General features: G+C 44.6%; 5 protein-coding genes across 6 annotated transcripts in view; 1 reads left to right on the top strand and 4 right to left on the bottom strand.

Annotated features, from left to right (window-relative positions):
• Positions 1-86,534: 86,534 nt before the first annotated feature.
• On the bottom strand, positions 86,535-202,537 carry LOC119405066 (histone-lysine N-methyltransferase EHMT2). The gene is made up of 23 exons (XM_037671831.2): positions 202,438-202,537; positions 198,343-198,924; positions 193,232-193,293; positions 192,068-192,178; positions 191,237-191,380; positions 181,410-181,579; positions 171,859-171,977; positions 167,197-167,376; positions 165,868-165,956; positions 158,688-158,810; positions 150,708-150,806; positions 144,946-145,050; positions 139,831-139,946; positions 132,714-132,752; positions 132,558-132,621; positions 131,613-131,716; positions 123,206-123,350; positions 113,738-113,815; positions 108,151-108,266; positions 104,437-104,523; positions 101,346-101,424; positions 95,200-95,375; positions 86,535-93,191 (listed from the first exon to the last, which is right to left on the bottom strand). Exons 2-23 carry the CDS (start codon positions 198,911-198,913, stop codon positions 93,032-93,034), a joined length of 2,937 nt encoding a protein of 978 aa, XP_037527759.1. The 5' UTR covers positions 198,914-198,924; positions 202,438-202,537; the 3' UTR covers positions 86,535-93,031.
• A 10,874-nt stretch (positions 202,538-213,411) lies between these two features.
• LOC119405081 (60S ribosomal protein L14) lies at positions 213,412-223,993 on the bottom strand. Its single transcript, XM_037671856.2, has 5 exons — positions 223,927-223,993; positions 223,085-223,186; positions 220,402-220,596; positions 216,290-216,343; positions 213,412-213,557 (listed from the first exon to the last, which is right to left on the bottom strand). The coding sequence occupies exons 1-5, from the start codon at positions 223,927-223,929 to the stop codon at positions 213,444-213,446; spliced, it is 468 nt and encodes a 155-aa protein (XP_037527784.1). The 5' UTR covers positions 223,930-223,993; the 3' UTR covers positions 213,412-213,443.
• LOC119405071 (tigger transposable element-derived protein 6-like) lies at positions 217,111-219,031 on the bottom strand. Its single transcript, XM_037671845.2, has one exon. The coding sequence runs from the start codon at positions 218,915-218,917 to the stop codon at positions 217,343-217,345; it is 1,575 nt and encodes a 524-aa protein (XP_037527773.1). The 5' UTR covers positions 218,918-219,031; the 3' UTR covers positions 217,111-217,342.
• Positions 223,994-224,193: 200 nt separating the features above from the next.
• LOC119405087 (selenoprotein K) lies at positions 224,194-229,225 on the top strand. Of its 2 annotated transcripts, XM_037671878.2 has the most exons (6): positions 224,194-224,413; positions 224,503-224,590; positions 225,204-225,222; positions 225,301-225,362; positions 225,781-225,836; positions 228,899-229,225. In XM_037671878.2, the coding sequence occupies exons 1-6, from the start codon at positions 224,395-224,397 to the stop codon at positions 228,931-228,933; spliced, it is 279 nt and encodes a 92-aa protein (XP_037527806.1). In that variant the 5' UTR covers positions 224,194-224,394; the 3' UTR covers positions 228,934-229,225. The 2 variants fall into 2 exon arrangements, with proteins under 2 accessions (XP_037527806.1, XP_049274608.1); XM_049418651.1 differs by lacking the exon at positions 225,204-225,222 and having other exon boundaries at positions 225,282-225,362.
• Positions 229,226-243,348: 14,123 nt separating this feature from the next.
• LOC119381064 (integrator complex subunit 8-like) overlaps positions 243,349-260,959 on the bottom strand; it is a 39,661-nt gene continuing 22,050 nt past the window's right edge. The window contains exons 6-10 of the mRNA XM_049412323.1: positions 259,088-259,185; positions 255,931-255,992; positions 254,807-254,925; positions 249,584-249,738; positions 243,349-245,835 (exon numbers count right to left, since the gene is read on the bottom strand). Of these exons, the coding sequence (XP_049268280.1) occupies positions 245,536-245,835; positions 249,584-249,738; positions 254,807-254,925; positions 255,931-255,992; positions 259,088-259,185 (734 nt within the window). The 3' untranslated portion in view covers positions 243,349-245,535. The remainder of the gene's footprint in view (positions 245,836-249,583; positions 249,739-254,806; positions 254,926-255,930; positions 255,993-259,087; positions 259,186-260,959) is intronic.

Raw genomic sequence — 260,959 nt, forward strand, 5'->3', positions numbered from 1 at the left:
GTAGTTTAGATGTGAAAGAAATAAAGCATTGTATATAGCAAGTTTTGCTTTTAAAGGTAAAATAGATTTATGACGCCAAACTATACCAACCGCTTTGGATGCCTTTAATAAAATACTGTTTATATGGTCATTCCATTGCATATGCTGAGTAAAATAAACTCCTAGCGTTTTAATTGAATTAACCATTTCGACTGCCTGGGATTTATACTGCAAATTTACTAGAGTATCAGGTTTCTTATTTCTAGAATTAAAAAATATAGCTTTGGTTTTATTTACATTGACTGACAGTGCATTTTCGTTTGTCCAGAGTTCAAGCTTACCTAATACATTATTACCGCGCAAAGATAGCTCATTATGTGTACCTGCTGACAGAAGTATTGTAGTGTCATCCGCATAAATAATGAATTTGGACTGATAATCAATGTTTGTGATATCATTAATGTAAATGTTGAAGAGAAGAGTCCCAAGTATGCTGCCCTGGGGTACACCAGCTATGATGTCACGAGTTCTTGACTGAAAATTACTAATTTGAACATACTGTTTCCGATGGGATAAATATGACTTTATTAAAGCTAAAGCATGTCCTCTAATACCATACAAATCTAACTTTCTAAATAATATGCTGTGTACTATGCAGTCAAATGCTTTTGTAAAGTCTACAAAAATTCTTAAGACGGACTTATTCTTTTCTAATTTATCCAGAATGTATTCTTTTTGATGAAGCAGAGCAATTTCCGTAGAACGGTTTTTTCTGAATCCAAACTGAGAATCAGTGATTATATTATGGGCCTGTAAGAATTTGTCGATCCGTTTCAGTATGAGTTTTTCCAGACATTTAGAAAAAACCCTCTCCTATCCTCATTTCCCTCCTCCTCACCCTCACATCACCCTTCCTTACCCTCACGTCCCTTTCCCACTCATTGCTATGCTATACTATACATGGCTATGCTATGTTTGCACTTCGCTTTGCAAAGCTGCTCCGAGTTTTGAGCGGTCGCCGGCCACGGCTGAAACTCAAGCTTGATCATATTCGCTGTTAAGAGGCAAATTCATTATCGCGCAGCATAATAATAATTTCGCGGGTTTTACGTGCCAGCACCCCGGTATGATTGTGAGGAACGCCGTAGTGCAAGGCTCCGGCAATTTCGATCTCCTGGGGTTCTTTCACGCGCGCCGAAATCTAAGTAAACGGGCCTCTGGCATTTTCGCCTCCTTGGAAAACGCGACCGCCGCGGCCGAACCCGCGACTTTCGGGTCAGCAGCCGAGCACCGTGACCACTGTACCATTGGCGCCGCCCAATATCGTGCAGCAAAGCATAAGGGTAGCAAGGCGCACAATCATGTGTACGGGGATTATATCAGTTCAAGGTACACAACTTTGCCTAGCCAAACAAAGGGGAAGGTCAGTAGCAGAACTAGTGGAGTCAGAGAAATCCAGGAGCCCTTCCCCTATCGGGGAAATGGGGGGCAAGCGAAGCTTGGCGTGCCTGACCTACTGCTTTTATTTATTTATTTATTTATTTATTTATTTATTTATTTATTTATTTATTTATTTATTTATTTCTCATTGCGCAATGCTCCCTCCTAACGTAAGCGTTCAGCTTTATCATAGAATAAAAACACGAAGACGCCGACCACAAGAGAATAAAATGTAATGACGTTTCGGCACCCAGAACGGGAGCCTTGTTTTTCGTCTTTTTATTCAGTGATTGTTCCCGACCAGACGGGCGTCCGTCGAAGCCTTGACTTCAGCTTTATCACAGGTAGCGGCCGTCCCCGGAACGCTGTTTTCGGACTGAATCGGCACGGCGTCTTTTATGTTATTTCCAGCGTTCCTCAGCCTGTAGAACGGCCCAATGAAAGGACCATCACGCGATCGTAGAAAGGCGGGTTAGGAAATCAATTTCCTCGGAGTCGAAGTTTTCCTGAAACGTGCAACTCCTGATATCGACCTTACGCGTTGTCCAGCAGATCGCCTTTAGTCCGCCAACACGAAATATTGCAATGAATTGCCCATAGCAAGTGTACTGTTTCTCAATTGTTTTTTACATCGACGATAGAACGCATTCATATGCATCAGTTCAGTCTACATTGGGCAAGAATGGGGGCGTGGCCTAGTGGTCAAGGCACTCGCTTTCGAATGGGGGGACCCGGGTTCGAACACGTGCCCCTGAAATAAAACTTTATACTTTTATTTATTTATTATTTCTTTGGTGCGCGCTAGCCGTGGGTGCGGAGGGTTTTTTGGAACACCATGCTTCACAGGTCAGTCGCATCGCTTGAACAATAGAGTGAGCAACAGAATACCGGGTTTTTGAAGAGTCTGCTTCAAGTGAGGTCTAACCATGAACATTATATATATATATATATATATATATATATATATATATATATATATATATATATATATATAGGAAGTTGATTGACGTGACTTTTCGTATACAGAGAGAGAATTTGCTTTTTAAAATCGTTCTCTGCGATCAAGGAGCTGCACAAACAGACTGAGTGGACTGGGACGCCCTATCTACGCCAACGGCACAGCAGTGTTTAATAACATCATACAAAAAGTACACTCAATTTTACGCAGCATTCACAGAGACAACCATACATATCTGTGTTATGCATGTAGTAGTATTACAAGCAACCCTTTTTCTACATGAACCACATAACTTTATGCATGAATAAAATTATGCCGATGGCGGTCTCTTTATCATTCGGTGAAACTTCGTTAATGTCTAAAGGATCCTCACTAATAACTGCGTTTTCTTACTTTCGTACTTGCACATATTCAGGTTTGCATATATCATATTTTGCCTCGTTTCCTTCTAGTCGGAACAGTGTTTCTAGCGCGTTATTATTATTACTACTATGTTAATATTACTGTTAACTTGTGAACAGCAAGCTTTCTTTACAAGAAAGGGAGAATTTACGGTATGAGATGCTTGCTAACGTTAAGGTGTGGCCTAGTTCGTAGTCCATTGCACGAGATATTCACGGCGCAAAAAATGAACGAAGGACAAGTGTCTGTGTCCCCTCGCTTGTCGTTCGTTCATTTGTCGCGCTGCATTGTAAACCATAATACACCCACATAGGCGTTTTTTGGTTTACGGAAAGGGCGTAACAAGCAGAATTACACCCTTTTCATGGGCATATTTCACGAACTTACACCCTCTATGCATCAACTTTCAAGCGTGTAATATGAAAACTACCCCCATATGGCAAAAGTGGAATGGGTGTTTAAGCGAACGTACACCCTAACACTCTTTCAAACATATGTAATAATAATAATTGGTGGGGTTCAACGTCCCAAAACCAGGATATGATCATGAGATACGCCGTAGTTGAGGGCTCCGGAAATTTCGACCACCTGGGGTTCTTTAACGTGCACCTAAATCTAATTACACGGGCCTCAAACATTTCCGCCTCCATCGAAAATGCAGCCGCCGGGGCCGGGATTCGATCCCGTGACGTTCGGGTCAGCAGTCAAGTGCCATAACCACTAGACTACCGTGGAGGGGCGCCTATATAGGATGGAAACAAACACGGAATTATTTACGTGGGCGCCTCGGGCCCTCATCATGGGGTGTGGTACACGGCCGCACTCGTCCACCGAAACGTCGCGGTGAATCTCCTAGCATTCAGAGCTCAATATAACACATGCGGAGGAAGTCGCCATCGCGCTAGCTGCCGCAGACCAGGACTCACGCATCATCATCGCCGACTCGAGAGGCGCCTGCAGAAATATTGAACAGGGGTACATTCCTCACCTTGCGTATCGCATTCTTCAAAATAGCAATTACCTCGGGGCCCCGAGTCTCGAATGATCATATGGCCTCCAGCTCATATGGGCCTCGAAGGCAACGAGACGGCAGACGCCGCTGCCCGCGTGCTCACTCTCCGGGCAGCGCCTTCAGACCCTTCCGAAATGGATCCCGAACCCAATCCGGCATTCACTTTTCGAGCAATTTCTCATTTCTACCAATTCGGCCACACAATTTATCCTAAACCCTGTAAGGGCCTTACAAAGGCAGAGGAACGCGCACTCCTCCGCCTTTACACCAAAACACTGCTGTGCCTGGCACTTTGATCCTGCCTGTACAGGAAAATACCCACAATATACGGAGAAGTATTCGGACATCTTCCACATGGTGTGGACATGTCAGTCAACCCCGAACCTCGTCCCAAAACTAAACTCCACCCGGGTGTACTGGGAGGCAGCGCTGCTCGGCTGTGCCGACCTCCAGAGCCAAAAGGTCCTGGTAGACCGAGCCGAGTCGCGGCGGTCGCCAATGGGCTCCTGTAATGAGGAACCCACCTAGTGATTGTGAGGGGTGGTCCCCATCCGGGCCACCTCTAACTCCCTCCTGTAATATAACTATAATAAAGTTTTTCAAGTAAGTAACGAGTACGCGGGTGTTTCTGCATTCAACCCACTAGCGTAGCCAGGGGAGGGTGGGGTTCAATCCCCCCCCCCCCCCGAAATGTTTCAATTTTGTGTGTGTGTGTATACACGCACACATATATCGCCAGTTTAACCCCCCCCCCCCCCATCCGAAAAAAATTTCAGGCTAGGCCCCTGATTCAGCCCCCAATTACACGTGGCAGTTGTGACCGGCTATCGAATCTGCTTTGTCGAGTTTATCAGCGCATCATATTAGCCGCTAAGAAGCAGCCATTATCACACTTTCACACTTAAGGGCGTAATGATTCAAGTACCGTTGCTACAGGTAGCCGTTATTACACTGGGACGATCCGTCGAATGTATCATCGCCAATCTAGTTCATTCCGGAGATCAAACTTGCACCGTATCAGACGCTAGGGCCATTGACGTCTTTTTCAAGTATTTAGGACAAGCCAGAGCTCGAAGTCAGCATCATGAACGGTCTTGTTCGACAGCACTCGCGTAAGATTGCCTCCAATGTGACTGATAAAACAGGCGAAGAACACTTTATGGCGCTCGCTTATCGTTCGAGTGTCGAACGGCAGCACAAGGAGGGCAGGTGCTTCCGTCGCTCTCTCGGCAACTTTGGGCAGCATCTCTAAGAGGTTCGCTTTCTGGGACCATTCAGATAGCTGGTGACGCAAGAAACCGTGAAAAGTCGGAGTTACAGAGTACGACGCCGACTCGTTGCGTTCGTCGTGGTCCAATAATCTCCAGTGCCTTCGTCAATAATCATGGCGGCAATCATCATCGTTATCAATGAAGGGGAATGAACTGGAATGGCGAACGTTGCAAAACGCGGCTATTGGATGATTATATACTCGCCCCCGCTAAAGCACTGCAGGAGGACTTGGTGGGCTATATAGTTGGTGTTTGTTAAACGACATAATGCATAGCGAAGGCACAATTACAAAGACACAAAGACACACACCACCCTAAAAGACAAAGACACATAGATATGTATACACACGCTAAAGTGATTGACTTCAGAATGATGCAAAAAATAGTCAACAAAAAAATCACGGCACAAAAACATGCTCGTAACGCGATAAGGTTTTACTTTCGAGTTAGTTCGTTATCTTCTTCTCGGCTTCGCGACCTTAGTACTTCAGCGAATGCTAAGGTGCGGGCACAGAGGGCAACCACATATACACTCCCACGCAAGCACGGACACATTTTTATCGTCTTTCGATAAGCACAACGACGTGCCTGTGAGAGGAGGCAACAGACTGCGCTATCATCTGCAACTAGAGAAGATGACGAGGTTACTCAGAGCACAAACGCATATCTGGAAACGTTCTTTTCGGTAAAGCTAGAGACATAAGACAACCGCCGCGGTGGTCAAGTGGTTATGGTGCTCGACCGCTGACCCGAAGGTCGCGGCGTCCACATGTCGATGAAAGCGACATGCTGGAGGGCCGTGTACTTAGATTTAGGTGTGCGGTAAAGAACAGCAGATGGTCAAAAATTTCCGGAGACCACCTATACGGCGTCCCTCATAATCATATAGTGGTTTCGGGACTTAAAACCCCAGCAGTTATTATTAGAGACATAAGACAGCACGCGCACAACGTGTCATCATCCTTCTGTAGAGAAAGTGGCGGAAATGTCCTGGATTTTTCAGGAGTAAGAATTGTAATATTACTTCCGCAATCCATTTCAAGCAAGAAACTCAAGTCAAATAAATTTTTTTTCAACACTATGGAAAATCACCAGTGCTATTTCAACAGGTACTAAGTGTCTTTTTTTTTTCTATTTTCCGCCGCAGAATTCATATTACTGGAGACAGCAGACGTATAGTAAAACACAACTCTGACCATAGGTTTGTTGCTCTAACATTGCAATATGCCTCCGGTGTGACTGCATGACACTGGTTATATAACTCCCCAGTTTCGTACCAATAGTCATCCTGTGTTACACAAAATGAAGAGTCTAATGGTTATTAAAGGCTATTTTTGCGGAACTCCCTGTGCTTCAAGTGATCTAATACTGGACTGCTATGAAAGCGAATAATTTCATTTCTGCTTCAAGAAACCGATGCTCCATATTTCTTGCTAGGGTTGAGGTTTGGGCTAGTTGGCTTGTGGTTCCAAAAGAAGGGGTAAACAGCACAAAATTCGACTGAACACAAGACGAAGAAGGGACGACAACAGCGCTGACTTACAAATGGTTTTATTTTTCGACATGTGGGCACATATGTGGTGTTTTTTTTTTTTTTTGTCCGAAAAAAACCAAATCCAGAAACCGAAACTGGACTAAATTTCACGGGAACGTAAAGCACGCCTAAGTATCTTTCACTTTTAAAACATTTGTAATCAAAATGGGTTAATTCTTGGTTGTAACGTCAACTCCAAAAAGCAGTTTCGAATAAATCCTGCCCCTGTTTGAGTCAAACTGAGTCAGATTCATTAAACCAGCGCTGCATCAATTTATTATTTATATAATTTGCCTACATAGATACACAAGGACACAGAGAAAAGAGGGAGAGAGCAAGCTGGCAACTGCCACTTAGAGGGGCACCAACAATCGTGACCAAAGCAACCAACATGGCCGCCTCCAATCTGTTTCATTTCTGTCCCAGTTGCTTTGCTATTGTGTTTCCGTTCTACAATTACTTTTTCTTGGGCGAGTTGGTACTTACTGAAGGACATTATGTTGTAGGGCAAAACTCGAATATAAAGAGTAAGAGGCCGACTTTCCAACTTCTTTCTGCCTCTTAGTCATTCTTTTCGAGTTTTGCGTTACAGTATCATGTTCTTCTTTCGCTCCAACACGGTATATTTGAAATGGAAGACAACTGAAATGAAGATATCGGGCACCGATCTATTCCTTGAAGAAGAAGAAATGATCCGACGTGGCGCGGCATAAAACCAGCTAAGAAGAAAAAAAAACCTGAAGCGTTTTTCAAGGCCTCCAATAGATGCCAAGATCAAGAAAACGCTGCCTACAGTCCAGAATGGTGGGCCTGTAGCCTGGAAGGACCACTCGCTCTACAAGTCTAGTCATCGCCATTACGACCATGCATCAAAGGATGGCACCGACGAAGGTACAAGGACGGTGTTAATTTTGTCCCAAAATATTGCTATATCGTTCATTCGCTGCCATTTAGACGTCTTTTGCGTAGCCAATTCAAGACAAATGGAATGTCCCTATCTATAAAACACCAATCCAAATTTTACTCCTGAATACGGACAATAGTGGACTATATAGATTTTAGCCGCAACAAAGGTTTGAGGTATCTTAGTGACAGGAGCACAATGGCAAACAATTCTTGGAGCAGGTCCGACCGTATTGTCAGTAGCAAAAAAACTGCATTTTTCTGAGTTTCACTTAAAGTGGACTTGGCTTTTCTAGAAAAAAAAACGCCACATATATACAATGACAGCGAAAAAAATACGAAATAATACAACCTAACATGATTGGTACCCTCATCTCTTGTCAACAAATATCATCACCCCGTGTATTGGTTATAGGGAACCCAAGCTCAAGTTTGGGCGCGACGCTCGCGCGGCCGAGCTATGCGTCACTGGGGGCAGACGCTGCCCGCGGGGGCGGTTTGTCGCCGAATTTGGCAGCGGCGGCGGCAAGGACACGCGCGCATGCGCTTCTCATTCGGCCCAAAGCACTGCTAGTCAGCAAAAGTTACATTGTGAGGCACCACAAGTGCAATCCGGGAGCTCTGCGCATGCGCGGAAACGGAGGCGGCAGTGTTGTGGCCGTGGATGCTCCCAGTTGCAATAAGAGCAGTGGCGCCGCTCGACGTTGCTTTGGAAGCCTATACTGTAGAACTAAAAAGCGACACTTTCCTTTTCTTTGTTGTCACGTACTTAATTTTCATGATACGTCACGCGCCAACTTCTATTAGAACGTTGGTGGCAAAGCACCATAACATTAGAATAAATTTGAACCGGTTAACTTTTTTGTGCTTGTACGACGAAATGGTTTACGTGGTCAATTCGAACCAGATCATTCTCGGGCAATAAAGGAACCATCCTGACGGCGGAGGAGTAGGAGTACGCAAAGTCCTATACACGACGACGATGGTTTGAAGATGCGTCTAACGGCTCGATGAGGTACTTAACCGCAAAGTTTGTTTCAGTACTCGATAGGGACCGTGGTACTACGAAAATAGCTTCGTGGAGAGTCCCAGAGGAGCATGGGACCCGCAGCCTGACCAGAAAGTCAGGAACGAAGTACGAGGTTGTAGTGGATGCACCGTGGCGATGCCTCTGCAGGGCCAACAGTCTTGGGATGTGAACGAACGAGAAAGCTGACGACATTATTCGGCATATGCAGCGGCTCGTCAAGCACTTGTCACTTCTGAAGTATCCACTCGGCAGGGAATAATAGTGTCCATAGAGCATGAAGGCTCGTGTCCGTGTAGCAGAAAGAAAGGTGAGAAATAAGTACTCAGAAGTACTTGCTGTTGGGCTAGTCGGTTCATACTTGTGTCGACCAAAAAAAGCTATGGTCACTTAGCGCAAGACAACGAAAAAAGGGAGAGAAGGGGAACAATGTGAGCGCTCACATTGCTCCTCTTCCCTCCCCTTTTTGTCGTTTTGCGCTGATAAAGTCTCTTTGGCAAATAATTGAACAAAAGCGAACGAAAAAAAAGTACAAATAAAGCAAATCACACATTCTAAAAGTAATCTACCACGACGGCTAGCAGCTCGTTTAATGACAAGGAACGGCCACTACCGAATTAGAAATTCCAGAGCTGTATTGCACGTGGAAAAAAGCTGCATTGGAAAAAGCTGCACGTGGAAAAAAGCATGGTGAAGGCACGACGATGCCTTCGCCATGCTGCTCGCCAAGAACCCTGGCACAGTGGCCGAGGTCATAAAGCTGTGCCAGAGCTACGAGGAGCTCCGCCGGCAGCATTCGATGGCCCGTCGCTCTCCATCACGCGACGCAGAGCTTACTGGCTTGGTTGCCATATCTGACCAGGCCGCGTTGCTGGCGGTAGTGAAGTCATTCGTGCGCAAGGAAATAGCACGCCAGGTCTCTCTCCTGGCTTCGCTACAACATAATTATTTCTGCGCATATTTATAATGATATGACTCTAAATTAATAATTGTATGGTGTTCCCCAGCATACTAAACCATCTCCAAAAGGCGACCTGCATTTATAAAACACACCGCGGTGACCCCCGCTCGTATCGGTGCCCTCCTAAGTACGCGTATAGCTATAAATGCCGGTTTATGGCTGTTATACATATAGCTGAGTCGGACGTAAGATAATTTGGGCTCTAATCTACCAGCCCTGTGCAGTCATATGCCGCACGGTACGCGTTGTATATTATATAGTGGTGACTCAGGCCATAATTTCCCCCAAATGTACATACGTCATCCGCGACTCGCAGTCGTCTATCAGGAACTACGCGTGAGAAAGAATATCGCCCGAGGTCGTGAACATACTCATCGGGAAGACCAAGCTCATATTACCAGAGGAATTCGAAGAGAGATACACCATTCGCTTCCCATCCCACACCTCCTGTGAGTCCCCCGTTCTCAACCTCAACGAGAAAGCCCACCACGTACCGCGACGTCTCATTTAATGCGCTCGCGAAGAAGCTTCCCCTGAGGTAAAGGGAAGGGAGGCCTGGAAGGAGAGGTAGAGAATGGACAGATTCTGCCACGTCACCCGGTTCTACAAAAAGTCGAGGTGCAGATTTCCACCTCCTAATTCCAAATCATACAGATCTCAGGCCGTTGACTAGAGGCGACTAGAAAGCACAACGTTACCCAACCCGGTGCACCTATAGATCGCATCTACCCCGAACTATACCCAGATGACTCTTGTAAGCTATGTAGGACACCCGAACGCGTTCTATGGGAATGCGCACATGTACAGGATGAAAATGTAGTCTGCTCAGAACAGCTTGGGACGCGGTAGAAAGCGGCGCTGATCAGCTCAGATCTGCAAGAACAACTATGGGGCATCCAGCAGCGAGCCTGAGAGGCGACTGGGAGACAGGGTCTCTCCACCGCCCCTGGCGCAGCCCATTCCCAGGCCTGCTGGTTTCTCCAGTGAAGTTGCTCTACTCACTCGCTGTAATAATACATTCATGTTCGATCCTTGGTGTCGAAGCTGACTTGGTGAGAAATTGCTTGCAACGCGCTTCTCTCTTCAAAGCTTATATGCATACTATTTAGTCTGGGATACTGTCAGTCATACTTTCTTGGCACTATTGCAAGGACTTAAAAAAGAGGCAGTTTTTACAGCTGTGAGGGGCTAAAATTACACTTATACAGCTACTGTATTTTATTAAATCAAACAAGTACATGTTCCCAGCCATATAATTTGTTTCCTATAGCGTGTCATCGCGGAGACGTAAAAACTCACAGTGCCCCTTATATATTCGTTTAAGACAACTCGAAGGTGAAAGCCATCCGGTGTGACTATTTTAACGTGCCCTTTAAAGGACGTCCAACGTCCGCTAATGAAATATCACTAATGCCGCTTTCAATTAATAACTCAGTACTCACTTAATTAGATTTCCTTATTATCGTGTAATTAACTTACTACTCACTTAATTTGCTTTCATTATCCTCACATACATGTGCAGTCATGCTTTTACTCGCTTTTGTATGGCCTCCGCTCTCTTAGACCTCAGTATGACGAGTCACGTGAACGCCACTTTTTTTTAGATGCGAAGCAGCTTTTGCGCTGGGCTGTGTCCGTAGATCCATTGGCGACCGTCCGCTTTCGACCACCTGGCATAGCCATCTGAGCGCGCGCTCGCGCCAAGGAGAAGTCTTCTTCCTCTTGTTCTTCGACCGCCTTAATGATGATACGTGCAGAGCACTTAGGGGCCCGGGCTGCCGTATGCTGTCCTAGCTTGGCGTAACGCAGACAAAACCACGTGTGCTGGCACGCGCTAGCGCGTTCGGGCCTGTGTAAGGGGCTGGGTAAGACGCTGTGGCCTCTCCCCCTTACACTCTCTCAGCAATCACGTGATGGCGTCGGGGAACGAGATTCTGAAGACGCGCGATGAACCCGGGTGGCTTACTCCAACAAGAGTTCGGGACGAGTAACAGCAACAGCAACTACATTGAATTCATGGTGTGCTCCACTTGCAAAGACGAGTTAACATCGGGCAAGGTGCCCGTGATGAACGGAACTTTAAGTCGACCCATGCGCTGCTTCGCATCCCCACATGGTTCCCTTTAGTGGGAGATAGCGTAATTTTTTCCATGAATCAAACAGAAACGAACAAGCAGGATTTTTTACACCCTCCAAGCTACCGGTGCTGCTCCACGGAAGCTTTCAATGACGTCTACTGCGCTAGGGGATCATCCTCATCTTCTTTATCGAATCGGTTTCACGCTTTCGCACCCTACGTGGTAGCTTAGCACGGAGGGTGTCGCGTTGCTAAGTTCGAGAGCGCGGGTTCGATTCCCGGCCACGGAGGCCGCATTTCGACGGGGGCGAAATGCAAGGAACACTCGTGTACTTAGATTTAAGTGCACGTTAAAAGGGGTCATGAAGCACCCCTTGGGCTTGTTGAAAAAACACATCCTGCGGAAAGCTGACACGGCTATGAACTGCTCTGCAAAATATTACAGTCGTGCGCGCCGCGTAAAGGCCACAAGCGGAGCGCGAAGTTGCCGTTTCCTCAGGCGCCCTCTTTTCAAACAGAGGCCGGTTCTCACTCTCGTCGGTGGGCGGGGCGTCTGCATGTGTACGTCGCGGAGACATAGCATGCTTATTGGCCGATAGCCGGATGAGATGCGCTTCTTGCCATGGGGTGCCGCCACTTGCCCGCGCCGCACTGCTCAGTCTGCTAACTTTACACGGTAGCCGCACTCGCGCATGCGAATCACAGCGGGAGAGCGATCGCGTTTCATGACGCGCGTTGACGTAACTTCTTACCCCCGTTTCATCCCTCCCTGTCTAGCTTCCAGTGCGCTCGTCGGCACGAGAAAAGAGAGAAAGCGCTGAGAGCGTGCGCCAAACCCCCGTAACTCCGCTGATTCTTGATGGATTCGAGAAATTTTTGCGGCAATCGATTCGGGAGGCAGTAAACTCCAATACTAAGGTCATTAGATCATTACTTGGAAAAGTGGTTCATGACCCCTTTAAGAACCCTGGGTGGTCGAAACTGATCCGGAGTCCCCCTACTACGGCATGTTTTGGCACGTAAAACCCCAGGAATTATTATTATTCCTGCTTTCGCGAAGACGAAGTGAGAGTCACGCGAACGCCGCTGTTTTGTTTATTTTTTAGTCACACACGCCGCAAAAACGAATCGACCGAGCGAAGCTCGCGCGCCTGGAGCCACAAGGCGCGCAGTTGGTTTCTTGTGATTCATGTGCCTTTTTTTTTTTTTGCATTATACACGCCGAGTTTTCTCCATGTGACCATTCTCATGGGGCATATAAGGATTTCGCCTTAACGAAATAATCGCCCCTTTTAAACTGAACTGAAGCATAGTTAACTGCACGATACAGCCCATACCGTACAGCGCACATACACCCTTACGTACCCCTACTTGGAAAGTATCACGAACACGAATGAACTGCAAAAGAATCAATAACTGGGCTAGTTGGTAATGGTGCTTGATAATCTTGAACAAAACGCTCAAAAACACTGACACCAGAAGAATAAAGGACACATCACAACACTGATTTGCAACGGAATTTTTATTCGAAACTACATGCACAGTTAAATACTAGCAACCTGTGAACCATGTGGCCACACTTAAAAAAAAAAAAAAAAACGTCAGTAAGCAGGAATCTTGACAGAAGCAAAAGGAAAAGAAAAACACGTGTACAACCGATGAAAATAATTGTTATGGTATCGAGCGTTCTAACAATAAGAACCCGCTAACCCCCTCCCCCCTTCCCCTTCTCGTAGTCTTGCATGATAGCGATTTCCTATTTTTGAATGCTCGCTGCCATAACAACTTTTCGGTTGTACATACACGCGTTTCTTTGGAATCAAGATGGTTGCTTACTGACGTTTTTCAGGTGTGGTCACATAGGTATGGTATCGTATGATGAACTTTATTCAGGTCCTGAAGATCAACCCTTAGGTTGACGCAGGCGGCGCCCACGTAGGAACAGTAAGGCTTAACCTTACCGCCGTATCGTGGGCCTTCTGGACGGCCTGTACTTGATCTGAAAGAGATCCACTGAGAAGGACTTTTTTCCACCAGTCTGTTTCACTGTCACAGTATGTGAGAGCCACAGGACACTGCCAAAGCATATGATCCATAGTGATGATGCCATTACACTTGTCGAAATTTATTTGTACCTCTCTTCCTGGATATATCTTTCTAATAAAGATGCTAAAATTTAACTGTGCATACAGTTTCGAATAAAAATGATTTTTTTTTCTAAAAGAGACAAATCCAGAAACCGACGCTGGGCTAAATTTCACGGGAACGTAAAGCGCGCCTAAGTATCTTTCATTTTAAAAACATGTGTAATCAAGATGGGTCCATTCTTGATTGTAACGTGGACACACACGCACGCGCGCGCGCGCGCACACACACACACACACACACACACACACACACACACACACACACACACACGCACACACACACACACACACGCACACACGCACACGCACGCGCACACACGCGCACACACGCGCACACACGCGCACACACACACACACACACACACACACACACACACACACACACACACACACACACACACACACACACACACACACACACACACACACACACACACACACACACACACACACACAAGGCAGTTTCGAATAAAAAATTAGCCAAATGTTGCGCCTGTTTGAATCTAACTGAGCCAGATCCATTAAGCCATTGCTGCGTCAACACCTCGTGACCAGACGCCTTATGGCCGCATCCAGTCTCATGTGTGATCTATAGTCGCTTTGCCAACGTGCTTTCGCTCCAAAATAACTTTTTCTTGGGCGAGTTGGTACTTGCTGAAGGACATGATAGAAAGACTAAGAGGCAGACCTTCCTATTCCTGTCTGCCTTTCTTTCGAGTTCTTTTTTCTTTTCGAGTTTTGAGCTACAACAACATGTCTGTCTTTAGCTCCAAGACGGAATATTTGAAATGGAAGACGACGGAAATGAAGACATTGGGGACCGATCTAGCTATCCTAAACGTCGCCGCACAAGACCAGCTAAGAAGGAGAAAAAGAGCTGAAGTATTTTTATAATAGATGCCAAGAAGACGAAAACGCTGCAGAGTGCCCAGGAGAGTGCGCCTTCTGCCAAGAAGAACCACCCGCTTTACAAATCTAGCCACCGCCATTATGACTCTGCAACGGAGGACGGTATACCGACGAAAGTACATTGATGATGTTAATTGTGTTGCCAAGTATTGCGACATCACTCATGCGCTGTCATTTAAGCTTTTCTAGCGTAGCCAATTCAAGCCTAAATAAAATGTTCCATTCAAAATGGGCCAATTACTGTGTGGCATATCTAAAAGAGCCAAATCTAAATTTTACTCCTTAATACCGGCGATAGTGGGCTATTACATTTTAACTGCAATATAGCTTTGAGGTATTTCGGTGACATTAGTGCACTGACAAAACATTGTTGGAGCAGGCTCGACCATATTGTGTTCTTGTTCTTGTTCACCTTCAATAGTGGCTCACACCCACTTTGGGGGATTGGCCAAATTGTGAGTAGCAAACAACCTTGTTTTTCTCACTTCCGTTTAATGTGGACTCAGCCCTTATAGAATAAATTTTAAAAAAACGCCTCAGTTCACTTGCGAGTCAGCGCGATGGTGCGTCCTTTATTCTTCTGGTACCCGTGTCTAATTTTACGCTGTGTTCAAGATGTTCAAGAAGAAACTGCTGGTGCAGATGCAAATTCTGCCAAATGCGTTGTAAAGAAAACTATCAATCCGCAAAGGAACCAAACTGAGAGCCGTTCATCGTTCCAACTTCTTCTTCTTTAATTGCAGTGCTCGCCTGCACGCGCTTATTACTTCATCTTTATCTACATACTCCCCCCCCCTCCCCCCAGTAGAGCTGCACAACTCAAGCTTATAGAATTTGTGTGCAGGTCTTAAAAACTTGTTTTCATAGGCTTTCACTCGGCAAACTCAAATTAAGCCATCTTGACCAGGGTAAACATCTGTGATTAGCCCTAAGGACCACCTCTCGAAATGCCAAGCTCTTCGATCACCAAACCGTCTTGACCATACTGCTACTAGGATGTTCTAGGTGAAGGTGAAGCGCCCGTAATTCTAATCGGTACTCCTTCCTCCACAGGATCCACCGGTGATCTACCAGCTTCTGACAGTATCTCAGCTTCTTGCTGTCACGTCGAGTAGCCTGAGCACTTCGAGCTTAGTAGTCGTTGTAGGTACGTGGTCTTGAATGAAAAACAGCTTCTTCCGCCAACGGTACTGTCTCAGTTTGTTCACTTTCGAGTTTCCACTTTCCCAGTACCCTGCGTAATGATGACTTGAGTGATCGCAAGAGCCTCTTCCATCGACCATCCCAGCAAGGCGCACCGAATTGAGAGCTCTTCCAGACGTTCTGAATGTCCTGGAAATCTCTCGATGTTGTCGATGAGCCTCTCGATGATGTCGAAATCTCTCGATCCCGATCCATAGGAACATCCTGGCACCACTTCAGCATGACCTAACTCCAGATATTGCCGGATGACTGTGTCATATCGCTGCAACAATTTTTCTTTCCTTCGTCGATGAACTCCGTGTTAGTCTTTGTAGAAGTGAGAGCGCGGTTTCCCGGTTGCTTTCAAGTAGTGGTTTGTCATCTTCCTTCCAAGGCAACGCCACGGCGTATCTGTCGTTTTTCTTGCTAATAGGTTCTTGGAAGCATGCAGTGAACTTGTGCAAGGGCGATTCGCCAAAATCTGTGATGCCCGCTGCTTCAAGTTGCCGGAACGGCTGGGGAATCTGCGAGATTGTGTGATTGACGCTGATCGTTTCGACACGCAGAGCACAGACCACGAGGTTAGCTTTGCAGTCAAGAGAGGCACTTCGACGACTGGGTCCTTGCAGTGTCCATCCAAACACCGTGTTCATTGCGACCGATCCTGGAATTTCTGTGCTCCTCATTACTTCTCCAGTAGTAATTTTCCAAAGGTGGTCAGCTCCAATCAACAAGCTGATGCCAGTCTCTGTCTCCACTTCAAGAAAATTCTTTTCGTCAGCGATAACTTTGCTTTCGAGACGCAACTGCTGCATGATGTGGCTATCAACAGTCGGCGAAAGGATGTCGTGACATATAACTGGAACTACAATTGCCCGAATGATGTGGATGTCGGTACAGTACTGGCTGCGCAGGGGAACTTGAACAACTTTTCTTTTTTCCACAAGACTTGACGATGCGCTGCCGAACGTGTTGAATGCAAGACGTGCCTCTCCCAGTACCTGCAAATTTAGTTTCACGGCGAGATCTTCCGTGACGAAAGATCGTTGATTGCGTCCATCGAGAATCCCCCGGACTTGTCTTGATCTGTCGTTTTTGATGATAAAGGCGCGAAAAGTCTGGAGGTACACTTCGCTGTCCTTTCTCTCGCAATCATTCGAATAATCTTTGTCGCATAGTATTACTGAATGTGAAATCCCTGCGGTGCTACCTGAAGCCTCTGCCGGTAATGAAGTTTCCGCTGTAGCCTGTTTCCTTACGTAGTTAGGGTCAAACATACCGTGTCTTCTCTGACAACCAGAGCACGTAAGTTTCACATTGCAAGACCATGTCAGGTGACCTCGTGACGTACACCTATAGCAGCGATTTTCAGCTAGCTTCTTTTAGGAGCTGGCTCGCCAGGTTCTTAAGCTGGGGCAAAGTCCCGCGCCGTAAGCGTAACCTTAGTTCCAGAGGCGACCGCTACAGGCGCAACTCGCGCGAAAGAGAAGTCTTCTTCCTCTTGTTCTTCGAGCGCCTTGATGATGATAACCAGGGGCGTAGCCAGGAGGGGGGGGGGGTTGGGGGGGTTCAAATCCCCCCGAATTTTTTCAGTTTTGCTTGCGTATATATACATGCACACATACAAACGCACGCACGAAGATACATAAATTATGGTTGAAACCTCCCCCCCCCCCCCCGAAAAAAATTTCTGGCTACGCCCCTGATGATAACGCAGGCAAAACCACATATAGCACAGCCAACTGTAGCATGCGCACGGTCGCGCGAAAGAGAAGTCTTCTTCCTCTTGTTCTTCGAGCGCCTTGATGATGATAATAACGCAGGCAAAACCACATATAGCACAGGCAACTGTAGCATGCGCACGCTCGCGCGAAAGAGAAGTCTTCTTCCTCTTGTTCTTCGAGCGCCTTGATGATGTTAATAACGCAGGCAAAACCACATATAGCACAGCCAACTGTAGCATGCGCACGCTCGCGCGAAAGAGAAGTCTTCTCACTCTTGCTCTTCGAGCGCCTTGATGATGATAATAACGCAGGCAAAACCACATATAGCACAGCCAACTGTAGCATGCGCACGCTCGCGCGAAGGAGAAGTCTTCTTCCTCTTGTTCTTCGAGCGCCTTGATGATGATAATAACGCAGGCAAAACCACATATAGCACAGCCAACTGTAGCATGCGCACGCTCGCGCGAAGGAGAAGTCTTCTTCCTCTTGTTCTTCGAGCGCCTTGATGATGATAATAACGCAGGCAAAACCACATATAGCACAGCCAACTGTAGCATGCGCACGCTCGCCCGAAAGAGAAGTCTTCTTACTCTTGTTCTTCGAGCGCCTTTATGATGATAATAACGCAGGCAAAACCACATATAGCACAGCCAACTGTAGCATGCGCACGCTCGCACGAAGGAGAAGTCTTCGTCCTCTTGTTCTTCGAGCGCCTTGATGATGATAATAACGCAGGCAAAACCACATATAGCACAGCCAACTGTAGCATGCGCACGCTCGCGCGAAGGAGAAGTCTTCTCACTCTTGCTCTTCGAGCGCCTTGATGATGATAATAACGCAGGCAAAACCACATATAGCACAGCCAACTGTAGCATGCGCACGCTCGCGCGAAGGAGAAGTCTGCTTCCTCTTGTTCTTCGAGAGCCTTGATGATGATAATAACGCAGGCAAAACCACATATAGCACAGCCAACTGTAGCATGCGCACGCTCGCCCGAAAGAGAAGTCTTCTCACTCTTGTTCTTCGAGCGCCTTGATGATGATAATAACGCAGGCAAAACCACATATAGCACAGCCAACTGTAGCATGCGCACGCTCGCGCGAAGGAGAAGTCTGCTTCCTCTTGTTCTTCGAGCGCCTTGATGATGATAATAACGCAGGCAAAACCACATATAGCACAGCCAACTGTAGCATGCGCACGCTCGCACGAAGGAGAAGTCTTCGTCCTCTTGTTCTTCGAGCGCCTTGAAGATGATAATAACGCAGGCAAAACCACATATAGCACAGCCAACTGTAGCATGCGCACGCTCGCGCGAAGGAGAAGTCTGCTTCCTCTTGTTCTTCGAGCGCCTTTATGATGATAATAACGCAGGCAAAACCACATATAGCACAGCCAACTGTAGCATGCGCACGCTCGCGCGAAGGAGAAGTCTGCTTCCTCTTGTTCTTCGAGCGCCTTTATGATGATAATAACGCAGGCAAAACCACATATAGCACAGCCAACTGTAGCATGCGCACGCTCGCACGAAGGAGAAGTCTTCTCACTCTTGCTCTTCGAGCGCCTTGATGATGATAATAACGCAGGCAAAACCACATATAGCACAGCCAACTGTAGCATGCGCACGCTCGCGCGAAGGAGAAGTCTGCTTCCTCTTGTTCTTCGAGCGCCTTTATGATGATAATAACGCAGGCAAAACCACATATAGCACAGCCAACTGTAGCATGCGCACGCTCGCCCGAAAGAGAAGTCTTCTCACTCTTGTTCTTCGAGCGCCTTGATGATGATAATAACGCAGGCAAAACCACATATAGCACAGCCAACTGTAGCATGCGCACGCTCGCGCGAAGGAGAAGTCTGCTTCCTCTTGTTCTTCGAGAGCCTTGATGATGATAATAACGCAGGCAAAACCACATATAGCACAGCCAACTGTAGCATGCGCACGCTCGCGCGAAGGAGAAGTCTGCTTCCTCTTGTTCTTCGAGCGCCTTTATGATGATAATAACGCAGGCAAAACCACATATAGCACAGCCAACTGTAGCATGCGCACGCTCGCGCGAAGGAGAAGTCTTCTTCCTCTTGTTCTTCGAGCGCCTTGATGATGATAATAACGCAGGCAAAACCACATATAGCACAGCCAACTGTAGCATGCGCACGCTCGCCCGAAAGAGAAGTCTTCTCACTCTTGTTCTTCGAGCGCCTTGATGATGATAATAACGCAGGCAAAACCACATATAGCACAGCCAACTGTAGCATGCGCACGCTCGCGCGAAGGAGAAGTCTGCTTCCTCTTGTTCTTCGAGAGCCTTGATGATGATAATAACGCAGGCAAAACCACATATAGCATAGCCAACTGTAGCATGCGGCGCTCGCTCCAATCCGGCAGTGAGCTTCGATACTAATAACATGAACGAAGAAGACAAGGAGGCGGGAGCAGAGGACTCGCAAGGCCGCAGCAACGCGGGCTCGCCGCCAATACTCTGCGGTGAGAGCTTGCGAGGCCACAGAGAGACGTCAGCGTCGTGCGAACCCCAAGATACAAGCCCGCGAAGCCGAAGCAGTGCTGAAGCGGCGGCAAGAGAACCTCAAAGAGGTACGGGCGCGGAATGCAGCGGCCAAGTGCCGAAAGTGGTCGCTACCTGATGAAACGGAAACTTGGGCCTGTTGGTTGTAATTAATATTTACCGGCAGCGCAACGACACACACGGACAGAGAAAAGCGCTGTGTTACCGTTTCGCTTCTTTTCTCTGTCCGTGTGTGTGGTTGCGCTGCCGGTAAATATGTCGCTACCTAAGTTGGTGGCGCCGACGTGCGCTTCAAGCGCGATTTCCTCGACCACACGTTCGGCCACAGCTGCAAGGTCTGCGACCGCTTGTGGTTCGACAACAACCTAACCACAATCGCTACTATAACAACGTGTGACGTCTTTATATGACAGTAGAGGAATTGTACGGAGCATTCACGATTTACCGGGTTATCTCCGAGCCAGCTCCTCATCATCATTCACTTCGTGGATATGGCGTGATTTTTTTTTCTTATCGAGAAGAGCGAGGTTGGCGTCGCAGGCGCGTGTTTCGTGCTCCTTTGATCGACAGAAAAAAGACTCGCTCCAGCTGTACAATGCGCTGTGCAGTACAGAAGCGGTGCTGCTGCCCCGAGTTCTCTGAGTGCGGTCATCGAGAAGACGTTATGATAATTGCTCACACTGCTCCCGGCTTTCCAGTTCGATTCCATGAACATGAGCAACTCTTGTAACTCCGATTCCGACGCTGAAGCTGCCAGTGCCGGATCTAAGGCATTCGTGTCAGACCCATGTTGTCCTAAAGCTTGGCTTCGCTTTGCACGTGTATATACCAGAACGATCTCGTATGGCAAAACCTCTTGCAGGATATCGATCAGCATCGCAGAAAAAGTTACCGTTGGTACGTTAAGTGCAGTCAGACATCGGATGTTGGGCTGCACAGCATCATAAAGTTGCATGAGGCCTCGGACGTCGCTTCCTGACTTTACATGAGCCAGATTGCGAAGCGCTGACAGGTGGTGTTGCACTATTCTTTTCCGATCTCCGAACCGTTCTTTCAGTAGCTCCACGGCGTCTGCGTAACAGGCTTTGGAAGTTGGCAAACCAGAAATCGCCGCTGCCGCTTCACCCGCAAGTTAATGCCGTAGGTAGAAAAACTTGGTTGTCGTCGATAAAGCGTTGTTGAGATGGACAATCTGTTCGAACTGCTCCCAGAAAGCTGACCACTCGTGGACATCGCCTCTAAATGTTGGCATGTCCATCCAGATTTGGTAGCCTTGGGCCAGTTCTGGTCAGAGCGTCAGGAACTGTTGGGGTTGCGTTCTGAGGAGCAGTCACGGCTGTACTGTCTACGCGTCCCAAAGAGGCAATTTTGCTGCGAATCTCGGCCAGCACGCTGATGGCTTGGTCGTTATAGTCTGCGGCCGTTATATACTCCGCTTCGAGCTCATCGTCGGCGAGGTGGTCTTCGAGCGCATCGTTAAGCTTCGAGAGCTCGCTGTTGCTAATTGATAAACGGTCATAGATACCTGTGAGCTTGGGCTCGTCCGCAGCAGGATCTGTCTATAGAGACCGTGCTTCCTGTATAATCTTAGTGTTCTGTGCTCGTCGAGCTGAGCGCTTGGTCTTGAGGCGATCCATCCGATGAGCCGTCGAGGTCTTGGGTCCACGCCGATCACGAACGATACGTTGTCAGTCCTCGCCGCCCGCAGCGCGACGCGGTTGAGTAGAAGGTCCCCTCGAGTCGTGTGATGAGAGAGACGTGTCCGCATGGGGGTTTGCGGCACCAAAATGTAAAGAAAACTATCGATCCGCGCAGGAACCAGACTGATGATGATGATGATGTTGATGATGACCTCTTGATGATGGCGCTCACCCACAAAGGGGGATGGTGATGATGATGATGATGATTATGTCCTCGTCTTGATGGCGCTCACCCACAGAGGGGGATGGGCCAAGAACCGGGCGGCAGGATGCTTAAGGTAAACACCAATGATACTAAACAAATCTTTAAATTTAGGTTAAAAAATGTAATTGTTGAAGGAGCAAGCGGTCAGACTATTGTTTCGGTAGCTTCTAAGATAAATAATAACAGATTTCGAATCAAGATTATGGACAGAGATAAACAGACTAACACGGTGCCAGAATGACAGCCGTTCATCGTTCCAAATTCTTCTTTTCTAATTGCAGTGCTCGCCTGCACGCGCTTATTACTTCATCTTTTCCTACAGCTTTAAGCGTTTCAATAAACTAAGGAGAATATGTCTTATAGTAGTCTGCGCACGAATGCAAATGTGTTAGAAATGTTGCTCACATGTTGTGTGAGTGTTTGATGAAATGCTCTTACTTTTTTTATCATGTACATATGTGTCATAGAGTATCGAGTTCCAGCATTGTAAAACTCTGGATGGGTTCCACATCACCATAGGAAACGAAAACTTCTTCACGTCGCTTCTGTAAGCAGAAAATGCGAATAAATTATTATTTGCAAAGGAGCAGTTTCGTGTGGAGTAAAGACCTGGTTGATTCATTTTAATGCCTTTTTATTGCTGTTGATTTTGTTTCCATATCAAATATAGATTGACAAGAACAACGTCAGAATTTTCTTCCTCCAATCTCTGTCTTGACATGATGCTGATTTAACAATTACACGTCGCACAGCATAGGAAATCGTCTAAGATAGCTTTCACTCAAGCTTCCATGGATGAAAGCGTATTTCCGAAATGTACACGAGTGCTCACCTTTCTGATCAGCGCTCTCCAATGCACATCCGTAAAGTATGGATTGAGCATTGGTTGCATCACCTTGCAAACTGAGCTGTAATTTGCGCCACCAGCTGTTGTTTGCCTCTTAATGTCTGGCATGTGTTGTTAACGTTGTTATTATTAATGGTGAATGTTCTGACAAACATACGTTCACTCCGAAATTCCATTTCGGGAACAAGCTATATCTGCGGTTGGTCTCGTTTGTTTAGTAAATGTTCAGTTCAGGATAGAGATCCTATCTGCAGAAAAGGCAGATCGGTAAGCCTTATCAATCATGTAGGGAAACTTGGGCGAGTTAGGGGAAGTTCATATTTAAGAAAAATCGGCGTTAGCGCTAACGAGGACGAAGGAAGAAGAGTGGCAACACAAGCGCCGGCTTTCACCTCACTGTTTATTCGAAAAAAGATGCTAATAGATGCACAATCGCCTATTATACGATGACAAAAGGCTGTGTATCACTCAGTGTAAGTGTAACGGCCTTTCTATAGAATGTGATAATATTCTTGCACTGAGAGGATAGTCTCGCAGTTACACTCATGAAAATCAGGCGTTGTCAAGAATATAATGTTCTCTCGGCCCTCGATAAGGGTAAAATATAAATTATCTATTTTGAGCGGGTTAGGGGTGGGAATTAGAGACGCACGAAATTCTCACGGATATAATGTGGACAAAGTGTTGGTTTGAGATAGTCGGTAATTCATGGTAACAGATTAACAGCCATCGCTACGGTAATTCAGTGGCTGTGGCTTTCCGTTGCTGCGCACGGGTTCGCGGGCTAGATTCACGCAGCGACGGCCCCATTCCGATGAGGTTAGTATGCAAAAACGCTCGCATACAGTGTATTTAGTGCACGTTAAAGAGCCCAAAGTGGTGTAAAATAATCCGGAGTTCCTCATTATCTCTATCGTAATCAGATTGTGCCCAGAATTTACATATTAATGAAGCGAGTAAAATAAAAGGACAAAGAAAGTAAAGAACGAGTGACTTGCAACAATGTCATCTTATTCCCTCATGATGACTGTGTAAGTATATACAATAACAAAAGAAGAATGAATGAAAAGCCATATACAAGAAACACATTTGATCATACCAGCATAACCAGTAAACATGCACCCGCCATGTTGGTCTATAGTGGTTATGGTGCTCGACTGCTGACCTGAAGGTCGCGAAATCGAGTCCCGGCCGCGGCGGCCGCATTTCGATGGAGGCGAAATGCTAGAAACTCGTGTACTTGAAGAGGCCATGACACCCAATTTTCGATCATAATTTGTGCTATGTGGGTTAATCCTTGTGCATTCACAAATAATATGGCAAAATTTTAGCGCATTTGGTCGAGCACTTCGTTTATAATTGAATTTTTTTGTAAACACGCGAGCAGCCTGAGAGTCTGGCAACACTGGCGCACCCGCAAGTCGTGACGTAACAAGCAGCTAGCTGTGCGAGCGTCTACATTCCGGCGAACGATATTGTTCCGTGGTGAGCTGAGCGTGAAATTCAGATATTTTAGCTTTCTTCAGCTTGCGCTGAAATTGAACGATTTGCAGCGGCTGAAACTTTGGTAGAAGACAACGGGTCCGCTCCTTGGTGCACATGACGTCACACGCGCCATGGCAAAATGGTGGTTGCCGGCGGCAGGCGGGGTTCACAGCTGGTTACTTCTAGGGCTTGTTTTGCGCTGAAATATTCTTTTACAGCCCACTTTTCATATCTGTATAGGCAAATAGACCCTCTACTTCTAGTTTTCGCTGAAAACCACAAATTGTTGTGTGTCCGCGTCATGGCCCCTTTAAATTTAGGTGCACGTTAAAGAACCCCAGGTGGTCGAAATTTCCGGAGCCCTCCACTACGGCGTCCCCCATAATCATATCGTGGCTTGAGGGCGTAAAAGCTTAACAATTATAATAGCCAGCAAACATTCAAAATGAGATCATTGTCTATGCAACATGGCTCCACATGGGACATCACACGATGACTCATTGTGCTTTAGCGTTTCCATCGTTTCATTATCAACACAAGAGCTACAATTTTTAAACGCCACACTTGGAAGCCCTGTAACGTAGAAAAAGATCGCATTTTGTTCTTTCCATTTGTTTCTTTTGTACTTGTTCTTGCATGGGTCAAATTCACGTGACATAAACGCACTCATTTTGTTGTACGATTCGCAATCGAGATAAAGCGCAGCTTTTAACCGGCTGCACCACAAGATTGCGGCCTCGATTAGATTAGTGTAAACTTCTTACATAACGTATGTTTCGTTTCCAACTATATATACCGCCATCCTGGCGAAGAAAAGAAAAATATTTGCAAGTCAGCGTTCGACCTGTCGCTTCCTTTACCCCTGCATTTTACTTACACTGTTACTACTACGTTTATATGCGGAACCTAATTTACGGAGAACGGCAAACACAGGTGGTGGAATAATGATTCAGAGTAACATGGCCTTCTCAAAAAGGTATTTTGCATTTTCCGAGTGAACCTCCCACCCAGCATGTCTGGAGGAACTAACACAACTTTTCCAGCGCGAACATAGCAGACAGAGCGTATAAGTGAACGTCAGAATACGTTTAAACGTTTCGCACTTCTCCTTTCGCCACTCGATTCCTAATGAAAGAATCGTGCATTCCATCTAATACAATTATCTGCGTTCTTTATAATGTAATAATGTCGGAATTAGCTCTAAGAGCATTCCTGATTTGCATGAAGCCCTTGATCCTTTCGATTTCTTTTTTTTTTCCTTTCTGCTCCGGAAGCGTGCTATTCACGCAGTGGTATTTCAATGGTTCTGTTCTGAATAGCAAACGAAGGCTTCTGCCGGGTCCAAATAATAGTCGAGCTCGAGTCTCTTTCTGGACGAGCTGCACGCCCATGCAGGCTTTCTTTTTCTTTTCATGTACTCTTTTGGGCCACTTACGCCGACCTTCCTTACATATTTATCTTTCTATGTTTGAGAAAGCGCACATTGTAAGCGTGGGGCTTACGACAACCTCCATTTCAAGCGCTATTCTAAGGCGCTCTTTGTGTCGAGTAGCCTCCTCCCCTGCACCCTCCTGCATTCGGTGGAAAGCAATTCGCCCGGTGATTGAGATAGGGTGGACGTATTTGAGTACTATGGTTTCTTTGCAGTGTTCTCCCAATCCAATTATCGTCCGCGTCGCCTATCGCCCGCCGGGTTTCACTGGCATATTTACTCACGAGTTGCATGGAATCCTCAATGACATACGCAGGCGCTTCCCCAAAGCAATTCTAATCGTATTGGGTGATATCAATTTTCCAAGCAGAAACTGTTCAAACCTTTCCGTTGATTGCGATCAGACTGAGACTGAGTGGCATGTTTTCCTTCAATCATGCCATGATTTATCGCTTACTTAACTTGTTGATCTATCGACGCGTTGTTGTGGTAATTTGTACCAATATTCTAGATGTAGTGCCAACAACTTACTCAGATATTTGTTCTGCAATATTACAAATAGAAGGTCTCTCGGACCATTCTGTTATGGCAGGGCTTATTTTCACATCGATGAACAAAAGTTCAACCACTTAGCAGATAAATATTTCGATTTCATTAGCTCTAAACTGAATGCGTTTGCGTACCGCTTCTAAAATTTTGGTGTCTGGGGTCCTTCAATCTCATACGTTTCTAGTTTAGTTGAAGGTAACTGGAACCTCTTTAAAACACTTTCACAAATTTAGTTTATATATTGATGCCTACCCGCATATGTTTTAACCACGGTTCAGAAAAACGGATTGTTCGGCTAGTTGGCTTGCCGTGATCGCTAAAAAGAGTAGAGCGCAAAAACGACGAGCGTAGAGAAAAGGGAGAAGACGAAGACAACAGACTGGCGCCACAACAGCGCCAGTCTCAGGCCCTGTTCAAATCAAGTCGCCGTCATTTCCTCTGCCTCTATTCAAAACCCACCTACACGTTTCTGGTAAACAGTTTATCCAGGTGACCACCCTGACGTATCTATCACTGATGCGAATCGTAGCGATATTCCTGCGTCAGAATGCGCTCGTGTCCACAATAACGCCCCTTTTTCTGTGTTTACGTTAGCAGACATTGCGCCCATGCGTTTCATATCCGCTTCCCTCGATATAATCACGCCGGATTTGCTCATAAATGAAGCTGGTTCTTATTCGTTACCTCACAAACCTAACACAGCTCCCACCTCAGATCACCTCGCATATAACAATGAAATCCAGAGAAGCACATCTCAGGTTCCTTACCAAGTGTTCAGTGCCTTTTTACTTTTCTTCACTCGTTATCAGCCGAAACGATTCCAGAAGACTGGCGCACAATCAAAGTTGTACCTGTTTACAAATCCGCAGATCGCGTACCACCCCTCATCGATCGATCAATTTCCATAACAAGACTAATAATCTTTAAGCGCACATCAGGACGAGGACGGTGAAGAAGACAGGAGACATACAGCGCTCGTGTGTCTCCTGTCTTCTTCACCGTCCTCGGCTGGTAGAGCGCTTAAAAAAACACGCCCAAACAGCCACTTTATCTCCTTAACAAGCACCATTCGCAAACTTCTAGAGCACATCACCCACTAAGAAATTATTAAGTATCCTGAGCATAACAACGCTATTTCAAAATGCCAGCATGGTTTTCGCAAGGGCTATTAGTGTAAAGCTCAAGTAACTGGATTTATTGACGACCAAACTTTATTTATTAACGGCTTTCGACCTGACGCCGTTTTCCTCGACTATTCAAATGCATTTGATCGTATTCCATACTGTAGATTGCTAAAAAAAAAACTTTAAACTTTCAATATCGATCCAAACGCTCTTGCGAGGATTAGTCCTTGCAACATCGCGCAAAAATTCACATCTGTGAATAACTATGAAATGTCACAACTGGAGCTCATCAAGGCAACGTACTTCATCCTCAACTCCTAAATCTGTTACCTTGCATTAACGACTTACCCTACTGTATTTCTTCCTGAATCTGTTTTTTTTTTTTCAGATGAATGCGCAAACTATCGCGTCATCAATTCCATCAAAGACCGTTTAGCCCTCCAATCTGACCTGGACGGAGCAATCGCCTGGTGCTCGTCTTGGCTAATGACACCGAGTTCTAAAACGAAAGCGATGTCATTTGCACATCGTGCTCAAGGGATTCCCACGTCCTACGCTCTAGACAGTGCTATAGAACTTACTGATAGCTATAAATACATTGGTGTCCACTTGCAAACGGATTTAACTTGGAACTAACATATTAACCTCACCCCTGCTGCGAGTAACCGTTCACTTGCCTTCCTAGCACGAAAGCTCAAACGAGTACCAGCTAACATTCAAAAGCTCGTTATACAACGTTAATTCGACCAAAATTCAGTACGCATCAACCATCTGCGACCCAGAGCAAGCATACAATATTGACGACATGGAATCCTTGCGGAACCGTGCTGTTCATTTTATGTTTTCTGAATATTCCCGCCACACTAGTATCACTGCTTAAAAAAAAGTGCCACCATCAAAGATTTACATTACGGCGCAAAATTTCGCGCTTATCAACCTTTCTCAAGCTCTATCATGGTATAATAATTTCTGAGGTTTCGCGTGCAAAAACAACGATACAATTATGAGGCATGCCACAGTGGGGTCTCCGGATCAACTTTGACCACCTAGGCTTCCTTACCGTGCACCTAAATCTCAGCAAATGGGTTTTCTTGCATTTCGCCCCCATCGAAATGCTGCCGCCGTGGCAGGTAATCGAACCCTCGACCTCGAGCTTTTACAACGGGACAATAAGCTGTATTGTAATGCATCGCTTCATGATCATTTTTTTACCTCAAATTGCAGCTTACTTTCAGCGCGGAGACCACCCAAACGAAATTAAACTTCCCATATGTCGTACATCTCTTTACGGGGTTTTTTTTTTTACCACGCACAAGAAAACGTCGACGTGACCTTACATCAAAGCTAGCCTAGACAAACTTCAAAAACTTATGCGCATTCACGTGTGAGCTTCCTTTTGACATGGTTTCTGTTTATACTGCTTAATGTACTACATTCTGTTCTAATATCTACAACGTTTTACTGCGTTGCTGTCATTTTGTAAAGTCCCCAGGTGTTTATTAATCTTTGGTTGTTACTTTGACTTTGCATGCCAATGCTACTAACGTGTTGTATGAATACACATTGCTGGGGCTTTACGGGTCAAAGCCACGATATGGTTATGAGTAGCGCTCCGTGTTTTCGGATAAATCCGAAAAAAAAATCCGATATACACTCGCCGGCAAAATGTTTGACAATTCGGATTTATCCGATAAATTTCTCAGATCTTAACGGCCAATATGGCCCTGTTCCGTTCTTTATCGAAGCGCGATCACACTGGTTTGGCCGGCATAAACTTTGCCTCACGCACCAGTTTAGCTGTGCACTTTGTCATGCTGGGATTCCACTGCGCCAGGCTGATGGACCTTTTGGCATCCTCTTTCTAAGTAAGTGTCTCGCGGCACTCACGATGTCAAGTAGGGATCAACTAAATCGGAAATACCTATACATGAGATCAGCGCGATAGACATTGCGACGATAAGCTCTTCGATGAAAGACTGCCTCATTTCCATCACCATCGACGCTTCGCCGGAACTCCGCGGACGTTCGTCAATGGTGGTGCTTGCAACCTTCTGCACGACGAGCTTCTTGGACATAGGACCATCATGAACGACTTACAAGTAGTTAGTGCAGCTGGCATGTTGATACAAACCGCCCTCCAGATGATTGGAAAGGTCTTAGCCGACGTAGCTGTGCTCCGCTCCTATTCAAAGCTGACAATCATCAATCGAAAGGAGCCGCGGCTTCCATCAGTGACAGCTACTATGTAAAATATCTTAGCAGAACTTATTGCTGGGCTAGTTCGTACATAACTTCAAGAAAAACCAGGACGCCTAAGCACCACACTCTTTTCTTGTGCTTCTTTCTACTGGTGGTGGTTTTTCTCGAAGCTAGTAAAGTATGCTTGCGTCTATTACAACAAGCTTTAAAGGGACTGTCTAACGTCCTTCATCGCTTTTCAGTTTTGAACCGCAATAGTAAGTGTACCGTCTGAACTGTCCAACGTTGCAGCGGTTTATCTGGAAAGTGAGTAGAAATTTTTAAAACAGAATTTTTCGACCTGCGTTCGGTCTTCTTCCATTGGCGTGAAACATGCCCACAACACTGGTTGGTAGACACGATCACGATTGTAGTGCCGGTAAAAATTAAAACGAAAGCACATGTGATTTCTGAAGGATTACTTTATTTTCGCTGAACACTATTCTCATGAATGTAACAGTCGTTTTCAGCGTGCTAGCGGTTAAATGAAGCCTTATTATACGACAGAACACATGTTTTGCTGTAATCGCAGTCTATGCGTTTATTTTAGCACTGCTGCCGCAATCCAAGCCAAGTTGATTCATCAAAAAGAGACGATAAGTTCACGCCTTCACAGCGCAGCACATGTGAGACATCCAAACAATACAGCGGCACAGTACGAGCAGCGCGGAGGGCCGCATGGCATAGCGCACGAGTTGAAGCAGACGAAATCGAAGACGACGCCTCAAGCGCCACCGGGCGCTTTTTTGGATGCGTGAGAAAAAAAAAAGCAAAACATTTCTCTCTGACGCAACTGAAAGCTGCCTCAAGTGCGTAAAATACAATTTCAAGTCATACATGTTTGTTTTTAAGCGTAATGAGTCTACCTGCAAGGATTTCTTGTCCTACCAGTAGATTGACCGCATCGCTGTTGGGTGACGCTAGCGGTCATTCTTTCACGATTTTCAGCATCATATTAAAAATATAATTCCTTTTGTATGGGGCAAAAACACGCTCGTTGCCGCCGATGTGACGAACGATCTCATTTTCACCACAATGAGAAAAGTTCATCCGAACGGTAGACAGTCCCCTTGAGGTTGTAATACGCCCAAACGATGATAACGCAAACAGGCATAAGCTTTCTAAAGAAGGCGTATAGGACAAAGAAGAGGAAGATGCTAGCGCGCGGTAGTAAAAAGGCATAAATTCTACTCTACTGCCGCACGATTCATGGCCGATCCCCCGTAGCGGCCTGAGCCATTCTTCTAGGAACCAACCAACCAACCAACCGACCTGCTGCTGTTCTCTCAATCTGTGCGTTACGCCCTCTGTTCTGACATAGCGACAATATTCTTTATGAAGGAATCAGAAAAGATGTTTCCTCTTTGCAAAAAATAATGTAAATTGAAACCAAGATGATTAAACTATCACATTCATGAAAGACTGGCGACGTCTGATTGAAGAAAAAATATGTTTCGTAGTAGTGGCTCAAAGCACTAATTTTGTATGACATATTTTGCTTGAAGTGCCCTCGCGGCATCAGAAAACTTTTTCGCAGAAAATATCGCTTGAATAACTATAACCTTCTCAAATTCGGATATATTAGCATGATTTTTCTCGGCAGCTTTAGAGATGTACGGTACGCTTGAGATGTGATGGCCGCCTTGTACGCTAGAGATGTAATGACCGGCCGTGTGTAAAACGAACAAAGCGTGCCCTAACAACTTCGAAAGCGTTCATAAACCGACGGTGTGTGAAAGAGAGCCACGGCTACCGTATACAGCCTTCTCCGGCGATGAAATGTATTGACGCGCTGCAGGAGCCGTTCTGCCTAACGCCCCAGGGACACTGACCGCATATCAAGGGAGCGGCACACTAGTTGCGCAAGAGCAACTGCACCTCTACACGCAGCACTCGACCAGGATCCTGTGCGTTGCTATTGTGATCAGAGGATTGAGAACCCTCAAGCAAGGTTTCCGAACGCTCTCGGAAAGCCGCGATCCTGCTAAGTGACGCGTAGGTAGACCGTAAGGCCCTTTATAGATTGCCGGCCACTGCAGAGCAGTTGATGTTCAACGGCTTACGACTGAGTGCGATTGTGCGAAGTCACGTTTTGAACTTTCATATTGAGATTTTTTTTTTAACCTGTGCGATACATACCGCCCCATAAGAGAAACGTAGGGCGGTTAATAAGGTCTGACCTTGCTGTCGACTTTAACTGACAGAGAGAGGATAGCTGACAAAGAGAGAGAGACAACGGAGAGAAACGGTTTAGCACCCCCCCCTCCCCAAAGTAAAGCTCCGATGTTGTTGACGAGACGACGAAGGATGATGACCTAGCTGACACGCATATTATTCATGCAACTCTGCATTAGTCTGTTGCATTGCGTCAGAAATAGAATATTTCCGTGATTACTCGCAATATGCTCATATTTTCCACCTCATTCACTTCACGTACTCATGAAAGGAGAAAACAAAAGAGTAAGAAAATGAAAGCGTCGATATCTCATTTCAGATGCTTTATTTGTCTATATTTTCGAGCAGTTGACGAGGTTTAGCCATTTGCATTTACCTAGCAGGACTTTTTGCAAATCGGCATCAAAGAATGTCGCAGCCTCCGCCTAATAAACCAGCCCGCTCGGCCCACGTTCAATTGATCGCAGATATCACGGCACTTCGTGCGGCGGTAAAATGTAAAAGCGGTGTCGAAGCAAATATGAACTGCAACTCTGGAACATTAAACATTCTCCCTTTTAAACCCTGTATGAAGCGCGTAATTCATGCCTGAACGATGCCCAAAGAACGATGCACGGAGGCGAAGCCAGAGCAGAGAATGGCTTCGATGCGGCAACCTCGTCGATACAAGAGAGGCAGAGCACAGGTGATGAGGCGCAACCCGCTTCGCGTTCAGCGTTCGCTCGGTGACGTCGCGCGCGGAGTTCGTGAGCCGGGCGGGAACAGGACATTCTCGAAGCAGTACGGCGAAGTGTTCTACATCTATATTCGTTTCACCTTATCGGAACATGCGGTAAACCATTTCGTACGCAGATCTCTATCACGCACGGCAAACAGTCACTTAGTGAGTTTCGGCAGCGCTCGTTCGGTCACTTTAACAAAAAAATAATTCGCATACGAAAGCGCACGAGTGGCGGCATTTAGGAGCTTACCGCACTGTAACGACCGAAAATGGGCATAAATATGACCATACGCACCCGAGACGTGAAGCAACTCAATCACGTTGCCACGCAGTTTTCGCAACCGTAACATTTACCATTTTTCAGATTACGAGCCATGAGCAAAAGAAAAAAAAAAAGCACACCTACGACGGCTCATTTTAATATTACATGGTTTAAAATTAAAAATGAATAAATAAATAAAACTGAACTGGAAACCGTGAGGGTCATTTAAAGGTATCCAGACTAAATACAACGTCGCTTCAATTTCTACATTTTGTGAACATGTATCTTTCCCTTTCTCTTAACTGGGGGAGGTACGCGCACGCGTCTTGTGTCATTCGCTTTACGCAATTCTCGCAACGCTGATCATCTAACATCGAGATCTGTCCCCGATGCGCGACGCGTATCGGAACAGCACCGCACGCATAAGTATCAGCTTGCTCGGGGGCGAGTGGAATTTTCCGCCTACAGGGCTCGGAGGACGATATCACCGCTGCAGCCTCCAATGGCGCCCAGTGCAGGGTTTCGAGCAGCCAGCCTCCAGCGCAGATTTTCATTCTATAAGCTCGACGGCTCGTCACCGGCTGTAATAACGCGGTTCGATCGCCAAAATGCACTTTTTTTTTTACGCCGACACACCTTTTTGTCGGGCTTTTCATGCGATGCGAACGAAACCCAAGCTGAGAAATGAGATCGCCCTCTTCCAATATAGACGAAAATTTTGTTCCAGCGGATAGACCTTCGCCTGACAGGTTTTTTTTATTGGTATTCATATACCTTGTGCAGAGCGCCACGTCAGACCAGTCCTGAGGGGGGAGAGAAATCGGGGGGTGCCAAGATGCAAAGGAAGGAAGCAAGGCGGTGTAGGATGGGGATGGGACGTCAAACCTCCTTGGATGGGACGGTTCCGGAGGAGGAAAACGAATTCGGCGCTCTCCCCTTACGCAAAAAGCACCAAGTGCTGGTCTTGCGCAGTCGCAGGCAGCTCATTGTTAAGATGACCCGGTGAGAACTCCAGATACATTCGGTCGTGTAACGGCGCAAAGGGGCAAACGACGTATGCGCCTTGCGACAAGCCTCCCTCCCGCTTTCAAGAAAAAAAAAACTGAAAAAAAAAACGCCGTAGGACCGTTCAAAGCACGGTGGCGATGAAAGGGGGCTGCCCCGCTTCGTCAGTGGCAGCGATCCAAGGTACGCGGAGTGCGCCGTCTCCTCACTCAAAAGCGCGCACGTCTATCGTAGGAGACGTTATTTTCTGCGACCGCAGCGCAGCGGGGCGGTCGCCTCGCTCGCGGTGTGTGCGCATTGTCTCTTACGCAGCGGCATTGTTCGCAGCACGCGAGTGACAGACCGCTTCGTGATGGCCTCCCGCATCGGCCGCGCGCGCAGTGGCACGACCTCCGACGGCGGTGCCCCATCCGAGCGCACGGTGAAAAACACTATAGGGCGTATCCCCGACAGATACTGCCGAAGCAGAAATTGCCCACTCGTTGCCTTGTATCGCCCGATTTCTCCTGTTGATCTTTTCATGCAGACCTACAAAAGTTTGCCCGAAATTCCTACTCACCGTCTCATATAGGTGGGACAGGAGGTATGGCCTATTACAAATGTCCCACAGGCGGGTGCGTCGGCTTGTTCTGCGGTTGTCGGCCCAAGAAATTTGCTCAAGTCACTTTGACAGTCTTTTAAGCGCACAACAGTAATTAATTGCCCTTTGTTTAGAATAAAATTGTGAAAACTGCGGGGTCGGGTTTTGCCACAATTCTCGCATGTTACCCGCAATCGGTGCAAAGTTAGCCTATTGAATGAAAACAGTTAATCTGGTCTGCAAGAACACACAGCGGACAAACAAGTCGTTAGGAATATATGCAAAATATTATAATAAATAAGACGCAAAGTTAATCAAATAAACTACACGTGCCAAGGTTGTGCACCTCTAAAGCGTATACTTTACACAAGACGGTCAGTGCCTGGCCAGCAAATTCACGCGGCTGTAAAAGAGATTCTAAAAAGAGACAGGGCGTGCAAACACGGACAAACGAAAGAAGTCGGGACACCACAAACGCCGTTTGTGGTGTCCTGACCTCTTTCGTTTGTCCGTGTTTGCACGCCCCGTCTCTTTTTAGAATGAATACGTACCAACTAGCTCCGCTCTCTGTTATTTTAAAAGAGAGTGATTTAAACGAATTCCGCACATGGCGAGCAGACGTATTCGGAAATATGTCATATAATCCCACGCAAAAAAAAAGTGCCCCCCTCCCCCACCCCCAACTCTTTATACAAAAAAGGTGGTATAGCTCGCGAAAAATACTCAGAAAGAAACGGTGTATTTCACTCTAGAAATGGCTTTAGGAATAACGAGTCCGTTCGAACACAGTTTTATGCCATGTGACCTTTTATAAGATTTAACAGAATTTTCGCAAAGCGCCTATGGCATAATAGCATGAATCTGCTCCACGAGATTGTTTACTCGAAGAAGCGGACATCATTCTCCGCGAGAAATGAAATACTTAGATGGCTACGATCAACTATTTATCGCCAGTTTTGAGATGAGCGCTGTCTAACTTGCGGTAAAAACGCAACCCGCCGGGGTAGCTTATAGCGGCTAAGCTGTCGCGCTGCCAAGCTGGAAGAGGCGGTTTCGATCTGCGGCCACATGCCGATGGGGGAGAAAACGAGACCCATGTACTTAGACATAGAAGCACCTTAAAAAAAACCCAGGTGGTGAAAGTTATTTCGGAGCCCCCCATATATGGCGTGCCTCATAATAATATCGGGGTTTCGGCATGTAAAACAAAATATTCTGTTGTTTTTTTCTAACACCATGTTGTTACGCTTAGCTTTTCAATTAAACACCTTTTTACGCACTGAAAAAAAAACTAGAACATTAGTGTGTTTCACGCACACTTATTGAACGCACATCCCAATATTGATGTCATCCTTATAATTCGCCTTAAGCGGATATGCCTTGCGAACTCACCGGCGGCAACTCTTTAAGGGCAAATATACGCTGTATATCGATTAGTTGATAGCCGCCGCGGAGGCTGAGCGGTTACGGTGCTCGGCTACTGACCCGAAAGACGCGGGTTCGATCCCGGCCGCGGCGGTCGCATTTCGATGGAGGCCAAATCCTACAGGCCTGTGTACGGTGCGATTTCAGTGCACGTTAAGGAACCCCCAGGTGGTCGAAATTATCTGGAGCCCTCCACTACGGCATCTGCCATCGCCCGAGTCGCTTTGGGACGCTAAATCCTATAAACCAACCAATTATAGTTGATAAACTGATTAGCAAAATTTCGATAATTAGTTTATTATGCATCTTGATTTGCTCGCACAAATAATCCCGGCCTCTTAGAGCGCAAGACGGCTAAAGAAGCGGGAATGTGAACGCTACACAGACGATATTTAAAAATATTTGTTTAATCTAAAAAGAAACGCACTATACAGTATTTTCACCATCATTACGGGCATGTTTTATTTTCACCAGAAGCTACACAATGTGCAAAATGGAGGACCGGAAAAAAGAAGACGAACATTTTTCGGCTTGACGAAGCTTCGCACTTCCAGATAAACAGTGGAGAGGCTCGGGCACCATTACAAAAACGCAGACAATGCTCACATAAAGATATCTTAGCAGGGGCACGCGCACATACTTCCATGTTTGTATCTGGAAGCTGACTGCATATAATACAGTTATGTAAATAATGCTTAGCGTGAACTACAACGTCTTTTCTGACGTACGAATATCCTGCCCCAATTGCGATTGCACATAACAAGAGAATGCAAAAAAACATCTAAATGTCGCAGCCAGAAGAGATAAAATAACAGTAAGTTCAACAATGTGCATCCGTGTGGAAAAGTAAATCTCCACATAGGCACGCTACTTTCGCAACAGGATACCGCGGCCACGAAGCCCAAGGCGTCACGACAACCTTGGCGTCGAGGAGAGCGAAGACGCCCTTTGCAGCACCGTGTGCGCAACGCAAGCACTGCCGCACACGTGCCCAATTGCGGCCGCAGAAGCCTCGATTCTAGGGGACATGGCTGCAAATGTAAACGTATACAAACACAATCATAAATGCTGAGAAATTATGAGATATGCCGGCAATAAACAGCTGTTAGAGCAAATGCAACATTTGTTTAGTGGTAACGCATCAATATTTTGAAGGTTAAGTAGTTTTTTTCAGAATCAGAAATGCTTTTATTTTCCAACGAAATTGTTGGGGGTCCTTCAGGCGAAAAGCTGCACAATACAGCTTGAATGTGCCTGAAGGCCCTCACATGGCAACAGTAGCACTAAAACCAGCACATATATACATGTTTAGCATATATCCAAATATAATACACCATTTTAATCCAATTGAAAAAAAATGCAACATATTGAATAACACTTGTATTTTCCTACGAACACATGGTATTTAAACATAACATAGAAATCTAATACATTTAGTGAGAAGAAATGTGAAAATGCATTGTCATCAATCATAAACAGTGGAATTTACAACACTAAGAAAAGCACTGCTGTAAACATGACTATGATGCACAATATGATGATACTTTGTACATTGAAACACTGAGCGCGAAATGGATATTACAACAGAAAATGCGAAAATGTAGTAACGATTTTGTTAAGTGTTCATTCCGATTTAGAAAAGTACTCTCTAATTTGTTTGCGAGTCAAAGTATTTGGAATTAATCTTTCCCCTTCCAATTTATTTAACAACGATGGTAGGCTATGTCGTAGTGACTGCATGAGATAATTTGTGCGTCTGTATGGTACGGACCACCTGTCATGGCTACGTGTGCGCGAGTCACTTTTCTTGTGTTCAAGTCGTGACGTATGTTTTAAGAAGGATTTGATATTGTCGGAGCCGAAACAAAATGAATATAAAAGTCGGTATTCGTAAACTTGTTGCACGTATTATATTATGTTTTTGAAAAAGTTGCGCACTGGGATGAAAATAGGGTACATTGGCTATTTGTCGAAGCGCGCGTTTTTGCAGTTGAAGAAGTGCACGAATATTAGCTTTTGTGGTGGTGGCCCATACAAGCGCACAATAGGTAAGATGAGATTCAAACAAGGCGTAATATATTTGCAATTTTACCTTCTCAGGAAAAAAATGCCGACAGCGAGACAACACACCAGCGGCAGATGACAACGATTTTGAGATTAGTTCAACGTGATAACTTAACTTCAACGTTAAGTAGGAAATGCAGTGTATGAGAGTGTCGACAGCCATAAATATTACGCGAGGACAGCATCTGCCGTGCGGCCTGGCGATGATACGAGCATGTATTTTCTTGTAAAGCTGAGAGGGATACAAATTAATTGAGCTTAGTATACTTTAGGGATGCTATATTTAAGTTCAGAATAGTATTGTGTTTTGAACTTACGTGTATCACAAGGTCTGATTATTCTCTTTAGTTGGAAAATACCTCGCGTGTGTTCGGAAAAAAAGAGACGTTTGCAATGCTCGAATGGTTTGTTGTTGTTGTTGTTGTTGTTTTCAAGTGTTTTTAGCACTTTAATATTTTGTGCTGTATAGCGTTACTCCATATACGTGAGCAGTAAGGGAGCTGCGAAAGGGAAAGAGTCAAGCGTCTCATCACAAATGAGACGCTCGATTTTCAAATGTAATACACTTCCATATCGATTTAATGCATAAACTTTTCGTACCTTAGAGCAGATATGACTAACGTGTCCATTCCAGGACAACTGCGCCTATAGATGACATAGTGTTAATTTAGTACTGACCAAAAAACAATATTCCCTGGCCAATTAGTGGAACTTCTGGAATCACAAAAAATAATGCACTTTGTTTTAGTATCATTGAGGATGAGGCCCACAGTCTCAGATCATGCTCAAAGCTTGTAACAAACGTAGCTTGCTATTACTTCTTTTATTTATTCATCTGCAAAGAAAACAGACCAGCCATCGGCATACGCGACCAACTTTCATGTATCACAAATTTGAACGACGCCGTTCATGTAATACAGAAGTATCGAGCCAAGTATGCTATATAGCCTGTGGCACACCCGGCCGGTTCTCGTCAATTTCAACCGCTTTCAAGTTCAGCTTTCAAAGTAAGCTCGAATAAGTGTTAATCCTCGGAATCTGCATTTTCCCCAGTTTTGGAAGCAGTCATTTATTACTGACTCCATTAAATGTTTTGCTGGAATGCGTTTGTTAGCGTTTTATTGCGTGTCTTCTGAAACGGATTACACCGTTTCTAGTAGGGGTGTGCGAATATTCGAGTTTAGAATTCGAATCAAATAGTTCCTAATCGAATAATTCGATTCGACTTTCGAATAGCTAGTATTCGAAGTTTCGAATAATTCGACAGCACGAATATCTAAAACGCGACAAAGGCCAATGGTGCAACTTGGTTAGGGTAGGGTGGCTAAAACTAACGCTAACGTCGCCGTTCGTTAAACTTTCACTGACATCCTGGTTCGAAAGCGAGCGCATGTTGATCTTAAAGGAGATTATGTCATTTCCGCACCTAGAAAAGCACATGAGAAAACTGTCAAGTCCTTCACAACTTCGCTCCCGAAACGAAGGCACGGACTTCTTGCGTAGTTCGGTCGCATATGCCGCAAGAACCTTAAAATAACCTGACTTTGGCCTGCGAAACACTCGGTGATTGGCCTTGCATATAAAAATTTGTTCACACTGGGCACTCGCCACTGCTGCACCGCGCCACTTGTTCAGAAACTCCCATCGTTTTGGCGCGCATTTAAAACGCTGCTGTGAACGGGCGCCCGAAGGTTTTTGGGCCCAGAGAACCCATGGCGATGAAGCACAACATTGCTGTTCTCAGATAAATCGTATTGCGCGACCGTAGGGGCAAAAAAAAGCTACCTACCGTACCCCCCTCTGTTAGGAGGTTAGGAGTGGCGCTAATGGCTGAAATGGCGGCTCTTCAATCAACATGTCTACACGCCCATAAAAGCTGAAACAGAAACCACTCCCGGATAAATGCGTAATGAAGCTGTCAGCAAGCCGTAGCGTCCATGATTTCTCTTTTCTCTGGCCGTAACTGGCGGTACACATTTCGTGTAAATATACTATTCGATATTCGATTCGATATTCGATAATTTTGGCCACTATTCGGCACTTTTCGATTTGAATTCGATTAGAGATTAAATTTCACTATTCGCACACCCCTAATTTCTAGTGATGTTGAAAACGAACAATATATTTTTAGTTGGTCACCTCCTTTCCCATGAGAGCAGATATACAGAAATGAAAGCTTAGAATTTCCGGCGTATAGAAACAAGCAGATCGCTAGACTCAACCCTCGCACTGCAATGAATATCAATTATGTTCGCGACGATCTATTATTAGACCTTGAAGTGTGAACGTCAACATCTCCAACTCCATCCCTCTGCCTAAAAAAAAAGAGAAAATAAAATAGAAGTGCGAAATTTACAAGGTTGGTGGAGTGAGAAGAACATTAAGCCGAAAGTCTAGGTCAATAAATCCGGCCTCAATACGCGTAACTGACTACTCTGCAGAAGTATGGTGACATAAGTGCGGTTTGTGCAGTCAGGTTTACATATGCATATAAATTTTATTAATTAAATTCAGTGGTTTATACGTAGAAACACCACGATATGATTGGAAGGCACGCCATATCTGGGGACTCCGGATTAATTTAAACCACCTGGGGCTCCTTAACGTGCAACTGAGTACACGGAGGCTTTTTTGCTTTTTTTTTTGCTTTTTTTTTCGCTTTTCGCCTCCACCGAAATGTGGCCGCCGTGGCCAGCAATCAAACCCGCGTCCTCGTGCTTGGCAGCACAACGCCACATAGATGCCAAGGCACCACGGCGGGCTATTTATCATAGCGATTGAGTGCAACCTGTCAAGAAACAACCCTTGTCCTCATATTCGTAATAATCAATCAATCAATCAATCAATCAATCAATTATTTGACGTGCCCTGCATGAACAACTTACGGACTTTGTGCTGGCGCACGCAAAAAATAATTACTAATAATAAACAAAACAATATAGACAACCTACAGGATAAAATACGAACAGTAAAGCTGAAGCATGTAAAAACAAAAAAAAATCAGGGCAACATGGCGAAAATGCTATAACACAACACGAGAAATACAAAAGGACAGCGACAAATATAAATGAGATACAACAATGCACAAGGTATACGCTGAAAGAGAGAGGGGAAAAGTATTTGTACAAATGCAACACAGCGCACACTCGGAGGAAAACAATAATAGTAAGCTATGAAAAACATCTAGATCAATAAGCATTATAAAGACTGTATCCTGTGGACGGTTGAGTGTTGGCGCAGGCAGGCGGGTACATGAAACGGACTTCTCTGGTGATCTTACGCGGAAATCGAAAATTAGAATAACTGAGCAGTTCAGGGCAGGTTATGATACCGTAATCGAGCTTGAAAAGAAATATCAAATCAGCGCAACTTCGTCGGCAGTGAAGTGATGGCAACGACAATAATTCAACGGTGCCAGAACGAGATCGAGAGTCATTTCTAGCGAAGAGATGGTTGTATACACGCTTAGAACTTTTTTCTGGGCCTGTTCATTGGTGTTACTGTTTGATTCGCAAATGTCATTCCAGATCACAGACGCACATTCAAGTTGAGGAAGACAAATTGTTGTGTATAACTTGCAAGGGGATGGGAGAATTGAATATGCTCTAGATATTATATTCTGCAAACAGAGCCGAGAGAACGAAGACCCTGCATAGCAATGCGCTGAGTGTGAACAGAAAAGTGTAAGGTTGCGTCAAACAGAATACCGAGAACTCCTAAGCCTTACATGACGATACAGAAATAACAGATTGTGAAAATGACACGCTAGAAGTGTTGCGAGTGAAACTCGTGGCTTTGCTCTTAGCAGTGATCAGGGAGAGGTTATTGCTCTTCCGCCATTCAGAAAAAGAAAACAAATCTGACTGCGCCATGCAGCAGTCGTTAACAAAATAAACTTTCTTAAATATATTGATGTCATCGGCATATAGGAAGAAAGTAGAATTATGGATGGCGAAATAAACGTAATTAACAAAAAGTAATAATAGGAGTGCGCTTAATACTTACCCTTGATGGACCCCACAAGTAGCCTTGTACAAAAAAAAAAAAAAAAAAACATTTGGCCATTTACAGTAACATACCGTGGTCTATCAACGAGATAGTTGTGCAGAAGATTGACAACTGAAGAGTCAACGTCAAAGCGCACAAGTTTAACGATAAGCACCGAGTGGCTGACAAAGTTAAAAGCCTTGCTAAGGTCACAGTGAATGGTGTCAACCTGCCATCTTTTAAAGGGCCCCTCACCAGGTTTGGCAATTTTGAGCGGACGAGCGCAATGCATGCACTGAGCGTTCAGGATTACGTCTGCCAAAATTTGCAACGCTACGCGACACGTAAATGGGTCAAATTTCAAGCTGAACGTCGCTTGCCCTTCTTCTCGCGGCCGCGCGCCCAGAGAATGAGGGGATGACGTACATGAGAGAATGGCCCTACGTAGATGGTAGTGCTGTGACATCGCTCCTCTACGTAGACGACTGTGCTCTGACGTCGCTAACAGTAGCACGTGACACTGCAATAATTATTTCACACGACGTCTAGTTGGTGTAATTTGTTGCTTGATTGGATAAATAAAACTTGAGAGCAATAATAAAACACACAAACAGAATGTGTGCGTTTTCTGTTTTAATTTTTACTGCGAATCGCAGCGAGATTCGAGACTAATCTACCTCCGTTTCGCACGCGTTCGTGTTCTCGCGCTTTGCGCATCGTGCAGACGCCACCCTTTGCAACGAAACTAATTTTCTACCGCGTTCCAGCGCTCATTAGGCTCATTTATCCTCCCGCGTCTAACTAGATGTTCATGCGGCACACCGCTAGTCTCGCGTCCGTAAAAATGTTGCAGCTTTCGTGCTCAGTAATAGGTTGAAAAGCCAAGTGATCGGCGAGGGTGCATTCGGCATAGCTTGCAGAGATGAAGCTCAAAGAACGCCGCCACAACACCGCTCGCGTCTCGGGGGCTCGGGCAATGCCACCTAGAGGGCGCTGGCTCGGGCTGGTTCGGGCACGTCATGCGCTCGTGACATTTTGTGCGCATGACGTGTTCATGCGTATGCGTTATGTGATCCTCCTGCTCGCGTGCCGAAGAGGGCAGGGAAGAGATTTGGCTTGCGAAGGCTACACGGGGCGAGCGGCAAGGGTTTGCAGCTCGCCTCCTCGCATCATGGTTTCGCGCCGCTACAAATTATTGTTTTTCTCAGCTTCTAACCGACCGATTAGAAATATTCTTGTGGCATAATGGTCTTAATTGGGCTCGCAACAACTTGCAATGTCTAACTAAAATTCGTTAGGTCACCTGGTGAGGGGCCCTTTAAGTACAGGCGTGAAGGTCTGCGTCTTGAAACTAGGTAGATTTGTGAGAGCTGAGTGGCCAGTGAGAAATACATCTTTATTCGCAATCAGTGAGTTTTTCCCACCAAAAGACAATATGTTGTGCAGAGCCAGCTCAAAGAGCGCCGATGTGGCACATAGAATGAGACATAGGGCATTAATTCGAGACATCAGTTCTACAGCCACACTTAAATATAGAAAAAAAAACACGAGCAGCTTTCCACGCACATGCTAGGGAATGTGGAAGTATTCACAGAGTTATTAAATATCGCCGTTAGTACTGGGACAAAAAATCCGGCAGATTCCAGGCACTGTGGGAATCGATATCTTGAGAAGCTGTCAGCGAGTTTCTGCTTATGGCGCATTTTCGTGGCTTTATTGAGGCAAACTTTGCGAGGTGAATTGACGTATTTGCCTAAATTGAGTTGTGGTGTGCATATTGTGGGCGCACCGGGACGTCCACTACAATGGCCAGTGGCGTAGCCGGGGGGGGGCACACCGGGCCCGTGCCCGCCGCCCGAAATTTTTTTTGCTATGGCATACAGAGCCCGAAATGACACGTCACCACATCTGCCTGCCCGGCCCCCACTTCAAATCAATGATGTGCCCCCCCCCCCCCCCCGAAAAAAATTTCTGCTTACGCCCCTGACACTGGCGCCTAAAAGGTAGCTTAAAGTCCGACGTAACGTCGGACCTCAAGTTTGAGCACAGACTTCACTTTTATCGAAAGTGCACACTACGGTGCGACGATGTGCATATGATAAGCAACCTTTGTTGGCGTATTCTTCCGAGGCCGAGAAACGCTGAACACTGTCGCTTTCCTGTCGGCTTGCTGAGACATAGCAGTACATATGTAATGCTTATTACATTGTTATCAAAGCAGACACCCAACACTACAGCCACAATAGACGTTTTGACATTACGCCTGTATAGGGTCTTTTTCCGAATTAAGAGATGTACTTTCAGGCATTGGCACGGCTCTGTGGTAGAATATTTGTTTGTCACTCAGAATGCCTGGGCTCGATTCCGGCTCGATCGCACGTTTTAATCTTCACATCCATGGGGATTTTTCGCTCACCAACCCCGCCGCTGACGCTGACACTGAACTTTCCGCGGCACGGGCTCCTCAACGCAATCGCGTTAATGTTTCCAATGTATATTCTCACCGTTTCTGGATTGGCATAGACTATCAATCACCTGTGGCGCATACCCGCTTACCATGGGCGGTGGTATGCCGGTATGTGCCACACGCAATTGGGGAAATTGTTTCATGACGTACGCGAGAGGTATGTCATGATATCCATGCCATGACCTGCTAATCGTGTTCTGGTGTGTCTTTGATGCCAATTTTGGTACATAAGAAGTCGAAGAGACGACCACCAGAGCGCCCAGATGCAGGCGGATAGATAGATAGATAGATAGATAGATAGATAGATAGATAGATAGATAGATAGATAGATAGATAGATAGATAGATAGATAGATAGATAGATAGATAGATAGATAGATAGATAGATAGATAGATAGATAGATAGATAGATAGATAGATAGATAGATAGATAGATAGATAGATAGATAGATAGATAGATAGATAGATAGATAGATAGATAGATAGATAGATAGATAGATAGATAGATAGATAGATAGATAGATAGATAGATAGATAGATAGATAGATAGATAGATAGATAGATAGATAGATAGATAGATAGATAGATAGATAGATAGATAGATACTTCAAGCGCTTAACGCATTCGCAGATGAGCGTTTCATCTAACGACATATCACTAAATAATAATAATAATAATAATAATAATAATAATAATAATAATAATAATAATAATAATAATAATAATAATAATAATAATAATAATAAACAGGTTTACGCCCCAAGGCTACACAGTGAGCAACGGGCTCTGACCCCCACAGTGATATTCGACACGCGCCTGAATATGAGCTCTTGGGCACTTTAGCATTCCGTCTCACGATTTCTCATGTAATCAGTGATTATCACACGGCACTATTAAAGGCACAGCTCGGTATCAAACTCTTGTTTAAAAGGTGCATTGTTAGCATTCTTTTATTTTCACATTTATTTATTTTTTATCCACGACAAAATCACAAGAACATGCACCGCGAGCATAAAGTATGTATTTCATATCAGAAAAAAAAAAGATCCAGTAAGGAATGGCTCCAGAAATCAAAGACTACTATAAGGGAAAGCGCACATAGGGCCACTGTAAATGCTTATATACGAGAGGGTGAGACTAAGACGCTCTGCAGCTGAGCATGTTCTCGCGGTTCAACTTATTAAAGGCAAAATGCAAGAACTCTCGTATACTTCGGTTTGCGAGCGATCTTTTCAGGCGACCAACATTCATCCGGCGCCGTCCACTGCAGCGTCCCTGACTGTTCAGGCACGAGTCACATGCGACGTAAACGGACGGCGCAAGTGTTGCTCGCCATTTGGTCAGGAACAACGCAATCGACTTGGAACGTCGAAGTAATTTCATGAGTGTATCGTGACTCGTGAGAGCATAGGCTTTCGCTTGTGCTCTCCTTAGCGTCAGCTAAAGGGAGTGTGACTGTTGTCTAAGACACGTGCACTAACGATCCCGAAGAATCACAGGCGGGCTAATGGCATCGTAAGCACTATGCAGGCGCCGCAATTTACACATCGACCACTGCACGCGGTCCCAAAGCAGTTTAATTGGCGCATCAATGCCGTTAAAAGCTCCCGACAAAAATTGCAAGTCATTGCGCGAAGTTTGTTTGACTTGCCTATGTTTTGGTAACGCAACGAAAGCTAATTAATTTTCCCCTATTTGGCACTTGCTTTTACATACATATTGTGGGCGTTCATTAGACACATCTTCGTTCTGTATACATGTTTATCATCATGTGTGTTCGTCTTCATCATCGGTTGTGGGTACTCGGCTGGACTGTGATCTGTGCGTGCGGTCGCTTCACCGTGTCTTCGGGCCTAATAAAGGTCGCGTTAACTGCTGCGTCACAAGATGACCAATCAGAGCAGCAGTTATTACCCCTAGAGTTGGCTCGACAGCGCTGCGCAGTGCCAAGCATTCAGCTGCGTGCTTTTCGCTTGTCATTTATTTTCGTTCCTACGACCATAGGTCGGCAAAAAAAAATTTGAGCTCATTCAGACTCACTCAAGAAATATATTTTGCTCTGAGGTCTCACTCGGACTCAGACTCACCAAAATTTTCCTCGACCGGACTCACTCGGACTCGAATTCAGTATCACATTACTCAGCCGGACTCACTTAGACTCAGACTCACGGCTTGACCCGAGTCTGAGTGAGCCTGAGTGAGTCGACTCATGAGTACGTCAGGGTAAAATTTGCTGTTTCGATCATGGTGTCAATGCTTTTTAACGCCAATATCTCACATAATCGTTGCTGTACGGTAGGCCATTTGATCTTCTACTGTCTTATACGAGTTATCAGTGGTTTCAATCTAGTAAGCACATTTTTATGAAATACGCGCCTCACACGAGATATTTATATCATGAACTTCCCGTAGAATATTTTGCTGGGGAAGTCATGGCACCCCCCGCCCCCATCTCATGCCTCTGAACAATAAATATTGAGATGGCGCATGAACGCTAGTGAGCTGAGATATATGTGAGTAGACTTGAATATTACTACCAGCCTACATAAGGCTGGTAGTAATGCTGAACATGAGTAGATAGGACTATAGGTCGGCAATAACAGGTGGAGCTCACTCAGACTCACTCAAGAAATATATTTTGCGCAATTAGGGCTCACTCGGACTCAAACTCACCAATATTTTCCTGAGCCGGAGTTACTCGGACTCACTAAAATTTTCTTCAGCCCGACCCACTCGGGCTCAAACTCACCAAAAAAAAACTGAAGGGCACTTTGTCATTTCCAAAGTGTGTTCGGCGAAAGCTTGTGGCCACTCGACTCCGCCGACGGACGCCGCCGCGTTGCGCAACAATTGCTCAACGCTCGTTGGAAGGAGAAACGCGCAACTGTTGCGCGTTGACGGACGGACGCCGCCCACGGACGCAGCCGCTGGACGCCGCCGCCGCGTTGCGCAACGCGCGTTGGAAGGAGCAACGCGCAACTGTTGCTATGCGCCACTGTGCCACCACGTGATTGCTAAGAGAGTGTGAGGGCGAGAGGCCACAGCTGACACCGTGCCAGGGCATGGACGGACGGACGGACACCGCGAGTATGAGACGATATGCAGTTTTCGAATAGCGTACGCAAAGCTTTGCATTGGCCTTTCGCGCAACTGCGCATGCGTCATACGCTAACTGCTTGCGGGCTCCCGTTAAGTGACGGAAATAGCGGGCCGCAAACGCTAACTTAGCTTACGTTATTCGAAAGCTCCCTATTAAAAGCTTTCGTCTTAATATTACTCACCCGGATTCACTCAGACTCACAGCCCAGTCTGAGTCTGAGTGAGTCCGAGTGAGTCGACTCATGAGTGAGTTTGCCGACATATGCCTACGGCTCGTATAATTATTTTGGTGCCCACACGGCATTCTGTGAGAGATGTCTACACGGGGTCCCTTTGAACTGGCAACAGCCACAGCGAAGATCTCGCAGCATAATAATTACGAGAAGTATAGGCTTCCCGAGTCGCGCTGTGAAGCGACCATAATGAAGCGGTATTCTTGAATGCTTGATCACTACACCTTTACAATTGCAGAAATGCAACTGTGTAAAAAACTTACAGGCGGCGCTTATCACGCCAGCTTTGTGAAACTCTTGGTATAGCTGGCAGGGCGCCGTTCTTTCTGCACAGCATGAGTTGTTTTGCGTGCTGCGTCACGCCAACGTAAGAAGGGGAATGGATCAAGGGCTCGTTTTCTTTCGTCCACCCGTCCATATTTATTCGGTATCTCTGTACATGTAAACCTAGGAGTGTTAGCAAGCGCTGCTCGTAGCCATGAGGGCGAGTGTGGAACACCTTTTCTTTCTTACTTTTTTTTGCCAACTGGCGTCACGTAGCACGTGATCTTTTTTTACGAGCTGGCAGCTGACCAACGAATCCTCGCATACTACCAGAAGGCATCAAGTCTGGCGGAACAAGACCCTCGCTATGAATGAACGAATGGATCAATGGCTTGTCTTCCTTTACACAACTTAACGAAACCAACAAACAATGAAGCCAAGGAACAAAGCAAGAGCGGTTGTTGTTCATCGAACACCAACCCTACCACGCTCGTCTTTCCGTTATTTATAGCTGCGTCATGTAGGCTTCCCAGACGCAGCGCTGGCCAGGTCAAGTTCATTCTATAACGTGTCACAAACATCTCGTAGCTTGCGCGTAACCTGACTAAACCGTACCTGTCTAGAAAGAGCAAGAGTGTTCGAGGCACATACGCACCTGATATTGCCAGCGCGTGACAGATCGATCACAACTGTAAAGAAACACACGTGGCAATATCGTTAAAGTTGCTCCATCTGCCTCACGAGTGAGATGCCGAGTTCCCCATTCACATTCATGCAGTTTCCCGTGTGTTTTCTGCTGCTGTGCTCTGTGATCAATCGGCGTTAAAGGGGCCATGAGGCCCAATTTTCTATCATAATTTATGCTATGTGGGTTAATCCGTGTGCATTCACAAATAATATGGCGAAATTTTTGCGCATTGGGTCGAGCACTTCGTTTATAATTGAATATTTTTGTAAACATGCGAGCGGCCTGAGAGTCGGGCAACACTGGCGCACCCGCAAATCGTGACGTAACAAGCAGCTAGCTATGCGAGCGTCTACATTCCGGCGAACGATATTGTTCCGTGGTCAGCTTCGCGTGAAATTGAGATATTTTAGCTTTCTTCAGCTTGTACTGAAATTGAACGATTTGCAGCGGCTGAAACTTTGGTAGAAGACAACGGGTACGCTTCTTGCTGCACATGACGTCACACGCGCCATGGCAAAATGGTGGTTGCCGGCGGTGGGCGGTGTTTATTCACCTTTTCGGTCGGTTTCAAGACTGCGATAGCAGCAGCACGTGTTGCACCCAAGAAACTTCCGGTCACTTCAGTTACTGCTCTCTAACGCTGAAGCAGAAAGCGTGTTTTTTAAGTGGTGCCAGAGTAAAGAAAGACTCTTTTTCCGCTTTCAGATGAAAGGAAGGCGCTTAAAGGGGTATTCAGACGGGGGAGAAAAGCTCGGGGGGTAAAGGCGGAGCCTAGTGACGTCAACTCGCGAGGAGAAGTCTCCGCAAATGCCCCCCACTCACATGGACGAGGCAAACGGAGGGGGAGACCAGTGTTACTAGACTACTCTGGTGGCTTGCACCACCCGTTTGACGAGCTGCTGACGACGAGCTGCAGACGACCATCCAGACTGGACACCCACTGCCGCTCTCTGCAGGCCAAACAAGAGCGCGAAATTCCGCCATACCCCCCACCGCCGGGGGATTGTTTGTCCTTTCGGGGAAAACGTCCCCGTCTCCTCCGAGGAGGCGCGGGGGGGTCACGCCCACTCGCTAATCCGTGACGTCGCGGTCACGTGATCCGCAATCCCCCCGTCTCCCCCGAGCGTTTCTCCTCCGTCTGAATACAAAGTGAAAGACTAACTCTTATAGTGTTGTGTGTGCAGCTTGGAAGAATATTTATTTAAAATATTTGGCCGATACAGGGAGAAAAGTGTTGAAAATGTGCGGGCTACTCGCTAAGGCTTTCGTTCCCCGCCACTGCTACTAGGCTACGCGGGCGCTCAAAACCGGAAGGCGCCCAGCAGCACTGTTTGTAAACAGCGAAAGGGTCTATAAGGGCTTGTTTTGCGCTGAAATATTCTTTTACAGCCCACTTTTAATATCTGTATAGGCAAATAGACCCCCAACCCCCAACTTCTAGTTTTCGCTGAAAACCACAAATTGCTGGGTGACCGCGTCCCTTTTAATTATTAAATGCGAAGAATTTCTTAACGAACCAAAGGCACTTCGACCGTTTCTATCTATCTATCTATCTATCTATCTATCTATCTATCTATCTATCTATCTATCTATCTATCTATCTATCTATCTATCTATCTATCTATCTATCTATCTATCTATCTATCTATCTATCTATCTATGGTATGCGGATATGTGCCACAGGTGATTCACTGTCTATAACGACCCAGGAACGGCGCCGAGAACAGACAGTGGAAATATCAACGCGATAGCGTTAAGGATCCCGTGTCGCAGAAAATCCAGTGTCGGCGTCGGTGAGTGAAAAATCCCGATGAATGCAAAGGATAAAAATGAGGATTCGAGCCGGAATGTAAGCGATCAAAGAAAGTTCCACTTAACACCGATTCCCGTGGGATCCGCGCAATTTTTAATTTTTATATATGGAATTTAATAAAAGGAGCCTGGCATAAAGAAATACACCAGGAACATTTTCGTTACGCCGTTATTTTCAAATCTCTCCTCCTAAAGGAACACTAAAATGAAATATTAAATCAGTTTAGACAGGTAAGTTATTCTTTCAGAACTCTATTATTAATTTCGCCATCACAGGTTAATTACGCGACGACAGAACGAAGGCCAAAGTATCATTTTTTTTTAATTTCGTGTCGAAACGTCAGCGTGTGAACGTCACCGTGACGTCATGATTTTCAAAGCCTCTTTGCCTATTTTGGCCACATTGGTTCAATGAAATTTTCTGAAACTTAGTGTGTTAAGACGTTGGGTCCCTTAGAATACAGTGTAACAATTTTTACCGATAAGCGATTACGCAGGCAGTAGCAGACGCCGTCAAAATCAATGACGTCACAGCGGGTTGCTGGTGCCGGAACTTCAAGGCAGCGTCACCACCTGTATTTTATTTTTGCGCATTTTCTCGCTTACCAAGCGTCTTCTCGCGGTAAGAATGGTGCTTTCGGTATTGCGAAGTTGTAATTTGTCAATACCAGAAAAAATTGGTCGCGTATCTGCGTGCTACGCTGCAAATGTCGCCGAAAGACGACAGGCGAGCGTTGCGTGAGATATGGGCGCCATCTGGCATACGTCGGGAAACATGAGCTTGTGCAGAGGGTTTCCTTCCACCGTGGTACAGGGCGTTCGTCGCCGTGATAGCATGGTATTTTCAGCGCAGCCGCATTTTCAGCGCAGCTTAAGAAACTAAGGTCTTTAGAATTACGTATCTATGTATTTTCTGGTAAAGGAACACACCACCTAATACTTACGTAGTGATGTTGCGCCTCAGATATGCGTAATGTTTGCTTTTAAATACGAAGCATTTCTTAGCGAACTTTTGCGACTTTGAGCGTATCTATCTATCTAGCCGCCTACGACTTTGTGCTCTCCTGGTCGCTTGGTTCATCGAATGTGCACCAAAATTGGTATGGTGTAACATGACTGTATGACGAACATAAATGACAAGTCATAACATGAAAATCATGACACGCATGTCATGTACAGCATGATTTACATGCTACGCTCATGGTGCGCTGGCGGCCGTTTCGCTAGTTTGATATACACCAAAATTGGTATCTTGCGACGTGACTGTGTGACGAACATAAATAACACGAGTTAACATGAAAATCATGACACGCATGTCATGCACAGCATGACTTACGTGCCACGCTCATGGTGCGCTGGCGGCCGTTTCGCTAGCTTTATATACACCAAAATTGGTATCTTGCGACGTGAACGTGTAACGAACATAAATAACACGAGATAACATGAAAATCATGACACGCATGTCATGTACAGCATGACTTACGTGGCACGCTCATGGGGCGCTGGCGGCAGTTTCGCTAGCTTGATCTACACCGAAATTGGTATTGCGCGACGTGACTGTATGACGAACATAAAAACTCGAGTTAACATGAAAATCATGACACGCATGTCATGTACAGCATGACTTACGTGCCACGCTCATGGAGCGCTGGCGGCAGTTTCGCTAGCTTGATATACACCAAAATTGGTATCTTGTGACGTGACTGTGTAATGAACATAAATAACACGAGTTAACATGAAAATCATGACACGCATGTCATGTACAGCATGACTTACGTGCCATGCTCATGGAGCGCTGGCGGCAGTTTCGCTAGCTTGATCTACGCCGAAATTGGTATTTTTGATTGACAATGTACACAAGTTTGAACCTACACACCAGTTCAAGATGGCTGACCCTTGGGCAAGTGGTTCAACTTTGGCCGGGTGGCTGAATCGGGTGACAGACAAACAGAAAGACAGACAGACCAAAATTTCTGCGTTTAAGTTCCCCAAGAAAGACTATCGTCTTTAAAAGCGGTGCGGCTTCACGGTAACACAGATCGCATTGCCGTGAAAACATATACTTGAAAGCGAAGTTAGGCAACCACGCAATAATTTCCTCATTACGAACATGTACATGTATAATTTTTGTACTGTCCCAGCTATCAGTCACTAAGCTTTAAAAAATCCATACAGGCGCCGTCTGGAGGCGGATGAAACACATTGCACGTTATTAGTTGCAACCTGAAGAAGCACTTAGTACACTTCGCTCTCTTTCCCAATAAATTGGTGATGATTAACTAAAAATTTCATTACTGCATCCATTCAGGGCTGTCCAGAGGGCCCGCGACGCGGCGGTGAGGCTCGACCTACCCGTCCCGACGTGGGAGCGGCCCGCTGCTCTGCTGCCTTGAGCGGTAGCGTTCCTCGGGACCTAAATAAAGTTCTCTGTCTGTCTGTCTGTCTGTCTGTCTGTCTGTCTGTCTGTCTGTCTGTCTGTCTGTCTGTCTGTCTGTCTGTCTGTCTGTCTGTCTGTCTGTCTGTCTGTCTGTCTGTCTGTCTGTCTGTCGGCCGTGTCTGCCTGCATCCACGGCCGACACGTTCTCATTATAGCAGATTTCAAAAAACGCAATCCCAATTGTTCACGATTTTTACGACTCTTTGTTTTTTGTTTCTTTTTCTCCACGCGTTGAAGAAAGCCCGCGACATATAACACGCGCCCGCGCGCAATGACGACAGCGAGAAATTCGAAGCCTCAGTGCGAAACAAACATTTTGCCTTTAGCGCATCACCCTGCCCATGGCGTTGCATTTCTTCTGGTTCTCAAGAGTGCGACGCGCGGTGATGACACATGACAAAAAAAATCACTCGCACTCACGCGCGAACTGTCGAGCGATAACAAACGCACAGAAGGCAATTGAATAATCAGTGGTGCGATCTTGTACGCATTCCAAATAAACACGGAGGCGTGGCGTTACATCCAGCCGCACGCGAGTGGCCCATTTGAACCGCGACAGACGTCACGGCTCTGCATTGACCAATCGCGTGCGGTCACGTGCGGCTGGATGCAATGCCACGCCTCCGTGTTTATTTTGTAACGCGTACCAGATCGCACCACAGGTTTGCGTTGTCACACCGATAGCTCGGTAGTGCGATGAAACAGAGCTGCCCTCGGGGCTGCCTGCGCGCTTGTTGACTATCCATAAAACCAGGCCAAACACGATGCCCTCCACAGGGTGATGTTTTAAAAGCAACGTCGTTTACCTTCTCACTGAGCATATATAGTTTAAAATATCATGTTCGAAAAGGGCGTTAAAGATAAAAATTACTGAGGTTTTCCATCCCAAAACCACGATATGATTATGAAGGATGCCGTAGTGGAAAGCTCCGGAAATTTCGACCATCTGATGTTCTTTAACGCGCACCTAAATCTGAGTACACGGGCCTCTATAGTACTACGCGCCCACCGAAATGCGGCTGCCGCGGCCGAGATTTCACCCCGCGACCTTCGGGTCAACAGTCGAGCCCCCCAAGGTCGCGGTCCGGAGCACCCGCCACGGTGCCAGTAGACCACCGTGGCGGGTAGCACTAAAGATGGAGTGAGCCGCAAACAGCTGAAATTCACGTCTTCAAAATCGCTTTAACACCGAATGCTGACATATCTGCGGTAAATACAGTAGTTGCAAAGTTGATTAAGCGACAAAATTTAATACAATAGCCAGGGCTGGGCAAAGATACTTTGCAATTGTATCAAGATCAAAGCCGTTTATTATTTGAGATACAGATACACGATGCTGGCAGAATAAATGTATCCGATACGAAACTAGCCAATTGTATATTACAGGGGCCTTGCAACACTTTTTCAAGTAATCATCGAATGGCTTCATTAAAACCCTTTCAGCCCTGGCGTCCTCAATTGATGACACCACACAAAATTTCGCCTAGCACCTCGGAAACGAAACCAAAACTGCTAATTCTTGGGGAAGTATTTCTTCAATGATCCCCACTGCAATTAACATCATCACTGTGGTTTCCGCGGAGTTCGGAGCCACAAAGAAGAAGAAGAAGCTTGGCCGAAGTCATGGGTGACGTCGAGGCGTGTAAGACAAAGTCCCGAAGTTGTTTCAAGGACTTCCACATTCCCAAATACGACGTCGGTTCAGATTTCGTATACTCGAATGAGTAGCAGGAATAAAGAAGCCATTTTTCTCATTTCACGACCACTGAGCCCTGATGACCTAATTTGACGCCATGCACGCAAATCCATAAATACTTACACCAAAATCTCAATTTTTTTGTGTGTGGTCTTCTGAGCTCCTAATTATCAGAAAAACACGTAGAAAAAACTTCACCAATAAAAATGAAAATTCCAGGGCCTAAAGGGTTTCAAAAGAGCTTATTGCCTCACGAATCGACTGCCGCAAAAATTTTTAGAATACGTCAAGTACGAGCGCAGTTACAGGGATTTGTCGCACACTTCAGGCGCTTTCTCTCTCCTTTCGTACCAGCGAGCACGCTGAAAGCTACGCAAGGGGGCAGGGAAGGGGGATGACAAGGGGGCAATGACGAGGGGGCAATGCGTCCTTTCGTGGGCGCGTCATGACGTTGAGCACATTTTTTTTTTTTTCTTCGAGCGCGCGGCTTACTTTAAAGGGACACTAAAGGCAAATAACAATTTATGTCAGAGTGAAAGCTCAATGTGTGACAACGTCTAAAACGGCAGTATTATCAACACCAATGCACTACTTACCGAGAAATAAGTTAAATGTATCACACGACGTGCGCCACGAGTGGGACATTGGAAATGATCCCGATGACGTGAGAGCGTCCGACTACAATAGTAATCAAACTAGCTGCAATAAAAAGAAAGAACCTTCCGTGCATCAAGAGACGTAATAAAATGCTGCTTGTTCGTTTCTGTTTGATTCATGGAAAAAGGAAACTCTTTGGCGTTTCCACGAGGAACGGCGCACGTGGTTCAAAGGTTCCGTCTTCGCCGAACTGCGCTTCGCCCGGCTACGCTCACGCGGTCGCGTCTCATATTGGTAGTTTCGGTACTGAGTACTGCCGCGTGTGTTTTGCACGATCGTGAAAGACGCTCTGACAGAAAGTTGGACAAAATGCCGCATGCATGTGATGTTGCTGGATGCCCGAATTGTGCACGCCGCAAGTGCACGTCGCCGTGCAGTAAAGGCGGGCAACGTTGGGACGGCAACAGTGACGTGACACACGTCTAGATGTGGTAGAAGGCCCTATTAGCCGAAAATACCCTCTGGCGTGTTGTCCAAGGATGGATGGATGGATGCTATGAGCGTCCCCTTTATAACGGGGCGGTGACATGTCTGTCACCATGCCCGAAGAAAAAAGGAAAAACTTCCTTGTTTCATGCTGGCCTAATAACTTATTTACATTGATTAAATCTATCTTATTATACCAAAAAAATTATAAATTCACGGTCTATCTCTCTGCCTCTTAAGGCAGAATGACCTTATTTTTCCCCCATTATTTATTTTTGTACTTTATCTCTACTCTTATGCCACCAATACTCTAACCGTCTCTTACTTATTTCTATCGCGGACGTGTTCAGCTTTCCATTGTTGTCCCTAAAACCCAAGGCTTCCTGTAGACTCGTGCCCACAAGAATACCTGGGTGAATATCGCCACAGTCAATCAGTACATGTTCCATCGTTTCCCTAGTTCCCCCGCAGCATATACATTGTTCGTCTTCGTTACTGAATCTCGCTTTATAACTTCGCGTTCTAAGACCCGACCTCGCTTCAAACAGTAAAGCGCTTCCCCTTGAATTATCATAAAACCTTTCCCTCCTTATTTCGTTTTTTCCCTTTCGGTAGTTACTCAGAGCCGGCTTCTTTTCCATCGCTGTCATCCAATAAGTCCTCTCCGCCTCTCTGACCTTCCGCTTAATGCTCCTTGTTGCCATATCACCCGCAGTGCCAGCCGTATATTTACTGGTGAGCCTCCTAGTTCTTTTTCTCCACTGCGTGTCAACGCTTTTTCTATACAAATACCTGAAAACCTTCTCTGCCCATATACTCTTCTTCATTTTCCTCAGCCTCTCTTCGAATCTGATTTTGCTCTGAGCTTCCCTCACTTCAAAGCCTGTCCATCCCATATCACCCTTTACAGCCTCATTTGTCGTCTTCCCGTGAGCGCCCAACGCGAGGCGGCCCACCGTCCTTTGATTTACATCCATTCCTGATTGTACCTCTGACTTTATGCAAACCACTGAGTTCCCAAATGTAAGCCCCGGGACCATCACACCCTTCCACAGCCCTCGAAGCACCTCGTACCTATTGTATCCCCATAAAGCTCTGTGCTTCATAATTGCAGCATTCCTCTTTCCCTTTGCTACCGATGCTTTCTCTTGTACCTCCATATATCTATCCCCCTCATTTACCCATACTCCGAGGTACTTGTACTCGCTTACCTTCGGTATTTTTTTGGCCCTGTATGAAGACCGCATGGTCTTCGTGATCACTGAATACCATCAATCCACATTTTGTTGCACTAAATCCTAGTCCTAGAGCCTCACATTCCCTTCCGCATATATCAGTCGCTGTATATCATCTTGAGTGTCCGCAAATATGACAATATCATCAGCATAAAATAGACCTGGAAGCTTCTGCTCAACCATCGTGCCGACCTGTTTGTGTGACAAATTAAATCCAATGTTGCTACCTTCTAGCGCTTTTTCCATCCTCACCATGTACAGCATGAATAACAGCGGGGACAAAGGACATCACTGTCTCAGCCCTTTGCTAATTTCAACGCTGTCCTTGCTACTTATTCCTTCCCATTCTATACAAACTGTATTTTCTCGGTATATTTCCCTCAAAAGCTGTATACAGTCGTCCCCTATGCCCACTTCTTTCAATATATCTCACAAAATTTCCTGATTAACGTTGTCATACGCCCCGGTGATATCTAGATAAGCTACGTATAAGGGCCTGTTTTCTATTTTCGATATTTCTATACACTGGGTAAGAACAAACAGATTATTGTCTAACCACCTGTCGATTCGAAATCCATTCTGAAGTTCTCCCAAAGTATCATTTTGTTCTACCCACGCTTCTATTTTTAATTTTACTGCCTGCATCGCCAACCTGTATAGCACCGATGTAATGGTTAGCGGTCTATACGAGCGAATGTTATCCTTTTCTCCCCTGCCTTTATAGATTAAGTTCATTCTACTTTTTCGCCAACTGTCTGGTATTTCGCTCTCCTGTAAGCACTTTTCTACGGCTTTCAGCAGTGCTTCTTTAGTGTTATGTCCGAGTTCGTTAATGAGGCTGACGGGAACCCCATCTAAGCCCGGAGTAGTGCGCTTAGGAATTTTTCCTTCGGCCTCCTTCCAATTGAAATTCTCTAGTACTACATCTTCGTCAGTTGCACTCCTTTGCGTACTTTTACTCACCGGGGGAATCCCCTGGGTGACCTTTTTAAACGAATCGGCTGTTATCTTTCGGATGTAACCTAGCGCTTCATGCCCTTCCAATTGATTTCCTCCATCTACCAAACGTTGTTGCATTGTGACAGACTTCCTACCTAGCGCTTTTAGGTGGCTCCAAAATATCCTAGGCGCGACCTTCTTCTTTTCACGAATCTCTGTCATCCAGCGTTCACTTTCACCTTTAATTTTTGCCTCGACTAATTTCTGCACAATGGATTTTTGCTCTAAATATATTTCCCATATTTGGTTGACGTCGTGACGTCGTCCTGTGGCCGCTTCTCCTTTTTTGCCTGTCTGTGCTCCCGTGATGCCTCACGTCGCTTCTCGATCGCCTCCCGGATTTCTTTGTTCCACGAACTTTTTGGCTTTCTCTTTCCTTTCCAACAAATAGTTTTCTTCTCTTTTTCCATTTCTTTCGTGATTACATGTAGCAGCCCACTATACTTCCAGTCTTTGCCTGGTAGTTCTTCTACTTTTTCCTCGACTCTTGCGGCTACATTTGTTATTTGTTTGTCATTTAGATACAGCTGCCAAACTTTGATTCTATGTTCTTATTTTCAGTTTTATATCCCATTTGTAATATTATGCGTTTATGAGTCGGCTCTCCCCGGTGGTGGAACTTCTGGTGGAACGTTTGGTGCGACCATGGCCGACCTATGGACTTGTATCTTCAAGAAGACGACACCCCCCTTTCGGACTTTGCCCCGCTGGCCAGCCCCCTTGCGGCTACTGACCTTGCCACTTGGCCTCGGACAGCATCTTTCACAGGCTGGCCTCGGTCTTTAGGAGGGGGGAATGTGAAAATCGAGCGCGCCCTCCCCTTTGGCGCCTCGTTCCCCAGCTAGCGCGTGTGCGGGCCCCGCGCGGCTCCAGCGCCGGGAACCGCCGTTAATCGGCGATATGGCTACCGTGGCTACGCCGCCAGGCCTTTTTGCCTGGTGCGAGCCATGCGTCGGTCTTCCCCGCACGGCACCACGTGTCCGGACATGTCTGAACGCTGCTCGCGGCTTACTGCGCTAGTTACGTCACTGCGCGACGCCTGTCCTCATTGGTCGCCAGTGACAACCCCCTTCCCCATGAGCTCGCTTCTGTCTGGCGCTGGTTCGCCGCGGGAGATGCTCTCAGGCCTGCACGAGAGGTTGACGCGCTACTCTGGCAGGCGGCTTCTCGTTCGTGTACTCGACTGCTGCCCTTTGTGTGATAGTCGTAGCGCCGCTGGCAAGCGTACTCGACCGGTCTTGCGGAGTTCCCTTTACGGCCTGCAAGCCCGTGACTGTCCTACTGTGCTGCATATCTTGGGTTAATTCGCAATGCCCATGAACTATAGGTGGCGCGCCGTGCTTTTCAATATGGCGCCAGGAGGAGGGTCAACCCGTTTGTTAGCATAGGAACAGATGGGACGTGCGGACGTACGGACCGTGCCACTTTCACCGGATGAAGTCATGAGCTGCGCTGAAATGGATATGAGACTAAAATACTTTCCCAAACCATGGAAAGTGCTAACTACTCGCCACCTAATTATTTGCTGCGAAGTAAAAGGTTATATTTCAGCTCCGTTACCGTGCATAACGATGCTTTGCGAAATACTGTGCGTGCTACATAAACCTGTATGAACTAGAATTGACGTATGAGCTGAACGGCACTCCGAGGTAGTACGTACCGAGCCTGCCTGACGGATTTGCCGCAGTAGTAGGCCGCCAGCGAGTAGCGCCATCGCTGCTGCGCGTGATGATGGCTTGCAAACATAAAAGTGTTCTGTGATAATACCCCGTCGTCTTTACTTGCGCAGTCGAAAACGCGGAGTTACGTCTTCAACGGAACACAAGCATTTAACATGCCATTCAGTAGCGCTTGTGTCACAGCCATGCTGAGACTCTAGCCGTGTGTACTTCACTCGCATGTTGCAGGTTCGATCAGCACGATCGAAACTTGAATATCGAAAAGAATAAACACGTATGCTTTTCGCAACGTCGAAGAAGTTCGCCGAGAGGCGTGGATTGTGGCCGTGACTGCACGTTCCATCGCTCTAACCATTTCGCTTCGTTGGTCGAGCTCGAGCGTGTTGGCGGCATGCGGCGCTCCATAATATCCACAATAATGGTGATACGTGCAATGCACAAGAGGAACTATGCTTTTATTTTGATCTCGCTCAAGGATATTATACATTAAATACAATCAAAGTGACTTACGAGCGTGAAAGAACATTAACGCACGAGGGGACGTGAAGTGCAACTCGCTCCTCGTGAGTTAGCAGCTGGTGGTTCATCGTCGCTGTCACTCTCGGTGCTTTTCACGTCCAGTGAAAAATCCTCGTCGTCAAGATGGTCTCTTTCAACATCACTGCTGAAAGCAATCTGAAGAATTTCCTCCGCCGAACGACTTCGACCACTCCGCGTCACCACGTTTACAATTAGACAGACGTCTGGGCGCGGAGAACGTTTTGCTCTCAGACCGGTCAACAAGCAAATCGCTTGCAGTGTGCTACCACCTATCAACAAACGTACAAATACAAGCGGCGCAGCGGTGGCTATGATGAAACCAATGAAACCCAACACACTGGCGAAGGACGGCGTGGATGGAAAGCGTTCGCTCCACGAAAGGCGTCGAGCAGACGCGTCCTCGAATGATTGAAACGTCGCTCGCACGATTCGTAACAGCGCTTTGCTGACAAAGGATAGAGGCCCTATTTTAATGTATCGCCAACTTGAGATCGCTCAGTTATACACGAGCACATCGCGAGCCCGCGCGACCTCCCTCCCGCGTAGTACAGTGTACTAGAACACTGTACGCGTAGTGTTATGGGACTCATGCACTACAAGAAACACTGACCAATTATATATGCAAGTAAAACAGGGTGAGCTTCAACTGAATATGTCAGACGATAACATTTAACTTACCTACGTGGCTACAGAAAGCCTCGCGAAGCTGATAGTATGTGTACACTGTGGGCTAGCATCGAAAACGCGAGTTGCCACGTATTTTCACGAAAACTTCGCGTCTCGCAAGAACGAATCAGATTTCTCGTGTCACGGAGGGCCCGGTTTGTTCACTGATGCAGGGAACATGCAAAGTCGTAGTGTTCCTTTCTTGCCAACGCGTTAACACTGAGGCTAGCACAGCCGAACAAGGGAGCGACTGCATATATAGTGCCGCCATTTTGTCGTCTCGTCTACTAACCCTCCTCGAGAGGACGCTCCTGAATTCCGCTCGGTGGCGCGACAGTCTATGGGCATTGCGAATAAACCCGTGTTTTTTGACAACCTGCCTCGAGTGCCTTTTCTGCGCCGTGACCGAGAGTCGATGAACCCGGCCGTAGCGTCTTTGTTCGATGCGGCAGTGGAGAACGTCGCGTCCATTCCCGGTCGCCTAGTAGGGTAAGCTTCGCGCAAAACCTATCTCCACAAGTTTCATTATGGAGGCTTGAATTATGCCTGGTTGTTGGCTGCCGAAAGGCTCGCACTAATGCCGCGACTATTGAGTGAGACATAAGTCTATTGGTAATTCGTAAAAATGTTTATGTTGATAAAGCTCTTTAAGCAGCGAAAATCTAGCAACGACTGACTTGAGTGTATGGTCGTTGGCAGGGGGCGTAAAAAGGGCACTTTCCCCGACTCCCCGAAACCACACGAGCGTTCCCGCACTCACCAGACGCGATGCAGTACGGGTTTGCACCCCTGAACACAAAATCCTGCCGACGCCCATGCGCGAGTGCATTACCACGTTGATTACCACAGCGCAAGCTGGCAGCGCCTCCGAATACAGCGCCACCGCTGCGGGATCGCGAATGGGGGCCAACTTAGAGCGGTCGGTGTTCACACCTCCCAATTCCAGCGCGGCAAAAAAATGGCGGCTATGACGTCACCATAACTTGTTACAGCGTGGTCACGTGAGGTAAGTAGGGGGCTCACCGAGGTAGACAGAGGGTCACCTTTGAGGGTGGCAGTAGCGCGAGGGTGTCGATCGCTCACGCAAACTTCAAAATTAATTTAAAATACCTTCCAAGCTATATTCGCTGTTGATATTTTGCAGATGACATACGCATGTTCCCGGGAATCGATCCCGCAGGCTATCTCGGCCGCGAAATTTTGTCATTACCCTTTTAAATTTTCTCGAAGTCGGAATTTTCCGGAAATGTGCAATTCCTGATATCGACATTACGCGTTCTCGAGCAGATCGCTTTTACGAGAAGATCGCTTTTAGTCCGCCAACACGAAATATTGCAATGGAGCGCCCACAGCAAGTGTAATGCTTCCCAATAGTTTTTTGCATCATCGGTAGAACGCATTCATGTGCTTCAGTTCAGTTCACATTGACCAAGCATGGGCGCGTGGCATAAATGTTTTTTGTTGCGCAAATACGCGGGATATAATATGAACGTTCTAATGACGCTCTGGACTGCTTTTGTGTTTGAATATGCCCGATTATTAATTTTTGAAATGTCAATTAAGTGCAAGTTTCCTTGCCTGTAACAAAGAAATAAAAAATTGGCGCGAGGCCTGTGTTGAAAGCACTTGCTATCGGATTGCGGGTGCCCGAGTTGAAACTCCAGCCCCGGAAATAACATTTTGTTTTATTATTTCTCTGGTGCGCGCGCGCCAGCTGTGGGTGAGGAGGGTCTTCTGGAACACTACCAGCCACACAGATCAGTGAATACCAGCTTCGCTTGAATAGTTATGAATTCCCCTGATCGATCTGGAGCATGGAGGAAATAAAAACTAGGAGGGAGCGTCATGTGACAATTTTGAAGCCCAGCCATGAAAAGTGAAACAGGGGCATGCTGGGAATTGTGACGAGGAGGTTGGCTTGTGGACGCTAGGCGCGCGCGCTCGTCAGTTCTTGTTTTTAAAGGGGTCATGAAGCACCCCTTGGGCTTGTTGAAAAAACACATCCTGCGGAAAGCTGACACGGCTATGAACTGCTCTGCCAAATATTACAGTCGTGCGCGCAGCGTAAAGGCCACAAGCGAAGCGCGAAGTTGCTGTTTCCCCAGGCACCCTCTTTTCAAACAGAGGCCGCACTGCGCCGTGCTCCCTAATGGGCTGTAGAAATTAGGTGCCTTTTTCCTTCTCCTTTCGAACCACTACCACCACCTCACTCTCGTCGGTGGGCGGGGTGTCTGCACGTTGACGTCGCGGATCTGCCAGTTTACGTCGCAAGAGACATAGCATGCTTATTGGCCGATAGCCGACGTAAATCGAGAGCGGCGTTCGGATCAGATGCGCTTCTTGCCACGGAGTGCCGCCACTTGCCGGCGCCGCACTCCTCAGTACATGGTAGCCGCACTCGCGCACGCGAATCACAGCGGGAGAGCGATCGCGTTTCATGACGCGCGCTGACGTAACTTCTTTCCCCCGTGCCATCCCTCCTTGTGTAGCTTCCAGTGCGCTCGTCGGCACGAGAAAAGAGAGAAAGCGCTGGGAGCGTGCGCCAAACCCCCGTAACTCCGCTGATTCTTGACAGATTCGAGAAATTTTTGCGGCAATCGATTCGGGAGGCAGTAAACTCCTATACTGAGGCCATTAGATTATTACTTGGAAAAGTGGTTCATGACCCCTTTAACGCGATAGCGTTAACAGCCCGTTTCGCAGAAATTCCAGTGTCGACGTCGTTGGTTGTGAGCAAAAAATCAGCGTTGTCCGAGACCGAAAATTGAGAAGGATGCAAATAAACAATAAAAATCTTCGGTTCGAGTGAGAATCGAACCCAGGCCTTCTGAGTGGCAAGCAGGTGGTCTACTAGAAAGCGACGCCATTGCTTGAAACTGCTTCGGGAAAAAAAAAAAACTCTATATGAATGTCATGTAGTGAGAGGAGTCGCCTCAACGCATGTAATATTGCGTGGCAGAAGCGTAGAATCGCGCCAGTCGTCAAAACATGTGAATTGCGCATTGAGTGGGTGTTTAAAAAGTCCACCAAGCACTCACATATATTTATCATCAGCAAAAGCATGAACAGAGTGAGCAGCTGCTTAGGTTCGCGTGCTGCCTTACGGACGCGTAGAGGGCCCTTCGCTGATTTGCTAAAGGAACAATTATGGCGTAGTTGGCACTGCACAACTGTACTTGCAGTAGGCATTCTAGGATAGTTTGAAACGGCCTATGTTACGCGCACAGACGTTTGTTTCCTTGCGGCACGGTTGAGGCATGCAGCGAGAACCGAAGTCAAGCTAGCATTTGAGAATGGCGATGCGAACGGGGCCCGATTACGCTATCGCGTTCTACTCGTGAAGGCGAAGCTCAAGCGTCCTCCAAGTTTTTTGCCATGAGCGCAGCAAAAAACAAAATTAAACAGGAGCATGACGGGAAATGTGACACGAACACAAGGAGCTAGCGGCTTCAGAGGAGGTTGGCTTGTGAACGCTATAGGCGCGCTCCCTCTTTTTTTTTTTTTTTTTTGCCTCCATGATCTGGAGCAAGTTCGCATTTTCCACTGATCGATTCGGAACAACCCGCAGCGCGACGGAGCGCTCCAGGTTGATCCGCCTCGCAGAGCCGAATTTCGCCGGAAGCCCGACAGTACTGTGCCGTCATTCGAGGTGCAGGTGGGCGCCTCGATTGTTTCCAGCACTTTTTGAGGCCTGGTCTTAATACCCGGTGCATTTGTTTACCTTCGAAAATGGTGCCCAATAAAAGGCGGTGTCTGAACAGCAACCTGCAAAACCTCAAGCGCGCTGCAGCACGCCGGACCAAACAGTGGCGGGCGAATGCAGGGAGCAAGCATGCGCGAGGCCCAACGCAGGGTTATCAACGTGGGTAGCCACCCTAACGTGGCCAACCGGATGCGTGTGACAACTTCCACAGTGCTTCCTGCCTGAGCGAGTTTAATTTTGGCGGGTCGATCCGGATCGGGTCGCTCCATGCCGGATTTTGTTGTCCAGTGATGGATTCGCCACAGCGCTAAGATGTACCAGTGGCATTCTAGATCTGGCATCACGATATAATGAATTATATTTTTTACAACACTTAAAACAAACACGCTTGTTTTTCCCTCGAAAGTATACGCATTATCTATTTAGAGAAATAACAGTACTGTGAGAAACACTTAACGTATCACTTGCTGCGATGCCAGGTGCGTCTGTCCAAGTGGTCTGCCCCCAACGCATCTCTCGTTTTGTTGTGAAGTCAGAGGATCGTGACGGTGCGTCTACTTAGTTTCGACGTCGCTTTGCAGCCGATTTGAACGAGATTTGGCAAGACGCGCTTATAAAAAAAAACATGAACTCTATGTTATTTCCCGCACTGGCCTGGGACGCTACATCTATGCGCAGCGGTGAGTGCACGACGCTTTGATAAAACTGTCAAATACAACCTTTAAAGCTGCAACGTCGCAGCAAACCAAAAGATCTAGCGGTCTTCAGCCTCTTGGAACAACAAAGGCACTGTTTGAGTGCTTTGTAACGCACCCCACTGCCCACGCCTCGCGAAGAACGAAACTGAAACTGTAGAAAGATTCGTCAGTTCGCTAGCTATCCCAGCGCCCTGCAGTTTCCTCTCTAGGTTATTGTATGAAACTTTATGCCCCGAATACATCGCGGTGCATTTAGCTGTATTCCTGCGCTTTGGCGCCTATTTGAGGAGTAAAATGTCTAAAGAAATGTAGCAGCATTCGTCATTGAGCGCTATAATTTTCCTATCGAAAACCCTGCAACTACTCTCTTGGCTCATGTAAGTTAGGCGTGGTCGTGGAACTCATACCTGATAATGTTAACGTTATCCTTCCGGACATCCTCGTTTGTTTCGTCGCATAACATCGTCAATGCGATGACTAGGCAGGCGTACACATGCATGGAATGAATAGCGATGTGCTTTTTTTTATGCCTTCTGCGATCAAAACAGTAAGCATGCAGACGATCCGGGTCGCTGTTCTGCGTTATTAATTGTGGAAGCTCAGGCGACGCAGAAGCAGCTTTATTTATTGCAATAATGCATCCAGTCGTGTTAAGGTGTTTAAATTTTGACAATATCTTCAGTTTCAATCTCGTTTTGTGACCATTTTACTCAAATACTGCAGAAAGTTTCGCACTGCAGATTTAAATTTCGCGCGCCGGGCACACCGTTCGATCGTGGCGCATTTCTGGTGGCGTCATCGCAAAGTGACCACTGTTTTTACATTGGTTTGCCGCGATGGCCGCGAAGATGGAGACCTAATTCTAGTACACCATAGCAACACTGTAACCACAGCCATGCGATCCTAACGCAGAGGTTAGTAGACCTACTCCCGGTGTTCGAAGCTGGAACTCGCCGCGGTTGATTTTTTCGGTTGCACGGTTGATTTTTTCGATCGCTGGAACTTGAGACCTTCCGGGACCTACCATAGGTGGGCCCCGAAAAGTTAGAACGCCTGAAGAGCAACGTGAGTATGAAGCGCGACGAAGGCAACATCGTCGCATCGCTCAACAATGCCGTCGTGCCTGTGTTGAAGTTCGTGCCCAAGAAGCCGAGCGCAAACGTCTGGCCAGGCAAGATCCAGCTGTTCGTGCTCTAGAAGCCACGCTCAAGTGTCAGGCTAGGCAAGACCCAGCATTTCGGGCCCAGGAAGCCGAGCACATGCGCCAAGCTAGGCAAGATCCAGCATTTCGGGTCCAAGAAGCCGAGAGCAGGCGTCAGGCCAGGCAAGACCCAGCATATCGGGCCCAAGAAGCCGAGCGCATGCGTCAAACTAGGCAAGACCCAGCATTTCGGGCCCAAGAAGCCGAGCGCAGGCGTCAGGCTAGGCAAGACCCAGCTTATCGGGCCCAAGAACCTGAGCGCATGCGCCAAGCTAGGCAAGACCCAGCATTTCGTGCTCTAGAAGCCGAGAGCAGGCGTCAGGCCAGGCAAGACCCAGCATATCGGGCCCAAGAAGCCGAGCGCATGCGTCAAACTAGGCAAGACCCAGCATTTCGGGCCCAAGAAGCCGAGCGCAGGCGTCAGGCTAGGCAAGACCCAGCTTATCGGGCCCAAGAACCTGAGCGCATGCGCCAAGCTAGGCAAGACCCAGCATTTCGTGCTCTAGAAGCCGAGCGCAGGCGTCAGGCCAGGCAAGACCCAGCATTTCGGGCCCAAGAAGCCGAGCGCAGGCGTCAGGCTAAGCAAGACTCAGCTTATCTGGCCTAAGAAGCTGAGCGCATGCGCCAAGCTAGGCAAGACCCAGCATTTCGCGCTCTAGAAGCCGAGCGCAGGCGTCAGGCCAGGCAAGACCCAGTATTTAGGGCCCAAGAAGCCGAGCACAGGCGTCAGGCTAAGCAAGACTCAGCTTATCTGGCCCAAGAAGCCGAGCGCAGGCGTCAGGCCAGGCAAGACCCAACATTTCGCGCTCTAGAAGCCGAGCGCAGGCGTCAGGCCAGGCAAGACACAGCATATCGGGCCCAAGAAGCCGAGCGCATGCGCCAAACTAGGCAAGACCCAGCATTTCGGGCCCAAGAAGCTGAGCACATGCGCCAAGCTAGGCAAGATCCAGCATTTCGTGCTCTAGAAGCCGCGCGCAAGCGCCAACGCCGCCAAAACGCTGCAGTGCTTGAAGGGGAATGCGCATACAAAGGATGCAAGCTGTCACGGACTGCGATTTTTGCGACCCGGCGTCATGGCGAATTCACGGGCGCCGCTCTTCCCCGCTGACCGGCGGGAACCGCGTACTCTTGAAAAGAGCCGGGAAGTGCTGAATGGGGTGTCCTTCTTCGAACGTCGCCGCGGACTATTGATCCTTTGTACCTACGGCGGCGGCGGCAGGATCTTGCAAAGGCCGCGAGGTATACTCCGAACAAGCTTTTGACTTCAAGACGCTCCGGCTGAGAGCCAAGCAAACTGACCGTTCCCACGGGAAAAACTTCTGGTGGACAAGCCGTATGGCAGCACCCCAACAGATTGTCACCCTCGCTCAGTTGAGGACCCTCTCCTAATTAAAAGGGGGTGTGGTCAGTGTATTTTTAGGGCGGAGTTTCGAACAATGAAACGCGCATGATTGGACACAGGTAGAGGTCCCTTGTTCCCCCAGGAAGAGGATGAGGGGACACGAGGATGATTTAAGCGCAGGATTTGGCCCTGCTAAGCAGTCTAGTTGCTGATGGTGCATTCAGACGACGGACTGAATCCGGATTTGTCGTGGACGCGGACGGCTAATCCGCGGATAATCCGCCTGCAGGCGCATCCACACGACGGACGGTGTCCTAGGAGAGAAACAGCCGGATTACTCTCGACCGCAACTCTGCGCTCACCTGCGCCCGCTGGCAGCAGACCGGTTTGAGAGTATTCAACAACATGGAAGCCGACAGAACGCGGAGCTCGCCGAGCTTGGTCGTGTATTGTCGAGGACTACAATTTGTTTCGGTGAAATCGGTGTTGTTGGCGGAATGGCCGGATGAAAAGAAAAATCTGCTTTACAGGGCTGCTGGAGAGTGACCTCGCTGCTGTCACGCGTGGGGCCCCGCATGCGAAAGGAGGATACAGCGATGCGCCGATATCGGCAGTTTTTTTTTTTTTTTTTTGCGGATAACAGGTACCGACAGTGCACATTGAACTGCTGCACATTATGTTTCTTTCTCTCTGTTCGCATCTCGACCTTAAAATCAGTGTTCAAACGTGGGCCGTGTTCTGAGACAACCGCTTTCGGCAACAGCGCCACTTTGCCTGCCGAAGAAACCTGCGTGTGCAATGCATGTGCGTGTGCAATTAAAGCGACAACTTAACCACTGCTCTCGAACTTGCCAGTGCAGCGCGCATTAAAAGAGATATATATCTCACGGGTGATCGCCTTAGCATACGGCCCCAGAAATAAACTGAACTAGCTGAAATCAACAGCGAGCACAGCCGTAGGGCTTGAGCAGAAGAAAAGTGTACTGGTTGCCAGCCTGTTTGTCAGCTAAAGCTGCGGTAGCTGCGGTGTTCCGCCGCCAGAATCCCGATGTGAAAAACAGGTTGGAATCATCCTTCCGCGAGCCACGCGGACGAGGGGAATCGCTGATGTGAGGTCACGTGACGCGCCGTCCGTCCCGCCACATCGGGATTCGGTCCGTCGTCTGAATGCACCATGACCAACATGGTGTAGAAGCAGATCAACAAGTATCCCTTCTGGAAGTTTTTAGTGTGGCTCTGTACCGGCTGGCCACCTAAACTTAGCCGTTCGTTTAGTTGTGACGAGAAATTAACATCCGCATCGTAGACATCGGAGCTTCCTCTCGGGTTAGCTCAACCTGCCCGAGATCGCCTTCAAGCACTAGCCTCCCGGAAACACCAGCGTTGCAACACCACCGACATCGCAGTCGTGCCAGAACTCACTTCGACTTCTCGCTTCCGATCGTCGTGGACTCAACGCTGCCGGTCATCACACGTATGCCCTCACCTGTTTATATCTTCGAACTTTCGCATCAATAGTTTTAGTGTTTGTTAGTTCTTGTGTAGTTCGTAATCCTTGTCTCTTGTAAGCTGATTTATTGATTTCATATGTATTTTGTTAATCGTATGTATTAAGTGTTGATGTATTTTGTTAGTTCTAATAAGTGTTCTGCTACCGTTCCTTGTGCTGCAATATCACTAGAGTAAAGTTGTTTTGTTTTGTTTCCCACGTCTCTGATCTCTTCACTGTCTCTGCTTGCGTACGGAACGAACTAACCTCCTGTCATTCCCGTCGCCGACTTCGCGCCGGCGACGCTGGTGGCAGCTTGTAACACAAGCACTACGAGCAGAAATTAGCTAAAGAACAAAATAATCCCAATGACAATACAGATGACGAACTTTAGAAACAGTTTCCGAATCGGAAGCATGGATTCACTTGTGATGCTTGCGATCGATGGATTGACGAGGATTTGACAGTGGTTGCAAACGTGAAAAGTCAGCCAATGGAAGAAAATGTTTCGACTCCGCAAAGTGCATTTCCACACACCGGTCTTCAAAGCTTTAAAGGGACCGACAACTGCCCAGAACATGAAATGAGATGACTGCACTGATGGAAAGATTGTCCGTCGCATTGACTCAAACCAACCCTGTTTATCTCGTGAGAGGTGGATTTATATTTTTATTTCTTCATTGAAAGCAGCGAAAAATGACCTTTGGCGCCTCTGGCGGCAAAATCACAAACGGTCCAATGAAGCCGGTCACGTGACCGTTGATTGGTGTACGAGTTAGATTACTTTTCTGTTAGTACTGAAATATCGTTCATTTCTTTATATTAAAAGATATTACTCTATAAAAATATACATATACGCCTGCGTTAGTTGTATGCAACAAAGTGGCGCTGCCTTCGCTTGGCGTAGGCAGCCTTGACACAGGCGCAGGCAACCTCGGGCGCAGGCGCACACAACGCTGTACAAATTTAGAGAAGGTGTATAAAGCCACATCATCTCATTGTAACAGCTTGCTATTTTCAAAAATGGTTGGAAAGCTCAAAATAAAGGTGGTTAAGCGTAGTTACAGTAACTCCTGCGAAAGCAGAACAACGACAGCTTTCACAGGGGCTAGCGACATCGCTATCAATTCTCAGCGTTGCTGGAGCAAGCCTTCATGCGTGTTTCGAGCCTTTCAGATCGAAAAATACTGCTCATAAAATAACTACGTGCTTTTCGGATAAACCACTGCAGCTACAAACGCTTTGAAGGGTAAGCTTCCTGTCGCGCCGTAAAAAACTGGGTCGAGAAAAATCAGTTGTCGGTCCCTTTAAGGTGTGTGATTGGTGTAAACGCTCATTGGACAATAAAGTAAGGAGCATCCTCAAAAGTTCTGTCTAGCGCCGAGCATGTGCAGTATTACTTGAGCTACTGCACATCACTACAATGGCAATGATGATTTCACATTCTGCCATTCCAAGAAAAATCTACATCAATCCCTGCAAGACGAGTTCAGACGCCTAGAAAAATAATTGACTACCCACAATTGCTGCAATTGCTGTGCAATGTCCTCGACGAGTTGTACTCGATGACACTGATGGCAGTCAATGCTGGTTCACTGGCTCTCCACACATGTGACATCACACTCAACAACATTCTAAGTAAGATATACCTCATCTATGCTTCTCTGTAATGTGTGCCCGTGAGTGCCGGAATATAACAGTATCGCAAGCGTCAAGCGAATTTGCCATTGCGAACTGTAGGCCTGGATATATATGCTAAGCATGAAAGTGGCAAAATTGTACATATCACCTAACACATGCCAATGCAACATAGAAACATTAATGTGCCAGTACTTCACATGGGCGAGAACTGATGGTACATCAGTCATCACTGTGGGAGGCTTTAACATTGACATATCGAAGGTAAATTGAAGAAATAGTTCATTTACAATGAAGTTTGTCTCTTCTGTCACATGAATCTAGTGTCCAGCCACAGTGCTTATCACATGCATCGACTTAACCTTGTTCAAGACTTTCGGTAAAGTGGTTATGACGGGATATGTTGTGTACTGCAGTGATCCCAAATCACTTGGAATTCTTCTTGTATATAAGTATTGTCAACGTTGTAATCCAGGATGTCACGTTTGAAGCAATGAAAAATTCAACATAGAATTAAGTGCGTAAAGAAAGCTTGATTACATCTTCTCGTGAGCACATAACCTTATTGATGATAGACCGGCTGCTCAGCCTGCCATTCTGTTTCGACAGTGTGATGATGATGCTCCTGTAACATAGTACGGTAGTACCCACAATGGTCCAAGAACTGGCCAGACATGCTTTCAATTACACAATAACCTTATAAAGGAATAATTTTAACTATTGTACATTTGGGCTGTTAGTTGAGACGTTGAGGTGAGCCTTTAATGAATAACTTAGAATACTGATCGTGGAATGAACCACGAGGAGAAATTGTAAAAAGAATATTAAGAAAAATAAGAATCATCAATATTTATACGCACGCTTTTTCTTGCTTGGATAAAAGCATCAACGGCATCAATTGTGGGGTGATTCCACGTAAGATCGAACAAACGATGGCTGGTCGACCTCTCAAATTTATTTCAAAATTTTATATATTATTGCCTGATGAGTGGAAAGAAGAGATCCGCAATTTGTTTTGCCACCAAAAATTTTTTCGAAGCACAGGAAATCAATAATGACGAAGAGGTGGAGTGGAGCGCTCATCCGCTCTGCTGTTTTGGCCAACTTTCGTTATGAATTGCACAAAACGTATTAAAAGTAGGTAGCTGAAATTTCTTTAACTAAATATATGCATGTTTTTGCTTCTGCTCAGGTATTTTTAGTTTTTATGAGTAGTGTAGATGTTTTTATAAAAAACCTCAAAATTGGCCCAGGGAACGTTATTTTCTTTACTTTGAACGCCCTTATCTAAAAAAAAGCCTTGTACCAGAGCGACCAAAATTCCGCATTACGTTCTTCGCATGCTTATCTACCAAACTGCCGAATCTTATAATTATATAACGTTTCAGTAAAGAGATATGATCGGGCTAACTTCAAGAAAACACCAAACAATGGAAACTTCTGACGACAATTAAAAAAAAAACCATTTTTTATATTTCTTAAACTTTGTCCACTTATTATCTTCCACATCAGCTTTCACAATCAGTGAAAACATGTTACATAATGTCGTTGCACTAATAGTTACGGCCCCTCCAATGAGACCTTTAGGCAAGGATTGGCAATACCGACTTCTTGCCCAGCAAGTGTATAAAATACAGGCAGGATTGAATTTCTTTTTATTAAAAGGCCAGCAGGTACCTAAAAAGGTGTTGCCGGCACTGAAGACGACCAGCCATCGTTTGTTCGATCTTACGTGGAATTACCCTGTGTCCCTTTGGCTGACTCCTATTTAAATGCTTCAGTGATCAAAATTCTGGATTTCAAGGAAATATTTTATCTTTCATATTATTTTGGGTCATTATACGGAATTACATATTCGGTATGCACATTCAGTCTTTCTAATCGCCTCTGTGTGATCCGTGTGGTGTGAAACTGGGGTCAGTGTGGCAGAAAAAAAAGGTGATTTTGCAAGATATTCAGCTCGTATGAGCAGAAATTAGAGCTTGCATCGTTTTTGTTAGATGCCTTCGTGAAGATGTCTGTTTTGCCGGCTTCTAATCTAGCGTCAGAACTGGAATGAGACCTCGGATGGCTGCTGCCTACTTAGATGTCTAGCTACGGTGACTGTTGTACACCCAAGTGCAGGCTGTCATGATGCACAAAACCCCGGTACAGTGAACTATAGTATCCTAATTCACTCAAATCCCTTCGACTGCTATAACACTGACCATGGTGGTACTTAAACAACATGGACAAATGCTGAAGGTTTGTGTGCACAGATCCATCAACTTGCTTCTTGTTTCTCGAAATAGCGCTATGAGTGCACCCTCCGTAATTGTGCCTTTTGCAAATGAAATATGTGTTTAAATAAGGTACACAATTTACATTGCTATCAGCACAACTCCTTGAGTAATTTTAAGTCTTATAATCGAGACTAATATTTGTTCGTTTCTTTTTCTTTTAACAGCGGAACTGTTTAAGCTTGGCGAAAATCCGTTGTCCCACATAAAGTGGTTTAGTGAGGAAGAGCCACATTAAGAGAGAGGGGGCCCTGCCTAGCTATGCCAAGGCACGCAAAGCCAAGAAAGGAGCACAGCACGCAATTAACGCGATGGAGTTAGAGAGCTCATTTTGCAGCAATTCCGGTGTCGGCGTCGTTGGTTATATAAGTGAAAAATAAGTGTTGTCCGTGAGTGAAAATTCGAGATAGATGCAAATAAAGAAAACAAAACCTTTGGTTCGAGTGAGAATTGAACCCAGGACTTCCGCGTGGCAAGCAGGTGTTCTACCACAGAGTCACACCCATGCTCAAAATTGTTTCGAAAAAAAAAAACACTATATGAATGTCTGTAGTGCAAGGAGTGCCCTTAGCGCTTGTAATATTGCATGGCAGAAGCGTACAATCGCACCAGGCTTTAACATGCGAATTTCACAACAAGTCAGTAATTTAAAGGCTGACCCATTACAAGGCGCTCAGATATAATTAATCATCATCAGCAGCAGCAGACGCATAAAGAGAGTGAGCAGATGAGTGGGTTCACATGTTGCCGTATGGACGCTGTTATGATCGGCCTGCCTGGCTTGGCGCCGATTTGACGCATGAGACGTTGCGGCTAAGACTACCCTGATTTCTTCCGGGTCAGCGGTTCCAGAGATGCACCAAGAGCGGCGACAACACGAAAGTCGTTCGTCTAATTCTCAGGTTGTCTGCGCCCCTCGTAAAACCCTTTGGGCACGCCTGACCGACTGACGGATTAGGAAGAGTTGTTGGCCGTCGAGGCGGCTTGTTTTGTCGTCAAGGTGCCCCGGACAAAGGGCCCAGCGTCTGGGAACCGTCTGCGGATGCATTTCCCACGTTCTACGTGGCGCCTTGGTGCCGCTGTTTCCACAATTCGTGGTCTGCCTGGCGCCGCATACCCATCACTGCAACAGACTACGAAATTGACTTCCACGTAAGACTCAACGTCTTCGTGCTGTGCCGTGTAGTGCGCGGTGGGCAGTGTTTTTCCCTCGCCATGGGACGAACTGGACGTGCCTCTTTCTCCTTTCGTGGGTTGGGAAGGAGGCGGCGTTTCACCTTCCCCTTTTGGGGGCGGAGGTGAAGATGGAAATTTTCATTGGACTGTCCTGGCCTCCATTGTTTTTTCCTACAGGGAACCCTGGGAAGGCCAGGACATAAAATGCGAGCGCCGATGCGCTCCCGACAAGCTCTCACAAGTTCTCTCAAGCTCTCACAAGCTCCGAGAAGCTCCCAGAACCTCGAGAGCTTCCATGACGCTAACCCCATCATGTAGCACGCCACCTGTAAATAATGTAATAAACGTTACTGGTTAACAGCTCCGGGCTCCTCTCCTCGACATCTCCCCGGGACTCTGGCTGGCTCCGGTCCTCTGGGCAGAACCCCGACTACATCAACGCGTAGTGGATACTTCGCAGATTCGAAGAATTATGACGTAGTGGGTACTTTGCAACTGTACTTGCTGTAGGTAGTTTTAAACAGCCAATGTAACTCGCACACACGTTCTTTTTTTCTTGTGGCACGGTTGAGGTGTCCACCGAGAAGCGAAGCCACGCTAGTGATTGAAAAGACGATGTGAACGGGCCCGATTATGCTATCATGTTCTGCTCTTGAAGCGAAGCTCAAGTGTACTTCAAAATTTTACATGGGTGGTGGGAAATGGAAATGAGGAGAAGGGGAGAGGGTGAAGCTTTGTATAATATACAGCAAGGGAGAAGCATAACATAGCCATGTATAGTGTGGTATAGCAAGGGAGTGGGGAAGAGAAGTGTGGAGGAGGGGTGAGGCCAAAGCATAGCATAGTCTTCCATTGCATAGCAAGGGGTGGGAAAGGGAACTGTGGAGGAGGGGAAGGCCACCAACTCTGCTCTTCCCTCAATCTCCGCACCACCAGTGCATGGCGGCCCCAATTCTTTTTTACGTGGCGTTTATCAGAAACACTTTCTAACCTACATGGCACGCGAGCTTGCCGCTAATGCTTCTACGCTAGAGGTGTGCGAATAGTGAATTTTAGAACCGAATCAAATACGAATCGAATGGCGATGACACCAAATCAAATACGAATACCAATAGAATACTGTTCGAATAGTTTTCTAATAGTAAGGCAACCATTTTCAAAGCAATACTTTTTCAAGGCAACACTTTTCAAAACAGCCCAAGAATTCCACAACATTTTATAGGAAACAAATACTCACACGCTTTAACAAAGGAACATTACGATTACCTTTAACCGACAGAAAATACAATTATGTAAACTGAGGAAAGCTCATATACAGCAGCAACTACAGCCTTTGAAGTATTCTGTAACTGCAGGCTGAAAATAGCAGTGACTGCAACATTCAAGGTGGCACTTTGTCAACAGCTTTTAAATAAAACTGTTACATAAATATTAATTTTCATGAGTTAACATGATCATGAGTGCCATGGTTAAAATAGTATGATTATTTAAACCGATGCAAGCTTGTATACAACAGCACCTAGAGCTTTCGAAGTATTCTGTAACTGCAGGCTGAAATATAGCAGTGACCACAGTAACCAAGGTGGCAGTTTGTCAACAGCTTTTAAATAAAACTGATATAAAAATATTAAACAATATTCATAAGTTAACATTATCGTGAATGTCATGATGAGGATAGTGAATTAATGACACTATAGCTTCGGCGACACTGGAGTTTTAAGCAAGAATGCCATCATCCTGTAGTCAATACAGCGTCGATAGCCCCGTAAGTACATGGGCTGTGTGCATCTGGGTAATTCCACGATGAAAACAAGTTCTAACGTCTCTTTCCTTGCATTTTTTGTCGTTGCTGATTATTTGAAGAATATTCGAAATATATTCGGTATTTTGAATATGCACTATTCAATTCGAGTACTGAATCGTATACAACGCTATTCGATTCGTTATTCGAAATTTTAGAATATTCGCACACTCCTACTCTACACGTGAGACTTGGTAGGCCGCAAGCTTTTTAGTGTGACGAGTACCGAGTATTAATTAGAACTAACAGACAATAATGCCGTGGCAAGTATAGGGGAGTGTCTCTCGGAGTACAGAGTGACACTCGATTGCTATCTTCCAGACCATCCTGTCAAGCTCCGGTGCAAGTTGTCCGATAACCCTGATAAAAATTTTAAAATATATAAAAGGAATATATAGGCCTGCGTTAGTAGTATGCATTAAAGTGGCGCTGCCTTCGCGTGATGTAATAAACCCATGCTCGTCAGCGCGTCTTGAGCAACTTTTCAGCGTGCTCATGCAATCATGCACGCAGTTTCCAGGTCGCTAAGATCTTGGAGCGAGATAGTTTTGCTACCTACACTTCGTCTCAGAAATGACGCGCGCTGCTACTCGGCGCGGCTGCGCCATAGCCGCGTATATGCGTAGTGACGTTTTCGATGACTTGGCTTCACTCGTGCATCGAGAGAGTAACGACATCGGGACAAGCCACCCATGACACAGGCAACCTTGGACGCATTCGCACACAACGCGGTACAAACACAGGGAAGATGTATAATGCCACATCATCTCACTGTAACAGCTTATTTTCAAAAATAGTTGAAAAGTTAAGCATAGTTACAGGAACTCATGCGAAAGCATAACAACGACAGTTTTCACAAATCGCGAGAAGGGCTGGCGGCATCGCTATCGATTCTCAGCGTTGCTGGAGGAAAGGTACGTCTAGAGAGGCTAGTACGTCCGAGTTTAGAGCCTTTCAGATCGAAAAATACTGCTTGTAAAATAACTACGTGCTCTTGGGATTAACTACTGCAGTTACAAACACTGCGAAGGGTGAGCTCTCTGTCGCGCCGTAAAAAAAAAAAAAAAAAATGGGTCAACAAAAATCATTTGTCGGTCCCTTTAATTGGAAGCAAGTGGTCCCAGTTTGTTGTAACTGTGAGTGCGACCAGTTGTACGATTCTTCTCAGTGAGAGAAAAAAAAAAAAACTCCTTGAATATGTATATGACGTAGCATTTCTGCGCTTGAAATGGGTTTTATACAAGTTTTTTTGTGTCTTATTCACAGAAGAATACCGGATCGCTGGCCTAGAAATATTATAAGGGGCCGATGTTAAAACTGAGGATAGGGCGATGAGAAAATAAAATAGCGTATCATGGTTTTCGAATCAATTATGTTATTTCTTCGTCATCCGCTGCTCGTTGCTTTAACATCATTAATAAAATATTGTCTTACCTGACCCGATATGTATTTGTTTTAATATATATATATATATATATATATATATATATATATATATATATATATATATATATATATATATATATATATATATATATATTGCCGTTGCGCAACACAATGCACTCAAACGTACGCTTGTTTTAGCTTCAGTACATTCAACTAATATTAAAAAATTGTCAATCTTTTTACGTCCATCGCGGTGACAATACGCGCAGGCGAAGCGGGCCCCGATAGACGTCGGGGTGTTGATATTGCCGTTGTCTCGCTGGGAGCATGCCTGCTTGATAGTCTCGTGTGCAGCACAGCGATTACTTCCGTACGACATAGAAAAATAGAGCTGTGCCGAGCCGATAGCACGGCTGAAACTACCTACATGCTGCTGACACAAACGTACGTCGAAGAACATTTACCACGAGTCTCCTCCTCTCTACGTGGACAGTCAACATGTAGCATTCGCAGCATATATATACATGGGTTGCACGTGACGTCACTTCCGACTTGCAAAGTGAGCGACCGCCATATTTAAGAACATCGAGTCGGGCTTTGCGTGTGGCTTACCGCCGCGTCGGAGCTTGTCGTCGTCGTTTGATTTATTTTGAGCGATATGGCGAAAGAAAACATGCACGCGCTTTGCCCGTCGTACTTTGAAGAACTCGTGGGAGTGACTCGGGTACGTTACCGAGCTAAAATTGAAATGTGCGATGGCATCGACCCTTACGAACTGCGCATCGGTAAGGACGCTGCATCGGACGTCGCTCTACTGCCTGTCGTGACGCACGGCGACTTTGTGAATTATTTGGTGCTTTCAACAAGACACGTCACGCTGCAACAAATGAAGGCCTACAAGTCGCTGGATGGCCACAACTACTTCACCAGCGGATGGTGAAGAGCATAGCAGCAAAGCAGCTTCCATCGCAGCGTGTCGTTCTAAGCGAGGTTGGTTAATGACACTCTTTCACGTTACGGTCGAAGTAAAACTTCGTGCTTGTCCAGACGCATGGGCATCGACAGGGATGCAAACTAGTGTCCGGTCATAACGGCAGTAGTCCGGTCATAACGGCCGTGGCCCAGCAGTAGGCTCGGTGTCCAGTCGGGGTTCGTGTCATCCATTAAATTCGCAGCTTTCCCTGTGAAGAAGGTCACGTTCACATGTGTTGCACCGTTAGGCACAATTAACAATTCGAGACGCGTTTATTCAAGGGGAAAAACCTCGTCTCTACATCGCTGTGAATCTAGGCAACATTCTGGAGAAGAGACGTAATCACGTCAGTAAACGTGTTAAACCTGTACACAACTCGAAAATACCCTTACCTGTGATGAAGTGAAGACTGCAGACACGGATGTATTTCTCTTTCTTCAAGTCTCTTCGCTTAATGCGCGCCAGCCAAGCGTTACGGCGCCTTGCGGACAACAGCCTCGTTCGCGCGCATTGATTCGTTATAATCGCGGGCAAACTAAACACTCTAACGCGTGGCTGTGCCTTGTCTTTAGAAGCAGAAGTTCCACTTCTTGTTCCGCATCCGAAAACAGCGCAAATAGTCATGGTCAAGCCGGTGGCGCGTCCGAAGAACAGATCTCGCCGCTGCAAAGCTTCTGCCTACGCTTCCAGACAGCTGCAAGTGTTCTTAAACATGGCGGCTTTCGGTCCTGTCGTTCCCGGATGTGACGTCCGTGCAACCCATGTTATCTGATCTTCATACGCCCAAAAAGTGTGAAACAGTAATCAGACATAAATATAAAATAAACTGAAATGAATTATTTAGCGCCAATGTCGCAATATTTAATGAAAGAAGCTGGATCAGAAGAATTAGACGCGGAGTATCGTACAGCACATGTGGCACGGGCACGGAGACAGAATTCTTGAGGAGGCGAAACTGCGCTCGCTCGGGCGTCCTAATAAAGTCACGGAATCGGGCGTGCGTGTCAGGTAGCGCAGTTATCCCTTTTGTATTAAGATGCACCAACTCGCCCAGCAACATGGATGGATGGATGCTATGAGCGTCCCCTTTAAAACGGGGCGGTGACATGTCTGCCACCAGGCTCGAAGAAAAAAAAAAAAAAAGCTTCCTTGTTTCATGTTGGCCTAATACCTTATCTACATTGATTAAATCTATGTTATTATACCAAAAAATATAAATTCACGGTCCATCTCTCTGCCTCTTAAGGCAGAATGACCTTATTTTTCCCCCATTATTTATTTTTGTTCTTTATCTCTACTTTTCTGCCACCAATACTCTAACCGTCTCTTACTTATTTCTATCGCGGACGTGTTCAGCTTTCCATTGTTGTCCCTAAAACCCAAGGCTTCATGTAGACTCATCGCCACATTCAATCAGTACATGTTCCATCGTTTCCTTAGTTCCCCCGCAGCATGTACATTGTTCTTCTTCGTTACTAAATCTCGCTTTATAACTACGCGTTCTAAGGCAGCCCGACCTTGCTTCAAACAGTAAAGCGCTTCCCCTTGAATTATCATAAAACATTTCCCTCCTTATTTCGTTTTTTCCTTTTCGGTAGTTACTCAGAGCCGGCTTCTTTTCCATCGCTGTCATCCAATAAGTCCTCTCCGCCTCTCTGACCTTCCGCTTAATGCTCCTTGTTGCCATATCGCCCGCACTGCCAGCCGTATATTTACTGGTGAGCCTCCTAGTTCTTTTTCTCCACTGCGTGTCAACGCTTTTTCTATACAAATACCTGAAAACCTTCTCTGTCCATCTACTCTCCTTCATTTTCCTCAGCCTCTCTTCGAATCTCATTTTGCTCTGCGCTTCCCTCACTTCAAAGCCTGTCCATCCCATATCACCCTTTACCGCCTCATTTGTCGTCTTCCCGTGAGCGCCCAACGCGAGGCGGCCCACCGTCCTTTGATTTACATCCATTCCTGATTGCACCTCTGACTTCATGCACACCACTGAGTTCCCAAATGTAAGCCCCGGAACCATCACACCTTTCCACAGCCCTCGAAGCACCTCGTACCTATTGTATCCCCATAAAGCTCTGTGCTTCATAATTGCAGCATTCCTCTTTCCCTTTGCTACCGATGCTTTCTCTTGTACCTCCATATATCTATCCCCCTCATTTACCCATACTCCGAGGTACTTGTACTCGCTTACCCTCGGTATTTTTTGGCCCTGTATTAATACCGTATGGTCTCCGTGATCATTGAATACCATCAATCCACATTTTGTTGCACTAAATCCTAGTCCTAGAGCCTCACACTCCCTTCCGCATATATCTGCCAGTCGCTGTATATCATCTTGACTGTCCGCAAATAAGACAATATCATCCGCATAAAATAGACCTGGAAGCCTCTGCTCAACCATCGCTCCGACCTGTTTGTGTGACAAATTAAATCCAATGTTGCTACCTTCTAGCGCTTTTTCCATCCTCGCCATGTACAGCATGAATAACAGCGGGGACAAAGGGCATCCCTGTCTCAGCCCCTTGCTAATTTCAACGCTGTCCTTGCTACTTATTCCTTCCCATTCTATACAAACTGTATTTCCTCGGTATATTTCCCTCAAAAGCTGTACACAGTCGTCACCTATGCCCACTTCCTTCAATATATCCCACAAAATTTCCTGATTAACGTTGTCATACGCCCCGGTGATATCTAGATAAGCTACGTATAAGGGCCTGTTTTCTATTTTAGATATTTCTATACACTGGGTAAGAACAAACAGATTATCGTCTAACCGCCTGTCGATTCGAAATCCATTCTGAAGTTCTCCCAAAATATCATTTTGTTCTACCCACGCTTCTATTTTTAATTTTACTGCCTGCATCGCCAACCTGTATAGCACCGATGTAATTGTTAGCGGTCTATACGAGCGAATGTTATCCTTTTCTCCCTTGCCTTTATAGATTAAGTTCATTCTACTTTTTCTCCAACTGTCTGGTATTTCCCTCTCCTGTAAGCACTTTTCTACGGCTTTCAGCAGTGCTTCTTTAGTGTTATGTCCGAGTTCGTTAATGAGGCTGACGGGGACCCCATCTAAGCCCGGAGTAGTGCGCTTAGGATTTTTTCCTTCGGCCTTCTTCCAATTGAAATTCTCTAGTACTACATCTTCGTCGGTTGCACTCCTTTGCGTACTTTTACTCACCGGGGGAATCCCCTGGGGGACCTTTTTAAACGAATCGGCTGTTATCTTTCGGATGTAACCTAGCGCTTCATATCCTTCCAATTTATTTCCTCCTTCATCTACCATATGTTGTTGCATCGTGACAGACTTCCTACCCAGCGCTTTTAGGTGGCTCCAAAATATCCAAAATATCCTAATCTCTGTTGTGAGATTCCGCTAGCGGAGAGGAAAAAACGCGCGACGAAGCTTCTCACCGCCCTTTTACGAGGGTTGTACCAAAAGTAAGGTTCGCACTGAGCTACAGCCTGTACAGCCTCGAGGGAAGGTGCTAGGCTAAATCCGACAACAGTGCTGCCGTGCGCGGTGGTTCCCTCTCTCGAACCCGCCCCACCCGCCCGTCCGTGATTCGCTACGTCGCTCAGTGTTCGCTTGGCAGCCGTCAGAGATGGAAGTGTTGATCGCCGCTCCCGCCAAGTGCGAGGTTCGAGCATTAATTCGTTTTCTCCACGCAAGGAAGTTACCGCCCGTGGAGATTCATCGGCAACTGACCGAGGTTTATGGTGAAGCGTGCATGTCCATTCAGCACGTCCGCAAATGGTGCAGGGCTTTTGCCGAGGGTCGCGCGGAAGTTCTTGATGAAGAACGGAGTGGAAGACCGCCGGTTTCGGATGCGATTGTCCAGGAGACCAACAGTGAGCTGCTCAAAGATCGGAGGGTCACTGTCTGTGAACTTGTTGAACGCATTCCTGAAGCTTCCCACGGCACAAATGAAAGAACTTTAACAGAAACATTGGGTTATCGCAAGCTGTGTGCTCGCTGGGTCCCCCGGATGCTGACTGACGGACACAAGGAGAAACGCCTTGACTGTGCTCGCAAGTTTCTTCAGCAATGTGAGGGGGGAGGCAACAAGGAGAAGTTTTGGACTCTATCGTCACGGGAGATGAAACATGGGTGTTCCAATACACCCTTGAAACAAAACAACAATTTCGTCAGTGAAACACTGACCAAACTCCGGCGAGCAATCCAGAATCGCCGGAGAGGACGACTGAGGGAGGGAGTAGTGCTTCTTCACGACAACGCTGGACTCCACGTCGCTCGTCAAACACAGGAGCTTTCGAAGAAATTTGGGTGGGCTGTTATGCCCCATCCCCAGTACAGCCCGGACTTAGCCACAAGCCATTATCACCTCTTCCCCAAGGCAAAGGAACGCACAGGTGGCAAACGCTTCAAGAGCGACGATGAAGTCCGAGCAGAGGTACTCAACGGGTCGGCGGGAGACGTCTTCGACTTAGGAATACAAAAGCCGGAGCACCGATTTCAAAGTGTGTCGAGAAAAATGGAGACTATGTTGAAAAATAGACAAAAGTGTAAGCTTTTCAACGATGTATAAATTAATAACAGTAAACAATGTTTTCTATTTGTAAAAATATGGGAACCTTACTTTTGGTACAACCCTCGTACTTAGTGTTGCCACCTGTACGGTTTTAGACCGGCCAGGCCGGTTTTTCAGATGGCAGGCCTGTTTTTTTGTGTTTGTTTTTTGTCATAATATCGCGATTATTTATTTTTTGGGTGTTTTATACAGGGTGTCGGAACGAAATGTTTTTCGTTTCGGTTTTAGTTTCGTTTTACCGCAAAAAGTTCCGTTTCGTTTCTGTTCCGGAACGAAAAAAAAAAACGTTCCGTAATGGCTCGTAACGGCTTTTTTTTTTCTTTGTATAAAAAAGAAAGTATGAAAAAGGTAAAGCAATATTAAAAAAAAAACATTGGGTGGGACAAGGGTAAAACACGTTCTTCAGAGGAGCGGAAGTAACTGTACCACGTATTCCTACCAACTAGCACAAACCAGTATTCATTTCAAAGTCATAGTATTTATTTTCTCACAAGAAAAATACGAATTTTTTTAGTTGGCTTAATTTTTTGTGTCAAGGGAGTGAGCACGATCTCAGAAGCAGCACGTCATTGAGTGTACTCTCTGATGTGCGAGACCGCTGTTCTGATAAAAAGATCGCCAGGCATGCGTGAAACACGCAACAAGTCATAGCAAAAGCTAGAAGAGCTAGAAGAAGCTGGGGTTACGACTTCTGCCGCCAAAAGTTGTTTTCTGGACAATTATTTGAGCTGCTCTTCGGTCACCGATCTGGTAGTAAAAACCCTCTGCTGATAAATAAAAAAATGCATAGTGTTTTCTCGGCACTTTTATAGGCAGGCATGTCAAAGGGTACCCATTTGTAGACAACCAAGAAATTGCCATTTTTTTTTATTGGAGAGCAAGTGTGTGTGAAAGCATTAACTGACTGACAGTGTCGGATTGCCTTGTATACTTACTAGCATTTTTGTTTTAGGAAAACCGGTCGCTACGCTGTTCAAGACTTTTTAACTTCTCATTGCTTATATGATCACTTCAGTTGTTCATCAACGCAACATATTCTGCACAAATTCGTTTGAGGGGTATTTTGCAGTGAATGTCTTGTCAATGGACCATGATCTGAATTTTAAGAGACTGATATGAAAAAAAGGTGGGCATAAACAGCCCCCTGTGAATTAGTTGCCAGACAGGACGGCCAAAAGTCCGTTGTCAATGTTTGGGGACCTAAGCCAAGCTCTTAAAAACTATCCTGGGCCAGCGCCAGGGGGGGCTCTGCCCCCCATGGAGCAGTCCCCCCAGCTTCCCCGTACTCTGCACCTATGGGCGCAGATTTCTGGGGGCAATGAGGCATGCAACCTTTGAAGATATTTGTGCCGATTGGAGAAACCAGAAGTTGAAGCCTGTTGAATATTGGAGCACATTTCTGGAGACAAGGATGATGTGTTCGAGCCACCCTACCAATCACACGTGCAGGAATAGACGGCGTGGCAGACTAAGCATTCGCAATGCACACGTACGGCGGCGCCGCGTAGTGGCCGTGTGGCTCTCGATGTGCGGACGAGTTTGTCTTGTCGATATAATTTTGGGGCTATTACGTGCCACAAACCCGTCATGATCATGATGCACACTGTAGTGGAGGGCTCCGGATAATTTATACCACCTGAGGTTCTTCAACATGCACTGAGATCGAACAGTACGTGGGCCTCTTGCATTTCGCCTTGTTTCTGTTTCGTTAAAATGTTCTATGTCATGAAAAAAAGTTAAAAGCCACTTTATGTGTTGCGTGCTTCAGTGCACCAACCGAGCTGTGAAGGATGCATGAGCTCCACTGTTCAACACTGCGCTTGAATCACACAAATTCAGCAGGACTATGTAGGAATGGGAGTTTCTGATAACCTGTTACAAATTCAATAAAATTCTGTGGATACAGAGGTTCAACACATAATGCAGGCGATGTTTTCAAATTAAGGTAGATAGTACAATACTGAGTACCAATTCGCATTATTTCAATTCAGTGAACTGTGATGACTGATATAGGCCTGGCCACCTTTTCATGCTCCTCCTCCTCCCCCAGGGCTGCAATACCGATATATATTGGACGAAATCCACGAAGTTGTCATGTGACACGGCCAGTATAGTGACGGCGTAGGATTAAACAAAAACACGCCTTTGGCAGTGCTTGCAAATTGCCGGCGCATGTGTTACTTCTGGTATTCCCTAAGAGTGGGCCTGCAAGTAAATTACACAGAAACGTAACAACAGAATTCAGAGGCACTCATACATTGATGAATCACTATGAGCATTGGGATGGGAGAGAAAGAACCATGATGGGAAAGAATGCCAACACCTGCATGAAGTCTAACAGCTCTGCTAACAAAATGAGGTACAACCTAGTAAGGGGTGGCTTAGGTGTATTTGTAACTTGATTGGCTAGGAGAATGTCGAGGCAGACCAGCAGTTGCAACTTCCCCCTTTTTTATTTGTTTACTGAAATTTGTTTGCTGAACTGATCTCCTTCAGTCTAGGCTGTGACCCTGAACTGATGGACCAGCGAGACTACATACGATACAATGCTAGTCTGGGCCTCAACCACTTGGTGGTCGAATGGTGAGACTCGGTTGGTTGTATATAGGGACAGCAGTCCTAGCCTCTAACTTAAGTAAAAAAGTAAGGCGCTGCTTATCTCTGTGTTTATCATCAGTGTTCTTCGGCAAGCTGTGCATTTGACTGTGTAAACCTTTTGCTGCAATATATCTTCAAGTTTGTTACTTCCAACCTGCCTCCTGCTTCATTAGCTTCAAGGAGAAAGAACTTCATCAGCTTCAAGGAGAAAGAACAAAACTGAACTGGTGATGTGTGAGCGAACGAAGGAGCTAGTTGTACTGTGGGCAATCACTGACATTCCATTATTTGCTTGCCCAAGACATTGAATAATGTTAAAGGAAGCGGAGAAAGTGCACAGGAAATTGGATTGCAATTTTCCATTGTAACTAATCTGCCTGAAGCCTTGCCCTCCCTTCAATAGATCTAGCTGTCTTTCACAACTAACCTCCCAGCAGCTGAGCATCCAAGGTTCAATTTATTTACTTCACTTATTGGGCTATCATCGCATAGTGATTCTGCTGGAGCAGAATTCTCCCTTATCCTGTCAATAGAATAAAATCACATTTCAATGAGCAATTTATAACTGCTAACGTATACAGAAAACAAGGAAATTAAGGTGCTTACAGCCCAATAAATATACAGCAAATATATGACTAGCAAGCAATACCAATTATGGCTTTGCAATATGACTACAGCAGGAAAAAAACCCTAAAGTGATTTAGGCATGCAGTGCAGCCCAGCACTAGGTTATAGCAAGCAGTGAATTGAAGCACATGTTTATAACTGCCCCATTATAACCTCGTGTATATGGTTTCATTGGTGGATGCCTGAAAGTGAGGCAGCTACTCAAGCCACAAAGCTAAGACAAGAAGCAATGCACACAACACAATGGTTGGCTTATGCAGTTATATTTGTAACTGCATAATCTTACATTGAAAGAAAAAAAGAAAGCAGGAACATCAGACAACTACATTGAAAAACATTTAGTGGGTGCCAGTGGTACAGAGAGCGTTGTCACAGGACAGATGTGGTGCCTAAATATGACTTTTCAAGGAGGGCTTCAAAGGGGGCCCTTCTCATCGTAAAATGATGCATACAACAAGATGTAGAGAGACATGCAAGATAAAAGCTAACAGCCACAGCAAAGAACAAAATGTTAGAAACAGGCATTGGATGCTAACACTTGGTTTGTTATCCATTAACTGCAGTACTTAAATTAACAAGCCAAGAACATATTCTGCATACAACTCTGGAATACAAACAACTTTCTCACAGTGGGCACTCATTTCAAAACCACTATACCATGTAGTATCGTGAACAATGAAATGTAAACAAGTTACAGCTAACGAAATGTCATTTCAATTCATTTCCCCTTTTGCTATTTTGTGTGGTACTGGCATGGTTCCAGCTAAGGGCAACATCTTTGCGGACTAGTCACATATCAGTATGCTATGAAACTCTGATACAATATTCCTTTTACTTTTCGATTTCTGTTTCAACTGTCCACAACAGCACAAAGGAGACAAATTGAACAGAACTGAAGAGTTAGCTTTTTTTATATTACCAAAGGTAAGTGTTATCTAAAGTTTTTTATCATGTATATTTTAGCACCTGTCTACAATGCAATAGAAAGCAGTGCACACACAAAAAAAAACAGAACACATCTCAGTGGCAGTACAAAAGTATGAAGTACAAACCATGCCACCAAACACATAAATATAACACCGGTACTGGCAGAACTGTCTTTAGGTCCACAAAAATAAATACTGTAAGACTTTTATTAGTATTTTGCGGACATTATCACCTTATTAAGGTCCTAATACGAAATGCACAACGAAGCTTAAGAAGAATAAACAAAAAAGTGAAGGAACAACACAAAGAGTGCAGTTAAATAACATATAAGCATCAACCATAAAAAGCAAATAAAGCCAGACATACAGTGAGACACTTTTGCCACTTAAAGGGACACTAAAGTGAAAAATGATTTTTCTCATACAAGTAACTTACTGTTTCACAATTCCAAAATCACTACGCTTACCGCGAGAAGGCTCTTCATAAGCGAGAAAATGCTCAAAAAGAAAATGCGGTGGCGACGTTGCCTTGAAATTTCCACACCAAACGCCATGACATCATAGATTTTGACGGCACGTACTAGGTCCCACGCAGTTTCTTATCAGTAAAAATGAAGTACGTTGTCCTCTGAGGGCACAGTGGACATAACATACCAAGTTTCAGGAAATTTCGTTGAGCCAATGTCGCCAAAATATGAAAAACACACTTTGAAATCCGTGATATGAGTGGAGAAATTCAAAAATAAAAGTTTGACCTTAATTTCTTCCTCTATTAATATGTCTATGATGGTGAAATTAATGACATTAGTGTTCTCAGAGTACAATTTATCAATTTAAACCAATTCACTGTTTCACTTTAGTGTCCCTTGAAGGCCACACATGTATATCTTTCATTACAGAGTCCTGGGGATGGACAAAGTTAAAGGGCCTGGGACCACTGCCTTGTGCCCGTGCATGTGTTATCTGCTGTGCTTAGAGATGTCTCCACTAGCTTATTTTCCAAATTTCGCTCTGCTCTTGGTAAAAACCTCTTGCATATGGAAGCTGATGCATTGTACACGATACAACATACTGTGCTCATTGTGTTGTAGAGCAGTGACAACACAATGTACACTCCACGACAACAGACATGTGAAGCTTCAGAGGAAGGGGAAAAAAACTGCGGGGAAGCCTGGATATCACTCTTTACAATGTCATGCTGAAAAACCCCTACTTTAGGGGAAGCTTTTTCTTTTCTCTGCTCTAAGCAGGGCACCCTTCCTCCATGCTGCTTAAAGGTCAACAAAGGCTGCGAGTGTGGCATGAGGGAGCACAGCTTTCTATTTTTGGCACCTTGTTTAAACCCATGAGCAGCATGCAGCATCAAATAAAAAAATCATCATTCTGAATATGTGGATCCAAGCACCCCAACCTAGCCAAAATGCAAGCTACAGCAACATTAACTCTAACCACACACTTTATGACATAGCAAGCAACCCTTAGAGACAATGATGCTTATGTTATTTGACTAATAATTACATGCAACTTTTTTTCTCAGGCAGCTCAGCTTGCCTTGCACCATACATGTGCATTTAAATAAACCACCTTGCTTATGTGGAAATTACAGCAGTGATTTAGAAAAATTATTGCTTATGATCCAACATATATTACTGCCTATTTCCAGCTAGTTTTTAGAATTCTGGGATGGCTGGGGCTATCAGTCTTTTTTCTTTTTTTTTCACCATGCACAAGGCAGTGTCATTTCTCCAAGCCACTGGACTAATTTCCCCAGAAACTCCAACAAGCTTTCCATAAGAGGGCAGCGCGAGCTTAGCGCATCAATGCCAACACAAATACACTTTCAACAGCAATACTGCCAGGCCTTAGAAGGCCACTCATCCAGACCTTATTGAGTTTCTAAGAAATCACTGACAAACTATAAAAACTTACAGACACACTCACATAGCAGAAAAAGCAAAGGTGCAGAAAAATCAGCCTTGTGCCAAAAAAGATAATTTAGCAAAATAAAGCATACAGTAAGTGCAGTCATGACTGATGGTGCAAATGCACTGTTTTGATGTTTGCGTCTATCACTGTACTAGTTGTCATTTTAAAACAGCTAGTAGGTGATCAAAGATAAAATAAAATATGCCAATGTTGCTCTACTTATTCTGTATGAACATTCCATTTTCACAAGACACATTTATATGAATCTCCATGGACACACTGAAATTTGAAGGCTAAGTCACAGCATCTCCCAGAATGTAACACGACACGAATATCAACAAGGGTAAAACGCACTCTTTTCACACACAACAATGATAGCAGATTACTTAGATGATAAACAATTACACCCATACAACTTACACTCTCACAAATACAAAAAGACTGGAGATAAACACTTCACAGATACACACATTTTTCAGTCATTCTCAGTTGAGTGTGTAAACAAAATAGACAAGCAAAAAAAAACCAAAAGAACAATGCTTTCTGACATGCACATGCAGACAAATGGGCCCTTCCACACTGGTGAAAAAACTAGCAACAGCTGTCAATTCATGCCACTGTCATCACCTTGAAGAAATAAGCACTTGATTCACTATCCTCATTTTGCTGAAACATCTTTCTCCCTTTTTTTTTGCAGCAGTTCATCATGGTAAACCAAATGTAAACACCAAAGATAAAAGCCCACTATGCTAAAATTTTGAAATAACCTCACAGCTAGTTGCACAACTTCAAAGCTGTCATACTTTTTTTTTGTGCTCACATGTAAAGTTTAGTGTTGGTAACATTACATGTGGTACACTACAAGTACCAAAGATTCAACTCTCTATAGTTAAGCTACTACCAGGATCACAGATCATGCTTAAGAAACAGTACTGCTGGCCATGTGAAGAGATAAATTTTCTAAAGGAAGAAAATACACTTGCATCTCAAACACAGCATCACTTTCACACTACAGCAATGCTTAGCCCCAACGTAATAATTTAGCACAAGCTCTGCCTGCAAAAGCAAAATATGTTGTCATGTCAGAATATAACAGTGTAAAGGCATGCTTATGGCTGTCTCTAATTATTAAAAAGAGATTTGTGACACGATAGTTTCTGGTGATAATTGTCACGAGGATAATGAGATTAAAATCTCGAAAAACAAAGTGAGTTAGAGTGCATGTGACACCCACTCCAAGCTCATGACAGGCAACTACCAATATCCTATAAAGAGAAGTATACAGTCAACACATTTTACCAGTAAAAACCTATAAGTTCAAGGATAACGTTGACTGAAAAAGAGCAAGGGATCATGCAATATTACATGCAGATATTACAATTGCGTACTGCAATTGTAATATCTGAGTAAAGTTATTATAGGTTAACTAGCAAAAGGTGGTTAAATAAAGAATTTATTGGCAATTATTGGCCTTGTGTATGTGCTGCTTGTGTATGTGCAGCACCAATCATTTTGTATAAAATTACCAATTTTTAATAAGTAGGGACAGTTACAGCAAGAACGGCAAATATAGACAGGCTGGCCATTGATGCTAATATTTAAGGATGCAATTGAAATAAAACACCACGCTATGCATGCCCTAAAGTTCTGATGTACCCCAACTGGAAAAGTTTTCAGCTTTCGATTTGTGATAAAAACTAGGTAAATTTCAAAGCAGTAAGTGCACATCACATAAAACTCAAACTCCAGTACTAAATATATGCTACATAATGTCGCACTCCTGTAGTGCAGGTGGAGTGCTGAATTTGAGAACAGTTATGCTTGTTGTGACTTGTGCCCTGAAAGGATTTTGCAGTCAGGTGTACGTGTGTTTGATGCCCCATTCTACAGGCAAGATGCTGTGATCACATGGTATTAGAAAAAATAGAAGTAACATTTAAGTCATTTCCTAGACAGGCGTATGTTAGTACACTGCCCACACAATGAATACAGGATACACATGTATATACATATGCACACTGAATTACATCAGAATATGCTATTGCATTTTTACATGGTCAATAAAGCTTCTGATCTGATAGCAATACAAGGCCAATGACTTCATTCATACAAATGTTCAAAACACATATAAAAGGGACTGAAATAAGTTGCATCTCAATGTGCTGCTGTTTCATTTTTTACTTCCCGTTTTCCAATGACCGACAAAATGCAAAAAAAAAAAAAATAGTTTACACAAGACTAGAATTTAGCAACTTCTGCATATTATCACAATGTTTAAATATCCTACATACACAGGTCTAATGCCTGTGCATGAAAAATTTCCTGCTCTTACCATGAGAAGAGGCTTGGTATGTCAGAAAAGACGTAAAGACTAAAGATGCATGGTACCAATGTCACTTCGAAGTTTCTGCACTGGTCAGCTATGATGCCATAGATTTTATGGGTGTACGCTTGAGCCTGGTCAATTTGTTTTGCTATAAGATCGACTACATAGTGTTCTAAAGAAGCCAACGACTTCAGCAAATTTCAAGAATTTCTGCAGTGGCACAATAGCCTAAGCAGGAAGAAGAGTTACTTTTAAATTTCTTAAGTCACATTGACATATGGGGTTGCTAATTTAGCATAAAATAAATTAAATTAAACTTTGACCTTCATTGTTCATATAGCAATTACATGTTACCATAAAATTTAGAAAAATAGAGTTTCAAAATACTTCACCATTCTAACTGATTTAATGTTTCTCTTAAGTGTCCCACTATGCCCTGAAGGCTTAGAGGGGCTCTAATGAGGACTGCAGAACTGGTCTTTAAAAGCCCAATGGGTTAAAGCTCAGCAGGCACACAACAGGAAAGCAGAATGCAAGTGGGACATTTCTCTTCCCAAATGCTGGCTCAGACAAATGAATGTCCTCATAATGGACAGTCATACCATCACCTTGAGATTTTTAGTCAAGCACTGTCTTTGAACTTGGGTGACGTCTCTGATCTTTCAGCACATTAAAAATTATGAACCGAACCTCACAGCAAACTGCAACAGCAGTAACATACAGCACATTCAGATGTTTTCAAAATGAACAAATCCCCAGACTCCAGTTACCCTTTCATTCCTTTAGAATTAAATTACTTAAAAGAGCTACCGCAAGTGCCTGACTTAAAAAGAAGTGTTTAGGGACTCGCGATATTTTCAGAACACTACAGTTCTACTTTTTGGAACATCCACCATGCTACCATACATTCTAATGAAAAATGTAGCTATCATGCAGAAATCCACACATGTTATCTGTAGCACAACCTGCGAGGACATGCAAGGAGCATTTAGTTCTTGGTAGCCTTCACCGAGTTTGCTTTTGCTCACAGCACGTTTTGACTGGTGAGTGTGCGTTAAAAACTTGCGAATCTTGCAGACAGCTTGTGCAATATGTGCAGATGTTTTCCATGAAACTGTGAATCTCACTCCAGGGCAGAGCCGCTTGAGCAAGAAGTAGCAGGACATATTTCATGATCACCTGTGTTGCAGACATCATATCCCAATGAATGCTGTGTTATGATGCATTTAAATGTACTACATGAAAATTCATCAGTGTATAGCTAAATATCTGCTTACTCACACGAAGTGGTTGCAGTGGTTTTTAAAACCATGGACTTTAAAGCATACGATTATTGTTGTCTTGAAGATATAGCAACTTGGATGACTTTTTTTTTAATGCTGATGTGCCATGCCTAGGCTAGGTGCAAAAAACAACCAAGCACACTGTTAACTTTGGTGCAAGTTTTAACTATTGTCCAAGTGGTACAGGATAAAATGGAAAGACATATATGCAGCTCTCTATGTACCATCAGCACGAACGTAACCAAAGGTGATCATATTGCTCACCCAGTTGTTGACTGTGCAATATGGTAAGCCACCAAAACCAGTAATTTACATAAAAGATACTAAACTGGCAGTGAAGGCCACAGGAGTACCAGTGCTTAATGGGTCCCGCCAGCCTGAGCAGCAGCCTCTTCTCGGCGTCGGTAGTTGAGCAGAGTCTCACCAATGCGCTCCTTGGAATATTTGCACTTCGGTGAGCCACACTCACATGTGAACATTTTGTACTTAATTATCCAGAATTTTTCCCCATAGTCAAACCTGCAACAGCACAAACAGGGAGTAAAATGACACTAATCTAAACACTAAATTAGGTTAGACAAGAGGGTCACAGTCTTTATGAAATCCTCATCAACAGAGAAAATGAAAACTGAACGCATTCCCTTCCTCAACTTGTTTTGTAATCAATTGATGCAATTTTATGGAAGGGAGAGAGAAAAATGAGATCGGAAAGGAGAAAAGGACAGCAAGAAAATAAAGCAGACACATGAAAAAAAAAAACAGAGGTGGTGGGGAATGTCTGGAAGTATTAAAGTCTCTCAAAATCTTCCCCAGTGCCTTACCAAATTTCTAGTCCATGACTGTTCAAGTTGGCAAAGATGCTTAACAGATTGAGGATTACTGCCTGCAGTTAAGGGCGCTATAATCTCCTGTTTCTTTATGCCCAACGAGGAGCACCAGTGGAATCAATGTGTGAATCAGGGATTTCAAGGTCTCATGATGATCTGGGAAATTATTCCGCAGAAAAAACCCACGAAGCAGCCACATATTGTGTTATAATACACAACGGATCAGCCTCAGTTAGTTGTCACCCACGTCAAAGTTCTTCAGAACAGTGAGCTGCTACAAGAACTTCAAGGGTCAATAAAGTAAAACGATAAGTTAAATGCGTTGGTACTATACTATCAAGTCGCACACAACCAGTAGTGGCACCATGAGTATATCCTTAAGCTTTCCTGCACTTTTTCCAGGTGCCTGAAAAATACAGTCTAACAATCTCATGCACGGGCAACCTCGTTTTCTCGTACTTTCCACTTCATCAATTTTTGCTCCATTGAACTGGTAGCCTGCATGAAATGACCACAATAAAATTCTACTGATGTGACACCAAAACAGTCAGTGTTAACATGTGGTAGCTCGGTAGGCCAGAACAGGCACAATAGTGCAAGACCAGAAAAACCACCCTGAGGTTTTCGCAGTAGCTACCCGAAGCAAAATTTGTGACAGCATTTGCTGAGAACAGTCTGTTGGTCAATTAATAATGGAAGGTTGCATTGCATTAAAAAGCTGAAACACCATGTAAGCCATTTTCCAGACAAAAGCAAGGATCAGCGAAACAGGCTGTCATGTGACCAGATTGTGCAACAAAAACTAAGCCTTGATAAAATGTAGCTGCACCAAGATGCACGAATTATTGAATTAAAACAGCAAGCTGGGTGAGTTGATAACTGAACATACTTTTGCTATTGGGCACAAGGCCCACCACTGGAGACGCGGGTGCTGCAATCGTTGCGACGTAGTACTGTACAGAGTTGGATTACGTTATTTCACCTTGCTTCGGCGAAAGGAAGTGGACAGTAGAACGCGTTGCTTTTAACTGCGATTTCTGCCGTTTTCCCCTTTTAACAGGGCCGTTTAGCTCTACCTTCATGTGTACGGACACCTAGAGACTACACGATCTGGGAAAGTGCAGAAGCTATCGGCGGCATGGTACTTTACTGCTCTGTGCCACAGTGTGCTACATACGCGAAGAAACCAAGCATGAGCATTCACTTTCACCATTACCCTGCATTGCAAGAATGTGATACCCGTGTCACCTGATTTCCTTTTATTGCTATTTCCAGCTCATGGGGTTCCTTGCTTATAGAGGATTTCTGTAGAATGAGCCCATCCAGTGTGACTTCTTTATGTTGCTTTATGCTACAGGTGACAACAACTTGGCCAGCTTCAAACACTGATTCACCTTTTAACAGCAGCTGCGAAGTGCCACAGAGCTTATCAATGAAGCTGTAAATGCTGAGCACTGGTATTTTCACTGAAATATAAAATTGCCATCTAGACCACAGTAAGCCACTCCTTACAGCATGCTAATAAATTTAAATGTGCAACGTAATACGTCCGGCTGGCACACGGTGCATTTACTATCGCAATCGAGCCCTATCGGGACCGTATCTTTCGATCGTGATTGGCAACTTTGTGCCAACTGCACCAAATCAGTGGAGCACTGTACAAGGATGTCAAAAGCCACAACAAGAGCCCTCACACCCACCCCAATTCTTCATTCCGGGCAATGGGCCGTGAACTGAAGAAAGCCATTCGAGGAAACCGCAGATCCTGGTGGTCCACAAAAACTCGTACGGGCACCAGGTTTGGCTCACACAGGTGGTTCACAAATCGGCTCACATTACCATAGTGCCGGGCATCCAGACAGTATGTTTCTCCATCCTGCACACCACATCAATGCAGCCATATAACACTATAGACACTGCGACCAAAATTCATTAATGTCATGACACATTGCAATTTTTATCTGATACCAGTGTTTAGTAAAGGTCGAAGCAAATGCAAAAGCTTACATTTTTATTTAACTACAGAAAATCATAAATGCACTTTGAAAGATAGGCAGTAAATGAGAACACAGAAAAATAATTAAGTACTATTACAGAAATATATGCATATATTGAACAACGATGGCATGAAAATGAAAATGTCAAGATATGCAAGAAACTTCATAATTTGCACTTGAGGACTAATATCTTTTTTCCGCACATCTCTGGTGACTACTGTGTTTCAACAACAACACTTAATTTTAATTGTAACAGTGCTGCTACTAAGGTGAGTCTCAGCCCCGCCACGGTGGTCTAGTGGTTATGGCGCTCGACTGCTGACCCGAAGGTCGCGGGATCGAATCCCGGCTGCGGCGGCTGCATTTTCGATAGAGGCGAAAATGTTTGAGGCCCGTGTACTTAGATTTAGGTGCACGTTAAAGAACCCCAGGTGGTCGAAATTTCCGGAGCCCTCCACTACGGCGTCTCTCATAATCATATCGTAGTTTTGGGACGTTAAACCCCAGATATTATTATTAAGGTGAGCCTCAGTATAAAGACGGGCTATAAAACAAGGGTCTCAAACATGCAGCCCGGGCACCTTCTGGTAACGGCCCGCACCCGCACACGAATGTCTTCATCCCATACTTTTTTTATGAGTTTTTCACTGAATTTTTGTGACTTTCCTAAATTGTACTCTCACTATTTCCTCGTCTATGGAGATTAGTAACGTTTTGTTCGTGTATGCTATGCTGACATGAGTGGCTTCAAGCATTTTTTTCATGAGGCACCCCATGCGGTGGAACAAAACGCTATGTTACAGAATCGGCGTCCAGATTTTAGTCATTCTGCAGATCAGTATCGATATGCTGTTCGAATCCTGTGACGCTAAATCCTCTTCAAAGATGACCCATATATGAGATATGGGAAAGGCCTAGCCTCTTTCAAATCTTTTGTTCAATGCACCCGTCCCTCCGCTCCGACCTTTCTCCCGGCCCTTGCGGGATTGAATTTCTTGACTGCGGCCTGCTGACTGAGCCGAGTTTGAGACCCCTGATATAAAAGAATAACAAATAAAATTAAATTAAATTTCCCTTCAAAGCCCTATAGAAATATGTGTGCATGTGCATGCTACCTCAATTTCAAGAAGCAAGACTTCACTACCCATAGGCATTTACCCAATAATTTAATCACAAAACAAAAGTTACCTGCATATTCTAGACTGCATGTTCACTTTGGTACTAACATGTGCAGAAGCTTATACGTCCCAACATCGGACTAGGAATTTTATGAAGCAGGAACATGTAGCAATCATGAATGCTCAGAGCGTATTACTGGAATTCAAGAACAAAATCTTTTTGACTACATGCAAGCTTTCACAGCAGAGCTGTCAAAGTCAGGGTTGGTCTGTGTGCAGCAATGTTCGCAGCATAGCCAGGTCAGGAGAGAGGGCAGTGTATAGCAAGAACACGGTGTAAGAATATACTCAGGTGCTGACTCTCTCCCCCCAACGCGTGGAAAATCGCAATCCACGCGGGGCCAGATTATGTTCAGGTTCTTATTGGTTGATTTGCAGTCTCATCGGTGCCTTCTTGGAGGCGCCGATGAAAAGAGGGGCTCGAAAAGCGGCGCAGTCGCCTTCATAGCAACGCGCATGCTGCAGATAATGCGCCTTTTGCTGGCATCTGCAGCCGCGCCGTTTTGAAGCCAGGCATTTTTGTGTGCGTTTTATGCACAGTGGTTTTACACTCTTGTATCGACAAAGGTGGCAACGGACTGCTGAGAGGTCTTTGCAAGGAGTAGGACGTGCTTCGTACTGAACTGCCATTCTGGCTATCAGACTTGCACGGAGCGTGTGCCTCTCTTCAAAGCGCCATCCGACAGGGATATTCTGGAGCAGTAGAACAGACTCGGTTGCGTCTGAAACTTTCAACTGCCACAATAGAGGCACCCCACAGGGAGCCATACTATCCCCGATACTTTTTAATGTAGGCCTCATAAAGCTAGCACGTGGGCTGAAAAATTTGAAAGGTAGGTGCAGCTCTTCCTGAAGGTTATGTCACTTTATGGGCAAAGGGTGGGTTTTATGCAGAAAAATAAAACAAGTGCTAGCGTAGCCATGGACTGAGGGCCCGACCATAACTGCCTGAATTAATTTTTTTCTGGATAAAACTTATATTTCCTCCTAGTCTGCAAGTTATTGCTTTGGTAAGAGTTGTACTGACAGTTTATTTCATTGTTATTTTCGTTACTGCCACAGCAAAAGCTTCGATCAACATTCATGACTCTTTTTAGCAGAAGACCAAAAAAATGTGAAACGTCGGCGCGCGGGCGGCGGAGAGCACCGTCTGCATGGCGCACGGTGTGGCTTGGCGGCTCTGTGCCAAGCTACGCCGCTTCGCGCAGAGTCGCCAAGCAGCTTCGAGGGGGCGAAATCGAGAGAGTAACAGGAGAGGGCATGGAGGGCGAGGCTGCGCTTACACGGCACCACAGTGGTTCGGCTACTCGCGGGCGCTCTCCGCCTCGAGCCATTAAATGGCGCCACACTCAACGGACCCATGACCGAACATACTTTGGCCGCATAGGCGCACGCAGTGTCAACACCTGAATATTCTTACACCGTGGGCAAGAGGGAAAGCATAGCATAAACCTGGGATAGCAAGAGTGTGGGAAAGGGAAAGGGTAAGCTTCGCACAACTTTGATGTGGCTTCCCCTCAGCTCTGCTGGTCAATGGTGTTTGCAATAGCAAAGCCATGCCTAATAATTTTTATACATTCCAACCTGTTAGTATGCAAATTAGTGAGCATTCAGCCTTTGCAATTAGTCAGCAAGTCAGCCACAAATCCCAGTGCTGCCTCAACTGCCACTTGCTAGTCTGCAATGCCTGTTAAAAGGTAGCACTGATGGTGTGGCATAGCCATGACTACAGTCGATGTCCGATTTCCCGGACGCCCGAAATTCCGGACATGCCTGATTTCCCGGACTCATCTGTGGCACCCTCAGGTCCCCCATAGAGTCAATGTATTAAAAAGTCCGAAATTCTGGACGCTTATAGCCTACGCAATCCGATTTCCCGGACTTTTTACTGTTAACCGCCGACCCAAAGTCACCACCGACGCCGCCATTTTGGTTGTTTTCATATCCTCGAACCCACCATACTCGCATCACAGGTGTGGCCAGCAGCACCGCCGCGGCTGCCGTAACCTCGAAACCGCATGTGTCAATCCGTCGCCAGCCGTAGCTTAGCCAAGCCAAACCTCACTATGTTTGTTCACATGTTGTTTTGTCAGCTCTGCCAGCTCTGCGGTTGTGTCTGCGGTTGATCGTTTGCTGCTGCGCGCTACCTTCAGTGATCACGTTTCCCGACCTTCAGCATCCACCGAGTTCCTAGCTGTTTCGTGCTGCGCTTTTCGTCGAGCGGATTCGCCGTTTACAGCGATGACACCAACTGCTCCTTCGTCTTCGTCCACGCCTTCGAAGCGCACAAAGCCCCCTCGTAGGCTCACGATGGAGAAGAAAGCCGCCATCATTGAACAAGTCCAAAGTGGTCGGTCGCAGACAGAGGTGGGGAGGGAGTTCGGAATTTCGAAGCAAACTGTTTCGGACTTCATCAAAAACAAGGCGAAGATCTTGGAAGTGGCTGCCAAATCAACCGGGGCTGGAAAGAAGAATGCGAGTCAGGGTGTTTACCCGCAGCTCGAGGAAGCACTCCTCGTGTGGCTCAGTGCCATGATCGCTAAGAAAATCCCGGTGTCAGGCGACATCCTGAAGAAGAAGGCGGAGGTTTTCGTGCTTCAGATGAACGTGAAGGACTTCAAGTTCAGCGATGGATGGCTTTGCAATTTCAAGAGCCGCAATGACTTGAAGTTCAAGAAGATGTGCGGAGAAAGCGGCGCCGTCGACGATTCCGTTGTCGCCGAATATCAGGATGGAAAGCTGCAGTCCTTGCTTCAGCAGTTTCCACCTAATGATATTTTCAACTCCGACGAAACTGGACTGTTTTACAAGCTGCTGCCAGAGAAAATGCTTGCATTTGCTGGTGACCCCTGCCACGGCGGCGAGCACAGCAAGGAGCGGCTCACTGTCCTCATTGGCAGCAACATGTCAGGCAGCGAGAAGCTTCCGTTACTAGTAATAGGCAAGTTAAAGCATCCAAGATGTTTCAAGGGGGCAGTAACTCTGCCTGTTCTCTATGAAGCTAACAAGAAGGCGTGGGTAACGCAGCAGCTATTCAAAGTGTACGTGCGCAAGCTGGACAGAAGGTTCAAGCAGCAAAATCAAAGAGTTCTGCTGTTTGTGGATAACTGCACTGCGCATGGCCACATCAAGGACCTAAAGGCTGTACAGATTGAATTTCTGCCGCCGAACACCACAGCAATCCTGCAGCCGATGGACCAAGGCGTAATTCGTAACTTGAAGCATTAGAACAAATCACGCGTGCTCAGCCGCATGGTGCTCTGCTCCGACAGCGGGAAAAGCTACGCTGTTGACCTCAGGTCTGCCGTCGGCATGCTAGCGGAATCGTGGAAGGCGGTTACGCAAGAGACTCTGCGGAAATGTTTTCGCCACGCGGACTTCACACTCGACGCCGAGACGGCCGTCTCGCCCCAAGTGGACAGCGTGCGTGACGAACTGCCATCCACGAACGTTGCCTTCGACGATCTGCGCGCTGCCGAATAACCTTTGAAGGCTTCGCCGATGCTGACAAAGACCTCGAGCTATGTGCGGAGTTGACTGATGACGAAATCATTCGTCAAGTTACGGAGGATTCCGACGACTCCGACACCGAGAACGAAGAGCCAGCTCCTACACAGCCAACGAGCTCGGAGTTGACGCGAGCACTGATGACACTGTCATCGGTGTACAGCGCCAACATGACGTTGACTGAAATTGAGGCAGACATGATCGCGGGCAAGTGGACCGTGCAAAAGCAAATAAGTGACTTTGCGCCCAAATATGACCTATGACCTATGAGGTAGCGCCGGCTACATCGTATTTTTTTTTTATAAACGGCTCTTTTCAGAGCCACCTAAACAATGCATTGGCTGAATTGCAATGGGAATCTTGTACTCCGGCCGTGACGCTCTCCGTCAGCGAAAAATACCTACCAAAAAGGTGCGTTTTCACGTGCATTCGTTTTTCCAGACTGCCCGATTTTCCGGACGTTTTCACGGTCCCTTGAGGGTTCGAAAAATCTGACGTCAACTGTACTATAAAACAGGCTTGCAAAATACAAACACAGCATCTACGCTATTCAGCACCTTTGCTGCCAAAAGTGGGGAGCAAGAGATCAAATAATTTAAGGGTTGGTTCATTTGTTGTTTAGTCCTATATGTGATGAAAATTAAAATGGGCAGGCTTAGTTACCACCAAACAGTCGTTCTCCTTTCTTCTTTCACTCCCCTTTCGCCTTCTGCCAATGACACTGAGCTGTGCTCCCTTATGGGTTGCAGAAATATGCATCTCACTTATCCTCGAAACACTACTACTCACTTAAAAAAAATATTTTGGAGGCTCTTGAGGTCCCCCCCATTAGGTCCCACCTGTGACTTTATGAAACCAAAAGACTCAAGCCATTGGACAATTGCTTGTGACTATGAGCAACACCCACATCGAAATGCCAGTTTCTCTAGTGAACCAGTTGTTAACAGATGTTAAAGTATAGCACCCGTCATGAAAAAAAAAAAACTCCTTTATGCCATTACCTTTGTCAGCAGCCAAAGGGTCACAATTAGAACATAGTCAAAAGGGTCCCTTGAAGTGGAGAGCTAACATTCATTTCCCATTCAAACAAACACGCTTTTACTTGGTTGAAAGCAGCACTGCAGTGTGCACGGCATAAGTGATGGAAGAACAGAAGAGACTTACCCTATTTTCCAAGTCAAATAGGTATGAGTCGTCTTCCCGCTTATCTGCCTCTGAGTCTGAGAGCATCTCTCCGATGTACCTGTAAAGAAGCAGTGAAACATCCTTGGTGCAATGTATAGTATACTAGGTATACTGGTGTCGCCACTTTTCCAGCAGACTGGCTACTGTCACAAAGAATAATTAGCCCTTGAATTCCCCTTCTTTTGTACATTTATAGCGAGAGTCTCATTCTCTCAGACTTGATGCCTTCAGGAAGTATGCTAGGGCTGATTGGTCAGCTTCTAGCTCGTAAATAGATTATGTGCTACGTGATGCCAGCTGACAAAAAAAGGTGTTCCGCACTTCCCGTCATGGCTATGAGCAGCACTGACTAGCACTCCCAGGTTTACATGCACAGAAATACCCAACAAAGTGGACGGGAGGACAACCACCACTGTAGCTCAATTGGTAGAGCATTGGAAGCGTTACCCAAAGGTTGCAGGTTCAGTTCCTGCCAGCAGCAAGTTGTCTTTTCGTCCACTTTAATTTCTTCACATTTATATCATAATAACTGCCATACAGTTAAAAGACTACAAATAACCTCCCCTATACGTCCCTTGGCTTCATTGTCTGTTGGTTTTCATGAAAAGAAAAAGGTACAAGTTAGAATTGGATAAGTGCTGTAATAATTCATTGCGGGCTCAGTGATGTGATTGACTGAAGCTGTTTTGGAGCAGGTTTTTGGAGCAGCAAAAAGTGCGTTTTGGAGCAGGTAAAAGGGCTTTTGGAGCAGCCAAAAACGCGTTTGGGAGCAGAAAAAACAGCTTTTGGAGCAGCTAAAATTTCAATGCCAAGTGGAAAAATGAACCGTGTGAGGCAAAACAGTTAAATAAGGAGGAACTCTTTTGAAATAAAAAGTTCTGTAAAGTAATGGGTGTTTGCATAACACCATTGGATCAACTAACAGCCCCGTAAGAGTAAACATTGGCGTTGCGGTCTTATAATGGCTTAGGGTGGCCAAACAAACAACGCAGGTAGGGTTTCCCAACTGCAGTACTGTTGTACCGAGATTGTACTTACAACCTCGGTGATACGAATCTGAAGGGGGAGCAACAATATTCGTATCGCCCAAAATCTAGCAAAACCTGTTTTCAAACCACGATATACGCACAAAACATTTATTTCCGTCAAAACAACTCGCGTACGCCTTTCTGGGACGCACGTGAACGGACAAACAAGGGACGGCGCAGCTGGCTGCCGCGAAAGCGCGCATCAAAACTTCGCATGAGGCCAACTGAAAACTAAGTGAAGTCCGCTCCACGATAGTGACAACCGAAGATCTACACGAACGCCGAAAGGCTTCGTGCCAGGGGCGTAGGCAGAAATTTTTTCGGGGAGGGGGGGGCGGGCACCTCCTTGATTTGGAGTCGGGGCCGGGCAGGCAGAGTGGTCTAGTGTCATTTTGGGCTCTGTATGCCGTATAAAAAAAAAAAAAAAAAAAAAAAAAAAAAAAAATGGGGGGGGGGTTGTGCCCCCCTCTCCCCCCTTGGCTACGACACTGCTTTGTGCCTTTTTTTACGACTATATATATCCTTTAATCTACCGCTGCGTTAGCCGCGTACCTTCGGAGCTCGTAGTCGCTATCGATGATCGCCAGGGGCGTAGCCAGAAATTTTTTTCGGGGGGGGGGGGGGGGGGGTTCAACCATACTTTATGTATGTTCGTGCGTGCGTTTGTATGTGCGCGTGCATATTACGCAAGCAAAACTGAAAAATTTCGGGGGGGGGGGGGGTTGAACCCCTCCAACACCCCCCCCCCCCTGGCTACGCCCCTGATGATCGCGTTGATAGCGACCGTGGTTTCGTGCGCGGCGGTTGCAGCAAACGGTAGTTCCGTTTTCAATCCGCCTGCGCTGGCCGCGCACGTGCCTTCAAATCTACGTCGTTTGTTGCTATCTATGCACTTTTGTCCGCGGCGTTTCCTGGAGGCAGCGTCGCTTGGACTAGGTGGTCGTTGGACGCGCGTGCACTTTCGGAGTTCCGTCAGTTTCGTCGTCGCCTTACATGATAGTGTCAAGAGCGACCGTGGTTTCGCCCACAACGGTTGTGGCAACGATAACCACAGTTCTGACAGTGTGCGCGCTGGCGGTGCGCGTACTTCCAAAGCTAACAACATTCTGCTCTCGGCCGTCGCTCGACGAATTCGGTATCAAAGTTCGTATCATCCGCCGCGACACGGAAAAGTGTTCGGAACATCCAAATTTCGGCCCATTCGACACAGTGGAATTCGGCTGGGGAATTCCACACATTCATACCAGCCGGTTACGTTTACATTGACAGTGGTATAACACTGGTTCGAGTAGCGGAACTTAAAAAAGGGGGCAAAAATAAGGCATGGTAACGCTGCACTAACAACTGAAATTTTACTTCTATGTTGCTGCGGCGGTGCGGTCACACCAACACCAGCTCGCGGCGAGCCGCTCCTTCCAAGGTGCATTTTTGGGGGGTCACACCAATTTACAGCAGTCTGGAGAGGGTTATGTCAGCCCCCAAAAGCCTGAGCAAGCCAAACCAGCGCTTAAGGAGCCTTCCCATCAATCTGCGTCCGGTCAGGTCCCCCAGAAAGCGCCAGGCAGCGTGCCGCGAAAAATGATGCAAGAACCCATTCCTCTCGCGGCACGAAAATTTTGCCGCGCGGCAGCTTTGGAGTGTCGCGTTTTGCCGCCGCCGGCGCGCTGCGTACGTTTTTACGCTAGTGTGCTTATAGTTTGGCGCAGAACAGCGGAGATGTAGCAGGATGTAGCAGGTTTCACGTATTGGCGCAGTTTGGCGCAATTGGCGCAGCTATCACATAACTGCGGGCTACAATTTTCACGTTAGAATTCCTGGGGCAGGTAAAAAACAGCGTGGCTTTGCTGCTATTGGAACGATTATGCAGTCACCATTAGAATTTGCCATGTAAGGCAACCTGTCATGTCCAACTTAACTAGTGAAGGCTACTTTCAATATTGAAATAGCGAAAAATAGCACACAAGCATCTGCGTGTACCAGTGTACATGCAGATGCTTGTGTGCGCATGTAAATGATCATACCTTTCAAGGACAAAGACTTACTCGCAGACAAATGCACCCTGGGGAATATCCTGCAAGGTACGAACACCCCAGCCTTTTCCCTGTGTCCGGAACAGCTGAAGATGACACCTGCACGCAAAAGCAAGAAAGCACTGCAGAAAGCCACCCCCGCCTTGAACCAACATTTCAATGATGATTTCTCATTAGTCACATTGGTATTATATAAACAGTGCAAGGTGCAATGGTGTTCAAGCTAAGAGCAGTGAGCAAAAACACGAGAATAAAGCCAACAGTGAGTTGTCCCGTAAATAAAGCACAAGTTGGTATTCAGCACGTAAGCCATGGCGCAGGGGAACAGCCCACGATTACACATGGGGGGGTAAAAAAACGGTACACGCTTTCTGCGCAGAGGTCTGCTATGCGTTTCTTTTATCACAGAATTACCATTCAGACAATTAAAGCAGCTTTGTGCATTTGCCACTGCGATGTTATATTCACAAAATGCACACAAAAATAGAATGCCTCACTAAACAAAAATACAACATTAATGAAGCAAGCACTTCACTGTTTTCTTCTTCCATCCAATTATTTAGACTTTCAAAAAGCTTGTTCCCAATCTCATTAAATTAAATTTAGTACCATCCTTTTAACGTATATGGTACTTACAGCTAAACCGCGATAAAGTCAATGGCACTTTACAAATGTCAATTCATATCGGTCACGAAACTTGGAATGAAAAGCAGTCGAAAACCTATTGCCACAGGCATCAACGCGCACCGTACGATTGAAGCACGACTAGGTGAGGTGGTGACAAATAATGAAAACCAAAAACTCAATGGAAGTTTTTCTTTAATATTCGCAAGTTTAAACATGCCAAAGTAAACAAGCAATTTCCTTTATGGTTTATCTGGCACTTTGCTAAATAGTTGACTGCCACATTTTTTTTTCGGTGAAACACCAGAAATGGGGGGCGTATGCAGGCAGTCTGCTAATGTGGGCTTGTGTTTAGTTCGGCGTGTTGGCGCATTGCTGGGTCAACGAGGCATCGCTAACTTTTGTGCAGTGGTTTCGCGCGTATCTTCGTAAGGTAATTTCTTTGCTTATGTGTTGTTTACTGGTGCGACACTCTTGGAGAAGCTGAACTAGCTCACAGCAGCTGCAAATAACCATTCCTGTGACTGCAGAGTGCTTTCGCTGGTGCACGGCTGGCGTGCCACCCACCTTTCGTTACAGTGAATGCGGCACGCTAAATGAACAAACGCCGCACTGTATAAGACTGCCAAAGTGATACTTTTACAGCTGCTGTCTTGTTTCAGTGGTTTTCCTCAATTGTGTGAAGTGAGTTTTTACGTCATTGTGCTCGTGAACCGTTGTATCATATCTTTTTATCTGCAAAGTATTTTGCTGTATATTGCAAGTACACTATTTGGTTAATAAAACAAGCTTGCTTCCGGAATCTTTCTTGTTTATCTCCCTTTTCTCTCGCACATGCATTAGCGAGTCATGATAAAGACACAATAAAATCATGTAGTTATCAAAAGCATGTAAAAGAGCAGCAATTTTTTTTTAAATATGACAATTGCGAGCCATATAGGGCACATGTGTGACGTCCCTGCCACTTCTGGTTGTGAAGTCATATTTTAAAAAAATTTTTGCTTGCCGTTAGTAGTCCCCACGATACGTATATGGCGACGGTAGCAACGAGCCATCAACTACTTGATACATGGGCTTCTATGGAAGTTTCGCAACCAGTTTATGTATACCTTGGCTTTACTTCGTTGAAACTTTCGTCACATTTGAAGATTTAACCTCTTATGTAAAATATGGCTGAAACTGATTCTGTTTTTACATGAAGGGGACCACAAATATATCTGAACATAGACCAGTTTGAATAAACTGGATTCCATGACATTCTTGAAAAATCAATTTTATTCCGCCTGAGAGCAGACGAACCTATTTACGGTGTGATGCCACGCTGAGAAAGTTCCTTTCACAGAAGCAGACGGGTTTGCGGAAAACCAGAAGAAACCAAGCAAAGCTTTAGCATCCATTCCACCACTGCAGTTTTCCAACATAACCTCTGGTGTCACCGAGATTACAAAACTCAATGCTATGGTCACCCAACTGAACTGCTGCTCCCTACACCCAGTCAGATAAACTCAGCATCAAAATTTGTAGAATACTACCACAAAAAAAAAGAGCTCTGCTTTCCAATTGCATGGAAGCAAGAGAACAGCATGAACTTCGGCAACTTTGTTCATTCAGACTGGTCTGTTATTCACGCATCCCTTGCCGTGAACAAGTTTAGGCGTTTAGGCGACCTTGTTCACAGCCACCATATCTTCTTTTGTGACATGGTGCACACAATAAGTCCAAGGAGAAGAGAAAGATCCAGTACAGCAGTCAATCTTATATACTGCTTCAATAGAAGCCTTGTAAATCAGTTTTATCGCATAGCATCCCTGTGACTTTTTGAGAAACAGGTAGCAGTGGGGCAAGTGGTTGGAAGAAGCTCCGAAATAAAGATCAGTCAGCAATTAAATCCAAGATTTGTTGCAGCAGCAGCACACTCACTTAAAACACTTACTATATTTGCAGTAAAAGCATCTGTTAGGTTTAACTACTCTAGCAGGAAATTGGGTCTTTCCTTCAGCTGGTCAAAAATAGCATCTTCAGACTCCTGTGATATCGTAAACAAGTGACAACACCCCATTTCTTGCCTACGGAGATCACTAGCAATCTCTTGCCTTGTCAGCAAGATCTTTTTTCTTTCAAGATCTACTTCAAGAGGGAGGGATCACTTGCAGAATATGCAACAGGGACTTGCATTTAGTACTGCTACCTTTATGGCAGCTTACACTTGCCTGCCACACAGAGGACACCAAAACCCCAAATCAGTCGCTGACGTAAGGCACGCGAAGGTGAGTGTAGAATATGAAGCCATGCTGCGATATGATGCACCTAAGCTGAATAAAACTATTCGAGGGGTTTAGATGCTTCGGTACGTGTGGCCCCACAGTGCTTATGATTGACACTGCACTAGTCACCTTACAGGCTACAGGATTTTGTGGAACACACTGGAAGTTATGACCAGCTAACTTCACTGCTGCCTAAATACATGTTACTCCACCCGTGGTTTTTGTGATTGTCCACCAGCATGCAAAGGTGTGCCAGCTGATGACAGTGGTGGCCATGCAATGCTTCAGTGACCACGTTCTGTCTTGAAATGTGCAATTTCAAAGGTGCATTAAAAAAAACTGGATGAAATCCATAATCCAACAATGTGACCAGTGACGCCCACTGAAGTTTTGACTTATTGCCTCTGTATTCCATTGTGACAGAAATGAAGCTTCATTATATATAGAAACAGCAAATACGCTTTTACATTGAAGGTAAAGATACTAGGTTGTAAATTAAAATGAAGGTCTTTAAGTGATGATGTCGTTATACCACTGAAGTTCATATTGAGCTTTGAAAATGAAGTAGAAAGTTATTTTGCTAAATCACAAAAGAAAGTACATGGTTTCCAATGAAGCTGAGATTGGGGACTAAAAATAGTTCATTACCTTGTGGATTTTCTTAAAGTGAGGTTCATTTTAAAGCATTGAGGTTTGACTGCATAAACAGTTATGCATTTTCACTTTATTCTCAACATTTATCGGTGACTCAATCAAACATGCAGAAACAAAGGAAAGGAAGAATGCATGAAAAAAAAAAAAAAAACTAATGAGAGAAGATATAGGGCATAGAACATACGTGATGCCTTTCTGTACAACTCGGTTGCGGCAGTCATTCCAACACAGACAGGCCCGGCTGCACTCAAACAGCATTGGAGGATCCAGTAGGTTGAACTCCGGGACAAGACAGCCTTCCTATAGGAAAGGAAAGAAACTATCTACTGAACAAGCTTGTCATTTCCCCATCATCAATGCTTTAACAATCTCCCCCATTCCCCCTTTATCCTTTTTTCGTACACCTTTCAATCATCACTCTCTTAAGCTGCAACCTAAGCTAGTCTCACGGCTTTCATTTGTGCCACCATTTTCTGCACTTACAAGGGCTCTATAAAATTTTTTTAACATAGTCAGAAAACTTTGACGATCTGTAGTCAAGGTTACTGTGAACATGTGAGCCAAACATTATTGCCCTGCATGAAGGACGAAATTTACAATTGCATTAAAACTGCCAAAAATCGCTTGCTCTCTCCTTCGCGATGTCATCACCAGCTATGCAGCAAGCAGTCGCAACTACAATAAAACCTCATTAATTCAAAGTCACTGGGACTGTGAAAAATCTAATTAAGTGGGTTTTCGAATTAATAAAACATACAAAAAGCGGGATGTAAGGAACTTTGAATTACTGGAAGCAATCAGAGATGGTCATTTGCTGTGCCTGTTAGTCTGCGGCTCCAAATGTTATGTTATCCAGCAATACCCGCACCCAATTTTGCCGCAAACCCAGGGAAACGGCAGGCCTCGCTGCTGCCAGCGCAAGAAAACAAAACGGTTTCGTGGTCAGTTGAAATGCATGCCTGTGGAAAAGCCTTGCTTCACTGCAACACAGAGGTGACATGCGGGCAGCATGTCACCTGCTCCCCACAGCGCCAGCGTGTCATGATGCGACCATTCGCCCATTCTTTCCAATAAAATAAAGAATTTAACCCCTTGAGGGTTTTCGTCGTACATGTACAGCAGAAGCTTCCTGGTACCAAAGGGTTTTCGTCGTACGTGTACAGTATAGCGTTTATTTTTAAACTGCACGCCTTTTTCGATCATTTCTCTTGCTTGGCCTGTGCTGACACGCTTCGGGGATACGTGGAATTTTTTTCATGCGCCATGTCTCTCCGTTGTTGCTTTTTGTATGCTTCACAAGACGGCGCGCCGGCTATCGCTTGCGCAACCAAGCATGCCTGCGGCGCGGTTGGTTTCAAACGCGCGCCTTCTTCGATCATTTCTCTTGCTTGGAATGTGCTGCCACGCTTCGGGAATACGTGGAATTTTTTAATGTGCCGATGTCTCTCAGTCTTTTTTTTTTCTGCTTTCAAAAGAAGCGCGGCGGCTTTCAGTTGCGCATCAGAACGCGTGCACGCGGTCCAGCTGGTTTTGGTTTCGTCTTTCGGGTGGTTTTCGCTTCTTGCACCCGCACAGCCGATGGCTGTTTGGTTTCTAATCTCTCAAAGGGTGACCGCTTGTTACTCTTTCGTTTATTGCTCCCCGGGGCACGATTACATCTGTTTCCGTGTGGCGTTAAATTACACAAACGGTGCCGCCGTGATTACGTTTCCTGTTTTGGGGTCTCGGAAAAACTAACTACGTCTTGTTGGCAATAAGACAAAACATTACTGTAGCTTTTTGACTCGTTTTGCTTTCTGGACGGGCGCACAACCATAGAGTTTTCTTCCGTGCACTCACTGACGCAGTTCGCTTACGCTATGGAAGCGCGCGCCGGTTGCTCTGCTGCCGGTGAGTCGAGCAGCGATTCTTCCGATGCGGACTGTTCCCCAAGTGCCGAATCAGAATCTGATTCATAGGATTTCAATTTGTCAAACGAGGATTTTTTGACGAGTTCAGACTCTGATGACTATCAAGGAGCGACATCTGAAAAGCGTGCACGGCGAGCCATGCTTCAAAGACTATCACACGCTGAAAAGTTTTTAGTGTTAGAGCACGAACATTTTTAACCGGAAAAGTAGCCTGGTACGCTTATTTTTGTATGTTTGTGAGCTACGTTTAATACAATGCACAATTTTTATTTATAAAAAGACTGTTAAGTTTTTTTTTTAGGATTTTGCTTGATTTTACTACGAATAAACCATGTGTATGTAACAACAAAAAAGATTTTTTTGTCACTTTACGGTCACAAAAAGAAATTTTAGACAATTTTTTTCTTAAATAGAATCGTCTGAAGAATTCATTTCAACAATAAAAAATTACACATTCTTGGACTGGATTTCGCGAAAAAATTCAGCCCTCGAAGGGTTAATAATGGCCAGCGTGACAGAATTCGCAAAGTGTTCTGGCTGAAAAACATGATCAGTGAAGTTTTCGAAGTGAGTTTCAATGTAGGTGCTGCAGGCAAGAACTCCGCCAGCAGTGCAAATGTGCAAATTGCCGGAGCAACCACCAATCGGAGGTTCGCATACATCGCGGATTCCGTCAGACCGTCCTTTATTATTATTTCTTTTCCAAGAAAGAATGGCTAAATCATGACGCGCTGACCCTGAGAGGAGCATGCGACACGCTGCCCGCGTGTCACCGCTGTGTTGCAGTGAAGCACGTCTGCTTTTCCGCAGGCGCACATTTCAGATGACCACGACACCGCTTTTTCTTTCCTTTTTTTTTTTTCACTGTCGGCAGCAAGGCTTGGGTGCTTCAGCTGTCACTCATTAGTATCACTACACTGCATTGCCTTGTGGTTCCTAAGGGGCGTCGTTTCCGCGGTTTTGCGGCGAATTCGGGATTGGGAATTTGCATATGGCATCCAACCGGGCTCGTGCTGACCGCCACTTCAAATCATCTACTCAAATTTACATTGCAAAATATGAGACCACAGAAATCCTTCGAAGTGAGCAGGATTTCGAAATAACCGAGTTCGAATCAATGAGGTTTTACTGTACACAGCAAGCGGGCTGCACTCAAACAGCATTTTCATGATTTCATGAATTGCGTGGTGGCGAATGAGCTTGAAGGCGACATGCCACAATGTTTAGGCATCAAGGTGCCAGCCCGTGCAGGCACCAAGCATGTGTGGACGAGAACTCGCAGCCAATACGTTTAAAGCCATAAAAGAGAGAAGATGCTCAAGGCCAAGATGTGTGGCGACGTAACTTAAAAGGCAGCACATTGCTCCCTGAAGTTACATACTTGATGGATTGCAAAAAATTTTTGCAGCAAGAGATTCGTGAAGCGACAGAGTCCAATTGCATACCTGCCAACCTAGGGACCTCGAAAGGCGGGAGATTCCCAAAATGACAAGTGGGGGGAGGAAGGGGGGGGGGGATGCGACAAGAGAAAAAAAAATGCAAGTTTTTACATCTTGCTTCTCAGGGCTACAGTAACATCATACACAGCCCTGAATGATTGCAGTAAAGCTTTTAGATGCCGGCAATCATACCAGTGCTCATAAGTATGGTGCATGTGTGTAATTAATTACACAGGCATGCAGGGCAAAACTGCTATGACCCGCGAAATCTCGTAGCCCCTTCCCACACTTCACCACATGACATTGTACGATGGAAAAGCTAACTTTGCGTGTACTGCAGTGTGACATTATCACAAGTTCCCTGTTGAAATGAGGATAACATGCTGAAGCGTTAATAACCAAGGTCACACACAAACACGGTGGCCTTATCTCTCTTAACATCAGAGGGTAGAGTAGAGGGGAAGGTCCCGTGGCAAGCTATTTTGGCTCCTCAAGGCCAGAAAAATTTTAGAACCACTGTCCTTCGTTACTCTCATTTCAGGTGGGGTTAGGGCTGTTTAGCTGTCCTTTGTTGTCATTTCGGGCCAGGTTAGGGCTGTTTATCGGGAGATTTATGGCCACGCCTGTACAATCAGGTGGATTGGTCAGAAATCGTGAGTCTCCTGAGCAAATCGGGAGAGTTGGCAGGTATTTCACCGTAAGGTAACTCAGAATGGTGTTGCATGACCCCGTTAATTCTAACAACACATTTTTATGACAAGCTGAAGAAAATCTCCAAAACTGTAGTAACAACACAGTGACTTAACACTCCACCTTCCTACTGTACACATGCCTGTACATTAGAAGAGGGAAACATTAAAATCCGGGGGGGGGGGGGGCTCTTCAACATGCATTTCTGTAAGCACCAATACAGTTATGACCCATTCTAATTAAAACATATATGTATAATTTCTGACACTAGGTGACATATGGTAAAAATTAGGGGTGTGCGAATATTCGAAATTTCGAATATTTTTCTAATAGTGTTTGCTATTCGATTCGATTCGCACTCGAATTTTACTATTCGAACTTCCCAAAGACAAATACAGTCAACGTCCGATTAAAAGTGACCCCTTCAGATTTTTGATATGCTTCACCTCATTACACTGCTGTATTGCGACAAAGCTGCCTTTCAAGCTCCCTTACGGTCAAACTTGGGCAAGACTCATTCAACGTCCGATTGAAAGTGGTCCCTAGATTTTCAATATGCTTCATCTCATCGCACGCCCGTATTGCGGCAAAGCTGCCTTTCAAACTCCGTTACGGTCGGACTTAGCCAAGAGTCCAAGACACAGTCAACGTCCGATTGGAAGTGATCCCTAGATTTTTCAACATGCTTCACCTCATCACACCCCCGTATTGCGGCAAAGCTGCCTTTCAAGCTCCGCTACGGTCGAACTTGGCCAAGACACAATGTCCGATTGGAAGTGGTCCCTAGATTTGCAATATGGTTCACCTCATCACACCTCCGTATTGCGGCAAAGCTGCCTTTCAAGCTCCGCTACGGTCGCAAATGTATTAACTCAAGAAAAGGCTAGTTCCAACATGGAGATGGAAGATGCGGCAGAGGTGGGGGCTCAATTAATGCTGTTTTGGACCTGGAATTTGGGCAGGAAGTCCGAAAAATTGGACGCTGAAGCTTTTTAGCACCTAAAATTTCAGATGTTCTTATATAACGATGTCTATGAGGCAGATTTGGAACTCCGGACTTGAAGGGAGCACACCCTTGTCCGCCACATCAGTTGGGTTTCCACCGAAGTTGAAAGAGGAGGAGAGGCTGAGGCAATGGCATCTTTGCCTGTCACGTGTAAAGTGTTGTCGGCAACACTTTGGTTGCACCAAACCATGTACATAAATATAATTCGGCCTCTACATTGCCTCATTCTTGATAAGACAACTATGAAACACCACCCCGCCAGCGCTTCATCAACCTAGCGAAAAGAAACACTTTCATGTTGCTATCTCATAAGAATATGCTTAGGAATCCTCTCCAACTTTTTTTTCCTTCAATTTCGCTTCGAAGTATTCGAGAAACATTCGAGAAATATTCAAAAAATATTCGATTCGATTCGCACTCACACTTCAATATTCGAATTCGCTTCGCACCCAAAATTTTGCTATTCGCACAGCTCTAGTAAAAATATTTGAAATCTACTCTCAGATCTGTCATATTACTTTTGAAAAGGAGCAATGAAAAGACCAGAAAGAGATAATGAGACAACCTTTTTATGTATGCAAAATAATTTCACTAGTAATCTGGCAATGCAGAAGTGTCACAATGCTTTTTGTTAGGCATAAAGTTTAAAAAGAAACCAGGTGAATAATTGAAATAATCTCAAGTATAGAGCAAGCATAAAAAGAAGTAGTTGGAAAAATACTGCACCTCATCATACCAGCACTGGTAACTGATGTTTGAGCAGACACAACTCTGTGATACACATTTGTCTTGGCACTTACAACTCTGAAAGAAAAGTACAATGACTTCATGAGAAGATATGAGAGACAGACATGATCAATTTTTCATTAACACAGCAACACCCAAATCCTCCACCTATTATCAAGACATTACTACAGTCAAACCTCGTTAATACGTACCCGCTTTAAGCGTCCTAACGGTTAAAATGTAGTTGCGACAAATCCCCGACCGAGTTTCATAGAGCCTAATGCATTCGCTGGCCACTTAAGCCGTAGTGCTTCATCCTACGCCTACCGGTTAGTGCGTACCCTGCGTACCGCGATAACATTTTGCGCCATAAAATTTTACTGCGGCGCTGAACTTCCCGACGCCACTGTGTGCCGCCAAAGGTTTTCCATCTTTTCTAGATGTGCGTAGATCGGTCGATCACCGATTCCGACTTCCGCGCGATTGCGGCGACGCCTTTGTGGGTAAGCATCAGGCCACCAACGAACGAGCCAGCATTACTTATCGCTAGGGGTGTGCGAATATTCGAAATTTCGAATATTTTTCGAATAGTGTTTGCTATTCGATTCGATTCGCACTGGAATTTTACTATTCGAACTATTCGAACTTCACAAAAACAAATATAGTCAACATCCGATTGAAAATGACCCCTTCAGGTTTTCAATATGCTTCACCTCATTACACCCCGGTATTGCGGCAAAGCTGCCTTTCAAGCTCCGTTACGGTCGAACTTTGCCAAGAGACAACGTCCGATTAAAAGTGATCCCTAGATTTTTAATATGCTTCACCTCATCACACCCCGGTATTGCGGCAAAGCTGGCTTTCAAGCTCCGTTACGGTCGAACTTTGCCAAGACACAGTCAACGTCCGATTGTAAGTGGTCCCTAGAGTTTCAATATGCTTCACCTCGTCACCCCCCCGTATTGCGGCAAAGCTGCCTTTCAAGCTCTGCTACGGTCGCAAATGTATAACTCAAGAAAGCGCTGGTTCCAACATGGAGATTAAAGATGTGGCAGAGTTGGGGGCTCAATTAATGCTATTTTGGGCCTGAAATTTGGGCAGGAAGTCCGAAAAATCGGACGCTGAAGCTTTTTAGCATCCAAAATTTCAGATGTTCTTATGTATCGGCATCTACGAAGCAGATTTGGTACTCCGGACTTGAAGGGAGCACACGCTTGTCCACCACATCAGCTTTGCTTGCACAGAAGTTGAAAGAGGAGGAGAGGCTGAGGAAATGGCATCTTTGCCTATCACGTGTAAAGTGTTGTCAGCAACACTTTGGTTGCACCAAATCATGTACATAAATACAATTCGGCCTCTACATTGCCTCATTCTTGATAAGACAACTATGAAACACCACCCCGCCAGTGCTTCATGAACCTAGCGAAAAGAAACACTTTCATGTTGCTATATCATAAGAATATGCTTAGGAAACCTCTTTAACATTTTTTTTCTGCAATTTCGCTTCGAAGTATTCGAAAAACATTAAAAAAATATTCGAGAAATATTCGAAAAATATTCGATTCGATTCGCACTCACACTTAAATATTCGAATTCGCTTCGCACCCAAAATTTTGCTATTCGCACAGCTCTACTTATCGCCGACAACCTTATCACAATAAACATCTTCAGATATCTGCTCGGGCACACGTGCGGCGCAGCACTACTTTAAGCCTACTGCGCACTTTTAATAGGCGACAACCTGAACGCGCTGGGCCGCCGATCGCTGCCATCTCGTTGTGCGGGGCCGTGTTCAAGCGCGCGCCGCTTTGTAGAAACGAAAGCAGCTCGCTGTTGAGGGAGTTGAGCGTTGCTGGTCGCGGGCGACGAGAAACCTCTTTGCATTGACGCTATCACGCTAAATGCACGCGTACGGTACTGCAAGCGTAGCGCTGTTGTAACCATGCTGCACGCTTTTATTGGGCGACGACCCAAATGCGCTTTTGTCCGCTGCCAGGACCGCTAGAGCGTCGCGGAGTGCGCATCGCTTGCAGGAAGTTCGTCATCACCGCGTTAACCGAACAAGCTACTCGCCGCAAGTGAAGTGGGTACGAAGAACACTCCTAAGACAAATGCGCGCATGCGGTACAGCAAGCGGCCCAGCAGTGACTCCCTGAGCCGAGAAGGCGACGCGCTGCACGCAACTAGCCAGGAGACGATTGGCTCCACGCAGCTGTGCCGCGTTTCAGAGCAACTGCATCAGTTTTCGTTTAGTAGCAGATCCCGGGACAGACGCACACACATATGTCGCGGAAAGCCGACACTGTCCGTTCTGTCGCTATGTCGGTCACTGCGTATACCGGACCCTGTAATAGTTCCGAAATGCTCCTTGGCATCGCCATCGCGCGCTGTCCGTGCGAGAGTACCAGAATCTTTTCTCCCCTTTGGCAAAAAGAAAGAAAAGGCTTTGCAGTGTGTACTTTAGGCAATATTTGCTGTGGCACTGTATTTATTTCTTTGCTGGCGGCGATGGCGTACGCGAGGAGATGCAAATTTTTACTTGGTGGTTAATGCGTACTACCATTTAGTGCGTAGTTCTGCGGCATTCCCGGCATGTACGCATTAACGAGGTTCCACTGTATATAGGACTAGCACATGTCACATCCAGCATCATGAGACATTCGTAATATATGTCGTAAGCTTTACGTTAATGGTAAGCAGTACAATGTCTAGTACAAAGTTGCAAAGCACTCACGTATTGAGCCATTGATGGATGGAAGTCAATATAGTCAAGTTTGTTTATAGGTACCAAGTTCATATATTTCAGTATAAATCAAGCAGTAGCAACAGACATCTCTTAAAAAGCCCCTAAACCACCCCCGATATTTCTTTAAAATTTCAAGCAAACACGCACATTGAGTTCAGAATGCCGTCCAGATCAACAATGCTAAATGCAGTAGCACTACACACAGCAGGCGTGCATTAGAATTTTATGATAAATATCTCAAATTACGTGGAACTTTTGTGATTTCTAAAACATGGGTATGCCATAAATTGTCACGGACTACAACTTCCTAATATTAACAACTGCCCTAAAGTCAATAATTAAAAAGTCGATGAACAATGTATTGTTAAATAGTCACTTCAACGTGGCTTTAACAGCGGCAAAGTGTTTCTGCCTCGACATAGATTTCATTTGCAGAAATGATAGGAGCCTGGCTGCCATGGGATTTTTATTTAAAAAATCGATATTGTCTAAAAAAAAAGAAAAGACACCATGTATATTGAGCCCACAGTTTCTTCAGGTTCAAGCTCAGTGCAATTGACAGCAAATATGGCTGTCAGAGCCGTCTCACTAGTAGAACTGTGCTACTGCACTTATGGACCCTAGTGTGGTAGACACAGCTGCCGATTCTGCAGACCGACAATGACCTATGAAATTCTGAGCTTCTAGGAAGCCTTTTGTTACCTCAAAGCAAAACAGCAAGCCACATTCTATGGAGCTCTTCTGAATTGTACTTAAAAAGCTGTATTACGTGAAGTGCAGTTCTCTTTGTGTGAAATGTTGGCAGTGTGCTCTTATGTTCACGCACCAGGTTTTTACATATACAGTCAAGTTGTGTCAATCTGACCCTGACACAATCAACAAAATTGTACATTTATTTGACAAAACAGTACAGCAACCACAGTTTCATGCACAGCAGCAGTAGAAAACTGCAGTTTCGTTTTTATTTGGTGCCCAATGGCCCGATGCCTCATATAGTCATCCATTATCACATTGTTAGCGACCTAGCTTTCGTTGGCAGCAGTGGCGGCCAACAGTAGCTTTCAAATCAAGGATATGACGAAATCTCGTCTGGTCAGGATATAACACTGGTGAAAGCTTTGAAAGACGCCGACCAAGGTGAAAATATACTTGCAGACGTTTAAGCTCCCACACGGGAGCCTTGTTCACAAAACAGCAGCTTTATTCTGGTGCAGTGTGTGTTGATACAGTACAATGTGCTTTTAAAACTGTGTGGATGCTACACCTCTGATGGTGTCAATGCAGAACACAGCTTAATCTGCAGCAGATGTAGCTCGCATAAGTTTCGTTTTGACTCAGTACAATGCACCCATAATGTAACAAACATGGTGGAAGCTGTCGAGGATTAAAAGCAATACAGTAAAAGCTCGTTAATTCAGATTTCACGGGACCGGAAGAAATGTCCGAATTAACCAAATGCCGAATTAACGAATGAACAGGAAAAACAACATTAAAATCAAGTTGGAGAAGCATACCTTTATTTGCTGAAGTATTTTGTAATGGTTGTCTACGTTTTCACGCAGATTCCGGCTTACATTACAATTTTTCTTAACTTTTCCAAATGGCCAACAGCACGCAAACTGTCGGAAGTGCTCAGGCAAACGTCCTCTAATATCAAAAGCGCCTCCGAGACTTCCCGTGAGGTGCGATGAAGTCGCGACATCATTAATAATTTCTTGATCGGGCAGGAGACCAGTCGTGGCGACACAATCATCAATCGCGATGTAGTCCTGAAGGGTCATATCTGTGGGAAGGACAGCATCAAAGGTCGGGCAGTCACCGTCAGTGGACTCGGCTGACACCTCGCGATGCCACTGTCGGCTACTGCCGCATGCTCGGGCGTCACACGTAAACACGGTCACAACAGGAAAAAACAAGAACTCCGCAAGGAGAGACGGCGCCGACACAACACAAGGGAAAATGGCGTCGGAGGCGCAGTGGAGCGAAGAAGACGCCGACGTTCGGTTATGGTGGCTAGAAGGAGAGGTGTCAGCATCGTCTCGGCCGCGACGTGAAAGGAGGCGTGCTGGGATTTCATGCCGCCGCGGGGCGGCGCGCACGTCAGTACTGAGATCTGTCGAGAACACCCGCCGACCACCGGAGCTGCACGTTTCCTCGCTTGCGCGTGTTCTCGCAACGTCTGCGGCAGGGGCGTAGCCAGGGGGGGGGGGTGTTGAACCCCCCCGAAATTTTTCAATTTTGCATGTGTATATATACACGCACACATAAAACACACTCACGAACATACATAAAGTATGGTTGAACCCCCCCCGAAAAAAATTTCTGGCTACGCCCCTGGTCTGCGGTGTGCCAATTTGAACTTGTTCGGTATCGGTACGTACCAATGTGACCATGCCACGGTGACGACAGTGGTGTGTAAACAGCAAAGACACTGCTTTGCACCTGGATGCATTGTAAGAGTGTGTCAAAATAAATGTCTTGCTTGTACAAATAGACCTTGGTTTTCGATGCGCAAGTCATAAGGGGTGTGCGAATATTCTAGTTTCGAATTCCAATCAAATAATACCTAACCGAATAATCCGATTCGACTTTCGAGTAGCTCGTATTAAAGTCTCGAATAATTCGACAGGACGAATATCTAAAACGCGACAAAGGTGCAACTTGGCTAGGGTGGAGTGGATAAAACTAACGCTAGCATCGGTACAGTAGACCTTTCGTTAAAACTTTCACCGATATCCTGGTACAAAAGCGAGCGCATGTTTATTTCAAAGGCGATCATGTAATTTGCACACGTAAAAAAAAAGAAACATGAGAAAACTGTCAAGCTCTTTACAACTTCGCCTCTGAAACGAAGGCATGCACTTTCCTTGCCTAGTTCGGTCGCGTATGCCGCAGGCGATGTATTACATTCCGACTTCGGCCCGCGATACCCTCGGTGATTGGATTCATATATGAAAATTTGTTCCCGCTGTGCAGTCGTCACTGCCGCACCGCACCACTCGTTCAAGAACTCCCATCGCTTCGACGCGTAGTTGAAACACTGTTGTGAACGAGCGCCCGAAGATTGTTGGGCCCCGAGTATGCATCGAGATAAAGCAGTATTGCGCGACCACAGATGGAGCACAATTGAAGCCGTATTCCGCGACCATAGGGAAAAAAACTAGCTACCGTACCCCCGTTTTTTAGCCGTTGAGAGGGTCCCTGCTAACTGGAGTGACGGTTCTTCAATCAACATGCCTGCACGCCCAGAAAAGCAGAATAAAAATACTCCTCCGAACAAGAACGTAATAAAGCTGCCACCAACCCGTAGCGTCCCTGATTTTTCCTTTGTCTTGCAGTAAGTGGCGGTACTAGTTTCATGTAAATATACGTACTATTCGATATTTTTCACCACTGTTCGATTCGAATTTGAATCAAGATGAAATTTCAGTATTCGCACAACCCTAATAAAAATAATGCATTCAAGTATGGTTGCTGATATATTTACTTGCATTGAGACGTCACGGAGAACACTGTGGCATCAAAGTGAAAACTGCACGGACGCTGTTTTGGTGTCAAGCTCACGGCAAGTCATTCATTTGATTCCCTATCTTTCAGCGCTTCGGAGTGCGAGTGGCAAACGTAGCTCATATACAAGGAAGTAAATTGAAAACATTAGTTTTCAGTGCCAATACACGCTTTGCAGCGAGCCGCCAGAAATGTGCCAGCTAGCCTGTGTTATAATCCGCATGGTAGCGTGAAATAGTTGCAACGAAAAGCGGCTGCTACGCGCGCGGGGGCATCTCGGAGCCGACAGCAGCGCCGCCGCATCTGGATTAATTCTCGCTCCCTCTCCGGCACGCCGATGCTGACACCTCTCCTTCTAGCCACCATAGTTCGGTGACGCTGCGATCGCCCCCACTAGTTGATGACGATGGCGATGTCATTCAGGTTTCGGTTTCGCCCCCGTGGTGCCAGCGCTGCTTTACCACACATTTGTGTAGCGGCAGCCATCAGAATTTGTCCGAATTAAGCGGTGCGGAGCCCAATTCTGACGAATTAACGAAGGTTTGGTCCCATAGATTAACATGCACTTTGGCCGGGACCAATAGAGCCGTCCGAATTATCCGAATTTCCGAATTAACGGGTGTCGAATTAACGAGCTTTTACTGTACTACTGCGGCCCACATGCCAGCATTAAACTCTTAAGCTACATCGCAACAGCAGACGATCTGTTGCCAGCCAGTTCATTGGCGACAAAATTATCGAGATGTGTGCAGGGTAGCAAAAAGCACGTCTCAGATGAAGGCACAGTTATTGTGCCTTGACTGCATTGTGTAGGAAATCGTGATATGAGAGTTGCAGCGTCTACCTACTTTTCACAAAACAAACCAGACTTGCAGACTCATTCAGTAGATTGGTGGAGCATTTAGTGATCTGAAGGGGTGTGTGAATACTTGAAAATTTCGAATAAATAATCGAATAGCATTCTATTTGACTAAAAACTTGAATCGAATAGTGCGAATATTCGAAATACTGAATAATTTTAAAAATATTTTTCAAACAATCAGCGCAAGACGGAAAAACCCTAAAGGAACGAAAGATTGGAATGAGGAGGGGGTCATTTTTAGGCATGGGCGAATATTCAGGCGTTTCAAATATTCGAACGAATATTACAGTATTCGAATTCGCTTCGATACGAATTTAGATTATTCGAAATTTCGAAGTATTCGAAATGAACGAATATATGTATACATTTGACCGCACATAACCCCCTGTAAAGGTCGTTTCACTGCAGCGTCTGGTTGCTGTGCTGTGAAGCGACCCATCCAGGGGAAACCTGCACTGCCGCGAAGCCACACTTCAAGGTTAAATGTACATATTTTTTTAAGTTTAAAAGCGTGTTATATGGGCTTATATGCGCTAAGTACAGTAATTTTTAAATTCTAACGTCCACTTATAACTTGCACCCTATTCAAATCTTGATACTATTCAAGGCCACTTCATTTCAAACCAAAAAAGTGACATTCACTCATACCTAGTTCCAATCCTAAAAATATTATGCAAGGGTCATGACAAAAATGCTCATTTTTCTTAATAATATGTCGTAAATACTATTCGAACTATTCTATTCGAAATTATTCGCTTTGGATTTGCTTCGAACCTGAAATTCACTATTCGCCCATCCCTAGTCATTTTTTGTTTTGATAACTGCAAGACTGATGCAGCCCCAGCTTTTACGGGAATGTCAGCGCTACATTAGTCACCTGATGAAGGCATTTTCGCCTAAAACTACAGTGTCACCGAAGCAAAAGCATCAATCCACTATCACCATCATGAGATCTGTCATCATCATAAAAAGGTGGAGTCTGTGGCTGCATTCACCTTCAAAAGTGCGATTTTTGTACAGGTTTACATGAACAACAAAAGACGGATGTCTTGTGCTTGTGTAAATTAGTCTTTACAATACAATATTCAACAGTGACGTTTACCTGGTGACGAAGTACCACCTTGAATACTGTAGTCACTCCTGTATTTCAACCTACAGTAACAAACTATCTAAAAGGCTCTAGTTGTTGCTGGGTACGAGCTTGCCTCAGTTTGCATAATTGTGGTATTGTTTTGTCAGTTAAAAGCATTCTCAATGCTCCTTGGTCAAAGTTTCTGAAGATTTGTTTTGAATAAAACGTTGCAGAACTGAAGAGCTGAATGATTGCCTTACTATTTCCAAAACTATTTGAATAGCATTCAATTTGTATTCGATTCAGTTCTAAAATTCACTTTTCACACACCCCTAGTGATTTGGCTTTCACAATTACCGTATTTACTCGATTGTAATGCGACCACGATTGTAACGCGAGGGGTGAGATTTCACTGCGTCCGGGAAGAAAAAACAGTAGTTTTGGTATTCAATTGTAATGCAATGGTCGTATTTAGGTAGCAAAATCTGGAAAAAAAAACTCAGATTAAATTCGAGTAAATACGGTATCTTGCTGCTGCACCTCTTTTCACACTTTCCAGCCTGAACCACTGTTGTGCACTCCTTCGCTTAAGACCCTTCGGCATGCATCAGAACGGCGCTCAGCTGCATGCACTAAATCCTGAAATTGTTATGAATTCAGGCGTGCCTTTCTCACTTGCTCACACGTGTACTGTGCCAACTTTGGTCACAGCCCGTTAAGATTGTGTCATACAAATACCATTTGAAATAGCCAAGGAGGAAGGAAATGCCTGGCCATATGTGGTACGTTTACTTCACACAAGTGGATGTTTTGATATGGGGACAATATTCTTCCACTCGATTCTATAAAGCCCCACAACATGCCATGTCCAGTCACCTTTTTTTCTTGGTGTGCAAAACAAAAAAGGTATTTTCCCAGACTCTATCCAGTTACTGCAGCAGCTGTGCTTAGGGAGTTGCAGGCAAAGCTCAAGTAAGCTCAACAACTCACAACAAACATGGCCTTCGCATCTATACAGCATGCCCTGCAGTGTCCACAGGCGAGTGCTTGGAAGGCCTATGTCATTGATAAACCAGTTGATTGACATGCCAGAGAGAGGGCAGACAGTGTGAAAAAAAAATGGATGCAATGTTCTGAAGCTTGTTTTTCTACTGATTCTATGTGACTTAACATAAGACAGTGCGCGTCTGCTGCTGAGAGAAAACACAAGTACTAACACTCTGTTAAAGCAGGACGTCACCTGCTTGCTGTTTGCCATAATAATATGATGAGGCCATTTACCTGCAAAGCAGTGATAGAGCGGTCCAGGGGAACAGCAGCTGTCTGACAGTTCTCTACCAGATACAGGAAGTCAGTAGGAGCAGGTTCATCATCAACTCCATTGACACACGAGATGGGATGTGGCTCCCTGCCTCTGCTGATGTCCCTGTGACCACAACATCAAACGATTCAATAGCAAAATACAGAGCACTAATGATCGCTCGACAACAGCAGCCCCTTGTCAACTCACAAATGTAGATGCCCTGTCTTCATGAAAAAGTCTATACTGGAAGTGACACTGCAAGTAGAAAATTATCTGCGCCAGGAAATATGGAGTAAAGTTATAAATAACTATATAACAATTTGTTGCACATAAAGAAATTTAACAAGTGCTGCTGTTTACCTAACCAGCATGACATCATGGTCTCAGAGGAACTGAGCCAAAAGAGTTCTTGTGCCAAGTTACTGAACCCAAATATCAAATTGTTGTTGAAATTTGAATCTTTTAAAAAATTATGCTTCAAAACAGAGCGAAAAACCATGCGAATGGCATATATAAGGCAGCAGAATTGCCAGGTCAGCTTATAACAGGCGGATTTGGGCTTCTTTATTCATGCAGTAGCTTATAGAACTTTCCAGTCGCTTGTCGCATTTTTTTTTAGCTTATTCGCGCCTTTCATGCAAATTTAGTTAATTCAGTGCTCGTCACACTCACTAATAGTGCACAAGTTTGAGCGTTCAAATCAAACATATGTTGGGGAGTCAACAATGTTATTTATGCACTGAAAAACACGCAATGAAGAGAGTGGTGACTACCCTGGTGACGATGTCAAAAAGTAAGTATGTGCTTTCGTCCATTCTTTCACCTTCCCTTCATATTTGAGTGACTTTTTTTATTGAAATTCAAAACGTTTTCAAGAATGAGAAAACTTACACTACCACTTCTTTTGGGCTTCTTTACATAAGTCACGCCACATTTTCTGGGCTTCTTTTAGGCTTCTTTTTGCTTGTTAGCTTGGTAGCATCTGGAAACTCTGTATGGTAGCTTCCCCTCCAAATTAATTTAAGACACTAGTTTTGAGGTATCAATACTTAAGCTTTCAGTCAAATGTGTCACCCCGCCTTATAAAACTTTCCTACGATGCATTCTTCGTACAATGCATCTGAGAGGACTGGCAAGCACTGAATGATGCAAGTAATAGTATCTCTAAGATTCTTTATAAAATAGACTGCCAAGCATTGAATGATGTAAGTAATAGTATCTCTAAGATTCTTTATAAAATAAAAAGTCACAGTTTCGCCACAAGGCAGAAGCAATGAATGCGATAGCAACAGATTGGAATGTTGTTTGAAGTAAGGCTAGCAGCTAACTCCATTAGGATCTGATCTGGCGTAACTCTACAAAATGCTGGAATAAGGGAATACAGCCACTCCGGGGAGTGAAGTGATTTACATGCTGTCTGTCACTTCAACATGAAGTAAGCAGTCAGAGCACAGCACATACAAGGGCATGGGTCGTCTACCGCTTTCAGTCAAAATAGCACACACGATCGACTCAGCCATATGTCAGCCCTCCAAAGAGTGTGTACAGGCCTCTGTATGAAGAGAGAGTGCTTCTGCATGTGAACCCTCCTTGCTGCACACGACTGCAACATTTCGCTGAGCTGTTCACAGCAGCGTCTGCTTTCTGCTCAGCGTTGTACAGAACGGCGTTCCAGGAACTAGTTCCTTTTTGGAGGAACAGAGGAATACCACCGTTCCATTGAGGATCGGTGGAACTGTAACAGTAACTCGTTACGTTTACGTAGGAACGGCAGAGGGAACGGCGTTGATTCTGTAAACGTTCCTTGGCGCTGAACAGGTGCACGCACACAGCACATCATGCATGACAGGGCGGATGGGCGACAGCGTTAGGTACAAGAATCTACCGCTCGCCTGTCACTTGACTATGCTAGGGTGGCTAGAACACCCTAACTATGCTGCATCCTTATTTTCACTTTAAGGCATCTGCCGGGGGCACAGGGAGGCGCGCTATGACGAAACCGACCACGTGTGGGAGGAACGGGTGATTTTTTTTTTCCCTGAGCCAGTCTGACAGCAAGCAAAGGCCGTTCTGGAGTGTAGACACACATTGGGGAACTTTTACTCGACATTCGAGAATCATCGAACCCCATTGTAAGGGCGCTGCCAGGAAAGGGTGCACTATTTTTTTATCTCGGTGACTTTTGTTCAGCCAACTCAAAAGCAGCTTTTGTGTGTGTGCGCGCGCGCAAGGAAGGGGGGGGCTGCGTATTTGGACGGTTCTGCTACGCGTCCCCGTGGTCTTGTCGGCATATGGAAAAGTGGGGGAGCCAGCTTACCGTAGACAAGGCGCCTGCGCGAGGTTCCGTGGAGTCCTCGAAAGGCGCGACTCATCGTCGCGAATCTGCTGTTTGATGCGCATGGGACAGAGGACACAGAATCCAACGCTAGAGGCCGCAGAGAGTGAGTGAAGCACCAATGTGCTAACCACCGAAATCCCGTGCAGTAGCCTTCCACTGCGCATGAATGGTCTTGGGACCCAACGTAACGGTGGCGAAGTTACACTTTCGTTCCATCCCTTGGGAGTGATTGCCCTGCCGCGTGCAGCGTACGCCGCTTTCGACGTTTTATTGGTTCTATGTTCATGCGCTTGCCGACTGCGAAGCTTTGGCCCAGTTCCTGGGAATGTTTTTCTCGTCGCGTGGTCTTGAGCAGCTGGCTTGATCGTCCATTTAGTATCTCGTGCATGCCGCGAGCAGCTATCGACAAATCTGTCTTTTGACACCTGGTTGCGTGAATAGCGGGGAAGAGGACTGAAATGCAGTGGACACGGGTGCCGCAGTGGCGCCTGTCCGGTGCCTTCAATGGTAGCGTTTGGGCAGGCATCCCTTCGACATGCTAGTTATCTCCGCGGCTATCAGTCTACAATTGTTAGTACAGTTCAGTTCAACAGTTGCCACACCGACAACAACTGTCATGCAATAAACGATACACATACATCAAGCGCTACATTCTTGTTGCGCCCCCTGAGCCTGCCCTCGCCCCTATGACCTCGGTTGACTTGGTTCCTATTTGTGTACAACATGGCAGTACCCTCAAGCACTTAGATGCAACGGCTGTTCGGCATTGGCAACGAAGTGCTGACGAGAAAACAGATTCGTTTGTCGGATACCAACATCGAGATGCAACTCTTGCCGAGTGCGAACAAGGGACTTTACTAAGTTGCGAATGTGTATTCGGACATTATTTTCTAATCACACGGCCATATTGAATCAGCACTCATTAAACACCTGTGTATTGTTCCTTTTGATGCGGTTACTGTAGAACATCGACAACTGAGCTAGTCGGTAAGGTGCTTTAACCATATTGAATCCTGTGCAAGAAACTTAATTATATTGATGCATGTGTGCAAATTTCTATTTGAATATCTGAAGTGCACCATTCTGACTGCGCATTTGAAGACTGGCGTGGAAAGTGCCATATGTGCTGTACTTGTTATAAACGAGCATGAAAGTTGCGGTTACACATGTCTGCAATATGGCCGGTGGTCTCTAAACACCTTGTCTAGAAGAGTTTCTTTAGTTTCCTTTTCAAACCTGCTACCGCCAATGTCACATTCATAAAATATATGCAGTTCGATGCGAGCTGTTGCTCACTTTATTTTGCCTCAGGATCATTCGGCAGTGACCGGCACTGTATTTTGACTAAAAACTCAAATGTAACGTTAATGTAACGACACGTTCCAATTTTTGAAATGTAACTGGAACGAGTTCCTTTTGCGTTAAAGGAACTTGTAATGGGAACTCGTTCCAAGATTGGGACAGAACGAGGAACGAGGAATGAGCTTTCGTTCCTGTTTTAGAGGAACGTGTACAACACTGCTTCTGCTGTATGTGTTTCTTCGCCAAGCACGAGGGTGGTTCAAGACATCTTTTCATTATATAGTTTTGGTCCCACTAAGGAGAAATCTTTCTCCTCCCATGTGAATGCTGGCTCTCTGGTACATGAACTGCCTGTTAAAAAAAAGTCAGAGAATATTACATGTAGGATCATGTATGACACAATAGCCATAAAACTTGGTTGCTGGTGTGTAAAAAAATATGCGTAACGTACGCGTGCATGCGGTGTATATGCAGTAGAGTAAATAAGCTACTAACTACACAGGAACACACACTTTCTTTTTTCAATATGCAGTGGTGGAAATCAGGAAGCAAACACAGAATTAGCTTATCTGTACTGCAGTTATGCAAACATAGTAAGCCTAACACAAGCAAAACAGGTACAAAATTTTGAAGAAAAAAAAACACCAAGAAAGTGCCAGAACAGACTGCAGAGTGTCAGTACCCCATTAAATGGCAGATTACACTTCTTTCATGATGAATGGAACGTGCAGCATGCTTTGCATATTAAGATGGTATTGGAGGAGCTATATATTTATTTATATCACTTGGCTGTAGTCAATATGTTTTATGAGCAGACAATCAGCTCGAGCCACTCGCATAGAAGCACCACTGAGTACATTTCAGTACGTGCCACTGACTGCCTGTACACACTAAGTGGTGCCACCAGCAGCCAATAGCAAGAGGCCACACTTTTAGGTTTGCTGCCATCAGCTGTACATTTCTTCTTCTCTTCTTCTTATTTTCTTTTTTCTACAGTGCATCTCCTTTCCAGCAACAAGGATGCACCTTTCATTAGTGTGCTTTCTCCAAGATGGCTCTGCACTCTCTGGCACCTCTACCATCTGTTGCTTTCTCGTTCACACCAAGACAGGGTTGCCAGGTTTGGCTACTGTGCGCCAACTTGGCTACTTTTTTAGGCCAGTGGCAGCAGAAAGATCGTCTTGGCTACTTGGCTCCTTTTTGGCTACTTTCTTGACCCCTCGATTTCAGCAAAATTATGAATATCTGCTGACGTCGCAGACGGTGGTGTTCGAGTATATAGTGCCAAAACATGGCAGACAAAGACAATACGTGCTTCCAGACCCGAAAATTCAATTTGGCAAAATTTGATTATGCAGAAAATGAAATTCAATGAAAGAGATGGGGCAGTCGCCTCAGCAGGCGTAAGGTCAAATGATGGTGACCATAACATAAATATAAAAAACTGCACGTTTATATCCTGCCAGTCAAGCAGGTCTCACGCACTAAAAAACAATGCTTTTGGATACCCGGTTGGGACTCGGCGAGAACTGTTGCATGGGGCCTCATTTTGCAGATCACCTATTGCTGAACGCGGCTTTAAACCACAGTTAGAAGTGAACAGGACTCGAAAGCGCTCCACATCCAGGGCGCTCTACGCTCATCGACATTAGAAATCGGATATCCAACATTTCAAGTGAGCACTAAAAAATCAGGACACAAAAGGCAAAAGCGGCAACACAAGCACTCCCTAACAACACTTGTTAGTCAGCGCTTGTGTTGCCGCCTTTGCTCCTGCGTCTTGGTTTATTAGTGCTCTCCTTAGAATGTCGTAACAGTTCACCCAACAATCAATCCTTCTAGGATATCCAGCGAACTGCTTGTATCATTTCTTAGGCTTAAGTACGGACTGCGACTCTGGATTCGTCGTCACGGAAGAAGTTACTGCGAAAGTGGCTACACTTTATGCTTCCTTTTAGTTATTTCAAGAAAAGTCATGCGAGACACGTGAAGAGAGAGTCATTTTCTCAACAGCGCAAACAGTACGTCAACATTAGGGGTGTGCGAATATTCGAAAGTTTCGAATATTCGTCGAATATTACATTCGAAATATTCGTATTCGATTCGAAAATCGTGTATTCGAAAAGTTTCGAATATTCGATAACTTCGAATATTCGAACAATTCGAATATGCGATAACTCGTCTTCCACATTTCTGCTGCGTTCGTATCGCTAAAAATGTTGCCGAGAGGAGCGATACACATCGTAAGTACACGGAGGCACGATATCTGCCTGCGACGAGCGCCCCAATACGTATGATTTATTGCTGGTGCATCTCCGACGTGCAGCGCTGTTGGCGATCATGTAACCGTACATTTTCAATATTATGCGGCCGTAACGTGCCGCACTACCACTCGTTCACTATGCGGGACCACTTCTGAAGAAAGACAGTGACCCACGTGACTGGTGGCGGACTGTAGGCACCTTCAGATACCCCAGTCTGGCAAAGCTTTGCCCCATGTACCTCCCTATACCAGCCACTTCTGTTCCAAGCAAGCGTGCCTTTTCAGTGGCAGGGGGGGGGGGGGTTGTCTCTGTTAGAAGGAAGCGCCTGCTGCCTGATCATGTGGAGCAACTCATATTTCTTCATGATAACATGTAGTCATTACTTTCATTGTGCCGTGATATTTGCTTGTGTTGTGATGTGCATTGTGCTAGCCTGGACATTGTGTTCTGGAGATAGCAGTGTATGTTGTGTTCCCAGTCAGGCTGTTAATGTTTTTTTCTTCAAATAGCTACATGTTAAATAAAATATTGTTACTGTGGAGGCATTTTTCCTTTGATATTCGATATTCGATTCGATATTCGATTCGATATTCGAAGGTGGATATTCGTATTCGATTCGTATTCGAAAAAATTGATATTCGCACACCCCTAGTCAACATGCATGAAATGATAGTCAACAATTTATGCTGAAATCTCAGGAATTATGATTTTGAAGTGTTTTTGCTGCACATATTTACATTTTGCCGAAAGGCTTTGCATTTAGCCATTTAAGTAAAAATGTGGAAGTTGTTTTGACACATACGCGGCTGCTTTTGGCTACTTTTACTGCCCTTGGCTCAAGTTGGCTATGTTTTGGCTAGCTTTTTTAATTTTCTGGCTATTTTTTGTCTTTTGAACCTGGCATCCCTGCATCAAGAGGGTTTTTCTTATCATCAATATCAATTTTTTTTTTCTTTTGTATACAAGAAAAACAGACCACTGTGTTGATTTTATAATATTTGTAAAGAACATCCGACGTAAGGGGTACATCAATTAAAAAAAAACAACACTTAGAGGGTTCATCAAGAAGCTAATAAGCAAATTTATACACTGTAGCGATGCTGAAGCACACAGACTAGTCAAACAAACGTATTTATTAAGGGCAAACCTGTGCCCCCAACTCTAAGGTCGTAAAAACTGCAAGTCAGTCAAACACCTAAGAGGTCATTGAGCTGTCGTCCTCTTTCTCTTCGCAAGAAGTTCCGAGCACGTGGCGCATGCGAGCCGGGTCCGACCACGTGCTCGTGCCACGATGGTCTTTGCTCGACACGACAATACAGCGCGCATGCATGTCCTGTATGCACGGGGATGGGTGCGTTATTTGAATGTGGCCAAGATGTCGCGGCAATACATTGGCAATGATAAAATAACTTCTGATGCACACAACTGCTTTAAATTTATTAACTGATACTAGTTAAGCAAATCTTATATGTTCGATGTGGCCTTGGTCAGACAAATTAACATATTCCTGTTTGTCAGCATATTGAGATAAGTATGCTTCAGATGAGGCGCACTTTCTATTCCAAATGATAAATATATCAAAACATTTTGTGATACTTTCAAGTTCGATAACCTAAGTTTGCCTGTACATGCAGAAAGGAAGCCATTCGAAAGAGCAAGTGTTGAGACAACAGAGAAAAAAAAAAGCATTTTGAAAGCTTGTGAAGATTATGCATCACCCTGCACATTGGTCAGGTTGTCTAGGTGAATTATTACAAAAAACAGATATCACACCTCAACATCCAATACAACAGAAGTCTCAAACACACGGCCTGCGAACCACGCAGCCCACGCGACCACGTGGCCCACGAACCTTTTGCTAGCAGCCCGTGGCTTCACACGGCATAAAGTTTTGTGACTTTGCTAAATAGTATGTACACGCATGATTTCCTCCACTATTGAAATTAATAGCGCCTTGTTCAGGTAAGCTACAGAGATGGGACTGGTCTCAAGAATTTTTTTTCGTGAGGCACCTCATGCGGTCACTATGAGTTGAAACATCACCGCGGAACGAAAACTCTTACAGTATTCCAGAATCGGCATCCAGATTGTAGTCACAGTGGAAATTCGTATCGATATGTTTTTCGAAACCTGACGTCAAATCCTCTTCTCTGAAATGACCTATATATGGGATATGAGAAAGGTGTTCTTTCAAATGGCAACGTTAGGTGCCATTGTTCAACCCCCCCCCCCCCCCCCCCCCCCCCCCCCCCCCGGCCCTTGCGGGAAACTTTTGTGACTGCGGCCTGCTAGCTGAGGTTAGTTTGAAACCCCTGCAATGCTGCAGGGGTTTAAGATGCTGTGCAAGCTGTGCATCTTCAGATGATGTGGGTGGCTCGATTTAAAGCCACGCATAACTTGCGTTAGAGTGACTGCAACCCATATGCCAGAAATTCAAGTCTGGCAATACTAGATGTTCCCTGTGTGTTCAACTCAACTTACCGGTGAAGTACACGCTCAACACGCAGTTTGCTCTTGAGCAGCTGTCCAAGCATCTGGTTGATGCTAAGTAAGGAGTAGCTTGTTGCTTTGTCATCCTTGCAGCACTAAAAAAAAGAAAGAGCTTGATGCTATTTCTGGCAGTTTTGCATGCACTTAACTAGAGCAGCGGCTGTAATTTGTACCCCAGTCCCAGTGGCATAGCCAGGGGGGGGGGGCACACCGGGCCCGTGCCTCCCCCCCCTCCCCCGAATTTTTTTTTTTTTTTTGCTATGGCATACAGAGCCCAAAATGACACTTGACCACATCTGCCTGCCCAGCCCCCTCTTCAAAAAAGTTTCTGCCTACGCCCCTGCCCAGTCCATGGTGATCGATGATGTTAGAGCAACTACAATGATTTACTTTATTTGCACTGAAGTTTAAATACTGCTTCTAACTATAGCAAACTACTATTTAACCAAGATCGCCTAAAATAACATGGATATACTGTGCCTACTGATTCACCCGTCACCATTACCACCAACACCAAAGGGCACTTTGCTTTCTTGTGTACTAGCGTGTGCGCTCGGTAAGCTAAAAAGCTCTTGAAACGACCCTAAATTTGTTCTTGACAGGGGTATCACTGCTCTAGTCTGACAATGCAAGTTTCAAGAAAGGTCCTTCTAAAGGAACTAAGCTGGTCTTCCCTATAACATTATACAATGAGGAGAAAGGTTTATTTTTATTTTATGACATACGATAATCACATTATCCACATCCAGTTGAAAACATATTGTAATGTAAAAACTTTATTACATAGTATCTAGGGGTTATACAAACTTCAACTTATTTCTGCTCACGCGATACATCTGATATAATGCGGCTTAGTGTAAACTTGTTCAGCAAAGCTGAACTGAAAAATAAGAAAGAAAAGCTCAGGCTCAACAGATGCTATAAAATTTTACTTACTGCCAGTGGTGTGTCACCAAGCTTGTTCGGAGCATCACACCGAGCCTTGTGGTTCAGCAGCAGCCTGAACACGTATAATGTGACATGTTGAAATGGAAGTTCCCCGTCTCTGACCATTCAAACCATAATAGCAGTAAGGTGACCATAAATACTCACACCACCACATCAAAGTTGTCCTGCCTTGCAGCCACGTGTCTTGGAAAAAGAAAGAGAAATCAAACAGAGTGTAATTATAATGTAATGGTTAGGGTTTAACGTCCCAAAACAATATTGATTATGAGAGACGCCCTTGTGGAGGGCTCCGGAAATTTTGACCATCTGGTGTTCTTTAACGTGCACCTAAATCTAAGTACATGGGCCTCAAGCATTATTGCCTCCATCAAAAATGCGGCCGCCATGGCCGGGATTCGATCCCACGTCCTGCGGGTCAGCAGTCGAGCAACATAACCACTAGACCACCGTGGCAGGCCAAACATGAAGTGTTATATGCGAGAAACTATGAACATTTGACAAAACTACGCACCTCTATGGTTGGGTCATTATAAAGCGACCATCTTCAATTTAAACTGGTCTTAATTTCGCACAGCTTTTTTAACCCTTTGAGGGTCGAATTTTTTCGCGAAATCCAGTCCAAAAATGTGTAATTTTTTTATTGCTGAAATAAATTCTTCAGACGATTCTCTTTATGAAAAAAATTGCCTAAATTTTTTTTTCGTGACTGTAAAGTGACAAAAAAAACAGTTTTGTTGTTACATACATATGGTTTATTCGTAGAAAAATCAAGCAGAATCCTAAAAAAAAAAGCTTCACAGTTTTTTATGAATAAAAATTATGCATTGTATTAAACATAGCTCACAAACATACAAAAATAAGCACACCAGAGTACGTTTCCGGTTAAAAAAGCTCGCGCTCTAACACCAAAATCTCTTCAGCGTGTGATGGCCTTTGAAGCATGGCTCCCCGCGCACGCGTTTCAGATGTCGCTCCTTGATCGTCATCGGAGTCTGAACTCGTCAAAAAATCCTCGTCTGACGAACTGAAATCCAATGAATCAGATTCTGATTCGGCACTTGGGGAATAGTCCGCATCGGAAGAATCGCTGCTCGACTCACCGGCAGCAGAGCAACCGGCGCGCGCTTCCATAGCGTAAGCGAACTGCGTCAGTGAGCGCACGGAAGAAAAATATGGTTGTGCGCTCGTCCGGAAAGCAAAACTAGTGAAATAGCTACAGTACTACTTCGTCTTATCGCCAACAAATAGTTAGTTTTTCCGAGACCCCAAAACAGGAAACGCAATCACGGCGGCGCCGTTTGTGTAATTTAGCGTCGCACGGAAACAGATGTAATCGCGCGCCGGGGTGCAATAAACGAGAGAGTAACCAGCGGTCACCCTTTGAGAGATTAGAAACCAAACAGCCATCAGCTTTGCGGGCGCAAGAAGCGAAAACCATCCAAAGGACGAAACCGAAACCAGCCGGACCGCGTGCGCGCGTTCTGATGCGAGACTACAAGCCGCCGCGCCTCTTTGGAAAGAAAAAAAAAAGACGGAGAGACATTGGCGCATTAAAAAAAATTACACGTATTCCCGAAGCGTGGCAGCACATTCCAAGCAAGAGAAATGGGAGAAGGCGCACGTTTGAAACCAAACCGCGCCGCGGGCCCTCTCGGTTGCGCAAGCGATAGCCGGCGCGCGGCGCGCCATTTTGCGAAGCATAAAGAAAGCAACAACGGAGAGACATCGGCGCATGAAAAAAATTCCACGTATTCCCGAAGCGTGGCAGCACATGCCAAGCAAGAGAAATCATCGAAAAAGGCGCGCACTTTAAACCAGCTGCACCGCGAACGCGCTCGGATGGGCAAGCGATAGGCGGCGCGCCGTTTTCGGAAGCGAAAAAAAAATACAACGGAGAGACATCGGCGCGTGAAAAAAATTCCACGTATTCCTGAAGTGTGGCAGCACAGGCCAAACAAAAGAAATGATCGAAAAAGGCGCGCGTTTTAAAAATAAACGCTATGCCGTACATGTACGACGAAAACCCTTTGGTACCAGGAAGCTTCTGCCGTACATGTACGGCGAAAACCCTGAAGGGGTTAAGTGCAAACTAGGCTTATTCCTGCGGGATTACACAATGTACAAGAAGCAGTAAAGATGATACAGTAGACTTCCTCTAATTTGATTCCAGTTAATCCGGTCTCAACGGAAGGTCTAGGCCAGCACCCATGTACAGTTAAACCTGTTTATAACGAACCTCCATATAACGAATTCCTGGATATAACGAAGTTTTTGTATTCCCCACTGTTACTCCATAGAAGCACGTGTATTTGAGACCTCTACGTAACGAAGTGGCAGAGGGAGACCCCCTCGTAATAACGAATTTTCCCCCCGACGACCTAATGGCATTGGCCCAAATTTTGTCATTTTTGCTCGAGCAGTAACCCGAACCGCCTTCTCTGACGTGACAGAATACGAAGCAGCGGCGTCGCGTGTGGCGCGCTCGAAGGCACGGTGACTGCGAGGCGAGAGCGAGTGCACGTGTACGTGCGTGCGCAAGGCGGGCCTGCATCCCTCGACCCGGCGATCTTGCCGCCGCGGGCGTGACCTTTCCGAACCCACCCTCAAACCTGATCCCGCCGCTTAGCTTGTATCCACACGACGGAACGAATCCATCTTTTCCGCCGTGGACAGCGCATCACGTGACCCCGCGTCACAGATTTGTACCATCCGTGCCTCGTCCGCGGACGTCGCGGACGGAAAATGCCAAGCTCTTTTTCGCATTCGGATTCGCGCGGAATAACACAACAGATTTAGCCGAGAGCGCCATTATAGGTCTGGCAACAAGCGCTGCTTTTTCTTTTTTTCTGCACCCATAGACGGAAACATAAAAACCTTCAATACTTTTGCTAGCGATTACTAGCGATGAATGTGTTTTCGACTTTGAGACTGCTCGCGCCATCAAGAGAACAAGGGAACAAGCAAGCATTCGCACATTATTATGACCTCTGAGATTTGGTAGCACTCGCGCTGTCGCAGATCACCGAGCTCATGTTCTCTCACTAAGCCTACAGCTCTCAGAAAACGAGTACGGCGCTCGGAAACAGTACCAAATTGTCATGAATCTGTTGCCGGCGAAGCTTGAGGACACAAACCTAAAGCCAACACAATCGTCAGGTTGGGACTAACAACCCACGGAATGCGCGATGAAGAGCTTAAAGATTCGAAGCGGGCAGCTCTCACTTCAGACAGTGCCGCCATGTTTTTTTTTTCTCCGGCGCGTCCGTCTACTCGCCTCGTCCGTCGTGTGGATGTGCTTCGCAGCCTGACAGGCGGAGGAACGATCGTACGCGGAAGAGAGTTCCGCGGAGAAGTCCATCGTGTGGATACATGCTTACTGCATCTGGCCTAGCCCACTCCTTTTTGCCGAAGAGAGAGACACGTTTGGCAGCGCCACTCTTTGGTTACAGTACAAGTCTCTGCGCTTCACTTCGCTATCCTGACACTAGGTGACACTACTTAAGGGGAGACGTGGGTCTTAAAAAGTGGTTTTTTAAAAGTTGGGTGAATGGCATGAAATTTAGAACACTTATTCAGCTTTTTCCACAGATTCAGAATATCTAAGCAGATTTTTAATAGCTGCATTAGAACAAAAGATAAGCAATTTCTAACACATATTTAAGCATATTTCTTACGGGGATTTTTGGCAACTTTGCTTTGTCAAACACAAAAACAAAGTATGTGGCAAGATTGCCAGGAAGCTGGTCTAGCCGGTGATGCTATTTATTTTCTTATACTGTTGTTCACTAAATTATAATTCTCCATAATCAAACATAGTATGCAGCAAAAAAATTTCACTCACATTTACTTCTATTTATTTTGCATTGAAAGTTTGTTGATGGCAATCGGATTTGCATCACCGGCTAGACCAGTTCTCTGGCGGTCTTTCCACATACTTTGTTTCTGTGTTTGACAAAGCAAAGTTGCCAAAAATTCCCGTAAGAAATATGTTTTTAGAGATTGCACATCTTTTGTACTAATGCAGCTACCAAAAATGTAATTAGAGATTTGGAATCTGCAGAAAAAATTGGATAAGTTTGTTAAATGTCATTCAGTTCACCCAGATAATAAAAGAAATAAAAAAAGGACCCGCGTCTCCCCTTAAAAAGGGGGGGAAAAAAAAGAAAGAAAAAAAGGGAGTCGCAGCGGCGCCGTAGCTTTCCGCATTCTCCGTGTCTTTGTTGGTTTTCTTCGCTACGACGCCATCGTGTCGCTCGTTCTTCTTTCCGATGCCTCGCGCTTGTGCGAACCGACATGCGACCACGCACCCAGTACCTGTTGTGACAATCCAAGGATGAGTGCTTCGACGAAGAAACGCAAGATACTGACTCTTGAGGACAAAACGGCCACCTTGGACGCTGTTTCTAGAGGCCAAAAAAAGAAGGATGTCGCTGCCAATTTGGCATCCCAGCTAGTTCTTTGTCGATGATTTTAAACGTGAAAGATGCGATTCGCAGTGCTGTGGAGCGTGGCACGGATAGCAAAAGAAGAAGTTGAAGTCGTCAACATACGCCGACGTCGACAACATGGTTTATGGGCATGCGGGCACGAAACGTACCCATCAGCGGCACTGTTTTGCAGCAATACCCAAGGGATTATGTTCGCATCCTGGGCTGCGATGATTTAAAAGGCAGTAACGGGTGGCTCGAAGGTTTTAAACGCAGGTACAGGATCGTCATCGTCGGCGAAGTGATCAGTGGCGAGTCCTCCTCTGCGGATAGAGATAGCGCCGACTCGTGGATCCAACAGAAACTACCGGGTATTTTGGAGAGCTACGAAGCGTCGGATGTGTACAACGCTGACAAAACGACGCTTTTCTACGAGTTGCTTCCGAACCATACCCTTACGCTTAAAGGGGACGTCTGCCACGGCGGTAGACAGAGCAAACGTCGTTTGACTCGTCGTTTGAACGAAATTCTCTTTATAACGAAGTTTTTCGGGAATTTGTCAATTTCGTTATATCCAGGTTTGACTGTATCTCTATGGGACCAAGCTTTCGTTATTTCTATCCTGAAATGAATTGCGTGTTTGATTTCTACATAACTTAGGTGGCACCATGTCATTCTTACATTACTATTCTACTTCGGACAAACAAAATATGGGTGCATGTTCCGATCAGGTACGTGTCAAATTAGGGCAAATAGAAGTACTTCCAAATGAATCTGTTGTCTTCTACTTTAATTCAAACATTTTGTCAGTCACTTCAGAGTCAAATTAACGGAAGTCAGCTCTATTAAAGATAAGCGGGTCGTTGACAAAGGCAGGTTTAGCTCATTTTAAATGCAAGTGGTGGTGCATTTGTCTACCCACTCACATATTATAGACTGGCTGGGCTTTAGAGATACATACACTAGCTCTGCTCAATACTCAATTTTCACTCAGTTATACCTTAAGGGGGGAAGAGGCACTTTGACATGAAGCATCTTTTTATTTAAGTTAGGATGATGAAAACTTCCGTGATCATGTATTTACATGTGTAAATATCAAGTAACTCAGTTTTTAGGTAGCCCTTACGACTATCTTTTTAATTAATCATTCATTAAAATTTCGTTTGATCACCTTTTTAATAAATTGGCTAGTCGGATCCTGCTGAATTAAATGTCATTGCATTCTACAGTTATCAAAGAGTGCAAAAAGCAAATTTTATGGTTCTAGCTTTCCTACAACAAAAGTTATGAAGCTTCAAAGTTCGCCATTCGATTACCAAGAAAATATATTTTTGTTATTTTCTCTCTTGTAAAAATTTACGCTTTTCCATAGTAACATATCACACTTTGTTGCACTCACTAAACATCCAGCTTTTCAGTAATACAAAAATGATCAAAATCGAGTGTACCAAAGCTGAGAAACGCTCGTTAAAGAATGAAAGGTGGCCAAAAAATTGAAACTGAGAAAAAAGCAAAAAACAAAACTCTATCTTCAAGGAGCGCTACACAAGCAAAAATGCTTTACTTTGCAAATAAATGCCTTAGAAGACACCAGAAGAGTAGTTTATCACATTTTCCAATCGAAACGGCCCCATTGCATGTCCTTTCAAGCAGTTTGTTGATTGCGGAGAAGTCGACGATCCCGTAGTTAGCCGCCGACGGGTCAGAGCCCTCGCACGCTGTTGCGAGCGTCCGCAGCTTGCGCTCGCTAGCGGAAGTTGCCAATAAGCTGGAGATTTATCTTCAGTCTTTTTCAGCTGTTGCGCACGATCGGCGCTACTCAAGAACGTCGTGTCGATCCTTCTACCATGCTGCCTGTCACTGACGTCGTCAAGGCGGCCGCCGACACAGGTGAAGTCGGCATTTCGACAGATGAATCGCGTTCCGCCGCCACGCCGTCCTCCGCTGGATGCGCTTCCGATGCACCCGAGCCATGATCTCGCTTTTTATTTTTTTCGAATTTATGAGCGCTGCGCAACTTTCGATATGGCTTCGCAACGATCAAAGTTCCAAAACGCGGCCGAGAGCGTAGGCCTAAGTCACTCCAGACGGCTGCGGCGCACTTCGTATAGCTCACTTGGCGCCATGCCAGTAAGCCGCCGCAACGTGTAGTCTTTGTTGAGGATGATCAAAAACGCCTGCTCCAATTTTTTCTTGCCAGCTTGCGCGGGTGGGAACTTTACGGACGTAAATCGACGAGAACAACACAGTTATACTACGGCGACATCAACTTGCCGCTTTGCGTGCGCTATAGCAGACAGCGTGGGAGGCCCGACGAATCGGAAGGCATTATTTAGTCACGTAGGCTCACTGTGCCAATAGGCTCACGCGGAGAGACCTTTTTTTGGCACGGATTTTCTACGTGAATTCTGAGTGGACGGAAACAAGGGCGGCGGGATATTCAAGAAAAAGCGCAGCTCTTTCGAATGCGACCAAGATGGCTGCCGTAGGGAACGTAGAACGGCAACAGCGCGGCGCTGAATAAGCCCGTTTTTTACGCGTTCATCGCTAAAAATTTAGCTCGCTGATGGCACATAAAATGCTGTGACGGCTAAAATACTGATCTAAGACGCATGAAAATTGGCGAGGTTATGCATCAGTAGTGGCAGAATCCAAATAAAACATTTTCAAAAATTCGATTTTTTTTTCTGATTTTCGGTCTCAAAGACCCGCTTCCCCCCTTAAGCAGACAGATCACAGCGTGATACTACTATAATAACATAACATTAACTTTTAAAGCCCAAATATTCATAATTCCTAAATTAGTGTAGCATGCAAGTAATGCAGAAACTAACAGAGGAGTGTCGCCACGCTCATTGCTCGCATTGGGATCACAGCCACGCTCCAGGTACATCCATGAAATCTCCACATTGCCTGAGTAGGCAGACCAGTGTAGTGCTGTGTTCTCCTCCTGATTGGAAGGGGGGAAAAGAAGAAAAGAGCTTTCTTGTAACCAGAGGTACAAAATAAATTTGCGGCTTCCAAAGCAAGGTACTCAAGTCCAAACACATGAACACCATGAATGTATGCACTAATTCTAACAACAGAAACACTTTGAAAATAGGTACTATTAATGCAATGTCTAAGAATGCTAGGTTAACAGAACATAACAGCTCCAAAACAGCTATAAGTCAAATCAATAAATTATAATTAGATGAACAGATGTACAATTGCTGCAGATGAACTCCCTTTTCTCGTGTTAATGTACTTAATTACTTAGCTGATATAGTATTACCATTCAACACAACTGGTTAGATAAACCAATGTACCACCAGTGCTGGTACATCTGCGACATCATATATGCAGTAGAATATAGTTAAACAGAACCTAAATGGACTGGAAAAACACGTTCTAATTTACAGAAGTTCAGTTTGGCGAGAAAAATGTGCAAAGCTGCAGAATTATTTGTCATGCGCCCTCGTAAAGGGGACCTGCCAAATTTTTTTAACTTAGGCAGAAAACACCGCTGATCTGTTGTCAAGGCTACTGCAAACATGCAAGCCAAATATTGCTTGCTCACTCCTCAGTAAACTAGGCAGCAGATGAGAGCAAGTGGGCAAGACAGGTATTGGCTGACATCATGAATGGTGCCACCTCATGTAGATACTGTGGCTGCCAACAATGTGCCACCACCCATGCATGTTTCAACCAGAAGTAGCAGCCAATACAGTCAAAGAAACAAAGAAAGGAAAATGCTCAAGGCCATGATATGCAACTACATAATTTAGGGCTGTGCATAACTTTAGGGCTGTGCATCCCCACCGCATGTAGATTCCAGATCGCCCGTGACAACAAAAGTAGAAAGTGCTCATTTTGCGCAGCACCTACATTTATACCTGAAGATTTGAAAACTTTTCGTGACAGGAGACTTTTGAGGCAACACAGACCAATTCTATGATAGCCTAGAAAAGTGTTGCAAAGCCCACTTAACATTACTAGATTTGTTAAGTATGAAGAAGTGAATATATCAGCTAGTTCATCCTGTGGTAAGAAGTGCATTTGACAGCTATTATATGGTTTGGACTTTGCTAGTTTCAGTGTCGAGGAAGCACCGTTGATGTATTGAAGGAAACGTACCTTTTACTACTTAATCGTTAGCAAAATGCCACGAAGCTATGCAGGGAGAGTCTTTGTCACTTTTTGTTAAAGAAGGCTTTCTGCTTTCAAGAGAGCCGTCACAAGAATACATATTTCAGACTTTCCTTCTTTTGGGAAAAATCAGAGCCTGCTTCATTGGTTTCGCTCATTCAGAGCTGTGAAAACCTTGGTTCCAATTAACAAAATCTTTTTCACATTACCGAAATACAAGATCAACCAATTAAGAGAGTGTTGTTCTGTGTAAGTAGTAATTTCCTTTAAAGGGGGAACGCAATTTTTAGACATTAAGTATTATACCATTTAAGCTAGGATGACGAAAACTTCAGTGATAATGTGTTTTCATGTGCTCATGCCAAATAGGAACTCAGTTTTTATGTAGACAATGGCATTAATTTTAAAACTATTAATGAAAATGTAATTTGATCACATATTTATTTAAGCGGCAGCACAGACCTTGTTGAATTAAGTAGGGGTGTGCGAATATTCGAAATTTCAAATATTTTTCTAATAGTGTTTGCTATTCGATTTGATTCACACTGGAATTTTACTATTCGAACTATTCGAACTTCCCAAAAACAAATATACAGTCAACGTCCGATTGAAAATGACCCCTTCAGATTTTCAGTATGCTTCACCTCATTACACTCTCGTATTGCGGCAAAGCTGCCTTCCAAGCTCCGCTACGGTCGAACTTTGCCAAGAGACAGTCAACGTCCCATTGAAAGTGGTCCCTAGATTTTCAATATGCTTCACCTCATCACACCCCGGTATTGCGGCAAAGCTGCTTCTCAAGCTCTTCTACGGTCACAAATGTACTAACTCAAGAAAACGCTGGTTACAACATGGAGATGAAAGATGTGGCAGAGGTGGGGGCTCAATTAATGCTGTTTTGGACCTGTATTTTGGGCAGGAAGTCCGAAAAATCGGAAGCCAAAGCTTTTTAGCATCCAAAATTTCAGATGTTCTTATATATCGACGTCTACGAGGCAGATTTGGAACTCCGGACTTGAAGGGAGCAGAAGGGAGCACACCGTTGTCCGCCACATCAGTTGGGCTTCCACAGAAGTTGAAAGAGGAGGAGAGGCTGAGGAAATGGCATCTTTGCCTATCACGTGTTGTCGGCAACACTTTGGTTGCACCAAATCATGTACATAAATAGAATTCGGCCTCTACATTGCCTCATTCTTGATAAGACAACTATGAAACACCACCCGGCCAGTGCTTCATCAACCTAGTGAAAAGAACCACTTTCATGTTGCTATCTCAGAATATGCTTAGAAAGCCTCTCTAACTTCTTTTTCTGCAATTTCGCTCCGAAGTATTCGAAAAATATTCTGGAAATATTCGAGTATTCGAAAAATATTCGATTCGATTCGCACTCACACTTCAATATTCGAATTCGCTTCGCACCCAAAATTTTGCTATTCGCACAGCTCTAATTAAAAGTCATTGGAATCTACACATGCCAAGGAGTGCAACAAGTGTAATTTTATGGTTCTAGCTTTCCAAGAAGAAATGTTACGAAGCTTGAGAGTTCTCATTTCAATGACTGAGAAAAGGTATTTTTCTTATTTCACCCTTTCTAAACACTTGTATAACTTTTTAAAGTAACAATTGACACCCTTTCACACTCTCTAAACATCCAGCTTTTCAGCCCAACAAAAATGACCAAGAAAGGGTGTGCCAAAGCGGGGAAAAGCTTGTCAGAAAACTTTAGGGCTACAGAAAAACAAAACAGAGAAAATAGCAAAAACAAAACTCCACTGGTAGCCGATGTTATATACAATGCTGTGATGGCTAAAATATTTACCTATGGTGCATGAAAATTGGTAAGGTTACACATCAGTAGTGGCAGAATCCAAAATAAACATATTTTAAGAACTTTTTTTGTTTCTTTTCTTTCGCACAATTTTAGGTCCAAAAAAGCAACTTCCCCCCTTTACCAATTTCAGCTTACTGAGATTCCACAGTAAAAACACCTTTCATTTTTTGGGCAATACTGGCTCAGTAAGAGTTCCTGAAACTTGCCACGTTGAATCTTTGGCCTCACTAAAATACAATGCGGTCTATTTTTACCAATAAACTAGCGAGACCTTTCATGTTTGTGACTTCACAGAGAGCTTGTGTAAGACAATCAAGGTGGCAGGCAGCACACCCATCATTCCTTTTTGTGGCTTTTCTGGATTACAAATACACTTCCACAATGACAGTAGTACTATATTATTTTCTTGTACTGTAAAGGCCCAGTCAACAAATAGTGTTCCTTAATCGATTAACCCTTTGAGGGTCAAAGACGTACATGTACGTGATTCGCTAACAGCCACAAGACGGTCAAAAATGCACATGTACGTGATTCCTGTATTTGAAGGTAAACATTAGACAGAAGTCTGTCTGGTTTGGTATGTAAACTGAGAAACTATTATTTCATTTCCAACCAAAGTTGTGTAAACACGCAAGAACCCGACATTTCGGAACCAGCTTGGTTCCTTCCTCAGGGGGGACTGTGGCGACTTTGCAGCGGCGTCATTAAGGCACTCTCGCGGCGGTCATTGACCCCACACATTAGCGCGGAGCGTAGTCCATGCGCATACACCGGGGGGGAGGGTTCCGAGGGAGCAGTTGATGTTTTGAGTGGTTCGCTGAATGTGCTACGACTCTAGTAGTGATCTTTTCCTCCATTTGGTTTCACTTTCAAGAATGGCCATTTCATTGAAGTCTATTTTGTGGCCACAAAATAGACTTCAACGGAATGGCAATGTAATAAATGTAATACAGTAAAAGCTCGTTAATTCGACACCCGTTAATTCGGAAATTCGGATAATTCGGACGGCTCTATTGGTCCCGGCCAAAGTGCATGTTAATCTATGGGACCAAACCTTCGTTAATTCGTCAGAATTGGGCTCGGCACCGCTTAATTCGGACAAATGCTGACGGCTGCCGCTACACAAAAGTGTGGTAAAGCATCGCTGGCACCACTGGAGCGAAACCGAAACCCGAGTGACATCGCCATCGTCATCAACTAGTGGGGGCGATCGCAGCGTCACCGAACGTCGGCGTCTTCTTTCTTCGCTCCAATGCGCCTCCGACGCCATTTTCCCTTGTGTTGTGTCGGCACCGTCTCTTCTTGCGGAGTTCTCTTTTTTTTTTTCCCCCGTTGTGACCGTGTTTACATGTGAGGCCCGAGCATGCGGCAGTAGCTGACGATGGCATCAACGAGTTATCAGCCGAGTCCACCGACGATGACTGTCCGACCTTCGATGCTGTCCTTCCCACAAATATGACCCTTCAGGACTACATCGCGATTGATGATTGTGTCGCCACGACTGGTCTCCTGCCCGATCAAGAAATTATTAATGATGTCGTGACCTCATCGCACCTCACGGGAAGTCTCGGAGGCGCTTTTGATATTAGAGGACGTTTGCCTGAGCACTTGCAACAGTTTGCGTGCTGTTGGCCGTTTGGAAGAGTTAAGAAAAATTGTAATGTCAGCCGGAATCTGCGCGAAAACGCAAACGACCATTGCAAAATACTTCAGCAAATAAAGGTATGCTTCTGCAACTTGATTTTAATGTTGTTTTTCCTGTTTATTCGTTAATTCGGCATTCGGTTAATTCGGACATTTTTTCCGGTCCCGTGAAATCCGAATTAACGAGCTTTTACTGTACCACAATGTAATAATTGTTTAAACTGTGAAAGCACAAAACTAAAGAACAAGTGGTAATTTTTTTTTTTAATTTAGCAGTGTCTTCAACAAGGATTTCAACTTTTGTTACACTGTATGGTTTATATGTCATAGAGTTGCATTTACTTACAGTATCCCTGAGATTTGGGTCCGCACCCTTGGATAACAGCAATCGCACAACATTGACTCGTCGATGCTCTGTAGCCCATACCAAAGGCGTCCATCCTCCTTCATCCTGCACAAGTTGCGCACATATGAAGTCAAACCTCAATATAAAAAACTTCAATAAAACAAAGTCCTCAATATAACAAAGTCATTAACTTTTTACAACCTCATGTCCATAGAATACGAAGGTATAGCAACTGTAAAAATAACTTACTGGCAAGACATCAATGGCAAAAGTGGTCACCTGCTCTAAAATATGACAAAATTTATTTTGACTAGAATTAGTTTTTTGAGACTGTCTATTTGCATAAAAGGTTGAACTTTAATGTTGATTTCAATGTAGCAAAGTAAAGTGTAGATTCCACCAATTTTATCATATAATGGGTTCACTGTATCCTAGCCAGCCATCTGGACAAATACAGCATAACCTGATCAGCGTTTTTTTTTTTTTTTTTCTGAAAACAAAAAACAAAAACACTTGTTCTCTAGGCCCATTTTTGTATAACCCTTTAATAGTATCAGCCAGGCATGTACAGTGATAGAAACCAATCCCAAATACTCGCAGTCAAACACCAATGACCAGTATTTGACCAGTATTTAAACGCTATGTCCTATGTTTCAAGCATTTTTATCTAACTTAGCTTCGTGCCACATACCTCATGGCACTAGGCACATATATGCCTAATGCCATCAGGCAGCTTATTACTTCCTTGTAACTAGGGCTCCATGTTTTTGGAGTTTATTTTTGTTGGAATTCAGAGGGTGTTTCTCAGAGTAACTTTTTTGGTTGAAATTCGGCGTTAATCGGAGCTTATTTTTTGTAAATACCAAATTCTCCGAAATTCGGAGCCTAATTTTGCACTATCCTCAATACTACTCCGATATCTTACATGAAATGATATCTGAACAAGAAAACAAAAACACACGAAGTATATTTTAGATGCCTGGAAAGGCTTCAACGTAGAAATACATATGCACACAAACACAAATATTTGAACACAAAACACCTACGTTTATGCGTATTACAACCTTAAGCTTATCCATAATACACACAAGCATACTTTACGAGGTCCGTATATTCGATGTCGTCTGACATGCCATCGCCAGTGCTCCCAGGGGCCTTGCGTACGTTGACATCTTCCATCCCGTGTGCGACAAGCTGTTTGTTAAAGGTGCGATATGGATGCGGTCTGCCGCAGCCGGTTCGCTAACTTGATACACACCAAAATTCGTATTGCGCAATGTGAATGTATGAAGAACATAAATGTAACAAACGCATAGTTAGGTATCTTACCATGGCCGTCATGCGTAACCGCTGCGTCAGTAAACGCTGTGTCAAAGAGGTTAAAACAAATGTGCCCTAGCCAACAGCGATGGCGATTGACATAACAGCATGTGCAACGCACAATGACTAGCAGTTCCTAATCACAAACACAGGTGATACATCGGACAAACCAGCCCATGTATCATTCACCGTTTAGAACGTGCCCTTTTGATAAAGAACGGAACAGGTTTGCAAACTGGTTGTGCGGAATCCCACAAGGTGGCGGAAGGGCTAAGATAGGGAAATTGACAACCACCCGTTTGTAGCACAAAGCCACAGGGAAACCCTTACAATTTTAGCAGTAATATTGGCCGTTAAAATCCGAGTTTATCGGATAAATCCGAATTATCGAAAATTTTATCGCCGAGTGTTTTCGGGTTTTTTTAGGATTTATCCGAAAACATGCAGCCCTGCTTATAATGCAACAAGGTGGCTACTTGGGCTGGTTGGTATTGCATTCTAAAAGCAAAATACTTTATTTGTGCGAAGAACTTTTGAGAAAAGAACTCAGATAGGACAGAGCGCACTTGTGGCCCCAGGAAGGCTCCAGTCCACCAAAAAGTCGCGACACTTCCAGTAGTAAGTAAGCATGCTTCACCGAAAAGGCATAAATAAAGCCTGGCTTTGCATGTCGCATCAGCGATCAAACTTACCGTATTTACTCGATACAACCACGCCCTCGATTGTAACGCGCACCCGTTTTCCGCGACCAAAAAAAAAGTAAAACATCGATTGTAATGCGCACCCATTTTTCGTGAGAGAAAAGAACAAAAAAATGTCCGCAGGAGTCAAACTTCGCACATTCAGAAGAACAAGCATTTGGGTTTTAAAGAACTAAAGTTTCAAAAAAGTAAAACACTAAGTCAAAAAGCGGGCTTTGCCGCTAAAACTGTCACCACTACGGCGGCGATACGAGTCGCGTAATGGATCAGTCCTCGTCGCTGTCGGACAACTCCTTGTCGCTGTGAACGCACTTCGATTTCGGGAAACCGGCCCTGCTTTGGTCCACTGAAACCTTTTCGTGAAGCTTTGCTGTAAAAAAATCTTCTGCTTCTGTTTGCGCTAGTCTCGCACACACATTTCCGGAACTCCGAACGACTGCAATGCGGCCCGATTTCCGTCCGTCTCTGCACATGTAATAGCTATTCTTTTAGATGCGGCATCGTGGTGCACTCGTCGAGTATTTGAAGTCGGCACTTCCATGCCATCGATGCGAACGCGGAACGGGATGACAATCTCCTCAGCACACGTATGATGAACTGAAACAATTAGAAACAATAATGGCACAAATGGCCAAGGCACGTAGGAGGCGGCCATTTTGAAATGCCAATGGCAATACGATAACCCGAGTTTTTTTGTTTTTTTTCGGTACTCGATTCTAACGCGCATGCGATTTTTGGACTCGTTTTACCGGAAAAAAGGTGCGCGTTAGATTCGAGTAAATACGGTATGCACGCCTGTCTAGAACATGGAGGGAAGGAAAAAGAGCTCGATGTACTAGAAATATACTGCAACAGGGCGGCTACTTGGTGCGCTCTGTCCTATCTGAGTTCTTTTCTCAAAAGTTCTGCGCACAAAGAAAGTATTTTCCTTTTAGACTCTACTTATAACCTGTCACTTAGAGCGCTTGACAGCCTATCTAGCCATAAACATGTTGTATGAATTACGATATCCTTCACATGTGTGTAGTCACCATCTATGAATGCATTGTTAGCGACTTAGGTGTCACCCGCAGCAGATGCAGCAAAAAGTACTTCATTTTGACTTGGTGCAATGTCATAAACATGGCTGAAGCAGTTGATAATGAAGATAAATTATACCACTGTCCAACTGCCCACACACTGCCATTAAACACACCAGCTACACCACCACGGACAGATGACCACGGGTTCGAATCCCGGTCACAGTGCCCACATTTTCGACGGAGGCGAAAATGCTTAAAGGCCAACTCCGGCGATTTTTCGAGGTCGATGGATCTCAATGAAATTCGCTCGGTACGTTCCTTTGCACATTTCCGTCATTTATGCCAAATTACAGGCTTGAGACATTAGCAGATTGTTTGCAAATGAATTTTAAAGATTGTCTGCAAAGCCCTCCTGGCTTCCCACAATTATTGGCAACATTGCGTCTGTGACGTCAGTATTGGGAAGGCGGCGGAAGTGACGCAGCCGAGGGCACCGCTAACTTCGGCGCTTCGGCCGCTACAGCGAGCGTCTGCTGTGCACAAGGCGACAGACAGCGTTGGTTTGGCCGGCGCTTCGCTGGTCGTCCCGGCTGTCACAGTTTTCATACTCCGCGCCGGCGTCACCGGCATGCCTTGCACGACTTCCGGTTCGTTCGTAACAACGTCTACGTCATACGTAGACAGTACACTCGGTTGGGTTTCGGTTTCGGTGTTGCGCTTTTTTGCTTATTTAAAATTATTCTCCAATTTGCCGAGTATTTCTGATATCGGGCCCATAACAGGAGCGTCTCAGGAACATAAAAGCATCATTACTTTGACATGGCCAAAAAATCGCCGGAGTTGGCCTTTAAGGCCTGTGTACTTAGATTTAGGTGCACATTAAAGGAGCACTGACATCAAACTTACGCATGTCAAGATTTTTGCATCCACGAGTAGTTATCTACCCCCTAGTAGCGATCCGCGACCGAAAATGCAACTGAGCGACGAATAACTATCTGTTTTATTGATTTATATCACCAGTATCTAGCACGATTCAAAACGGCCGGCAAGCCCGCCATTTCTTAGCGCTGACAGCACTCCCTCACGGTCAATTCCAGACCGCGCCCAGTTTACCACTTGTCCGCAGAAAGGAGTGACGTGCGGATCAGCTGCTCAGCTAACATTTCGTCTGCTAGGCACGCATGTTCAGTCATGCCTTGTCACCGGCATCGCCGTCGTCGCCGACAAAAGTATCGACCAGTGTTGAAGACGGCATTCTGGAACTTGGAATCACCGCGATACGCGACGTCGCGAATCATTTTCGCTTCGACCCTTTGCAAAACAGTGATTCCAAAATGGACGCTGTTCCAAGCAGCAACGAGGAGGTGCCCGGGGACGCACGCTTAGGCCATACTCGCTGGTGTGTCTCAATCAGATATATCAGAGAATTTTAGCGTGCACAGCATTCCGGTATACGCAAAGGGGTCTATGGAATATCGGCATAGCGAATGCACACCAGCTATTCAAGGGACCATACACCAGCGGAGAAATAGAATATGATAGGTTTCTACAATAACAGTTCTGCGCCGCCAGATGGCCCCACCTATCCGGCCTCTCACGGTTACGGCTGCAGTAACCCGGTATTACCCTAGCGCAAGGAAGTCCACGGACGAACTAACATTCACTAATAACGCTACATACTTGTTACTTGTTAGCGATGATATTTATCTACAGGCTGCTCCACTTCGATAACTTGTGGTCGTGTTGGCGTGTACCGTACGTGTAATGAAACGCTACGCACTTTCCGCTTTTTCCGCGCCTCGAAGAGCAGGTCCGTACTACGCAGCGGTTCCCCGACATGCTGGCACGTAGTCGCTCCGATTGATCGCACTCGCGTTGAGGATATCACACAACAAATCAGTCGATACGACACGATGAATCGCAGGCACGGATCGGGACAGCGAGGAGAGCCACTGGATGGGAGTGAGAGCCGGTGAGAGCGTCGCCTGGCGTCGGCGGCACAATAAATACACTCAGATCGTCGACGTCATTGTTACTAGCGTATCGTCACTCAGGATGGTATGGTCAAAATTTATCACATCTGTTACGTAGCACTAGTGTCGATGTCGCAGCGTGATCAATCTTCCGTTGAGCTTTCGTACGCTGTTTGCCCTCGAAATAAAATTGCTTCCACGCGACGGACGCCATTCAAATTTGGCCAAGGAGACCTATGCATAACGAACAATCGAATGAAGGGCACATCTCGACTTTGAAATTTGATGTCAGTGCTCCTTTAAAGAACCCCAGGTTGTCAAAATTTCCGGAGCCCTCCGCGACAGCGGCCCCCATAATCATATCGTGGTTTTGGGACGTAAAACCCCAACAATTATGGACAGATGACCTCTTGGCAGCCAGCTTACCGGCAAAGAAATTATGATCATGTACATGTGGCAACGGTGGTGGTTTAAGTGAAAAGTGCATCCTGGACAAAGACACAGGTCTTGTGCTGCGCATGCATTTTGTGAAGGAAGTCTTCAAGATGACTTGAATTGCAGCTTGCGCACTGCTTTTATGCAAAAGAAAAACATGATTTGCAGATTCATTCAGTAAATAAAAGTGTGTTGTCTAATGGCTGTCTTGCCACAATGTTGTTCTTATAAAATAACCCTGTATCAGCAAATATCTGTGATTTTAGGCTGAAAATTTAAAAAAAACTGAAAACATTTCAAACGAAAAGTACCTGGCCATTGATGGGCAGTCTTGCATCCAGGAACACCTGGCAAAGTTCCAGGCTGCCACACCGAGCAGCCAAGTGTAGGCAGCTCATACCATCTTCACCCTAAACAAGACAAATTGTCAAACAAGCTCAACAATAAGCTAAAGCTTGAAGTTGGGTCCAGTGTATTGGAGTAAAATAGAACACTTGATGTTTTCGAAATATGTGCCAAATTATTTTTCAAAAATCTGTTTTTAATCAAAAGATAATACAAGGCTAGCATGCCATGCAGAAAAATGAAGTGCAGTAAACCAGTAATTGGCTCTGGGCTTATGCAAATACAAGTATCACACAGAAATATAAATTTGGCATAAGATTGGTAGCACAGAAAAGGAGTATGAAAAAACACCTGGGTTTCATATAGCCATAAGGGGCCTGTGATCACAATGATTATAATCATGTACAGTGACATTACAGACGCTTGCCAGTCAAGAACAATATGAGCACCTGTAACACTCATTTGAGGGCCTGTAATCACATTTTTTGCGAAAATTATCACTTTTGACATTTTACTTGTAAAATTATTTTTGGTCATTTAAGTTATATCTCCCCAGATTAGAGCTGTGCGAATAGCAAAATTTTGGGTGCGAAGCGAATTCGAATAATAAAGATTGAGTGCGAATCGAATCGAATAATTTCGAATAATTTTCGAATATTTCTCGAACATTTTTCGAATAATTCGAAGTGAAATTACACAAAAAGTTGCAGAGAATCCCTAAGTATGTTCTTGTGAGATCGCAACAGGAGAGTGTTTCTTTTCGCTAGGTTGATGAAGCACTGGTGGGGTCATATTTCATAGTTGTCTTTCTTATCAAGAGTGAGGCAATGTAGAGGCCGAATTGTATCTATGTACATGATTTGGTGCAACTAAAGTGTTGCCGACAACACTTTACACGTGATAGGCAGAGATGCCATTTCCTCAGCCTCTCCTCCTCTTTCAACTTCTGTGGAAGGCCAACTGATGCGGCGGACAAGGGTGTGCTCCCTTCAAGTCCGGAGTTCCAAATCTGCCTCGTAGACGTCAATATATAAGAACATCTGAAATTTTGGATGCTAAAAAGCTTCGGCGTCCGATTTTTCGGACTTCCTGCCCAAATTTCAGGTCCAAAACAGCATTAATTGAGCCCCCAACTCTGCCACATCTTTCATCTCCATATTGGAACCAGCGTTTTCTTGAGTTAATACATTTGCGACCGTAGCGGAGCTTGAAAGGCAGCTTTGCCGCAATACGGGGGTGTGATGAGGTGAAGCATATTGAAAATCTAGGGACCACTTCCAAACGGACGTTGACTGTCTCTTGGCTAAGTTCGACCGTAGCGGAGCTTGAAAGGCAGCTTTGCCGCAATACGGCAGTGTGAGGAGATGAAGCATATTGAAAATCTAGGGACCACTTCCAATCAGACGTTGACTGTCTCTTGTCTAAGTTCGACCGTAACGGAGCTTGAAAGGCAGCTTTGCCGCAATACGGGGGTGTGATGAGGTGAAGCATATTGAAAATCTAGGGACCACTTCCAATCTTTGTCTCTTGGCTAACTTCGACCGTAACGGAGCTTGAAAGGCAGCTTTGCCGCAATACGAGAGTGTAATGAGGTGAAGCATATTGAAAATCTGAAGGGGTCACTTTCAACCGGACGTGGACTGCATTTGTCTTTGGGAAGATCGAATAGTTCGAATAGTAAAATTTCGGTGCGAATCGAATAGCAAACACTATTCGAAAAATATTCGAAATTTCGAATATTCGCACACCCCTACCCCAGATATCAAGGCTGAATACCAAGGAGAAATTTGTGAAAAATCGATTTCATTCAGCCAAGGCCACAGTATAGGGTGAAGTTCATGTGGATCAAAAGGAAAGCATGAACCATGTAGCAAAGCACCTTGGTACGACACACTTCGCAAACTGCCAACACCACTTCCACTGGACATAATTTGAAAGATGAGACAATAACAGCAGCAGAATTTTTACTAATTTGCAATAACCACCCTGATAAAATGTCCAGATATGCCATCCAGGCATCCTATCATACTTTCATTCGCCATCTGGCAACATGGCAGGAAGTCCCAAATTCTGCCCAGGAGTGACTTCCTGGTGTAAGCACAGGCGAGTGACCTTGGAGAGCTTTCACCACATTAAACTCCAATTCCGACCGAGGAACAAGGACTGGCTGTACTTCCCATATATTAGCACTTCAAAGATAAAAAGCTCCTGGTTCACTATCTGCAAGATGCTGCGCAATTACTCAACAGCAAGATCTGGCTCCTGGTCCAAAAGCTGCAGCCGCAACGGCTATCACATGGTTCAATAAGGGATATTCAAGCTTTGAGCACATTCTTCAAGAGCTTGGTATACTGCCATTTGAAGAACTTATCACACTGGGCCACTCACATGACAAGAGGAGAATCCAAAGAATGTCTGCACACGAGAAATCCAAGGCACGACTAACATATGAAGCTGGACATTTCTGAATGCACTGGGTGTATAAAGGGAGCATTGTTCCATGATTTCCAAAAGTTTCATGCAAATCTGACTGCACATTGAAAAGTACAGATGTTAATAACTTTTTAAGTGTGTTTTTCTCAACTTGCAAATTTAGGAAATTTTCACATGTGCACATACATTCATGCCCTTAAAGGGGTCATGAAGCACCCCTTGGGCTGATTGAAAAAACACATCCTGCGGAAAGCTGATACGGCTATGAACTGCTCTGCCAAATATTACAGTCGTGCGCGCCGCGTAATGGCCACAAGCAGAGCGCGAAGTTGCCGTTTCCCGAGGCACCCTCTTTTCAAACAGAGGCCGGTTCTCACTCTCGACGGTGGGCGGGGCGTCTGTCCGCTGTACGTCGCAAGAGACATAGCATGCTTATTGGCCGATAGCCGACGTAAATCGAGAGCGGCGTTCGGATCAGATGCGCTTCTTGCCGCGGGGTGCCGCCACTTGCCGGCGCCGCACTCCTCAGTACACGGAAGCCGCACTCGCGCAAGCGAATCACAGCGGGAGAGCGATCGCGTTTCATGACGCGCGCTGGCGTAACTTCTTTCCCCCATGCCATCCCTCCCTGTCTAGCTTCCAGTGCGCTCGCCGGCACGAGAAAAGAGAGAAAGCGCTGGGAGCGTGCGCCAAACCACCGTAACTCCGCTGATTCTTGACGGATTCGAGAAATTTTTGCGGCAATCGATTCGGGAGGCAGTGCACTCCGATACTGACGCCATTAGATCATTACTTGGAAAAGTGGTTCATGACCCCTTTAAGCTTGTCAGAACATAACAGGGACCTGAACCACTTTTCCAAGTAATCATCGAATGACCTCATTATCGGAGTTTATTGCCTCACGAATCAATTGCCGCAAAAATTCTCGAATCTGTCAAGAACGAGCAGAGTTACGAGGATTTGTCACGCTTTCCTTCTTCTTTTGTCACAACACGTGCGCTGAAAGCTACACAGAGAGGGATGGCACGGGGGAACGAAGTTACATCAGCACATGTCATGACCTTGAGGGTGCGTGATAAAATGCGATTGCTCTCTCCCGTTGCGATTCCTGCAGCCGCTAGTGTGGCTACTATGCAATGTTAGCAGACTATGGAGCGCAGTGCAGGCACATAATGGCACACTGTGGCAAGAAGCGCATCTCATCCAAACGTCACTCTCGATTTATGTCGGCTATTGGCCAATAGCATGCTATCTGCTGTTCAACGTTAAACAGCACGCGTGCCGCCCACCAAAGAGAGTGAGGATGGTGTTGTATATTATATTTTACTACTTTGTTCTGTTGTATGGCCCCAGGGGGCGCCCCACAAGATATATACAGTCGATCCCGGATATATCGAACTCGACGGGGACCGCGAAATAGTTCGATATATCGATAATTCGAAATACGAGATATGCGTATTTAAGGCTTTAATTTTAAAGCACTGCAGGCGTCGATGCAGTTTTCTGAAATCGTAAAATGCGCGAACATGACGATTCGCTCACATATCCTAAAGAGCAAGGCGAGAACTTCTTTTGCAAGTTAGCGCACTTTATTTTGCATGAAAATAGTACCTAAACTTGCCTTGCTTCTTGCGCGCCATGAATTCATCAAGTCATCGTCACTATCATCGAAGCTTTCCGATTAAGTAAATTCAGCACCTTCCGCCACAACAGCGGTGATCGACGCTGAACGCTGATGCCAGCTCTGTAGCGCGGTAAAGGGTTTAGCGGTGGCAGCGGCGGCTGGCATCTTCAAACCGCACGGCTCCATTTCCGCAGTACCGGCAACGTCAGCTATGATCTCGGTATCGATGCAATCAGAAACAGCTACGTCGTTATCTGCACCGATGAAGTCACTCGCTGCGCTCCCGTAAAATTCACTGACGCACCGTACGCCGTAGTCGGCGGTCAAGACGCGCCCGAAGTCGTCACCTGGCGCCAAGGCCCGTAAGGAAACAGTGCACGACGGTGCTTTACTTGACGCCGTTCCAAGCACCAGTCATCATTTTTATCGCTACGAGCAGGACAATGTTTAGTTCGACTCCCGATTGACGATTTATCAAGAACGAAGCGAGAAGTACACAAGTCCACATGCCGCAAGAGACAACGCTGCACGAACGTTGGCGATACCGATGGCACTTGTGGCTTTGCAGAAGGCAGCCGCTACTTTGGCGAGAAATGCGAAAAAAAAGCGTAGCCTCTGAGATCTGCGTTTTAAAACCGAAAACGCTAAAACTACGTCACGGTGTTGCGGATCTCGAAGGCCATGCTTTGCGGGCCCGCATGCCATCGTGCGCGAACAGACGAGGACAGGAATGCAAACTTTACAAGGCTGCCAAGTCACTTCGAATTCTCATTTTGGTGCCCTCGGCAATTAGCCTTTTGAAAAACACTAGCCCATGCGTTAAAACCTGCGGATCGCGCATCAAATATACCGATGAACTGACAAGCACTGCGCAACGAACTAGAGCAACGCAATTTCGTCACCTGCACGCGACGAGGGATTGGAACTTATAAGAACGCGGCCGAAAAATGATCTATAGTTGTTAGGAAAAATGCGCTTTCTGGGCTTCGGCGCGGGGCAGCGTTCGATATAGCGGATGTTTCGCTGAGCGGGAGTTCGATATACGTGCACACCAGCCCCATACTTTTGCATGGGAAATTCAAGGGGATTTCTCAACTGTTCGATATAGCCAATAATTCGATATATCCGAGTTCGATACACCCGGGATCGACTGTATAAACACTCTTGCTGCAGCCGAGGGTAAGTTGGACGTGGTGTGGAATTTGTGTGTGTGTGTTGTTCCTTTGGAGCCACTGACGGTGCTCGGTGCCTCCCTTCGCAAACACTACAGACGGGCCTCTGTATGAAGAAAGCATGCTCTGTATGAAGAAAGCATAGAAAATGGTAACTTCACGCTCCACTTCTGAACTCTTCTTGTCGGACATGACTGCAAGATTTGGCTGAGCTGTTCATAGCACTGCCTGCTTTCCGCAGGATGTGTTTTCTCACCAAGCCCGACGGTAGGTTCACGACCCTTTTTAATGAAATTTCGCACAAAGTATCTGCAGAAAATGCAAAGTGCAGTTATCTATATGAAATCTTGATATCCGTTTCAGATTTCTTTGTTTTGTGATTTCAAATGCCAATAGGGCAAATGTGAAATATCATTTGGTACATTTGGTACTCTCAATTTCTCTGTGGAAAAATAGTGTGTCCTACCCACGTTTTAAATAATTTTCGGCACTCTAAAGTACATGTGCAGCAAAACGAGTCATATTTGGATACTCTATGAAAATCTTTAATAAGCTAAAGGTGTGCACAAAGAGCCCCATAGTTTGTTATCAATCTTGTTGGAACTCGAAGGTTATTACAGCTGCAATAAAACTAATTACAATGTGAATAAAATTTCTAAGGTTAAAAGGAAGCTAAAGTGGTTTTAGAATTCGATAAAACTTAGTTGTTAACAAGGACCACCATTATTGTCGACGATGGCGTAATTTTTTCTACCGTTGTGGCAGCAAGGGCTTTAAAATACGTGAAAGAAAAGTTCGTCCACGCGAACGGGCAGAAAATGTGGGCGTGAAAACGAACTAACCGGAACTACGTCATCGTCGGTAGCTTTGTCGAAGCCACGCAGCACTTTAGTATTTTCAACTGTGGCCTCCGTGACTAGTTCTAGTTCTGGCGCGTTAGTGGAACTGATTGTGAAGGCCATACTTTAACAGTGCTGATGTTGCCGATGACGTGGCACACCGAAGATGACGTCACCGCATTCGCTCAGCATCTCAAGAAGCCCTGCGGCTGCAGCCACTGTTTTTTGCCAAAAAATGCTATTTGCCTTCACTTCTGTGAACTCCTACATTGGTTTGTGAATTCAGCAGGGATCAAACTATGATTACACACCCCAAAGTCACTTTTTCTTTAAAGTGCTTCAGCTTCCCTTTAAGGTCAAAAAAATTTTCGAGTAGCATCTCCCATTGATGTTTCTTGTGCCTCAGTGCATCTAACATACATACTAGTAGCATCAATAAAGACTGAATGGCCTAGCTCATCCCTTCACAGGCACGGAAATTCTTCCCAGCTTATGCTTAACCTTTTGCGGTCCAAAACCTTTTCCCACCTTTAATTCGTTCTGGTCTGAAACTAAATGACTAAAAGCTCAAGTAGCAGTTTAACTAGTCTTTTACAGATGGCGCATAATGTAGTGAGAAAATGTGCGTGAATCAATCGCGAAAAAACTCGTCCAGCAGTGCCTGACCACGGTTTGCTGTGGTCATGTTGAGTTGTAAGGCAGGGCCCGAGAAGGGACCGCAAAGGGTTAAAAACCTGCAGCAGCAGGGTGACTAACTGCTAGTGCTTGCTTATGTGTTCCTTGTGAGGACATGACTTAACGTATTCTTTACTTCAAATCAAAGCAAGTTGATTTTCATTCGGCCAATATACAGAAAGAAGGACTGTGACAAAAAGCTGTCTTTCAAACAGCTTGATTAGTTCACAGCCTCAGAAAAAAAAAAGAAAATTTTTACCTTACCCTATGTCCTCAATGCAGCTCCATTAGTGTGAAACCTGAGGAAGTGCGTAGCGCGAGCAACCCAGCTATTCCATAGGCAATCACGCTTGCCACCGGCTCGGAAATCATACACTTGCCAAGGCGGTGTCGCCCTCTCTTGCGCAGTGCAAGTATCAGCCGGATGTTTCAGAGGTGTTTTTGCAATTGTAGATCAATATTTGCAATTAATTCTTGGTTATTTCTGTAGTTTATTTTATTTTAGACCTTGTTTATTTTGTACTGGTTTTGAGCATTGTGAGCCTTGTTTTAGCAAAACTTTGGTTTGGCCGAGCTGGTTCATTGTCGAACTTGTTTGGGGCAGCGCTAAGGAACACACGGACAAAGACACATAGTAGACGCCACGGGCACTACTATGTGCATGTGTCTTTGTCCGTGTGTTCCTTAGCACTGCCCCAAACAAGTTTGACCTTGTTTTAGGCCTGTATTGACCACTGCGTGACCATGCGACATGTGACAGTGGATGGACGATAAGCCGGGAGCCTCTCTCTGTTAAGTGCGTATCTGTTGTTCTGTGCACCTGCTGTTAAGTGCGTGTTAAGTGCATATCTGTTGTTCTGTGCATCGACGTGGTGTGCAGCTTCGTCAACATAAAACTAGGATCGTGACAAAAGCGGAGAGATGTTCAACGCGATAGTGTTATAGCGCACAGCCAGAGAAAAACCCGTCTGTGTCAATATTAGAATGAAATCACTGCATCTTTACTCATTTATTTGAGGAAAAACTTCGATAAATCAGGTTTAGTGCCATGAAAGCTTCGTTATTTTGAGTTGATGACAACATTAAACCCTAAGGGACCCTGCTGAGGAATGGAAATTTCGGTAGATCCAGTTTTAACTGTAATCTGATTGTTATTTGTTGATGACTATGGAGGAGACCACATAGCTGAGCATTCAGAATTACCTTGGCATGAGGATCAGCACCGGCTTTCAGTAAATACTCCACAACATTACGGGCTCCAGCATCCACTGCCCTCATCAGAGGTGTGTACAGTTGATCATCACTCTGGTGCACAGATAATCCCGCCTGCACAAAGCAAGAAGGTCCAGTTTTGACATTAACAACAATACACGCTCCTGCGTGAGCAATTTTACTTGTTCAAAGCAACTGTACGGCCACTAAGAAACATATTATACCTACTGTCAGACATAGCGCTGCCACTAGTGGCTAACTCCAAGAAATGTCAGAAGCATCAAACCAGCCAGCTTTTCTTACGAGTATTTGCACTACTTATGCTGCATTGTTCAACAGTTAACAGCAGTTTCCCAACAGCCCAAATTCCAACAATGCAACATGCATGCAGACACACCAATTCAAGAAAGCAGTGCCTATATGTGAAACTACATCTTGTAGTACTCTTTGTAGCAAACTAGCCCACAGCACTAAAGGAGGCTTTAAAAATGAAAATGTCTGCTACAAATAAACTGGTCAAATTAGGTAAGATTACATCATCAACAGCATAGCAAAAGAATGTGCATTGTAAAGAACAAGTGCAGGTTCATTTCCTACATTCTCTCATCTTGTGGCAAGTAACAAATTTAGATACAGTCAAACCCACTTATAACGATCCCGCATATAACGATCTATCGTTTATAACGACCATATTTGGGTGCACTTACGATTTTCCTATGCTAACCATTGAAGCTGCGTCCAGATATAGCGAACATTTTTCAAAGCCTCTTACTTTTACAACGAACACTTCGGACACGGTCGCGGTAAAAACATGGCGCATATGAAGCGAAAAAAAGTTAAGACATGCCTTCTAAAGCGTGACAGGGGCGCGCGCTCGCGCGTGCCCCGCTCCAGTTTACTCGCGATTAAGATACCCAGATCGGCGAGCACCGCACGCAGATTTCGGATGCTGCGAGCGAGGTCGCTCACTTTCCAGGCATTTCTTCAGTGATAGAATGGCACTGAGGGAAAAAAGAAATAGTAGGCAGCATGAAGTGTTGCGGTCAGCTTTCGCACGGTAACCTTTCCTGACGCCGTCCTCTGCAGCTACGACCGCCTGCGATGAACCAAACAATGCCTTGGAACGCAAGAAGGCATAAATGCAAGAAGTGATAACCGCGACAGCTTTCCATCGCAAAAAGGTTCACTGCGTCCCTAAACTCGTCGACGCCACAATGTGCCGCGAAAAGTCATCCGTCTTTTTGGTAACGGCAGAGACCGGTCGATCGGTGATTATAACTTCCGCGCGATTGCGGCGATGCGTTCGCGGATAAGCATCAGAAAAGAACGAAGGCGAGGTGGCGGCCGTCGATGAACGTGAAATTATGCCTTATAGCTGACAACCTTATCACAGTCATCTGTAGATACTCGGCTTTGCGTGTGGCGTACGCCGTACACTGCGGATTGACGGCGGTACGAGCGCGCCATGCTGCCGTTTGCAAGTTCGCCGCCGCGGCGTCGTGCGAGACCGCTTTTTTTTTTTTTACATGCGCGTCGCTTTGTAGAAACGGAAGTAGCTCACTGTTGTTGAGCGGCGCGGGCACCGAGAAACGTCGATGCACTGACAGCGAGCGTATACAGCGTGTTTGACTAGGTGACAACTGAAGTGCGCCGAGCATCGTCGTGCAGGGCCGCGAGAGCATCGCGGAGACGTAGAGTGCGCGTTGCTTGGAAAATGCTTGTTTTCACCGCGTTGAACGAAGAGGCTATACTCTGTTCCAGAAGTTCCGTGCAGCACTGTTGAAGCTACAGGCCTTCTCAACCAATCAGGAGGGCGAGCACATCTAAGTGTATCCTTCCGCGCCCTGTCGTCTGCTAGCGGCGAGCGCTGCAGCGAAAGCGGCAGGAGCGTCTCGGGACACTGTGCAACTGCGCAGTGAGATGAGCTGTAATTGTGAAAGCGGTTAAATATTCTCCTCGGCACCGTAAAAGCGCGCGTCTTCGAGATACTTGCACGATATCGCACAGGTGAACCAGGCGCCGCCATTTTGACTAAGGAGCGACCAAATCTGCCACCGCGGACTAATCACAACCCAAGACTGGGTCCTCCGCGGCGCTGTGGACGCTCGGGCTGTGCGGACTACTCATAAAAGTTTAGACAGTGTCGTACCATTCCTTCGTACTTTATAAGTAAAAACATAACACATACGAGCCACAACAGCGTTATTTCTTTCGTCATTTGCATGTTATAACACGTACAAGCAAGAACTCTTTCTTCAGTATCATGGAGCCACAAAAATTGTTTTATACAGAAAATGCGACAAAATCGTCATACAAATCACAGCTACAACACGCAGAGAAGTCTTCAAGTAAAAATCCTCCGACGAGACCGCTTGCAAAAGTCGTGAGGACAAACAACGGGCTACGTATATGGGGCACTACATCTCGCTTCGCAACAACCTGCGCTTGAGGGTCGTGTAGCCTTGGCTCTGCTGCACGGAACTTCTGGAACAGAGTATAGTCGCCGCACCCGTGCACGGTCCGGAGTGAAGCAAGCACGAAGAACGTACAAACGCGCGCATACGGCATACAGCAAGCGGCCCGGCAGTGACTCCGCGACCCGAGTAGGTGACGCGCTGCACGCAACTACCCAGGGATGATCGGCTCCACGTCGTGGTACCACGCTTTGGTGAAACGGTGTCAGCTCATTGCAAAGGCAGTTAATTCACTCGTGAGCACGCAGCGGGCGTCGCTTCACGACGCGAAAAGGCTTAGCTTGTCACCGAAGGGGTTGTTAGCACTTTAATAAAAGTGCACAAAGAAAAAAAAAACGGCTTGGCCGCTAAGCACACGTTTTTAAGGGCGAGTCCATATACAACGAACTACTGATATAACGACCACTTTTCGCGACACTTTCGAGTTCGTTATAAACGGGTTCGACTGTACATTGCTTTTCAACATGATTATGAATGTAGCTCATCTTAGCAATATAGTGGCTGTGTTTTCTGAAATATGTCACTAGAATGTCAAGGAAAGCAATTCTGAGTGACAATTATGAATGCACTTCACCACCAATCCCTGCTTCGACAAAATTTTATTTTCTACATGGCAGCAGGTGACAGCTGAGTGCTTCTTGCCATTATGTATGAGAGGGTTTCTTTAATGAATTAATGTGTCTAGGATAAATGCAGAGCTCAAAGTCAATTGGGAGGAGGGGGGGTGATGGGCCTCAGAGGGCTGGGCCCCTTCACCAACCTCCACCAATATATACACAGTGTTTCAGATAACTAGAGCCAAATATTTAAAAAGAAGTGGTTAACCGCAATTGAACAAAACCAACTACATATGGCTTTCCGTCGTGTGGCTCTCGTTAGGGCATATTTTATATTGTGCTTAATTAACTAAGATCAATTATGCAAACTTTTTAATACTGACTTTGGGGCCAAGTGCATTTCGCTACATAGAGGGCGTTCCAAAGTGGCCACTCCAATTTTTTTGTGGCAATGTACATTGCATAGTAATTTTTTCCGATGCTTAAAGAAAGCCCGCGAATTATGAAATAAAACCACGCGACTGCACTCATGCACCACCGTACTGCAGTGCTTTCAAACATGCTTCAAGTGAAACAACCGGCACATGGACCATGGCAAGAGGAGCTGCCATGGCTCTAGGCACTGGCATCCCAGTGCGCCAGCATTTTTGACAGCCGCACAGGGGCAAGGAAGCACAGTCATCCCTGATAAGCGACAGGCTGATGGTCCGCCCGCCGGTTGTTTCGTTTGATGCAAAACAACCTGCGTACGGTAGCACATGAGCATATTCATATGGTTTTATTTTGTATTTTATGGGCCTTCTTTAAACGCCAGAAAAAACCACCATGCAGCGTGTACACTGCCACAAAAAATTGGATCAGCCGTTTGGGAATGCCCCCTACAACGTAACGAAACGCACTTGGCTCTAAAGTGAATATTAAAAATTTTGCGTAACTGATCTTAGTTAATTAACCAACTATGCACAATATAAAAAGTATCATAGCAAGCGCCACATGACGGTGAATCATATGTCGGTTTCATTCAGTTGGGGTTAACCTGTATATGAAGGGGGCTATAACCCTCAGTAATAATACTTGCACACATACATGTCCTCCACGCCCATCACAAAACATCAAAACACATAAGCAGCCCATGTGGGCAGCTCCGCACCCCACTTAACCTGCCCCAATTTTCATCGAGCAAAGTTGAGCTTCCATGTCTAGCATGCTTCCAAGAAAATGATATGTCCAGGAAAAAGCGCATCACAACACTAAAAAAAACAAAATGATATCATTCAACAATCGAAAGTACATCACTGAGGCCAGTGCCTCTGAGGAGGTTTAGAAGTTCCTGTGTTGTACATGATGCACAGGTGGGTTAAGGACATGTCTTTGTTTCTCATGACAACATTAATAACTACCACCAAATTTGCATATTTCAATTTTTTACTAGAGTTGCAGAATACTTATGTACAGGTGTCTAATGCATTATTTAAATATAAAGTTAACCATCTTTCTTTGCTCCAGTTTGCTTTTAGGCATGGTTATAAGATGGAATTCAGAATACTCAACATCACAGGTAATACTAAACAAACTATATTGACGAAAGGTTTGCTGTAGGAGCCACAGGCTTCCTGTAGAATGTGCCCGCCATTTTGGATTTGGTTATCTAATCATATCTAAAAGTTTGCTATGGCACTTTCCAGCTCATACTTCAATTTATAAAAACAAAACTGCCAATTAACACTTCTCATACAAACTGCTGTTACGTAACGCCAGTAAAACTGCCAATTTTTCAAACATGCTAGAAAATTCGGACGCTTTTGCGGCACTGTCGCAAGCCCCATAGACGTTAATGTATAAGAATGTCCGAAATTTCGGACGCTAAAACTCTCTGGCCTAAGCTGCAGGTCCAAAACGTCATTAATTGAAGCCCCCACATATGCCATGTCTATCATCACGTAGGTTCTAACCAACGCTTTCGCGAGTCGATCCGTTTGACGCCATAGCAGAGTACGAAAGTCACCTTTGCCGCAATGCCCGTCACCGTCAGTGACCTCACAATCCCTGCAATACAGTTCATATCCGCAATTCAATGAGACTTTCTCTGATGCTTTAGTTGCTGCATGGAAGCACAAGCTGTGTAAATATTCCACACATTATTTTCTTTTTTACTATCGAAAAAAACATCTATTCTGACGAGTTCGTACTTGCAGTACAACCTAGGCCTATGTTGTATGGTAAAGTAAATCCTATCGTGTTTCATGGAGAATCCTTAGGTTGCTGTTTTATTTTTGTGCAGTTAACAAAATACAAGGTTTAATAAATTACTTGTCTATTGTGCCTGAAGTATCCGCTGTGTTTAATGAAATTCGTGGTAATGGAAAGCTTTGTATCTCATTTGACGAGTTCTTTAACATGAACTTCTGCCGCAAGCAGGACCGAGACACCGGTATATATATGCTGTGAGTCCGAGCCTTCTCAGCGAAAATTTCACAGGCCTCTTCCGTGGTTGGAACTGTTGATAAATCCTGACCTCAGTACCGCATTAAAGAAAAGCACTCTGCATGACCTCTTGTTAAAGTTAATTAGAAGTAATAGTACTACACATATCATTATGAAAACGAAAAACGTAGTGGTATGTTCAGGCACATACAAGTACTGCCCACTGTAGTTAATGCAGTAAATCAAGTAAAAGGCTGCCATTCTACAAATACCTGTAATTGCACCAAGTGTTACTTTTCTCTAACTTCACAACAGTTAGAATCTCTATTTACTTGAATTAATAATGTTATGCCGCAGAATGAGATCGTGGTATTCATAGAAAACTTTAAGCAGTTGGGGTTGTTGGCATTGTTTGACAGGGGTGTCCATACAGCCCCTCCCCACACACACACACACACTTTCAGCAGTAACATCTAGAATTTCCACTGAATTGATTCTATAGTTCTGTTCAACTTTAAAAGGAAGTGGCCACATCAAAAGCAGAGGCACACACACCTGCACTAATGAGCACATGCTCTACATTGAAGTCACGAGCTGGACGAACGGTGACACCGATGTCAAAGAGCACGACCGAGAACTTGAGCGGGACTATTAATTTAGCCGCAGAGCGGCAGAGGAAATCGGCTACCACGCTTCGGTCACATGTGTTCACCAAGACAACCATGTGCTTAAAAAAACTACTACCTCATTAATAAATCAATTATGCGACATAGCAGAACCACAGTGCCTCTCTTCTTCTGAAGTTGTAACTGAGCATAAACACTAGTAGACTGCTAGAAAAAAAAAACTCGGGTGCATAAACTTAAAATTGTGATCGATCTATTAGTTATATTGAGTGCCTGCAGTCTTTTTTATCTCCGAAAGGCTGCTAAAATGAAGTCTTGACACACGCTTGGCGCAAAGTGAGAGTTTTGCTGAAGTTTAGCCTGGTGTAGCAGGTTTCACCTCTTGGCGCAGTTTGGCGCAAGTGGCGCGACTATCACATCACTGCCTATCTCGGAGGTAACTTGCGGCAGTTACAAAGACTGGGCAAGATCGCTAGTTGCTTGACATGCATTTTCTTCCCATATAGCTAGTGATGGAAGTTGCATAATCTAAAGTTTTGGAGACGTCAGATAGTGGCAGCCATGCTGGTTAAAGTTGCCTCACGTCTGAAGAAGCATATAGCTTGCAAACAGTTAGAAATCCTTTCAGCTGCAACTAGATTCACTTTCTCCTGGTTTAACCTATGTTTTTAATCACAGAGATTTTTCGACCAACCCCATGCAAATCTTATCCCTAATGCTCTACTGTATTGCTAAATTTGCTTGTAATATAAACACCATGTAAGACAATGCATATGCTTAAAAAAACTGCTAGTACCTCATTAATAAATAAATTATGCAACCCAGCAAAACAACAGTAAAGTGTAAGTTAGGATTTAGTAATGATGATTTGACCAGCACAAAGTGAGAGCTATTCTAAATCCCAAGTATACCATGTACAAGAAAGTCCTACAAATACACACAGAGAAGCGAAATAAGGCTTGTATTAATATATCACCAAAAAGCAACATTTCAGTTTGGGGAGCACACAACATATGGACATCCCAAATATACAGGCTAATTTCAACATGTGGGCCATGTTGTCAAAATCAAGTAACAAAACAGTTCAAACCTGAAGGAGCATATGAACCAAGATTAGATGTCCTCCTTGGGCAGCTGCAAGCAAGGCTCCAGAGTCTGCTGGGCCAATATCGCGGCCAGCTGTTGGAGCAAGGCATACCACGTGTTTGCAGATAGTAGTACACTTACATTTACAGAAATAATATGCAAGGTTTACTGCCTTTCCACAAATTGTTAGCAGTGGAACACAGTGGCTATAAACAACGCGCACAGATGCACATGAAACAGACACACAGTAATATTGCTTCTACAATATGGGAGCAAACTAAAATAGTATCTCAGCCATAAAACAGATATGCTTTATGTTCCCATTGAAACTTTGTGGTACCTCTGTTTTACGAAGCCAAAAATTTAGGTGGATTGACAACTTTACCAAACCCAGCGCCCCTCCCTTTCCTTATTAGTGAAATATTCTCATACATTCTCATAAAAGCTCTGTTGGCTAGCATGCCAGCAATCAGCCTTTTTGGGTAAGATTTTAATCAAAATCCAAGCAAATATCATGCAGTCAACACCTTCAAACTAAGTATACGTAAGCACATCATCTAGAAAAGCTTTTCCTGCTGTATCAGCAGCTGCTGCATCAGCATCAGGAAATTCTGTCGTGGCTTAAGAGAGAGGCCAGCGACAACTGACCACTGTCTCGACCGAGATAATCCAACCGTCAGTTCCACAGAAGCCTTCCCCCAGAGCCTCACAGCCACACACAGTCGTTTGCACCAACCATTCCTGGACTTCATCCATGAAGAATTATATCTTTTCATTCAATTTATGCCACAGGGAATACTGGTGCCAATAAATATTTTTTAATTGAAAAAAAAAACTGTCTTATCCTCTGCAAGCTCACATTTCAGTGGTCTGCGAGGCGTAGATTTTGCGCTGACAATTTGGCTAGCAGACAACGAGGCTGGGTTGCTTAACCTATCAATCATCATCGCTGTGTGGCATCACCTCGCGGCTCCAAAGGGACATCGTTTACACCAGGTTTGTAGGAAAACTTGGACTGGGTATTGCCATATAGCACTCGAAGTCTTCTAATTAACTGGGTCGGTGCAGGCCATCACTTTGAATTATCAAGTTAAATTTACATTAGAAAATGCGTGACTGCACAAATTCTTCTAATTATGTGGGATTTCAATCTAAATGAGTTCAAATTGCAGAGGCTTTACTGTATTGTACAAGTATTATCAGTTACACTGAAACCTCAATTTTCTTTCACCTTTCACAACACAGGTTCCAGAAGAAACTATACCTTGACAATGCATTCAATACAAGCCTGTATATGGTCTTTGAACAACAGTAATAAAGAAATATAGCTCACACAGGCAGTGAACGACTCTATCAACGTCGCCTTGACGGCAGGCAGCCAGCAAGACAGATGTGCCTGCAGCACCCTGTGGAACTGGACGACTACTACTGGATGAAGCCGCTTGCCGTAGATGCCGCACCAACTGGTCTAATTCTTTGCGTCCAGGTGATATAGGAGGCTTCTCAACAGTGGCTGCACCAAAGAAAACGATCACTTGGCCATTTTTTACATCGCACACATAGCATCACCAAGATTCCAAATAGGGTCCAGTAGAGAATTAATAGCTTAGTTTGGTGTAAAAGGAAGTGCCATATTTTCTCGCATAATGAACGTATTCCCAAGTTTAGTCGTCAAAATTTGTATTTTTTTCCTCGAACAAGTTTTTATGTTGTAACGAAAAGTTCATTTATGGAAGTATTTATTTATGTAATGTTTAACTGTAAAAGCTTGCAGATATTTTGTAATTACAATTTTTCAATCTGAACATTCCCTAAAATATAGGGTTCCTAGAGGGTTCATAGACCACCTCATGTGCTGGGAAAGCAGAGCCATGGGCGACTTTTACAAAAGTGTGAGTGGCTTTAGTTCACCATTTACATATTGACCTTCTCAAGTATTTTTGATAATAAAAAGCTGCTGCAAACACTGCTCCTTGCTATAAAAACCTTTCTCAGATTTCTATTGCCTTGATTTCCTAAGGGATATCTAAAACATGGCATCTATGATGTGTTTCTGGCTCTTGAATTGCTTCTGGCAAATAAAGTAATGGCTACATTGCCTTCAAGATTCATCTGTTAACCAGCGAAAACCATCACTGGGGCATGTACTTGAGCCCCACCAAGTACACGTTGATGCACAGCCTACAGCTACGTCATGGCTTCCCCTCGCCATCCTTATTCTGCCAATTTATGCAAGATGGAACCATGCTTTTGAACATAGCAACATATGACAGCAATGCTCATCATCATCACAACAAGGACTATAGATGAGGCACAACGTCACACAAATGTAGCTCCACATTGCAATTCATGCAAAAAACATTTAGAAAAATGTATTGCATTTCAAAATAAAATAAAGGTCCAGGGGCTGCACACACACTAATGGAAGGCCTATCTATGGGGATCCTATCTCTGTTCATGTGCTGTTGCCTGTGGCGCCAAAGTCTTTTCTTTTTTTAAACAAATTAAAAATATAAATAGCCATTTAACGAAGAAGACAGTGCTTGCTTCAAGTCACTACATGACACAATCTTTCCATCGGCAGGGCTACCTCGATTTATGTTCCAAACAACTGCATGTCCCATTTAGTGTTTTAATACTTTCTTTAAGAAAGCAAAGTATTACTAAAATAGTTATAGGAAGCCATCTTTAGGTTGGCACAACGTTCTTTAGTTTCAAGCTGATAAAGCCATAATCTGGTGCCACACAATGCTGCTAGCAATTTATCTGATGCAGCAGTTAAAAACTCTTACCTGATTACAGCTACTGCAGCATCAACCACTCTATCTCTGCACTTTACGGCACAACACGCTGCACTTCAGTTGAGTGCCGGGTACTATCATGCCAGAAACACGAACAGCAGCACACTATGTTGCTGTGACAAGCCACTGCATGTTTGCCAAAACAAGGTTTACAGCCTCGTATTCATCTCATATTTTCTCTCTCAGTGACTGGTTAGCTAACCGGTGTTTCATGAACATTGCTCGTAAACATCTTCACCATAAATAAATCGACTTCATTCTTGTTTATAAGCATCCACTGATGCTCAGCAATGACCTTTTAGCACTCTCAAAGCCTGCTTCCAAGATGCTGATAAGTCATGCAACAATGGTTCAGGCTAGGAAAATTAACTGCGACACATTCTAGAAATACATATCAAAAAACATTCTAGAAATAGCATATCTTTTGTTCTAATGCAGATAATAAAAATCTACTTGAATATTTGTAATCTGCAGAAGAAAACTCAGTGATGCTACCGAGGATTTCTGATTTGGAGCAATTTTTGGAGCAGCAATATTTCCGTTTTGGAGCACTTTGGAGCAGCAAAATTTTCATCTTGGAGCACTTTGGAGCAGATAATTTTGCATCTGGGAGCACTTTGGAGCAGCGAATTTTACATCCTGGAGTGCAATACAGAAGCATATTGCATTAACATTCAAGCACCCGAGTATTATTATGGGGCTCTTATGAAGGCTAGAAATATTTCGATTCATTGCAAATCTCATGAAAAAAGTCATCTCAGGAGCATAGGCGTGCGCACAGAGGGGGGGGGGGGGGCGCAAAATCTGCCCCGTACATTGACCCTTGCGATAGCAATTATATCCCTTTCGGCCCTGGCGGTGTCAATTGACACCGTAACACATCATTTCCCCCAGCACCTCGGAAATGGAACCAAAACTGCCCATTCTTAGGGGAATACTTCTTCAATGATCCCCACTGCAATTGACACCAATATGGTGACATGCTTGCGGAGCTGGGAGCCGCAAAGAAGAAGGTTGACCGAAGTCATGGGTCACGCTGAGCCGGGTCAGTTGAGGCGGCTAAGCGCCATTTTCGGGTCGACGTACCGAAGCTGTTTCAATGAGTATCACACTGAAAAATGAGACGTGGTTCACATTTTGTGTACTCTAGTGAATAGCAAGAAAAAAGATGCCATTTTTCTCATTTCACAAACGCTGAGCCCTGATGACCTAATTTGATGTCATGTCTGTAAATCCATTAATACTTGCACCACTGGTTAAATATTTCGTTTGTGGTCTTCTGAGGTCATAACTATTAGGAAAACACGCAGAAAAAAAAGTCTCCGACCAATTAAAAAATCCAGGGCTGGAAAGGATATGGACACTCTCGGCGGATTTTTGCCGTCGCCGTTGCCGTAATTTTCCGTTATAAAGTCCAAATTAACATCACCACGCGCATTCTAGCCGCGGGTAAAAGCTCACGAGCGCTGGCGAAAAACGCGGCTGAAGCGGAGATTAAACTAGCCGGCCGTCTGTCTCCGCCGCACGGACAGCGCATGAGATAACATCTTCCCGCGTACGGGCCTGCCGTCGATTGCTCATCAAACAGAGAGGGAACGCCCCGCCCGTCTTTCGTAAGGAGCATGAAGGGACGCCAGGGGAGCGGAAGGGGGGGGGGGGCGCATCGCTCGAAGGGCGCAGTCGCTTGCGCGCGCGCTATCTCGAAGCATCAGGAGACGGCTCGTAAACTTGCTGTGCTCTCAACGCTTACTTCGCGTTTAGAAAACTCAGTGCGAGAAAACGCTTCGGTTCCTGGAGGGGCCATATTCCCTTAAACCAGCGTTTGGTTCAGTTACGCGAGATCGGATCCAAAAGAGTTAGCTGCTGGTCTTACTTCGTTTCACAATACAATTTTTTGGTATCGCATTCATTGCTTCGCTCTTAAGCGAAACTGAGTTTTTTTAACCGTTAGCTATTGAACCCCGAAAGCGAGGGGCGGACGTGTAACATGGCGTAGCCGCTTCACCGTGGGCCGTCAGCGACGGGCCCGCTACTGACAGCTGCGCATTTGCGGCTGCTCCGACCAGGAGATATGATTTTACTATTGAGATGACATTTTAAAAAAGCAAGCAAAAAATTCGAATTGGAACCCTAGCACGTGAGCTCGAAAGGGCAGGGCCTTTTAGGGGGTATTTACCGCAGAGTGATTACAAACTCGGACGTGCTGGCGGAAGGAATTACGAAAAAGCACTTCTGGATGAAGATCCATGGATAAAGTATATCTGAGGAAAACTGTCAACGCGTTTCCACCGTTCGCGTGCTCTTCCATAAACGCGAAGCAAGGAAAATTCGATATTGTCCCATATATCTATTGCGAGCGATCCCAGATTTCATTCCGCGATGTCTGGAAACAGAAGTGACAGACATTTTAGCGGCACGCATGTAGTTATTACTGAACAATGGTTTCCTTACGTGCCGTGCGACGCTTGAAACGAGCTATCAGCAGCGTTTCTGCAACAGACGACGTCCGCCGATCAATCGCCGTCGCACTTTCTCGCTACCGATAGGCCTAGACGTCACGAACCTCTGCGGAGAGCGCGTTTCGCTGTCGAACCAACTTGCAGAACAGAAGCTGCGTCGGCACCGTGCATGGCATCGTGGCTTACTCGGAACGCACGAGCGAGCGCTATTTATTCAGCGGAATAATTCTTGGTCCATGATTGCGACTTTACTGGCAGCCCCAAGATCAAGCTGCACATGTTCTGACTCGTCGGCGGTGCGATTGCCGGTGATAGACGCCCCCAAATCCGAGACTTTGGCGCAGTTTGGCGCAAATTTCGTCGATATTATCAGGATGGCGCAGTAAATACAATTTGGCGCACTTTGGCGCAGTTGGCGCAGGAGTGGAATCACTGAAAACTGAATAAGTGTATTAAATTTGATTCAGTTCACCCAACTAATAAAAAAAATTTCAAGACCAACGTCTCCCCTTAAGAGTGCAAGTAATTTTGAATTGGCCTCACATGAAGGTGATGTGCGGTGAAATCAATCTTCAGTAGAATGAGAAAAAAAAAAATTTGTAATAACCTTTACCTCTTTGACAAAACATTTTGTAAGTTATTGCTCTTCTTTTTCCCTTAGTTTTAAAGTTCAAGACAGTATCCTACCCCTGAGCAGTTAACAATACGACATCCAAGGTAATAAATGGCACTCACTCTCTTGAGTCTCCTTCACACTCTCTTGGGTCTCCTTCTTCACTTTTTTTGGTTCTCCTTTTTCATTACTTGGTGCTGGAGGCTTTGTTGGCCTTGGGACTGACATACGTGCACGAGGACTGCAACAAGGTTGAAACATGAGACTAGAAGACAATATTCATGGACTTAATTTTCAGGCTATGAAAAACACTACACAGCAAAATATGTGCATTCAAAGTTAGCAAATGCACACTTTCAACTGTGGTCCTAGCATATAAAGGGGCCCTGTGACATAGATTGAACGTGGAAGTGCTTTGCTTTTAGCATACCGGAAGCCTGGCAATTAGGTATCTTTCTGACAGCACCAGTCAAAACGAAGTTGTATGGTCAGCATGAATATTTCAAATGATGCAAGTGATTGTGGGCCAGTTCGGAGAGGAGCACTTGCAGGGGCACAGCATTCCGATACACTGAATTTGGAGGCGAATATGAGTTCAACATATGTATATTGCAGTTTCATACTTTTGCATGATTTTTGCGGCTGTTCAATAGAGCAAAATAATTTGATACATCAGCAAATAATTCAATATAATATATCCAAGTTCAACTATAGTATGTCTGATGGCTTATGGCAAGGTCAGTGATGCTACCGAGGACTTCTGATTTGGAGCAATTTTTGGAGCAGCAAAAAGTTCCATCTTGGAGCGTTTTGGAGCAGCTAATTTTGCATCTTGGAGCACTTTGGAGCAGCTAACTTCACATCCTGGAGTACACTGGAGAAGCAAGATGCATTTACATTCAAGTGCACCTGAATAATTATTATGGGGCTTTCATGAAAAGTAAAAATATTTCGATTAATTGCAAATCTCATGGAGAAACTCATCTCAGGAGCACTCCACATTTCACTCGATAATGCAAAAATAAGGGTGTGATGCACTTGAGTGCTCTCGAATAACCTATTCGGTGATTTTTTTTCAAAACTAGCAAATAAACAAAATACTGGATACTGAAAATTGTACTTTATGACATAACACTCTAAATACATCTACGCAATTATCAGCAGAAGTGGTAGACAAACGCCGCGACATACAACAGTGCCTCAATGTTAAAGATTCACACTGTCGCCAATGCCTCCTCCTAAGACGACTCAAAGACAAAGGCCTGGTTCTTTTTCTCCTCAATCGATTCTCTTGCTGGGCGCAACATGACATCATTTAGGTGGGCTCAGAAAGCCAACTTCTTTCGACACTCCTTTCCCTCTCTCTGAAGCCTCTTTGTGCTGTAGCATGAGCATTCTCGCAGGGCTCCCAGACCATTGCTTGCGCATGCACCGGGTTGCCTGGAAGATGGATATCTGCTGCAACACTGACACCATTTTGAGGCGCCCCAAAAGGAATATTTTTCATTTCCATGATGTGCACTATCAATGCTCTCCACACACCGGAGCCAGACAACACGTATAAAATAATTTACTCCGATTTTAAAGTTTTCGTCGCCCAGCATCTGCAAGCCAGCCCCACCGCAATGGACATTGTCACGACAAGTCAACACAGTTCACTGATTTGCGAAATTTGCGTCCTGCATGTACCCTAAATCGCAGAAATCACTGTCAGAGTCTCTTGACGACAATTCACTCGTCATTGCTTAAGTGGACCACGTGCGACTGACTGCAAACTGACAGCTGTTGCTAGTATGTCGCGAGTTGCAGTATTCCCGTGACGTCAGACTTGTGCTGACACGTCACTGCGAAGCCGCCCTCTCGATACCGAAACCGAAATTGCTGTTTTAAGGTAGCTGTATTAAAAATATATTCAATGCATTCCCAAGCACTAAGGCACTCTTTTTAGGGTTCTCAACACCCGTGTTTTTATATAGAGCACCAACCAAAAAATATTTAAAATTCATGCCCGTATTCCTTCAAGCCGACCATCCGCGAAAGAGAGAAAAGGATGGCGATACAAAGAAAGAGAAAGAGAAAAATAGAGAGAACTAAAGGGAATAAAGACAAAAAGATAGAAATACAGAAAGACATGGAAAGATAGAAAGAAAACAAGACACGAAAAAAAAGATATAAAAAACACAGAGCAAGCTGCATGAAAGAGAGAAAAAGGAAGCGATAAATAAAGAGAGAGCAAGGCAAGAGAAAGAAATAAAGAGAAAGAAAGAAACCGATAGAAAAAACATATACAAGAAACAGAGAGAAAGAGAAAGAGAAGAAAAAAATACAGAGAAACAAGGAAGGCCACCCAGCTCCGTTCTTCCTTCAGGCTTGACACGACTAGTGTGAAGCTACCATAACTATTTTTTTTTTTCGTCCTTATATGCACACTCTCGACGGGTTTTTGCCGTTGCTGTTGTCGTCATTTTCAGTATAAAGTCCAAACTGATCACATCACCCCGCGCATGGAATGTTCTACCCGCGAGTAAAAGCTCGCGAGCGATGGCGACGAAGCGGAGATGAAACGAGCCGGCCGTCTCCGTCGCACGGAGGGCACTTGCGATAACATCACCCTGTGCGCGACGCCTGCCGTGGAGTGCTCATCAAGCAGAGAGGAAACGCCCCGCCCGTCTTTCGTAAGGAGCATGAAGGGACGGGAGTAGAGAGGGGGGGGGAGTTCTGGGTCGGCTCAAAGGGCGCGGTCACTGGCGCATGCGCTATCTAGACAGGCATCAGGAGACGACCCGTCTCCAGTTTGCAACCCGCAAACTTGCTGTGCTCGCAATGCTATCTTCACGTATAGAGAACTCAAAGCACGAAAACCCCTTCGGTCCCTGAAGCGGTCGTATTCTCTTAAATCTGCGTTCTGTTGAGTTACCCGAGATCGGATCCAAACGAGTTAGCTGCTAGCCTTACTTCATATAACAATACAATTTGTTGCTATCGCATTCACTGCTTCGCCTTTAAGCGAAACAAATTTTTTTAACCGTCAGCTATTGACCCTGGAAAGCGAGGGGCGGACGTATGACATAGCGCAGACGCTTCACAGTGGGCCATCAGCGACGGGCCCACTACTGACAGCTGCACAAATTAAAACAGAATTGCGGCTGCTCTGACCAGGAGGCATCCTTTTATTAACAAGATGACATTTGAAAAACGAAAAGCAAAATATTCGAATTGGGGTCCTAACACACGAGCTCAAAAGGGGAGGGTCTTTCAGGGGGTATCACCGCAAAAGGGATTACCAACCCGGATGCGATGGTGGAAGGAAATTACGAAAAAGCTCCTCTGAGTGAAGATCCATGGATGAAGTATATTTGATGAAAACTGGCAACGTGTTCCCACCATTCACGTGCTCTTCCATGGACGTGAAGCACGGAAAATTCGACATTGCTCCATATATCTGTTGCTAGTTTTCCCTGATTTCATTCCCCGATGTCCAAAAACAGAAGTGACAGACATTCTAGCAGCACGCTTGTAATTATTACTGAACATTTCTTCAATTACATGCCGTGCGACTCCTGCTGAAACGAGCTATCAGGAGCGACGATTCTGCATCAGACGACCTCACTTTAACACTACCGATTGGCCTAGGCGTCACGAGCTTCTGCGGAGGATGCATTTTACCGTCAAGCCGACTTGCACAACGGAAGCTGCGTCGGCACCGATCATGGCGTCATGGATCGGGACGCACGCCCGAGCGCTGTTTATTCAGCGGAATAATTCTTGGTCCGTGGTTGTGATTTTGGCGGCCCCAAGATCAAGCTGCACATGTTCTGACGCGCCGGCGGTGCGATTGCCGGTGACAGACACCCCCAAACCAGAGACTCTGGCGCAGTTTGACGCAATTTAAGTTGATTTTATCAGGATGGCGCAGTAAATTCAATTTGGCACACTTTGGCACAATTGGCGCAGGAGTGGAATCACTGCAAAGTGCACACAGAAAAGCCCTAACGGGCTAACAAAGAACAGAACAGATTTTATTCTGTGTGGCAACCCAGGCATAGTACAGGGCGTTGGTATCATAAGCAAGGCAAAATGCGGTGACCATAGGTTAGTGAGGGTGCTTAACGCTTTCGAGACCACGTAAAAAAGAGGCAATTGGAAGCTTGAAGTTTTTTTTTATTAAATCAAGTCATGGCGCTATATATCTGTTACGTACATCAAAATGAAGCTAATGAAATGGTCTTTCATACAGATTCAAATATCACTCATAAAATTTATACGTAGTAATAATAAAAAATGTCCTATTGAACACTTGCTGCAAGGAAAACATAAAAAAGTTGGAATAAACATAGTTACTAGAGCAAAAATAGTATAGTAAAAAAAAATCCAAGATATACAAAACACTCCTCACTGCCCCTTTTCTTACACTGAAAAGTTTGGTACACATATCTGCAGCACTTTTTTTTTGGTGTCCTTCTAAACAAGTGCAATACTCATGCCCAATGGGGCTTGCGCCACTCAACGAAACAGTTATGCGCAATAGTGACAGACGAATGTACTTGACAGGTACTGAAAAAAAAACATGTTTTCAACTCTGTTTCCTTCTGCTTATAACAGAGATTGCAATTCTCGCACCTGCCTACATTTTCTGGCTTGTGGAACGCATGCCTCGCGGATGGGGGTGGAGGAGATGGAGCAGTGCGGGCTGGCCTGGCGTCAAGATTGAGAAGCTGATGGATGAGCTCTTCTCTAAAAGCTCGTTGAGACTCTACCAAACAGAAATAAATTAATGTGAACAAACAGAAAGCCTTTTTTGGCTACTCGCGACAGAAGCAGATGTGAAACTACATTCACCTACGAGTACTGGCTGAAGTACCAGATCGATCCTCGTCCGAATCACTCTCCCAAATAAAATCCAAGCTGTCAGACACCTTTGGACACCTCATTGCTCGACTCATCAAAAAAGTCTGCCATTGAAGCAGCGGAATCCCGCAATTCACGTCGGTTTCATTGCGCGGCCTGACGAGAGCCCGACGTCATGGTCCCCCCCGTTCGCTGCCGCTGCTGCCTACAAATCTCTCTCTCATGTGCCACCGCTTTCCGGGAAGATGGCAAACTATGCTGAAACCGAAAGTCTAGTGATAAAACTACATGCTTGATAGCAATACATGTAAAAACACGCGGAGCTATGAACCTGGCAGCGTGCGGAAAGCCATTGATCATATATCGATGCTCCAATGGGGCGGTCCCGAAAGAGTTAATAAGATAGCGCTTAATCTCAGGAAATCTCAAGCAAGATTAACCACCAAAAGATAACCCAACCTAAACGTAGTAAGAATAAAATCAAAAGATTGCAAATCAGTTTTGCGGAATTCCGCAAGGTGGCGGAAGGGTTAAAGGGGTCATGAAGCACCCCTTGGGCTTGTAGAAAAATCACATCCTGCAGAAAGCTGACACGGCTATAAACTGCTCAGCCAAATATTGCAGTCGTGCGTGCCACGTAAAGGCTACAAGCGGAGCGCAAAGTTGCTGTTTTCTCAGGCGCCCTCTTTTCAAACAGAGGCCGGTTCTCACTCTCGTCGGTGGGCAGGGCAGGGCGTCTGCCAGTTGACGTCACGTATCTGCTTCTCCGCGTCGCAAAAGAGATAGCATCCTCATTGGCCGATAGTCGACATAAATCGAGAGCGGCGTTCGGATCAGATGCGCTTCTTGCCACGGGGTGCCGCCACTTGCCGGCGCCGCACTCCTCAGTCTGCTAACTTTACACGGTAGCCGCACTCGCGCATGCGAATCACAGCGGGAGAGCGATCGTGTTTCATGACACGCACTGACGTAACTTCTTTCCCTCGTGCCATCCCTTCCTGTGTAGCTTCCAGTGCGCTCGTCGGCACGAGAAAAGAGAGAAAGCACTGAGAGCGTGCGCCAAACCCTCGTAACTGTGCTCATTCTTGACGGATTCGAGAAATTTTTGCGGCAATCGATTCGAGAGGCAGTATACTCCAATACTGAGGTCATTAGATCGTTACTTGGAAAAGTGGTTCATGACCCCTTTAAGAAAGGAAAATCCGTATGGATTTCCTTGTGGCTTTGCGCTACAAACTGGTGGTTGTCAATTTTCCCTTTCTTAAAATCAGAAGATTATAGGATTACAATCGATAACAAATAAGCAGCTTTAGGACAAGGGGATAATACTGACATAGAGGGAATGGATGTAACAGTAACTAGGCTGTTCTCTGAAGCAGCAATCGAAGTTGAAGGTAAAGCGCCAAGGTGAGTAAACAAGCTCTCCCAATCTACGACAGACTCAATAAACAAACGGCAACACATGAAGGAGACTAACTAAAGATATAAAATAGTGTTTGTTAACAAAGCTGATCAACAAGAAGAAACTCAGTGACATAAGGACCTACAACATCAAAGTGATAGAGGCAGCAGTAAAAAAAAAGGCAGCAGCATTAGAACAGCAAAATGGAGACTCTGTTAAGGAAAGAATAAAATGCACGCACTAAAGGACAAGCAGGGAAATATTATCAACGATTTCAATGGCATAGTTCGGGTGGCAGAGGAATTCTACGTCGAACTATATAGTTCGCAAGTAAGTCATCCACCCTCGAGCGAAAGTATGATATGGAAGTTCCATATGTACCTGCTGACGAGGTTAGAAAGGCCATATGCGGTATGCCACATGGAAAAGCAACTGGCGATGACGGAATAAAAGCCGATCTGATTAAAGACGGAGAATTTATTTAGAAGAAACTTGCTACACTTTACACTCAGAGCCTCAAAACAACAACAGTTTCAGTGAGCTGGAAAAATGCCAACATTATGCTAATACACAAGAAAGGAGAAATAAAAGACTTAAAGAATTATAAGGCCATCAGCTCACTTTCGGTGTTATACAAAATATTTACAAAGGTAATTTCAAACAGGGTAAGAGCAACACTTGACTTCAACCAACCTACAGAACAAGCTGGTTTTAGGAAAGGCTACTTTACAATATCACATTCATGTGATCGATCAGGTAATGGTGAAGGCAGCTGAACATAACAAACCCCTTTATTTAGCTTTCATAGACTACGAAAAGGCCTTCAACTCAGTACAGATACCAGCAGTCTTAAAAGCACACCAAGGAGTACGTAAAACTTATGGAGTCGACAAGGAGTACCTAAAACTTATGTCAATACCTTAGCAGACATCTACAAAGAATCCACAGCTACCTTACTTCTCCACAAAAAAGCAATAAAATGATGATAAATAGAGGAGTCAGACAAGGAGATACAATATCCCAATAAGTTGTTCACTGCATGCTTAGAGGAAGTATTTAAACAGATAGACTGGGAAGAAGCAGGAATCAGAGCTAAGAGAATGTCTCGGCAACCTACGATTTGCAGATGACATAGAACTCTTCACTAATGATGGCAATGAATAGCAAAAAAATTATTGAGGAATTAAACCAAGAAAGTATTAAACTAGGCCTAAAAATGAACATGATGAAGACAAAGATAATGCTGAATAACCTGGCGAAAGAGAAAAAGTTCACGATTGGTAACCTTACATTGGTGTGTATACAAGAACATGTATACCTAGGACAAGTACAAACAGGAGAGCCTAATCACGAAAAGGAAATTCACCGAAGAATCAGAATGGGCTGGAGCGCATTCAGCAGGCACTCCCAAAATAATGTCAAGAAACCTGCCACTGTCATTAAAGGGCCCCTCACCAGGTCTTTGAGCTGATGAGTGCATTTTGAGCTGATGAGTGCATTTTGAGCTGATGAGTGCAATCACGATCACATCTAGGTGAAATTTCATAGGTGAAATTTCAAGCTGAACGTCGCTTGCCCTTCGTCTCGCAGGCGCACATCCCAAGATGGAGGGGATGACTTATGACAAGGAATGACCCCACGTGGTTATCCGTGCTTTGACGTGGCTCCCCTACGTAGACATTGTGCTCTGACGTCGCCCACAGTAGCATGTGACACTGCGAGAATTATTTGAGGCGACATGTGTAATTTGTGTAATCTGTTGCTTGAATCGATTAATGAAAGTTGAGAGAAATAATAAAACACACAAGCGGAATGTGAACTTTTTTTCTTTTTTTTGTTTTACTTCAAATCGCAGCGAGATGCAAGACTAATCTGCCTCTGTTTTGGATGCGTTTGTGTTCTCGCCGTTCCCGCGTCATGCAGGCACCAGCCCCCGACAACGCTTGCCGTGTTTTTGGTGCATCGTCTCTGACAGCAGTTCTAGCAATGCGATGCAGTGTGTCACAGTAAGGATCTACGATCCGTGCCAGCCTCTCCAAACGAGCGCACACCGAGGGATCCATCCCGCAGAAACAGGCAGTAGACCACAGAGAACACCGACACAACACTGCTCGCATGCTCAGGAGCTCGGGCTGGCTCAGGCACGTCATGCGCCCGTGACCTTGTGTGCGCATGACGTGTTCATGCATATGTGTCATGTGAACCTCCGGCTTCGATGCCGAAAAGGGTAGGGAGGGGATTTGGCTAGCGAAGGTTACCTGGGGCAAGTGGCAAGGGTTTCCAACACCTCCTCGCATCATGGCTTTGCGCCGCTTCAAAATATTGGTCTTCTCAGCTCGTAATGAACCAATATGAAAAATTCTTGTGGCATAATGTTCTTTCATTGGGCACACAACTTCCAGTGTCTAACTAAAGTTTCTTATGTGACCTGGTGAGGGGCCCTTTAAAGCGAAGAGTATACAATCACTGCACACTGCCAGTTCTAACATATGGGGCTGAAACATAAAGGATAACAAAGCAAAAAGCAACTAGAGAAAAAGTTGAGGACTACACAGCGTGAAACGGAATGTAAGATGACAGGAGTAACATTAAGAGACCGGAGATGGCAGAGTGGGTCAGGAAACAAACCGGGGTAGCAGATATCATAGTTGATATCAAGCGAAAGAAACGGACCTGGGCTGGACACGTAATGCGTAGGACAGACAACCGGTGGACAGTAAGAGCAACAGAATGGTTACCAAGGAATGAGAAACGCAGTCGAGGAAGCAGAGAGTTAGATGAAGTAATGAAATTAAGACGTTCGCTGAGATAAAATGGAATCAGCTCGTACAGGATAGGGTAAACTGGAGATCATTGGGAGAGGCCTTCATCCTGCAGTGGACATACAGGCTGAGAATTATGAATGATAATGATGAACCCTGGTTATAATTTAGGCGATGAAAACAGAGTACCTAGTATACCTTCAATTAAACATTTGAAGTTCAGGATACATATGCATGTCTTCCAAGTGTCGTTCAAGTAAACCATGCTTACAATTAGGCATAGAGGACACAATTTTGCCATTGTGTTACTTAAACACAGCAACAAGCTATTAAAAATTTGCAATTTGAGCATAACTTGGACACAAATGTGATTACAAAATGCAAGCTTTGCCAGGTATGTGATTTCACATTTTCACATTTGGCGACACTTTCAATCTGTATTTTAGCCAGAGGCTGTACAATGTCTTGCACTTTGCATTTTACATTTTAAGAACTTTTTCTTTTTTTCTTTCCATCTTCCAGTAGAATTTCACACTGATAGGGATGCAATGTGCCTTTGACAGAATTACTGCTGTCATTATCAATGGGTGCATTTACATTTGACAGTTATAAGTTAATTTCTTTATCAAAAGCCTGCTACACAAAAAAGAAAAAATCTAACCCTGGTGCAGCACACTGCTGGGATGTCTGGAAAAGGGGGCAGCCAAGAGCTTCAAGGCGCACCGGCTGAAATCCACCACATCCGCAATGGGGGCAGCTTTCCTTCGAATTTCCATTCTGCTGGCACTGACTATGCCAGAGATGCCCTTCACTGCACATCACAAAATGGCCCTGCAAAGCAACACCGCATCCAGTAAATACACCCTTCAAGCCCATAGCGAGGCCAAAATAATTCACAAAACTGGCTCTCAAATCACAGTACGACGTGGACCTTTCATGGTCAAGAAAACATATCTAGACAGCTTGAAATCCTTGACCTCCTCAAGAATTATCCTTGTTTTCATTTCCAAATGTTGAAGTATCTATCAAGGCATGAACAGATCATGCATTTCCTGCCAATCCTTACTTCAAAACAGACTGAAAAAAAAAAAAAGTTTCACATGAAACATCCACATTAACCACGTGGTGTATGATTTATCACTATCCATGATTGCAATGAAAGCAGGTATGGATCTTCCAAAGCAGTTGCACGGCAAACAAAAATTCCACATTGATTTGGGGCACGTTGCCCATGTGCTTTCAGAATGGCGTGATCACTATTGATAATGGCATCTATGGTGGCCGATTACCATCAGTTATGGTGAGCAGCAGTTCATCTTGCGTGCGTGATGTCACATATAGAGCAGAAGCTGCCGACGCTACCACAGCCCACACCATGGCATCAAACCGACCAGCTATATCTCCATGCATGGACATATGTTGCCAATGAACTTTGCAATAAAACTGGGATGTACGTGAGCTAACGGAAAATATGCCTTGGATGGAGACAAGAGCCTCATTCCACAGTCACACTCCAAAAGAAGTCACGAGGCCCCTGCTGTTATGAGCTCTGAATGGACATGAAATGATGAGAATTGCAGCTTAAGCTCACTTTTTATGAAAAATAAATACTGGATTTGCTAATCTATACAGTAAATAAAAACAAACTATGGATCACATTCACAGCAAAATTTCAGCTTGTCTTGGCTCAGATTGCCGTGTGCAACGCAAATTTTGTTACTCATGCGATAAGTGGCTTTCAAAGAGTTCATTTCTGAAATCCATCACATATCTTTTAGTGCAAGGTGGCCGTAGATTTACCATAATTTTCAGCAATGTAGCAGGGTGTAGAAGGGTTCACGCTTCAATGCAGTTCGGAGTAACTGCCGCACCCCCTGGTAGCACGAGTGCAAAAAGCTTCTCTTCAGGAAGTGCAAACAACACTACCTGTCGCAGGTCCGTGATGTGAGCAAAGCTATATTCTTCCTATTAAGTACACATCAACTCAAAAGCAAGAAAGAAGGCTGATATTGACCTTCACCTGGCCACTCTGACTGCCTTCAGTTCAAATTAATATGAGACCTCCTACTTCTGGCAATAAGCACCTTCCCCATTATGCAGTTCTACCACAAGTGACACAAATGCATCTTCTACACAATCGAGGCCACTGAAAAATCATGATATTTCAGACTGAGCCTGCCATGTACTTGAGTGCGTGCTTTTGTGCTAAATATATAAGTAAAATCTCAATAGTGCGAGCGTTTGTTATGCACCATCTGTACATTATCATAATCATCATCATCATCCGTTTGTCTCTCCGTCCTCATCACTATGGGTCATCATCATCGGGGGTGCGCGCTCTGCCTCTGGCTGCCTGTTCGCTGCCGAGTCCCTTGGGTCTAATAAACATTGTCTCAACCAAGACGTCATAATATATAAGGTCATACATGCAGTGGTAAGCTTTGTTATAATGTGAACTTCGTTTCAAGGTTCCTGTGTTTCAAGAGTGTAAAAATAAAGTGACAGGTTTCCGTTTTTAAGGATGGTACTGCATCTCAATAGTAAGTACAGTTTTATAAAAGCTCATAAATTTGAACTCGATTAATTCGAACTGACACCCTCACCCCAGCACAGCCCTGTGTATTTCGATGGAGGAAAACTCCTGATAATTCGAACGCATTAGTATCCACAACGATTAATTCAAACTGGGAGTCCCTGGTTTTCATTGCTCCTCGCAGAAGCAATAATAATAATAATATCTTGGGTTTAACGTCCCAAAACCACGATATGATTATGAGAGACGCCGTAGTGGAGGGCTCCGGAAATCTCGCAGAAGCAGGCCCAATGTCATCACAATGTGTTGCAAAACCAAACCAAATTTACTAGACATACAAAACAATGAAACAGCAGCGTTTCTCAGCAGATGAGAATTCGGACGCAGCGCTGGAGCTGGGCAAGCTGCGAACGATGCTCATGGAGTCGCAACAGAAGAAACGCAAGCAAATGCAAATGGCCGATTACTTTTAATTTTGATTGCGTTAACTCTGCCATGTAAATAAACGTGCTTTAGAGCATAAATAGCATCATATATTTCACATTACGGCTGACTGCTCACATGAATGCATGTCAGTGCTTGTTTCTGGCATATCACTGTCTGGTCAATTAATTCTGTTCGCTGTTAGAGCTCCATGAACTTAATTTATGAAATCACCTGCCACAAACACGTAGTAGCGCCTAGCTCGCATTAACGAGTCCAAAGGTGGCTTCTTTGGGTTCTGCCCATGCAGTGTGGTGCAATGTCTGTTCATTCTAGCGCCCATCCACTAATTCGAACTCTGCTTAATTCGAACAATTTTATAGTCCCCTTCAAGTTCGAATAAACAAGCGCTTACTGTATATCAAAGCATGGCTGCCGAAGAAGAGAGCAGAGTGGCACAGTTGCTCAAGAGTCACGACAAAACACAAAGTGCATGAAGAATTTCAGCTCTCTAACACGAATTCGAAATGGGGCACGATGAAGATACCAGGGAGCACTTCAAAACAATGGCATGAAACATGGTGGCAGTGCGAACAACTCGTTCAGCTTTTGCCGACGTGCGTGTGTGTATTTGTACAGCGATCTACTACTGAGCAAAAATAAGCAGTGCATCATTGAAACACAGCAGCTGCTGTCATGTGACAGCGATCACCTTCAGCTATTTGTGTGCCATGCATTGTCTACTATGGTAACACCATGCGAAGGCACTTGCTATACGATATGTTTAACACACGTTTACCACGGGGGTTTCTGTGCAAGTTTTTCTCCTGCCCGCTTCAGCCCTCACCGTGCACAGATGGTGCATGTTTTGCCGGCTCAACGCCACAATGACAAGGCTCCTTTCGTTTCTGCAAGTGGCGTGAAGCACACTTGAAGCGGTCGTGCACAAGAAAGGAGCAGCAAACGGTGATGCAGTGCATTTGGGTTGCTGCCTATTAACAACCTTTCCGGGTCAATGACGAACATGTACATCCCCCCCAAACACATCCAAAATTGCCAATGACTTACATGTACGTCACCGCTTGTATGTTTAAAAAGCGTGCCTTTTTTAATCATTTCTTTTGCTTGGCATGTGCTGCCACACTACGGGAATACGTGGAATTTTTTTCTTGCACCAGTCTCTCCGTTTTTTTGGTGTGTGTGTGTGTGTGTGTGTGTGTGTGTGTGTGTGTGTGTGTGTGTGTGTGTGTGTGTGTGTGTGTGTGTGTGTGTGTGTGTGTGTGTGCGCGTGCGTGTGTGTGCTTTACAACAGCGGTGCGACAGCTATCGCATCTGGTCACGAGCGGGTACATGGCGGCTAGTTACTGTTTCGTCCTTTAGACAGTTCCTGCTTCTTGCACCCGCAAAACTGATGGCTGTATAATCTTTCAAAGGGTGACCACTTTGTTACTCTCTCGTTTATTGCTCATAGGGCTGCGATTACCTCCGGTTTCCATGCAAGCGCCCATGCTCTACAGACTGAGCTAGCCAGGCGCACAGACGAGAAACCACCTGCCAAAACAGCAAGTGAACCTATTGTGCTGGCCTGAGAGCATGTGACGCGGCGAGCCAGCACCAGACAGAAGCGAGCTCATGTGGAGAGGGGGCTGTCACTGGTGGCCAATGAGGACAAGCGTAGCACAGTGGTGTGTGCTAGCGTGCCGTGTGGCGAGCGGGGCCCAGATGCCTGTCTCCACGCCAGGAAGGGGCGACACATGGCTTGCACCAGACAAAAAGGCCTGGCGTCATAGCCACGGTCGCCATGTTGCCGTTTAACGGCGGTTCCCAGCCACGCAGGGGCAACACATGCGCTAGCTAGGGAAAGAGGCGCCAGAGGGTAGGGCGATCTCGATTCCCACAAGCGGCGCCGAGGGCGTTAAGGGAAAGAGCAGCAGTGGCACTGGGGAGGTGGAGGAAAACGTTAGAGGTGGCGCTGGGAGCATCGAGGGAAAGGCCAGAGGAGGAGGAGGAGGAAAATGTCAGACGCGGCACCGGAGGGTGTTGAGGGAAAGGGTATAACTGTTGGGGTTTAACGTCCCAAAACCACAACATGATTATGAGGGATGCCGTAGTGGAGGGCTCTCGAAATTTCGACCACCTGGGATTCTTTAACGTGCACCTAAATCTAAGTACACAGGCGTCAAGCATTTTCGCCTCCACTGAAAATGTGGCTGCCATGGCCGGGTCAACAGTCAGGCACCATAACAACTAGACCACCGTGGCGGGTTGAGGAAAAGGGCATTAGTGCCGCTGAGAAACGAGGAAGCAAATGCCAATGGCGGCGCCGGAGGGCGTTGAGGGAAAGGCAAGCGGCGGCGCTGGGAGGAGGTAAATGTCAGTGGTGGTGTGACAGGGCATAGAGGGAAAGGGCAGCCGCGGCGCTGGGAAGGAAGCAGGAAATGTCAGAGGCAGTGCCCGTAGAACATTCTGCAAATGGCACCACCACGCTCACAGTATGCTCGCGTTCCTTGTATACATCGCTGCACGAGCTCACAGCTTGATTTCACAAAGGTATAGGTCCAGCTAGGCTTTTGCCTTCACATTTTCAGAAAATTATAAGCATCCCCCACATTTTTTTTAGAATCTATAGGCAAAAACCAAAAAATCCAGTCCTTATATCACACATATATGGTAACAATCATAATGAAGCTAATGAACAATAAGAACCAAAGAAAGCACATTAGAAATTGCATAATTTTCACCCTTTGTATCCCAGCGTCCACATATGCGAACAAAAGATATCAGTGAAGTGGGATCAGGCTAGCCAACGCATTGCCTTAAAAATCGATTTGAGATGTTGGCATTACAGTAGACTTTCATGAAACTGAACCTGAAGGAACCAGGAAAATATGTTCCATTTAACCCTTTGTGCAGAAGTCGGACACATACATCCCACTTTTCCGTCTGCACGAAAAATTTTCTCCCACATCACCTGTTGCAATTAGCGTAACACTAAGTCACTCATATCTTACCCAAGTCTTCGTAATCCCGAGGAAAATTCTTTTACTACGCTTGCAAAGGGCGGAAGTAGTGTTAAAATGGGGCTGAATTTCGACAAATTTTTTATGATACGTTCTGAATTTTCCTCTTTTTCAGATAGAAAGAACCTACCAATCTAAATGCCGGATAATTTCCCCTTTTTCTGGTTTTTGAGAGAGGCAATTTTAGCTTCCAGCCATCACGTGTTTTTCTAAATTTGCGCAATAACTTGACCGATAAATGCATCGAAACACAATCCCCTGTGAAACTGCCACGCTCATCCCTCATTGTAATTGCAGATATTCGTGTGTGGAAATATTTTTCTTGATATCATATATCTCTTGAAAAATAAGCACATATTCAGGGACAACAGCCAGACTTGAAAATTTCGACAGCAAAAGCAAGGACAGGCAAATGGACAAAAAAATGGTTGCATGCGGTGAAGTAAGCTTTACAGGAAAAGACCACGGCGCTATGACGGCTCATAAGTGGTGCAGGTGCATGTGGTGCTCTACTGCTCAAAATGACATCCACACAACTTTCCTTATCACAACTTGAGAAGTGATATGCTGTGCCACTTGCTTCGGCCGTTTCTAACAAAATACCCGTTGATGCAATCTCGAGATGGTGCCTTCATGAGACAGTGGGACAGTGTTTTCCCGCTTTTTGAAAGCACTCTCATGAGTCTTTTTTTCAGCAAACTACCGGCTTGATTTTGATGAAATTTGTTTTATACTATTTCTTTGTAGCATATATGAAAATACCACAGCTGGTTTTTATATGATTGTGTCAAAAATATAGGCAAACCCACAAAGGGTTAACAGGAGCTCCATTTACTGAGAGATAACAAGAGTGCAGAATACAAGTACGAAACCAATCTTGTCAGAAGCACTTGTTCCATTTAAGCAGCGATTTCGCTCAAAAGATTTCAGTTTACTTAGAGCCTACTGTACTTCAGTATTTCATAAAATCATCTATATGTGTCAACTTCTGTGAACAAACAACGGTAAGGTCACACACAACAATGGCGTTCTTCTTAAGTTGCCTGTAGAGGTGTATGTCTACATTTTTTTGATAAGTTTGCTCTAAATTCATAAGAGTTTTTAAATTATTCGGCTTTATTCGAGAATAAAAAGGGTTTATCTTGTTTTTGTGTGACTTTTGTTGCACAGTGAGCGACCAAAGCTTTGCAATTTGAGTTGTTGCTGCGGTGTCCACGTTTGTGGACGCCAGGCATACTGAGTTCGTGCAAGAAGCTGATAGAACGCTGCCTTGTAGCAGGACCCGCTTCGTTGCCGTGTGGCTCTGCACAAAACATTATCTGTAATATAGCTAAATACGCCTTTTAAAAGTTATTTAGAATTTATTTGCTTTATTCGGGATGTGGAGTAAGTGATGAAGACATTCATGGCATAATTTTTTAGCTGACTAGCGGAAGCGAATGTTCTGATTTGGAGAGCACCGATAATTAGCGCATTGAAGCAGAGCAATCAACAAGCAAAGGCCTCTTGAACAATGCTGCTGCTGATCATGAAAGCATTCAGTTTGAACGTAACCATGAACGCATTGGTGATGACGAACGACGATGAAGATGACGACGAACACGAAGTAGAGCTGTGGGCAATCAAATGGGCCTTGAATGGTGATAATGATGGCGATGATGAAAGCGTTGAACATGAGGATTAACGTGTTGATGATGGCAATAATGAACGATGATGATGAAAGTGTTGAATCAGAGCCATTAGCAAGCGACCACATGAACGTTGATGATGATGATGATGATGATGATATTAATAATGAATGCACTGAACTGATGATGAAGGTGTTGACTACAGTAAGTAGTGATGATGATTAATGCATTGAAACAGAGTCGTTCACATTGATGATGATGATGATGATGATGATGATGATGATATTAATAATGAATGCACTGAACTGATGATGAAGGTGTTGACTACAGTAAGTAGTGATGATGATTAATGCATTGAAACAGAGTCGTTCACAGGCAAAGTTCCCATGTACAATAAAGAAGAAGGATGATGGACTCAGTGTAGCTGGTGTTTCCAGCGTCCACATATGTGGACACTTGTTTTCTTCGAGAACTTCCAGGTTTACGGTTTATTCCTACTTTTGTATGCATTGTAACTGCATATACACAAAAAAATATTTACTTGCGCAACTGGATTGGCCAAGGGATATAAAGGGCTAACTGAATTCAAATAATGAAATGATAAAGAAAGAAAATGAAAACGAGTGAAAATGCAAGTAGCCGCAGGTGGGAGATGAAGCCATGTCTTCATACTTTGCATGCCATGCTCTTGCCCTTGAACTACTATGGTGCAATTTTCCAGACCACTTTCTTGTGTAGTATTTACTTCTTGGGTAGTATCTGTGCCAGAACTAACACACCCATTATTAGTTCTAGCACACATGAATACCCAAGAACGTGGCTGGCAAATGTATCCAATTCAAAATTTGGCTAAAGCGGATAAGAGTGCTTTAGAAGTCTGACAGTTTTTGTCTTCCCTAAATACCTTCCTGCTCAGGGTTCTGGTGGGTAACAACTCCAAGATGACTATTTTTGTAAGAAGTGCTCAACAGAAACATTCACAATAGATCTGCATGCACTACTATGATGGTCAGCCTTGGTTTATGCTAAAACTTTGGCTAGACAAGCATAACAAAAGCAGTGCCATCTAAGAATGTCCAGAAAGCCTTCAGCATATGACATATGACATTAAAAAGAAAATAATAAGTAATAATTGCATAGTGCACTTTTCTTATGTGAAAACACACCACAAACACTAACAAATGGCTATGCTGTTATGATACGTACTGATGAGTACATGACACTTGTGGATACTCTAAAAAAGACAGAAGGTCAGGGGAAGATGGAGTCTTGAAGAGATTACCGTATAAACGCGTGTAAGGGCCGCACCCGTGTAAGGGCCGCACCCCATTTTTTTGAAGTGCATATTCTAAAAAAAAAAAATCCGCGTAAGGGCCGCACCCACACTGTCCTCAACCAATATGTATTCAAAATGCGCGCGCGCGTAAGCTTCTAGGCGTAGTCGATAGATGGCGCAAGGAAACGCAACCATCATCATCGTCACCAGAGTATGTATATATATATTTTCAATTTTATTCGTGTTAAGATGTTCGTGAAGTGGGCTAAAAATTTTAACTCTTTTATTAGTATTCGTAGACTCGCCAACTAAAGGTTAAAGCAGGATTTTATCTTTAGCTTCTCACATCTCTATACCAACGCGCTATCGGCGCTATCCATATCGGCATTAGCATCACCAACTTTGGCATGGCGTTCGCGTTGTTCGGTTTGTGCAGTTCAGCCAGCCATTTGCTGTAGTTTTCTGAACTGTTCGATGACGTTCGTGCTAGCTTGTTTTCTACACGGCGTTCACGTTTTGGCAAGATGGGCAAGTACCTGAATAGCTACACTGCTGGCTATAAGTTGAAGGTGATCGAGTATGCTCTCGAGCATGGGAAACGTGCCGCCGGCAGAAAATTGGACGTTGACGTTGGTGTGCTCAAAAAGAAGCCTTGCGAAACACCAACAGCACTAAGCGCGCTTTCCGAGGAGAGCAGTGCAAGTTTCCCGATCTGCAGCACAACAAGGAAACCATGAACGACCACCAACTAGCCCAATTCATCGCTCTTCTAAACCGATTTGGAAGAAGACTTGCTCCGCTATGTGACTGAAGTGCGGAATGATGACCTTGCACTCACAACGGACATGCTGCGTGTGAAGGGACTAGCCTTGGCGACTGTACTTGGGTGGATCCTATCTGCGTGGAGCTCGGTGTCGACGGACATTGTGTCCCGAAGTTTTAAAGTCGCCGGGATATCTAACAGCTTGGATGGCACGGAAGATGACTGCTTGTGGAGTGACGGCGCTTCGCAGCACACCATCTCATCTCGGACTCCAAGTCTGAGGACTCGCTGAGTGACGACGATTGAGCACGTATGTCGCAAGAAAGGTCGTATACTGCAATAAACGCTCTTTGTTCGCTAACTGGTGCGTTTTTACTTAAAAGAAAAAAATGTCGCGCGTATGGGCCGCACCCTCAAAATTGGCCCTCATTTCTTGAAAAAAAAATGCGGCCCTTACACGCGTTTATACGGTAGTATCTCTTGTAGGCACTCTGTGAATATTGTGCTAGTCAACATTAAATAAATACAGAACCTTTAAAGAAGCAAAGCACCATCACAATAAATTATTCTCCGACAGCGAGAACCTTTAACAGGGAGAAATTCACAAGCAAACAAAATTTCTGCACGGGCACAAAACAACCAGTATATTGCGCTTGAAAGGTGTGAATAGGCTGTGCCACAGTAGAAAATGGTGTGCAATTACTTGCTTTAACCAAACAACGATAAAGCATTTCCAATAAAAGAACAAGTTCATCCACAAGGTTCCCGTTGCACTATGATTTGTAAGTCCTGATAAGATTTTTCACTCCTCAGAAACTGAAGGCAACGTGTAGAGTGTAACTCACTTGGGTGCAGAAAAGGCCGCAATGGGGACAGCAGTGGTGCAGCCGCAGCCGGTGCTGGTGCGCACCACAGAAGGCTCCAAAAGGCATCCGAACTGAAGCACGTCCTAGCTGCTGTGACCTAAGTGGCCGCGTACATCCTACAACCTGTAATATAAGCACATGAGACAAAAAAACCTGTAGGACAAGTACATTAAATTTTCGGCACACAGCCTAAAAAAACAGCATGTTTTTGTTAGTTGTAAAAATTAATTACTTCCTTATGTGCACTAACAGCACTGCTGCTGTGTACAGCATGCAAATGGAAAAACATGCAATCCAACCACCTCAAATTATGCTTTGTCTGCATCAGCAGTTGCCCCTAGTTGCAACATAGCAAGAATATGCATCTATACAAAGAAATGAATGCCACAGTAATAACCAAAAATCTTGAAGGAGTCCAAAATGCGGGTAACATTATTTTACTACTTAACATTTCACAAGGACACTGCATTTTGCACTTGTTTATTGCAGCTTCCGTTCAACTTCATTTAGAGCTTGGTTTTGTGCTGGTGATGTGGATCATTACAATACAATCACATCAACATAGTAACAAAATCATCTTGGTAAGGAAGAAAGAAACCAAGGTAATTAAAATTTGTCCAATATTTACAACTTAATAGCTCCTCATTACTTTGGTATGCTTTGTAGCCTTAACGCTAGGCATTAGGAACTCTTTTCTCTTTCTCACCAACGGGCTGACACAGTAAAACATATTTATACACAGAAAGACTTGTACACTCAAATCACACACAGAAAAAAAAAAGAAAAGCGAAAACAAACACTGTCACTGACCCTGCCTTGCAAGGAGTCCAGACCTTGGCAATGTGGCTGGTTCTCCGTTGCAGGTCTACTTGGCTCTGTGCAGCAGCACGGCCACTGGCATGATGGTGACTCGTGATCCCACTGCATACAAGGAGGGACCAAGAATACTATGGGCCATGTCTTTCATTTTCATTTCTGGTGAAGTGAATACAAAGACACAAAAGCACTTCACCCTTGCTTTAGACTGTGTGACTCTACAAAAGAGAGATGGTACCTGCCAGTGGCGCAAATGCCCCTCCATTAAGGACTAAATTCCCCTATGCTTTCCTTGGCTTCATTACCTGCCGGCTTCACATTCTCATACGCTGACATTGCTTTGTATACAACATTGCACTATATCAACATAAATATAAACACAAACAAATATACAGGGTGTTCCAGCTAAATTCGACCAAGATTTTCTTTCAAGTCCAAGAGCTCTAGAAAAATTGGAGGACGCTTATGCTTCGCATTTAAGAGTGGAATGCGATAGCGTTTCAGGCTCTGCTTGCATCGCCTTCTCATTTGCTTGCCATGGTTCGCTTCTCGGTGGACACCTCAACCATGCCATGAGGAAAGCAACGTCTGTGTGTGACATTTGCCATTGGAAACTCTCCTAGGGCGCCTTCTGCAAGTACAGTTGCAAAGTACCCACTACGCCTCTGTAATGCAATGTGTGCAGCTACGTAGCTGCACACTTTGTTGATGCTGTGGCTGATGATGATGACTAATTATGGCTGAGCTCTTCATAATGAATGAACAGCTTTAAACCGCTCACAGATTATGCAATTCGCATGGTGTGACACCTGGTGAGAGTCTACACCTCTGCCATACAATATTACATCTGCTAATGTGGTTTTTTCCCCCAACATGACACCTGTACAGGTACTTTCCTAAAGAAATTTTCGAGCATTGGTATGGCTCTGTGGTAGAACACTTTGCCACGCAGAATGCCTGAGTTCGATTCCGGCTCAAACCCTGATTCCTTGGCATCACAACCAACACTGCCGACATCACACACATTTTCTGTGACACAGGCTTGCTATCGCATTAAAACTGCACCAACTACACATTAGTGATATTTCAGCCCGTTAGCCTTTGAATTTCTGGCTGAGAATTGATAAAATTGATGCACATCCTTTTTCGCATACTCACCACAACCTCTAGTCGAACACAATTGAGGTCTGCCTGGCAAAAGGGACCACCACCATTAATACCTGCAAGAATACAATGAATTCGCTAATTAAGTAGTGATTATCTATCAGTAAACTCGGGTCAAAACACATACTCTAAAAAGAATTTCCAATATCAACCAGTGCATTACAGCCATCCCTAGTAAAGAGCTGAAATTGAACCTGAAACAAGCCTCATGATACATAATGGCAATCCATAATCCTGCCTCAGAATGATTGAATTTAACTTGCACAGAAGCGACGCATTCTAAAGCCAAGTCCGATACGAAAGCCGTTACAGCTGTGTAAAATAGTATGTTTACTGAATGTTACTAGTAGATAGCTATAAGCAAGGCCAAAAGGAGACAATGCAGAATTTCAACCACTTATTGAACACAGCAATATGTGGAATTGTTAGCACATGTTCAATGCAATTCAAATTTAATGTCTGATATTTTTTTTGATAATTTGACTGAAAATACGACTTAAGCCATGGGCACACCAAGGTCACAAAGCTAAGCTATCATTTTCCCTTTATTGTTCTCAATAAAGTTCTGGCTCTAAAAAATTACATTGCAGAGTTTTATGGTAAAAAACAACAATCTGATTTTCAGGCAGGCAATAATGGGCAACTTTGAATAATACTGACCATCTGACCAAATGGTCAGATGCATTTAAATCTAAGTACATGGTGATTTTCTGCATTTCACCCCAACTGAAATGTGGCCATCACAGCAGGGATTGAACCTGCAAGCTCAAGCTCTGTAGTGCAACCCCTTTTACAACAATTTTATTAAAATTTGGCAGACAATCTTGATTTTGCAAGGAAAACAAATGAAGCCACCACTCAATTGTCATGATGCACTCTATGATGACCACACAACTATCTGTTCAGCCCCCATAGGTCAAGAACATCTTACATGCCCCTTATAGGGCAGTTATGCCTCTGTAGCTTATTTGATGCAGAACTAATACCTTCACATGAGTTTGTTGCTTTCATTTTTTTTAAGGTGAGAACTGCAGTGAATATGTTTTTTTTATTTTCCGTGGCAGCTGGTGATGCAGTAGTATATCCCACATTACCTTCTGAAAAGGATTTCTGCTTTGCAAACCACAGCGTGGTCAGGGCATCCTGAATTAGTTCTTTGTTTGTAATATATTACATACCTAGACAACTTTTACCCGCAAGAACAAATCTTTATTTGGATTGCATTCATCACCAGTTCTAAAAGACTGGTTTCAAATCAACTTGACACAGAGCTTTGCACATTCTCAGACCAGTGAGAGGTAAACAAGGTTTCTAGATATGTTTATGACAAACTCTTTTTACTTAACTACAGGTCCAGCTATTTTGAATCTTGAACTGCTAATGTATTAAACATAGTTCAGGTGTGCTAAGCCGCACTCAAAGTAACATGAGATGCTTGTCAAACAATGAGAGCATTCATTTCCTTGACATACAATTGTACAAGTCCCATGTCAACAGTGCCATTGTAAAGTTGCATTTCATGAATGCTTTGTGGAATTCATATTCCAATCACAGTGCTGTTCCTTTACATGTACAAACTAAGCTGTTGGAGAATGCCAGATATATTAACCATGTTCTGGTTGGCACAGCAGAAGTCGCTACTAGAAAACTGCATGAGAAACATCCCACAGCATCACATGTATGCATGAAAAAACTAAAGTTCACTGTGATCTGACATAGTCACCATATTTTGTACCTCTTGAAGAAAAAAATAGCAATACACTTCCCCTGTATCCAATAAGCTACAAAGGCTAGGCTGTTTCACCAAGCCCATTTTCATTCCTGATTGACGTCATAAAGCTCACAAGAGCAACTTTGTTGGGTGTGCAAAGATTATCAGTTAATGTGTGCCATTTCTGGGGTTCCTATGTCAGTCGAACAGGTTGGCGGGTGAGTAGAAAGTTAAAAGAGCATTGGAACATCATCCAAAGTAATGCATTCCTATAACTCTGCAGAGTTGATGTCATGTGTATCCCCGTCTTTATTTTCATTCTCATTAATCATGCACTGCCTCAATCAGCTCAAGAATTAGAAACTTGCCCAAACTGCAACACTCATGAATATTACATACTTTTCCATCACATATAAACAGCGAATGATGAAAATGGGCATAAGGATGCAAATTTTTAGTTTGCATGTATGTAATGCAGTGAATGAAATTCATGTGCAAGCCTTGGGAAAGGCACGCAATGACAATATATGCTCTGCACAATACAGCAACTAAACAAGCCTTATCTGCAAGAAATAAGTGTACAGCAGGGAGATAGTGCCATACAGTGCCACAGAGTGTACCCAAACTAGATGCTTTCACAATAGCATTATGAGAGCCGAGTGGATTCCCCACCTTCACTCATATGTTGCTTTCTTTCATCCCACCATGCTACATACCCATTTCCTACTTTTCACAGAACAAACAAATAAGAGGTTCATGACAACAATGAAAATTTTACACAAAATTATAACTTACGATTACACACAGAAATAGCCACCTAAATTATGTTCAGGTAGACATAAAGGGAAAAAAATATTTGCTCAACATATTTCTACACGAAAGCAGGCAAATAATAGTGGCAAGCCAATGAAATTAGTTTTTAAGGGGGTTGAGTGCAAGTAAACACAGGGACAGAATACGGCATGGTACACACACTAGTGCTACTAACAATAATGCATTTATTTCCTAACACACATTTACCCGCTGTGGTGGCTTGGTGTTTAAGGTGTTGCACTGCTGAGGACAGGGGTGCAGGTTCAATTCCCGGCTTCGGTAGCTGTATATTATAGGGGTGAAATGCAAATACACCCAGTACTTAAGATTTAGATGAGCATTAAAGAGCCCCAGGTAGTCAAAACTAATTTGGAAGCCTCCAACTACAGACTGCCTTGTAACCTTATGGTTTTGGCAGTTAAAACTCCAGTATTCATACTTTTTATACGATCAAAAGTATGCATTGCAGTGAAGAGAGGACAACGACGAAGCAAACGAGCAAGCTAGCAAGCAAGCAAGCAAGCAAGCCAAAGTGTCAATAGCAGCGGGGAGACAAGCGCGCGCTTGCCCGGATTTCGGCTGCTTGACGCCCGCCGCTCTCCGACGCCCTACTCTTGACGTCTGTCGACATTCCCTGGAGACGCGTCAATAAACCACATCACAGCATTTACTTTTCCTTGTGCAGTGGAGTGATGTTTCTTCTCAATATAAAGGAATATGTACTGGGTGTTTCTTTTTATACAATACAGATTTTTTTATAAAAATTCTATGAAAGTCACACTCCAGTTGTTTTCGCACGCGTACCCTATGTCAAGGCGGAATTACTTTGCTGCAATTAACAAAAGCTCATTTATAAACTTTCAATTAAAGCTTACTAATCAACAAAAGCTCATTAATTAACTTTTTAATTATTGACTTGAGGGCAGCTGTTTATATTAGAAAGTTGTAGTGCAAGCCAATTTATGGCAGATCCCTTTTTTAGAAATCACGAAATTTGCAAGTAATTCTAGATATTCATAATTGAATTTTAAGCGCAAAATCAAAACTGATCGTGCCCGGCACGCACAAAACACGACAACTGTGTTACATCAGATAGGAACTACCCATGACAAGGAAGTAGATCAAATTTGAATGAAGGTGCATCTTGGCCTTATCTTTCCGTGAAAAGTGGCAAGTCATCTCACTTGCGCCAGCGGATCACCTTACAAGGGTACTTGCTTGGGCCAGTTGGTATCTATTCATTGTTACGTTATTGCGCACCACTTTGAGGACGAAGACTGAATCACACGAACACAAGAGCAAACTTGCGTTTGTGTTCGTGTGGTTCAAGTTTACTCTTGTGTTCGTGTGGTTCAGTCTTCGTCCTCAAAGTGGTGCGCAATAACGTAACAATGATCACCTTACCTTTGCATGTGGTGTTTGGTGCTTATCTGTTTCTTTCGAGCTGTGTGCAAGAAAAGTGTAATATCAACATTTTCTTCCTCTGTGCAGCATAAAACTCAAGAGGCAGAAAACTGCAGCGCGTCTTGTTGCAAACAGGTGAAATAGTTTTTAGCTCCCATTTATAGATTAAAAAAGAAACATAAACACCACACATCGCACCCAAATAATAAGCTGTCTACTTGTGTATTTCAGAATGCTTGCCGATTTTCCCAACCATATCTGCTTCGCGCGCCTTCATTCAAATTTCGTCACTTTCTTGTCACATGTAGTTCCGGTCTTACGCAACAGAGAGGCCGCATTTTCTCTGCGCTGGGCACGATCAGTTTCGATTTCACCCTTAAAATTCGATTACGAATATCTTGAATTACGTGCAACTTTCGTGATTTCTAAAAGATAGGTATGCCATAAATTGGCACCCACTACAACTTTCTGATATAAACAACTGCCCTCAAGTCAATAATTAAGAAGTTAATTAACAAATTTCGTTAATTAGTCTCCTCTGTGTCACTTTAGTTGCAGAAAAACAGTTCCGCCTGGACATAGAGTATGTGTGCAAAAATGACTGGAGCCTGATTGTCATAGAATTATTTCTGAAAATCTGTACTATGTAAAAAAGAAACACCCTGTATACTCATTCCCTCTGATACTCACAAAATGCTAAAACAACAAAAAGGTGCTCTAAAACGTGAACTACATGCAGCCAGAAAAGTTTATGAGCGTGATGACACGGGCATGAAGTCTTGATTGTAAGACAGGTGCACTATTTTATATCAGTTCCTACTCTGTTTAAGAGCTGCCGCGGTGGCAATAGTTACAGTGCCCAGCTGCTGACCTGAGGGACGTGGGTTTGACACCAGCTGCAGCAGTCGCATTTCAATGGAGGAGAAATACAAGAGGCCCATGTACTGTGCAATGACAGTGCACGTTAAAGAATCCCAGGTGGTCGAAATTATCCAGAGTCCTCCATTGCGGCCTGCCTGGCAATCATATTGTAGTTTTGGCACATAAAACCCTAGCTATTATTATTACTCTAAGAATGCATCCCACAGCACTGGGTTTTATCTGATAATGACATGACTGCACGACCAATGTGGAAGTATCTATGGCGGGTTACAGTACACCTTCATAGATGCCCCACCTTTGCGTGGAGGTGGAGGAACTTTCTTGGCAGGTCCATCAGGCGGACTGCTGGACGAGCAGAGGCTCACATCGTCGACGTCAACATGGTCATCCATTAGGCGTCGCTTTACTCGTTGTCGACTCTTGACACTTGATGCAATGCTTGAATCGTGGTCCCAACCAGCAGAGCCCTCTACAGGCTGGGCTCCATTCTGCGAATTTCCTTCACTGGCACTCTCCTCTGCTGCAGCCTCCACCGATGGTGGAGGACAGCTGTTCTCCTTGCCCGCTTCAGGCGCAGTTGCCTCCCCGTCCATAGAAGTTCCACTTTCATCTGAGCCAGCCTTACGGTGACGCCGTTTGCGCCGAGAGACACTCAGGTAAAGACCGTAGGTGCCTCCACGAAAGAACCTTTTCCTGTGCTTCTTGTGGGTCTCACAAGCGGCAGGAAAAGATTTCCTCGCCGTATTCACCCGTACCAGGGCCACCTGCTGCGCTTCTCCAGGAGCACTCATCTTGGCCCGTGCTGGCGCCTCTTCCGCTGCCCCTCCGCCATTGCTGCCCCCTTTGCGGGCTCGGCCACCACCCATGCTGCAGGCACCTGCACCGTATTACGACACACACTGCTGCTAAGGTCATTTCCATTTCTTCCATTACTCCACGAATCTCATCTGCCCCCTCCCCCCCCACCACCTTTCAGACCCAAAAAAAAAACTTTTTGCACTTCGATGCTTATCATGCCTTTGTGCACAAATGGTGGCAACTCTTTTCCCTAATCTAATAATACTACAGTGGTCAAGAGATATTAACAGTTATTAGATTGCTCTCAAAACAAAAACTAATTAAAACCAAGTGATGTTCTAAGAAATGAAAAAAAAAAAAACTCCCAAGGTCTTCTACAGGATGACAAAATTGAAATGCCAGCTACAGAACACTACAAATCCCTGATAAAAAAAGGCAGCTTAGCAACATAACAAACAACTCATTAGACTATCAGTAACAACATCAAAATAGGAACAATTGCAATAAGTGTTACGGTTTTTCAGAATTCCCAGCAGAAAGAATTTTCAAGCCATTACAGCTAAGCATGGGTATGACAGAAATGACTAAGGTAATTTATAATATCATGAAAAAACATGACAAATAAAATACAATCCATGACATTAAGAGGCATGTTAGGATGCAGCACTGCATCACCATGTAACAACATGAACATGTAGCAGCGGGAGACTACTCTCTCAGGTCAGAACCGTATCTCTCAACTCCGGGTAGTTCAGATGGCTGCCGCCTGAGAAGTAAGAGGCCCTCCCACTCCCCTCCTGCCTAAACTCCATCTCAGACAAAAATAAGGTTTTTTACTACTACTATTTGCAATACTATGAAAATAATTTACTATCCAGTTAGAGCCATTTTTTCACATATTTTCCTATTGGCTGGAGACTGCAGCACAAGTTTACTTTATTATTACCTTAAGTTCAAATGTTTCAGCTACATTAAGGCAGCACTTAACCAATCTCTAAGCAAACAACTACTGTAAGAATATCTTCCAAGTTATTTCTAATGCACTGCACACCTATAGCACACAATACCAGCTCAGCAACATTTTTCTCTTCTATGTGTGCTTAAAAGACTCCATACATGCAAGCAAAACTTGCTGTTGGGCTAGTTGGTATATTCATCATAAAACGGATGCTCTTTTCTTTCACCTGCCTTTTTCTTGGTGCTGTGCACCTTTTTCTGTTTTGAGAACCATATATGCACAGGTCGGCAAAAAAGTTCGAGCTCAGTCAGACTCACTCAACAAAGACGTTCTGCTCTGAGGGCTCACTCGGACTTAAGACTCACCAAAATTTTTCTCGACCGGACTCACTCGGACTCACTAAACTTTTTCTCAACTGGTCTCATTCGGACTCAAACTCACCAACATATTACTCGGGCGGACTCACTCAGACTCAAACTCGTGGCTTGACTGGAGTCTGCATAAGCCAAGTGAACCGACTCACGAGTCCTTAAGCGTAAAACTATTTTTTTTCGATCTTGAAGTCAATGCTCTTTAATGCCAATATCTCCCATAATTGGTGCTCTACGATACACCTTTTGATCTTATACCTTCACATACGAGTTATCAGTAATCCAGTAAGGACATTTTTATTGAATACCAGACTCACACGACATATTTTTATGAAGAACTTTCCACCAATAAATATTTAGGTGTTGCATGAACGTGAGTGCACTGAGATATGTGCGAATAGACGAGTATAAATGTAAAGGCTGACAGTAATGCCGAAGATGACAGATAAGACCATAGGTCAGCAATAAAAGGTGGAGCTCCCTCAGACTCACTCAAGAAATATATTTTGCGCTTAGGGCTCACTCGGACTCAGACTCACTAAATACTTCCTCAACCGGATTCACTCTGACTCAAGCTCACCGAAATATTACTCACCCAGACTCACTCAGACTCAGACTCACGGGCCAATCTGAGTTTGAGCGAGTCTGGGTGAGTCAACTCATAAGTGAGTTTGCTGACCTATGCATATATGTACACCTATTTGAATGATTTACCTAACATGCCTTAGGAAACAGTAATGTCTCAGGTACCGATTAAATAATACCCACAAGATACTTGTTGACATTACCCACCAGAAACTGCAAACAGGAAAAAATATATTTAAAATATTACATCAGCCTTAAAGAACATGTAACAACAGGGACACAAGTCACATTGGTGTACCTTATTGCAATAGAAAGGTTCAGAAATATTGCTACAGTTATTACCAACCTTCGTTATCTAAATCCATGTTGTCTTGGATGCAACAAACAATTTGCAAGTTTCTGCCACTCAAGTGCTGTGGAAAAGTGCAACCAAGGCATAGCTAGAATCTGCTTGCCTCTTTTTTGCCAAAAGCTAACGTAAATGTCAAAGTTTAGTTCTCCTGCGACTGCTGTGTCACACAGCCTCATAAACATGCCACAACCTTTCTGAACTACAACCAACAAAAGGGATTATGCACTAATGGAACCAGATGGCATTATCACTTGGTTTTCAGGTAAATGCATAGATAAGTCTGTTGAGAAAAGAGTTTGGTTGAAAAGCACCTTTGCAAGACAACAAACGCCACCGAAATTTCCAATTCGTTCAGAAAACATCAGTGCAAGCATCAGTGGAAGCAACAATGTGATTCCACGGTTACAAGCACATAGTGCCCAGGTAGCACCTATTTGAACATGACAGACAATTTTTCTTTAGTGCAAGTAAGAGGTATGTGTTCCGCACGCTTGCGCAGGCTACTTTGGCCCCAGCAAAAACCCTGGGTTACTTGGCACCCAAGCCACCTGCGTCCTTAATGTTAAAAATCTGTAGCAGCAGGCGTTCATCAACAAGTGTTTCACTTGCAGATGGAAAAGCAGTAACAACATAATCATCGTTAACGGTCACCTATCATGGACACAATGCTGCATACGTTGGCCTGACCTCGAAAACATGTTACGAAACAGTATGCACAAACGCAAGTGAAAACCCACATTATGACGTCAAAATCACAAATTATTCCTGGAGGATGAGACACTTTGGAGAAAGCACTGAAATCAAGTACATTTAGCAGAATCCGTATGCAGCATCGTTTGCATCGAAAACGCGAGCAGCGTTTATAGGTGGACATCTCGCCGTAAATGTAACGCATCTTAGGGCCCCCCAGAATCTTACAGCATGGATCTGCTGTGATAGTTTCTGAACAGCAAAGGAAGGAAGCATGATCATCTAGGCACGCTATATTTATCTGGCACCTTAGTACGTGCGATGCGCGCCAATTTCATACTGGTCATGCGGCTCCTGTTACAAATGCCACATCGCAATGCTAGCAAAGAGAACAAGTGATCTACCTAAAAAAATCCACCTGTTCAGCGCTCACAGACAAGCTACACATCCTATAACGCAAGTTAGAACACGATTTGCTTAACGCTGATAAGGTTTTAGGGAGGCGCGGAATTCCCGCGCTCCACGTTAAATACATAGCTGCTGTTTTGTAGCATGCCCTCCCCAAACAATTTTCTACAGACAAAGGTATGACATTTTGTGGTTATAAACAACTATGTCAAAGACTGTCAAGCGCACCAGAATTGCTTTCCGTTTTCAAGCCGGTCGCCGGTTAACTTCGGGACGCTGCGTCGACCAAGTAATTTGCAGCTCTCGGCAACCGCCGCAGACCGCCGCTTGTAGCGCCCACGACCTCCTCTGCCTGGGCCCTGGCTTGACTAAATGATGATGGTGATGGCTGTTTGTATTGTATGAGTTTTGGCCTCTAAATCATCTAAATCGTCTAAATTATGAAAAAGTAATTACCAAAAGCAATAATTGTAGACAATTCAATCACTGAATTGATATTAAATGAATACAAAGGTGTACACTTCAGACTTCGTTTTGCAACTTTTCGCAATGACAAGTGGCTGAGGAAGGCCGGGAAATCCTTCACCGCCTTCACTGCCTTCACTCTAGAACCAAGGTCCAAGAACTCTGTTTCACTCGACAGTCGAGACAAGTTTATCGTCGACATTACCGTGCACATTGTCCAACCCGCAACAGAAAGTAGGATGAAGGTCACTTGATCATAACAGTATCCGATGTCAATGCTTACCTCATACGCTCACACCTGCAGAGGGCATTTGGCACCATAGCACATAACCTATCCGGCCGCTAAGAACTTCAGAAAATTGAATGCGTACTTGGGATCAACTAGACCAGAACCCTTTGGCCTGCCAAACAGCGTTCAATTCTCTCGCCGCTACTCGCGATCTTCAACACAGGAATGTGAAAAATAAGGTAGCGATAGAGGTAGGGGATGAGAAAGACCTAGGACATGCAATTTATGCCGATGACATTACAATATGGGCACATAAAGGCTCATAGGGAAAGAAACAAGATTCCCTGCAGAGAGTTATTTAGAAGCAGGAATGCGATATGCTAACAAAATTCTAAATTCATATGTGTCTGAGCCCCATACTCGAGAAAGCGGCAACGACTACAAATAGAGCTACACCTAAACAGGTGAAAACGCTGCACATATGTTAGGCCTAGTAGCACGCAGTGTCAACATTTGGTGCCACTAGGGAGGTCTGTAGATTCAGGAGAACAACAAAGCAGATCACACCGTACCTGAGGAAAACCACTACAAGTGTAGTGCGCATGATCCACTGCGGGTGATTAGAATGAAGAAAGGGTTCACGTAAGAATTAGGAAACTACCAGGCTAGTGCAGGCTTTCGTCTTCAGTCGCGTAACCTACGGCCTCCCATTCCAAAAACAAACAAACAAATTTTAGGCCAGGTAAAATGCAAGCACTGAAAAACTCGAAGACCTGGGAATACATAACACATCTGAAGAAATCGCGTCACTTATGCTCATGCAGCAGGAAAGGCTGAACTCAACAGAACAAGGCAGAGTCTTACTGCAAAAGCTAGGGTATCCCCTAAGACCACAATATTGCTGAGAGCGGACACTTCTTCCCTGTGAGGTACAAGGTAGAAGAACACATAATGGCATCTCCTGTTTCCAAAAACATGAGAGCAAAATATCACACGGACAGACAAGATGCCAGGGCCAGAGCTTTACAAAGTGAGTTTGGGTGTAACCGGAACATGTAGTGCACAGACGCCTGTAGAATAGCCAAAGACAAATAGACTGTAGTAGCTGCAAATCAAAACACTACAATCACAGCAATCGCACGAACCGACTCAGCACGGCAGAGTCGGCCGAAATGCCAAGTGCAAACCGAGGATGTCCTATTAATCTCGGACTCGTAGTCAGCATGCCGTCAGTACATGACCGGAACTTTATCAGAAATTACGGTGAAGGTGCTAGCAACACAGATGCACCAATATGTCACACAATCATTTTTTGCTGTCCTACACATGTGGGGCTAGGGATCTGAGTGCCGATTAAGACTCTCAAAGAACTTGGTCACCTTGCGCAACATCTTGGAGGCACAAAGAAAAGAAAGGCAAAAATTCAGTCTGCGACACCCAAACTTGATATAGGGCAGGCTACTGTATACACTCGTGTAAGGGCCGCACTTTTTTTCCGCGATTTTGATGGGGTGCAGCCCTTGCACAGAAGTGTGGATTTTTTGTTGAATTTTCGATCAGTGTATGGAAAAACCTATTTAATCGTGCCATATATACCTAATGATGGGATATCTGACGTCTAGCTGTGGAGATCCTTGCTAGATGTTTTCATCGGTATCGCTGCTCGGGCTCGGCTCGTCGCCGCTGCTCGGGTCATCCGCACGTTCATCTATCCAATCGTCCTCAGTGCCGTCCATGGCATTGGAAATCCCAGTGACTTTAAAACGATGACCTTAAAAGACTCAACAACGCGCTGCCGCTTGCTGGAGCGATCTTTTTTTTTCAAAATTTGGACTGTCAAGTTGGGGGGAGCGGCCCTTACACGAGCGTGGCCCTTATTAGTCGAACGTATACGGTACATACAGGCTGGCACCGGCTATAAACAAACACATAGCCCAATCTATTAATCCTCTATAAAATCCACCCAACACAATATTGGGACACATATTGTTTGTGGTGTTGGGAGCGGCCATGTCTCACCCACATAACGTGGACGTGTAGACTCAGGCCACCCAAAATTAACTAGCCCTTGTTAGGCACAAACCCATTTGAGAGGCAGTGGGAAGTCTGGCTTGCGAGCAAGGATCGGGAGAGCCAAGTTGCATTGCAATTGATCAGGCCCAGCGAGCTGCACAGGAAAGTGGGGCCCTAGACTAGTAACACGCAATGTTGCCACAATGTTGAAGCAACTTTCTCAATGTATAACGTTGGGTCAACATTTGGTGTTTCTAGGGATATATAGACTAGGCGACCCACCCACATTTGCCCTAATACCCAAAAGTAAAATAGTTTCTATTACTAACTGTCAAAGGGGAAGGCCCCTTCCCCAAACACACACTTTTGAAAGTGGTTGCGTGTCGGCAACACACTGCCAAATCCCACCAAGGCTAAGTTTTATTTCAACATAGTAGTCACGTAATTAATCATTTTTATTGCATATCCCCTGCTTCTGCAGTGAGAATATCTCCTGCCCTACCATGATCGTGGACGTGGCAGGTTTTCTGTGGTACGTGATGCTTTTTTGCCCTGTGTGCCGGCCAGCTCTGCAGAAAAGGCTACCGCTGAACAGGTCCCATCAAAGCAAGTTCGAACTTGCGTCTTTTCATGGATGTATTTACCAGTGGGGGTGCACAAGCCCTCCCATTGTCAAAAGCGCAGGAGCATGCAACGTACAGCATTTTCCTCCCACCCCCATAGGCTATCTACCAGGGAGGGGGGTGCAAGGGAGTGCTGGCTCTCCCACTGTCACAAGTCCGTGGGGGCTACGCCTCCCCCCCCTCCCCCCCATTTCCTGGAGTGGTGGCAACACACTGGCAAACCAACAGCTAGGCGAAGTTTTCTTTCGACACAGCTGTAGCATAATTAAATAATGCACTTTTATAACATATCCCCTTCTGCAGTAGTGAAGACTGCTTTCTGTGTCCCTCCATGACGCGTTATAGGTTTTCAACAGTGCGAGCCACCTATGCAACACTTTCACACCTTGCTCTATAGCATTGCGGAAGAGCCTACCACAAAGCAGGGGCTCAATAACGCCAGTCTATGACATTCTCTATTCATTCATTTCTACCTGATGTCAATATTACATGCACCAGACAGAAGCGTGGACGTGAACGAGCAAATTTTATGAAGATTTCAATCAATTACTGTCACTACTTAAAAAAAATTCCTTTTCTTCCTTTGAAAATATACAGCATTGCCTGCACAGCCGATGAGCACACAGAAGTTCTACTTTGACTGACCTAAAGTACAACACAATGTGATGACTGTTCCAACTGCATCTCCAATGGCCTTGCTTGTTCATGCTGTGGCTTGCAACTACCACAGTGGCTTCAACCAAGGCATTAAAAAACGCATCATATTAGGTCAGAGGAGTTCAAAATGCTATGTTGTACACATGTACGAAAGGCTCGACAGCATTGTACTAACCCAAGATATTTATAATATGCAAAAAAATTCATTTTTGCCAGATGCTGCGAGTAGCCACTGCCAAAAGGATCAGTGAGAATGCTATTCCCTTCAGAACAAGACGCTGTCCAGCTGTTCTGAAGTTTAGGTATTGTTCGTTATATTAATGTGCTGTTTGGTGTGTACAATTAAGTAATTGAGTTTTCATGGTTTTGTGACAGTGCATAACAGGCAGGGGATTTTAGCGCAGACCAAACATTTCTGATAGAGAGCAAAGGAGCTAATGATGAGAAAGATGGAGCAGTTCTAATTAATGTTGTGTCTAGCAAAGAAAAACGAGCCCTTAAAATTCCCCTTCTTTCGTTCTGTCTACAGAAGAGCTTGTAGCGAGTGTCCCACCTCAGGAAGAAGAGGAGGAGGAAGAAGTAACCTTTATTGAGGAGGTACCAAGAATTTCAGCTAAAGAAGCACCGACGTACTTGGAAAAAGTGAAGCCCTTCGCTGCCCAGCAGAGTGTTGTGCCGGCGAAGGTTTGTAAGAGCTTGGACAGCGACTCAATTTATGACCACTGCATCTATAATGCACAAGTACAGCAAAAGAGTACTACAATCTTCAAAACGTGCTAAATAAGCAGAAATTTACATTCAAATGAGCAGCATTGAAAATAAAAGGGTTCACATTTCATTTCAACAACTGATGTTTTCTTTAGCTCCTGATAACAAGTTGCAACATAGCTATTTCAATTCAGCAAACTTTCATATTAACGAACTTTTTCCTGGGGTCCCTTGAAGTTCGTTCAACTGAAGTTTCACTGTATAATGATGCTTTATACAGGGTGTTTCATGTAACAAGAACCAAGGATTTTAAAAAAAGTGGTTAACTGAACGAAACCAACAACATATATTTTGCCATTATGTGGTGCTCACTTTGTATTTTTATATTGTGCTTAACTGATTAATTAACTAAGATCAATTATGCAAAATTTTTAATAATCATTTTAGGGCCAAGTGCGTATCATGACGTAGAGAGCATTTCAAAACCACCTGTTCTCTCTTTTGAGAGAACGTACATGCTGCATGGCGATTTTTTGCAGCATTTAAAGAAAGCCCTATTTAAAGAATGCAATATAGTACTACCTTAATGAGCACCACATGACAGCAAAAAATATGTTGGTTTCATTCAGTTGCAACAAATCACTCTATTTTAAATCCTTGCTTCTTGTTATGTGAAACCAGTGTTGTAGGCATTACCGAAAAAACTAAGTATGTTACTCGTTACCCTAACAAAGACTGCATTACCGCCCTACGTTACCTACAAAAAAAAAGGTAGTAATGTGTTAACGTAACCCAAAAAAAGTAACGCAAGTTACTTTTGCTGTTACTCCATTGTCAGGAACTTGAATCAGTGCACCTTCGCTGCCCAGAATTACCCAGAACCCAGAATAACAATTGAATACAGCTCGTATTTATATTTCACACAAAATTTCTAGCCCAAACAATGATTTTAGCTGAAATACTGATATAACAAGAATATTATTTCTAGCTGAAATACTGATATGACGAGAATACTTCGCGCAAGTGTGCCAGACTTTAGCAATATTATAGTGGCCTAAAGTTAACCACAGACTTACACGTGATGGCGTATAACTTTGTGGCGCATGGTAAAGCCACCTCTAAAAGTTACAAGAAAAAGATAATGAGATTTCGACATCAACGCTCTCTGGAAAGAAAACATCCCTGATCTCTCATCAAGTTTACAGTAATACTGATGGCGTTCTTCTACTAACGTACAAAACATGTGCGTAAATTTTGTAGCAATAAAAAAATGCTTGAATCCGTCTATTTCATTTTCCTGTGCTGCCCTCTGCCGTTTTGTTAGGGCTTTGGTAGGGACCGGGACGTCGTCTCTCCGAGATGAAGAGATGTTTCGTGACTTTCCTGCTAAGAGAGAGCGCATGCGCAGGGGCACCGTGAAACAGGCGGATTGCATAGTCCCAGAAAAAATATTTGCTACATAATTTTTGCCCCTTTAACCATATAATTGTCACAAAAATTGCAAGTGCTTATGTGAAGGCATTCAAGGTTCATCTTCACTCGCTCAGGAATTCAACCACCACAAAGCAAATTTTATTTTGAAAACAAAACTGATAAACAGTGCTATAGTATTGCAGGGACAACTTTCGGACAACTACGACTTGAAGAATTACAGCAACAGCTCTATTTCAAAGCTGTCATTTTACCGCTTGCCTCGCTTTTTAGTAAATACGTCCACACCTAGGGTAAATGGGCGCTCAGTGGACACATTGGATGGTACTTCTATTGTTAGCGCCTGATGAGCCGGCAGCAGTCTGGTAATTCAACAAAAAGGATAGCTCTGGGAATGTGGTGCCTACGAGACGAGAGTTTTGTGTAAAACTCCTAGGATAATTGGTATAAAAAGTAACTAGTAACATGACACCTCACATTACCGAAAAATGTTAACGTAAGTAAATTACCCGTTACAGCTCCGAAATGGTAATGAGTACATTGCCGAAAAAAGTTATGCTTTACAGGTAACGGTGTTACTTGTAAAGCGTTACCGCCAACACTGCGTGGAACACCCTATATATGGTCACGCAGCGAACTAGTTGATACGCCACTGCTCACCCCATGCATCGTCCTTGAGTGCGTTTGAGAATAACAAAATCTGGCCTAGTCGGAATCAAATTTTAGCAGGAAAAATATATATATATATATATATATATATATATATATATATATATATATATATATATATATATTTTTTTTTTTCCTGCTAAAATTTAAATAAAGAAAGCTTGCTAAATATGAAAAATAACACGTGACTACGCTCCCACCCGCAAAGGAAACCAGCGCCCTCAAATAAGCTTACTGCAAACAACCGCTTTGCCTGTTGCCTTTTGCGAAACACAGCGTTCCGCATTTTGGCAAGGGTACAGGTCGGGCGCCAGCGATATGCGTGCAATTTCGCTGGGATTCAATCCGTTCGATAGTACGCCGCAATCATCCCTATCTCACGGTTGACTGTTCTCATTGATAACGCGGCAGGTGTTCTTATTACGGCCTGACTCTGTAAAACCAAGCGGTGCGTTTCTTAGGCCGGGGAGTGGCAGATAGGGCTATGCGTTTTTTTTTCTTTCTGCATTTTTTCCTTGATACTGTCTGCCTCATAGCGAGCCTGTTTGAGGGTGCTGGTTCCCGACGCGCGCAACACTCTAGTCACGTGTCACTTTTCATATTTCGCGGGCTTTCTTGATCAAGCGAAAAAAATGAGCGCGCAATTAGCACGTTGTTGAAAGTAGCGCAGTTAGATGCCATTTGAACATGCCTACATACGACTCATTGACATTTTGACAATTAGGCGAGTACTTGTCGAGTTAGAAATATAATTATGACTAATTAATTAAACCTCATTAACGAAAAAAATAGCAGTGGCTACTCTAGTGTACTAGGAACAATATGATGCAGGTTTGATTCGCGTAACGCCGTTCCTCTTTTTTTAAATCGTGCTGCGTGATAGCTGGGACACCCTGTATATACACATACATAGAGACGTGGACCAAGAGAAAAAGATATCTCACGACAAACCGGGACATGCTGGGACAAGTGAAAGAAATTCAAGTCAGTTATTTCATCTGTGGGCAGTCACTTCTAACAGCGAAGCTGTTTAAGCTGGCCGGAAAAACTTTGGTGTGTTCAAAAAACTATCAACATCTCGAACGGGTGTGTGCCACAGAAATTGGGCAAATCCCACTACTCACCGCTGGTCCACTAAAACTGAAGAACGCAACAGATGGGCGGCAAACACCAATTAGGATTTCTAGACAGACGTAACCAGTAATTGAGAAAAGCTTTAATAAACTGATGGTACGAACCCAGTGATAAACGGCGTGGCCGCACGTTTCAGCTTCACAGAAGCATCTGTACGGAGTGCTTCAGCGGCAGTTATGAGAATAGTAGGGAACAGGAAAGGCAACGGCGGCTGCGAGAAGACCCCGAAGCGATGGAAGCCCTACACAGACGACAACGTCCCCGAGGAGGCGCGATCGCTCAGTTTCAGCTAGAGTTTCTGTCTCTGGAGTTTCGACATCCGTGTTGTGTCTGTGACTCTCTGTCGTTAAACTCCAACCTCTCTGCGCTGAGAAGCAACCTAGAAACAACCTAGCATCACCTAGCTAAAGCCTAGCAACAACCTAGAAGCAACGAGATTAGACTTCAGAATCGTCCACCTATGCTGTTTCAAGCCTTGCGTGACTGAGTGCAAGCTTCGCCATTTTTTTGTCCAGAAAACTGCATGAACACTGAAACCAAATAATGGATATGATAATCTGTGCACTCCACTTAAGTTCATGCCTACATTCTACATTTTATTTTATATTCAGGCTTAATTTTTCTGCAGGGGTGTAGCCAGAGAAATTTCTTTGGATGGGGTACTACACCTCTGCCTGTTCAAACTGCTTGAACTTAAAATGTGCCTTCTAAGCTTCAGAGTAATTCGATAAGTGTCATCTCATCACTCTGCTATGTCACTTATGCAACTGGATATGGTTAAAATGGAATTGAGAGGCACTGCGAAGCACCACGCGACGCAACACAACCTTTAAAATCCCGCTGCATCTACCATTAACTGTGCTTCCCATAGGGTGCCAATTCTGGATCCTAAACTGCCAAAGGCAACATTCATTTATGCACCCAAAGTCAATATTGAAGCTTCCAGGAGCTGAAGGCGAGAGAATGGGTTTTTGTTCCTGCAAGGCCTGGTAATCTGTCGCGACCTGTATAGGTGTACAAGCGGATTCATTAACCCGCAGTACTTCGAAGAAGCAGCAACTTCCAATAAAATATAACTTATGGCAACAGTACTGCCAGAGTTCAAGCACATTGATATCCAACATGCACAATTGTGCTGCTGCACATGCACAATTTCACAATTGCAACACGCACAAGTGACAGAACATACACAAAAATTACCTTAACTGCTTGTTTTTGCATAGGTTAGAAATTCTGAACACACAAAATCATTGTCACTACTGTCAAGTCGCAATTGTCCCGCACCGACTCACTGCAACTTGTGAGACATCCAAATAAAGCAGTTTTTTTTTTTTGGAAGAATGGTAGACCATGTCCTTCACTTGAACCAGGGCAATCTATTGAGGTACAACGGCACTTGGCATAGCTGTACATTATTTCAAAAGCACAAATATGAATGTCAATGGTCACCTGTGCAAGGAACGCTTTGCATTAATCGTCTTATGATATCTACTCCACGTACATGAAGTTTGCTATAAAATTTAGAATTCAGTGAATCCGTATTTGCTATTATATAAGTAAACATACCTTGCAGAGCCCAAGCGGGGCAAAGTAAAGGGGACAATCAGACTATTAAAGGACCCCTGACACCAAATTTGGAAACTCGAGATGCTTGTGTTGTTTAATAGTCCTGCATGCACGGGCACTTCCGACCGATTGAGTGACGAACGTTGCCTTAAGATATTTTAATTTGGTTTTAAAGTAAGCGTGGGTGCTCATCTGAGTTTTCAGCACCTCGTGACATCGCCACTAGTATGAGGGAGACAGAGGCCCCGTGTGACGTTTCACGAGTAAAACGAGTATTGTCGATCTCAGAGAATATTTGCAGGGCGAGGGACTATTGTTGGTCACTCCTATCGCTCTGTTGTCGGGCAGCTCTCAACGTAGTTCTGGCTAACTTTCTGGGTAGGGGGCGCATACTTAACAATAGCAAAGCACCCGCATCGTTTTATTCTTTACAATGCGCAAGGCCCCGATCTGAAAACTGCACTATTGCACTTTCAACGACAGCAAAGCTTGAGTGCACGTAATCTTAGGCGCTCCCCCGCTGTGCGGTGCCCGTTTCTTATGGTAATTAGGCAGGCGTTTTGAACTTACGCAAAATTGTTCTCAATTAACGATGCTAACATTAACTATACGATGTGTTAGAGCATTTACGATTAAACTTCGAGATCACAAGACACAAAACTACAAATTACAGTAAAAAAGTCTCAGACAAAACCTTCGCTGTTGGGGGTCTTTTGAGGGATGCGACAATGAAAACCGTTTTGGTTATTTACAGGGATAAAGTGATGAAATTTCATATGCAGATGCGAATTATGCTGATATGAAATTGGTTTTGAGCCATCTGTTGTAGGTTGATAGTCTCATTGTCATTCCAAAATTAATCAATGAATTAGGCATAAGTTTGTCAAAATTTTGCACAAGGAGATTCACAAGGGGCCCATTTTGTGCCATAAAGGTACTAGTTTATTTCTTAATATTTAAAAAAAGCTCACAGAAAAATTTAGAAATCACCTATACATATTGTCCAACAACTTTTACAAAAGGCCAATTATAAAAATCTGTACGACGTGCAGACAAATATGCACAGCTTTACAGCACTCACCAATGTTTCAAAATTTAAGTGAAAAAAACAAAAACAGAATGGTTATCTTTGTTGTTAAATGGCACGAGGATGACCAACTGCAACTGCACATAAAATGAAAGAGAAAACTGAGCTCAAAGCCAAGAAAACTGAACTCTGAAGGGAGCTGGTTCCATTTTTCATTGAAGAAATGAAACATTATGGCTACCTTGACCTCAGATCTCTTTATGCAATGATGCCAAGATGGCAGCACTGTCCCAAAGGAAAGCTGCAAGACTGGCATTTTTTAAAGCCCAGTTGTTTCATAGTTTTTGATGGTAGCACGCAATGATGCCAAGATGGCAGCACTGTCCCAAAGGAAAGCTGCAAGACTGGCATTTTCTAAAGCCCAGTTGTTTCATAGTTTTTGATCGTAGCACACTAGTAAACTGCTTTTTTCTTAACTTCTACTTACTTTGTTCTAATATTTCACCAGTATATAAAAGATGGTCTGGGCATTGAGAAAAAAAAAAAAAAAAAAAAACTGACAAATGAAACATTTTGACGAAATTTACCATTCCCATAGCTACGTCCCCTGTTTATAATAATCATGCACGGGAAGCACCTAGCCCAAATGACAGAATACACGCACGAAACAACACAACTGCCACGTTTCCACCAGCAAATTTATTTTCTGCATTCACTTCTTTTTAGGTGCAGCTTTCTTCTCTCTCTTCTCTGGCTGAGATTTCTTGGCAGCCTTCTTTGAAAGGGACTTCAATTTCAAGAACCGGAGCCGCACAACCTTGTTGAACTGTGGACAAGGAAAGAGTCAGGTTTTGTGCTATGTTCAAGGATAAGTGTATTGTCATGAGAGAAAATAGTACTACAGGGCAACTATGCAATTCTTATGTTGTGTAAATGTGAGCATTAATTGCCACAGAGTGTGCTACATGAAGTGCACTGTATCCCTGACCATGCGAAAAGAGTGACAGCATGGCGAGCTGCACTGCAATCTAGTGAATATCTGCTAGACACAGCCTTACCAGGCATACAACCATTCACCACTGCTGCATTTTGCAATAATGGCAATGTGGTTAGCTTGCATGACTACAGAGCGATAGCAGTGGCGGTGGGGCAGAGGTTTGAATCCCCATCTGGATACCTTTTTGGTGATGACGCCATTCATGTGCAGTTTTTCCAAGGCACAATAGAATCACAATGTACACTTCAGCGGCAATTTTCAAACTGCTGCTGCGTCAATACTCAAGCACAAGTTTCGTGCAACGTTGTCATACAGCACGAGACAGGTGCAGATGTGGTCACTGCATGCAACTGTGCTGCATGTTCACCCACTCTGTTGAGACTTGTTAGGAAAGCTCGAGTGATGTGGCAGTGCATGCCGCTTTGGAGCAGCTAAAAGTCCATGGGTGTCAGATCACAGTTCCTTCGATATACAAAAAGCATGTTTATACAAATGGCTGTCGTGTCACTGGCTTGAATGGCTGATATAATGGTGGTCACTACCAAGCTATGCTGTGTATACTGTCTATCAACGCTAGTGCTTGCATGCTCAGCTCACCTCCACTACGTTATGGCAGTTCACAACATTGATGAGGTGCTGTGCACTGCCATTCCTTTCCACTTAGCATGTTGTCAGTCATGCATGCAACAACCTTGACCAAGACAATCTGTACTCAAATGATATGAGCATGTGAGCACACATCACTTCAGCAAGATTGCAGCTTGGAAAGGATGCTCGCTCAAGTCTGCTAAAGGCTCATATGCCAGTACACAGTTAGGTTTTTTAAAAATAAGATTGTCTGAAATTCATTAGGTTACAAAAATTAAAGCACTGACTTATTAGCAACTGGTTACAGACTCTTCAAATGAAGGGCTTGCACCATGGTCAGTTGACTCTGTGCCAGGCATCATGTCTTCTCACAATACCAGTAACAGTTGTCCATTCAACAGAGCGCGAGTGGAACCAAGGCATGGACAGGGGACTAAGACTTGGACACGAGCGCTGACTTGAGTCAGCACCTGTGTCATACAATTCTTCGTCCCGCGTCCGTGCTCTGCAGGTTCATTGAAATACATTAAAGGGACCCTGTAACGGTTTTGACGATTATGTACGAACACATTGAGCCGGTAGAACAAGTCCTAAGGATCATTTACAGACCTATTTAAGCTCTGTGCGAAAACTGTGTAATTTATAACAAGGCTTTAAAGCTGCGAATTGCCACCGATCACAGCGGCTCAGCCAAACGCGTTTTCAAACCGCCCACTCCCAGTGCGCGCCTTATTGGAAGCGCGACGTCACGCAGGCGGCTGATCTGATTGGATATGTCCAGTACACGTCACTGAACCTCCTGTGGGCAGCGAGCGTCGTCTGCCTGTGTTACAACGTACTCCGTGTTGACGTGAGCTGAGCGAGAGTGTTTATCTTGAGGTTTCTTTTCTTGGACATAATTGCCCCAGCCTTGTTGTGCACTACGTATCTAGCAATTTCTAGCAATTGGTGACTTGTAAAGCTGCGACATCGTGCAATGTTCGTGAGGCATCTGGCGAGCGGAATCCCTTCAGCTCGTCACTGCAATGAGCGTCGTGCTCTCGCTATCCGTTCAACGCCACGATCCACGTTTTTGTGGCTGTAACTTCACCCCTGAAGACACAACCACATTGCCCGAGTTTACGCTTATCGATGACCGTTCTCGAATTATTTTTGTTTGTCCGCATGCTGTTGCAGATTGTCGCCGTACAGGAGAATAAAATAAGATCTGCTGGTAGTGTGGCGGCACCTGTCGGAGCAGATATCAACCACTCCACGAGCTTAGTCTTTATTGGGCCTCCGAGATTACGCGCAACCCGTAGCGAAGCTCAAACCGTCGAGTGCGCTCATGAGAGCGCTGCGATCGCCGGCGATGTCAGGGTGTCTGAGTTAAGGGTGCAAGGCAGTGGTGAGGAGGAGGGTATAGATATAAATTCCGTAGCGGCCTTGGTACACAGTGCGTCGCTTAATTTCTGGTGCGAATGATTTGGGGATGCTCCTGCCTAAACGCTGACAAAACTTAAAAAAAAAATACCGTTTCAGAGTCCCTTTAACATTCCCACTCGCCCAACTTGCCGTGGTAATCTATTGTGATATTACTGGCTCCATGTGGTCTATGCATGGCCAGCAAGCTCAATTTTCAAGATTTTGCTATGAGCTTTTCAGTTTTAAGCTGACTGTGTTCCACTTGATAATTTGCAAATTAGAAATTAACCACAAATTTGTTACTGGGAGAACTTTCATTAAAAAGTCGCTAAAATGTTGCAGTGAAACCTCATCTATCAACTTAAACCATATTACATACCAATCTGAAACAACAAATTTGGAGCTGCTTACATGGGTTCTCACAAACCATGGTAAACACAAGCATTTATGGTTGGTTTTGGGCACAATTAGTTTAACAATTAAATGTACTTAATCAGTGAAATAGTTGATAGCCAGCCCACGGCTTCTAGGACTGGCAAAAATGCAGAATTTCAAGATGTAGTACGCACCGACTGCTTTGCCCGCCGCAGCTTGAACCGGTCGAAATCGTTCATGTTGGCCTTCTATTGGAAAACACAGACAAGCAAGCAGATTTGTAGAGAGCACAACTTAACAAGTCACCAAGCATAAAACACTGCAAATCAGCATCCAAATATCGTCAAGTACGAATCAGACGGCACTTCCTGGATGAATTCATCACATGCCCCAAAATGACATACTGCTACACCAGTGACTGGCCCACTGTGCAATGAAATAATTAAGTATCAGTGTTCACAACAGATTAAAATTATAATAAATGCGATATCACACTAAACAAACACATCCTTAAAGAGTACTGACACAAAATTTTGATGGCGAGACAACTTGAGGGATAGATTTGTGTGGACACACATGCACCATCTATGAAATATCAATGGATATAGCCTAGAACATATTTAAAATCACTTTTTAAGTGCGTGTCGCGCCACTGCTCACGAAGTATGCCTTTGGTTTTCGTGTAAACAACCAACCGCCACAATCCTTGCGAGCGCTCCCTCCTAGCAGAACTTTTCAACGGAAAGAGGGGGCAAACTTGCAAAGGCTCACCACACTTCCACTGGCACTGAGATTTGAGTCGTCTGAGGACCGACGCAACAATGCAATGTGGTGGACATTAGTGAGACGATGACTGCAATCTCCACCCCGTTCTGTCTTATCTTTCCTGCCTTCCTTTTTTTTCTCTCTTTTTCTTCTCCGGCTAAGACGCGACCTTGCGTCCACCTGATCTAAAGGGTACGGCCACCACTCATCATCATAATGTCCTCGCCTCGGCAGTGCAAGGGGGGGGGGGGTCACACAGTGCAGTCCACTTATAACGATATCGAGAAATACGAAAAATATGATCGTTATAACCGGTGATCGCTATATCTGGACTGCCGCTATTAAAAAAAAAAAAACAACGACGAACGTACCTTCGTAGCTCCGATCCCGAATTCACCACTTGCACTAAAGAATAGATGTTCTTGAAAGCAGGATGTCAAAAACGCAAAAACAAAGCTTTATTTTAAGCTCCAACGAGAGAGTCAAGCTTTAGGCGCACCTAAATAGTCCGATATTTTCGCCTGCTTTCGCGGCAGTCGCAGCTTCACGACTGCGGCGTGCATGCCTTCCAGCTGCTGCGCGAACACTTCCGGCAGTCCTTTGGAGTGCATGAAGTCAATCAACTGGTCGATCGTCGACAGTGCACTTAACGTGGACATGGAGGTCGGGGCCAAAGTGCTACTGCCAGCCTCGTTGTCACTGTCGCTGCTGTCGTCGCTCAACGCTGTCGCCTGCCGCGACAACACATCCCCGGCGATCGCCTCGTCAGTGATTTCTTCGCAGGACGATGCAGCGCAATCTGCCGTCAGAAACTCGTCCATCGACACGCCATCTGTGTCACAACCAGCGACGTGCGCCCAGAGCTCAGCCAGGTCGGCGGCTTCAGCTGTGTCGGTCGCGCTATCAGCAGGCGGGGAAGCTTCGTCCTGGCGCACAAAGCCCGCCTTCTTAAAACAGTTGCTGATCGTGGACTGTTTGACCTCGTACCAAGCCCCATACACGAAGCGCACGGCCTTCAGAAGGCTGATCTTCAACTCAGCGTCGGCCGACGTGCCAGGAGCTGGGCGGTCAATGACCAGTATCAGCCACTCCAGCACGCGCCGCCGATACAAGGCTTTAAAGTTAGCGATGATACCGGCATCCAACGGCTGCAGACCTGCCGTCGTATTTGGAGGCAGAAACATCAGTTCAATAGATGTTAGCTTGGGGCTGACGGCGTGTGCGCTGCAATTGTCAAGTAGCAACACCACTTTTCTGCCTTGACCTTCCATTATCCCGTCCACTTCGAGCAGCCATTCCTCAAATAGTTGACGGGTCATCCACGCTTTTTTGTTGCTGCGATAGCGGACCGGGATATGCTGATTTTTGAAGCATGTCGGTTTCTTTGATCGCCCGATCACGAAGGGCTTGAGGCGGTGGCTCCCGTCCATGTTGGCGCACAGCAACACTGTTACCCTCAGTTTGGAATGCTTTCCGCCGGGGCATGGGTCACCTTTTAGTGCGTGCGTTTTTGACGGCATCATTTGAAAAAAAAGAGCGGTCTCGTCGCAGTTGTACACGTCCTTGTCCGCGTAGCGCTCCAGGACGCCGGGTAGCTTTTCCAGTAGCCACTCCTCTTTTGCCTGGGAATCCAACGACGCCGCTTCTCCTACCACGTTTTTGTAAACAATGCCGTGTCGATCTTTAAAACGCTGTATCCAGCCTCCTCCAGGCTCAAAATCCGGCCGTCCGAGAAGAAAGGCGAAATTTTTAGCCTTCGCAGCAAGTATTGGCCCACTGATGGGCACGTTACGGGCACGAGTGGTCAGAAACCAATTGTACAGCGCCTCTTCGACGTCGGCGTACAGAGGCTCCCTAACCCTTTTCCGCTGGTCGGCGTGGCCGCTCGTTCCGGCCTTGGCAATCGCTGTGCTCCCAGTTTTCAAAATTGTGGATACTGTCGACTGGGCAAGCTTGTACTTCTTCACGAGGGCGCTCACCTTGAAGCCGCGCCGAGAATCCTGCAATATTTGCAACTTTGTGTCAAGTGACACAGCTTTGCGCTTGACCGGCGCCATCTTCAAGGATGTCGGGATGTCCGCTGATTTCGTGAGGGGCTACTTGCTTCGGCCGCCGCTCGCACAAAGAGACTGATCCCCGTATTCTCAAACAAGCCTCGACTCGAATTTCGTCCTTCACTTGACCGAGTTGAGGATAGCGCCGCTGCTCGACTGAAAATGACGCCACGCTTCTCAAGAATTACTGCAGATTATCGTTGATATGTGGTTACTTTTTCTGCCGAGAGACGGGGCTCCTATCGACTTCCTCAAGTCAAGGTGAAGCGTTGAGTGGAGGGTCGTAGAATACGGGGGTGAGAGGAGGAGGACGCGCGGCACCGTCGCGCCAACTTGCTTTTCGCCTTTTTTTTTTTCTTCTCCCTCTCCTTTCGGTGCGATTGTGGGCCACGCGCGAGTGGCGAGGCACGCCAACGTGAAGCGGCTAGCGCCATCTTGTGGCGCGTTGCGCAAGCTCGCGATGCACTCGGCGCGTGGGCTGCGCGGGCGGGACACGCAGCGCGGAAATGGCGGCAGATACGAACTCGCATAGGTAAACGTTTCGCCCCGTCTCTGCATCGTTCGTCTCAGGGGAATTTGAAACGCAAATGTAACGATTATTATACACAGAAAATGCCGCCCAGACGGCAAATTTTGATCGTTATATCCGATATGCGGCCATTAACATATCGTTATATATGGTTTTTTTCCTCATAGACTTAATGCATAAAATGACACACTTGACTCGACCCATCGTTATAACCGATATATCGTTATATGTGGTATCGTTATAAGTGGACTGCACTGTATTTACGTCTCAGAGGGGATTATAGCAGCACCCAGGAAGCCTTCGTTGAAAAGAGTTGTCAACGCGGCGCTCATGTGCACGTGATTTTGTGTACTCATGTAGCCAGCTTTTGCATGAAAACCCCGCCTCACCCGGCGCTCTCTGAAACCGAAACTGCAACAGAGCACTATAAACAGTCTCCAAATAACTATCCATCACGTGCTTGAGCAAACAAGCTTTCCAGCAGTGATAAGTGGGTCGTTAGCTACTAATTGCAACAGAAAAGAACAAGATGTAAAATTTCAGTGCTCCTTTAAGTTGAGGAAGTTCTAGTTGCACATAAGAGAACAGGTTGAACCCCTAAATAAAAAGCAATTAGAAAGTCTACAATTCCCTTCATGACTGTGCAACTACTCTGGAGGAAAAAAAGAAAGGAGAAAAAGAGGGACAGGAGATATGACACAGCTTTTGCAAAAATGTACAATTTCCACAGTTGCCTAGATAAACCTGATTGCACTTAGTGCTAGCATACACATTTTAATGCTTTCAGTTTTGTATGCTGCAGGAGGTATCAGTAAACTGAAATTGGCTAAACTGTGCAAGTTATCTTATGCACATAACAGTACTACTGCTTCACTCAACTTTCACAAGAATACATAGGACATGGGGCTTGAGTTGAAACTGTTACAACCACCACCAACAAATGACTATGAGAACACACCAGACGACGAGCAGCGAGCTTCTTGGCAAGCGCAGACTCGTTCCACTTCTGAGTAACATCATTCTTCTTCCAGGCCTTGCGTACAACCTTTGTGGATGTGCCCATAGGGACCCGGATTTTCTGCCGAGTGAGTCTCATGTGCTTGAATGGAACTGCTTGGCGTGGTACTCCGGTTTCAGGACCATCAACCACAGCCTGAAACCAAAGAAACTAATCAGTACCTCTGTTTCCAGCTCACACTGGTGTTGCAAAGATGACTGATCCAGGGTTCGTACAGGTTTCAAAGGAGAAAATTCAAGGATATTCAAGAAATTTGAAGGGCCTGTCACACGTTGAACTAAAAACTTAATCCAAATGAGGATTTTTTTGTACTTAATGTTTCAAATTTAGACTAAATGTATCCAACTCATATACAGTTGATACTCAATTTAATGAAGTCATCACCACATTCAAATTACCATGTCAAATTGGGAAGCTTGTAAAATCGAGGAAGGGGTTTTCCAGCCCTTCGAAACCTAAAATTGTAACATACACACACCCAATATCTACCACGGCATTGTTTTTTCTGCTAGCCCACACATTCTCGTGTGAAAATTCTGTTCCGGTTTAATGAACATGGAGCCTCACATGTGGTCCAGGCAATGCAGGCCAGGTAGACAATCGCGCGAAATCTGACATGCATTCGAAATGCAAAGACTGAAAGAACGAATGCTCCTGAAATTCAAGGGTTTTCAAGGACCTGTACGAACCCTGCCAGTAATCTTTCTCATGTTAGAACCTCGTAAAAAACACTTAGGAACTAATGCACAGAGACTTAAGCAGATACGGATGAGCACCAGATGTGCATATTACTTTGTCAGTGTGGGTAACAGTTAAAAGCAGTTTATATACTGAATTGTAAAAATGTACTTTCATGATTATTTCATTTCTTAAAGTTGACCCTTGCATTAAATTTGAACGATGTCAGAAATTGATCACTTAAGCCATTTTAAATTTCACAATCCACATGCACAGTATGGCATCCCTCACTCCAGAAGGCAGGCACAAGTCAGCTGCACAAGTGCAGCCAACAGCCTTATGAACTCTGGCCTGGTCAAGCAATATCTTTGTGGAAAAGAGCACACACGCAGACCAAAATGAAAAATGAGAGAATGCAATGTGCTCGACCATGGGAGGCATATTTACGACTGAAATTTCAGTCAGTGGCTTTATCTGAAGCTATTTTTCACCAAGAAATGCACACTTTAAAACCAAATGATGAAACTATCCCATTAACACACTGTCCTTTATTCATGCATATATTTTACATTGGATTCCATATTCAGACTTTGTTCTGACCTATTAGAATGCACTCTAAAAATTTTACTGCATGAACCTTCCTACTTACATGTGCCCTAAGGTGTATGGTATGTAATCAGTTTTGTTGGTAAATGTGTTTCTTCAATTTTCTTACAAATAATGTCTGTGGGGCAGTCAAGTAAATCTGAATGCATGTCAACTAAGGACACACACACACACAACATTAGCTGTGAACTGTAAAACAACATGGCATACACTGATGCCACCTGAATGAAGCACCCAACACACATGCTTTTACTACAAAGGTGAAGCAGTGGTCAGATCCTTTTTCATCTCTTAATAAGAGCATGTGTATTGTAGTTTCTACCAGCTGTCGCTTGCTAGAGGTCCTCGGCAAATGGAGGCCTCAAAATAAACAAACCAGCCAAAGTGGCTGTTTTTTCTAACTTCTTTATTACAGCACCAATTCGCAAAATTTTTGCAGCAGCATGTTCAAAGCATACAAGAACGCAGTTTTGGACCTTCACAAATTTTGAACCTTGAGGTTGTTTACTGGCCCGTTTAGAACATTAATCAGCCCAACAGTTTCTAATAACAGAAAAGGCTTGAGATATTTGTCAATGCTTGATAAAATGTGGAATTGACATATTTCCAGCATGATCAGAAAATAAAAGATGTCACTCTCCCACGGGGTGACTGCTGCTTCACACACTGAAACAATATTGAACCGAGAAATGCTAAGGCAGCTTTTAGCATACAGTATTTGTAGACCTGCCTAGCTAGAGTACGTGCACCATTTAGCAGACTGGCAAGAGCAACTTTCAGAACTCATGTTGTCGTCAAGTACGTGTCTGACGGCAATTCCTATCAAAAGCATGAGGGTTCATCATATGTTGCTCTAATAGCAGTCACTGCAAGGTGCATCTTTCCCTGTTGTCAGCTATGTGATCAGCAAGTTCGCAACACAAATATGTGCATACATGCTGCAGCAAGGTCTTACGAGTTGCAGACAATCAGAGGACTGGAATCGCTCAATTGTAATCTCATAGCGACATCGAAATATTGAGAAAAATAGGGGTTTATAATAGACTTCTCAAAGCAAAATAGGCAAATTTGATTTATGCTTCAGAACCAATAACGAGACCCCGTGTACTTGAAACGGACTCGAGCCTGATCATTTCACCACCTACCAGCGGTCATCGACGACCGCTGACAAATTCAATCCGAAGTGAGGCCGATCGCGATTGACCGCGTGGATTGTCACTTGAAATTCCACGAAGGGACACCTGTGCACTGAGTCTAGCACTAGTACAAACACCACTTCTTGTCTTCCAAGCTACCTCCCGAAATCGTTTGTACACCAACAATTATCTTAAGGACGCACCCTGTTCTGGTCGACAATATTGACGATGCCGCAGAGTCGTCCCCGATATTTGCCATGGGTCAGGTAGACCACCCGGCCGATCTCCACAAATGTCCGCAGGGTCTGTTGGGCAACAAAAGAACGTTTAAGCGCTGTTCAGTCCCAGATTCATGCCCGAAAGGCACAGCAACGTCAAACAATCGTCTGTCAAAGAAATATATACACACATATATATAATGAGCAACGTTCAGAACTCACATTGTCGTCAAGTGCGTATCTGACGGCAATTCCTATCAAAAGCATGAGGGTTCATCACGAGTTGCTCATGCAGCCACGGAATAGCGAAATTTGAGCACTACTTTATTCGTTATGGCACTTCTCATTTCAATACGCAGCTGGCCTAGCAACGATGTTCGGCCAGCAGCGTTCATAGTGAACGATGAGCGCACATGTTCAGAATGAACGGCACTGAAAATGCACGCCGGCATACACGTGTGGCTAGACAAGCTGCATGCATCCAAGAAAATTAAGCGAGGTAGCCATCACTGCACAGAATGGGCAAAATCTCATAATGGTACACGCCTCAGCTTGTCAAATTCATATCAAAAACATGTCAACGCAAAAACATGTCAACTTAAAGATTTTTATCACAATGTCGACGCGAGTAAGGCTTAACACGTGCAGCTCGCCATTGCGCCGGATCACTGTTTGAACAACACCGCGATCGTGTTGAAAACTGCTAAACCAAGAAAATCGAGGCTCGTACATTCACCACAAGTCATAATTATGTAACACACTATAATATACAGAATATAACATCACAAGCTCGCCCCAAATTTTCAGAAATAACACACGCCACGTACCATCTTGAGGGACGACAAAAAAAGGAAGACTCAACGGCCTGCAGTGTCTGATGGGAGTTTACTACGAGCGCTCTAGTGGAGAGAAATGAAAGCAACTTTAAAGAGAAAGCAAACAACCACACTTGTCTAAAAACTAAAAAATTACAAAAACATTTTTGTTGCATAAATATTATTTAAAACAATAAAATTATGTTACTACTTATTCTTTGAACAGGCAAGCCATGAGAAGAAACGTTTTTAAGGGCCGTTACTAGCCAACGTCGGCCGAAGCCGCATAGAATTGCTCGCAATATGTGCTGAGGCAGCGTAGCTAGCGTAGCGTAACCGTAAGTAGCGCCTGACTGAGGGCCTGAAGGCCCTTAGAGGGGATATTTTCCCTTGGCGACTGGTGGTTCGACGGAAGCAAAATCAAGGAAACTCGGTGCTTGGTCTTTGTCCGAAATCCGTCCTGTGCTATCGATTTCCAACATGCCTTATATCAACGAACGTAAGCTAGAAACTGGGCGAAGGAAATGCCCATATACGTTTGCGCATTTGCCGTGTGATGTGTTTCATCATGGTAACTTGCCTTTCTAGGAGGCGAAATCATGGAGTCGCGGCCTCTGTGGCGGATAGGAACCATTACCGATTTTTTCCAAGGTTTGGCACGGATGGTCACTTTATTGTGAGTTCTCTTTTTGCACAAGCTTTCTTATTACTCGTCTCATTTCTGATAGAAAACAAACGAAAATGGATTGTGGGATAACTGTTTGATAGCAGTCGGATACCACATTGCATCTTGCTTTGCATACTGCAGTCGCATTACTGGAGCTCAGTAACCCGACTTACCCCGTTTTTGCAGCTAACTTAGTTTTCAAATTGTGCGGACAGGTAAAGCGATGGGCCCTGTGCTCCATCCGCGGCAAGCCAAATTTATTTTGTTTCACCTCGCTGCAACAAGAACAGCTCCTCCGTAATCTGTCACGGCTTGTCAGTTAACTGTTGATATTTAAAGCCACCTCGCAAAAGCACTGCATGACCTTTCCGTAGCATTATTCTCCACGGCGTCGATTTGGTGCCGCCACTAATTTTTCCAGAGACCTGCTGAGAGCCTTAGCCGGCATTATACCAAATTTCGTGGAGTTACGTTACAAATTAGAGCTGAAAGTGGATGCAACTACACTATGAATTCGTTCCTCCGTGATATGACAAACCCATCATAAATCACACACTTTGTTACTGTCTTCCTCTTTATTACTCGGAACCGCCACACTCATTATGTCATTTTTGTATTTCAGCTTTCAGACTTTGTTTATGGTAAGTGCCTCCATTACTAGTAATACAAGTATCATGGAAACTGTTAGTAAGTAGCTTAGAATTAATTCTGCATTTCAGATGGATTCTGATAGTTCAAGCAGATCATCGTCGTCAAGGCTTGGAGGTCCAAGTGGGAGAAGGTATGTGCTCATACAATTACAAAAAAAAAAAAAAAAAAATTGAGGCGCCATTCTACTCAGCGAAACGTAGCATGTCACATGGGGCTAGACAAGGGTATATGTGTTTATTTTAGTTATTAGGTAATGGTAGTGACAGTAGCTCTATAGTTTTTGTGATATGTACACTGATTAGTTCGGTTGCAACCTTAGACAGACTCTTGGCCACAGTTAGATTTATACATGACCCAGGCCCGTAGCCAGGAATTTTTTTCGGGAGAGGCCCACTTGATGAAAACCTTGACTATTTGAGAAAAACACCTATTTTGATTATTTTTTGGTAAAAACACCTGCTTCACCAAATTTTCGGGGGTGGGCTAGCCCCCCCCCCCCCCAAAAAAAAAATTATGTCAGTTTAATGGCACATTCTTGCTCTCAATAGATCTCCTGGACAGCAGCCGAGACGCAGACTAGCCGGTTTTGGAAACCTCGACTCTGGTAAGTTAAATAAACAAGTTTGGCATATAATGGAAGTTCTTTTTATTCTAGTACCACATCCATTTCTCCAGCATGCTTTGGGTAGCTTATGGGACTAGTGGCATGTAAAACTGAAGTCTGCCCGAACAGTATCTTTAATGGGATGAATGGCAGAATTTTTTTTTTTTGTTTTAATGAAACCATTTTTCCATACTTGGCAAGTGTGTGCACTGGTCTGGACAGTGCTATGATGCTGGTGGTCCTCGCCGTTTATCCACGGTAATTTGTCTCAAGACAACCCTTCATTTTTGACCCAGAGCTTCAAACACTTGAAGCCAAGTCAAGTCACTGAAGCCGAAGACTTTACAATGCTGAGGAAGGGGACAATGAATGAGACCGTCCAACATAAAGTTCTCTACATATTCAACTCAATGATCAGACTACGCGGGCTGTTGTAGATAGTGGAACTTCAGTTTAAATTATGAAAACAAGCTAAGCCAGCTGCATACTCAGAGGCAAAACTGTCATTACACATGGCTATAAAAAGGAACACTGCTTAAAGTGTTAGAGGGGTCCTGCGCCCCAAATTACGCATGTTGTTTTTATTGTGTGTTTGCTTACTATGGTACTTGACGACTGTAGCACTTTTGAAACTGCACTGAGATTCACTGTGCCATATTAACCAGCAGCTAATGGGCTAATGGAGTAAGCTATTCTTGACATAGGATAGTACATAGCAAGTGAGTACCCAGAATTATCAGTTGGACGTGCTGCCTTGAAACAGTGGTAGTGGTGACTCATCATACCTGGTCCTGTACAACAGTTCTGGGATGCCTTGGTGCTACTGGGAAACCAACATACTGTACTATAACCAACCCATCTTCAGGAGTTGAATAAGCGATCCGCCTGATAGAAGAGAGAACTGAAGGGAGCAAAGTTAATTATTGAGAGAGAATGAAAAGGAACTTCGATAAAAAACAGAATACAGTGATACCAGTTATAGATGTTACATTGGATACTTCATGTTAGCAAGAAAAGGACTACCAAACTCAGGTGCTAATCACAGAGGGTCATTATCTGTTTTAAAGGGGTCATGAACCACTTTTCCAAGTAGTAATCGAAGTACCTCAGTATCGAAGTTGATTGCCTCACGAATCGATTGCCACAAAAATTTCTTAAATCCGTCAGGAACAAGCAAAGTTACAGGGGTTTGTTGCATGCTTCAAGCACTTTCTCTTGTCCTGACGAGCGCACTGGAAGCTAAGCAGGGAGGGATGGCACGGAGGAATGAAGTTACACTTCAGTGCACGTCATAACCTTGAGTGCGCATGAATAAACGCGATTGCTCTCTTGTTATTTTTGTGCACGAGTGTGGCTTACTGTGTGATGTTAGCAGACTATGTAGCGCTGTGGCGGCACCCTGTGACGAGAAGCGCGTCTGATCCAAACACCGCACTTGATTTGTGTCGGATATTGGACAATAGCGTGCTACCCGCTGTTCGACGTCAAACAGCGGGCGCTGGCAGGTCTGAAGTGAGTGAGGAAGGGCTTCTGTATGAAAAGGGGGCGCCCGAGAAAATGGCAACTTCGCGCTTCACTTGTGAGCTCTCCTTGCTGCGCACAGCTGCAAGATTCAGCTGAGATGTTCATAGCAATGTCTGCTAACAGCAGGATGTGTTTTCTCATGAAGCCAGAGGGGTGGTTCATGACCCCTTTAAAAACTGCAAGCCAGCAGGGGCATTTAACTGTGGCATATAGGCCTGCTGGCACTGCTGAATTGACCTCTCTAGCTGATGTTCTTAAAAACTCTTCCAGGAGGGATAAAAACAAAGGTGGGCAGAGTGAAGTATGTTGAAGCAGTTGAAGAGGACAGAATGTGAAGTAAGGGGACTGGTGGCAACATAAGGGGACAAATGGCAATATGAAAAGTACTGTCTGTTTATTATGTGAAGAAACTTGAAAAAGCTTGACCAATAAATACAAAATCAATTGCTCTGGCATACAGATGATTGTGTCAAAAGCAGACCTTTTGCACTGACTGTGCCTAGTGCTGTACTGGTCACCGTCATGCAGTGCCATGCATGTATGTCACCATTGTCAGTTTGCTATGCTGCTCTTTTGTTCAAGTAAAACACATAGTTGAGCCAGTTGGTGCATGACTGCTTACAATAGGCTTAATGTGAAGGAAACTCATGGTAGGAGTTCTGACAACTGCTTATAATCATTGCATATATCCATAATCTATAGCTGCAATAGTTTAGGTGCAGCATGCTTGTTCTGTATTATTTACTTCCAAAGAAAGTATACCTTATGTCTAGTAGTATTGCATTAAAGGGGTCATGAACCACTTTTCCAAGTAATGATCTAATGGCCTCAGTATCAGAGTGTACTGCCTCCCGAATCCATTGCCGCAAAAATTTCTCGAATCCGTCAAGAATCAGCGGAGTTACGGGGGTTTGGCGCACGCTCCCAGCGCTTTCTCTCTTTTCTCGTGCCGGCGAGCGCACTGGAAGCTAGACAGGGAGGGATGGCATGGGGGAAAGAAGTTACGCCAGCGCGCGTCATGAAACGCGATCGCTCTCCCGCTGTGATTCGCTTGCGCGAGTGCGGCTACCGTGTACTGAGGAGTGCGGCGCCGGCAAGTGGCGGCACCCCGCGGCAAGAAGCGCATCTGATCCGAACGCCGCTCTCGATTTACGTCGGCTATCGGCCAATAAGCATGCTATGTCTCTTGCGACGTACAGCGGACAGACGCCCCGCCGACCGACGAGAGTGAGAACCGGCCTCTGTTTGAAAAGAGGGTGCCTGGGGAAACGGCAACTTCGCGCTCCGCTTGTGGCCATTACGCGGCGCGCACGACTGTAATATTTGGCAGAGCAGTTCATAGCCGTGTCAGCTTTCCGCAGGATGTGTTTTTTCAATCAGCCCAAGGGGTGCTTCATGACCCCTTTAAAGCATTTAAAAAAAAAAGTGCAGTTGGAAAGGAAAGAAAAGCATTAAAAAAAGTGCACTTGTGTTTTGTTGACAACCCTTGTTGACATCCCCCCACGCTTTTTTTTTCCTTCACTCTTTGTTCATATCAGGCACAATGAACTGCTCCATTCCTGGTGGCGGATGAGGCTAGAGGGTCTTCTGTACACAGAAGACCCGAGAAGCTGTCCTGACCCTCTGTGCACCATGAAGCACACCTTCCTAGCAACATGATGATGCTCACCCTTTCAACTCTAATGTGAGCTAGGGTGTGACTGAAGCTTTGCCGAAGAGTTGCTTCCAAATATGTATCATCTCAGCATTTTGTCACGCGGCATAAATTTAAATTGCTTCGTAAGTGGGTTGAATAAAATTGCACGAGCAAGCCATACGAGAGGATGTTGCAACTGCTGTGGCTTAATAAAGCTTTTGCACGTTTATATATTTACTTTTAAATGTGTTTGTGTTGTTTGACATACATACAAATACTCATCACTAGTACTACACTTGACTACTTGTAGTTGCATATGGCCTTGCACTTTTCTGTTTGGTCTTTTACTGGTTATTCTCTCAGCTAGGGTGTTTCAAATTTGCATCCACCAACATTGACCTGGCAGCTTCTGTCACTGCATGCAGCAGTTTTTCAGGCCTGTGCTGGACATAGAGAATGTAATAAAAAATGGATTGACATGCAGTATATATATATATATATATAATAAATAAATAAAGTCTTTATTTTTTCCATGCAAAAAAAGGGGGGAAAGGACCACAGACCAAAAGCTACAAAACTGTAGCTTGAGTGCGCCTGAGGCCCAACATAATACATTTATACGACATACATGGCAGAGATACAAAAACGCAGTCAACAAGCAAAATAATCACACTGTACATAAAGTTGTATGCTTACATACAAGCTAGAACTACAATCTAGAGCTACGCAAGTTTCAACAAAAATGAAATGATGTACGTCACTGGTATAGCAGACATACGCAAACAAAAACAAGAAACCTATACACTGCTGCTTACAAAATATTTTTTATGTTCTTTAGGTGTCAGGGTGAGTACGTGACTATGAGCTGTTTCATATGTGTTTAAGATCGTTGGCAAGCGAAATTGCAGAGTTTGGTTTCCGTAGTTGTCACACGAGGAACGGTCCACTTATCAGTACTTCTAGTGGAAACATCTTTGTCTTTTAAGGTTAAGTTAGCTAAAGATACGAAAAACTCGTTTGAGGCAGGCGGCGGAAATGTTCAAAAGCTAGTAGTTGAAAAGTTGTGGTAAGGCTAATAATATTATATTTAACAAAGAACTCCCTAGTGTGTGCTCTATAACTAACACCAGCAACATGCCTCACGGCTTTCTTTTGTAATACCAATAGTCTGTTTAGGTTAGTTTCATCATCATCATCATCATTTATTATCCCTTAAGGGCCCCTGATGGAGCATTACATAAGAGGGGGGGAAGTAGCGAAATATACATACAAGGTCACAATTACAAAGAAAAGAAAAAGAGGCAGGTTAGCTCTGTACACTGCTACAAAACCGGAAGTTGAAACAAACAAAAATACACATGCTAAGTGTTCCTGCATGTGTTCAAAAAGTATTTGCGTTGTGGTTTCACAAGCACAAAAAAAAAATTATAACAAAATCATATTAAGTGTTTACAATATGATCGGTGAACTGGTTTTGAAAGAAAAGTCGTTATACATTCTTACGGAGCCTCAGACCATGAAATCGTATCACTTTGCAGGCACATTATTAAAGAAAAGAATGAAAATGAAGAGGTACAGGGCGAAATAGTTGTACACTGGGAATAAGGAACTAATGCAGTAACTAATGCAGGAACTAATGCAGTATATGAGACCACAAGCACAATTAGCCAGTCACCTTACTTGAAAGATGACTTTGCTTATCTGAATGTGCTGCAAGATGTTGGTGTGGCAACTTTTGCACTGAATTAAGACTTTGCACAAGTGGCCATCTTATATGCTTGCACAAATTCTCACCCTAAGCACCTCAGAGATTACCATGTAGAATGACGCAGGCTCAATTCTTGGATACTGTAGCTGCTTTATGATGGGGTCAGAGTGCTGAAATGCCTATGTACATGCTTGGATTTATCTAGCGATGACCAGTGGTCAAAATTAATCTGAACCATGATGACTTTTGCTCCAGGTGTTCCTTTGGGATATTAAACTTGCATCTGTCAATGAACACTGTACTACTTTGTCACCATAGTAAAAAAGAGGAATGCGAGATCGTTTTAACCAAACGACAGATTTCAACACTGCAATAACTTATTAGCATGTTCGGTATAGAAAACTTACACCCACACAACTACGCACAATAAACACTGAATAATTAGATGTAATTTTTTCAGGGTCATAGTGGCTGTTTTCTTAAAGCTTTTATTGGAGTCATTGTGTGGATGGATGGATGGATGAATAAACTTTATTTCGGTCCCTCGGAACGCGCCCTAGCACGTTGCGGGCCGCTCCCACGTCGGAACAGAGTGGCTGAAAAATTTTAGCTGAAATTTTTATGGGCCTTGTTCATGGTGACCCATATGGTGCAATGGGTAAGGTAGACCTCGAAGTTGAAGAACCTTGCACATGTCGCAAAAGAATTGCAGCAAATAACAAATAGTACATGTTAAGCAATGACAGAAAAACTGCGTGAAACGGAACAAGTAAGAAATAGTGATTAAATAGGAAATGTCTTCAAGGGGCCGTGAAAGAATTCGGAAACCAATCAATCTGTAGATGAGGCTCCTGTGAACATTCTAGCTGAACATTACTGCACTGCATACAGCAGGGGATCTACAGTCTTCGTCTCAAAAACAGCCAAAAATCACTTGCTCTCTCCTTCCCAATGTATTCAAGGCATGAGCTATACAGCAGGAGAGCCCAACAGTTATTGCTCGATTGTGAGAACGTTCTCCGTAACAGCATTATTGCTCACTTTTAAATAAACAAATGAAAAGTATTGGCAGCGAGGACATACAAAGTCTCCAAATATCGGAAATGCCTGGCTGACGTAGTATAAGGGTATCAAGGCGCTCTTTTCATAGGTTTGGCTGCCAGCACTCAACAAAGCACCGCGGGGACGCCCTCCTGAAGGGTTTCATGCGTGCCTTCAAGACAATCGATGTTACTAACTGCAATATGACTCAGCCTGGGCACACAGTTCCGGATATCAGACGCTCGCTGCTCTGAGGCAGCTCTCGCAGCTCCTCTGCTGGTGATGGCTACCTGACTAATCAGGGCAATGGGTAGCGCTCTTTCACAGTGCCTGGTCGCAGCGCACGAAAAGGTGCTTACTACGAGAATGACAGCGATATCCTGGAGATATTGGAATATGGCAATGTTGTGTTGTTACTAGAGCTGTGCGAATAGGAAAATTTTGGGTGCGAAGCGAATTCAAATAATAAAGGTTCAGTGCGAATTGAATCGAATAGTTTTTGAATATTTCTCAAACATTTTTCAAATACTTCGAAGTGAAATTACAGAAAAAAGTTGCAGAGAATCCCTAAGTATGTTCTTATGAGATAGCAACATGAAAGTGTTTCTTTTTGCTAGGTTGACGAAGCGTTGGCATGGGGTGGTGTTTCATAGTTGTCTTATCAAAAATGAAGCAATGTAGAGGACAAATTGTATTTATGTACATGATTTGGTGCAACCAAAGTGTTGCTGACAACACTTTACATGTGATAGGCAAAGATGCCATTACCTCAGCCTCTAGAGCTCCTCCTCTTCCAACTTTTGTGGAAGTCCAACTGATGTGGCGGACAAGGGTATGCTCCCTTCAAGTCCGGAGTTCCAAAGCTGCCTCGTAGACGTCGATATATAAGAACATCTGAAATTTCGGATGCTAAAAAGCTTCGGCGTCCAATTTTTCGAACTTCCTGTCCAAATTTCAGGTCCAAAACAGCATTAATTGAGGCCCCACCTCTGCCACATCTTTCATCTCCATGCTGGAACCGGCGTTTTCTTGAGTTAATCCATTTGCGACCATAGCGGAGCTTGAAAGGCAGCTTTGCCGCAGTACGGGGGTGTGATGAGGTGAAGCATATTAAAAATCTAGGGACCACTTTCAATGGGACGTTGACTGCGTCTTGGCTAAGTTCGACCGTAACGGAGCTTAAAAGACAGCTTTGCCGCAATACGAGAGTGTGATGAGGTGAAGCATATTAAAAACCTGAAGGGGTCACTTTTAATCGGACGTTGACTGTATTTGTTTTTGGGAAGTTCGAATAGTAAAATTCCAGTGCGAATCGAATAGCAAACACTATTCGAAAAATACCAGCGTTTTCTTGAGTCAATACATTTGCGACGGTGGCAAAGCTTGAAAGGCAGCTTTGCCGCAGTGCCGGGGTGTGATGAGGTGAAGCATACTGAAAATCTAGGGACTACTTCCAATCGAACATTTCTCTTGGCAAAGTTCGACCGTAACGGAGCTTGAAAGGCAGCTTTGCCGCAATACTGGGGTGTAATGAGGTGAAGCATATCGAAAATTTAGGGACCACTTCCAGTTGGACGTTGTGTATTGGCAAAATTCGACCGTAACGGAGCTTGAAAGGCAGCTTTGCCGCAATACTAGAGTGTAATGAGGTGAAGCGTATTAAAAATATGAAGGGGTTACTTTTAATCGGACGTTGACTGTATTTGTTTTTGGGAAGTTAGAATAGTTCGAATAGTAAAATTACAGTGCGAATCTAATCGAATAGCAAACCCTATTCGCAAAATATTCGAAATTTCGAATATTCGCACACCCTCAGAAATATGTTATCTCTATGTGTTCCAAACATTGCAAACTTTCATTGGACATGTATGGAGCTGTTTGCAAGTTTACGCCTCACTGTAGCAAATAACTTGTTGAATGTGCCGTTCCCACAGTTGAACAGCATAGCTTTACTGTAAGAGAGTAGCTCCTTAATGTTATAAAAGACAAAGTCCAGTTTGGGTAGAGCTTAGAATAAATGAAGTAATTTAAATGAGATGTCTGCAATACCACTTGCCAGTGGCTTCCCAAGACAAAGCATTGGTGTAACATTAAGAGAATGGAGGACAGCAGAGTGACTCAGAGAAGATAGAGTGGTAACCAATATTCTAGTCGACATAAAGAGAAATAAATGGACGTGAAAAGGCCACGTAATGCGTAGGACAGATAACGGGTGGACTGTTAGAGAACTGGAATGATTATCAAGGGGTGGGAAATGCAGCCGTGGATGGTAGAGAGTTAGGTGGAGTGATGAAATTAAGAAATTTGAAGGCATAGAATGGAATCAGCTCGTACCGGACAGAGTAAATTGCAGATCATTGGGAGAGGCCTTCGTCCTGCAGCGAAAATAAAATGGATCATAATGATGATGATCTGTGATTAGATAAAACGATATTTCAGTGCCCCGTTCAGGTATGACCTGGTTATTTCAATTACTTGTTGAAATTGAGCGTCACCATCTGTTGTGAACAGCTTGCCAGGAACTACAACATGGGCAAGATTGGTCAGATTTCCATTAACATAACTCCACAAGATGACGCAGCACACTAAGCTTATGAGACATGCTTGATATGGCATCCATTTCAATACAGGAAATTATGAAATGGTGGTCAGTTTATGCCAGTAAGTCCTGGGATACATTGTGGCTATTAAAGAGAATGGACACTATACAAGTTAATGGAAATGGAGAGATTACATATACAGAGAACATAGGTCATTAGAAAAAAAAATCTTTATATTACCATAGAGAGAAGGTTGAAAGTATATAATGCCAGCTGCTAAGACACGGTGTTTCGTATGTAAAACAACATGTTCATAAGCACTTGGATGCATACAGCCCCGAGATCATGACCACAGTACGAGGGCGGTCCGATAAGTACTTAGCCTTCAAAAGAAAAACGAAAATTTTGGAATGGTGTCGATTTATTTCTCAACATAGTCCCCTTTCAACTCTATACACTTGATCCAGCGATCCTCCAACTTCTTGATCCCGTCAGAAAAATACGTTTTCTTCTGAGCTGCAAAGTAGGCTTCTGTGGCGGCGATAACTTCTTCATTCGACTCAAATTTTTGTCCGGCGAGTGATTTTTTCAAGTTGGGAATCAAGAAAAAATCACTCGGGGCCAAATATGGAAAATACGCTGGATGGGGCACCATTTCGTAGCCTAGTTCGACCAACTTAGCCATGGCGACGGCGCAGGTGTGAGCTGGCGCATTGTCATGGTGGAAGAGCACCTTTTTCTTCACCAAATGTCGCCGTTTTTTTCGTAATTCGGCGTCGAATTGGCCCAGTAATTCAGCGTAGTAGGGTCCTGTCACCGTTTTGCCCTTCTCAAGGTAGTTGACGAAGATCCTACCTTGAGAATCCCAGAAAATGGTGGCCATCACCTTTCCGGCCAATGCGACAGTCTTCGCCTTCTTCGGAGCAGGTTTTCCGTGTGCAGTCCACTGTTTCGACTGTTCTTTGGTCTCTGGTGTGTACCACTGGATCCATGTGTCGTCGACGCTCACAAAACAACCCAAGAACTCCTTCGAATTATGCTTACACAGCTTCAAACACTGCTCTGAAGTGGTCTCACGGACACGCTTGTTGTCCGGAGTGAGCAAATGCGGCACCCATCGCGCCGACAGCTTTCTCATGCCCAAAATTTCATGCAGGATATGACCCACGCGGTCTTTTGAGATGCGTACTGTCTCAGCTATCTCGCGCACCTTCAGTCGGCGGTCTGCCAATACGAGGTCGTGGATTTTTGCCACGTTATCGGCCGTGGTAGCCGTATGCGCGGCCCCTGGGCGAGGCTCATCAAAAACCGACGTGCGACCATGTTTAAACTCATCGAACCAATTTTTTACGTTTGCCGTCGAAGGAGAAGACTCGCCGTAGACGGCATCCAGTTGCTCTTTGATTTCGCTGCACGATTTTCCTTCCAAAAACAAAAATTAAATCACCGACCGATATTGCTCTTTTTCCATTTTTAACGGACACACGAACAACACCTGCTTCCTCAAGCGGCCAAAACAAAACCCCGAGCCCGATTCGACTGAACCTTCGCATGTGTCCCTCTAAGAGAGCGTACTTAACGTCAGTATATGTCTCATGCGATAGAGTCGCGCCCTCGCGGTGAGGCTAAGTACTTATCGGACCGCCCTCGTAACAGTGAATAAATAATATGCAAAACTCCACAAGAAGGCTTCTCTGCTTAATTTAGACATGCCACTAAAATGGCAGCGAGTATGCTTAGGTAGTGAAGAAAATGTGTCTGCTTGTTGAAACATTACCTCAGACAAGGATAAACCTTTATTAGTGCAAGAAAACATTGAATAAAGAAGGCAACAGGACTACATTAACAACCTAATTCATTGCTCAGGAGGCACAAAACACAATTGGAGAGGGTTCACGCAGTTTTGGAATCAACTGTTGCAGGTTTAACCACTACCGAGGGGGAGCTTTCTGTTGCTCTGTAAAAAACTGGGTCGAGAAAAATTGGTTGTCAGTCCTTTTAAGACATACTTTCACATATTAAATGTTGTGCGTACTAATAAAGGTCTTTCCTTGCCTGAAGTATTGGGTACAAAGCAGGGAAGGCATTCAAACATGTTAATCTCCCATTTCTTCTTCTGGGATGTGAGCCCCAACCTAGTACAGTTGTCAATCACGATATCAACCTTTGCGGCAACATTTGAGTTGCGTGAAGAAGCATCCTTACAGGGTTTTGCAAACAGTCAACTGTGCTTCACTTCTGCTATCACTTGAGCAGGGTAGAGTCAAAATGACTCTTGGCACTATGACCGAGGTATTCACTCCGACTGCCCTTTCCAAGGAAGGAAACAAGCACACATGAGGCAAGTGGTGGTGGACACACATGCTATTACCTCTTCCTCCAGCCATCTTCTAGAAACCAGGGACAATTAAATGTCTTAAGTAATGTGCATGTACCTTCTGTTGCTGGGATTCTTACAAAAATCGTTTTGAAAACTTTCATTTCTTTTCGCCCAATAAACATCCCTAAAGTAGATACACCCTTACTGCTGTGAATGTGCCTGGTGTACAAGATACTTTTTACACAAACAAAGAACAATGGCAATCATAACATGCATTCCTGCGTTCTTGAGAGCACAATGGCAAGTGTGACAAACACTGATGTCTTTGCTTGATGATCATACATAGCAGGAGGCCACTTTGATCCTTTTGTCATTATAGATAAAGAGAATCGTGATCAGTATGAAAAACATGTTGGCTTAAAGACGGTAGTTTAAAGATGCTGATATAGCAAGATGTTTCCAGCTCGTACGCGGTAGTCACTTAAAGGGGTACCTAAGAGCACATTCAGGCAGTGGCTTATATGCCTAGCATATTGATGAAGGTTGATGCAGAGTAAGCTTGTGCATAAGAGAGAGAAAACAAGAGCAATGAAGGGCAGACAGGTTAACCAGGTTAGTTGGCTACTCTGCAATGGAAAAAGGGTTAAGGGCAGAAAAGACAAGGCGAAAATCACAGCTGTGTGAACTACAGTTATACAGTAGTATCAATCATTATCAGGTTGCGACACAACTTAGATATAACCTACATGCATTCACTGAGCTATTAAGAAAATGTGTTGCTGGGCTAAATATTTAGTTCATACTAGCATGGAAAAAAAAGTCCACTTTACACAGGATAAGATGGATTTTTAAGATAACATGACATATAACTTTTATGTGTGGTGTGGTGTGCATGTCTGCCTTGTGCCTATATCTTTTTCAGGTGCGGTGTCCACATTTGTGGACACTGCTTGTTTTAACCAGTTCTGTTGCTTTGTGGTAAAGAAAAAGCAAGAGACATTGATCTCTTGATGAATTGAACCTCCAGAATATTTAAAGTGCCTTATTTAACGTCAGTGTGCTGCATATTGCTGCAGATGATCACTTCGCTGAAGGCGCTACCATGTTTGACAAGTTGTTCGACGTGCCACATTCCTTCCAGCAGCTATGTCAAAACTATAATTTTTATTTGCTCAAAATGATTACACAACCAAGATTAAATTGTGCATTTATTCTGAGCCTCAGATTCAATTCTTTTGATGTGAAAACACAACATAACTGACTTCAGAATAAATATATGTTTAATTCTGCTCTATTATGATTAATCATTAAAAAATGCACAAATGAACACATTACCACCTTTTTATTCCTGCAATAGAATATCGAGTGCCTTGAAATAAAGTGCAATTTTCACACATCTATACACATTCTATAATTCATGCCTGAAATTAAGGGACATGTGTATATATTTTATAATTGACAGGCTACAGTGCTAAAGAGACGAAGACTTGGACAACTCTTGTGTTGCGACTCTCTTTTCCCAAATTCTCGTCTGTTTTGCACTGTAGCCTGTCCATTATGAATCGCTACCAACTCGCTGAAGTTTCTCTTTTGGTATATGCATCTATGTTGATTTAAATAAAATTCAGTTTCAAGTTGGTGCCTGTACATTGTCTAATTTTTCCGTGTTAAGTGTGTTCTTTTTACTCCATACTGTGTTAACAGAAGCATAAGCAAGTCAGCAGATTGTCAAACACAGCTTATTTGAATCGTGCACTTATATCGTTATGGCCATTTTCGGTGCTGAAGAGTAGCACTAATGACAAGGGGAGGCCCCCAAAATTTCAGAGAGATCATGTCAACAGGCTTCAGGAATAATATAGCAAAACACAAGCACACTACAACTAAATACCAATAGATATGTCAAACCTTCCCTAAGCCAGTGCCAGTACAGATGTTAAGACTAAATGGTTGGCAGAGCGGCTCCTTATCATTCCAGGTAATGTCAAACCTTCCCTAAGCCAGTGCCAGTACAGATGTTAAGACTAGATGGTTGGCAGAGCGGCTCCTTATCATTCCAGGTGCTGTACTGAAGCTGTACAGGTCCTGTTAAGAAATCTTCATCTGATTGACATCAAATCATAACGTTGGTCATCGAAACTTGATGAGGCAGCATGCTGGTTATGCTTAATGGTTTAAGAAATGTAACCTTCATGGAAACAGGCAATGAAAGCATGGGAAGTTCGACACTAATGCATATGTTTGTGCAAATGGCCCACATATAATTTCATGATGTGGTGGTAGAATCCACAGATCACTATTGCAAGCGTGCCTTACCTACACAGCAGACTGTGGAAATGAAGGGAAAGCTATATAGGAGGCAAAGTGCGTGCAAGTAAGAGTGCTCCTAAAAAGTGTCGCATTCTCATCCGCAGTAGTTTAACATTAGTAAAAGAAAACAAACATCTTACTTATAAGATAAAAATAAGACAAAATACACCACTGAGTGTTAAATGCTATTTATTTTCTGCTTTTCTCATCCGTGTTTGGGCAAATACAAAGGTGTCACACGTGGAAGCTACAATGATTCAGTATGTTTCAAAAAACCAAAAGTGCTGTCAAGTTACTCAGTGTAGCAAGACATCTGTACAAACTCCACCTCTGTACCCTTCCATTAATTGCAACGCAGCTCCCTGCAAGTCTAATTTATTTCTGTGGTTTCTATTAGGAAGCTCAAACAATATATCGGAAGTTTTGCATAATTACTTGTAATCAGTTACATTTTTAGCAGTACGTAATTAATCCTTCAGAACTTGGTAACATTCAGTGTTAATGCAGTTATTTTATTAATTTAACCCATCAAAAATATGTACCCTCAGACCACTTATAACGTAACCGCTTACAGTGCAGTACCGGCTATAATGCGGTTTTTTCTGACTCCCGTTTACCCTCCCATAGAACTCCATGCATACGCATACCGCTTATTGTGCAGTCCCCCGAGATGAAGGACCGGTTATAATGCGGCTGCCGGAACGTTCTCAGAGATGCGAGGGAGCGAGCGTGCTTCTCAGCGGAGATGCGCCGGCGGGGGAGAGAGCGGCGACGGCGTTACGAAGGAGGAGCGGACGCGGAACGAACGAACAAGGAGCGGGGGGAGAAAAAAAAATTCGGCAGATCCCACTCACTGTGGGAATCGATGTAATGCGAAGCAGCCAGCAAAGAGCTGCATACATCGCCTTGTTTGTCTTTGAGCCAAATGAAATCATTCATGCCATGGCATCTAGTCCACCATATATCGCATGTTTGCCATGCACGCATGCATGCACAATCTAGTATACACCATGCCAATGAAACGCATATTCTGGTATATACAATGCATGACCTGTCGCTTATGTTCATTACGCACTCGTGTCGCACCATACCAATTTTGGTATATACCCAGTTAACAAAATGGCCGGAAGCACACCATGACAGTGGCATGTAAATCATACCGTACATGACATGCATAACATGATTCGCATGTTAAGACCTCTCATTTATGTTCGTCATACAGTCACATCGCGCAATATCAATTTTGGTGTATATCAAACGAGCGAAATGGCCGCGAGCGCACCACGAGTATAGCATGTAAATCATGCCATACATGACATGCATGTCATGATTTTCATTTTACCACCTGTTATTCATGTTCGTCATACAGTCGCGTCGCGCAATACCAATTTTCGTATATATCAAGCTAGGAAAACGGCCGCGAATGTATCATGAGTGTGGCTTGCAAATCATGTCGTACATGACCTGCATGTCATGTGTCCATGTTACCACCTCTCATTTACGTTCGTTATGCAGTCGCGTCGCGCAATACCAATTTTGGTGTATATCATGCAAGCGAAACGGCCACGAATGCACCATGACCATGACATGTAAATCATGTCCTACATGTCATGCATGTCATGATTTTCATGTTACCATGTCTCATTTACGTTCGTCATACAGTCGCTGCGCGCAATACCAATTTTGGTGTGCATCAAGCTAGCGAAGCGGCCGCGAATGCATCATGAGCGTGGCATGTAAATCATGACATACATGACATGCATGTCATAGTTTTCATCTTACCAACTGTTATTCATGTTCTTCATACCGTCACTTCGCGCAATACCAATTTTGGTGTATATCAATCTACTGAAACGGCCGCTGGCGCACCATGAGCGTGGCATGTAAATCAGGTTGTACATGACTTGCATATCATGATTTTCATGTTACCACCTCTCACTTACGTTCGTCGTACGGTCGTGTCACGCAATACCAATTTTGGTGTATATCATGCAAGCGAAACGGCCGCAGATGCACCATGAGCGTGGCATGTAAATCATGACACACATGTCATGGATATCATGGTTTTCATGCTACGACCTGTTATTCATGTTCTTCATACAGTCACATAGCACAATACCAATTTTGGTGTATATCAATCTAGCGAAACGACCGCGAGTGCGCCATGAGCATGGCATGTAAATCATGTCATACATGACATGCATGTCATGATTTTCATGTTACCACGTGTCAGTTATGTTTGTCATACAGAAATGTCTCGTCATACCAGTTTTCGTATATATCCCTTCATTTAAACGGCCGCGAGCGCCCAGAGACCATGTCATGTAAATCATGCTGCACATGACATGCACATCATGATTTGCATGTTAGGACCAGTTATTATGTTTGTCATGAATTCTTGTCACGCCGTACCAATTTTGGTGTATATGGAATTAACGGAACGGCCGCAAGAGCCTAAGGTCGTGGAGTGTATATCATGCTGTTCATGACATGCGTGTCATGATTTTCATGATATGACCTGTCATTTATGTTGGTAATAAGGCCATGTTATGACACCAATTTTGGTATACATCCGATTAACGAAACGGCCAGGAGAGCACAAAGTCGTAGGCGGCTAGATAGATAGATAGATAGATAGATAGATAGATAGATAGATAGATAGATACGCTCAAAGTCGCAGAAGTTCGCTAAGAAATGCTTCGCATTTAAAAAAGGGGCGGCGGTGGGGGACAGCAGCCCGGCGCGGGTGCGTGGTGTGAGGAGGGGGAGCGGATTGCGTGGCCGACGGAGAAGCCTTTGCCCCCTTGACATGCGCGCTTTGCCCCGGCCGCATGACATACGCGCTCCGCTACGTACGGGCGCCCGCGTCCGCATGAAGAGCGCGTTACCGCTATTTGTCTCCGTCGGGAAAATAGTTGCTTCGTCGTAGATCGAGCGCAGATATCGCGCGTGCAACCTCGATTCCCCCGCAAGTAACAATGCTTTGAGACGCCATTGAGCGTTCGCCTTTGCCACCAACAGGCGGACTTACAAGCGTGAGAGACTTTTTCAGGATAGTTGCCGCGGCTGTTCTCCCGACCGCGAACCGAAACTGCGTTTCACGCGTGATGCCCTCGGTTTAGCTCGCGAGTGCGATCTCTTCTACGCCCGATCTCCATGTTGCCTAGGGCAAGCTTCTCGCGGCGGCATGCCAAGTTGCAACGCGCACGCTAGGCCTAACGAGCGCTAGCTGCCATGTCGGCGGCCGCGGACTACAGAAGTTGCGGTTTGGTGCCGAGTCAACGAAACATTTTTCAGTTGTTGCATTTAGAAGGGGTGACTTACATCTTTAACGAAAACGCGGGCGGGCGCGTGAAACACTCGAGTGGTGGTTTGTCGTCGCCACCGTTTTCGACATCGTGCACGCGCAGTGTGCTACCGCAGCGACTTCCCGTGATGGCGCATTTTTTCCGCGTTCGTTACGTCGGCACCGCAGGTCCGCGGACGCTAACCATTCAACATTTCCAAATGTAAGCAGACGCAAACTTACGTCCCAGTCGCATATGCCTCGATAGTCGGAATCGCGCGCCTACCCGTTGGTCATGTTTTGCACACGTGCAACCTTTCAAAACTGTTGTTTTGGTTATAGTGCGGTACCGCTTATAGCGCGGATATTCGCGACTCCGGCGACTTACGTTATAAGCGGTCTATGCTGTAAACAGTTCACTGAGGAGAAGCTATAATAGGCAATTCAGTAATGAGTACTTGAGTTTGGTGGGCACTATAGACAGCAGAATGCTGATGGTCCTTACTCATTACACAATGCAAGAGGCAGGAGTGACCAAACAAGTGACAAACCCAACTGAGTGGTGCAGCAACATAACATTCACACCAAGAAAGATTATGTTTAGAACCAATAGATTTAAACAAATGATTACTTTGACAGCATTATCCCATGCCAGTGCCAAGAGACATTCTCAAGTCTCAGAATTTCAAGAGGGAATAATTTTTTAAATGTGTAAGCATTTATATGTCAATTCAATGAGAAAACTGTGTGTCCATCCTTCTGGCATGGAAGACGAAGTGCTATAACAAAATAAATGTATAAACTATGTGTGGCTTTAACTAAGGTCGTGTTAAATAAGGTTTTAATTAAGGTCATGTTTAACAAAGAAATGAGCCCTTGAATTTCCTTCTTTAGTCCTTGTCTGGAGTGCTACAGAGCAGGGACAGGCTATCTTGACAAGCTGCCGAAATGTCTCTACAACACGAATCTCTGGCTGAACCAAAATAAGCAGGGGCGTAGCCAGAAATTTTTTTCGGGGGGGGGTTCAACCATACTTTATGTATGTTCGTGCGTATGTTTGTATGTGTGCGTGTATATATACGCAAGCAAAACTGAAAAATTTCGGGGGGGGGGGGGGGGTTTGAACCCCCCCAACCCCCCCCTTGGCTACGCCCCTGAAAATAAGTTGCTTTCTTCAGAAAGAAATGCATTACTTAGAACGTGTCCTCGTTGCAGTGGACTGCAATTTGACCCACACTATGTGCAGGACATTTTGGCAATCCCCAAGTCGTCCAATGAATAACAAAGTTTCCTCATGATGGTAAACTTTACGTCAAGGTTCATAACCAACATGTTGCTGGCACCTTCTTTGAGAGAGCCGCTCCTCAAGGATATTGCATGGAAATGCTTACCAGCTTTCATACTTTACAAGCTCTGTTGGAAGTGCATTTGCTAGCCTACTTTAAGCAAGACAAGCCTGTATGACTGTCGGTGGGTGTCAGCCAGCCTGGTGTAAGGGTAATCCTACCACAAAATGGGCATCTTCTCACATGCTCCTCAAGGTCAATTACTGGAGCACAAGAGTAGGCTCAGATTGAGAAGGAAGCCTTAGTCTTTGTGCATGGCTGCACCAAGTTCCATGACTACATGATAGGCGAGCCGGATGATATTGTTGAATCCAATCACAGGCCTCTTGAATCCATTAAAGGGACCTTGAAATGTTTTTTTTTAAACTTTTGTCAGCGTTTAGGCTACAGCACCATCAAATCTTTTGCACCATAAATTAAACGACGCACCTTGCATCAAGGCAGCTACAGGCAATTATATGTTACCCTCCTTTTTGGAACTGCCTTTCCTCCTGAACTCATAGAACACGCAGCCGTCACTGGCAACAGCAACATACTCGACGGGCTGAGCTGCGCTACTCTCTCCATGGCCTCCACAATCAACACCAGCAGTGCACCACCAAGCAGTGGAGATGAAGCGGATTGCGGAGTGGTTGAGATCTGCTCCGCCAAGAGCCACAAAACTACCAGCTGTTCTTATTTTATTCTCCTGTACGCCAACAATCTGCAAACGCCAAGATGTATGTGGACAAACAAAAAGTATTTGAGAGTGATCACTGATAAGCATCAACTTGGGCAATGTGACTGTGTCTTCAGGTGTGAAGCTACAGCTGCAGATGCGTGGATCCTGGCATTGATCGGATAGCGAGAGCCCGACGCTCACTGCCCCGACAAGCTGAAGAGAGTCCGCTCGCCACATGCCTTACATGATATTGCAGCTTTGCAAGTCACCAATCGCAAGATTTGCAGCACACAACACAGCGAGGGCAATTCAACGTGTCCGAGAAAATAAACTACCGAGATAAACACTGCCGTGCAGCTCATGTCAACACAGAACATGTTGCAATGCAGGCAGACGACGCTCGCTGCCCACCCGATGCTCAGTGACATAGACTGAACATATGCAATCAGATCGGCCGCCAGTGCTACATATAATGGAACACTGCTATGTAGATTGGAAACTGGAAGTTAAAAACTCGTTCAGCTGCGCCACTGTGATCTGTAGCGATTCGCATGTTTAAAGTCTTGTAACAAATTACACACTTGACGCAGAGAGCTTAAATCTGTCTGATCCTTAGGACTTGCTTTACTTGATCAGTGCATTTGTAGAAAATCATCAAAACCGCTTCAGGGTTCGTTTAAGGAGATCTCAGAGTGACCATCTGACTGCAAAGGATGCACCTTACAGTTCAATGGCACCCAATCACAGTTTAGAAAAGCAAAATACTGAAAATATCACATGCACTAGTAATGGTTTCCAGCTAAGATAATGCAGGAGAAAGGCGAAGAGCAACACTATGAACGAACTTTATGAACTGCCCACTTCAATTTCCAAGCTGAAGATCACCATCGAAGCCATGAGTACGCCTCATCATGGATGGCACCATGCTCTCTTTGCATATAGCTTGACACAAAATAAATGCAGCAGTTTCTTTCCCAATATGGGTCAGTCCACATTTACCACCTTTTTACCATGATAAATTTTGGTACAAGTGCTGCACCACACTCAGGGATGCCACTTGCTAGCTTGAATGCCAACTTGATGTGTTTGGATCCTGCCTCTTCTTTATTAATTTGACAAAAAGAATTCAATTAAGTTCATTACTGCTGTGAAGGTCAAATGAACATAATTCATCTACGCAACAACAAATAGATGCTGAATAGAAACACAAATAGCTGTACATACACACTTCTAGCGCAGTCATGCAATGCTACAGTCGAACAAGTTCTGATGCATGTGGCTCCATGTGAAACTGCTGTTAAAGTGCATGAATGTGTGACAAATGCGCCTAAAGGTACTGGCGGGCCATGACTCGCAGAAAGTTTCCCCGGCGCACATTGGCAGCTTCTCGCTGGATCTCTTCATTGTTGCTGGCATTCAGCTCAAGTAAGCCCATGCAGTGAAGTGCCTTCTGGCGGGACTCTAACTCGCCACGCCGTGTGTGCAGGTGCACCAGGAACTCGAGCAGTGTTACATCAAACACATGCTCATAGAGTGAATCACAGCTGTCCTGGCACTGGCGTTCATTCAGAGACTTGAATGATGCACCATAGTCAGGCTCTTCCATCAACTGGCAGAGCAGGGCAGCCTGCAGCAAACCACAGTATATTAACAAACTACTCACTCACCAATTTGCCTTTTTGTAATTGTATAATGAAATATTTCTAAGCACATTTCCCATTCAAAAGCACAGAATTTTTTTCTTTATTAAAACACATATTACACATCATTGGCTATATCCTTGCATTTCGCCATCTAAGTGTAGATATCATAAAGCAGCTTCTGCTTGTTAAGAAAGGACAAAACCTTCTGCTTTGACAATTGCTGAGTTTGCGGGTACAATCCAATGCTGATACTGCACTGTAGTCTTGCGAAGAAGGGCTGTCTTGTCCAAGGCAGCATGACACAATTACCACAAAAGATGCACACCAAAACACCAAAAGGAAGAAGCTGCTATCATTTCACATGTACAGTACGGAGAGCGCACACTCCACGGGAGCGCGTGGCAAAGAGTACCACGGCGCCTTCTGACAGTTGCTTGCTAAACTCGAGAGCACGCACTGCGCACAGGCCTCCTTGTTTACCTGCCAGCTTGCTCGTTCAGTTGCTTCAACTGCTTGCACGACAGAACGGCAGAGAAAGTGCAAGGTGCACTTTTGCAGCCGCCATGAAAGCACTGAACGATTTGCCTGAAAGAAAAAATTAGCGCAGCTTGCACTAAGTGCACTAAGTTGCAAAGCTGGATCACAGCAGTGCTGGTGGGCCTGTAGCTGCTACTGGCTTGGTCAGGTTTTTCTAAGTTTTGCTAAGTGTTGCTAGGTCAAATGATATGTGCATCGACACACCAATGCATGAAGTGTTCACGTGATTTTTCTCGTAAACCAAGTTTCGGGCACTAGCTTACTGAATGGCATTGATTGGTTATCTATTAGCCCTCACGGAGCAGCACCGAATCAATACAATTCCAGTAGCTTATTACTTGACTAAGCTAATTAGAATAATTAGCTTAATCAAGCTAATTAGCATGTTTGGCTTGGTTTCAAGTAACTCGCATTTGCAAGCCCAAATGGGCTTAATTAGCCTTTTTATTTAGCATTAATTACTCATAGCCTCAATTAACACTAATTAGCCTTAATTAGAATTTGGGTCGGTAAAATTTACCTCACTTGCTACACTAAGAATTCAACTCAGCTTAATTAGGACTAATCAGGATTTGACTTAATTACCTTATCTATGCTTGGCTAATTAGGTGTCACCATCCTCAACTAGGTTTGATTAGGGTTTGACTAGGCTCATTTAAGCTTACCTTGGCTTGACGAAGAGAGGACGTGCCGATTTGTAATGATGATAGTTTTATTTCCATGCCACACGGACAAACTTCAAGCATAACAGCTGTGCTGTAAAATCTTTTCTACTTGAAAACTTCGCCCTGGCCTGGGGTCGAGGACGAATTTTTCATCAGCTTGCAAGGTTTTCTTTTTTTTTGAAATCTATGTGCATTTCCTTGTAGCTTTGGGCTACAAACCAGTTGATGCCGAGTTTCTTCTTTCATAGTGTATATGAATGGGAGCAGGATACTTGCACCGAGCACAAGAAATTGCAGCATGCATGTGTTCCACAAATGAAAGCTGCTGGGTAACTATATCACATATTCATGATCACAAAACGGTGCCACGAAGTAAGACAAGATCATGAAGGAACACACGAAACACAAGCACTGAACTCTCAACTGAATTTTTATTCACATGCACAGAACATATACGTATACCCCACACGTGGCCACACACAGATAACAAACAACAAAGAATCCCAGAAAGTCCAATTGTCAGTCCTACTAAACATATTACATATGTTGAGTTGAGAAAAATTGAAGCAAGGCGTGTTTTTCGCGCAGTGGAGCATTTGAGAACAAGGTGTGCGGTGCACAGAGCACTGCCAGTGCAAGTTACGTATTTTTCGGCATGATATCATCGCTCGGTGCTTCCGCAGCGACTGCAGAAGTGGCACCTAGCGCTTCCTGTGGTGTTCTGGTGTGCGTGAAGATGAAGTGAGCGCGCGAACGAGCAGGCTGGCAGGTAAAAAAAAACGTGCGTGCGTAGTGCACACTCTCGAGCTTCACAAGCAGCCGTCAGAAGGTGCCACGGTACTCTTTGCCACGTGATCCCGTGGTCTTCAAAATTTTGACCGCGACTGTACATGCTGCTACGAGGAGCACCATGACAGGAAACCTCCAGTAAGAATTCAAGGCAGCCATGCACACAGCAATAGTTGCAGTTACAAAAAATGTGTGTTGAAATTTTGATAATGTGACCATTTTTTTAACCATCATCAGTAAGTCACATTTTGAAAGCGAAGCTTTGTTTGCCTCTTCAACTTTCCCACTGCTGTTGCTGCTGCTGTCTTGCCAAATAGCTCACACAGGCTTGCACACAGGACAGCATTCCCATCCTTACTTATGCAGCGATACAGCAAAAAATACCCAAATATCCTAAATGCAACAAGTGTGCATCGTAATGAGCACACATCCTTTGTTAAACAAATCTTTCTATGCCTACTTTTCTGGGGGTTTAGGGCTTGGTTTGTCTGCTTGGCTGGTGTCTCACCAAATAAAGTTCTGTTTACTACTGCATTATGTCCAGCATAAGACCATTTTGGCCATCACCACTGGGTAAGTGTCCATTTAGACAACTTTGGCCATTGTGTTTGTGTAACTGCCCATGTGATACTGGGTATGTGAACATCCTTGGACAATTTTCCGGAATGAACATGTGCATCGGTAACGGCCTGAACAGACATAGTTAAGTGAACTAAATTGAACCAGAGCATGCATTAAGTGAGGTGCGATGAGCTACACATAGGTGAGAACTGAAGGAAAGATATTCAAGTAAACACGAAAGCAAGCTCCATTTATAACTGATTCTCACACATACACTGGATTTTCTCAATTTGTTAGCCCCCTTTTTTATAATATTTTCCGTTTTCTTCACCACGCCCACCTACTCACATCAATTTATATAAAACAAAGAGACTTTTTATAGCCATTTTTTTTACTATACCCATCTTCATTAAGCAAACCAGCGCTGGCCAGGAGGTACTATGGTAGTTTGAGTGCCCTGCTAAAATATGTCGACGCTGTTAGATAGAGGTGCCACAAAAATGGAGTGATATTGACACATATGCAGTCACATCAACAGATGATAACACCCAGCGCATCCAGTTGAGCTCTGTCCATGTAGTGATGCTCTTGCACGCTGATGTACTATCATGTTCAATATTACGTGCAAAGCCCAAGACATGGCTGCAACACCACTCTCGAGAAAGAAGTGGAGAGCAATCCACCATTCCAGCAAGGCACATACCCCCGCACTTTCTTATTCAAGTGATAATACACTGACCTGCTGAGCAGCGTGGAGAAAATTGGCTGCTGGTGCAGTATGCTTCACCATAGTGCACCACTGCCTCGGGTTTGTAACTACTATTTTGTATTGTTTTTCTAATGAGTTGCTCGGCGGGCCAGCGTGAATAACACAAGAAAAACAGCAGGGAGTATGCACTGTTCTGGAATGGTGAAACCCCCTCCCTCCATTTTTCCTGGAGAGCTTGTGCACTGAAACTCATACTAAACATGACAGTACAGACGGATCAGATGCTGTAGACATGTGCCTTTCAATAAGCGGTGAATGTAAATTATGTATACGCATGTGCACTACTATTTGTTTTACTGTTTTACGCTAATGATCTACTGTATGATTATTTCGCTGCATGATGTTTAAAACTAGTAACTAAATATTTTTTTACTTGCGCCAAGACCAATAAAAATATGAAGGCATGCCAACCTGAGTGTGACACTGCAACTTGCTACAGCAGTGGGCCATCTTCTTGTACATGACATCATCTGCGAGGGACCTTGGTGGTGGCTGAGTGAAGTAGTCAGTGCTCATGAGCAGGGCAGTCAGATATTGCTTGAGTGCTGCTGAGTGGTGGCCTTGAGCTGTTATGCATAAACAGGAGAAAAATGAGATTTACTGTGACAGTTTTACGTGAAACAAGAGGCTCCTCCCATCCCCTATGGATACTACTACAATAATTGAAAAAAAAAACACCTGGCTTCGATTACAGGCTTTAATCACTTCAACATAGTGCTGCACACCAGCACTTGAAGAACCACAATCCTTAAAATATGTTTACAAAGGTGTGAAAAAAAGTATTTCTTTGGCAAAGCTTTTTCTTTTCCTCTTAAGGAGAGATGGACCTCAGAGACCCATTTTCATTAACAATAAAAGTTAACTGGATGGAATTTTTCCACAATATAGAATTCATTCTTCTATTTATTCTTAATATTACCCTAGTTTCTGAATATCTTGTTTGGTTAATTAGCTGTCCCCCCTGAAAGTCTGGAAAGTAGGGCCTCTTCCGCAAGGTTCGCCTTGATGCCAGGCATGGAGAGTGTCATAAGGCAACCTGCAGAAAAGCTCGGCGATATGATGACATTTGGTACGAATGCTGATGTGATCCAAATTTTCAATATTTCTTGGTGGAAATACATCGCATATAATGTGCAAGACACAGACTATTCCTAATACAGTGCCACGCCAACAGGGCCAGTGAGGTGTCCAGCACCCGTAGTTGCCAGATCGCCACACATCCAGTGTCGGGCAATCTTTCCTTTGATTGCCCTGTCAAGTTCATCCGCCCCAGGCCCAGAATACATAGAGGGTAGAAAATAGGAGAAAACATGGCATGACTACATCCAGGCTGCCTCTGATGGCTCGCTGAGTCCTTTCAAGTGAAAGTTGGCGCATGCTCTGAGGTTTGCCATCTTCCTGTGCCCATTGGTGGAGGTCAAGAGTGGAAGCTGGGGAAAGTTGGTAACAGGGGCATAGCCAAGGGGGAGGGGTGAGGTTGGGGGTTCAACCCCCCGCCTCCCGAAATTTTTTGGTTTTGCTTGCCTATATATACACGCACACAACAAACGCACGCACAAACATACATAAAATATTGTTGAACCCCCCCTCCCTCCCGAAAAAAATTCCTGGCTACGCCCCTGGTTGGTAAATGTGTTGTGCAAAACACCAGTGGAAGTCCCACAACAAAGCACACCTTCTGACGGCCTTCCGAGTTGTTTTGGTTGAGAGCAGGCATGTGCTCCTATGTGTGCCGCTTTCCCATGGTCAATGCTGGAAGTCAAGGATGGAAACTTGGACAAGGCAGTAAAACAGTAAATTAGGGATAAGAGTTAATGGAGAGTATCTCAGTAACCTGCGATTCGCTGATGACATTGCATTGATGAGTAACGCGGGAGACGAATTACAGCTCATGATTACTGAACTGGATACGGAAAGTAGAAGAGTAGGTCTGAAAATTAATATGCATAAAACTAAAGTAATGTGGAACAATCTTGGCAGAGAACAGCGCTTTGCGATAGGTGGCGAGACGCTGGAAGTTGTAAAGGAGTACGTCTACTTAGGACAGGTAGTAACCGCGGAGCCGAACCATGAGAGTGAAATAACTAGAAGAATAAGAATGGGATGGGGCTCATTCGGCAAGAATTATCAAATCATGAATGGTAGTCTACCACTATCTCTCAAGAGGAAGGTATATAACAGCTGCATCTTACCGGTACTTACCTACGGAGCAGAAACCTGGAGACTTACAAAGAGGGTTCAACTTAAATTGAGGACGACGCAGCGAGCGATGGAAAGGAATATGATAGGTGTAACATTAAGAGACAGGAAGAGAGCAGAGTGGGTCAGGGAACAAGCGGGGGTTAGGGATATCATAGTTGAAATTAAGAAGAAGAAATGGATATGGGCCGGGCACGTAGCACGTCGGCAGGATAACCGGTGGTCATTAAGGGTAACTGACTGGATTCCAAGAGAGGGCAAACGCGTGAGGGGAAGACAGAAAATTAGATGGGTAGATGAGATTAAGAAGTTTGTAGGTATAACGTGGCAACAGAAAGCACAGGACCGGGTTGATTGGCGGAACATGGGAGAGGCCTTTGCCCTGCAGTGGGCGTAGACAGGCTGATGATGATGATGATGATGCAAAACACCGTCGAAGGTTACGTGATAAAGTGCACCTTTTGACAGCTTGCCGGATGCTCTTGGGTGAAAGCATGCGTGCACTCAAATGCGTGTAGTCTTCCCGCGCCCAATGCTGAAGGTTCCATCAAAAGGTACATGATGCAGTGCTATGACCAAGCGTGCACCGGTGGAGGAGAAGAAACCTGCACACCCTATCTTGGAGGTAATCTGCAGTGGATCCAAAGGTTGGGCAAGATACTTGCTGGTTATTTGATGTGCGCTTTCTTCCTATGTGTCTAGTGTTGAGGTGGCATAATCACAAACTTTGTGGATGTGTCTTTCTGTTGGCTTGTGCCTGGAGCCGCAAACATGATGGAATTCTTTCAGCCTGAAGTAAATTAATTTTTCCTTTTTGTCTGTTTTGATCATAAGTAGGGCTCCGTGTTTTCAGAATTTATTTTTCTTGAAATTCGGAGGGTGTTTTTCGGCGTTTATTTTTTTGGGAGGAAATTCGGCGTTTATCGGAGTTTATTGCTTGTAAATTTCCAATTCTCCAAAATCCGGTGTTAAGTTTTGCATTATAAGTTGTTGCAATGTCTTCTTATTAATTATATTTCCAATGAAAATGCATTGCATTGTTGCTGATAATCCTGTTTTTCCATCTTTTCATTTTTTCTCACTTCCTGTTCATTTACCTTGTTAATAAGGCTGTTGATGTGCACTGCTGTAAACTCGCCAAAGTGTACTTTTGGGGGGAGAAGGAGCTAGTCAGGCTGTTTGTCAGCTTTTTTTCCCAACGTCCATCATCTTCTTGATGAAAAATAAAGGACCTATTATTATTATTCTCAATACTCCTAAATCTTAGATGAGATGATACCTGAACACAAAAACATGTGAACACACTAAGTGTATTTTAGATGTCTGGAAGGTTTGAACGCGCAAACATATGTACATAAAAGCACGAATACTTGAATACAAAACACCTACGTTTGTTCGTGTTACAACCTTTAAAGCTTGTTGTAATAGACAAAAGCATACTTTACGAGGTTGCGGCTGCTGATGGAGGTGCGCTGCTTTTGATTGATGATTGTCAATTTTGAAAATGCCCTTTTAAAATGGGAGCTTATTGGTTAAATCCGAATTGTCAAAAATTTTACCGGCTAGTGTTTAATGGATTTTTTCGGATTTATCTGAAAACACAGAGCCCTAATCATAAGACTACCTTACATGACGGCGTGTGATTCGTATCTTTTTAGGTTTACTTTATACTGCTACATATAAACAAATACTTCCACGGAAATCAAACATCAATTTAACAAAAATGTTTATCACATAAAATGTTTTTCTAAAATATTCGCTATTAAGAACATTCATGGCTGGTCTCCTAACGTTAATAAAACCAATATTTCTCACCACCATCACCATCAGTGTCAACCTACTTTATGTCCACTGCAATACAAAGGCCTTTCTCAGCAATCTCCAGCTTACACTCTCTTGTGTGACCGATTCTATTTTATGTCGGTGAACTTCTTAATTTTGTCATTCTATATAACTTACTGCCATCCTCGGCTGTGTTTCCCATCCCTTGATATCCATTCTGTTGCTCTAACTGACCAAGTCTGTCCTACGCATTACATGGCCAGCCCAAGTCCATTTCTTTTACTTAATGTCAACCAGAATACCAGCTACCCTAGCTTGTTCTCTGACCCATTCTTCTGTCTTCCGATCTCTTGTTGTTATGCCCTTCGTTTTCCATTCCATCGCATGCTGTGTGGTCCTTAACTTTCTCCCTAAATCCTTTGTTATCCTCCAACTGGCAATATGCAACGGTAACCAATATTACCAACAATTTGAATTGAAATTGCTGCAAGCTACAATAAAATCTAAACACTTGCACTGTGCACATCCTTGTACATAGGTAAATCAAAATTGAGCCAAGATTTAATCGTGTTGTTAAGTACAAGAAATATTGCACCCCAGTAGTAAAATCTATGCAATAAAAAAAAAGAGAAGCTTAGTGTTTCAAAGCCGCACATAAGGCCATGATCAAAAAGCTCATATCTCATTTAAAACATAAGTCAAACTGAAATGACAAAAATGGAATTCCAACAAACAGGCTTATGTTGTGTACTCTGTGTGACATTTTTCTCGAACGGGCTCAGTTAGCAAATCAGGGCTGAAAGTAGCCCGAAATTTGCATTTTGTTAAGTTTGTCATTTTTAGAAAATACCTACAATGTACTAGTGCAAGTATGTTTACTGCAAAGTATAGTTATAAGGTAGTCCAGTGAAATAAATTCAATAAAAAGCCCATTGTAGTTTTGACAGTAAAAGAAACGATTCCTCTGGCAGATCTTCATAAATTTGAGACTCTTAAAAGAAGTTTTACCTGCCAAAGTTGCCTATGAAAACCACTTCATATTGAGGACAAATCTGTGGGCAAAGTTGTGTGGCACTACACATCAAAACAACTTTTAGAATAACCTTCTTGCGATACCATGTTCCACATAAGCCAGCAAATTTTTACTGTGCTTCAAGTGGTAAAAAAGATTATTCAGAAATAGACAAATGCAGCTAACTGATACTTACTTGAATGAAAATTATCAACATCGCAATAAAATAAGCTAACATGTTACTGCATACACAGGCAAAAAAACACCCTCTCTCCTTCAAAAGGCAGTAATTGTTTACTGCTACAAAAAAAACCATTCAGTTCATTTTTGTGGTAACAGCAAAAAGACTTGTGGTTGCTCATATTTACAATTCTGATACATTTTAGTTACTATTTTTCAAGCAGCAATAGGTCTGACAGAGGTTGTCACTAAAAGGATGGCAAAGCAATATCATGCCTACTGACAGCAAACTCTTTCAGTGAATGAAAAACTACGAATTGAAAAAGTTGGTCTGTTTACTGCACCAACGAGGTATTACATCAAAATTTGTCATCATGGTTTTGCCTTCTGTCTTAGCTGCATCATTTTTTTATGCCTAAGTACAACAAGGAAGCTGCAACACCAGTGGGCATTGGACATACCATAGGAGAAGTCTGCCAATACTTTGACCCATCCAGCATGGGAGTTGTTTGTAGCCAGGCAGTGCTGTAGCGTAGCATGAAACACATCAGTCGCTGTTGACCGGCAATAGTTTGATGGGCTGCATGCACCAAAAAGAAAGCATTTGTAAGAATCAACAAAGTCGATGAAGCATGAGCAGTCAAAAAGAGAGCCTTAAGTCCAGACAACATGCACGCCTACTGACGAGCACAGGTGTTCATCTGTGTGCCATGCACTTGCTGTGCCTCATGGGAAATGGCAGTTTATAGCCGCAAGAGATGTATGCTGGAGCATGTTCGCTCCTGGCTAGACAGGCCAGACATCTAATAGACATTGCTTTTTATCGAGCTATTGACAGATAATTAAAAAGCACAATCACAATTTGGCAAACATCCATAGACAAGGTGGTGCAGGACAAGGCTGCTCCACAGCAAGAGCATGGCCAGACTGGAGAACACGAGCACAAGTGTTTACACCAGCCTGATCGTGCATGTAGCAAATGTCGCACTGCACACACTACAGTTGTGTGTAGCTGCATCTGCTGCTTAATGCGCGTTGTGGCATGAGCTATCCTTTCACTAATTTGAACATACCTCTGCGGTTGTGGCATGTTTTGATGTGCACAGGCTGTCCCAAACACTCCATGCATGCATAAATGCATAAACACAAGCTTGCATGCAGGCAAACGTACGTGTGGTTTGGCCCTTGAATTAGCTCCTTAAATTAACGACTAGTTGAGTACTTCAAATGATTAGTTGAGTACTTCAAAACTAGGTTAAATTATAGTCAGGTTCACTGTGACTGAAGTGCAGCTTTTTAATTAAAAGTTGGAAATCCTAACTGCTTGCCTCTTCAACAATGCAGCTCTTATACGCTTTCTTCTCTCAGCACTGCTGCAAACCATAATAAAACTTGGGGTAGCTATACTGATGTTGTTATAGATTTTTTATTTTAGAAGTATGCATGCAAATACGTGATAAGAGCAGCTACTCCTTTTTAAATAAAGCATCAATGCCAGCCTGCTCCAAGCAAACTTGTAAACTTGTCACTAACACTAATTATACTGGTCTTCCACATTACTGATCATGCACATGAGAAAGCTCACCTGCTAATCACTGTTGGCCACAGCTGTGGGTACTCTAGGCACACCTCTGACCCAGTGTCCTCCTGTAATACAACTTGTCTTCTGATACCTTCACTTGGAGGTTTTACTCGGCACTATAGTCAGATACAACTTTAGAAGTCCACGGCATTTCCTCCTCAAAGGCATGCACACAAGCCTGCACCAATTGGCGCGTAGTCCAGATTGACGTCATGAGCCCGACGGCCAGTGAACTCGCCTTCGAAGAACATAAATGAGTGCACGAGCAGGACTATTTCTTTAGTTGTGGAGGTGATTGGCTGCCGCACTTCAGGCATCTGGGAGTGGCCTCTCCGGACTTCTGAAGTTGTATCCAACAATGGTTATGTGCAGCTTCAGTTTACCGTTCATTGTTGTTTAAAGGAGTACTGACACAAATTTTCAAAGTTGAGTCCGTCATATAAATCTCCTGTATACAGAGACGGCTCTGAGCAAGTGTGAAGCTTAGTAAATACTGATGAGGCATTTTATTTTGATATTCATGTCAATTTTCGCATGGCCCACCCACTGACATAGACACTAGTGTGATGTGAGGCTACAGTGTCGATCCTGGTGCCTTCACGTGAGCCAGTATGGCTAGTTGTGATGACGTCAGGCACCAAAACATACAAAATGACCGCTTGCGCATCACCAAAAATATTCGAAATGGCCTCTTGTGCGTCTAGTTATTGAGGTGGTATTTTTCGGGAAAAATCTTTATGATGCCCAGAGGGTGCTTCGAACTTTGCACACAGCAGTGAAACTGTGTTATGCAAATTAATTTATACAAAATTACTGCTTTGAGCCATTACTGTGAAACAATTTTTTTCTTAATCAGACGGCACCAGTCTTCTATGACTATGATAGTTTATTGATTTTTGTTTCTATTTTCGTTACTTTTGACCGCCTCAACAACTATTTGTCACATTCACATATAATAGCACTATTTTTTTTCAGCATAATTGGAGGTGGTCGAAAAATGACCAGGCCCACTTGATATAGAGTGATACATAATATATATAGTAAAAGCTCATTAATTTGACCCTCATTAATTCAATCGGATAATTCGGACGTGTTTTTGGTCCCGGCCAGCACATACATTGTTTAATGGCATCAAACTCTCGCTAATTCGGTCCTATTTGGCCACAACTTGGTTAATTCAGATGATCCTCGGTGCACGCCAGGGACCTCAATTATGTGAAGGAAAAGAGCGAAAACGGCAGTCACGAACAACCCAAACGAGGCGGCACAGTCCGTGTCGCTACTTTCATCAGTCCGTGAACACAGTTTTGTCCTCATGTGGATCCAACACCCATCAGCTTCGTTTTCACTTGACTCAATGTGCACGCAATGTCACTAAGCATGCCAGAAGCTGTTGAAAGTGAAGAGCCTGCAGTCATGGTCCGCATGCTGGCATAAAAATCGCTAGCTACATCACGATGGACAATCAGTTACCGGTCATTTTACCTACAAAAAAAACCATCGGTGTTGTTGGTGGCAGTGGTAATCAGGGAGGGGTGCAGATCATGTTTCGAGCTAATTAAACATGGAAGTCTTGCGCCGTGGTCGCATAGTGAACTAAGCTGCAGGATGACAAATATTGGGGCTTTTGCACTGCTCTTATGCAAAATAAGTGGAGGATTTATGTATTCATCAAGAAAATTGAAGTGCATTGATGTAATAGACACTTGTCTATTGTTTCTTTGATACTTTCGATAATTCGGCGTTCGATTAATTCGGACATTTTTTCCGGTCCCATGAAATCTGAATTAACGAGCTTTTATTGTATATATTTTGCGTAAGAGGAGTGTAAAAGACGCAATTTTCATCATTCGTGACTTCTTCACTGTGTGACCACGGCTCAAGACCCCCGTGTCATAAGCCGAAAGGTGTTCTGAACCCATCCTTTATTACGTACCGCCACGACCAACACGCGCACATGATGATAATTTTTTTTTTCCGGAAAAATGGCCAGCAACTGATTGTTCGTTCATCACAATGCAGCAAGCGAGTTTTATGCCAGCATACGGAACGTGGCTGAAGCTCTTGATCTTCAACAGCTTCCACAATGCTTGAGTTTTGTCACATTGCGCGCGCACTGCCTGAAGTCAAAACAAAGCTACTGAGTGCTGCATTTGCTGTGAACGAAACCATGGTTGCCAAAGGCACGATCATAGCGTGCAAGAAGTCCTGAAGGCACACACACAGTCTACGTCCAGAGTTGCAATGAATTTGCTGAGTACGTATAGAATCTGCTGCTGAATAAACATGGCTTGCAAATGCACAATCATCGATGGCGAATAGGCAGTTCTGAAGGCACACAGTGAAAACGAACCTACTGCTTGTGGCAGCTTTGACCCCAGTCGCTATCGACCAATCATAGATAGCGCCCACGCAGTTCACGTACGCTGAGTAAAATCCAAAGCGAAACAAGTTTCCTGCAGCCGCTGAAGCCTTGGTCGCCAACAACGGATGGAGACCACGCCTTTCTGAAGGCCCACGGCTGTTTCGGTTGTTTGTGAATACGTTTTCGCTCCTTTGCATTGAACATTGCACATTTGCGGCACTTCGCGCTTGGCGCACTCTGAGGGCCGTCCGCATTACTGGGTTTTGGCCAAATATGACCAAATTAATGAGTGTTTGATGCCATTAAACAATACACGTGCTTGTCGGGACCCGAGAATACGTTCGAATTATCCCTTCAGGTTGCGCTTAGTGACAGTATACTCTGTGTGTGCGTGTGCATCCACACACACACACAAACACACACACACACAGATCAGCTGGAGGAGGTCGCTATGCTTCATAAACACTCTCCTCATTGATTATTGCTTAAAATGTCATAAGCAGGCACATTCAATGCCAACTCAAAGGCAGTGAGGTTGAGAGGCCTTTTCTGAAGAAGTCCCTTTCATACAGGAATTGCTTAGTAGCATCATTCAAGTACAGAGATGAAGTGGCACTAAAGGTGGTGCAGCTGTCAGCTTATCGGAGTGAGCTTTCAAGTCAAGGTAAGTTGATAGATACATAGGAGGGTCACTGTTCTATGCAACAGATGTGTAAACTAAGAAATACTATGTTCAGTTTATATTTTCTTGAAACCCAAAGTGATAATAATGCATGTCAGAGGAAAAATACTTACCCTTAAGATATTATATATCCTGGCAAGGCACGACAACAGTATTGTCAAAGCCAAGTTGTCCTTGTTTAGAAGCAAGCAAAGAGAAAAGGAGTAAGGAACTAAGCATGTCAACAAACACAGTGTATCCTTTATCATGAACTAATACTTTAGCCTGCACAGCCATATGCATGCATGCTGTAGTTAGACCTTATGGTGGTCCTTATGGTGGTGTAGTTAGACTTATGGTGGTCACTCTTAAAATAAGCTCTTTCTCAGTACTAACCCTTTATTAATCAACAAAACTTGAAAAAAGCCAATTTCCATTTACAAATGACCTGGTTGCCATGTCAGCTCAGTTATAATGAATTAAAAAAAAAAACAGCAGTGAAGCAGTGCCACAGCCAACAGAGACAGAAAAAAAGATGCCAACACACAGTGTTGATAAAATACAAGTACTTATCTGAAAGTTGGTGAAAGAATGTTCGATATAGTAGTTGGGAGGTCATTGACAGACTTCCTTAAATATTTTGCATTTCAAAATGACCTAATTCAAGAGCCAGGCATGCCAGTGCCAGGCAGCTCTAGGCGGGCTGTGTGGCAGCCCGCATGTAGTTCGTCTATCTTTTAATCAAAATTTTTCATCGGCTCTCAATCACCCTCAACACATTTCATGTTTTATGCAATTCTTCCAGAAGCAAAGGTTGACAAATCCAATTCACACTGGATTACTGCATTTACTTGTGTAAGGCCTGCCCTTCCTTTTCAGAACATTTACTGGATGTAGGCCATACATAAGGCAGGCTTATATTCATTGAAGCCTTGAAATGCAAAATAATGCAACCACTGGTGGCAGACCGTATACAGATCTGCAGCTGCCTACTGGTTTCTTTTTGGACACAGGTGAAAACGCCTTAGTAAACGGGCAGTCTGCAAAGCACATTGCAATGTTAAAATAAATTTGGTTGTTTTCTAGAGTGCCACTGCACCAGAAAATTAATTGAAATACTTTTGTTAAGTGTTGCACTCCATTAAAAATTTCCTTGAAAGTTTATAATTTCCGAAACGACGCATGCATTTTGCATTGATTCATGCAGCATGACGTAGGTTGCAAATTGTTTTGGAGTGCAGAGACTTCATGATCATTACTAACGCCATCGTCAGTTTAGGCTGTGTTGCATAAATGAGTTGAGAGATTTATTGGATTGATAGCCACAGCTGAGCTTACACCACACGGCTGAGCTTACACCTCCCTGCCTTTCCTACATTCCTTCTCTCTCTCTCTCTCTCTACACCACACTGTTCAGTAAGCAGACGCATAAAATTATTGGTAGGCATTCACAGCAGTTGCCAGCCGGCCATGGGCCCAATTTCCACTTCCCCCACATGGCCATCAATGCAGCACGTACGCAACGTCATGCCTCATCATTTACGTAGTATGCTGGCTGTGAACTGCACTCTGGTTTACTCAGCCCTAGCATACAAAACTTATGTTAAGACTTCCAAAAAGAAGATAAAAAAATTGGGGGACCCTTAAGCTTCGCCTTTAAGAGTTGAACGCAATAGCGAAATCCGGCCCCTAGTGCGCACTTCAACCACTAAGTGCATACTTATTAATGTGTATTGTTACACACACACGCACAGACACACCGTGCGTGCGCGCGAATGGTACAGGTTTTTGATCTAAAGCAAGAGTCGCATGGCCTCCAAGATACACACCGCGCCCTCGCCATCTCGGAGGCCATGAAGAGTCTCACAATGCCTCACAGATGGCAGCACATTATCTAGCGTTTGCTGTTTGCTTGATCAACGCCTCCTCTGGAAAGCTGGCGTTGGCTTGATATGTTTTCCGCTAGATGGACATAGTTGTCCATTTTTAGAGCTGTTTGAAAGTTC

Source organism: Rhipicephalus sanguineus, chromosome 1 (assembly GCF_013339695.2).
Source record: "Rhipicephalus sanguineus isolate Rsan-2018 chromosome 1, BIME_Rsan_1.4, whole genome shotgun sequence".
Lineage (NCBI taxonomy): Eukaryota > Metazoa > Arthropoda > Arachnida > Ixodida > Ixodidae > Rhipicephalus > Rhipicephalus sanguineus.

Bases quoted from the DNA above. Each gene is read 5' to 3' on its own strand.
- LOC119405087 (XM_037671878.2), top strand. The intron at 225,363-225,780 runs GTATGTGCTCAT...TGCTCTCAATAG, and splicing joins GGAGGTCCAAGTGGGAGAAG to ATCTCCTGGACAGCAGCCGA. The intron at 225,837-228,898 runs GTAAGTTAAATA...TGTTCATATCAG, and splicing joins TTTTGGAAACCTCGACTCTG to GCACAATGAACTGCTCCATT.
- LOC119405066 (XM_037671831.2), bottom strand. From the start codon at position 198,913: ATGGGTGGTGGCCGAGCCCGCAAAGGGGGCAGCAATGGCGGAGGGGCA. The intron at 131,717-132,557 runs GTAAGTAAAATT...TCTTTTTTTTAG, and splicing joins TTGGTGACACACCACTGGCA to TGCTGCAAGGATGACAAAGC. The intron at 108,267-113,737 runs GTGCAGTATTTT...CCTTTCCTATAG, and splicing joins ACCAGTGCTGGTATGATGAG to GAAGGCTGTCTTGTCCCGGA.
- LOC119405081 (XM_037671856.2), bottom strand. The intron at 220,597-223,084 runs GTGCGTCCTTAA...CTTTGGTTTCAG, and splicing joins ATATTGTCGACCAGAACAGG to GCTGTGGTTGATGGTCCTGA. The intron at 216,344-220,401 runs GTGTGTTCTCAT...GTTTTCCAATAG, and splicing joins AGCTCGCTGCTCGTCGTCTG to AAGGCCAACATGAACGATTT.
- LOC119405071 (XM_037671845.2), bottom strand. From the start codon at position 218,917: ATGGCGCCGGTCAAGCGCAAAGCTGTGTCACTTGACACAAAGTTGCAA.